General features: G+C 40.5%; 14 protein-coding genes across 17 annotated transcripts in view; 7 read left to right on the top strand and 7 right to left on the bottom strand.

Moving 5' to 3' along the window:
• Positions 1–1,754: 1,754 nt before the first annotated feature.
• On the bottom strand, positions 1,755–12,358 carry SCP2 (sterol carrier protein 2; the record flags this gene model as incomplete). Its single annotated transcript, XM_079536443.1, has 16 exons — positions 12,311–12,358; positions 11,891–11,945; positions 11,337–11,408; positions 10,907–11,038; positions 10,410–10,474; positions 9,948–10,074; positions 9,631–9,694; positions 9,303–9,389; positions 8,842–8,992; positions 8,200–8,347; positions 7,160–7,267; positions 6,753–6,906; positions 4,353–4,446; positions 3,681–3,810; positions 2,236–2,315; positions 1,755–1,850 (listed from the first exon to the last, which is right to left on the bottom strand). The coding sequence occupies exons 1-16, from the start codon at positions 12,350–12,352 to the stop codon at positions 1,755–1,757; spliced, it is 1,605 nt and encodes a 534-aa protein (XP_079392569.1). The 5' UTR covers positions 12,353–12,358.
• Positions 12,359–12,534: 176 nt separating this feature from the next.
• On the top strand, positions 12,535–17,878 carry ECHDC2 (enoyl-CoA hydratase domain containing 2; the record flags this gene model as incomplete). Its single annotated transcript, XM_079536477.1, has 10 exons — positions 12,535–12,637; positions 13,403–13,470; positions 14,050–14,137; positions 14,258–14,344; positions 15,002–15,094; positions 15,647–15,703; positions 16,081–16,268; positions 16,673–16,723; positions 16,987–17,034; positions 17,662–17,878. The coding sequence occupies 10 exons, from the start codon at positions 12,535–12,537 to the stop codon at positions 17,737–17,739; spliced, it is 861 nt and encodes a 286-aa protein (XP_079392603.1). The 3' UTR covers positions 17,740–17,878.
• Positions 17,879–21,975: 4,097 nt separating this feature from the next.
• Positions 21,976–36,172, bottom strand: LOC306946888 (protein zyg-11 homolog B-like; the record flags this gene model as incomplete). The annotated part of the gene is given in 15 exon segments (XM_079535999.1): positions 21,976–22,166; positions 24,291–24,388; positions 25,273–25,325; positions 25,415–25,612; positions 26,194–26,241; positions 26,340–26,501; positions 27,100–27,150; positions 27,238–27,337; positions 28,008–28,072; positions 28,795–28,971; positions 29,926–30,066; positions 32,249–33,003; positions 35,376–35,541; positions 36,071–36,139; positions 36,143–36,172. Coding segments are annotated over 15 exon segments (2,304 nt in total).
• Positions 36,173–41,485: 5,313 nt separating this feature from the next.
• COA7 (cytochrome c oxidase assembly factor 7) lies at positions 41,486–42,950 on the top strand (the record flags this gene model as incomplete). Of its 2 annotated transcripts, XM_079535744.1 has the most annotated exons (3): positions 41,486–41,591; positions 41,661–41,801; positions 42,361–42,950. In XM_079535744.1, the coding sequence occupies 3 exons, from the start codon at positions 41,486–41,488 to the stop codon at positions 42,804–42,806; spliced, it is 693 nt and encodes a 230-aa protein (XP_079391870.1). In that variant the 3' UTR covers positions 42,807–42,950. The 2 variants fall into 2 exon arrangements, with proteins under 2 accessions (XP_079391870.1, XP_079391871.1); XM_079535745.1 differs by lacking the exon at positions 41,661–41,801.
• Positions 42,951–68,308: 25,358 nt separating this feature from the next.
• Positions 68,309–81,145, bottom strand: SHISAL2A (shisa like 2A; the record flags this gene model as incomplete). The annotated part of the gene is made up of 3 exons (XM_079535975.1): positions 68,309–68,409; positions 74,165–74,304; positions 80,964–81,145. 3 exons carry the CDS (start codon positions 81,143–81,145, stop codon positions 68,309–68,311), a joined length of 423 nt encoding a protein of 140 aa, XP_079392101.1.
• A 12,082-nt stretch (positions 81,146–93,227) lies between these two features.
• GPX7 (glutathione peroxidase 7) lies at positions 93,228–101,268 on the bottom strand (the record flags this gene model as incomplete). Its single annotated transcript, XM_079535426.1, has 3 exons — positions 93,228–93,391; positions 95,188–95,449; positions 101,062–101,268. 3 exons carry the CDS (start codon positions 101,266–101,268, stop codon positions 93,228–93,230), a joined length of 633 nt encoding a protein of 210 aa, XP_079391552.1.
• Positions 101,269–113,296: 12,028 nt separating this feature from the next.
• TUT4 (terminal uridylyl transferase 4) lies at positions 113,297–147,853 on the top strand (the record flags this gene model as incomplete). The annotated part of the gene is made up of 30 exons (XM_079536325.1): positions 113,297–113,858; positions 115,322–115,485; positions 118,873–118,989; positions 120,198–120,375; positions 123,441–123,529; positions 124,438–124,489; positions 125,232–125,301; positions 126,273–126,399; positions 127,488–127,607; positions 127,946–128,167; positions 128,314–128,488; positions 130,437–131,179; positions 131,592–131,742; positions 132,321–132,407; positions 133,113–133,216; positions 133,604–133,661; positions 133,756–133,859; positions 134,273–134,362; positions 134,821–134,934; positions 135,988–136,065; positions 136,307–136,484; positions 136,825–136,872; positions 136,966–137,048; positions 138,233–138,348; positions 139,998–140,158; positions 141,091–141,188; positions 142,407–142,932; positions 145,649–145,822; positions 146,805–146,892; positions 147,817–147,853. The coding sequence occupies 30 exons, from the start codon at positions 113,297–113,299 to the stop codon at positions 147,851–147,853; spliced, it is 4,914 nt and encodes a 1,637-aa protein (XP_079392451.1).
• A 734-nt stretch (positions 147,854–148,587) lies between these two features.
• PRPF38A (pre-mRNA processing factor 38A) lies at positions 148,588–152,605 on the bottom strand (the record flags this gene model as incomplete). The annotated part of the gene is made up of 10 exons (XM_079536326.1): positions 148,588–148,630; positions 148,881–148,929; positions 149,246–149,343; positions 149,421–149,447; positions 149,968–150,080; positions 150,800–150,910; positions 151,080–151,165; positions 151,643–151,764; positions 152,249–152,408; positions 152,476–152,605. 10 exons carry the CDS (start codon positions 152,603–152,605, stop codon positions 148,588–148,590), a joined length of 939 nt encoding a protein of 312 aa, XP_079392452.1.
• Positions 152,606–153,455: 850 nt separating this feature from the next.
• Positions 153,456–167,641, top strand: ORC1 (origin recognition complex subunit 1; the record flags this gene model as incomplete). Its single annotated transcript, XM_079536366.1, has 16 exons — positions 153,456–153,544; positions 153,948–154,075; positions 156,445–156,614; positions 157,037–157,412; positions 157,820–158,114; positions 158,254–158,358; positions 158,704–158,905; positions 160,497–160,603; positions 161,210–161,311; positions 161,835–162,006; positions 162,191–162,298; positions 162,991–163,140; positions 164,421–164,540; positions 165,517–165,683; positions 166,559–166,646; positions 167,447–167,641. The coding sequence occupies 16 exons, from the start codon at positions 153,456–153,458 to the stop codon at positions 167,639–167,641; spliced, it is 2,574 nt and encodes an 857-aa protein (XP_079392492.1).
• Positions 167,642–168,820: 1,179 nt separating this feature from the next.
• CC2D1B (coiled-coil and C2 domain containing 1B) lies at positions 168,821–197,261 on the top strand (the record flags this gene model as incomplete). Its single annotated transcript, XM_079535461.1, has 23 exons — positions 168,821–168,886; positions 171,597–171,738; positions 175,016–175,128; positions 176,000–176,119; positions 177,211–177,348; positions 179,220–179,493; positions 179,960–180,084; positions 180,237–180,312; positions 181,511–181,621; positions 181,945–182,075; positions 182,704–182,776; positions 184,941–185,053; positions 185,661–185,853; positions 188,022–188,194; positions 188,769–188,894; positions 189,371–189,429; positions 189,717–189,833; positions 190,321–190,394; positions 190,986–191,044; positions 192,333–192,384; positions 193,147–193,246; positions 196,379–196,469; positions 197,142–197,261. 23 exons carry the CDS (start codon positions 168,821–168,823, stop codon positions 197,259–197,261), a joined length of 2,646 nt encoding a protein of 881 aa, XP_079391587.1.
• Positions 197,262–201,550: 4,289 nt separating this feature from the next.
• On the bottom strand, positions 201,551–236,232 carry ZFYVE9 (zinc finger FYVE-type containing 9; the record flags this gene model as incomplete). Its single annotated transcript, XM_079535387.1, has 17 exons — positions 201,551–201,712; positions 202,520–202,696; positions 203,586–203,691; positions 204,756–204,918; positions 205,257–205,337; positions 206,674–206,824; positions 209,403–209,507; positions 210,264–210,346; positions 211,959–212,183; positions 219,943–220,098; positions 220,969–221,091; positions 223,138–223,261; positions 223,997–224,166; positions 224,419–224,595; positions 227,319–227,418; positions 232,745–234,825; positions 236,163–236,232. 17 exons carry the CDS (start codon positions 236,230–236,232, stop codon positions 201,551–201,553), a joined length of 4,254 nt encoding a protein of 1,417 aa, XP_079391513.1.
• A 39,979-nt stretch (positions 236,233–276,211) lies between these two features.
• Positions 276,212–283,915, bottom strand: BTF3L4 (basic transcription factor 3 like 4; the record flags this gene model as incomplete). Of its 3 annotated transcripts, none has more annotated exons than XM_079536488.1 (6): positions 276,212–276,258; positions 277,138–277,197; positions 279,383–279,584; positions 281,924–282,037; positions 282,863–282,926; positions 283,812–283,915. In XM_079536488.1, the coding sequence occupies 5 exons, from the start codon at positions 282,914–282,916 to the stop codon at positions 276,212–276,214; spliced, it is 477 nt and encodes a 158-aa protein (XP_079392614.1). The 3 variants fall into 3 exon arrangements, with proteins under 3 accessions (XP_079392614.1, XP_079392615.1, XP_079392613.1); XM_079536489.1 differs by having other exon boundaries at positions 282,863–282,955; positions 283,842–283,913; XM_079536487.1 differs by lacking the exons at positions 277,138–277,197; positions 283,812–283,915 and having other exon boundaries at positions 282,863–282,916.
• Positions 283,916–284,215: 300 nt separating this feature from the next.
• Positions 284,216–288,358, top strand: part of TXNDC12 (thioredoxin domain containing 12) — a gene marked incomplete at both ends in the record, with an annotated part of 8,311 nt that continues 4,168 nt past the window's right edge. The window contains 2 exons of the mRNA XM_079535536.1: positions 284,216–284,303; positions 285,874–285,934. Coding sequence (XP_079391662.1) covers positions 284,216–284,303; positions 285,874–285,934 — 149 coding nt within the window. The remainder of the gene's footprint in view (positions 284,304–285,873; positions 285,935–288,358) is intronic.
• Positions 286,844–287,560, top strand: KTI12 (KTI12 chromatin associated homolog; the record flags this gene model as incomplete). The annotated part of the gene is made up of 1 exon (XM_079535425.1): positions 286,844–287,560. The coding sequence occupies one exon, from the start codon at positions 286,844–286,846 to the stop codon at positions 287,558–287,560; it is 717 nt and encodes a 238-aa protein (XP_079391551.1).

The following is a 288,358-nucleotide window of genomic DNA, read 5'->3' on the forward strand; positions in this document are numbered from 1 at the left end:
TGAAATTACAAAACTTCTTACTCGTTCTTTCCATGATGTTTCCCTTAGGAACGCATAAGATTCACTGCATTTAATGCAGGTTCTGCCTATGCCTTGCCCATGCAGCTGCTTATGGATAGGGATGGAGTTCTGCAGACAGTAAAAGGGAAGAAATTTGTCAGTGGAACTGAATCGTAACTGCAGAATAGTACAGTGAGACAAAGAGAAAACTATCTTAAAACCAAGGCTGCACTGAAATGGGATTAATATTCATTTCAGGCCTCCTAAGAAAATATCTTCCGAGTTATCTGGGTGATAAAGTCTTGATGTTCTCAAATCATACCGCATGCATTTAATTTATTATTAGGAAGGAAGATCACAGAGCACACCTGCAGTTCCTTCTGTCAACTAGCTAGGCCAACAGCAATTCCAATTGCAGTACAATTTGCAGTCGAGGAGTCGAGTTTTTAATTCCATTGCAGTACAGTACTACGTTCTTACGGCCATTTCTAATAGTCATAGAATCGTTTGAGTTGGAAAGAGCACTTAAAGGCCATTGAGTCCAACCCCCCCCGCACTGAACAGGGACACCCACAGCTCCATCAGGTGCTCACAGCCCCAACAGCCTGACCGCGGGTGTCTCCAGGGACAGCCACACCAACAGCCCAGAAACGTGGCTCATAGGCACACACCAAGATGGCAGCCTGAGCACCATGCCCACAGCACGTTCCAGCCACGAGGAGCCAGTGGGGCACAGCTGGTGCTGCAGCACAACCTGGGCCTCAGTGGGGGGACGGCAGTGACATCTCTATGATGAAAGATGTGAAAGTTCCTCGGTCCTGACCCACGTACAGCAAGTGTGAGCAACAGACTGAGACACAGTTGAGGAAGAAAAAAAGAAAGAAGGATGGGCATGGAAGCCCTAAGTGACAATCTGTATAAAATACTCAATTTAGTGCACGAATATGAAATCTGTTTACAAATCCAAGGAAGAGATGCACAGAAGAACAGGAAAATTATATTTAATTTTCTATTAAACTTCCAACCAGAATACATGTTCCCAAAACAGAAGTTAAAGCTTTTACAGGTAAGAAATTTATAATGACCAACACCAGATTTTCTCAGGAGAAAACAGGTAAACATGGATTTTATTCCCTCTCTGCTCTCCTGACAAACCTTACCTTTGTTCAAGGTTAAGTATGACCAAATTCTGTAAATCTCAAAGCAATCTCTAGCTACCTGTGGACAGCTTTAACTCCAAAGTAGTTATAAGAAAAGTATTTTATAGCAAATTCCTGAAGGCTATTTTAAAAACATTGTTAAAGATCCCCCTTTATAAGACCATTTTAATTTAAGCAGCAGCAGATTTGTTAGAAGTATGAAAGCATTCATATGATCTCCTATTACAGTCTTTTAAAAATGCAAATTTAAGTGATAAATCAAACTATTTCTAACCTTGCTCACTCTCTTCCCAATCTGAACAACACTACGCAGCCTCCATCAACTCTGAGTTCTATTACATTTTTCTTAGATTAAAAGAAAAATCTGTTCTCATAATACAAACCACAAAGCATTTGCAAGAGTTACTGCCTCAAGCTTAGCCTAAAAATCTTTGCCATCTACAAACTGATGGAATTTATTAAGCGTTAAGGTCTCTAATCACTGATTTTAGATGAGAGGTCCAAATAAGCCCTGTCTGTGTCATGTTATCAACATCCAGCATCATTCTAATTTGCTGTAAAGAGTATGAAGTAGTGACTGTTACTTCAGCAAGCTCAAAGTTTAGCTTTCCCTGGCTGAAGTTGTAGGTTTTGAAGTTTCATTGCCATGCCCATGTTCCCAGATATCTTCAATTTGCCTTGAAAGAAGGCCTAGAGAGAGAGAAAAAAAAAAAAGCATGAAATGCAACAGCAATGCAACTCATGACCCAGTCATACTCCTCCCAAAAGTTGTGTTGTTATACTCCTGTAGGTGTTGGCCTGCAATATTGTAATTCCAACAGTCCTATCAGACTCCTGGCATTCATCAGCAATTGTTATTTTCTGACACTAAAAGGAAGAACAGAAGCCTGGGACAGTATACTGCCTATCTTTGTGATAGCTGAAGAGAATAGACTTGGTTCTGCATATTACTTGTGTTATCAGAAAGCCCTCCCAGCCATGCAGTTTTAGAGGAAGGGATTTATTCAAGTAATTTAAGCTGAAATATGCTCCCAAAATATCAGTATTACCACACTTTCATCTATGTTACACTTACTGTCTGAGGATTCATTTTGCCAGTCATCAGAGCTAACAAATCAGTGTCAGCCATTGTAATTGTACAGTCTGCTTTCTTATCTGTAAAACAGAGATGACTATGAAGATTCAAACAGACAGAACAGGAACACAAGCTGCAAATCCCCAAAGAATCTGCCGGCACTCCAGATCAGCACAATGGTGCCTGAAGCACTCCGAAATAAAGGCCATTAAAAAACATTAATAAGAGATCACTTAAGAGCCAACGTGCATCTGAGCTGTATTGTAGCACAGACCACCTCAATGCTGAAGGAAGATGAAGCTTTCTGAAAAGTGCCAAGCAAACCCATCTGTTAAAACAAAATCTACTTGTAATCACGTAGAATATTAATTACAAGTGTTCACAATCATCCTAAGTTTCACCAAGCTAGTAGTATAATCAACACAAAATGAAGGTGCTTTCCCTGATGCTTTCCAAAGATACATTGAGTTTCACTACCTTCTACTCAAGTGGGAACACGAGCATTCCAAAAGCTCTCATTTGAATTAATTGAAATAAAGAAGGTTTTTGCATCTTCTTACAAGAAATGACTAGATATTTTGAAACATCCAGATTTAAGTATTAATGCATATAGTGAAGGGCTAAAACCTTCACACACCTTTTCCTCCAGTCACTGTATTACTAAACCTAAGTCTTTGATAAAATCTTGCCCCCGCAACAGAAAAGTGCTTTTCTCTCCATAATATCCTAGATAAATGAATTCCAAATCAATCTCTTCTCACGTTTTTAATTAAAAGCTTTATAATGCAGGATCATGGACAGACAAAATTTTGAGAACAGATGTTATCTTTGGCCTGATCTTCACATTAAAAGGATGCAGGTATTAGACAAGACACTTCCATGGCAAAGGTACAAATCCTTCACCTCCAATACTTTTATTGAAAACCCACCACCACCACCCCAGTCCTCAAGTCTTATTTATGTCCATGCAGTTGTTTTTAAAATGGACCTAAAGTTTACGTCAGCTAGTACAGCATTGAAATCAGATAAGTTTTATTGCTTAACGAGCTGCAGAGAAGGAACTAGACGAGATAGACCAGTCTACCACCTACTGGTGTCTCCCACAAAGCACCTGACAAAACAGAACAAAAACTAACAAATAAAAAGCCACACACACAAACCCACAGAACAAGAGTTCTGTTTACTTCCCTCCTGGTCCCTGTGGGAGTTGAGTGACACGGCTGACAGGTACCTCTAACAAAACATGCACCTACACACACACAATTCACAGGAGGAGAAATCTTGGTCCTAAACACCATGCAATAGAAGTGTCAGTATTAAGAAAAGTTTATAACTAAAGTAACACTAACTCCAGTTTTGTTCAACATCACTATCGCTTCAGCAGAACAGAAGCTTATAATCACCTTATTCATCTTCTGCAATGACATGACAAAAATAACACTGACCTGCATTAACTGCTACTGAGCCTTTACCATTCTTCACGTCTACTATCCAAGTCGCCTCCTTCCCACCAGGACCATCTTTTATTTTGAAGGCAAAGACACCACCAATTTTCTTGACAAACTGCTCTCCTTCCTGTAATGGACACGCAATATGCACATTAGTCATCTTCTTCAGAAGAATATTAAAACAGTTCAAATGCTTTAAAAAAACTTCACTCTTTCTACTAACAACTTCTATTACCTACAGAACTATTGCTTTCCTTCTGCTAGCCTTTACTTAAACAACCACTGAGAAAAGCACACCCATGGCCATCTTTCTCTATTAAAATCTATCCAGCAAAACAAAAAAAGACAATTGCCCCAAAGGTCTTATCTTGCTGTCTACCAAAGTGTGATTTCTTCTTTTACTCATGCCTACAAAGCAATAGATAACAAACACGTTAGTGTGAGTTCCTTGTATATGGCTTAAATGTGTCTCTATGCAAATACTCTTGTACAGATAAGGGCTGTCTGAACAAAATGCTTTATGGTTCAGAACTGAAAGACATCTGACAGGGAACTGTTTCAACAAACAGCACTGAAAAGGTGATTTATGGTACTGTATTTCCTCCAGGTTTTACACATGTCCTGTCACAAATTAAAAAGGCACTACAGGTAAAAGTAGTCCCAGAATACCTCTTGGAGTCTCTTTTCTATCTCTTTGAAGACCAAGTCTGACTTAAATCCATCAACAGCTGCGCTGAGAGGCACAGCCGTAACTCGGCCATCACTGGAGGGAAGAAAAAAAAACACATTTAATCACATTTTGAACATCTTCAAATTACTGCAAACAGGCCAACACCACTGAGAAGAGCCACACTGAAACAACACAGGGCAACCCCACTAAATCCAAGCAGAACTGACTTCCTGAGGGTGAGGCAGCAGTGTCACAGCCACCTCCAGCACACAGCTGCTTCAGATGTGCAGGCAGGACTTGTGGCAAGGAAAGTAAAGCACCCAGATCAACCAGCCAACTCTATCGCCACACTGTGTGCAAAGAGAGAAACAGCACAAACACCGCCTCAAGGACTACATGGACTACTTTTGTTTTTTTTTTGTTGTCATCAAATAAACTCTTTTACAGAATGGATCCAGAAGTTCAGTTATTGTACTCCCAGAAACAATCCTAAGTTCTGCCACCTTGCTTAAGAACATTTTGTAGTTAACATTATTTCTAGCTCAATTTACAGTGGAAGCTTCAAAGATTCACTGCCCCATCACAGCTAATATGCCAGAAGTTTTTTCTTTCCCCAGAAGAGTGAGACTCAATCATTTTTATCGTTTCGAATACCTTCTATGAAATAGGTTGATACATTAAGTACCCAGTCAGTTGGTTACAACTTTTATTTTGTATATTTAAAAAATTAACTGACTACAGTATCTATTTTGGGGGATTCTGCAACTGCCAAGAAAAGCTTCAGCCCTAAGGGTCACTGGGCTCTGATTTACTTCCCACTTTCCCACTGAGAGCATTCCTGTATTTTGTGTACCTTCTCAACAAACCATCATCAAATCCAATGCTAAATGTCCTGCCCCAGCTCATACAAGACAGCAGTCATTCAGAGACCATCAGCACTGCTTTCCCTTTTCCCTCACAATTCACATGCACCTGTTTGCTGTTTCAGGAGGTACTGAGCATTGCTCCTGATCCCGCAGAGCCATCAGCCCACACCTCTACTCTGCACACCCTGACAGGAGCATGACAACTAATTCCTCATTTGTGCAGGAGCACCTGGAGATTAATTGGGTATAGAAACATCCAAAGAAACAGCAATTCATGCAGTTTGTAACTATCATCATCTTTTCTCTTCGAAGCAGAGTTCAAAGCTGTGGTCAGGTATGACACTGCTGAAGTGACAGAATCACTTGAAGTGCTGCCAGAACTTATCTGCGTGGTGCTACGAGCAAAGCACTCCAGTAGATGTTTGCTGGGGGAGCAATTGTAGGGACTGTGTCATTTGAAGACAACACATAGCTGCTAATAAATGAAGGATGTACCTGCAGGATGTAAAGCTGCAAGGTACCTACAAGAAGAAAAAAAAAAAAAGCAGCATTGTTTTAAGAACTAATCCAAAACAAATCAAGTTCTTCTATCATTTACATCTTAAATTCTTGGCAACTCTTACCAAACCCACAGGTTACGGGCAGGATCTGAATCTAATGAGTGGGTCTGTGCAGATCTCATAGCTGTGCAATGCTGCTGCCTTTCCCTCACTTACACAACGCACAGCACCGCTCAGTTACGTAACTGCTGCCTCAACACATCAGCTGCGCTGTTTCATTCCAAAGTCTCTTACACGTTGATGGAACTCCCTGTGCCAAAGCCTTTCAGAGAGCCAGGGATCAGCAAACAGCATCAGTGCAGGTGAAACACGGACTGCAGAGGCTATGAGGCCCCAGCGCTACCAGGCCTGTGGTGTTCTGCCCCTGGAGGTGCCCACAGCCACGGCCGGGGCAGCAGAGCTGTGCTGGGAAGGCACTGCAGTGCCAACTCGACCGCTCTGTGAGTCTCTGCCTCGGGATGCACCTGTGAAATAATGAAGGCAATTCTCTATGCCAACGAAAGTGAATATAGGAAATATCGCCTATAGGAAATAAAGGCATTTCTTTGGGAGAACCTTCATCTGCAAAGCCTCCCACAGCTGACAGGAAGGCGCTGGACCTCGACGCCTGGAGGTGCACCTTGTACCCACAGACAGCGCACTGCCCCCACAGCTCCCTGTGCTCACACGGAGTTTTACAGACAAAGCTCAAAGCGACAGAAAAGCAGTGCACGGCCTACAGCATCGTCCTCAGAAAGCATCGCCCTCAGACTGCCAGCTGCGCCCAGTCGGGCTCTGAGCAGCAGGCTACAGCTTTAGCTACAGCTAAAGTGCCTTTCCTCCACGGAAAGGCAGGTCGCGGTGCCGGCAGCAGATCGTCACGGACACCCGGCCCCGCGCACACACACGGCACAGCCCCGCCGCTCGGAGCCGCTTCCCGCGCCGCACACACCACCCCATTTGGGGCTCTGCCCCCTTCAGGCCCGGCGCTCACCTGGCGGCTCCAGGGAAGCCCATGGCGTACAGCGTCACCACCACAGCCCCGCCGAGGCCCAGGTTGTGCTGCAGAGCCCGCCGCGCGCCGCCTACCTGCCGCTTCCCGGCCAGGCCGCGCAGCTGCCAGCAGAGTTCGGCGCACTGCGCCAGGCCTGAAACATCGAGCACAGAGCGCGTGTGGGCGGGAAGGACGGGCGGCGGGAAGGAGGGGGGCAGCGCCGGGCGGGAAGCTCACACGCGGCTGGGGTAAGTCTCTCCAAAAGCTCAGCTTTAAAGCACGACAACGAATAAAAGTTATTGAAGCGAGTCCCGCTTTTGCCCGTGCAAACGGCAGTGGGAAGCACCCGCCTGCCCCAAAACAGCTCCGCGCCTGAAGGTGTGACTGAGTGCGATGTGTTTTATTACCTGTAGCACCGAGGGGATGTCCCTTGGAAATCAAGCCACCGCTAGGATTAATGACCCATTTTCCTCCGTAAGTGTTGTCTCCCCTGTCAATCAGGTCACACGCTTTTCCTGATGGAACAATAGTTAGAAAAAGAGAAATGCTCAGTGTTTTTTTAAAACATCATTTTTCAGGTCTAGCATCACAAACCAAAGACGCTGCAAATGCTTTCTGTCCGTCTAAGCCTTAGAAATACACCAGCACAGATTTTACAAGGGCAGACTGAACTGAGACTCGGCTGACATGACTGGAGAGAGGGAACGCGAGAGAGGAGCCAGGTGTGGGTGCCTGGCACAAAGGCTTGTTTTAATTAGCGCTCAGGATACAGTGTGGAGATATGTCCAACACCACGCAGTGATTAGTTATTATACTAAAGAAGCTACCGTGAAATTTATAGGTTTTCTTTTGTAAAAGAAAGGTTAGTTGTAGTTAGTGACCACTGTGAAAACATCTTTGCTTTGTTATCTCTGAAAGGAATTACTTGCAGAATTGTCATCAATGCTGGGAGGCTGCATAACAATGTTTCCTGAAGGCCTATGAAGTTGTCTCATTGAGAATGCTCACTTAGTAAAATAAGTGACAGCCTAGTGACACTACCATCCACTGACAAAAGTTCAATGTTTTCTCAAAGTCACATAACAAAATTAGAGAAAGACTGCATCAGATACTGCAATCCCAGAGCCCTTCATTGCCTCCTCCTGCTTGAAGAGCCACTCCTGTACAAACTTGCTGTGTGATTTCATACAGTTGTCCAACACACCAATTTGCCTTCTGTAGAAATCACAGCAATACACCAATCTGTTAAATACTTCCCACAGTTTGCACATCTTCTTTATGTTACTATACAGGCAGCTTGCCTTTTCCTCCAGGTTAGCTAATATGGTGTTCAAATCTGTAATATCTGTCCAGTACACAACTCTAATTAATTATATGAAGAGATAAAAAAAATATTTGTTAACACTTTCCATTTTAGTAAAACAAAGAGCTTCACTGATGCTTTTACCTTCTGGGCAGAGTCCAAGAGCTTCATAGGTAATGAACTCATTAACTGAGAAACAGTCATGAAGTTCAATCACATCGACATCCGTAGGTTTTAGGCCTGCCTTTTTGAAACATTTTTCTGCAGCTTTTTTAGTCATATCATAACCAACCTGCAAGAAATTAAAATATCATTAAAGAAGCAGCTATCCATTTCATTCCTTCTCTTAATTTTAATGTGCTGCTATTCATCCTGCGAGTGAAGATAAGCTGATGGAGGTGGCATTTTCATTCACTTTAGTGCATCTTCTACCATTGCCCTTCATGACCGAACAACAGGTTATTCCAGCTCCAGAATTATATTAACATAAGGAAAATGAATTTAAGTTTTATTCATCTTATAAACAGAGAAATTAAACAAATAGCTTTGCATGAGAAACTACATTTCTTCCAGTTCACATTTCTATTAAGTAGCCCTTAAATAATTACACAGATTTTTAATGTTTATTTATTTCTCAGTGTTATTTCATAAGTATGCTCTTTGCCCACTTCACCTGCCCAAATCACAGTTTGCTTGCTTGCTGATCGATGTTCTATGCTATCATTAGGACTTGCAGGTATTAAAAAAAAATCCCAATTATTATGGACTGTAGGACCACAAACCTACCATCTTCATACAACTGTTCTCTTCAAATGTGCTTGGGAAATCAGTAGCCATCACCTGGGCCAGAATTTCCACAGCTTGAGGCTGTAACTTATATCTTTTCACAAAGTCCTCACTAGCCAAAACTGCAGCTGCAGCACCATTTGATGTCGGACTAATGGAAAGAAAAATAATGTCACCATTCTGAATTATTAATGTTGAAAACAAAGGAAAAAATGCATTTTGACTGATGCAATTGTAACTACAAATTCCGCAAGTGTTTGCTGAAGACCTCCAGTTTTTTTATTACTGCCCACTGCAGTAACATACATACAAACGTTGAATAGGATGACATCTAAGAAATTAGAAAATACTAAAATGAACTGTAACTTTTAACTGAACAGTAAGCAAACTTTACTTCAATAGATGAACTGCCAAACCTGTCTGAACAAGATTTCTTTCCCAATGCAAAGTTCTCTCCTTACCAACACTGTAAGACAGTCAAGAAATCAAAAATTTTGCGAGACTGCAGAACTTCATCTAACGTGTATTCCTTCTGGAACTGGGAATACCTGTGGAAAACAAAGATGCCATCTGAGTTTTAGTGCAGTCCTTAGAAGTAGGCATTACTAATAACTCACTATCGTTCAACTAACTATATAGCTGTTTTACTGAGTAGAACACAGTGGATTCAGAACGTATAGCAGCTATAGCAGACAACACATTGTAAGTATTTCTAAACATTACATCTGCTTTGCAGGAATTGCGTACAGGCAGCGTATGCTCACTATGGAGTTGGAGTGCTTTACTCACGGGTTGTTGGTTGAATGGCTATGATTCTTCCATGCAATTTTTGCAAAGTACTCTGGATTTGTCCCTGGCAGGAGAAAGTAAGCCGTGTTGGAATACTTGCCTTAAACACAGCCTTCTAACCTAACTTTCTAAATACTGTATTAGTGTCTACAAATTTGAACTTCACAAACAACTTTACAAAAGACTGCATCAAAGCTTTCTTTTAATTCAACACAATTCTAAGAAAGGTGGTTGAGTTCTAGGTAACAGATGACTCTGCTTGAATATTCAATGCTCCCTAATGTGAAAATAGAGAAAATAAATGTCTTTAACAATACCATATTTCTCCATATGTTCTTTGCCAGCATTTGCAAACATCTGCGGTGTTACTGGAGCACTTGCTAAGCCGTATTTATTTATCATTATTTCTAAATGTTTGTCCATTGGATTTGTTCTGTCCGAAAACTAAAAAGAAGAGAAACAGCTATAAAGCAAATCATAGTTTCATTATTCTCAATTTACCCCGCCTTAAATGTACTTTTGCCAAGTATTAAAAGCATCACATTTGCTTCAAATTAATTCCTAAACATTCCATACTAAATCTGCACTTCGTAGCTGCAATCAGAATCATAAAACTCGTTACAAATTTCTATGAGTAAAAAAAAAAAAAAAAGGCTTATTTTGTAACTATCTACAGCAGCAGGTCAAACCAGCTCACATTCATGAGCATGTCCCAGGGAATGAGGAGGTGTTTTCTATCCACGAATACAGTGAGATACATAAGATGTTCGGACACTTACACCTGAAGCAAGGGATCCTTTTGCCATTCTCTCAAAGCCAAGTGCCAGAACACAGTCTGCCAAACCTTAAAATGAAAGTTTTGGCTATTCAGAACACAACATAGCTATAAATGACAATATGTACAATCAACTTTCTCATTACAATAAATATCCATTACCGTTCTTCCTCCCTTCTCAATTTTTAAAAGTGGGACGGGGATGGTTCTGTTACAAAAACGTTACTACTGAAGACTAAACAAATCACCAGAGCACTTAGGGTTATTTTAGAACAGTCCTCCGCAGTTTGAGAACAAGTACCTTATCTGACCAAGCACCTGTATCTCTGCCAGTAATACTAGAATAATCGTAGGGAACCTTCCTGTAGTTGTTACAGAAACATAAGCAATCAGGTGCAAGAAAGTAGCAGAATCCACAAAGGAACTTAAGAAACAGAACAAGGAAGTTATATTTGTAGAAATAAAGCCTGAGTTACTCAGCTGCAGGGCAAAACAACTCACCTCCCTCTACCAGCTGTCTGGCCATGAACAAAGCAGTAGATCCAGTAGCACAGTTGTTGTTAACATTAATGATAGGAATGCCAGTTAAACCCAAACCGTGATAGATGGCCCGCTGTCCACAGGTTGAGTCGCCTTTATGCAAAGACACAACATTAACAGAGGACGTAACATTAACACAGTGCCACTCTTCAAGCCTGAAAGTCTGAGCTGTCATCTCGACTATCTCTCAGCCACGCACAACAAAAACCTCAGAAAGATACAAATCATCGGACTTTAAAAACCAGGAGTTTTTTATTATGCGAAACAGATGGGAAATTGATGGGATCCCCCCTCACTTCTCCACACAGACGTGGATAAACTTTACCCCCATTTGTGAGTGTCACAGATCACACACGTCACACACACGTCCCAAGCACAAGAGGATACTCACCATAAACATAACCCACACAGGCCTGCTCCACTGCTGAATACGGAATGCCAGCGTCAGCTAAAGCCTTCTGGCCTAAAGAATTTTAAAGTTGGGGAGAAAAAGAAAAAAGTTCTTATAAAAAGCAGCTCTCACAATCATAACAAGCAGGCTTAGCTTAGCGTGTGTGATTCGTGCGTCTGCACAAAAACCAGAGCAGTGAAAGTTCTCCATTATAGGACGTGAATGGTCCAAAAGTTCTGCATCTGAACTCTCACTAGGACAAGCCTGTGCTGTGCTTAGTTCTCAGCAAGCTCCTTTCCCAGCAAACACCAACAAATCAGTCCCATATTCACGCACAAAGGCTGCAGCTGCTCCCAGGGAAGCACGAGTAGCATGCACAGATAGGAAAGGATGTGTCTGATTCAATGTCAAGGCATCCTTTTGACTTCAGTCCCGTAAGGCTGCAGGGCAGTTGGGATTCACTTTCAAGTGGTCTTTCTTATCAGTTTTAGATTTTCATCTGGCTTAAAATAGAGTTGGTGGTCAAGCTAAATGCTTTTCTACTGCTGACTTACCAGCCTCTTTAGCCAGGTCGGGATAATCAACACTGCTCTCACCAGGCTTTGCAAACTGACAAGAAAAAAGCAACAAACAGAACAAATCACTGAGATTTAACACATCCTTCGCTCAAATGGGAGTACCGGCCTCGACGACACACCCGGAGACGTACTGTGATCCTACGACTTAAGAGCTACCAAGGAACACGTTTGTAAGCAATCCAGTTTACTAACGTAAGCCATTTCACCGACCCAAAAACACGCGGCCAAAGTCCGCGTAGGTTTGGGAGCCGTCGCCAGGCCGCCCCGCACGGCCAAGGAACGAAGGAGCGGGCAGCGCCGGCACTGACAGCGCTACGCGCCGTCGGGCGTTCGTAGTTCACGCGCTTTCTCCTTCTGTTTCTCCCCCTTCTCCCCCGCCGCGGGGTCGCACGGTACCTTGGTCATACCGACGCCCACCACGAACACCCGTCGCCCCATGATGGCTGCAGAACCACCTCGTTCCTCGCAGACGCAGCGGGCGACGGCAGAGCGGAGGGGCGGGGCTTAGCGCCGACTGGGCGCGGCCTCGCTCGGAGGGGGCGGGGCTTCTTCTTAAAGGAGCCGTGGCCCGGGCCCGCCCCCCAGAGGACGGGGAGGAGCGGAGCCGGCCGAGGGGCGCCATGATGCGGTTGGGGCGGGCGGCGCTCCGCTGGGGCAGCAGCGGGATCCATACGGCCGTCCCGCGGCGCGGCGCGGAGGTGCGAGTCGGCGGGGAGAGCGGCGGTGAGTCCGGCCCGGCCCCGCTCCGCTGCGGCAACCCCGGAGCTCGGCGCGGGGCACGAGCGCTCCGCGGGGCCGGGCCGGTGTCCCCAGCGTGCTCGGAAGTCACGCGTTGCGTGCCCGTGCCTCGCCCCGCCCTGAGCGGCCCTTCTGTCCCGGCCCTGGGAAGGCACCGCTGTGCGCCTCCGCGCTGCATGGCAGCGGAGAGGGAAGCGGCTTCGGGCGCTCTTCTTGCCCGAAGCGGCAGCCGATGATTTAGAGATCGCAGCGCTGCTGTTCAGCTCGGACTTAGGAACTCTGAGCGCAGTCCTCTCCCCAGCGAGCTGACTGGAGCACGAACGCAGTCTGTCACTTTCGTGCAAACTGCAGTTCCCACAGGATGTTTATTTTCACGTTAAGAGATGGAGTTAAATCTGACTATAAAATAAAACCTGAATTAAGTAGCGCTTGAAACAGAAATGTAATATAGATTTTTTTTTCTATTACTGCAGTGCTTCTGCAACATATCCTTGGAGGTGATTTTAAGATCTGCTTATTTATATTACTTGTAGCATTACTGAATTTCACAGTCACCTTGAATACAGGATTTCACAGACACCAACTTTCCCATATTTCGTGGTACTGCCACTTTTACATTCATCAGTTGTTTTAGAATATACTTTGTATACATTTTCAGGAAAGAGAAGATGCAGCATATGCAGATATTGTTCCCATTTGATTTAATGCGGCAGAGGATTAAATGAAATATAACTGAACTTGTCTCCTAAGGTATTGCTGAAATCCTAATGAACCGACCCCATGCAAGAAATTCTTTGGGAAAAGTATTTGTAGATGAAGTGAGTATGGGCCTGGCCTGTAAACATGCTTGGAATCACAATCAATTAATCAATGTGATGAGAATAGCTGTGGGAAACATGAAGCCAAGATTTGATCTCCTGAAGGTTGGCATAGGCTGCGTTTGGGGCAAGGCAGGTTATCCTGAGGGAAAGGATGTGGGTCTCAATCACAGTAACTGCAGGTGGGGAGCAGCCCAGCAGTGGAGTTAGGTCAGCTAACTGAGATACGAGTTAATGTCTTCACTGGAGTAATCACAGCAAAGATGTGCTCACTGTCAGGCCTCAGCAGAGCTTTGATAATCTCTGATAACAGTTTACAGAAGAGCTTGGCTTGTACCAGGACAGGCAGGAGAGTGTAAGGGACAGCAATGATCTGTCTTTGAATGGAGATGAGAAGGAGATGGGAAACGTCCTGAGGCTGTCACAAAGGGATTGTGGATGTGATTTCTGGGAAACTCCTGGCACTAGCAGAGAAATTAAAAATAATAATTAAAAAAGCATAGATTAGAAGCTTGCTATGGTTTCAGTATATACATCCATCTACTTAAAGCTTTTCTCTTTTTTACCTCTCCCTCACAGCTTTTCAGTGCTCTGGAACAGCTCCGCTTTGATGAGAAAGTTCGTGTGGTAGTGTTCAAGAGTAAAGTGAAGGGTGTGTTTTGTGCTGGTAGGTAATGGATCTGCAAACTGTGATTAAAAATCCATGGCTCCTAAGGCTGTGTGCTGCTCAGATTGTTTTAAAAAAAAAAAAAAAAAAATTCTCACCTTTTTCTTTCTTCTGATTTAGGTGCAGACTTAAAGGAGCGTGAGAAAATGGATGATGCAGAAGTTGGACACTTTGTTAAAAGGCTGAGAAATCTCATGGATGAAATTGGTTTGTGACTATCTGAGCTGGAAGACTGACAGAAATTCTATGGGAGGGGTAGGGTGCCACCCCCAGCAGGATGCCATTTAGGAGAGATTCCCTGCATGGCTCCAGCTTATATCTGATACAGAGATCTGATCAGAATACCAACTATGTTGCTGCTGCTGCATGTCATGTATCTTGACAAACAAGATACGTTTCACGACTGAATTCTCTAAGATGAAGAGCAGTGGACAGATATAAATATCAGTATCTGCTAATAATGAAGCATTCTGTATAGAATTCCATGTAACCCTTGAGAAACAATGCTAGACAAAGTAAGTGATGTTAGTTGTCCCAATTTTAATATGTGCTCAAAAGCACTCATATGATGGTGACCTAAGAAGGAGGGACTTGGACTTCTGAATGTCTTTGATAGCGTTAGGGTATTTATACCTGCTGCTGCCCACTCCTCTTTTTTTGGACCAATATCTTTCCCTGTTTAAGAACTGTTCTATTCTCACTAGAGAAATACCAAAGTTAAATCTGACTGAAATACCAGTGAGAACAGCAGAACAACAAGAATAGAGAACTGCTAAACACTTTAAATTTAGGCTTTTAAATTCCAGAAGCGAATGCAACATAGTTTTGGGAAGAAAACTTTATAACCTGTGTTGTCTTCTCTAGCTGCCCTGCCTGTGCCCACCATTGCTGCAATAGATGGCTACGCACTGGGCGGTGGACTAGAACTGGCGCTGGCTTGTGACCTTCGAGTTGCAGGTCTGTGTGCTGCTACATAGGAGACTGCATTTTAAAGGAAGCTTACCCTTGTGATAGCTGGCTGTTACAGGAACCTAGTAGGTGGATAAGAGAACTTACACAGCTCAAGAAGTAAGTGGGCATTTGTCCAGAAGTTGAAACATTTAGTTAATTCTGGGGAATTAATTTTCTTGCATACTTTTAGACAACATTAGGATTCCTTCAGAAAACTGTTGACAGGGGATTCAGTAGTTCTTAGGCAGTGTTGAGTCAGCCCTCTGGCTAGAGCCAACATTCACGACTTAAATCAGCTTGGGGAAGAAGTAAGGCTTTTGCTATTTCAGTTTTTCATCCAATATATTTTATCTCCTGTGGGCCTGAAGTTCATTTGTCTGTATAGTATTGCTACTTACCCCTAAAGTGGCAGTTATATACATTGTTCATCTAGCTTGAGATGGACATTAAGCATTGTAGTGTTCAGACTTTCCAGCTACCTGGAAAAACATAGTACAGCTCATAAGGACAGTGTGTATATAAGAAAAATAAAATAAATCTTTTTTTTTTTTTTAATAGCTTCATCAGCTAAAATGGGTCTTATAGAGACCACAAGAGGGCTTCTTCCAGGAGCAGGTAACCTTCATTGCATCTTCAGCCTCTTACTTTCTCTACGGTTCCATAAATATTCTGCCATTAGAGCACTTGAGATGTGCTCCTTATTTGGTTTGGAATGCAATTTAAGTAACATCTTCTAGTATCTGAATCTAGAGTTCTGCTGCAGGTCCTGTCTTACTGTTAATCAATGGTCCCTCCACTCTTTTTCTCACTTATTAAAATACTCAAGAATGCTGAAGACTTTTAGATATTTGTCGAATATCTGTTGGCACATTCAGCCAGCAGTTGTTAGCCCTTTATTTTTCAGACTTCCCTCTTGCATAAAAAACAAAGTGCTGTTGCTTTTTGGGGCATTTCTCAGAAATGAAAAATGGTGTTTTTGCTCTTGTCCTAAGGTGGAACCCAGCGCCTGCCCAGATGTATTGGAGTAGGTCTTGCAAAGGAACTCATTTTCACGGGGAGACAGATAGATGGACAAGAAGCCGCCTCAATGGGATTAGTAAATCACGCTGTGCCCCAAAATGAGGAGGGAGATGCAGCTTACCAGAGAGCATTAACTTTGGCTAAAGAAATCCTTCCTCGGGTCAGTGTTTTATTCGTATTGTCAATGTAAAGGATGTTCTTTCTTAAGGGAAGCAGAAATGCAAACAACTGAGATCTCTTTCCATGAAATATCCAAGTCTTAGCTCCTGATATTCAAGTCTCTTAATTCTGTTGTTTTTGTGAATGCAGTTGCTGTGGGAACAAATGTAACGTGCAGTTATTTAACCCATAGGATACTTTTACTTCCTCGACTTGCAGGTTACAGGTGCACAGTGTAAGCTGTCGATCTATTGATTGTAGGTAACACTAAACTGTATTTTAGAAGAAGCTAAACAACTAACTGCAGACTGCTTTAGACTGAAAGGTCAGTTGGAGGTAGGGTGATGCTATAACTGCTTCTGTATTGTGAACTGATGTGGCTTTTTTTTTTTTTTTTAAATGAAGGCTCCAATTGCTGTGAAAATGGGAAAACTGGCAATAAACAGAGGAATAGAGGTAATCTTCTTTTCAATACTGCAGTGAAGGAGGCGGATAAGCAGCTCTTACAAATTACTACAGTAAAAATACTTATAACAGTTAACTATGATTGTTGTTTGAAGAAAGCCTTTAGAACTCCTCTTAGAGCTTTCAAAGACAAAATACAGCAGGGTTTCATTCTCCAGCTGATAGCACTGCAGTTCTAATACAGGAGTGAAATCTAATGCCAGTCACTACCAGTTAATTTTTACTGTGTCCTTTTCCTTCCCTCTTGTCTGCAGGTTGATATTGCATCAGGGATGGCGATTGAGGGGATGTGTTACGCACAGGTAAGTTCCCTTCAGAATGCTTTTTAAAAGGAACCCCAACTACTGCATGTTTTCTAAAGCCAGATACTCCCAACATCCTCTTGTATTTTCTTCTCCAAGAGGGAAAACTAGCAGCTAAATCCTAAGCTTTAACAACATAAACCAAGCACAGTTCCAGATCTTTATTTCAGACTGTCAACTATTGTCTTGAATAGTCCTTCCTTAAATCAATATCCTTCTGCCTGAAGTTGAAACTAGGAACATACAATTACAATACATTAACTACAGCATGGGTTTTACTAACAGTTTTAGCCTGTTTAGAATTCCTTCTGTAGTCATTCTTTGACAAATTTGGAGGGTATGCACTTTTCTTAGTTAACCATTTAACTGCTCTGCCTCTCAGCAGTATTACAAGGCATGGAGAACTTCTCCCAGGTAGTTCACTGATCGCTGGGCTTGGTCTTGGAAATTCTGATTTTTTTTCACTACAACCCAGCCTTTTTATTTTCCTCATTGCAAAATGTATTGTTTTAAGAAAAGCAATCTCTGCAAAGGGTCAAGACCACTACTGCTAAGTTAATTGGCCTAAGTTAATTACTTAAGTGTAATTCCTTCATTACCAAATATATATTTATTTCTTTAATGCAGAATATTCCCACAAGAGACCGTCAGGAGGGAATGGCTGCCTTCAGGGAAAAACGACCACCTCACTTTATTGGCAAATAATGCTTCCTAGCTTAACCCTTGTTGTCTTAATGGTTTTTTTTTTGTTTGTTTTTGAGGAGGACCTGCTAATTTCTTAGGATTATTTTTATGATTGCACTCCCTCTATGTAGCTCCTTCTTGCCTTGGACTGCATTTCTGAATACTCACTGGATCATTTTTCTCTAAGGATTCACCAATAAAGATTTAACTTTGTACAGCCCATTGATCTTAAAGAATGTACATTTTTCCTTGTTCTGAATCTGAAATAAGCTAGCCCAAAGGCAGTACAACCAGATGAACAAAAAGTTAATCAGTTAATTATTTATTTATCCATTAATTATTAATGTCAGGGTGGACTGCCTCGAGGCTGAACTGATGGATCTAGCTTCTAACCTTGTTCTCATGCACGCTGCTCAGTTCTCCTTCTGTGCTTCAGTAGGTGACTGCAGAACAATGCATGTGTGGGCTAAGGTGGGGAGCAGAGCTGCTCTCTTCAGACAGCATACTCACAGCCTGACCACGGCTATGATTTCATAAACTGCTTTCAGCCAGCCAGCCCTGAGGAATGCTTAATTACAAACAGGGGTCTGGTGTTCACTGTGACTGAAGGGGCATAAGACAGTATTTCTAAACTGAAGCCTAACAGTACAGAGGCATTTGAAGTCCAAACATTTGAGGCCAACTTCCTTCTTAGAGAAGAGGGGCTGAAATTGTCTTCCTCGAGGACTCACAAACTCTGCTTTCCTGTGGGATGGCAACACTAATCTTACAGGATCGGCCTTTAAGAAGAGCTCCTCAAAGCAACACAGTATTTTCATAAACATATGTTTATACTTGCAGCTGTTAGCTTGTCTTGTGGCTAATTTAAGTCTATCAAAAGTATATGAACCTACACTAGTACCTTAGCAGGGATTCTCTGACTGTCAGGAGCTCTTCAGGCATTCTCTTTCATAGATGTGGCAATTCCTCTTCAGTTAATATTACAGTACCTAGCAGCTGAAGTAAAAAAAAGTTTACTTTTGGAAAGCTGAAGAGATAATAGAAGCCTAGGCAAGAATGTGGCAGTCAGAAGTGGCTGAGGATTTCCTTTCTGTTCCATTATTTAGCAGCTCTGGTGACACAGAAGATTGTGTGTTAGTGCAGCAAAAACTCAAGCAAGCAAAAATAGATAAATTAGACACTCTAATTCACCCACTGCTTATGTACAGAGCCCGATTATAAAGAAAGATAAAAGGCCCTGTTTCTGAGTTCAAAACAACTGCTTTTAGAACAGCTCTCAGAAGACTGAACAAAGTAAGTATAAGTACCTATAAAGCAGTCATAGACTCATAATGCAGATAAAAGCCTGATTTTCGAATTACTCTGCAGTTTTTTGTTGGTACTGAGGAGTCCCTGACTTCCCTGTACACAAAGCAGTGGCTGCCAGCTGTGCACTCTGCAAGTTGGTCTTTGCTTCTCAGCACAAAATTTCCCTGTCAGCAGTCACAGCTCTCAAATATGTCGAAGAACACGGAGAAACTTTGACTTTCCATAAGCAAATTTAAAGGCAAAACAAAAAGGTAGAAAAGGATTGTTAAATACTTGGTAGGCTTCTGCAATGTAACAGTATGCTTTAATTTTTCCTTTTCTTTCTTGATGAAAATTTATCACAGTGGGTTAAAGTATTATAGAAGTCATTCTGGCAAAAATCATCTGTGAAACTGGCCTATAAATATACTGCATCTAAACATGAGATTAAAAAAAAAAATCTGTTCTCTTGACAACTTACAAAGAAATAAAACTTCCCAAAGGTTGCTTTCCATTATCAGTGCTCTTCCAGCATTCAGACATGCACTCAGTGTAGCTCTGTTGCTTCCAACTTCCCCAGACTGCAGCCTTCAAGCAAAAGTGAATTAATAAATAAGCTTTTAGTAAACACGAGAGGTTATCAGAACATACTAAGAAAATGCAACTTACCATATTAGAAATTGTCTTTACAGTCTTGAATCAAACCAGAACTTAACAATACTGTAAGAGAGGTAACCTTACTAGATTAAACAGTACAAGTTTCCTTTGTAACGGTCTGCAAAGGTAAAGCAGAGGCATTATCTTCAGCCTTCACAAAAAAATAACCTGACAGAACTCCTGAAGCTGCACAGCAACATGAAGAGTCTTTTCTATAAGTGGCACATGCAAGTAAATTTTCTGTTTAGTAAGTTTACAGCTTGCAGCCATTCATGTTTTTCTAGTTCTGCTCACTGTTTGTTAACCTGAAGCAAACGAGAACAAAACAAGAAGGGCACAGAAAACCATTTACAATTCTCTGGCTATAGAATTTCACGGAGCAACATCTTCACAGTCTGGACCAATGCCTGCATCAGATTCATTTTGTCAGCACATGATAGCAGAGATTTAGTTAGGATGTTGCACCAATTTCTCCTGCTATTAGGAAAGAACAGTACAGTAACTGTAAGAAGAGCTGTCATGTTTGGTCTAGATTCTCGTGGAACCAAACAATTCACATTCATTCCATTAACACCAATTCTGACAGGTTGTGCATGCCATTTCAAGTAATAAAACTTTCACCACAGAAGCCTGATAGCAGACATCCCAGAAGGGTGGTAGATACAAAATTTGCAGATCATTATTTTAAGCCACCTTTGTAATTCAAAGGCACAATCAATTTCTTTCTGAATCAAGAAAACAGCATAAAAAACATGCGAGCCAAATTATACCTTCACACAAATAGCAATTACACAACATGACACTGAGAGTTACTAGATCACTTCATTTTGAAATTGCTGAAGTACACAATAACTAGATAACTGAATAACGGATGTGATGTTTTTATTTGAAGGATGAGAATTAGGAGGGAGAGGAAGGGGAAGAGTTAAAAATAGTAAAACATGGTCATCCTGAAGTAGTGATCCCTGCTCATAAACTATCAAACAAGTTGTTTTTTTTAACTGAAGTACCGATGTATTTACAGAACAGTCTAAGAATATCAGTCAGTTCCTGTGGAAACATGGAGACTAACCTGACAAACAGAAACAATTCTTGAAATAAAAGTGAGTTTGAATCGACATGCAGTTTGCTTTCATCACTTGTATTTTATCAGGCATCCATATGCTGTGCAATAAGTTTCATTCAACACATCATTTGAAACCCACAGGTAACCAAGAAATAAATTGTTACAATGAGCATCTTTATGTAAAATTTCACACCTCACAAAGCAATGCAATCGACGTGGGTTTTACACAGAACACTGGGTGATATTTTGCACTGTGGTGACTTGGAAATATAATTCACTGCACAATACTAACAGTATTTACAGAAAACAATCATTAGTCTCTTATAAATAAGGTGACCAAACATCCCGGGCCTCCTGTTAAGACATGCAATCCCTTTCAGGATGAGAACATCTCACTCTAACGAGCCTTCTCTTTCCCTATCAGTTTTTCCAAACAGAGAAGAAAGATCCCACACACAACCAAAAGTAGTCAAACAGCAAAATCCCCTTCATGCTAGCAAGTTTAAAATCTCAAGCTTAGCTCGTTCTTTTAGTGTCTCCTATCAAACTTGTTTCTATTGCTTTATTTGAGCAAGTTTCCATTTTCCCTGACACAGTGCTGATCCCAACCTTACTGAGAGTGCAGAGGACTCGGGAGAGCCGAATTTCAAAAAGGCAAAGGCTGAGCAGCAAGGAAAACAAAAGAACACAGCTGGCAGACAAAAGAAAAAGGAGGCTGAAGTCCTCATGTTCAGAAGGGTTATGAGAAGATGGACATTTTGGTCGCCTTAGATACAAGTCTCGTTTGTAACTTGCATGCAGGAACTTTTGTTTAAATCTGTCAAAGTGTTGAATACCACAACCACGCACAGTTCTACTCAAACACCAGTCTGGTAAACAGTTTTATCAACAGCAATCATAGGGATGAAATAACTTTCTGTCCCAGAAGTCAAAACCCAAGGTGTTCCTAGAATTGTTGGGTTTCTTCCTTCTCAGATGTGCATATTCATCTGTACAAGTCCAGTCTCTTTGTAGACAGCAGTAATCCTACAGGTATGACCAGCTCAAGCAGCGACCCTTTACAAGTTGCATATGTGGTTGCCATTAAAGTTGACATTCACCAAAGGTTACCATACATGGCTCTGGGTACCACAATTATAGGCAAATCACTTTAATGGTGACCACTATATTACATGTTACTCCAACTACACACACATCAGAAGGGAATATTACAGAGACAATACTTTACACTCTTATACCTGCAGCTCTCAGTTTGGTTTATTTTGTTGCTGTTTTCTACATGGAGGTGGCCTCCCATGACGCATAATATGCTTTTCCAAACTGTCCAGGATGGCAATAGCAATCCTTTGGACATGTGGATCAGTCTGGACGTTTTCCTTAATGTTGTACAAGTGCTGTAAGCCACCCTCTTCAATTAACATGCTGCAGTACCTGGCAGCTGTAATAAAACAAGAAATCAATTATCTGGGGTAGAAATAACAGTTACTGTAAACAATGCTTGAAATTCACTTTCATCTCCTAATCCAGGCAGCATTTAGGACACTTCCACAAGTTCCCACTGAAGTGCATTTGTACTTTGGTGGGTGACAACAAGACAACAGAGTTATTTTGACAGGATGCAGACTGTATCTGTTTTCATGTCTGTCTTAGCTAGCTGCCTGGAAAGCGCCTTGTAACATGCACAGCATTCTCTTACCCTCACAGCATTTTAAGTGCACATATGTAAGTTTTAAGAAAAGAGAAGCAGAAGTATAGTCTCTCTGAGTACCCAAATAAAGCTGTCCTCTTTAAGAAAGACTTTGATTTAGAATAGTTAACAAAAAATGGTACCACATATACCGTGTCAATCATACAGGCTTGGAGATTGAAGAGGAAAGAGCTCTCTAGAAAATATTTTGCCAAATGCTGCTTAAGCTGACTGGTACATGGTATAGCTTAACTAACTGCTAGGAAAACCTTTTCAGAATAGTTACACTTATCTTTCAATTTCATTATAGCTTTTAAAAAGTCTGCATCAATTCCAGTGTTACCACATGGAAAGATCAGCTATATTGAAGAGCCACACACACATAACCTAACACACAAGCTTCAGAGGTTGTTCCAAAAAGGTCAGTGACTGTAATGGAATCCACAAAGCATTATGTCAGATGCACCCAGTTGCACTGTTCATCTCAGTGAAGCACCACCTGAGTTGTTTAGATCCTGACATTAAACATTTCTGTAGGGATCACATTTACTGCAGTGCTACTGCTATTTTCGGTAAGTTAGCTCACTGAGTGGCTACAGCATCGTGAAACAGCAAAAAAAGGAAAAAAAACAACAAGAAAAATCAATGCTATTAAATCCAGACCACTTTTTATCCTCTTCTAAGAAGGTGACAACAATATAATGCATCTTCTCTCCAAGAGATAAAGTCTTTTTAGTGCCAAGCATCAAAAGCTTAAGATTTTTTCTCCCATAAAACACTCCATATTTCAGAATTAAATACATTCCTCCCCAGAGCACATTACTACATTTGCTACTGAGCATTTGGTTTCTCTGCAACTTTCTCTGGAAGCTTCTGGCACCAACTGCCATCAGAATTAAACTTTGAGACATATACTCAGAATATAAATATAGATATCTAATAAAAAAAAAAATTAACAAAAAAATTAAGACTCTACTATACTCAAATTAGGTAAACGTTATCCAGTTATTCACAGCCTCTCTGCTCTACAGTGCAGTTACTCACTGTCAGGACAAACCTCTGAGGCATGCTGAAAGCTCGGAGGTTAGGCAGCACAAAATAAACACTAAAAAATAAGACAGCACTCTGAATTAACAGGGTTGGGGCACAAAGAGGGGAAGAAAGCTTGTTTTAATTTCACTAACACCAAATTAGTTGGTCTTCATGAAAAAACTGTTACCCAGAGTCTGACCACTACAACTTCGTCAGATATTTTATTAAAAAAAAAAATCATTAAAAAAGCCAGGAAGGTTTGTCAGCTCTTACATTTAGGTACGCTCAGCAGACTGACTTCCTACCTCAACACTTGTGCATTTCATTACATGCTCTCAAGGCATTTTACAAAGAAGATGCTGGTCTTCTCATTTTGCAGATGGGAAAAATAGGTTGAGAAAGTGCTTTCAAGTAGCAGCACATTATTGCAAAAGGTAAGAAAAAAGACAACAGAACTCCTTTCAAATTAAAGGAGAGCAAGGATTATAGCAGGTAGTTGTCTTACTATCAGACCTTACAGGTACTTACAGCTTACTTGCCTTTCACTAGCATTAACATTTCTGAACAAAAACACCTGTGCAAGCTGCAAACATAGGTAATCTTAACACATGTATACATTTTGAAATTAATATTGTGCATCAAACAGTAAAATTCTGGTAAATAAAAAGGATGTAGAGAGCTTTTTATTACTCCTTTCCCGCCTTCTTTTGGTTAAGCCTCAATGCAGTTTCTCCAAAGTACCAGAAATGAAAACCATAGAAATTCCTATTAATCCCACTTCATGCTAGTGAACAGTATGCTAAGGAATAAAAACTGCATGGGTAATTTTGTCTTAATACATACGATTTTTGCTGCAGACATGCTGCATGGCCCACACTGCCCATAACTGGACGCCTGGTGTCATGAAACAGCCGAGTAGTGGAAAAAATGGATTGAAAGACCTATCAGAAAAGAGACACAATCACCTTACTCTGTTATTAGCTGTCCCCTCAGAGATCATAACATTGCCTACTCATCTGCTGGTTTAACTGGGAAAGACTTTTGAGAAACTTGGAGTTTTAGATGCAGTGTCTGCCTTTTAACATTTAAGGCAATAACTAGCACAAATACATATAGTGGATACACAGTATATTTTTGCCACTACATTTTGATAATTCTTACTCCTTAAAAACAGGAGTAAACAGTGGAAATAAAGACTAAGCAGCACAGGACAGTAATTATCCAGTTGTACTTTATATAGCTAGCAATAGGACTAGAAGGAATGGCCTCACGTTGTGCCATGGAAGATTCAGGTTGGATGTTAGGAAATACTCCTCTGAGAGGTGCTGAAATAGGCTGCCTGGGGAGGTGGGAGAGTCACCATCTCTGGGTGTGTTCAGGAATCATTTAGATGTGGTACTGAGGGACATGGTTTACTGGAAAACATTGGTGATAGGTGGATAGTTGGACTAGATGAAATTAGAGGCATTTCCAACATTGGTGATTCTATGGCCTCAAGCCCTCTTACTTAGGGTAGATGGTGCTAACCCTGTGCTCACTAGTGTAACTTTACTGGTTAACCTTTGCATTCAAGTCTTTTAGACCCAGTGGACCTGAATAACTGAAAGGCAGTCAGAAAAACCACTACATTTACCTTTTACAGGAGCCCCTACCCTTCTTTGATCACAAAGGGAAAATCAGCATGCTGTGTATTTCAAGTTGACAGGTGTTTTTTTCACTGGACAAAACCATGTCAGGCTGGCAGCTTACTCTGCTTCAGGAACAAGTTTTAAATCTAGTTCAGTTCTACTGTATTTTCCAAACTCTAAATCAAGGCAATAGTTACCTGTAAGCCACCATCTCACATTCTGGAGTTGGCCAGTTCAAAATGGCAGAATGCTGCAAAGCACAGAACAAAGAATATTCAATCTTACATACAAACATGCAAAAATTGAAGAGCGTGATAAAGTGCATCATCATTTCAGTACCAGCTGTTCAAGGAGAGACGTTCTCTGGCTGCGACTTAACGTCCAGGCCTGCTCTCCTCGAGATATTAAATGTGCGATAATCCCTGCTGCAAAATAGCTGACCTCCACCTCCACGCTGTGCAATAATTTGCTGATGTGGTCTATAAAGTCCTTCCACATTAATTCAGAATGGAGTTCTTTAACTTCAGCTATGTTATTCTGGAGGGGAGAGGAAGAGGGAGAAAAAAATAAAACATGAATAGAAATAATACGATCAAAGGAAGATGAACATATATATATGAACTACTACACTGTGCAAGCAAACACGTATAAACACCAAGATGACAATCACATATCAAATACTGGAAACTTTTCCTTTTTAATACAGAAATTCACCTTAAAAGAGAGGTTTTGTCATAAGTAATTCTGACCCACAGCATGTAGATCACACAAATTTATAAGCTAGCTTTCATATTTTCAAAACACAATCAATCTCATTAAATATAAATAAAAAGTTCTGAATCCCACTGATTTTCAAGTACTTTTTGCATTTAGATCTATCTGAAGCCTGACTCTCTGCCCTTTCTGAAAAGCTCTTCTTGTTTACTGTAACCACTGATTTCAATAAGATTAGGGCCTTTGGAGAACTGACAGAATAATCTGAAAAAACGTCAGTTGTGAGTGAGGAACACTGTAAAGATTAAAGAAGAATTTAAAAATACTCGACACTTTTTCAAATTCACATGGAAACAAGATGGATTTTTAACAGCACAGATTTCAGACATTTTTGTTCATCTCACCAGAAGTCCAAGAACCTTCTGTTGAATGGATGATTCCGATGGAAAAGACTGTGGGGAAAAAAAAAAAAAAGAAATTCTATGTAACTGTTTACAGTGTTAATTATAAACCTAGGTTGACAATCCACAACACAAACTGTACTCCTCACCTCTAAAACCCTCATGAAAAGTTCAAGACCTTGATTTTCAATGAAGTGCCGACACGTCGTTGGTGATTCATCGGTGAGGTTCCAAAGTGCGCTCAGTGTGAACTTGAGGGTTGTATCTACGAGATTCTGATTTGTTTTCTGTTTAACTATTTGTAGTAGTTGCTGGGGAAAAAAAAAAAAACAAACTAATTATGATTGCATATCTAAAAACCTATCTGTTCCTCTGCTTGTTTCTGCACAGACTCAGGTAGTGCAGACTATCATTTATAAGCAGATTAAAGACCTAAATATTTGGGGTCAAACTTTATCCCCCAAAACATACTACTAAATGTTTTTTGTTCCCCCCTTTCAACACTGTCACCTGGCAGGGGAATTCCTTTGTTCCACCATAATTATATGCACAGTACCATTACTGCTGGCACAAAGCCATCCATGTAACTCTGGGAACCACACGAGCATTGACAGCACTAACAATTTAATTCAAATATTCTCTTTTTAATCTTTAATCTTACACAATAAATTTGAAATCAATAATCTCTTGCTATTTTACTTTGTATTAAATTTGCTCAAGCTTTTCCCACTTCTTTTCACCTCTAGCAAATTCTCCAGGCTTTGTTGTTCAAAAGAACTTTCAAATGAATATTGGCTAATGCATTCTTAGAATTCTCTCTCATTTTTGTATCATATCTTCAGAAATATTGTCTGCGTGAATAGCTTGAGAAGTTGGTATTTTTGACTGTCAAGAAGACATCTGACATACCCTAACAATGAAGAGCTCTGCACCAAGCTGAGCAGTTTGCTCCGTCGAAAGCTGTAAATAAACAAAACTACAATCAGCATTTTTCAAGGACTTCAGAAATACAGTCTAATTGATTGTATCAAAGTTGTAGTTTTGTACCTTTGCAGCAAGAATGGAAATTATGGCTACAGCCATCCTTTGCATGTTTTGATCTTCATGATTACACAGCCACTGCATAACAAGTTTGGCTGCTTCAAACCTGAAAGTTAACGATAAGTTTAGCTTTCACAAGTCTCATAAGTCAGTCAGAAAAAGATGCACACAGAAGACCCTTCAGACAGAAGTGCATGAAACAAACAGAAGCGTGCCCTGTACCAAAAAACATCCAAACGAACCAGGAAACTACAGGTATTGCATGAACTTCAGTCAACTTTAAGTTCTTTGCTTAGGAGCTCTTACTTCTGATTACATCAAAGTGCACAGTAATTGCTTCCAAAGGAAGAAAACTTCATGTGATCTTCTGGAACAGCAGATTGATATGCTTCAAAAGCTTTAAGCAAAACATTCAAGTAGGAAGTCCGTGCAAAACACAACCCCACTGCCCCCCAGAGACATCTGACTCCTCTTATGCAAGAACAGATGTTGACCCAGCCAGGTGAAATCAAGAATACCTGCATACTAAAGGATTTTTTCAGATCATAATTCAAAGCAATTGTGAATTAAAGGCCCAATATACCACAGGCCACACAAATGAGCACACTGGAATGACAGAAATTGAACAAACTGCAGCCAGAAACCCAGTGACTGATCAAGTCTTCAGAGTTGCCATGATTTTCCAAACATCAATAAATCATGAGCTTATTTCAGTACTCAGCAACAGAGAAGTTTTCTGCAATGCTACAGCTCATTTTAACTGGCATAAAACTTGCCTGTTAAATGGAACATCCTGAAGTATTCTGTCACTGCACAGAGAAAGAAGACAATTCTTTTGCAGCTATGAGAAATTAAAAAGAAATATTTCAGAGATGCACATATTTCAGAATACTTTCCTGCTATGAATCCTTAAACATATTTCCAAAGACTGTACTGAAAATGATTGCAACTCAAAAAAAGAAAATAAGGAGCATTACAGTAGAATTATTCCCACTGTTCCCCCAGTGTTGGTCGAATACCATTTTGCCTGAGGGGATCACAAAACTCTGGCTTGGTTGTTTAAATTTTTCATCTAATTCCCAGACACACACACACACACACACACACACACAGAATCACACATGACACCTTCAGACACTGACCAGAACATTTGTTAGGACATATATCTAGAACTGTAACTGCAACTATAGATACATAAGGAAACTCTATGCAAAACAGAAAATCAGAGCCCATTTAACTCCTAATATTTCACCTTAAAAATGGATATTTTCAATAGTGACACTTGTCCAGAATCACACCATGTCATTCAACACTAAGTAGATCAAACTTTTCATAAAGCCTCTAAAAGTCTTTATAAGAAGCCACATTATGGTTAATATTGATTCTACCAACTACAGTCCTATAAGGAGGAAGTAAAAAAAGGAAGCAGTATTTACTTAAATCCTGCACAAATGCACCTGCATACTTGCTTACAGCTACTCTCAAAGTCATGAGATCTGGAGAAACGTTTCATGAAATCCACGAGAAAAAGAAACCAGAAGACAAAGAGATTTCATCTTTTACCTGTTGATGGTTTGGGAAATGTTCCATGGCTTTCAGGAGCAGGTGAGTGACATCAGCCAGCAGTCTCACAGGCATGCCTGCAGCTAAATCCTGCTTGGTTAGGTTGAAGACACACGCACTTGCTGCCAACTGCACTGGCAAATTCAGGGGATGATTTCTCATTCCAACAACCACAAGCTGAAATGCAGAGTTTTGCCCACATTACATACATATGCACTTGTGCACAGATCCCATGAGCAACCCGCTGCTGCTGCAGACCACAGCAGTGACTCAGCAGCACCCAGAATCTGCCTCATAGAAGGCTGCCTCACAGCCTCCTTTTCCCTTCAGTGAAAAATCCATGTGGTGCGATTTTAATTCTCAGAAAGAATATTTCCCTCTGCTCTGAGATTCAAAACTGCCAACTCCTATTTCTCCATCTCCTTTTGTGCTGTTTGCTGCAGCCTCTCAAAGCAGATGAGACCTTCAAATACAGCAAAAGACCTGCATTTTTCACAGCTTTTTCCCAAAATACGTTTTTGGCTATGTATATTGATTATGATCTCTGTTAAGAAAATATTCTTGTTTACCACTCATTGTTAAAATCTTTTTGATAATGAAGCCAATGAGATCAAAGCCATTTGTTTGACTTGAAAGAAGATGGGGGGAAAGGGGACTAAGCCTATTTCACTGATGTTTCTCTTTACGATCACAGTAGAAATTAAACCATCTCTGGTGTTCTAACAATGAAAAGCAATTCCTAGAATGGGTGTTAAGGAACATTCCTGGGAATTGCCACTAGTTAGAGCCAAATAAATAAATTATTTGACCCAATACAGACTGGATCTAAAGGCATAACTTTGCACCTGTAGAAAACTCCATTCAAAATTACACGGAAAAATAACACAGGTGCTACCAAATTTGGACATTACCAAGTTAGTCCAAATCAATTTTGGTTAATACAAAATGCTAACAGAGCATTCATCCACATCTCCATACTTAAGATGTTGTTAATTTTAATCCATCATAGAATTTTAACCTAAAGAAGTGTAGCAGTTTAAATTTTTTTTTTTTACCAGGGCTTTGAGAATGGCCTCCTTGAAATTCCTTAAGGAATGACACAAGACTTTCTCATCAGAATTATTATTTTACCTTCAAAATTTCAGGCTTTGTTTTTTCCATTACATGTGTCAAGCTGAATAAGTGGAAGAGTGCTTCCCTCACAAAGAAGGCCCGTTCACTGTAACGCTTCAGGGCTTCAGAAATCTGAGTTTCATTTGCTTCTCCTGATACCTGTGAGCAGAGAAATAATCTTTAGATCAAGATGTCATCATTTACTTTAAGAATTTCGTTCATAAAGTTGCAAACCTGCAGTTTGCAACACCAGTGTTTAACCCAAAGTCTTCCGTAAGCAGATAGTGACGTTAGCTGCCCATCTTCATCTGGAACTACATGGGATCAAACACTCCTCATAAAAATTCACTTCATGAGCCAAAATTAGGCCTCAGTCGTCCCTATAAGCTCAGCTATATGAAACAGCTACTTACAGTAGCACTTCATAACTAACAGAAACTGCTTACAATACATCAAATGCTTAAGAGCAGTCCACAGAACTACATGCTGTACAAAATTCCTTGCTAAGCTGACAAATATGGTATTCTGGCTGATATTTTTGGTTTGTGGTTCTAGCACTGCCAACAAAACAATATCTCCTTTTTATGTCTGCAGCAGGTTTCCTATAAACTCAATCTGTAGCAATAGCTTTCCAGCACTGTATTAAAGAACACAATCATACTGATTGCAAAAGGAATCATCCTCAAAACCAGCCTTGAAATACATGTGAAAACAATGAACTGCTTTAGGTGAAGGGAGCATTAGAAGATACGAGCTGTTGACTGATACCACCTTCATCTTTAATACTCTTTAAACTATTAAATCAGCAACAAACTGCAATTTTTTTCCACTTCCCAACCTTCCCCACCTTCCATTTTCCTGTATCTTGCCTACTTCACAGCTGCAGTTGCACTGTTATAGGTGGTTTGTTCTGCAGCCCTGCTACTTAAAGAATCGCTGCTGCAAACACCTTTTTAAATACTCCCAGGGAAGCAGGCAGAACTTGTTTTACCTAATTTGTCACACAAAGAAAAGCAAACATTCATAGATGGAAGTGACACATTTCATGCATTCTGCATTGCAGTAAGCCAATTTCTTCCAAACTTGCCAGACCAGGAAGATGTCACAGCCCTGACAGAAGTGATACCAGCTTGGACTTTATGCTCTCTGCTGATTAAAACAGAGCAATCGTATTTATGGACATGTTTTGCAGACAACCAAACACTACAGGAAGAACTTCCACATGGCTTCATGGTTTCAACTACTATGTTTGTCTAGTGTTTAATCTTATAAGAATTTTCTATAATCGTATTTCACAGGACTGTTATTAAGCTCATGATATTTTAGTCATGCTGTCTCCACGAGAGCTGTGTTCTGTTTATTATTTAGTACTGTCTAAACTGAGCAGCTGAATAGTTCAGTACAGTCACCAACAAATTCCAGGTCACCTCAAAAAAAAAAAAAAAAAACCAGCAACAAAAAAGACTGCCTTTGCATAGCAGTCAATTGCATGAAGCATATATTCTTAACAGCAAGGATTGTATTGAGCTGTTCTATACCGAACGTGAGCTGTCATTCCCTGATGCCATACATCAATCACATCAAAGGGGAACCTGCTTTCTCCAGCACTGCTTCAACACTCATACATATTAACACAGCTTTAACAACTTGGCTGAGTCTCTCAAGTATCAACGGTCAGAAGTTCAAGGTAAAAATTATCATTAAATAACTGCTTTAACTGCAATGAAAAGGCATTCTAAATTTTTAAACTGAAGTATAAAACACAATTTGCACAGGAGATATTTGGCCACTTTATGCAGAACCTTCTTCATCCCCTCAGCGGTTTCCTTTCAAGACCTCCAAAAGGACTTTTAAGGTAGGCAGAAGAATTATAATGAGGAAATTACACAGTGATGGAACACAGCAGTAGCTCAGTTATTAAATTTTATCAGCTGTGTTAATCATTAACTGCTCAAAGCTGATGCAAACCATACCTCAGCCTCTAACACTTTGCTGCCTCGTGCTACACACTGTGCTGGAAGCAGGAGAATATTATGTCAGTAAATTACTTCACACTAGATCAAGTTCAGCTCTCCTACACCTAGTGTATTAAATCAGGACTTGAGGCTCACTGAAAAGGCACAGAAAAATAGATGTAAATGTATATGTTACATTTCACAGTGATATTTGCATCTAGAAGTTTCTATGCCAGAATTAAGTAGGAATTTGAAGTCAGTAACAAAATTCACAGTTAAAAAAGGAACCTACATCCTCCTCCTCAAACACCCACACACGTTTGTTACAAACGATTAGATCTGTATTGCCTGAACATTCGCTTTTCTGAGAAATTCCCCCACTTAACCTTTAGGTTTCCTTCTCCTGTTAGGAATTCTGAGTAGCCGGCATCAGTAGCTAGCAATCCTACAAACTGCATGCTTGGCCGTTGCTGGATAAATGCTTCTACAGCCTTATCTGTGACATGCTTCCTTCCAGAAATGTCCAGAGACACGAGGTTTGGCAAAATATCTTTCTGTTCCAGTAAACGAAGTGCTATGTCTGATGTGAACTGTTTGTCATCTGAAATGTCAAGGTGATTCAGGTATTTTAGTTCTCTTATAACATCCAGAATCTGCGTTGTGGTCATTTTCAAGCATTTCAGGTGGTGCATGGTCAAAGATTTCAGGCGGTCTTTGCAGGTGAGAAGTGCTGTTATGTCAGTAACAGAGGTGTTTGATATATCCAGGCTTTCTAACCTAGGGAGCGAAGCGACGTCTGCCAGGTCCTCGTTGTAGAACAGAACGTTGGTAATGCTTAACGCACGAAGCCCACACAGCTGACTGAAGCACCTCTCGTAAGGGTCTTCCAAAGAAAGAGTCAGCGAGTTCAGCACAAGGCATTGAAGGCTTTGTTGGATCCATTTATTGCTGCCAAGCCCACTTATAATGTCTGTGATTGTTATATCTGCATTCACCCCAGTAGCATCAAGTTCTACCAGCTTGTGATGGCAGAATGCTTTCCGGAAGGCCACAGCAGAGATCTTTGCTTTCCGGATGCAAGCTCGTTTCAAACGCATCTGATTGCCTCGGAAGATGCCCACAGTGCCATCGTTCAGAAGCCCTGTTGGAAAACAGCATTAGCGTTTGGTTCTAATGTTCTAAAACAGCACTTCTATTTTGAGAATCCAAAGGGAAACAAGAAACAAGCGTTAGCAAGGAGAACTCATTGCAAAACAGCACACCTTGGACCGCTGTGCTCCTGATCTCACAAGCTTTTGAAATTCTGCTTTGAAGATTATGCATGCACTGTTGGATAATCTCGTGTTAAAGAACAGGACAGTGAAATTAAGATGCAGTACATTCACAATACACATCTTGTTCAGAAGGTGGAACGTACAGCAAAATGAGACACGGGACTAATTTGAAAACTTCAGACTACAGCCTGCTGCTTTTGGCTTTTCTCACTAGAACTGGATAGGAACAGAATTCCAACATGCCTTGAAGGTTTTATTCCCTGGACACAGTTCAGTTAAGCTCAACGCAGCACCAGCAATCAACAATCCACTTGTGTCTTGCTTTAACCCAATTGAATACTGAAGCATTCAAATGAATTGGTAAGCAGGATCAATACTCTATATAAGCCAGTTATGTCACAGCTCCTTCATGAAGAAGGTAGGAGTGTTGCTCAGAAACAAGCTACGTGTCAGAAAGAAACCTAAAAAGTGTTTCAAAGAGAAGCAGCAGAAGGGTAAGTAAAAAGTGGGAAGGAGAGAAAGACAGCAGTGAAAAAAAGGAAATATGGCAGTCTTGCTGGAGATTATTATGCACTCCTAATTTTGCACAAAGCAGAAAGATTAAGTCTTTTCCTGCAGAATACTGACAAAACACTAGCTGAAAAGATTTGTTTCATGCACAGGATTATCCAAAACATACTGGAAACACCAAGGTACTTTATTTGTGGCATCAATAGAGCAATTACTGTTTTATAAGCAACCACATGAGATGGGTATGTGTACACAAGCATACACATAAATGCAGTAGGAAGAGTCTCTCCTTCTAGATTTGCTCTAGAGAACTGTAAATGTCAGTGTCCCTGTTTTGTATCTTCAAGCATACTGAAGACAGCAAGGAAACTGAAAACAATATATTTGAATAAAAACATAATTAATGCTACAGTTTGTCTAGATTTAAGTCCTGAGCTAGTAAATGCCTCTGTAAGGAAGATTAATATTAATTTAAGATCTGCAGATCTTTCTAAACAACAAACAACTCAGACATTTCTGACCAGGTAGCTGAGGAATGCCTCTGTTGCACAGAAAGGAAAGATATAACAGGAGGCAATTGCTATTCAGGAAATAAATATAGTGTAATAGCTTGGTTAAAACATAACTAAAATGTAACTACTTAGTAATCTTTGCTACCTTTCTAAATGAAGAATCAAGTTGAGCTCCCTGGCTGGCCTACCTTAGCTAACTCTGTTCATCTGGCAACATCTGTTTTTTGGCCTTCCTGCACCCTGACACAGTGCCTGTGATGTTTCTGCAGCTGCCCTCATCACTGTTAGCACTGGCAGTACTTTTCTGTTCTTTAAGTTGGATTTCTCAAGACTACTCTAAACCATTACTTAACAGAAAGCAATGCATGCTGAAAATTGAGAGGTTTGTTGCATTTGCATATTTCTGGGACAATCTCTTCTGTATAGCAGACTGGAAACAAGTGGGGGAAACTAGAACACTAATATTTGCTCAGCCAGCCAGCCAAATCTGCACCTACAGGAGGGGGCCTTCACTCTGTTTACAGCAATTTTCTTGTGCCTGCCTCATCTCTAAGGGAAGTTTGAAGGAATGGGAATCCTGCCTCTTCTCTAGGGTAATCCATACATTCACTGCTTTCATCCCACGAAGCTTTTACACGAGCTTAACACTGTCCTTTGTCAGGCTTAAAGAAAGCAAACAAGACAGTATCTTTCCCACCCAATGCCCTGAGACAGGCCAGTACCTGACACATAAGAACACCACACACCCTTCAGAAAACAATGACATTGCAGCAAAAGTGCTAAAAATCAACGAGAAACCATTTTAATGAAGGAATCACAAGGTCGTTTCAGAGTTTAATTACATGGACAGATGGCAAAGAAAACATAATTTGGTTAATTGGTCTGCAGGAAGTACTGAAACATTTGAGCGCTGTTCAAAGTTGAGTTAAATCTTTTTAAAAGTGATTGAAAGATCCACTAAAGAACAATCATTTAAAAGAACATTTGATTATAATCCTAAACACAAAACAAAGGCCTTTCTATTTAGAGCTCTCTGTATGGCTGTGTGACATCCAGCTGAACTTATGGCACAGCCAAAACGCCAAAAATTCTCTACTTGGAGACTAAGAAAGCATTTTAAGTAGCTGCAACACATTCTGCTACAAAACACACCAGAACTGCACTGTCACATCCCAGTGAGGTGCTCTCACTGATGACCCACAAAGAATTGTTTTTACCATGAAACGCCATCGTCTGCAGCAATCGATCAGCCACTTCCTGAGGAAACATTCCTGGCTCCTGCAAGCACAGCGTCCCATCTTGCCTTTCTGTACAGAACTTCTCTAGGTTAGCAGTGAGGAAATTCAAGCAGATGTCAAGTAAGGAGTAAGGAGAAGCTTCCTCCTGTCACATGCAAGACACAATGAAACAGAGGTGATTTATCAAACCATTTTCTCTGTGATTCTTCCACGTTTGTTTTGGAGAAAATAATTCTTTCTGTTAGCTCTGCTTACCCTTGAACAAGCAAATATTACAGGTGAGAAGCCCCTTAGAGCAGCACTAAGCTGGTAATCCAGGTCACACAAGAAACAATGCCAAGCTGGTGGGCATTTCTCTCTCAGAACCCACCTGGTCTGCCTGCTGGTGTTCACAGAGAACACTCCTTATTTCTGATGAGAGAATTTGAATGCTTGAAATCTGCTGGGAATTAGTCAAGATAGACTGAATATATTTGACTGAAATAATGATTCCTGTCAATCTCCCATTTAAATCAGCTCACGCTCAAAGCTGACCACCAACTTACATTAGAAACAAAGATAAACCTCATGTAGTTTGGAGGAATTTTTGATACCCAACAGGACAGGTAAAGCTTTGGATTTAAAAAATAAATAGATAAATAAATTCTGTGCTGCAACGAAGTAACAATTCTTACAGTATTCCTTCTAATAAAAGATACCAGCCTCCTCTTCATGCTGAGGACCTGGAAATCCTCTCTAGCACCTCAGCACTGGGTAGGGAGGACAAGGTGGAACATGAACTTCAGCCTTTCCTTCAGAGACTGAGATTGCATATTGATATCTGAACACCCCTGAAGTTTCCCTTTTTTCATTCAGCGTTAAGAATAGCCTTCTGTTTTGGGTCTGGCAGATTAATCACAGCACTGTGAATCATCCCCAGGCTGCACAAAGGAGGGCTGACTGACTGACTGGTACAAACTCCCCCAGAGAGTTTTGAAAATAACAGCATCAACTGCTGGCACATCTCATCTGTAGGGCTAGGGGGAAAAAAGAGGCAGCTTGCTTCTTATATTGAAAGTTGTAGATAATTTCACCTTTCTTTTCTAGTTCTGTTGCTTCGTTAGCCTGATATCCTCGCTCACCATTCAAGTACAGAAAGATACAAAAGTTACATGGAAGAAATATAAAGAAAATGACAACTGAATCTTCTAAAATAACATGAGCCCATGTAAAGACTGGGAGGCACCACATTATTAGATAGAACAGCACTTATCTTTAATGAATCATACACTGTCAACAAAGAGAGACTGCAGCTCAATAGCTCCTGAAAGCTTAAGTACAGGTTTGGGAACAAGAAACTCCGAGTCACTCAAACACAAACTCCTTCTGCAGCATTCAACATGCCACTTCCAACTCCTTTGACTCGATCTCACTTAATTTTTATTCAGTTTGATTATTAAATATTATGGTTGAAGAAACAGGAGTTATTGTGTGATGCGACTCACGGCATTACCAGAAAACAGCAATTTGGGCTGCCTCCCACCCTGAGCTGATATGAAGAGGAGGGACAGAATCTGGAATCGTTAACGCCTTTTGTTTCTTAGGATGTGCAAAAACACCTGAAATACTTCCCAAGAGAAATTCAACCAGTTATTTTTAAATATTGATAGAAAATGAAAGAGGAAAATATTTTTCTCAACCTGACATTAATACGAATACAAGGCTTAAGACAGCTGTCGATTCAAATGGAAATCAGAATCCTTACTCAAAGGAATATGAAAATTATTCTCAGTGCAGCACAGACAGGCACATCTCTCATTAGCTCTGGCGCTTCTAATTTGATCCTCAGACATGACAAAAGCCAGAATCCGGGCTCTGTTCATCCCTTCTGGCACTGTTGCATAATTTGTGCCAGAAGAGCTAACACACTTTCATACATCAGAGAACAAACTCTGATGAGAATTTTTAGCCCTGCAGACAGGCTGCTAGCATATGACTCACAAAGCTATTTTCTCAAGCAGCACCTCTAGCTGGCCAATCTAATCCAGAGACACCGCTTTAACTTCCATATGAAACAGGCACTTCAGAAGTCCACCCAGTACCTCTCTATGGCAGTAATGGGACTGAGTCCACAGGCAGGGCTCAGTCACACCTGTGAACAGCACTGCCATTTTTACTCACTTCTCTTCCAGCAATTGCAGGAGAGGTTTGTGACTTTCTTCAGTTTTCTGCAACAGTTTGTTGCAGAAAGGCTGAAGGAATTCAGCAGAGGCTCTGGAGGTAACAGACAGAGGAAATGCTTTTTTCCACGCCTAATAAAGTCTCTTGACAAGAACCATAAAAGTGAATTCCTGCTACTGAAGTAGAATAGCTTGAATGCTACCTGTAAGCCTCTCACGTGACCAGCAGCATTCCTTTTCTTAACTTCTCTTTGCTTTAAGAGAACATTGCCCACTCGAGGAGCTCAGAATGAGGCTGCAGCTGTACTGAAGTCTTACCCAGTCAGGATTTCAGTGCTTCCTTTCTATAGTTATGCTTCTGCACATCAGAACAAGCCTAGAGAACAAGCCTGGTACTTGTTGTGCAGTTCATTTCACTTTCTGGTTGTGGTACTTTAATGCAACACTATAAATGTGTGTCACCTTCAGCTCGGGATTTATTTCATAAACATCAGTAGAACTTTTACCATATAGGTCTGACTTTCTTATAGCCAGCTTAATCATCCTAAACTAGCAATTTCTTTCATTTCAGCAAACTAATTCACTGATCAGACCAAAAAAAAAAAGAAAAAAAGCAATCCTCAAAGCACAGGATTGTGCACTACTGGGTAGTGCTTTGTTTGCTAAAACATGCATATACAAAAGCAATGACATATCTAAAACCAGCTAGTTAATGGAATAGTATCTCTAAGCAGAATAATTCTGGAGAGGCTTTTTAAGGCTTATTTTGATTAATTCTACAAAAATGTAAGTGCTCAATATCACCAAGGCCAGCTTTATAAAAGGAGAAGAAAAAAAAAGGCGACAAAAAGGGGTAAGGAAAGAGGAAGGGGAGCACTGTGTGTCTGCCAGCACCCAGCAGTAATCCAGTACAGCAGTGGGCTGAAATGCAGCCCCAGCCTCAGTGTGGAGTTACCTTGTTTGGCCCATAGCGCATCCCAGGTTGGAAAGGTTCCCCCCAGGAACACCATCCTTCATGAGTTCTTTTAAAAACTCATTGTATCAACGTTAGTTATTGCCAGACTACAGCTACTCAGTATTTCAAAATGCAGTCAAGTAGAAAAAGAAGAATTTAAAGGGACACATTAAAGTACCTAGGGCAAACGAGAACCTTAAACCCAACGTTATGGCTATATTGATATGCTGGGTGTGAGAATCCAAACAAAACCTGGTCCTTTGGAAAGGTATCACCATGCAGCCACCTGTTTATACAACAATAACAAGAAAAAAAAAGAGACAGGTTTATCCCATGTTTTCCACCAGTAATTGCAATCCAACTTTGCAGGAAAACTAAACGCCACTGCTGTGTGAGCCTTTTTCACTATAGGGATTGTGATCCTACCAATTCTAGCTTGAAAAATCCAGTTCTTTCCAGCTTAGTCTCAGACTCATAAAAATCAAATCACTTTCTCCCCACCCCCAAGTAGTTTTTGATCCGTTTTTCCTCAATAAACCTGTACAAAGCCTTGGAAGACACCAACTTCAGCACCAAGAGAACTATTTCTAGGATGCACCCTCCAATTGCTACACCTAATTACTGACTCACTATAACAAGACTCAGGTGTGTGAGGTCTCTCTGCTCCAAACTCATCCCATTGGCTTTTCTTCCCTGAAAGCCCAAAGAAAGGACACAGCATAAGGGACTTTTCAAACAGCAGCAATTATTTCTCTCAACAAGTCAGCAGGTTAACAAAAGGTGGCACTGCCTTAGGCTTCAGCCCTAAAACAACCCCTCTTAAACGAATAAACAACAATTCTGTGGTGTTCATCAGAATCATTTTGAGCACTTGCAAAGGGAGGGGAGAGCAGCAAAAAATCAGCAGGTGGTTTAGGGATTTACGCTATGAAAAAGAAGTGTCACAGTTATCCTACTGAAATTAACAGAACGAAACAGAACTACACAATTTATTAACCTCTCAAGGAAGTATTATGCATGAAACTCAAATTTAATACTTTCACTAATTACTCTGGCACATATGGGAATGCACTGATTAGAGTTGGTGGCAATGCAGTCAGCAGAAACCACAAGAGGCCCAAAATTAAATAGTGCCACATGAAAACCATGCAGTGAGGCATATATTTGAAAATTAATATAAAGAACTTCCGATATGGGTCCATCAATTAGAAATGAGTGGAGAGAGGAGCCCGAGTGGTTTGCTTAACCACAAGGAAACAACGTGGGGCTGCCAAGGAAGGCATCAGGAGGAGCATCGAGCAGAAATAAGCAACTATTATGTCACTTGCAGGGCACTCCTGGGGCTATCTGCATTAAGAGATATCTGCACCATCGCCATCTGAAGATGGAGAATATGCTGGGGGGTGGGGGGGAGGAGGGTGGAAACAGCTATTAGGCTACAACAGATCATATGGGGAGGAAATAAATGAACAGCGCTCATAAATAAGGCACAGCAAATAAACGCTGCTGAAGAAAGCAAGCTGTGGAGGCCACGCACAGGTGCACAGAACCGCCATGACCTGCAGCCGTGCCATTAACTTCCATGTCAGCTCCCCGCACAGCTCGGCCCCAGCCCGCTGACAGCACAGCGGGTGCAAACGGCACCGACCTTAGAGCTCAGAAACTTTATTAGGAGATTCAAACAAAGCCAGCTGTCGGGCCGGGCCGCACCTCACGGGGACGCGAGCGGCAGGCGGTACGCCGCGGTGCAGCGGGCTGCAGGACGGTGCTCTGCCCTTGGGGCCGGCCGCTCGAGGGGCTCTGCCCGCCGGCTGCCCCCCGCCCCGTCAGGCGGCTCCGTGAGAGCGCAACAACCGCCCCTCTCCACAGCCCCCGAACCCGCCGACTCCCCACCTCCTTTATATAACCGGCAGGGCGGCAGCCGCCGCGTTACACAACAGTGAGGGCAGCGCGGCCGGCTCGCTGCGCGCGTTCCCTCAGCGGCGGAGCTCCGCGCCTCATGGCCGCCGCACCTCCCGCCCGCGCGCTGATAGAGCAGCACCGGCGGCACCGCCATCGCGGCCCCCGCTTCCCTCAGCGCCCGCCTGTCAGCCCGCAGCAGGAGCGGCCCGCCCGCCTCACGGACACCGAGCCTTCCCCTCCGCGGCACCTCGGCCCTACGGTGCTCACTCACCATCGCGGCGCTGCGTGCCGGCGGCGAGCGCCCAGCCGGGTCCGCAGCTTGTCTGCCTCTTTCTTTTTTTTTTTTTTTTTTTTTCCTCTTTCCTTCCCTCCGCCCCCCTCCCGGTTTTTGCCCCTCCCGACCTGGAAGTGAATGCTCGCACCGGCCGGGACGCAGCGCCGGTCCCGCCTTCCTTAAAGGCGCCGCGCAGGGCAGCGCTGTACGCGTTTCCTGCCCGCAGCGATCTGCTCAGGTGCGGTCGGGTTTGCTGGAGAGGAGCTTTGCCAGCAGCCTTCGCACTGAATAATTTCAGGCTTCGAACAGTAACAGCGATAAAGACAGCTCCCGTCGCGCAGGCACTGTGAATACATTTTTTGCCTGTTGGCAGCACAAAGTGAACAGCGATACAATTACTCTGCCCAGGTAACGTGGAGAGTTCGCAGTTACACCTTGTGAGGAATTGCTTTGTACAACATTTGCTCGCAAACCCCCAAATAACAAATAACCCCAACCCACCACGGCCGAACGGCGTCTCGCAGCAATGCCGGAGGCGGCCAGCAGGGGGAGCCGCAGCCCGGCCCGCCATTAGCGCTGCTGGCGGCGTTCCGGGTTCGTCCCGCGCCCAAGGTTTAACTGAGCTCTGTTCATCCCGAAAGCTCCGCAATCCCGAGTTATCGCACTGAAATCACCTCCCGTTTACAGAACTCATCTGTGCCGCGCAAGGGGAGGCCGCACAGAGCGGCGCCAGGGGAGGCGGTCCCGGCCCCACCTCCGGGCGGGCGGTGACGGCCATCGCCGGGGGCGGCCCCGCAGCATGGCCGGGCTGATCGACTTCGGGGACGAGGAGGAGGTGAGGAGCTATCTGGAGAACTTGCACGTCGAGTACAGCTACCAGTGCTTCAAGGAGAAGGACCCCGAAGGTAAGCGGCTCTCCGGCGTCCCTCGTCCCAGCCCCCCGTCGCGGGCGCGGCTCTGACGGTGCCTTGCAGGCTGCCAGCGCCTGGCCGACTACCTGGACGCCGTCAAGAAGGACTTCGAGGCGGCCGCGCGGGTGCTGAGGGACAACTGCGAGGTGTACGGGCACAGCGAGAGCTGCTACAAGCTGGGGGCCTACCAGGCCATCGGCAAAGGTGCGCCCGGCGCTGCGTCGCGGCCCTTTCCTCCTTCCCTTTTCCCTTTTCCCCTTTCCCTTTATCCCCCTTCCCCTGCCCCTTCCACCCCCTCTCCCCGGGCTCCGTGCAGTCCCTGGGCTTTTTGATCCCAACACCCACACGTCCTGCCCCTTGTATTTTCATAATAAAAGCAGGGAAGGATGGAAAACCTTAAGTTAAAGTCTTAAGTTCATCACCCAAGGAAAGAATTTCAGGTTAGCCACGTGTGCGATGTTTTATAAGTGTGTCTGCATAAGCAGCAAGTATGTATCTGCTGCTGAATGTTGCTGTGTGCCCTTTCCTTAAAATCTGCATTTCTTCCATTTATTTATATTACAATGTCTGCATAAGCTAATTTGGTCACCAGGAAGCGGAGGAGGGCCTCCTAAGGTTAGCAGTGTGGCCTCTGAAGCCCTAAATTCTGACTGTAGTGCCTAAAGTGAGGGCTGCTGTCTTTCCCAGAGAGAGCAGTGTGGAGCAGAAAGCTCCCATCCATTTCAAGCTGTCCTTGCAGTAACCTTGGTTTCCTGGTGCACAGGTGGACTCGCTGCAGACTTGAAAGCTGCCTACAAGTCTTTCCTGAAGTCATGTGAGAAAGGCGGGAAGAAGTCGGTGAATGCCTGTCACAGCGTTGGGCTGCTGGCCCACGATGGGAGAGTCAATGGTAAACCTGACCCAGTTGTTGCTAGGGACTATTACACAAAAGCCTGCGATGGCAGCTTTGCTCCTAGCTGCTTCAACCTCAGTGTAATATACCTCCAAGGAGCAGCTGGGATCCCTAAGGACATGAACCGTGCTTTGAAGTACTCGCTGAAGGGCTGTGAGCTGGGTCACGTATGGGCTTGTGCCAATGCCAGTCGAATGTACAAACTGGGAGATGGTGTTGAGAAGAATGATGGCAAGGCGGAGGATTTGAAAAACAGGGCAAAACAGTTGCACAAAGAACAGAAAGAGGCCTTGAGTTCTTTAACGTTTGGGGAGTAAAACTGCCTGTCATAGTTGAGACTGCAGCTTTAAGTGGCAGGTGAACTTGCATTTTGAATGTCATGAACATACAGTTTTCACTCAACAAGTATCTTGGAAGTATTTGTGTATGCAAATACATGTATATTTTTGTGGTGCAATAAACATGACCAACTCAGTGGCTTTCTACATTTTTAAATGCATACGTTCTTAAGTGTTTTATTTACATCCCATTCCAATGGAGGAGAAATTCTTCTGGCCTATTGGGAGTTTGTCCCCATGGTTTCAAGCATGGAAGGCTCTTTCCTGTCTGCTGCTTTGGTACTGAGGCTTGTTTTAGGACCAGTTCCAACACACTCAGGTCCACACACTCATTCCTAATTTTGCTGCCTTTGGATACAAAAGTACCGTCCTTGCACATCAACTCTGTTAGTTGTGAGATATTCCTTCAGGCTGCCTGTTCATCCTAGACAGTGCCTGTTGCTGTCTCTGGTGATTATAGGTCTATGTGGATGTTTCTCTGGTTAGTTTAGACCTAGAAGCATTTAAGTCATGTCCAGGCGATTCCAAGCCCAAAAAAGTAATGTGTCTGCATGACAATACATGTATAGAGACATGTTTCCCTAGAGATCTTGCAAATGAAATGGACAGGAGAGATGAGAAGCAGGAACAAGAGGAACTTAGTTTTGTTGGGCAGATGAACTGAAGGAGCAGAGTTTAAGAGAGAGGCTGTAGTAGAAAAAGTCAAAGAGCTGGGAATTGACCTACATGGAACAGCAGGTAAGTGTCTAAGACAGGAGATTCCCTTGGACAAAGCATACAAACACTTCAAAAAACAGAATGTTGTTTGCAGCGCCTTGCCAACTGGTTTGTCACTGTGTTTCTGACTTCCATGTCTACCTGGCTGCTTTAGGATCACTCTCCAGTGCACAGTGATCACTCCTTGCTCAATTACACACTAATTGTTTTTAGTCTCCAGCCAGCTTTTGAAAGGCTCTCTCTCTATATATATTTTGATAGATTTAGGAAGCACAGTGCCAACTGACCACATGTTGGACTCCAATTAAACAAAATCATATAGCTTACATATATACAAACCATAACTGAAACAGTCTAAATATGTAGGGCAGTATATGTAAATAGACAATTCTATGTATACACGTATGCAAAGCCTGTGATACAGGTGTGTACATTTTGCTGCAAAGGTACAACTGATTCAGAACACGAAAGCTCTGGCTATGGTTTGAGTAAAGAGACAAGCTTGCTATTAAAATAAACTGAGCGAAACGAACACAGATTTGATCACAGCCCAGAACTGAAGGTGTACATGTCAGAATAAATGGCTAAAGAATCTTAGTGTGTACTATTTCAGACAGATCATGTATGAATTACAGTAATTCTTCCAACTCAACTGTACTTGCAACAGATTTCTTGCAAAACATTCCTTGCAAGGGATATGCTTGCTGCTGGAATAAAAATCACAGAGGCAGTGATAAAACTGGCATGCTGGAACGGCAGATGGCAGTATATGTAAAATGTTGCATACCTTAGGTTTAAGGCTCTTTGCTCTGCTTTTAGCAGCCTGCAAAAAAATCAGTAATGACAAAAGTGAGATTATTTTTTTCTGTTAAGTCAGTTAACATTTTGTGGCATTTCAGGAAAGCAGATCTGTTTCAGATGAAGACATGGGAAAGGTTACCTGTGCACTAAATGTGGCATTCCATTAATAAAACAGTTTGCAAGTTCTGTGTTCAAGAGTAAGCAATTACAGGTAGCTCAAGGCATTGGAGAACAAAGTGAAATGTTGAGCTTTTGAGTTCATAACGCTCGCTGCCTCTGAGTACTTTGTTCAGATCCTTGATCCAAATGAATCTGCCACACTGGTACAAGCTTTATTCCAATTATCAGTGTTCACAATACAACAAGCAGGGACTTGGGAACATCCTGAACAAAACGGACACACATAGCAGATAATTAAAGCCACATATAAGCGCACACTGAAGAGATTTGTAGTTTGTTTGCTTGTTTTTTAGTAGCATGTGAACAGAGTTTAAATATTATTAACTTTGCATTTAAAAGGTGTCAAGTGTGTTAGTACAGACACGTTTGTGAAGCATCATCCAATTTTGTATCTCTAGTTTTGGCAAGCCCGAATTAAGGAAATTCTGTTGCACTAAGACATGAGAGTGGTAAAGCATTAAATCTGATCAGTCTGCTGCATTTCAGCATGTTATAAATTATACATAGTCAGTGATGTTCCCAGCAATCTATTCTCGACCTAAAAATGGTGTTCATGAGACATAATCAAAATTGGCTAAGATATGAGAATTGCACTGCAAATCTTGGCTTATAACCATCTTGCTGCGATATTACAAGGGCATTATCAAAAGGCCAGTGCTCCTGCTTTCTTTTCAACTGATGTTACAAAGGATAAATTTTATGTCCTCTTGGGAAGAAAACTGTTCCTCCAACTCCTCTGAGGTCATACAGTAAGTGTGATAGATCCACGGTTATAATAGCGTACTTAGAAATACGGAACACTTGCTGGTCTCTTCAGGATTGGCAGATCGGATCGTCTTAGGAGTAAAGCAGCTTAACTCAGTCTCACAGCTTCCAAACCATTCTCTGTTTTCCTTTTCACTTATTAGTATTGATTTAAGCATACCGCCAACTTCCTTTAATAAAGTAGCAATGTACAAGAAAAGGAATTGTGACCAATTTTAATTTGTTAAATACACTCTCAGATGCGTAGTTATAAATCACAAAAGCATTCACAACAGGGTGCCTCCTGCAGCTGTGAAAAGATTGCTAATGGACTGCTGTTCTTGTGCTGATATTTGAAAAGCACTGCTGCCACATCCTGTTGTGTCCCAAGTGTCCTTTGTATTCATTCTGGACAAAATAAACTGTCAGGTAAAGAAGCTGCATGATGTTATGTAAGCAGAAAAGGGCTCGTTCTGGTGGCTCTGTTCCTGCATTGCATTGTAAAAAGCAGCTTTGCAGCTTGCCAGACTGTGTACATCTGCCAAAAACAACTTATTTCTGTAGCGTGTGAGGGTAGCGTGTGAGCATTCTTATGTCCACACCCACTGGGATGGTCTGGGAGACTCTGCATGTAAATCATCGCGCTGGGAAAGAATACTGTCTTCAAACTTTGTATTTGATACGGAAAGAAATTCAGTCTACTGACAATTTTCATTATCATGAAACTGAGAGAGAGGAACTTGCCCAGGTAGCTTCTCCATGGAAGTGCAACGTCCCTGGAAAATATCTCAGTGTCTATCATGCTCTGACTTTCCAGACGCTGTATCAACAAGATGCCCAGAATCTAAACAAAGCAGATTTCTCCGAGACTCTTAAGACTTTAATGATCTAATTCTGTACGAAATTTGTGATGTCTAACTTCTTATTCCATATCTGTAGCCTCCCAGTGCTTTCATATTCAGCATCTACTCTTGAACCAAACACTATAACCACTAATTACACCAATTTTAGATACTAAATCACATATATCTAGTTTGTTGTTATTGCCTTCTACTCTTACCACTAGTTACAATTACCAGTGGTATATTAGTTCCAAATATAGTGCTTTATACATCTTTGTTTTACAGTCTTGTTTGTAATATGGGAATTGGTTTGGTAATATAGTCTGATTTGTTATCCTTTCTTCAGCTAGTAAAAAATTTGTACAACATGAATTTGTAAAAGTAAGACCACTTTGGAGAGGTGATTTCAGATGGGGGTTTATGAACAGCATGATAGTAATGCATACATACACTCATAATCGTGAGTATAGTGGGAGTTCTCATCCTGTTAATGCACAACTGAAACATGGTGCTTTAAACATACCCTGGAGAGTTTTTCTTAGCAGCTGAAAGCCATCTGATAAAACAAAAGAAAGAAGTGAAAACTCCATGTTTGTACAGTAGTTGTCACCCAGAGCATTTTAGTGCACTTCAATCACTACAAACACAGAACTGCTTCTCAGGTCGTGGAGCCATTATGTACCAGGCTGGGATAGGAAAGCCACAGAATAAAACTGTTAGTTGTTTGGCCGCAGTGTAATTTCCTAACTTAAAGATGAGGCCATTGTGAACTTACATGAAACATTCCTTATTCTGTCAGCCCTCCTTTGGCACTTGGTAGCTTGGTCTGAGCATTTCATTATCTCAGGATAAACACTGGAAAGAAGTGAGTTGATTTCCTGCCAGCTCTCCTGTAACTGGAAGCACTCCATGTTCCTCTGGAGTTTCCTGCCCAAGAAACTGGATGTTCAACAATAGCTTTACAATAACCGGTGCTGCAAACTCCTGAGAAGAAAACCTGTATTTTCCCTACTGTACATGAAATGAGAACAAGCATTGAATGATTACTGACTTAATTAAGGTTACACAGTATCACAGAGGCCCAAACTGACTGTTCTCCAAACAAACAACGGTTAGCATGCTCTTCACAAGCCAACAAACACTAAGATGCCTTTGAATTTCTGATAATATCTGTGGGATGCTGTTCTGTAAAGATGCAATAGCCACCTCAGCACAAGTGTTTGTTATTAATAGCAGCTGAAAAGAAGATGAGAGGCAGTGAGACTGCCAACACTGCAAGCAGCTTTTTGTGGCTGCTATCTTCAGGAAAGTTGTGGGCCTTTTCTCTATAGCAGTGTTTGCTCATTTGTTCTGCAACTGGGACAAAGGAAACATGTAATATCTTACTTTAAAGGTAAGCCGAGATAGAGCAGATCTAGCTGTCACAGTAATCCAAATGTCCCTTGAACTGGCAAATTCAATTAATATTTTGCCTCAGCATCTCACAGCACTGAGCCCAGAATACTTGCTGTCATCTCACATGATACCCTGCAACACTGCAAGAGCTTGGTGCCCAGTTGTGGAAAAGTTTTACATTTTAGAAGGATCACCGAAACACTATCCTCTGGAGAACAAAGGTGAAGCCCTCTGTCAGACTGCAATGACAGCATTGCACACACAAGCTGGGAAAATGGCATTTAGAGGCAAGCAAAGACACCTGGTGCTCAGGAGCCTACTGCTAATGCTACAGAAGAGCAGTGACCTTCACGCTCTGCTTAGCGCTCTTGAAAGGCATTAACATTGCCTGGGGACATAAAGGACAGAAAAAAATTAGTGACATCTTTTCATGTTCAAGAATGAAAGAACAAAGGTCTTTGATTCAATTCTTATTCATTAGGCTGAATCAGAGATATTGTAAAACTGAGAAACAGATATAACCTTGAAATCTAATGATATTGACCCTTAATACCAACAGCTCTGGAAACACTGCTTTTAGAAAGGTCCTTGTGCAATCTGGGCTATAGAACATTCATTCTCTGCTTTTGCCTTGTCACTACAAATTGATCAGATGACTGTGAGGAGAGGAATTGATTAAGCACTTTCTGTGCTTGGTGGCTTGAACTAATAAGTGACAAACAAGTCCTGTTTCTTGATGGAAATTATTATGTGCAATACTGCTCAGACAGTGAATATGGTTAAAACAAGGGACTCTGTACTTCCTCCAGTATGTCAAACATCATCTTCTTCTAGGTGGGCCCCATGTCGTTGTTCTAAAAGACTTGCTGAGGACAAACACTGAAAAAAAAAAAAAAAAAAAAAAAAAAAACAACCTAGATTGTATCAGATAAGTAGAAGAAGAAACAGGAGGGCCTGCAATGAGTTTAAATCCCTGCATGGCAGAGGACTGGGACAGAAATACAGCTCTTCATCATAGATGTCTTCACCTTCTGTCTGCAGCCAGGGTTGAATCAGTGCACAAACACAAGTCTGATATCAGAGACCAAGCCAGCTTTTTTTTTCTGGGCTACCTGTGCATTATATTTGATGGGATTGCAGTAGCTCTTTGAAGCTCTCCTACACCCATTAAAGGCTGAAGAGTGCCTCAGCACTTTAAGCTGCAGGTGGTCTAAACACTGAGAAAGATTAGAGCTATCCATCTATATTAAAATAAACAAAACACCTAGCCCCACAACAAAACCCAAGTGTTCTCATGGTCTTTTGTGTGTTGTCCTCTCTACGTGCTGCTCAGCTGTACTTTTTTTTAATTTTTGCTGCAGGAGGGCTGTTCCCTTGGCTACCAGTGCTGGCCTCTAATAGTTGGCATTTGGACATTCAGAGCTAATAGGATGAAAACATTTCTCTGTTTTTCCTTCATTCCAGTAGGAAAATGTTTCTGGAAGGCAGCAGCTCCATGGAAAACCACTGCATCTACTTGGGTGCTCTAGCCCCAGTGCCAGGTAGTTCTGTGGGGTCTTTTCCTGCTGGCTCCTACCTTGAGAGAGAAGTGCCCATGGGAGGTGAGGCTGGTGCCTTGTTTCTCTTCCCTCCTGCACGAGATCACATGTGTTACCTTAGCTGCTAACCCAATCAGATATATTTCATTTTAGCCACAGGCACCACCGGCAGTAGAGCATCAGGCATAACAGACACAGCAAGACTCATGCAAACAGGAGGGGCAGGGCACAGCAGACACAGCTACCATCTAGGAGCTATAATCAGCATCTCTTAGTCTTGGCTTTCTGTGTTAAGGACACCGTTGCTTTTGCACTAGAGGAATGGAAATAATCTCCACTGAAGACATTCTGCCTCAGTGTTCTGCCTTCACTTGCCATCAAGTGCTCCATGACCTTCCATTTCATTAAAGCCTTTGCAAATAATTAACTTTTGCACAGTAACTTGCTCTCCATAGACCCTTCATAGACTGAATCTGTTCTAATTTAAATTTGTGTTAGTGAGGGACTCAAATACATCTTTTTCTTCAGTTCAGTGCCCGGAGGAAACTAGTCCTTTCACAGTCAAGCAACACCACAAAGGGACACTAATTCAAAAGCCAAGGTGAGGCTTGCAGTATCTATGGAAACTGGAGACCAGTCTAGAGAGAAAGCAGAAGACAAAGCAAGAACACAGCTCTATCCGGTGAACAGAAGATGTCAGATCTCATACAGAAGTTGAGAAAAGGAGGCAGTAAACAAGGCAAGTCAACAAAGAGTTTTACAGTGGATAGCTGGGAATCTGGTAAAGACTCATGGCGCTCTGTAAGTACACAACCACCAAGTTCCATGACACAGCAGAACCAAACAGTGACCACTAATCTATAGCAGGAGAAAAGGAAGACTTACAAACACACAACGCCTTTACTGTTTTTCACTTTTTTCCTCATGTTCTCCTACTTTGGCTATACCAGATGGAAATATGAGCAAGGCTGTTTATTTAGGGATGTATCTGCTGCACATGCTGAATAATTTTGCATGCAGGGCTGCTGGCTCTGAAAGCCTGCAAGAGCTCATAGGGAAGAGAAGGCAACTCAGGGCAGCTTTCACAAAGGGTTGAGGAGAAACACGGGAAAAGTTCATAGGGAATTGCATTCAGGGCTTACCTATTTTTCAGGAATTTGTAACATTCGTGTGTAGTTGAAGAACAGAAGGAAGGTGATCAGCAAGACTGCTTGCTGAATTTGCATGCCCTGCTTTACACTGGTTATTGGGAAGATGCGAGGGCAGACATCTCTCTTTTCAAGGGCTAAAGAAATTAAGTCATAACATCTTGCCACGCAAAAAGTGTCACAGTTCTCCTACACTTTGACATCAAGAAACCATAACTAAAGAACTACTGCAAATCAAAAAAGCATAGAAGTGCTGGGGGTCCATGAGCAGATCAATGGAATTAAGCAACCCGCCCAGGCTGTAACAGCTCCTGGCTCTCTGCTAACCCAATTGAACTCTCCATTTTATTTCCACAAAGCCACTCTCTGTTCTGAGGTTTCCATAGGACACTATGGAAAAAGTCCTTTATGATCCACCCATGACTCAGGGCTCCACAATTCCTACCTTGTTGAAGAGGCAGCACTTTAAAGCACATCAGAGTCTTATCTAGTTCAAGGCACAGTAGTGCAAGCATATCAGACACTGCTTGTCAGCATATTGATCGCTGCTGACCAATTTGCAATCATGAAACCATCACTGTATTTAGACACAGAAGTCATACACTTTTCATTCTTGCTGATGACATAAGGTGATCCTGCATGAATGTTCTCTAGGGGAAATAAAATTTTATTGCAGTAGAAGTGATATTAAGACACATCACACTAGGACACTAATATGCATATTACTAAAGCATGTGCTACATAGAAACCTAGAAAAATTGAGCTAGCAGGGACCCTGAGGTTATGCAGTCTACCGCACCGCTCCAAGCCAGAATTATCTGTATTTATCACACCTGACAGCTATCTGCCCTCCAGTCCAACCTCTTCTACTGGCTCCACAATCCCTGCAAACAGTCTTTTCCTGTGTACATTGGTCATCCCAGCAAAGCACAGGGCGAATGCAGTAAAAGGACAGCATGCACACAAGAAAGAACGACCCCATTCCAACAGCAGCACAGACTCAGGTGTCCTGGCAGCCTAAGGGAAGTCCCACTCAGTTCAAGTGTTTATTTAAAGTTGATTGCAGTAGAGCATTATTTATAACCAGTTGAAAAAGAAGTTTTTTCAGTGTGATGGGAAGTGCAGGCAAGATACAATTCATCAGCATCAGAGCAGAGAACTAGCAATGAATCATGTAAAACAGCAGTTCATGGCAATGCAGGAGTGGCAGCAGAAAGGAGTAGCCACTCGCACTACTGATGAGGATTGTCCCAGATTTATTTTTTGCTGTAACTGCTCTTCATTTTTGTTGGTGGTGCAGTTGTTACAACAGCATGTTAGAAATTAGCTTTGTTTTATTTACTTCTTGGTAAGAAAAGAGATTTACCTGCCACGTGACATGCTGTTGTTTTCATATGGATAAAAAGATCACATCTCCAATCCCAAGCAGCCTGCAAAAATCTGGGATTAGGGCAAACGGTGGAAACCTACAGCTCCCAATACCTGTTATAGAAGGGGTGTTTTAATGTGCAGTACATCTTGATTTTACTTCAAACACTTTTAAATAAAAATGAATGCTCTCCAATGTCTGTGGTTCAGTTCCCCAGAAAAGAGAGCCATTGGCACAGAGTCCATTGCTGGCACAGACAGCCCTGCTCTGTCACATCCTAGGAAGCACAGCCAAGAGGCCAAAGCTGTTGATCTGACTAAGAAGCCCAAGTTGTTCTTCCAGCCTTAATGTGGTAAATGTGCCTCTAAGGATTTGTTTCATGTTGATGGAAAAGGAAAAAATACATTGTCCTCTGCACAAATGGCTTAATCAATCACTTTTCATCGTAAAAAAATTTCCCATTTCAGACAAAGTCCAATAAGGATCATATAATGATGGAACTGAAGCACTACAGCTAAATTATGGCAACTGGCAAATTCTAAGGAAAACACATTCACAAAACTAAGTAATTCTGCAGGCTCTTCAATAGCTGTTATTTAGGTGCAGGAAAACAGACACTGCCCCTTCCTATGCAAAGCCTACTCCTCCTACCCACAAAAGCTCTCACGTACCTCCCCATTTGCTTGGTTAGCTGTCATTCCACGTGTTTGTGCCCCAGCCAAGTCCCTCACATATTACCTCATCTCTCAAATCTCAGAGTTTGCAGTTAAAAATCCCAAGCCTGGTAGCTCAGCAGACACAAGGATGAACTGTCAGACCTTACAACTCTTAAGTTCCTTGTCTCAGGCTTCCTGGGTATAGCGGTGCTCCTATGGAGCATCTCAGCTGTGGGGGCAACTGACTGACAGCCCCAGTCGGAGTGTATGGGTAAGGCCCAGTTTTCATTTAGCTGAACACCAGGATTTATTGACACAAACAACAAACATCATCTAATGAAAAGAGACTTGCAGAGACGCGTTATATCCTTGATTCGAAAGAGAAATCCATACGTTAGAGAGAGCAATCTCCATTATAAAGCAGAGGGATGAGACAACTCCATTCTTCACCCTTGTTAGGGTCCCCTAGTTTATAACATGTTTTAGTCTCTACCTTCAGTCTCTCTGTCCAAGCTGATGGGCACATATGAGATCTGCCTCATCCATCTGTCCTTACTGATCCCTGGAAATCCCCAAGCAAGTACCAGACCCTACTGGGAGGAACCTTCCCCAAAGTACCTGAAGGAACAGCAAGGAAGAAAAAGATCCAGAAGTTGTCTTTTTCCCCCCATCAATTAATCAGAGAGACTAGAAGATGCAGTGAGGATTAATTTGATCCCTCTTATGCTATCATGTTTGGATTTATTCATTTAAGAACAATTACTATATTGATACTGATGGTGTCAGTGGTTCCTCTTTTTTTGCCAGAAAACTGATTGACATCAATTCAAACAAAATGAACATGTGAAGTTCACTCTTTGTGCAGGTGTCCTTTCAAAAATAAATAAGTTAAAAATAATAAAAAGAAACAGCATGAATCATTGGCAGCCTTTTTGTCTTATGATAGCTTTTGGTGTATTTTACTGAAATGAAAAATTACTGGGATATTACTGCAATTTCACTACTTTCCTCCTGAAACAGTTACTAGAATCTCTCTCAACTCCAAGTTGCCCAGTGGCCTGTGATAATTTTGAAGACTATCCTGGAAAATCTGTTAAGACCAGCAGTAACTATTGATGATGTGTCTTGTTTTCTATATTCTCTCCTTAATTCCTGCATACCAGTGAACTTTTTTACCCTTTCCTTTGATAAGAAGCACCAAATTCACCCCGTAAACTAATGCGCAGTCAGAGAACTGCAAGGAAGTGCTGCCAGCTCCTTTGGGTGCACTGCTGTGTTGCACAAGGCCAAGAAGCTTCCCTCCAACAGGGGGGACATGAGCTGCCCTTGGTGCCTGCTGAGAGCACACCAGACTGGCAAGCAGTCTGCCCAGGAGGAATGACTTGTACTCCTGAGTACTCACCTACACCCATTGCCCTGCTGAAATACTTTCAATCCGAGTCAATTACTGCCTCAAAAATTTGATCAGGGTCTTTTATTTCACCCACTGTTAGGTGCTGCCTTGGCAAACCATCAGTGACAACCTTTTCACTGCTGTTTGGCATAAAATGTAGCTGTGCTATCCACAAATGGAACAATCACAAGATGCTGCCGCAGTTCGTACAGAAGAGGCACAACTACACCAGAGCCTGAACTTTCAGAACAGATACCCCTTCAAATATGTGTACAAACATATTTTTCAGTATATGCTTTTTCTATACAAACATTGTGTCCAATTGAACATGCTCTACCAAAAATCAATTTATATTTACACTCTGCAAACTAAATACAAGTCAAGTTAGGCTGATCTGATTTAAGAGCTGACACTGACATTGCTTCCACTCCTACCCTAACATGAGTTCTTCCTGCTCTCCCTTGAAGAGGAAACACAGTAGACCTGGAGTTTTATTAGCTGTAATTAGAAAACTACATCTGTAGTTGAGCAGTGGGAGGCTTTTCAATTAAAATGGATTTCAAGAATACACCTCTGTTTTAGAAAGACATGCATCTTTTGAGGAATTTGAGCTATAAAATTCATTTACAATTCATAGTTTTTCTACAATCATAGTAACAGTATCAGAGAATGAGGTATCTTGACTGCAGAAGGGATTCATTTCTGCTCTGTGGAACTAAGCATAACTTAACGTCACTAAAGATGTGCTGGAGAGTTTTTCAGAGGAAGAGTAGTAGAACAGTCAGTGTTTACCAGTTGTACAAGAACAGATCCCTTTTTCCTTGCTAAAGTGCCCAAAAAACATCACTGAATTGGTAGGTTCAAGTAGGCCTCAAATACACTGAACACCTTCACTTATGCTCTGCTCCTGGTAATGGTGCTTTTTTAACACATGAAATAGGGAAGTCTACCTTGAGGGCAAACCTGGACAGCAAAGTAAAGGTGCACATTCGTACCTCAGGCCCACTTACGCATGTCAGCACTAACCTCATAGAATAACACAGCCTCTCCCAGCACGCTGCTTCCCCAGGACAGCAACATGAAGTGCTCATGGTGTAGGAGTACATGGAACAAGAAGCCATCTGCCTCAAGGCACGCCTGCAGGGAGCCAGGAGCAGGAGGGAGCCTGCAGCTCTGAAATGCTCCTTCTGTCCTTTGGCATATTCTGACTCTGGTCAGAATAGAACCCGAAAGACTGCACTGTAAGGGCAGCTCCAGTGAGGATAAACCCGTGGTGAATGCTGAGGAAACTGCACTGTGACTCAGCTCAGTTCAGATTTAAAACACAGCTCCAGGGGCCGTAAGTGTTGGGATGTGCACCTGGCACAAAAGCAGCCCAGAAAACAATGAAACAGGAGAATGCATGAAGGAGGATGGTTATTTTCAAGGGAAGCAGCACCTAACTGAAGCAAGTGATCTTCATCCATTCTGACTTCCAAGTTTTTGCCATCTTTAACTTTTGACAAATCACTACTAGAAGAAAAATCCTACATAGTAGTTTAACTTTTTCACCTTCTGGTGAAATTCTAAGGATGTTCCTACCCCTGGTTTGCCAAGTTCACAGTAAAGTCAGGGGAAGGCAAGATTTTGTATTCCAGCTTAAACTCAAATGTAAACTGTAAGCCAAATTATAAACAACATTTACAAGCCTCATTCATATGCGATAAAAAGATTTGAAGAGTACTTCTGTGCACTTCTGTGTCCTTTTCATACTGTCATCTCACTGTTTATACTTTTCTAAAGAAAAAAGATAATAGTATTAATCTATTCCTTGAGGCTGCTGGGAGGATTCATCAGTTAATATTTATGCAGCAAACTGGAATAAGTGCTTTTCAAGTGCTAAACATCATTATTGTTCTCTTCCTCTTCGTTAGTACATTATGTACATCCCAAGTAGACCAGATAAATACTGAAATTGTCTTCAGTATAAGGGAAGTGGAAAAAGTAACAACCAGTTGAGAGCTACTACTTATAAGTGATGTGAGTGACATCTGTGTGTAACAAAGTAATCCACTGCATTTTGCAGAATTACACATATATAATTTTTACACTCATCAAAGCAAGATTTCCCTGAGCAAAGACCCGAGAAATGTCTAAATTAAATACCTCAAATGCTTCCATGTGCCTTGCAAACTAAACATATAATAAAACATACAGGAAATAAGATTTGCAAAGAATCACTGAGGAGGTTTCCAGATTTTAGAGTGCAAAACCCACTTGCTGCTTCAGTTTGCTTCCTTCTTTAGAAGTGATCTCTATGGGAAGGGACAGCCATGGAGGAGCAGAGCCAGTCCAGAGCTGGAAAACACGCCATGGTGAAAGAGGAAAAAAAAATAAAATCAGAAAAATACAAATTCCAGAAAAGACAACTCAGCAGATGGCATCACTGGTGATGGAGGAGCAGGTGTGAGCACCAGCATGGAGCCATAGTGTGCAGGACCCACGCACGCTGTCATGCACCTTCCCTTGCCCCCAACCCCTGCCCAGTGCAGTGGCAGGCACTCTGCTGTCCCGTCTTCACCCAAACATCCCATACTATTTGATTTATTTTCTTCCTATTCCAGTGATATAGGAACGATACAGTATGTTTATCAAAGTGCAAATCGATTGGAATTAGAATTTTCCATAAATATTTGTGGGAACTGTGAGAGATGGGCAAAACCTTAAGGCATCTCTTTGCTTTTCAATACTTGCCTGTTGTTAGTAGTAAAGTACATTGCAGCCTTGCAATCTGAAATTCATCTAACCAACGTATAAATGAATGAAAGGCAGGTTCCTGTTTCAAGACAGCCATCTGGGTCTCTTCCAACAGCAAATGACAGGAACACATGTTGCTAGAGGGCAGAATCTCTCCTGGGCCCAGATGAATTGCTGTGTGCTGGTTACTGTATTTTTCCCTTGGCAGTGGGAAAGCTGTGGCTGTATAGCTGAAACCAGGTAATTAATTTTTATGTGGTTAAAACAAGGTGAGACGAATCTCATCTTTGCAGTTCTATTTTGCTTTGCTTTTAAAAGATCTGCTTGGTTTTACAAAACCTGAGCAAGTTTTCATCACTTCAGGACAAAGCCATGAAGATTAAAAACATTCAATTAAAAATAATCAAACGTGCTCTAGTAGCAGGGAGGAGCACAGTGGTATATGGTGGAGGGAAAGAAGTACACTGCCTGAGTACTGGCACTGCTGTGTGTGTGAGGCAGGAAGGTGCCAAGAGGAAGGTTCCCGGAATGGACTGTTAGCAGGACTGTGTAACAGAGTTAACATATGGACATTAAGGACTGTTGAGATCGTGCTAAAGGAACTGAAATAGGAAACTCACCTCTTAAGCCTCTTGATGAGTTCCTAACTACCCTGGTAGCGCTGATGCTCTCATGCATAAAAGAACACTTTTATGTTATAGCAAGAAATGATTCGTTAGTCAGCCTCCTCTTCTGCTCCCTGATAATTTAAATTAATGACACTTATGTTTTTTCCTTAAAAAAATGGTTATTGCAACCTTCTTGTGGTGCCAAATATATATATATATATATATATATATATACCTATTGTTCTTCATGCTATTACTATAATTTTTTAAAGTCTAAGCTGCTTTTTTGTTCATTTGAACAAGGAATATGAACAGAAAAAGCAAATGACATTTGCATAAAATAAAGGCAAAATAATTTTTTTGGCGGCTTGTTAAGCATCTTGAAAATTCCCACATGCCCAAAACGCATACATGTATACACACATTGAAGTCCAGAAGCTTGTTCAAAGGATGATTTGCTTCATTATTCTTTATACTGTTTGGCCAATGAAATGATATGCTTTCTCCTCTTTCCAGAAGGATTCTGGGTAATCTGAAGGGATCAGTAACACATTTGTTGTAGGTAAAATTGACTAATTATTGACTATTACAAGCTTTCTTTTGCTTTTCCCACAGAAGGGTTTTTTTTTTTCCTATTGTTTTCATTTTGGCATTAGTGGATATACTTTTAGCATAAGTTGCAGCAGCTCAGTCTTTGTCTTTGAAGGGTTGAGGGTCATTCCTATAGGAAGGCTGTGCATGATCTCTAACATAATCTGTCAGATGTATTAAAATCTTATGAGTTATTCCAAATTTTTTCTAATTAGTTCTAAGGAGAATGTATTCTACTGCTTGATCAGCCTTGCAATAACAGGTACAGCAGCATCCTACCCATCATCCGTACTTCACGTTCTTAATTTTGATCTGGTTATGGAGTCCACAACAATGCATGGAAATCACAGAAAACCTGGAGCACGTAGGAGCCAAGAGCCAGTGGCGTGGTGGATTCAGGGAGGCAACTGGAGAGCAGCTGGCAGTGACAAGCACAAGGCAATCACAGCATCCAGGCTTGGGTAGACCTTCTCTTGTGGTGCCTTGGCACATCAAAATGGGGCTTTCTCAGCTTTCTCTCAGAGAGATGATCTGAATTGTTAATTGTCTGGGAAGAGGGAAAAAAAATTACTGCTACACTTTTGTTGAACAGATTGGTTACTGTGATCTACATATCTGCACTAATTAATTTACATCCCCAGCTGTCCTTCACGCAGTACTTACCTCACACTAGTGATATGGTATCTTTTAAAATTTGACTGGAACGAAGCAATTTTCTTCTCTCACTAATTCCAGTTGTTTCTAATTTGAGTCAGAACTGATTGAGCACATCACTAATATCCCTCAGCAATCTTCAGCCGCCGTCTCACCACTGGGGAATGCTTTAGTGGTTGAGTGTCATTTTTTAGTTAGATGGCTTTGCTGGAAAAGTTGCTTTGTGCCAGTATTGCACCCTTTAGAGCCACATAAAACCAGGAAACTGACCTGCTATTTGAAAAAAAGGGTATTGTAAGATGATGTGTGTATAATTGGGAGTTCACACAGTTTTTTAGCACTTAAAAAAAAATCACATGGTGTCCACACATGCAATATTGAACTGTCCTAAATGCTAAAGCATTAGGGTCATATTCTGGAATTATCCTGAGGGAGTTGCAGTACACTTTCTCTGATCCTTGGTATGCATAAGCAGATAATATTTCATTTAAAGAAAGCACCTAGCAGGATGAATCCTCCCTCCAATTGCATCAATTCACATTAAGCAAGCTCTTTAATTATATTCAGCTATATGGAGATGTAACAAAGTGCCTAATTTGCAGGGTTTGAAGGAGAAATAGGCTATGATGTGTCATAACTCTTTATTCAGTTTTGCTAAAATTGGCCTATCTTTTTTTTTCTTCTCCAGTTCTTTTCCCTCAGCTTTCTCCCAGTGTTTCAGGCTGGCTACAAGCCATAGCAGCAACAATAGCACAGTTCTGAAGTGGAATGAGCAAATCAGAGCAGAGCAGGGCTTTGCTAACCCATTGTTTGGAGAGGCACTTTCCTAACAAGCAATGAGTGAGGTCATGTCTGCTCATAAAAACGTGTAGGCAGACCACTAGATATCAAGTTAGCATCAGTTATTCCTGCAAATTGTTTGCATGTGGAATGAAAAAGAGGCTAACAGAAAATCTGGCCTTAAAACTCTGTTTCTGTGCAGTGCTGTTAAGGACTCTGCAAACATTCTCAGTCAGCAAACCCACAGAGAATCCCCTTATTCTGGCTGTCATGCCCAGGAAAATAAACCATTGTAGTAGAAACAACTAGAAGTGGAAAACACCTGCATTATTTAGCATTGTAGCCCTCTTTCTGTGGAGAAAATACAGTTGCTAGAAGAATGAAACCCATTTTGATGGACCTTAGATTCAAACTGTGACAAACAAAACCTGGGCCACCAAATACACACTGAAGACTTCAGAGAAGATAGTTTCCTGTTGAACTGCTGTGCTGACACCAGCCTCCAGCTACAGATGATACTTTTCTGGAACCTCTGAAGAACACTGCTGAACCTTGGAGCTCAGCGTGAAACATCAATTCTCTCTACACCTTCAGATGAAAGCATCCTTGCTAGTGTCCCTCAGTATTACCCAGCACTGGTCTTGCACTGGAAAGCACAAAAGTGGAAGACATCTATCTTTCCTAATACCAAATAAGGTGTTTTCCAGTTTACTTATGCGAAAAGCACAGCACCTTAGTAATTAGTAGTTTGGGGATTTATCATTCTGCCAGGTCTGATGACCATTAGCAGCTGAGGAATACTGCTGTGAATAGCCAAACACTGCCATAGTTGTTTGTGAAAGGGAATTTTCAATCTAGGTCAGACAGTGGATTACAAAAACAGTTTATCAAGCTACACTGGATAAAATAAAGGACTTGCTACAAAAAGAAAATGGGAAAGCTGTTATGCATAGTTTTAGCTTAAATAACTTGTTTTTGAAGTGTCATTTAATGTCTTTGTGAGGCATTCTATTTTGGTACTCTTATGCCACAGAATTTCATCAGTCAGTATAATAACAACTACATGTTAAAATGGAAGTTCAGTCTTGTAAATTTTTATCCTAAATCTGTATTCATACAGGTGTCTTTAAAGTCCTTAGGCAGGAAAGTAACAGCAAAAGCTGGTTTCACTCGAGTGAAACCAGTCTGGTCCTGTTTTCGCATGGATTCAAGCCTTTTCACAGGTCCTGGTATTACTTATTTTTATCTACACTAAGCTACAATCACAAATAAAAAGCAGTCCTAAGACAGCTATGTCAATGTGGTCAGACTGTTTAGAAATATCACAAGATTTTTAAGTAACTCTTCATGAAGGGGGAAGACTCCAACTTGCTGATACACAAGCCCTTCTCACCAAAGACCATAATATCTGTTCTTTTCTTGTTTTCAGAAAAATGTTCATTATAAAGCTGGAATTAAGGCCAGGTGATGTCACAAACAAGCTTGGGAAGGTGAAATAATGATTTATTGAAAGTAATTGCTACCTATTTTGATTACCATAACAATTAGATTACCATAACAATTCCCTAAGAAGCTTTGAGTAATAACTAATTTACTGGAGAAAAACAGCAAATAAATAACTTTGTCTGCTCTAGAAAACATATTAGTACCAAATCTGATTTACTATATAGACAGCAGGAGAGCTTCATTGTCCTTAGCACCTCTCCCCTGCTTTTGAATGTTTGGCTTAGTGGAAGTTATGAGTCAATTAGGCTGTTGTCACTTAGCAACCACAACTGGGTTCAGGAGCAAAGCTCCTGGGAGCAGACTGCACTTGACTACTAAATATTGCCACTCCAGCACATCAGCACCACTCCCTCTTACTGACAAAAAATGGGGAGGAAGGGAGCACAGGGAAAAAGTGGCTTCTAGAAGTATTCACATCCCCTTTTTCAAGCTACCATAGGAGCTTTATCTTCCCCGACTTCCCGTCATCCATATAGAATGCTTTTTGAAGAAGTGTTTGAGACAGTAAGGACTGAGGTAAGCCTCTCTGCTTAATATTATTGGATTTCAATCCCACCAGTGTTTCACCCGTCTTGTACCTTCTCCTAATACTATGGAAAATAATAAGCATGCGAGCGTGCCACCAACTGCAACATGGGGCTGCCTTTTTCCTAATCAAGTTACAGTTGGATCTTCATCACAAAGGTATTTGCTTCTGCTGCAAAAGTTGGCTGGGAGCTTTGTCATCAAGCACAGTGATGGAATATTCCTGAGATTACATCCCATCTCACTCTGATTATTTCAACAAACCTTTTTTTGCCTGTCAAAATTTGAGTCTAAACATACAGAGAGAATCCTGCAGATACCGCAGCTTATCACTGGTTGATGCTGGAATACTTTAAAATATGTACTTAGGATGTCCCTGGATCAATAGCAAGTTTTGAATAAAAATATTACTGTAATTTCACATTTCCTGTAAATCATGAAAATTAAGTACTTCCAAAGTAGTAGACACTGCAAATGTTGGTGACAAAAAACCCCATTACTCCTTTATATAAAAAAGTACTTCAATTAACTCCTTTTTCCCTCATCCAAAGTACCCTAAGTAGATTTATAAAACCTACATGATCCCTTCTGCCCGCTCTCATAGCAGGCAGAAAGGCCTGGAGAAAGCAGTGGGAACTCATAGCACCCAGAACAAGATTGCAGACATTCTGGTCCAGATCTTGATGCATCCCTACAGTGCAAATAAATAAGTGCTAAGAATTATTTGTGAAAATAAAATGCAGACAACAAATAACTGATCAATTTAGAAAGATCACAATGCATTAGTTGAGATTCAGGGCCTAATTCTGATGCTGTTTAGAACCATTTAAACCATGGACTCTGAAGGAACCTAGCCTGGTTCCTTCCATACACTGGTGCACAGGAAGGCAGCCTAAGGCACATTCTGCTTACAGCTGTGACCTGACAAAAGCTCTCTGGAATTGCAAATGCACAGCAGAAGGCTCAAGGCCATCATCCAAGAGTGTGTCAAGTGAGTGTTTTCCTAGAAGTTTAAACGTAGGCTTGAAAAATGTTAGACAGATATCACAGGAACTCCCAATGCAAGCTGAAGCCCAGTGCAGCTGGTCTCAGAGAGCAGTGACATGTAAGCATAATTTTGCTCAGATACTCTAGCATCCAGTTAAACCACTCTACAGTTTTCAGATCTATCTGAAATTATCAGTAGCCAACTATTTGTCATTATATTTTGCCTCTGAAAGACACTGTGGAAAACAAAGGTAATTAATTTGGCTGCTGCATGCAATGCTTGCAGGGTAGCCCCTAAGTATTTTGTTCAGCCCCAGTACATCTGAAGGAAAAATGTCTCAATGTATTCAGGGAGGATCCAATTTTCTGCTTGTAACACATAGCAGAAAAGCCTCGGCTGGAAGGAAAATGCTGCTGCTGCTGCTGCCCAGGGAAGAGCAGTTCTCTCTTGCTGCACACCACTCACCTCATCTATCATTCCAGTGACTTGCTCACTGATCATTACCTGAAGGTCCAGATCTACAAACAGCATCTGCCAGGGATGCAGATATGCAGTAAAATGGAGTCAGGTATGAAGAAGAATCTGCTGCTGTGGAGCTTTGGCAACTCAAGAGCTGTTGCCTCCCCTGCACAACTCAGAGCAGCAAGAAGCAGCGATCCACAGGAAAAGCTGGATTACATTCCTCGCAGTGGCAGTATGGCCTGTGTGTATCTGAATCCCTCACGGCACCACCCCTAAGCCTTTGCCCAGCCAAGTTCCAGGCTGCATATCAGCTGCATACATTTGTGTGTGTTTTTCTTCTTTGCTACCCAATCCACAGCTGCCATACCAAGCTGCCCCATGCTGCCACAGATCCTTTTCCATGGCCTGTGCACTCCCATTAGTCACGAAGCTTAGCATCTTCTTAGGAGCAAAGAATTTTGAAGACATGGGCGCACGACCAATGTAAACAGCAGAAGAATAAGAAATGCTTAGAGTCCTGTCTAATAGCACTCTTAAGTTTTAGAATATTTTGTTCAGGGTTCTTGGGAACAGCATCACAGCAGTAGCAGTGAGGTAAGAAGTGATCACTTCAATACGAACCGAATATTTCATAAAGCTGCTAACACAAAGAGCTAACAGCTTTAGAGCTAATAGGACGTTCAAGATTTCTATGTCTAAAGTTTTCATGTTTTGAAACTGAAATTAGTGTAAGATCCAACAACATTCTTGGTAATTAGAAGCATATTAAATAAGTTCTACAGAGCAACGTGATTACATTTAAATTGCTTCTAATAACATAAACTGCACCATGAAACAACTATATTTCCTAAAATAAGGAAACAATGTTTAAAGCAAAAACATTGTTACAATAGGATGCATATATTTTAGATAGCATAAACTTATGCTCCTAACTAGCACAAAATAATGGACAAGCATTGATCCAATTCTCAAGTTTAATTTATGCTCAACAATGCTGTAAATCTGCTCCTTAACCGGCAGAGAAACACGTGCTGCTGAGTGTTTTCCTCTAGTTCCCTTAAGCACATACAGCACTCCTGGCTCCTAAAAACTCATTCTATAACAGGCTACTATATGTGTTTGATAATGTAGGATCCAATTTGTCGTAGTCATTAGACTGGAAAGTCTAAGTGCGTTACAATCAGAAAAGTCAGTGTGCTGGAATGGTGATACAGGACCGTAGTAACAAAGAGACTAGTACAAATAGAACAGTGTTACAAAGGAAAAGCACTTACCTATCTCTGAATATCAAGGCCCCCAGAGAAAAGCCCACAAGGGAGAGATCTCCAAACAGAGATCCTTTCCCAGTGGCAGTCAGCCTTAAATGAGGTCTAAGAGAGGTGCAGCCAGGCTCCACCCCTTCTGGTCACACAGTTGAATTGCTTTCATCTGTGCATCCAAGGCTGAGCCAGTCCTTTCCCCAGGTGCTCAATCAGTGGTTCAGGCTGTGACTCAGCAGTTCCATACAATGTGTTACCCTCATATTTGTTAAAATGCTCAGATCTCAAACTGGTTTCAAGACTTACCTTAGATAAATTCAGATTCTGAGTTTAGATTCTGAAACTTACCTAGTATAATGTTTTCCACACAAACCCCGCAGTTTTGAATACTGAACTGAACATGGTGTTCCTGAAAGGGAAAGACAAAGTAGAGAAGTGTAAGTGTTAGGGGAGATGAGCCAGAAGACAAAGTGCTAAGCACTTTTCCTGAATCGCCTTCTATTGTGGGACTGGAAATTTGCACAACTGCTGTCCTCTCTTAAAGCAGAAACAAGCAAGGAAAAAAAAAAAAGAAAATAAAAATGCAAGATTGGAAATAACTTCACCTAAATTCTCTCACATTTCTGTTGGCAAGATAAAAACCAGAAAAAGCACAGAAGTGGGTGAATGTTTGGGTGCAAACACTTGTCATGCTGTCATGATCTATTGTTAGACAAATGTCACAAGAATGACTCTAATGCAAGCTTTACTGACAACGATAGCGTGAGCTTTGGCAGTTGCACAAGGATAAGAAAGCAATCTGTACTGCCCCGTGATCTCTGAGTGCAGAACCGTTTTGTCTCCCATCTGGTCTTTCTTTTCTTCTCTATGTGCTTTTCAAATATTTCAGAAAACCAGCTGGTGTACCACTGGCATTGCACCTCACAGCTTTATCCCAGCAGCCTGAATCGTAGTGATAAAGCTGAACCTAGGTGTCTATTACCCAGTGTCTTGACAGGACACCAACACAGTGCTACAGATTGTATCATTGGTGTAAACAACCAGACAAACCAATATGGAATGCCTTCAACAGGCTTTCTGTTATCTTGTCTCTCTTTTAGAAGCAGTCCTTTTGAACACTGCTCTTTTCTAATACATATATACTTCTTTCTCCTTTATTTCCCTTTTCCTGTATGTTACTGTGCGGGATTAGTGGTAGATACAGAACATCATTCAAATGCAGCTCAACAATTTGCCAGGAAATTCTTTCCACGAGTGTTTAAATCTTGAAGATGCGCTTGATATATTCAATTTAGTCCCACTGTATCACTGAAACAGAGTTCTGCACTTTCATTACTCTCAGTCCTGGAACATTTTACGCTTTCTCATGCTATTCCAGAAAATATACATATGCAGATAGATGAAATGTAATGTTCTATGACATTTTTTGTTTTAGCTGGCTCACATTTAGCAATTACTTGGTGAGTAAAAGCATTATTCCACACATCCCATGACTAACACTACAAAGTGACTGCTCAGTGCAACCACTTTTGTTGTTTTGTTTTTAAGATACTGTAATCTTCTGAGTAAATTAGAAAATTACTTTACTGAAATGCTACCACTACCAAGAACCCTTCAGCTCCTCATATCATTTACTGTTGCCTACCTGATAAATACAAAACAGTACCAGTAGATAACCTGCAAGGAACATTATTATCCTCAAGTAGAGCAAGCTCTACAGCTGTGATGTACTGGAGGGATCTTCACAACTGCCATCCAGCAGCAACAAAGTGAAGAGCTAGATCCAAGACTTCAAACTCCAAAACCCATCAGAACTTGAGGGAAAATACTTGCATGTCACTCACAGTAGCTGTACAGAAATTGAGTTTGCTGCATCCCTCATAAATAAATTTATTTATCTTACTGGATTGGCTTTTCATTCAGTATGAATCAAAGATCTGACCTCATGCAACATTATAGTTACTGCACCTCAGCATCAGTAAAATAAGGCATTTTTATCTTTTCAAAAAACACAAAGAAAAATGTTTCACCTGCAATACTGTCTCCACTGTGGATTTGGGGATGATTGATATATATTTTTTTTTAAGGATGGCAATGTACAGAACAAAAGGACATTTTAAAAATAACAAGTTCCTCTACCTGTTTTAAAACCCGAGTACATGAGTTCTGACTTTCTTTCCCTCCCCTAGCTTCTCAACTAAAACATTTTCTAAGGAAAATACGTAAGTTCTATGTAAAAACAGTAACAGACCAAAGGGAGCAACTGATCTGTAAAGCTCAGGAGGAGTGAAAATTTGAATTCTATAACTTTGCAGACAAGTTGCTCTGAGTCAGTTTAACCACATCCAAATCTATGCTCTTGTCTATTCTCATTTCCCACAGGTAGTTATGGCAGAAGCAATTTGAAATATTTCGTAAATAACTTACTGGTATTCAGCCTGTTGCTTTATTTCCTCTCGTATAATTGAGTTGTGGTGGTTTGACATTTTGATTCAGTGTTGTAGAAAGAGCAGATTCAATTTACTGAAATTTCTGTGGTTGATGCATTTAGGGAAAAATAATGATTCCATTTTGCAATGCATTCATTAAAGGAAAGGTACTTACATTTGTTTTCAGAATCAAGTAGTCATCAGGAGCATGAAGAACATGGCGCTTTCCTCCTTGGGCTGAGCAACAACTTCGGGCAGATGGTTCTGACCTATGGCCTGATTTCCACAGTGATTTGAAAACTACTTGCAAAGCCATTCTGGTACTCTTCTTTCTTCACCTGTATATATGAAAGGTAGCTACTACATGCCGCATGAAAGCGGAGGGAGAATGCAGAGATGCATAACAGCAACGGGCCAAGTCATCTTAAGGTGCCATCTCTGGAATCCAGACTATCATATAAAACATGAGAACTGACAACATAAATAATCTTCCTGCTCTCCCCTGCCCCTTCCTCTCTATTCCTGGGGGCAAGCTGACTTCTGAACACCCTTTTGGAACTGATAGAGATTTTACCGTACTCAAAGCTGAGGAGGCCAATTCCAACCGTCAAAACCATTTGTACCAGATTTAGCCAGACTAGGGCCTGCTCAAACTGAGTGGGTTGGAAAAGAGGAATTGAAAGAAGAAACAAACAAGACATTCTCATTGCTGGGGAGTAATGCAGGAACTTCCCTTTCACCAGGTTTTTTGAGGTCACTCTTTTTGTGTGTATTCCTGGCCCATTAATACCTCCATACCTCTGCGCAGACATCCATCCACAGCCAACAAATCCCGAGCCTCCTTTAGCCCGTTTTCTCCCACAAAGTCCTCAAGGCGATGCTGCTTGGACTGGCTCAGTAACAGCTCAGAGTTGATAGAACACGATAATGTCAAAAACAGTCCTGTGGCCCTTCCATTCACACCAGCTTCTTTTTTAGCAAGGGGAAAAATGAAGCTGTTGTTTTCTACAACTTACGTCTCTTCAGCTAGAGAATCCTGAAACATCAGCTGTAAAAAAATGGTATTTTTATGCTGTTATTTGTGCCTACATTGTTTCCACTAATAAATTTCAACTTCGTGTTGCTCTTGCCATCAAAATGTACTCTTCTGTATATAAAGCAAGGCTCTTCAACAGTTTTTTGTAAAAGATGCATATTGGAAAAAAGCATAGGAATACAGGAGAAGGCTATAAAGAAGTGGCAAAACTATAAGGTAACTAAAATGCAAATTTCAGAATATTGGAGAGAGACTTACGGCCTAGGAGCTGCATGGATAGGTTCTTTCTCTACAGAGATGTTGTGCACATGCACTATATAGACAAGTACAGTCATATGAACCAGTTATCTGTAGACAACACTCTTGAGGTCACTAAGGACTTTCATCACGTCTGCAACGTTCAAAATCTTACTACTTTATAACTTAAAAAATCACAAGACCTATAGTTCAAGCTTGTATGAAATTCAAGCAATTTCTATCATTTCTTTTGTTTTAAAAGGATTTGACTGCTGATTTAAAATTAAGGATATATTTATGTGAATTTCAAGGTTGGAATCCTCAAAGAAAACCAGACAGCAAAACTGGCAAAAATCAATTTTTTTTTTCCCTTCTGATCTTTGACAGACTTTCTTTTATGAACTTCATTTTGTTAAGGAATTTCCTCATCCCAATAATTTTAAGATCTATGATAACTTTGAGGAAACTAAGCTGGGGACAGTGATGAATTAAAAACAACACAGGTGAATGCCAGATTTTATTGAGGAACTGCATTCACATGTTTGTGAACCAAATCATCACACTTGATTAAAGATCATACTAATAATGCAAAGACATCACATTAAGACGGCACACAAAGAAAATTTCAAACAAAGCTTGGTCAACAGGGTGTACCAAATTATGCTCTGCCTGACAACTGTTATATCACTGAAATTGCACAGCATAGGACAACAATTTGCATGAAACTAATTAGCAGCAGTAGCTGATGCAAATTAAAATATACTTCCCAGTACAGTAATCATACAGAAATGCATATCCTGGCACAGCTCAGGTTGACGTCTTGTAATCAGCTGCAATTACAGCAGCCAGGAAAAAAACTCTGGAAAAGTTGGTGAGGTTCTTGTGGGTCACAGTCTATCCTTGTGTCTGAGGAAATATCTCTTGAAGCCACTTGGTTCTGTCAACAGCTTGTTTTGGTAGCCACTATGTGAAGGATGCAGTTCCATATCTGCAAAACAACAAACACAGGTAAGAATTAGTCTGAACAGGGGAAGATTTTCTTCAGCTGAAAACCAGAGTTAAATTCCTACAAACAAATACACAGGTCACTGCATTTCACTGAGATTACTCTTCCAAGCAACTATAGTCCTAATATTTATCATGAGAAGAATTATACTCCTCAATGGAATTATTACAGCTATGAACACTAAACGCCTCCTCTGGGAGTGGATAGACAAATCTACTTTTGTTCCTGCTTTGTAGCAGAGGATTTATTCCTGCATGTGATAGAGACTTCATACACAGTGCTGCAGGAATAAGACAAGAAAAAAAGACTTAACTAAGTAGTTCATTTAACATTTCTGTGCTGTGCTTCTTGAAAAGATGTACCACTAATACTTACATTCAACTGCATTTCTTTTTTTTTAGCTAGGCATACAACGTGCACACCTCTATTCCTGAAGGATAACAAAATATTCCAAATTACATTTAAAAAATTTATATGCAAAGAAATAACTACTGCACATGAAAACAAGATTGCTTCCAAAGTGAAACAACAGCTGTTGGCACAGTTAGGTTGAGAAGCAGATGCTTGTCTAGATAGGCAAAAATAATGGGTATGTACTGAAGTCTGGCCAGAAAATCTCAGCTAATTCAGTTACTGACAAATCTTGAAGTCTAAAATCTTGGATTTCAAGATAGGTGAATACTAGCAGATTAAAAAAAAAAAACCTGCAACAAGTACAGCACTTTGTTTTATCTATTGCATTTCACCTTTTTGATTTCAGAGCATTTCTCCAAGGTACTGAGATAATGCTGGATGGTAGCTTTATCCCCCGAAATCTTGCAATCCCTCTCAAGGTGGTATCATCCATAAATTTTATACAATGCTCTTTGATTCCTTGATAGTACTACAATGTTTCCCTATAAAAATATTTAAGAATGATCATTAAGAACTTTTGCCTAATTTTCATGAAGATGTGTAGTCACAGCCACTTGTTCCCACTTCCCTGACAGGCAAAATTATCTTGACAAAGAGATTAGTCTGGCTTATTACCACCGGTCTTTGTGAAATCTGTGTATTTATTTATCATAACAGGTTTAAAGGAATGCCTTCAGCTCCCTGGCCCCTCTCCTTTCCCTTATGGTAAGCTACACAAGCAGCAATAGTGTAGGTGTCCTGTCATTAACACCAGTATGCAATTTGGCAGAAGTATGCATGTCACATTTAGCTGCCATGTGTGGCTTTCTCACAACAGTTGAAGGTTTGCAGCTACTGATGGATGATCACTGAATAGTGAAGACATGAAATCCGCAGCAAACAGACAACATGAAAACAGGATCAAGAAAAAAAGCGATTAGAACCAATCCTTCACCTAGTTGTTCACTAAAATTCAAAAGAGATCTTGCCCTCTTCTCACTTTCACTGAAAGTTCCCAGCTGCTCTATCCTAGTTCTGGAAGCAAAAAGGCTGAGAATGTGGTTTTCTTTGTTTTAGCCCAGCAAAGATATCTCAAGCATTTTGAATCTTCATGACGAAGTCAGTCTCATTCTGCCAACAAAATAGAATTATACAATTCATCCACAATAAAAACTTCCAAGGTTTTTAGTCTTCGTATGATATATACATTCAAACCATACAACGAACCCCTTTTCAGCTGGCCTTTTAATTTTGTCCTGTCCCTCCCCTCCTGTAAGGAACAGTGTAGCAGGCTATATTTCACAGCACTCTGTAAACACTGGTCTCCATAACATGGTAGAAAGCAGGCAAACTGAGGAGCAGTGGAATGAGAGACTCATTACAGAAAACAATGCCACTTTCACAGACTTGACTGTGATCTCATCTCAGTACTCAGCACCCTTGTCAGATATTTTTGCATTTTCTCTCTACAAATGGCTGCAGGATCATTTTAAGTCTTTCCACGGCTTTTTTCTTTTTCCTGATTTTGCAAAGGAAACTAGGAAGGATTCAAAATTAGTCTTATTACTCTTGAGTATTGGCAGGAGGACAAGCAACTTGTTCTTCTGATAAGAGCGCTAAGAAGGATGCAATTGCACTCACAATGCACAGGGCAGCCTATTTTTTTTTTTTTTTTTTTTGAAGGGTATAAGAAAAACAGAACAGGGAACTGACACATTTACTTTCCTGCTGACCTAAGAGCAATTGCTGAGCAAACAGGCTTGCTTAGTTTTCTGTGAAAGATAATGCTGATCTATGGCATGTACTCTTACATTCCATGGGTGCTTTTTCAAGTTTTCAACTTCTTTGCAGAAAGGGAAATGGACATTTCATGCCATCTGAAGTCATCTGCATTATTCATTCTTTTCAAGTCTGTAGTACAATTTTTCTGTATTGCAGTATATTTTAAATACTATTTTGCATGATCTGTGCCAAAGGCAGTTTGACCTTCAAATATGATTTTAGCATAGAAATCAAGTCAGTATATGAGGCTTCATTTTTTTGCATGGTAACCCTATTAATTTCTATTACAGACTGGATTCAGCAATCATAAGAAACATCACCAGGAAGCAGAACATGACTGAACTACCAACCAAGTATCTCACTGCTCTTCCCTTTGGTCACACAGGAGTCATTCTACCAGTTAATGCCTGAAGAATTTCCTTTGAATGGTAACTTAAAATGGCTGTTTTCTTAGTAAGGTCTGGGGCGGCTCAGACAGCATGATGAAAATGACAGACAGCATCAGGGGAGTGTAGTCTTCTTTAGCATGCAATCATGAACTGGTATTTGTGCTTAAGTAATCAAGAAGCAATTTCTTTGGAAATACTCTTCCAGTCTCTATGTAGATACTTTCCTGTGCAAGAAGAGCATCAAGGCAATGTAATCTTCTGTCTCATCTCTGCAAAGGAGTATGCATGTATATAGGGTAGAGACAGTAATGTCTGTGAGGATGCAACTCAAGGTCTCCCACTCTTCTGTTAGTGCTTTTCAGAAAGACAAAAGCTCATGTGAGGAATCACAGCATTTAACAAACACTATACTGCACCAGCCAATACAGAACAGAGGGTCTGTATAAATACAATAAAGTAAAAATAAATGTTCTTACTGTACCTTTTTCCTTACAGCATTAGTAGAATTCATCCAGTACCTCTATTTTTTTTTTAACATATAGATCCCCCTCTAGTTTCACTATCTGAAAAAACAAAAGCATTTTTAGTAAAATAAAAGGTATTATTCTTCCTTTAGTTACAAGTAGTGATACATGTATTACTGCACTAGAAAAAAACCAATTCCTGGAATCTTCTTTCCCAACCGTTAGAGGATGAGATGAGCCACAATATTCCACTTTCCATTCCTGAGCCTCTGAGAGGCTGCAGTTACTCGCATACTTGTGTTAGAAAAATAAGCATGAAGATGATGAGTTACTTAAGGTAGCTGTGCTGAGGTGTAAGTAGGACTCATAACAAGCAGTCAGACTCCTAAAAGAAATTGTAAGAAAAACTTCCAATTCATGAAAGTAGATCAGAACTCTCAGACCCTCACTCCTTTCTAAAAATGATCGGTCACTTTTGCTTTCACAGCACCTTCCATATAGTCACACCAAAGCATTGTGTGGTACAAGGCTCACAATACTTCTCCACAGGAAAGAAATACCACCCTTGCTTTTCAGAAAGACTCCTACTTTCTTGCCTGTTTACCTTCCTGGTCCCACTCCTCTCCCAAAACTATTAAATCTTTATTCAGTTCTCCTCATCTTCCCTGAATGCTTCAGCCTTAAAACACTTGCAATATAGGGATGTAGGGATAGTTCCTTACATACTGAAGGGGATAAACCATTTACACAAAGAAAAGCTTACGGTTAAAAGGAAAGCAAAACCACCTAGAGGCAAGATCACTCTCGTTCAGAAAAAGCAAGGCTGGGATGAGAAGTAAAACTCTCATTCCAAGGCTCATTCTGAAGCTTTTAAAATTTGTTTTTATTGCCTACAGATGATTACGCTAAAAATCAAAGAACTGAAAGAGCAGGAGAGCTTTTATTCTTCCTTATGCCTGAAACCAGCCGTTCTGTAAGGGACTCAGATTTTGCATGACTTCCATGCAAAAGGAATCCAAGTGATGAAGATAAGCGTTCAGGCTTGTCAGTGAAATCCTTCAAGTTTTTCAGAGACCTCTCATCCTAGGCAAAGCAGGCTTCCAACTTTTGGCAGCCTACCTCATCAACAGCTAGAACTATCAGAACTTGGATGAGAAATAATCAGCATTCAGAACAGTCACAAAAGAATAATAGGTGAAAACAGGACAAGTACACTGCAATCTGAATAAAGCTCAAAACAACACCAAAGGCACTTAGGCAAAAGCAGAGATCTCAGCATCCTGAGTCCTAACAGCTGAAACTAAGACAGAATGTGAACGCTGGATCATCACTGGGGAAAAAAGGAAGGATCTGTAATGCCACAGCAGGATGTGGTTTTACAACAGAGGTCAAGTCTGAAAAGGAAAGATGGCAGCATTTGGCAGCAGCAGTGTAATAGCACCTGTCTCCTTCCCAGCCTAACACACGTGAAATATGTCTGTCACAAAAACAGACCAGGAGAAAAACAGCACTGCTGTCCTGATAATGGCTTAAAAGCTGATGCTGTAAAAGGAAAACTTGAGAGAAAATGTTGAATAGTAAGGCATTCAAAAGTATAAAGTCAGTTTATAATTAGAATACAGTCATCTTATAAAAGTTCACTAGACAATTTGTTCATCCCACCTAAGAGTTTATTTAGGCTTCTCTATGTAGCAGGACCTATTTCCTCTGCCTTTCTACAGAGTAAGTGTCAAGTTTTCAATTCTCAGATTAGTAGCAGTTTGCTGAATGTGTGACTCTCATTTTGGATGTCTGCTCAGCTTATGGAGCTTCAAGAGACTCTACAATTCCTGAGAGCCCTATGAAGAGTTCTTAGACCAAAACCCACATTCTCTGGAAAACAAAGCAAGGTGAAGGAAGTTTATTATAAAGTGGACTGAGTTACACACTCAACTGTGTGCTTACTATCATATAATAGCTTATAATTACAATAACTCACTGATCATCTATTGCCATTCAGTTATGGAAGCACATTAAAAGCTAGCAAAAATTTTGAAATTGAAGTGATGATGGTTGATGGTAGATACTGCATTGTACTGGCTAATCTGCATATCTATTAATTCTTTTACCAAAAAAATGTTAATTTAACTGACCACCAAGAAGGTCCTCTTTGGAAAGAATGGAAAAACAAACCTTTTAGTCACCTTTCAAGTCTAAGCCACAAATACTGGCTAAAGCTTTCAGAAGCAGTCACTCTCCTGTGCCAGTAGGGTACATGCAGTGTTTCTGCAGGTGCTTGCTCACACACAGTTTCAGAACAAAGTTATAGAACAAAAAAGAATGATCCCTCCCTGTCAAGAAAATGCATTTAAAATTTCTTTTGAGCTTCTTATCACTAGAATGAAAGCATTATTATATATGTATGCATTTAAACAAGAAATTAAAAGTAACCCATTCAGCCTCTTGCTGATAATGGGATTTATTTGTTGCATCCTTAATAGGTATTGTCAAGTTTTACACCCTTCCTACTAATAAGGAGGAAGCTTGTGCTAAATATTTTCATTTGAGTTCACTACTGATTTCATTCAGTAAATAAAACAGCAAGATAATGCAACATCATTTGAAGAGATGTCAGAGAGAAAACATGTAGCTGGATTCTTCCACATGTGATGCCAAAATAAAGCTTTTACTGTGGAGGAGATAATGCATGTCAATAACAACTGGCCTTACCTGCCATCTGTAGGCTTAAACCAGTATCCAGTTTGCTGTGTGGCTTTGTGCTGATGAACAAATAACAGAGAACACACACAGTGATGATAAAAGCAAACAGGACCACCGCTGCTATTGACAGGCCCACAAGCGCTCCAATGCTAAGAGAGAAAACAAACAAATTAAGTGTACAAACATGCTGGAATACCCATTAAAATAGACATCACAATTATGCCTGGAGGCTACATGTACTCAGTTATAGGAATGCCTGTTTTTACTGTACACAAGTTTAACGCTCAGTACTTAGTGTATGTATAGATATGTATATCTATATAAAGCATTACTTCATCATCCCCAAAAGGGCTAATGTCATTACACAGTGGTTCAGCACCAGGTCCTTTGACATTTCATGTTGTCTGTGCGTCCTACTCCTTACTGTGATTTAAATGTTTACAAAAATCAGCAATAACTTCATACAGTAACTTGTATCTATCTCCTCCAATGCAGTGCACACTCCCAGATAAGCCACTGGATAATTCAAGGGTGCGTGCTGGGTTTCCTCATTCAAAGTATAGCTTAAAGCATGCACAGCCTTTGTGCAGCATTCTCATCCGTGCAGAAACTGAAAAAATTAGCAATAGTCTTCACAAGTATCCAGTAAAAGAAGTCAAGGCATTTCAACAAGAAAATGCCAGGTTTTTTTCTTCCTTTTTTACATTAACTTCTCCCAGTCTTTGCAATTCCTGAACAGGATTTTGACCAATGTAGAAGCTCCTAAGACACACACAGGGATTCCAGAGCTCCAGGCAACTGGCATAAGTTCTTCTTTCTCAACCATGACTACTGAAGCAGCATTTTCAGTCTGAACTGCCACTTCATCGCAAGAAAGGCGAACTAGAGAACTTCAAGTAAAGCACACCTTCATAACAGACTTCTCCAAGGCTGACACGTTCATAAAAAAAACAAGGTAACAAATGAAAGCCACATTTCAGTTCTGCCAGCAGCTCTGTAGAACAGGGAGAAGTACTGCGATCATTGTTGCTCCTCTTTGTAACCTTTATCAGCAGATTTTACCAGAATACTACATCTGCAGGATAAAGCTGCTTTATACTATTTCCATGGTCACTCAGCCAGAAGGTATGTCTACATACATATGGTTTTTAGCAGCTTCCTTATTTCTAATCCTTCTGTTCAAGTCTTTTGGTAATCAAAAAAGCTTCCATGCCAAAATAAAGGGTCAATTGTAATACAGCATACAATTTGCTTTTCTGAGCCCTCATCTAAGATTCCTTTCAAATAACAGCAGCACAGTTGTGCATCACACAGCACAACACACTGGCATTATCATTACAGAACTTGTGCAAGTTACTTTTCATAGCACACAAAGCACAGGAAAAACAAGCAGTTACTGGAGAGCTCTCCCATATTTCCTACTACAAGTCAAAGACTTGTAGGTTGCTTAACAGGTTACACACCAGTGAAAACGTTTGACATGCAGCAACAATGCGAGAAGATCTTACCCAAAACATGGAAACTGTCACCACAAAATTCTAGATTTCACTTCCTAAACCAACCCAAATTAAACACAGTTTGTATGTACTGATTTTAAACATACTTTTAAAATACCAGATTGTTCTCTGTGTAGGGAAGCTAACAGCCCTCTTAGAATGCATTATTCATTTCTTAAAGGTTAATTCTGGGTTAAAGTTCGAGAGGAGGGGTTGCTTTTTCAAAGATTGAATTAACTTGGGAATTTATAATGCCTTCCACAGCTCTGAGCACTGAAGCATCTTAAGACAGTGGTATTTTATTTTATTAAGATAGTTCTCAAAATACCAAAAAAGCCATCATTTTAATGATTACTTTTCCCGGAAAATAAAGACAGCCCCTCAGTAAGTCCCCTAGCTCATACAGGAATTACTGTGGTGCTGCATACCCATCTAGAAATGCTTTGTTAAAAGCATTTCACCATCCTCACATCTTTACTTAAAGCAGTGGATGTTTAAAGTTCACCCAGCAGTCCACAGGTTGCATCTTCAAGATCAGTCTTCTGGTAGCACAGACATTTAGTTTGAAACTAAGAAGCTGCTCTTGTCTAAAGCTGTGGCCTCAGTAGCACTAATAAGCTACCCACCCACCCTCAAAACAATAATCTAGCATAAGAACAGCTACAGAGTCCTGGGAGGAATCCAGATGGCACTTACACAACTTAGAACATGAGCAATGGTAAGCTTGACAGAAGAATACTCTCCTAAGACTGCATACAGCAACAGTGCAGGCATGCCACAAATCTCAGCTCTGACTGCTGTTACACAGTGCCAGATGCTCGCACACAGCCCTGCCACACACCTGCACAACCAGAGGCTGTATGAGCTGAAGCAGCAGGCTTCAGGGCTCCCTCTGCTGCTGTAGGTCAACACCTCTTTCAGTGGGGGCTCAGACACCTACTGCTATTTTTAGTCCTTAAAACTAATCCATCCACACCAACAGCAGCCAGGAACAATTTAAATATTGGCTAAGCAGATGCAGCACGTCCACTGAAAGATTAGAAGGAACCTCATGAGTCATCTGGATCTGAGTGAAACAAATGTTTGCAGCTCCTGTTCTCACAGGCTGATCTCCAAGCCTGAAGGTTTGATCCTCCTCCTCTCCTGGTGGTGAATGAGCCATTAACTCAGGGTCTGCAAACCTTGCTTCCAGTTGCTGAGCTCCAATAGTTTCCAATCCATTTGTTGTGCAAACTGTGACAAGACAAGGGGGAATGGTTTTAAACTGAGACAGGGGAGGTTTAGGTTAGATATTAGGAGGAAGTTTTTCCACACAGAGGGTGGTGAGGCACTGGAACAGGTTGCCCAAGGAGGCTGTGGATGCCCCATCCCTGGAGGCATTCAGGGCTGGGCTGGATGTGGCTCTGGGCAGCCTGGTCTGCTGGTTGGTGACCTGCACATAGCAGGGGGGTTGAGACCAGTTGATCATTGTGGTCCTTTTCAACCCAGGCCATTCTATGATTCTACAATAATACCATTGCTGCAGTGATGCACTGTATGTTATACTTGCAAAGCCAACACATTAACAACAGACCAGCAAACAGAAGCAAAAGACTTGCTTTTTTGGAAAATCAAAACAAACTCCCAAATATCTACTCAGCTAAGCAAAGCCTGCCGAGATTAAAAGGGCACTGTGGTTCTACAAGTGTTAATTATGCATCTTGAGCATCATCTCCACTCGGCCTGCCTGAGTTTTAGTAAAGTAAATAATACTATATGAAACTTAAAAAATACAAGGACTTGAAATGGATAATGTAATGCTGTTTGATCATGAAAGAAGACATACCATTTGCAAAAACAACTTAATTGAGAGTAACAATAATTCTAAGACTTTAAAACAAAAGGCAACAGCATCACAGCTCAGTACAAGTTTCACCTGCTCAGCTCATCTCCCTTTCCACCCAGTTTCAGAGGTAAAGCAGATGTTCAATGACTGCAGGTAAAACACAGAGGAAGGGTAAGCTGTTCAGTGCTTTGCTCCTGGTGTTCTGTAGCATCTGTTGATGTTGGTTTTTTTTGGTGGTTTCAGAAGCTATATAACCTTCGCTGAATTCTACACACCCATCTTTTTGCTGATGTTCCCTTTCCTGCTCCATGCATGTCCAGCTTGATTCAAAAAGCATCCTTTGCTTTTCTTCACTGAGATCAGCCTATCCAGAAAGGTGAAAAGGGAACCTAGGTCACTATCCAAAAAAAAAAAAAAAAGTTATTTGATCTTAAGTGCCAGCAAATGAAAGGATAGCCAAGAAATTACTAACATTGTAGATAAAAATGTTTAAAAGTATGAAATGTCAATGTTGCTTGAAGATCATTTTCTGACTGTGCAGCAGCTCCTTGTACAAGTGTTAGGAAACAATTTTCAAGGACCAGTTTTTGTGGGAGCGGCCGGGGAAAAGGACTCATTTTCACAAAGTGCAGTATATAGTTCTAAACATCGTCCAGACAGTATTGATTTGGAGAAAACAACAAAAAACCCTAAAGGCCTGTAAGAGACAATTGCTTCAGTTTGCCCAGGCTGAAGGTTTCTTTGGGAACTGCTTCCATCAGAGCTAGCTGCCAAGTGGTCTGGCAACGTGTTTCCCACAGCAGGAAAAACACAAGCACACAATAGCTGCCAGAAACCAAACTCATGTGTGAAACAGAAGTAATCCCGAGATAGCACCAACCACTTGGTGATGCCTTCAGCCGTTGCTTTCAAATTAATGGGTAAAGTCGAGCAGGGGAAGAGACTCAGGATGAGAAATTGCAAGCTCTGCAGTAAAGAAAAACTTGCAACAGTTACTCCAGAGGATCTTGCAGCTTCCTTCCCATTCTCAGTAGTTTTAGCCTAAGGGCTTATCTTAGCTGGCTGTGACTTATTCCTGAAGTTTTAAGTCTGTGCCCTCATAAGCTGTAAGAATCATTTGGAGATTTATTTAGAACTACTTTGAAGAGTTAATTAGTTATGTAGTTGTTACATTCTGATGTAGGCAACAGTTTGAAGTGAAGTCAAGCAAGGTAGTGATCACCAAAATACATTACTTACGAAAAAAAAAAACATTACTTATGTTTTCTTTAAGCACCTAATGGAACCACTATGTGCACATATTTAGTTTTCAAGGTCCTAATAGACTGTACAGCTTTCAGTGTAACTTTTAAGTGAAAACTGTCATTTGATTTGTTACTGGAAAAGAACGTATGACATCAGCTTTCAGCACTAACCACTCGATGGCTTTGCTTAGAGAGGTAAATTGCATTTATTCACTTCAATTCACACAGGACGGTTATGGCAGGATTTAGCTACAGTAACTTAGGACCATTGTACTAAAAATAAGAAATGAATACTGAAGTATCAAAATCATAGTCCAATGTTCTGACCCAAATAAAGGCTTAGCAGTCACTTCTCAGAAGCTAGAAGATCTCTATGAGATCTTCAAAGAGGTGCTTCATTAAAGCCTTTCATAGGATTTTGTTCTTTGAGGTACTTTCTGAAAATCATGCTTTATCTGCCTTCACTGCACTATCCAATCCTAGTGCAGGAGCATAATTTTTAAGTTTCTGTTCTCATTTTTCTGTTGTTCTCTACTCTTAAAAAGGATTCCTGTGGCCAAAAATTATACCATCTGAAGTTGAAACAACATGGCTATTTGATGAGAAAAGTGTAAAAGGCACATTTAGGGATGTCAGTCACACAGCAGGGAAGCTGAACAATTCTGTATCATTCTTCACAGATGAGGATACTTGGGAGACTCACATTCAGTGTCAGACAAAACAAAGCACTGTATAGCAAAGCACTGAAGAAATTCTTATATGAATTTGCAGGACTGCTGGCCAAGGCATGGAAAACGAGGCCACTGCCAGAGGACTGGTGGACTGGGAATGCAACTCCAGCCTAACAGAGGGCTCAAGAGGGGAACCCAGTAACTACAGACTAGTACATCTGACTTCCACATGGACAGGACAAAAGTCTACAAAAAGACTAGTTAAGACCATTAAGCCAAGAGATAAATACAGCATCAAGGTCCTGGATGCTCATGTTCAGGGCCAGGCTTGCACAGCTGGATCTCTTTGGGAGAGCTCCGAGGGCTGCTCCTTCTTCCCTAACAAGCTACTTTAAAGTAAAGCTCTTACCATGCACCAGGCCACAGATCCATTCACCCAGACATTCGCTCACAAATTTACCTCTTAATTTGACCACGAACAGGGTCAGTGGGCTGTGTCTGTCTGGTCATCATCTCCAGACCTGCCCTTGAACTGCTCACTTGACTTTCCAGCTTGCCTTCAGGCATGCACCACAGCTGTGGTCTTGTGCAGCAGTTGCAGGGTTGTGTCTGACCCCAGCTACTGTCCCTAGCCCACCACAACCAGACCTGAACTGCTTATTCCACCTGGAATCAAGGGCCAGGTCCCTTACTGGTGAGGCTGCCATCCACAGCCACCTTCTTACATTTTCTGCTCTCAAGATGTTGCTTTGAGTCACAAACTCGTGTAAAGCAGTCAGCATTGCTGTAAGGGGATAGTACCACCTCACCAACCTGATAGAGTCCAGGGCATGTCAACAGGCAGATCTGAGTGATCCTGAGCTCTTTTCCAAGCAATTAAATACTATGAGGGCAAGGAGTGCCAGACTACTCTCAGAAAACCAAGCGAGTGGTCTAAAGCAACATGGATGAGCTTCAACATACACAGTGTAGCTAAAAGTAAACAATGCCAAGCCTACATCAACTCAAAACTGCCAGTTCTGAACTGCAGAGAAAAGTTTGAGTGACAGTTCAATAAAATCAGTGTCAACCTGCATCAAGAACCACAGATATCCGCAGACATCTGATGCTGGCTGTCAAATTGAAGGATTTTGAGCCCAAAACTGAAGGCATCATTTTGCCACTGTGTAAAACACTGTCCTACCCTGCACCTTGAGCATCCAGCTCTAGGCTGCGCACCTCCAGAGCAGCACTGTGGAGATAAGGTGACTAAAATGATTGCAGCAGCTCCAGGATGCCCCAACTCCACCATTCCACCTACCATGCCCCTCCATGCACATCACTGTTCTTGAACACCTCCAGGGACAGTGACCCCACCACCTCCCTGGGCAAAAGCAAACTAGGAAGAAGAAAACTCCCAGGAAGCAGTATGAAACAAATAGAAGGATCTGCCCCCCAAAACCCACCATGGTGTAAGGAGAACTCTCGGCAGCAGCTGCAGTTCTACCAGTGCCTTCGAGGACACGAAGCCTCGAAGTGCCTCAGACACAGACCCGCATACAAGTCCCGGGCCCCCACAGCAGCCCTCCCTACCTGAGCCACCACATGTAGCTGTGCTCGTAGGGGAAGAAGCTGTGGGGGTCATCGCAGCAGTACTTAACGTCCTGGAAGCCGCAGCAGTACACGGCGCGGGCATCGCCTCCCACCCGCGGGCAGCTGAAGCCGCTCACCAGCACCCGGTCGGCGTTGAGGTAGCTGCTGCACTCGGAGCTCATCGCGCTGTGGCGGGGCTGCCCGCCGCCTGGGCTCCGGCGGCACACGGGAGGGAGGGAGGTGGGGATGCGGCGGGAGGAGCTCGGGCGGAGGGTGGGGCGGGCGGCGGCCCCTCAGCGCTCCTCAGGTACCGCTGCAAGGCGGGAAACGCGTCCTGAAGCGAAGAGCCCGGCGCCGTCCGTTCCTCCCAGACAGAGACGGCCTGAAGGGCAGCGTCTCTCGGAATGGCTCGGTTCTCCCTCAGCACTCGGTCCCAAATCGAGGAGGACGTTCAGGGAGCTCCATACGTCTGTAAGCTCATAGTCCCTTGGTTTGATGAGGGTAACATTATCCTTAGTTTCTCTCAGAGGCCAGCCTCACAGAGGTCTTCCTTTCAGTGGTTTTATACCACTTTTTTGTTATCTATTTTTTAAGAAGCAGTGCCCAGGCAGCCAGCATTCCCTGTTGAGGAAAGAGCCATCTGTGAGAGAAAGGTGGGGAGAGCTCAGTTTGAGATGCATTTGTGTGTCCATCAGGTGTGCCTCAGGGTGCACTTTGGCCACAGAAAGCAGCATAAGAAAAAGTCCTCTGGAGAGCAGCAGGTATACACAGCCCCTCCACAGACCCAGTCCTCAGCACTTCTGAGGTTGGTCTTTTCAAGCTGCAAAAAGGGCTAGAGCAAGTGGGTGATAGATGTCCCATCCCTGAAGACATTCAAGGTCAAGCTGGACCTGATAAAGCTGTAGGAGTCCCAGTTCACTGCAGGGAAGCTAGACTAGATAGCCTTGAAGCATCCTTTCCAACTTATCTGAATCTATGATTTTAAGTGCTTTGTCACACAAGTGACAAAGTTACCTCAAGCAAAAGTTTTTAAAGAAAGGATGCTGTTACAACAGTGAGAGACCAAACTTACTTTGCAAAACCACAACAATTCAATTAATGCTTCACATTTTAATTTCAGGTTTTACCTTGAAATGAACCCCAGGCAAATGGAGTCTTCAGCAGCTTAAAGAGATGCTAGGTCTTCATCAGCCAAGGTACACTCCCACAACACCTAAACAGGGTGAGGCTGCTAACAACAGTTACCATGAGAAGACCTAGACAAGGTAAGATACTAAATCTAGAACCTATTTAGTAGATGGCACATAACACAAGTTACTTATAATACATGCCTAAGGTTCATCAAAGAGGCTCAATAGTATACTAGGTAGGAAGTAGGACTGAAGCTAGGTAAATGGCTAGTGTACCTTAAGAAAAGTCAAGCTACCTAGACATTAACTTAAATAAGGCACATGGACCAATGACTGTAGGATTAGGGTGGAGGCTAACCCAGGTGAGAATAATCAGGGCACATCAGTGGCCACTTAGAGTCTTAACACAGGTGTTTACCACTACTGCATATACTCCCTCTACATTAGGATGGTCTATTTGTCAAAAAGTATAAATATTCTTCAGTTAGTTGGCTGTGTTTGTTTGTTTGTTGTTTTTGGTATGGGATCTTGAGAAAGAAAATGGCCAGGTTACTATGAGGTTATAGTTTGAATCTAGTCACTTGTGCTGTTCAGATGAATTGAGAATCAGATGAGTTGTTTTATGATAAAGTTGAGGGTTGGTTTATTTAGAATAGATACAACAGAACGATCTGCTAAAGACTAGAAGGTAATATTTTTACTTCAGTTATGTTGCTAGTGTTACTGCATGTTGTGATTGAATCATGGCTCTTATGGTGCTTCATTCATAACATTTATAGGATTTGTTTCTACAATCTAAGCTTCTAAAAAAGCAGAAAATTAATTGTGAGCTACTATAAGGGGTGCTGCTGTCTAGATCACCTTTAGTCCTCACTCTCGGATCTACGTAGAAAGTTATTCCTTAACCATTATCAATAGGCAGACAACTGCGTAAATTGCTTCCAAAAATAATCTTGCAACAATTTTCATAACTAAAAAAAATTGTTGTGTCATGGTTGAGTAACTAGTCCTGATTATGTATTACAACTCAAACTGATGTTATTTGGTGTAGGCAATGTGTTCTGTCTCATATGAGTGATGCAGATGACAGAGTGATATTTTGAACTAGAAAGGGAACAGAGGTTTAAGGGATGCACACTCACAATGTGCGAGCACAGGTACATTGACAAGACATGAAATACGTGTTTCATTTAGTTCTCTTTCACAAATGTAATGACAAGTAGTAACACTTCATTAGTTAATACATGTAACAAAGTTCTGTATGCTAGTTTGAAATATATCAGATGACTCATATGATTGACAATATGGAATTTCACTATTTTTTCTATTTGTTTTCAAGTGTGAGAAATTACACTTAGAAAACTACATTCAAATAATATGAGGTTACTCAAAATTTGGAAATGCCAGACTTACAATTGATAACATGATCACTCTCTATTTCTTAAGAGATTCTATCTCACTTGACATTGAGGTTTTAAATATTTTATTTTCTCACTCTTTTCTAATGTATGATGAAAAGTTGATATGCTAAGTGTTTACCATACATACTGTGAATGCAGTTTCAGCTGTGTTTTTGTTAAAATAGTTTTGGTTGCTATGTAGGTATTTATTTTTCTGTGTCCTATGAGAAGAAGTGTTGGGCTATTTATCTATTTTGCAAATACCAAAATATGTCATCACCTACTTATCTCTCATGCCTGAGTCTGGAAGCAGAGATGTCTATTGGAAGTCTCAATTATTTTTCTTCTGATAGGAAAGCTGAGGATACTTGTTATTCATAAAATGTGTGAGACCTTTGAACAGAGAATTACAAAAAGTTCAAAGTATGGCTTTCAATTACTATGATAGCATTTTTTTGAAATGCAAAAATATTAATAATAACCCTGGAGGAGGAACTTTTCTGTCTGTACTTGGCTGACATTTGAAATGTATGTTTCCCCTGCGTCTAAAAATGCATTTAAAATGTATTTGGATTTTAAAAATGATGATGACATCATTTGATGACAGTGCTTTAAGTTTGTCAGGGAAGAAGTCACATGGTGTATTCCTTCTTGGTACATGTACTGTATATGACTACAGGAACATGGGAATGAGGACTTTTCACTCCTGATATTGTGTTAGTCACAAGCAATTATATGCTTCCTTCTTTTCTTGACAGATCCATTTAATTTCCTAGCTGCTAAAGCTCATTTTTTTTCCCTTTCTTCTGGTGCTGAAAGATAGTTTCTTTTCCACGCTGGGAATGCTACTTGGTTTTGCAGTGATGTAAAGAGAATCAATTTCCATAGCCCTTGTACCTTTGGCTGACACTAGAAAGCTGTATTCAGTTTCAAATTCCTTTTCACTTCAGCAGTGAAGATAAGGAGCAGTTGTCCAACATAAGCTGTCAGTTTGAAGGAATGATAAAAAAGAGGTATATTCTTCTTGGTTTTGTATGTCTTCAAGACACTTTAAGGGTCCTTCAAACCAATTACATTTGCCCAGCAGTTATTAACCACAGAATAGATGAGGTTGGAAGAGACCTCTAGAGGTCACCTGGTCCAATCCCCCCACTCTAGTAGGGCTACCTGGAGCTGGTTGACCACAACCATGTACAGATGACTTAAGATCTCCAGATGGGAGACCGCACAACCTCTCTGGGCAACATGTGTCTGTGCTCAGTAAAAAAAGAAAGTATTTCCTGGTGGGCATAAACTGGGGCACACAAGGTTCTATCTGAATATCTTGTCACTGGGTACCACTGAATGTAATAATATTCAATTAAGGCATGTGATTGTTGTCTTTTAATTTGTGTCCCTCCTTATCAAAGCATGTGTTTACTACAGAGCTGAATGGGTGGAATTGCTCGGAGTGACAGACTAGACACTTTGAAGATACTGGATGTTGTTTTAAATCAGAATTCTTCAGGGGGATTTTCAATAGATATTAGAGTGCTTAGAAATGATGTTTTGAAGAATGTAAAACAAACAGGGAAAAAAAAGTACCATAAAATAAGGTCATTTTTACTTGATGCTGTCATCTGTAGCAGTTATGGAGCTCAGGTATCTGGTATGGAACTTAAGGAAGAACATGTCTTAGGACAGACTCATGAAAAATTGTTTTGCTTTGATGTTGGTCAACTGAATTTTGGCTACATCAGTGGAATGTTTTTTTCTAACATAAGTGGAGATGGAGTGTGGCACAAAAGTATGGTGAGAGCATTTTTGAGAGCCAAGTCAGTATGATTCCACCAAGTGATAGTAGTCTGTTGTGCTAAAATGCAATTGGCACTACAGCCTTTTCCATCCTGTGTAAAGACATATATTCTTGTTCAAAACATTGCCAACAGAAGCATCACAAACACCTTTTTTACAGTCTTTTGCCCTACTATTATTAGAGAAAGGAAAAAAAAAAGAATACTGATTACGAACAAAACCACAAAAAAGACAAAACAGGAATGTCTTCAAATTACTATGCTTTCCATTGGACCCCTTTTCCTCCTTTCATCTATTGTGTTTGACCCACTAAATGGCATTTTAAGAATAGACTTTAATAGGCACAATACCTTCATACTTCATTAATTGAGGCTTTGAACTTAAATTAGGTCAGAAAGAGGCATCAGGGGAAGAACCAAAAGAAATGGTCAGAGGTAGAAGACTGGAAAAGCAATGAACTTTTATCTTCACAGGTAGAACTGACAGGGAAATCAACCAGAGCAGATTAAGTAATCAAAGGGAGAGGTATTTCCAGGCTGATGTGGAAATTCACAAGCTTGTTTCTAACAAATGGATGATTATATATCCATTTTTATCCTAGGAGTAATTACTGCTTTTTGTTATTATTATTTTTTAATATAAATTAATTACTTGCTCTTTAGTTGTGACTGATAACAAAAGAATGTCTCTCTCTCCCATCTTCCTTAAGCACTGAAATAATTTTCTCTAAACTTCCTATCTGCAGATGCAATTATACCTTTTTGTTGCAAACAGCTTCACACCTGAAACTTGGGAAAGATTTATCCATATCAGCTGGTCATCTATTAAAAAATATATATCTAGATTATAAGAATTATAGTGTTACATGTTTATGGCATGGATTACTCATATTACATTAACTTTTAAGTGAGTTCTCTGAAATATTTTTGTTTTCTAGAGCTCTATGAACTTTTGGTCCCTGGTTTCTTATCTCAGTTTTGACAAAATACATCTCCCATGCGTGTAGTTAACAACTACAATTGGTGTCTTGCAATTTCCAGTATTCAGTAAGATTAAATGATTCATATAATTCAGTGGTTTGATCTTGCAATTTTACTCAATGGTTTATTCCTGTTCACTTCAGCACAGCTATTTGCTGAATAGATTGGCCATCTCTCAGGTTAGCAGGAGTTTCTTTTAAAGAGAATTTTGTTATGAGAAATGAGCAGTTCTTTCATAACCGAGCTGTTCCCCAGTCTGAAATATATGGGGAAAAATCTGTTCTGACCAAATTCACCATACCTACTTTTGAGTTTTAAAGTCATCAAAGCTCTCTTTATTGACATCTAGTTTCTATTTCTTGGTGTAAAATAATTTTTTCTTACATTTTCTGTATATTTTTGAACATTTGAATATTTGAACATCAACCTTGAAACACCTCTCATTGATTTTACCCAAGCAAAAATTTTCACGTGAACCAAATTGATTGTGTGGGGGCTACTTCTGCTTCAAAACTCAAGATATGGATATTCTGTTCTCATCTGGAGGAGGAGACTTCAAATTTAAATTGCTTATATGACAGGAAAACATTTTACTGGGCATCTCTAATGCTTAGTGGTACACCTTTGAGAGAACAATAAATTAGCACTAACAAAATAAATGTTTTCAGTATAGAAAGAGTTAAAAAAATCTGAGTGGTTTTACTCTACTAAAAGGTTAGAAAAACTGATTTGTACTATAGGCACTTTAATTATGAGAATAATTTGACTCTTCTGCCCTTTTTTAGAAGATGGAGAAACAATTTGTGGATTACGGACATTTTCCTCTACAGCTTTTCTTCATTTATTGTTGTTGGATTCATGTGTTTACTTGATTAAAAATACAGTGGTATCACAATTCAGATGAACACAATTATGATGAAGCAGCTGTGCTTTTAGAGAAAGGGGACAAAAGACATAGGACTATTTGATCTAATCTAGTAATAGCTTTCTCACTGTCTTTAATTCAAGGAAACTAAAACTGCAGCTCCATGAAGGTAATATTTCTCTAATTTCTGTCTGTTGTATTCCATTTATATAGCAGACCTTACAGAAGTTAGTTCTCTTAAAAATTGTACTTTCCTATCACTACAGAACATTAGTTCTTTTACTGTTCTAGCTCCATCAATTCATGCTTAGGAAAGAATCTGGTTCTGTTGATGCTGCTATTTCTGAACAGAGAGAAAAGAGTCTGTGTAGGCAGCTTCATCTCAGAACTCTCATGCTATCCCTACCTTTCAGAATACAAGTCTGCTTATTTAAAATACAGTGATCCTGCAATTGCTTTCATTTTCTGGCGTTAGTTTAGAAGTTGTTCTTGTCAAACACGATATCTTGCAGTGCTCTGAGATAAAACACCATGCCTTTCCTCCTAAATCTGTAGATTGACAGTTTGGGTCAAGTTTTCTAGGCTAAGAAAGGAAAGTTACTTGGTTCTAGCTTCAGCTCCTGGGTAGAGACAGCTGGCAAATGTTAGCCATTATCACTAGGCAGCTCCCCACTGTTGCCTCTACCTTTCTGCTGCAAAGCTGGCATAAATGATGTAAAAGATGAGAAGTGGAGTTGAATTTTGTTATTGCTGATCCTACGCTATAGGCAGTACTATGTTTGTGAGCTGGCTAGATGGATGAGTCAGCTATGTAGTATTAGTTCATACAGTCTTCACTGAATGGTAAACTTTAAGATGTAGTTCAAGGATTTCCTTCCATTCCACATGTGTCTGCTGTGTAGCTTTAGTGTGGTTCAGAATTAGTTTTTAGATCTGTGTTTTTAGTGCCTCTTCCATCAGTGTGTTTGCGAGCTCTTTCCTGTTTTGCCAGTGATGTTTTTACTCCAGAGTGTACTAATACTGTGTCACAGAGAACACCTGATTTGTCTGCTAACTCAACTCCTTCCACGAATGAGTCAGACATAAGCTTGTTAAGTTTCATTTGGCTCTATGAATAGCTGCAGTATACATTTACATGCATATTTGGTTGTGTATGGGAACTGCTGAGTCACAGCCTGAACCACTGGTTGAGCACCTGGGGAATGGACCTGGTCAGCCTTGGAAGCACAGGTGAAGGCAATTCAGCTGTGAGACCGGAATGGGTGGAGCCTGGCTGCAAATGTCTGAGACCTCGTTTAAGGGCTGACTGCCACTGGGGAAGGATCTTTGGTGGAGCTTTCTCCTGCAAACCTGGAATCTTGTGATACAGGTGAGCAATCTTCTTCCCTTCCCTTATACCATCTTTCTATTGTGCTTGTCCTTTTGTCAATTCCCCTCTGGTGAAACACCCTTTTCCCATTATATTGATCTGTCCAATTGCCATTGGTTGATTCAAGAATTGAAGATAGCGTAAAATTTGCTTTTGCTTAATCATATGGCTTTCTAGTCTTTGAAAAGTACTATGTTCAGCTAGTTATTGAAGTGGATGCTAATTTGTTTCTAACAATGAACTTCGTACCATTCAAGAGAGAAATTTTTTGGTTTGCTAATGGCATTTCAGACCAGAATAACTTGAGTGAAACATCATTAGTGTATAACAAAAATACCAGTGGTAGATACAAGGGTAACTAGGCTGCTTAGTGTTGATCTCATTATAATGCTCTGCTCCATTGTTTTGTTTCAATGTAATATATTCCATTTCATAACTGTTTGGAATCTTTGCAGGCCTGATTTTCCGTGCTTTGTGAGACAAACTTCTGGAACTTTGAAATGGTCTTGTCTGATTTTTAATATCATGCTTAGGCCTTCAAATGACTTCTTTCTTCTCTGGCATGCCCTGGGGGATATGTGACTGAGCACAGTCATGAGTCTATGTGGTTAGTTAAACATTTAAATTGGCTTGCAAAGAGTTTACACCTTCAGATTTGCAAGCTGTAGGAGATCAAGTCTTAAGTTATCAACATAATCTCTCTCCATGCATCAATGCTCATCTGTTAAGGCAAACTCCTATTTTCTCTGTAAAGCAGACAGGCTGCAAAGCAGCTAGTCTCATGCTATAAATTCAGTGCTGCTGTACAGTTTTCAGGACCTGCTGGAGGAAAAAAGTAATTTCAGATCTCTGCATGATGACAAGTAGTCTCAACACGCCAGCACAATTTTGTTTGCAATTTTTTTTGGAGCAGGTAGTCATGAAGAACTAGATGTAAACTAATCTCCAGCCAAGAATATTTACTTTTCCTCTGTAGCTTTCATTAAAAGACCAAAACATTTGTTCTGCAGGCTAGAATTCCAGTGTGACAAAAGGTGGAATACATGCCACGTGCTCAATCATAAAAATGTTTGTTAACTTCAGAGAGAGTATTCATGTGCTGAAAGCCATGTACCTGTTCACATTTCAAAGCCTGCATTTGTAATACTAATTCTCTTTAAATTGGCAATTTGTTAAGAACAGCACCAACCCCATATTGTTCATAACACTCAGGTGTCTGCTCAGACTTCACACTGCAGAATTTCTTAGCTCCCTGAAATAATAATATCAACAATTACAGCCTCACTGTTCTTTGACAGAAACCCTTTGAAAATCTTGTCAGCAAAAGTTATTTTTACCTCAGCAAAAACACAATGTACAGGTCCCCTGCTCTTAACCCTAGGATGCTTTAAGAAGAATCTAGTCCTGTCCAATTGCAGTGTTATTGATGAGGGAAAGCTTTTTTTCCCTTGCTTTGTAATGCCTTTAAAGCAGCCCAGAGATTATTCGTCCATGTAGAATGAACTCTTTCCAACTGGTCATTGACATGACATCTTTTTAGGCTTTCAGTATTATATATATTACAGTATAGGGAATACAAGACCACACTTAAGTAAGTCCAGATGTCCATTTGAAGTTTGTTGGAAATACCCAAATAATTTTCTAGGACGGTTTCTCTGATAAAGCAGATTTTATTCGCAGTTGCAATGGCGGGCCTCCTGCAAGCAGGAGAGCCCCGGGAAAACAGTGTTCCATCTTTTATCCCCTGTTGCCTACCGCTGATCTCTTTCTCCCCTGGTTCCTCATTGGCTGAGTACTGCAGGTTCACACTCTTTTGTAACACTTCACCAATCATACAAACACCAAGTAGACACAAATCTTTGCCGCCCAAACACAAATGGCTTAATTGTTTAATTGACTTCTAACAATTGCTTTCTTAACAAATGTTTGGTCGTAACTTTTCAGATGTCAATTTTACAACGTAAACATAGACATAGCCTCAATTGTTTAATTACCCCCTAACATTTGTGCCCTTTCACGCTGGGTCATTGTTCTGGTCATTCATCTGTCCTTGCATAGAGATAAGCTCGGAATGAGGATAGAGGGGAGTATCTTGGAGCCTGTCTATGGCATCCTAACATTCCCACAAGGTGGGACAGTTCTGCTTTGTGTAAAGGCCCTGACTCCTTGAATGTTTATTAAATGTATTTTGCTTCTGCCAGTCTAATGAATGACCTTACAATATGTTTCCTAGTTCAGAATACTATACCCACATCGATTAGAACATTCAGAATCTATTGCAGCTTTGTGAGAAAGTATTTGTTAGGTAATTCAGTAACTGTGTTTCTAAAATATGTTACTAACATGTATATGGTATTCTTACTTTCCACATCAGCTATTTCTAAGGATATGTTCCAGGTTAATTCTTTAGATCAATTGCCCTTTTCAATGTTCAATGCAGAAACAACACTTTCCACAGGTTGGACATCGTGAATCGAAATAAAGAGGGCTTAAAATGTCTTGCAAAGCACAATCTGGGCTCATCAGGGCTTCAGGTAATAGAAACATCTGTTCTATGGAAAATACTTTTGGCTCTTGCTTTCTGCTAACAGCATGTTAGAGCACTGCATTGGCATAAGTGGACAGAAAAGATAAATAACTATAGTCATAAGAGCTCCTTTCCTAATAGTTGGGTTCTTTGTCCCAGCACACTGCTGGCCTAGTCTGATTCTGCTCTGTCAGTTTACTTTGTAGCAGCTGTCCTGAGTGATTGATGTAAGCATAGACTGAATGACTGAATGGATGGTGGCATCCACTTTCCTCTCCATCAGAGGAAAATAGAGACATGCTCACTGCCACTTGCAGTGATTTCCTGTTCTGAAGCTATGCTCCAAGAGAGAATTAGCTGATATAGCTTGGAGTATGCTCATTAGTTTCAATATAACTGAACATTTCCATCCTCTATTTATCCCAAAGAGTCTTTGATTGCAAACTGTCTTTTCATTTCTTTCCCATTTTTTCCTTCTTACATGATCTCCTTTTTTTTTTTTTTTTTTTTTCTTTTGTACTTCTGTTACTTCTTCCTTTTATTTTCTCACATCTTTTTTTTTTTTCCTGCCACCCCCAACTACAGATTAAAACCCCACACCTGGCCCTTGCATTCTTTCAGGGAAATTCAGCTAGCTTTGTACAGTACAATCTCTGCCCCTCAGAGCCATTCTTCAAACCCTAACACATCTCCAGCTCTTTTCTTCCTTAGGCCAGGCTATGTCATGTGTCCAAGACCTCAGAAGTGAGCAGCTGTTAAAGCATGGGATTGTAATGGACTCTGAGATCAATTCTTTTATTTCCAATAGTTCTTCAGTACTCCATTTTCCCCTTTTTTTTCTGCAAGCCAGTGCATGCCATAATGCTTGCCTTTGATTTCAGCTGAAGACTGTTTGCATGCTGAAGAGCTATTCCAGCTCATCATGCCATTATAAGTTCGTACCATGGCCAGAGCAATTAAGGCTTATTTATGTACTCGAGCCCTGACAACTGCATGGACAAATACTGTTTTTGCTACTTTAAAAAGCATTACAAAGCACCAAAAAGGCTTTCAATTGTCAATAATGCTGCCATTGGACAAGACCGGCTTCTTCCTGAGTTTAAAAGCAAAGGACCTGTACATTGTGTTTTTATTGACGAAAAGAGTTCTTGCTGACAAGATTTTCAGTGGATTTCTGTCAAAGAACAATGGGCTGTAATTATTAGTGTTATTATTTTAGTATGCACTAATAACCTCTGCAGTGTGAAGTTCGAATAGGTGCCTGAGTGCTACCTTTGAAACAAGGGTACAACTGAACATTTGCAACATTGAATATAGCATTATGCAACAGTCAAATGTTTGGAAAATGTGCTTCATAGGAAAATGTTAATTCTCTAGTGTTTGTACATGCAGCCAAATCAGATGGTGTTATAAATTCCAAAATAAACTTAGAATCAATTATAGGAGGTGAGAGTAAGTCTTCTCAGCCACAGTGCTGCTAAAAGAAAGCAACAGCCATCCCAGATAGGCTCTCGTCCTCCAGATGTTCCGATGGCTTTTTATGTTATCTGATAATCCTTATTGGATGAAAAAATGCTGAGATCTTACAGCTTTTGGAGAGTTTTTACAGAGGCTTTGTGTTCTGTTTCTTTTAAGTTTCGTGGATATGTTTTCCTCAGGCCCTTGACAACTGACCTTCCAGTGAAATGTTTGACCTTCATAATTAGAAAAACATACAATGAAGTTGGTTTGGACGAGACGTATCTGTTTTTTGTCCTCTTCCTAATGCATACCTTAAATCACACACACACTTTTTATTCTTTTTCATGTAGATAGTGATCAAAATATGACAACAGAATTTTAGATGTGAGAAATATTCCAGCTGGGAAATTCTTGTTACTGTGAGCCTGTTTGCTAGAGGTATGTTATCTGGCTTCGTGTAGTGTTACAAACTAGCAGTAATTTGAATTGGGAATTAAAAAGTTGCTGATGCAACCTTCTTTCTTGGAAGGGCCGAATAGAATATTATTTGGGGATAGCAAAAATGAAATTAAAAAGTAATTAAATTTTAAATTTCTGTTTTTTGCATTCTGAAGGTGGTGAATATCAATTCAACTGGTCATGTTTTCTCTTCTGCATATTCTCTCTTGGAATGTGAAAAGAAAGAGTGCATTCCTAATTCTCAATAAAGATGTAATTGACCTGCTGTGATTTTGAAAGTCATAATTCATCTTTTTTCTTCAGGATGATTTTCCTCACAAGTTCTGTAACATGAGGTCTTATTTCTTCAACAGAGACAGTAGAGTCCCAGGCCTTTACTACTTTCCCATTGGGGTCTACCAAGTATTTCCAGAAGTTCCAGGTTGGTTCTTCTCCTGTAGAATCTACGGGGGGGGGGGGGGGGGAAAGGAAAAATGAAAGAAAGTCATGTTAACCAGTTCTTCAGTTCTTATTTGTACCAATCTGATGATTACCAAAGGAAGGAGGAATGTCAAATCAAAAAGAGGGTGTTCAGAGTGAATGTTAAAATGATGTCTGACAGGGAGATTTAACTAGACATTAGTCCCCTGGCAAATGATGGAAGCACAGTCAAGCTTGAGACAGACAGAAGAAAGGACTGTAGTCATGAGAGAGACATGTGTATGTTACTCTAAGGATAGTTTAAAACAGTTGAAGACTGAATTTGGGATATAAAAAAAAATAAATCTAACTGCACTGGGAGCGACAAGTTGTTTGCTTATCCAGAATTTTTCCTCCACAAACACCTGGTATTATATGCTTCAGAAGAATGTTTCAAGAAATGCTGTGTGAAGAAGTAACAAGGTAAAGGTTTCCTGCTAATTCTCATATACTACTCTCTCACTCCATGACTACGTATCCATTTCACTACAGTGGTATTTTTAGCCTTTACTGTCTTTTACATAACTAACAAAATGTTTTGGATTTTGAGTAAGACAAGGAGTCTCATTACACTAAAGGCACAAGTACAGACCCTACAGACAAATTAGCATCTTTTTCCACTGATTATACAATAGACAAAAATCTCATATGGGATCCAAAGATATTTCAGAGTATTCTCAGTATACAGACAGGCCTACGTGGTTGACTGGTTGTTAAGCTGCAGTAAACCTAGTGACACCAGCAGCTTCCCTTTGTGTGTGGGCAAACAGGGAAGGAATGCAAGTTTCGTGGACACATCGGTAGTGACAACCTCAAAGGGAAAAACAGAAATGGAAGAGCATGAAGAGAATTAAAGGGAATTTTTTTCTAGCAGAAAGATCTACCTGGGGGGAAGATTGCTTTAGGTAGCCAAAAATAGTAGTGGAACTCTCTTAAATTTGGTGATGTATGGGAGAACATTGTGGTGTCGGAGAGAATAAAAAGTGGCATGGTTCTTGGCAGCTTGGCAGCTTGTGATACTGTGTCATCTTGGTCTTTATTATAGGTAATTCCTGGAAGTAATTTCTTTAGCATTAGATAAAGGCTGTCATTTTAGTCTGGCATTTAAATGGTATTTTAGAGTGTTCATTCAGTGAATGAAAAAGTGTCTTGATAGAGAATATTCTGCTTTACAGTGTATTTTGTAAGCTGTCTGCCAAGAATGAACAAAGCCTCTTCAAGTAGCGTTTAGCTATAATGCAGATCACAACTGGAAGAACAGTACAGTAATGGCTGTTGCAATGTTTGGTAAGGAATGAGGAAGGAAGTATTCAAGATTAACTCTTAGTGGCTGGTTTCACTTTTTGGTGAAGAAGTAAATCATGTAGGCACTTTGCTTCTGCTTATCCTAAAGATCATTAGATGAATCTTTAAATCCAACCTGCAGCAGCTGTATCACAGGAGAACCACTTAAAAGATTACAAAGTGGAAAAATGAAGATCAAGTGTTGTATGCATGTAGGAGAATATTTCAAGTGAAGAAGTGACTAGCTCTTACTGGGCATTTGTTATTGTAGAGTTCTTCATCCCTTGAAATATTTTTTAAAGGCTAGACAAACCTGCTGTGGTGACATAGAAGTCCTGCCTTGTGTGGGAGGATGGACTCAATGACTTCTGACTTCTGAAAATTCTGTGCTGTGGTGCTGTGTGCTCAGTCATAGGCATTCTTTTTAATCAGACAGTATCCTGTGTCAGGAATTCTACACTGGGGAAACAACCCATTGCTGTTCCAGATTACTCACCAATTAAGTACTTGAAGGCAGGAATTGCACCAGCTCCACTGACTGCAACTTTGCTGAACATAGGAAAGGAGGCACCGTAAGTCTTTCGTGCAAAACTCTCTATTTCTTTGTTGGTGTCTGGTTCTTGCTGCCCAAACTGATTGCATGGGAATGCCAGCACATTGAAATGATATGGGCCGAGGTCTTTCTGTAACTGTTGTAAGGCCTTGTAGTGACTATCTGTAAACCCACATTCACTTGCAACGTTGACAACTAATGACACCTGAAGAAGAAGAGGATGAGAGATTAAAAAATGCTGCATGTGTCATTTTTCCAACAAACAGGCTGGGATGCAGCTCAGTTTCAAAAAATGAGATTTTCTGCAGAACTGTGACTGAACACTCATGTTTGGAACTGCATTAAGTCTTGTTCACTACAGCAAGATTTAAAATATGTATTTCTCTTATGAATTACCACTGGGCAACTGTGAAGATAGTCAACAAACTATTAAGTAATCTTAATTTCCAGTTATGGAGAGTCTACTCTATGGAGAGCTGCTCTGTTCTGCATTTTGGATAGTTTCTAAGCATTCTTGAGAAGTGACCATTCAGCTGAGCAATACTCAGTTGCCTGAAAGAAATCTGCAACATTAATGGTTGTTATTGATTGTCCGTTTATCTGTTGTACAGCATCTGTTGTGCAACATCTTTTCTTGTAAAGAATTTAGTACTCAGAGCTGGCTGATCCATTTATCACTGCCAGGGTAGATGTGCTGGCAATGATAAATGGATGCACACAATTTCTAGATTGTCTACTCATTTATGACAGAATGGCAACATATGAAATATGAAGGTTACTGCCCCAATTACAGTCCAAAGCAGTGAAGAATGTGCCCATTTTAGAGTTTTCTCAAGAGTAGAATAAAGCTGAATATTGCAGTCCTTTTAGATACAGTATGATTTTATTAATAAAAGTAGCAGTATGCAGCTTACGGTGAGGTTTCTTTACATATAACTACATCATATTCTTTTTTCAAACCATTGTTTAAGAGTAATCAGCCAATGCAAATATTATACCACCTAGTTTACACTGAATCCAGTGGGTTTCTACAGATGATACATCAGCCCAGAAGTTGGTGCTTCATTTTAAATTGCAAAAAAAAAAAAAAGTTTAAATTCAGTCATCATGGCCAGTGTGTTCCCCAGTATTGCTACAACAGCAGCAGCTATTCACATCAATCTTCCTGCAATAGTTAGGAAGCTTCATGGAAGCTGGCATGTTGGCTTCATTACTGTCAGTGTGAGACAGCAGTGCTGAAGGGCCCAGAGCAGCAAAAGGGGAACCTGAAGCCTGGATGTGTTAATTGACCTGATCAAAGTTACACAGCAAATACACAGCAAAAAAAGTAACATATATATATATATATATATATATATATATATGTATATATATATATATATGAAAAATACAGGACTACTAATAACATTTAGTCTCAAACCCAAACTCTCAGGTAAAAGCTCATAATCTGGGTAAGATATGGAATGATAGGGTGAAGTTCCTGTAGGTGCAGGAAGCAGTAAAGAGAAAGCTAAGGTGAAGTTGGTGTTCATAATTTCTTATGTTAAACATCAACATGCTGTGCATTTTCTGCCTTCTATAGGTATGTGGCTGTATTTCAAGTGTTTTCTGAGCAGCCCTATTTGTTTTCCCTGGAAAACAGAAAGGTAATCTTCTAAAGTAGAAGCTGATGCAATCTTTGTGTTGTAGTGTGTCAACAGAATACTGAGCAATCCCTCTAAACTTGCACATGAAATACTATCTGGAGCCATCTAGCTAACTTTCAAAGCACCGCAGTCATTCAAACTACATTTAAGATCTCTACATGAAAATTTAAATATATGCCATATAATTAAGGATTTTCTTTCCTCTCTGTTTCCCATTCCCTCTCCTCCCCTCTCCTTTTTTGTTTTTGAGAAGAGACAATGATTTTATGATGCATTCTTGTCATAAATTGTATTCTGAATAGAATGATTATTTAAGAGCCTTTACCAAGCTATCTCATAAGTGTTTCTGTCTGGTACCACAAGTGATCAAAATGTGGTAACTTGTATTTTTTGTTTACTTTTAATAAATAACAGCTGTTCTTGTTCTCATTAAGAGATTGTACTTTGACGACTATTAATGATTTAAATTAAACTCAATACTCCCTGTGACTTTTCTCCCACCTTAGGCTCTGAGAGTGCAAGTCAAGCACACCACCTAGTGTGCAATGCCAACAATTCAACTGAACCTTTCAAAACCAATTTAATCTGAATTCTATATAAACTGTTGTCTTTTAATATTATCCTTTCCTTAGGAAACCTATGCATTCCAGTAGTGAACTCATCTATTCAACACTGCAAATTCAGATCTTGGTTTACTTGATGTTTACACAGTGTACCCTAGAGATTTAAGAATCTGCTATCACCTTTAAAGTATTTCTTTGTGGATCTTTTATCAGAAATGGTAGATGCTTATGTTCTTAACTGTCCCCATCTGGCTGATGAAAAGATCAGCTACAAATGTTAAATTAAACTGACTCAATTGTTACCTTCATGGATTAAAGTAGCAATTATTATAGCAATTATTTGTACAGTAATTAAGTATCAATATCCAGTACTTATACATGTTCCATAATACTGCATTCTCAGACTGCAGAGAGCTAGATGCAAGGTGCCTGGCATTGCTTTCCACAATAAAATAATGCTGTACGTTGTAGCAGTGCCTAGTGCTTTAGAAGATTATAGTGCCTTTGATTCAGGATTCCCAAAGAACTGTCCTAGCAGTGCTATACTGCACCCCAGCACACTGTATGTATTGTGTGGTAGGCAGGAAGGCAGACAGGTTGGTACTGTTGTACCAACATCTGGATGAGTATAAATACAGCAGGGAACAGCTGATGTGAGCTTTCTAACTCCCAGACAGATGTATTTTTGGAAAGAATACTGCTTCATACTTAGAGCACGTCTGATAGAGATGATAATTTAAAATATAAACTTTCTTAAAACAGGTGTTCTGGTAAAACAAATCTTATCTGCATCCCATTGGTTCTTTTCAACTGATCATCACTATTCCTCATGTTTAAAGTAGATGGAGTAGATGGTAGCCTGGACAAAGCATAGCATGATCACCTTCTCATGCAATGGAGTAAAACAACCAACTTTTTGATCTACTGCACTTGTGGTACTTTTTTTTCTTTCAGTTGTAGTATTGCTCTCCTCCTCTGCTTTCAGGTAGGTATAGTACCAGACCAAATTTGTAGCACATACGTAAACTTCTAGCATTCTGCAAATGGTATTTCTTATATCCCCACAGGAAGAAAGATCTTCCATCATCTCTTTTTAATATTTTTATTCAAGTGGAGGACAGGTTATATCTGTACATATTTACATCAGGAAAAAAGAGTATTTCAGAACTGTAAGTAGTACCTTTCTTATTTACTATATGATCAATGGTACTTCTAATTTGTATCAAGATGCACTTGAATGGAATGGAAGTTGAATTAATATCAATCAGCCTCGCTTTTTTTCTTGGTAAGAGCAATTTTCCCAATGATCTGAATACATAATTTAGATTAATAATGAGTTACTGAAGAACCTGCAAGTCATGAATTGCACTGTTTATTTCTACTCAGCATGGCTCTTGTGTTTTTAGGATTTACAGACTTTTTTTGGTCTCCTTTGGAAACCTGATTTTTTTTCAATTCTTGGTTAGCTTCTAGACTACAAATTACATAATTATTTAAATAAATTAGCTGAATGACTGAGCTGAAGAAATGTTTCCTCTATATCTGCCAGAAAGCTTAATGCTGTTAAAAGCTGGTTCAGCAATTAGCAGACTTGTTCCAAAGGCTAACTAGTGTCACACTCACTTTAAATTACCAGCAGCACATACATAGCACTGATATATTACTTGTGCTCTTTTAATTGCTTCAAAATATTATGATAAACCTTATGTTAATATTACTTATCTAGATTTAAGAAGGTTTATTCTAAGAAATAAGTGTTTAACCTTTGTTTCCTTGATACTGAACTCTGATGACACAATGGCAGAAAGTGGAATGGCTCATTATTATAAAGTAATTTAAAATTCTGCACGTACGTTCACAAAGAGCAGTTGAAATGAACACTGATCAGATCTCTGAATGCAAATCTTTGGCTCCACATAGAAGCTGGTCATCACCTGTTTTAGAATGCATTCTTCCATAAGGCTTAGCAGAGATCAAGGAGGAACATCGCTGATGGTGCTAACCTTTTTCAAGGTGTGGCTCAAGATCTCTCCCTTAGAAAGCCTGTTACTCCTTGAGGATGGTGTGCTGTCATAGCACCAGTGGAGATAGAGATGCACGCACTAATCCTAGTGCAGCCATGAGATACCAGAGCAGGCTCAGCAACATGCTAGGGTGGGGGCAAACAGCCACAGAACTCAGCAGGGTGGCTGGAAAGAGTGCCTCCAGTTTCACCCCTTTACTCCTTTCTATGTGGATTCTGTCTCTGAAGTAAAGCTACAGGTGGTATTTGCTTATTCAGACAGATTTGTAGATGATGTGTAGAAAAAACATGGCCTTGTGACAGGTTTTATTGACAGAGACTTTGGAAGGAACTCTTTATAAACAAAGCAAATATTGCATAGACTGCATGTTTTTCCGAGACAGATATTTGAGTGTGCATTTGACCAGTTCTGCTCTGTCTTCTAACCAAATTGTGAATGGAGGAGGACTTTGACCAGATAAAGTTTAATGCCTCTCGTTTGGTTTAAATCCACCAGTATTTCTCTTTACTCAGCTATTCAGGAAAATATATTTCTCTTTCTATGAGCCCTCTCTTGTCTTCCTGCAAACGTTTTAGTGACTCACCACTGTGGACCAGTGGGCACAATAACCTGAGTGAAGTAACTGAGGAGGGTGAAAAGGATAGTGGGAACACAGAGCTGAAGCTAAGAGTGAAAGTGAAAGCAGTGCCTGCCTTTTTTGGTAGCATCACAAAAGATGCACCTCTTGAGTGCTAAGGGTGGAGGCTGTGGGCTTTGCGTTGTTTTGTTTTCTCTAATTTCTGAATCTATCTGCAAGAACTTTATGCCCCTTTTCTTATTCTAACCTCTCTTTACTCTTACTGAGACTAAGCATCTCAGATTGTCAAATGGCTGAAAAACAATCAGATTACATTCAGGACAATTGTTTTTAAACTGGTAAGCTCTGCCCAGAACTCATTAATGTAACATTTAAATGAAATTTAAAGACATCATAAAAAATGTTTTCTTGCTCATTTTGTTGTTATCCTAAAATCAACAAGTAGAATGTAGCGTGATGTGCTGCATTTTCACAATGCTCTTACACAAAAATAACTGTCAATAAATCATTCATCTTTTACCACTGTATTACTTATTATGGTGGAATTTGTTAACTCCATTAACCACTGATTAGTTTTTGTTTTTTTAATGCAGAGCTTTAAAAGAATGGAATCCAGGAAAAAAAAAAAAGAATTACTAAAACTCATGCAGCTAAAAGGCAGAAATAAGTTCCAAAAGTAATATGTACAAAGATAACGTGCTTTAAGTTTAATAGCTGCCATCCAGTGCAGTTCATCCTGCTGCACAAAGGACAGGCATGCAGGCAAACCCTGCTTGCCACGTATGCAGGGAGCAGCGTGCAGAAGGAACACTCCGACACACAGAGGTGAGACCTGCAAACGCTTTATTTAAAGAGTGCAAAGACCTATGGAGCGATATCAAAGCAAGCACGGGCAACACTCCAGTTCAAGAGTTGCAAATGCAAATCTATCTGCATGCATCGGGTCAATGTCCAACCTCTCCCTCCCCCCTTTGGTTTCCACAGACATGCGAGGAGCGTGCACTTACCGAGCCCCTGTATTTCTCCAGAGATACTAGTTTGCCCCTGATATTTACAACTTTAAAAGTGTAAAAATCAGTCTCTTTCTGCTGAGTGGTGGAAAATGCTAAGAGCAGGAGTGCTGTAATTGCAAGGAGCATGGCTAGAGGAATGAGAAAAACTTTAGGGAAGGAAGAGGAAGGCTTGTGCTCCACACTGCCCTCAGGATCTAGCATGCTGCACGACCCAGCTGCAAACACTTGCCACAAAAGCAAAGCCCTGCCGGAAAGAAGAGACTGCTGCAAACGAAACTTTTGCAACAGTCTGGATATTGCAAAGAGCACAGAATCATAAAATCCTTAAGGTTGGAAAGCACCACTAGGATCATCTAATTCAACCATGATTTAACAGAGTCTGTGTCTATGCAAGACCTCATGGGCAGGTATTTATGGAGCAGCCAAATACGAAAAGAGAGTGTTTCCTTGCCGTAGTGATGTGTCAAGTGAGGCCTTTTATGGGTACAGCCTGAATTGAAGTGCTAGTTCTTTGGCCCGAGAATAGCAAGATGGTATGCATCTGTGGAATGTCAGATGTACAGATTTTCTTTAACTATGTCCTAGGAAAATAAGGGAGTTCTGTGATTTTTTCTGATGGACTTGCAAGAGCATTTTTTTTTTTTTTTTTTTTTTTAGTATACTAACTATAAGCATCTAGTAACTGGTGTAATGTCAAAGGATATCAGTGGCTTGGTTGCTAGTGGTTACTGATACAAGTGCTCAGAGCAAGAGTCATGGCATACAGTCAGCAGAAATTGAGAATTACAAATATGCCATGTATAATACCATGTGAAGTGGAGCACTGCTCAGGAGACCTTCAGGAACTTCTCTGTGAGGACTTGGTTTGCAGTGACTGACAGGGTGATGTAGGAGGTAGAACATTACCAAGGAGCTTTTAAGAAGCATTAAGAACTGAACGTGTTACCAAAGCTTTCAGGTTTTTAGAGCCACACCAATGCCTAAGGATTAATGTACAGATGCCACTCTTGGGTTGTCTACAAGAAAAAATACCAATTTCTAACATTTTCTATGATGTCTGCTGAGGGAAAAGAATTTGTATATGTAAAGTAACAACCATAAGAAGGCATTTGATGGTCATTGATTTCTTCTTGGACCAAAAAACTGTTCCTCCATGCCTGACTCTGCTATTTCTTGGCAAAGAAAAGCACAATGTAGTGATTTACAGAAAACAATTTAGTACATCCAAGGCATATTGGAAATCCATCTTTTGAAGAGCAAATCACATTTTGGAATCTGTGTTGGTTTTGGTTTTTGTTTTTTTTTTTAACTGAGTAGATTTTTTGGTAGATCTTTGACATCTTGATTAAATTTGGTTAGGTGGTCCAAGCATAAGTGGCATTACTGTAAGGGGAAAAAAAACCTTGGTTAGCTGAAAGATTTAATGAGAGTATTTAACCAGTTCAAATTTTGCATGCTTTTCTGTATTTCAGCTTAAGCAGACATCCAGTATCAAGAAATCATGTAATGTTCTACATGGATGAAAAGTCTTTCATCATGCTGACCATAGGGAAAATACATTGTGCTGAGAATCTGAAGTTCTCATCTTCACAGGTAAGTTCTGTATTTCTGTGCATTTTCCTACCTGTAGCACTGACCATGAACCAAGTGCAATTTCCTCACTTTAGAACCAAATCACCTCAGAAGCTTTAGAGAATCTTTGAGACAGCTGAAAGTGCAGATCAGGGCTTTAAAATGCTTTATGCTTTTAAATAAAGAAATTAAAACTAATTAATTCCAAAAACAGTTAAAAAAATCATTTCAACAATGAAAATAACTTAAGTTGTTTTTTCTTTTCTTGTTTTTCTGAAAAAAAAAAAGAAATGTTCAGTACACTTTTTCATTATTTTTAGATATAACTATATAGTAGTTTAGGTATGGGACAACAAATAAGGCATCATGGTACAAGCAAGGTTTTGCTCTGGAAAGGGACTCTATAAAATCTGCTTCCTCCAGCCTCATCTTTACTGTCTGTTTTCTATGCAAAATTCACTTGTTTTCCAAGTTACATTTTCTCTTACAATCTCAGCCAGAATCTGAAGGGTTGTGATCAGTGGCACTGAATTGCAATTTCTTTAAATGATGGCCAGCTGGCAGTGAAATTCAACTTCCTCTTTTACTGCCACGTTTCTTTACTATTCCCTGCAATAAAATTCTGCAGAGGATGCAGAACTGCTTCCGAATACACACAGTGACTTGGTTCTGTAATGATCAAGTTTTCATGGTAAAATTGCACTAATGTTTTCCATTCAAGTCTATCCAGCTATTTGAACTAAATTGTGGAAAGAATCTGATATGTTCTAATAAAATTCAGCTAGTAGGAAAAATGCCAGTCAATTTTGCAAACTGGTGCCTGTTTGCTCAGTAGCATGTCTAAATATTGATTTAGGAGCACTGCATCCACCAGCAAGTTAAATTTAGTTATTTCTACGATTTACTTTTTGACTTACCAAACCTAATCAATATCTTTGTCTAATAGGGCTGATTTGAAGCCACCACCCAGCTGACCTCAGCTGCCATCAGACAGCACTGCAGCACTGCAATTTTTGTCACTGCTGACTGGATTAGGCCCATGTTCCTAAGGGTCTGCTCTGCACAACCTCCCAGAAGCAAAATGGAGGTACCCATCTTCATTTCGTAAAATTTGAGCTTGAAGTGAACTAGGAAAAAGCAGATTAGCTCTAAGGATTCCAGTGAATTAACAATACATTTCAAAGGTACATCTTGCCAGTATTCCTAGCATCCAGAATTACACATTTTGCAATTTTCATTTGCCTACAGACTAAGCTAGTGTTTTCAACACTATTATTTATTTTTAATAATTTCCTTTTAACCTCTTCCGTAGTTCAACAACACTCTCTTATACCTCTTGTTTTTCAGGACAGGCCTCCTTACCCAGGGTTAGGCAGTGCCAATAAGGCGTTTCCCTGCCAAGAGAGATAGCACTGCACTGGGTCCTTGAAATATTTGCTTTATTCAAACACTTGCCAATTCCTTTAGGTCACCCTGCAGCACTGCCAAGAGCCCAGCAGGCCAGCCCTTCTCTCTTGAGACCTGCCCAAGCGCCAGCAGACATGCTGGCCAAGGTACTGTCCCTTGCTGTGGCCAGAGATAGCTTCGTAGCCAAGGCCAGGGAGCTGGGGTCCCCTTTCCCCCAGCATCCCAGCGATGGGAAAGGCCTGCAGAGGTTGAGCTTTATGCGGAACTTGCATTCCTCCATCAAGTATCAGCGAGCAGAGCAGGGGAATGGGGAAGGACGGCTTTGACGCCCAGGCTGTGGAGAGGAGCAGATCCTCAAAGGACCGCAGTGCATCATAGAATCAGCAAGGTTGGAAAAGACCTCCGAGATCACATAGTCAACATACAAGACCGCCTACCACTGCTATTTCCTCGCTAAAACACGTCCCTCAGCACTAATCTAAACGTTTCTCGAACACCTCTACGAGCTGTTAAACCCCGCAGGTCTGCGCGGGGAGGGGGCGGGCGTTCCTTCCCGGCACGGGAAAAAAAAGAGAAAATGGGGAAGAAAAAAAAAATAAAAATGGGGGTAGGCTAGTGGAAAAAATGGAGCACTTGCTTCCTTCACTCCCCTCTGCTGCCGTAGCGTGCGGGAACAGCCGCAGAGTGGGAAGCGAGGCTTCAACCCCGGCCGAGCGATCCCGAGCAGGGCTGGCACGCACCGGCCCGTGCCCACCGCCCGCCGGCCCGGCGCTCCCCGCCCGCCCGCGTCCCACAATGCACCGCGCGGCTGACATGGCGGCCGGGCCGGACTGAGGCGCTGGCGTCGGGGCCTCCAGCAGCCGGAGCCGGGCATGGCGGGGGCGCAGCCCCGGCACCCCTAGGGCCGCAGCCAGGTACCGGGCTCCGGGGGCAGCCGCCGGCTCCGGGGACGTCCCTCCGAGGAGGAGCTGGGCGCGCTCTGCCCGTTCCCCCCGTGCGCGGCGGGGGTAAGCGGGCCTGGGGGGCTCGGCGGGGCCTCGGCACCCGCACGGCACGCAGCGCCCGGCACTGGGCAGCCCGCGGGGTGCTGGTGGCGGGGTCGGGGTCGCCGGGCGCGGCGTCGGGGTTGTCGCGGGGAGCTGGGGCCGTATCCCGCCTGGAGCTGGGTGCGTGCAGGTTGTTGTTGTTCTTCTCGGCTAGGATTAAATATATGCTGGGGGGGGGGGAGGCAGGCCGTGCTCGCCAGCTGTGCCCCTGCCTGCGGTTACTCGCCTAAACCGGAGGTTCTGCTTTCTGTGCGCGTGGTGTGCCTGAAACGATGCACATAGATCCCTCTACCTCTGTTAGGGCTCTTTTGTTGGCTTATCTCGTGTACAAATACGTAAGCGACTCTCGGGCTTTTGCAGTAGGTTGCAGTTTGCCAGTTGGCTGAATGTGTCACATAACCTGAGGCTTTCTGGCTTTTAAAGTTGTTTCTAGGTCTGTCAAAGGAGGACGAGCTGGTTACACGCAGAGAAACAATATAATCAGATCCAGGCTTAGGTTCTAGGGAGGGACTGGGGTGCTAAGGCGATAGTGGCATCTGCGTAAGAATTTATTGTTTCTGTTTTTCATGCTATCTGCACGTTACTTTGTTTCCTGAACGGTAGCCTGGGTTTAAGAGTTGTTGTGTTTGTTTGAAAATAGGAGATGCGTGTTCTGTTTTTGTTTGACAAGTGCTCCCGGTTTGAGTAGGTGCTTATGCATCGTCTGACCCCTGATGGTTATGACATAATTATTTCCGTGACAAGAAAAGCAACTCGGCCATGGAAATGTGACTTAATTACAGCATCTGGCAGAAGAAGCTATATTAGGAGTGAGAGGTCTGCTTTTCAAACATTGTTAGTATAGTGAGCTTTCTTATCTTTTTCTATTTCACTTCTGTGATAATTGCTTCCTAATTTTTTTATTTATTTTTTAAGATGAAATTAGTTTCCCATCAGATCTGTGTGGGAATATATTCCCAGAAGATATGTGGGGAGAGATAGGAAAGTTCCTTCTGTTCTCTCTTCTTGCATAGAAGACAGCTGGGGCTTTTGTCTTGTACTTGGCCAGCACAGGAAGAAAAACAGCCGGATGCCACAGGGCACCTGCACAATGCAGGGCATTTACCTGGCCCTTGCTGTGGAGGGAAGTGCTGCTATGGGGAGAATGGGGAGAAGGATTTCCCTGTTCTGTCTGAAAGCAAGGTGTCCCAAGGGAGCTCTTCTTACATTTCTGGTGGATCTGCTTGTCACAGTAACAGTTTTAGTTGTGTGTTCACATCGATGCCATAAGGCTGTTCAAAATTTTTCCTACCTGAGAGTATAGCTAGTTGTAATGCTTGCTGCTAAATTTCACAAAGTGTTTCTTCTTAATTAGCTTTATTTCATTATTGTTTCCACCTTAATAATGTATTACTGATACTGACTTGTTCCAAAACCTCGTAGAAAGGAAGGTCCTGCATTTTGCTTATCAGGTTGATTACAGAATGGAAACCATCCAGGGGAATCAATGCTTCTGGTGCTTTTGGCACATTATCAAACAACATACGATATAATCATAAGTTGTTTAATTGTATGTAAGTGATAGATCAATAATTCTTTTAGCTTTGAAGTACTAAGAACCTATTAACTAAATTTGGTAATAAAGCTTATGGAATTCAATTTTACTTTTGAGCAGTGATGCATATATAAACATATACGTAGCTGTATGGACTGGATCTCAGATCTGATACTTTAGTAAATCCTTGGGAAAAAAAAGAGTCAGATGTTACTAGATAACTTATATAATTTTTACTTCTGTTGTGTAAAGGCAAATCTGCTGGCAAGATGTAACTTTCAAATTTCAGTTTTTGTGTCTGCAAAACTTGATGGAATTCTGGAATTGATTTTGTGTTAGAAACAGTTACTACTCAGTCAGTGTGCTCACTATATGAATGTATACTTGACAGCTTTTTTCAAGTCATGGTTTTCAGCATATTTCTTTCAGGAGTGAAAGCACGGGTTACCAGGAAAGCAGTGAGAGGGATACAGGTAGCAAATCCATTTGCATTAGTGAATTAGTTTGTGAACCAGTTTGCAACTGGTGTGAAGCAGTTCAAAGAATGTCCTAAAGGATTAGAAGTTGGGTGAAAGGATCAGTGTCATTAAATGCAAGAACCAGATAAACTTCTATGCTGAAAGTACGTAAGGTTGTATTTTTATTTAGCACAAATGGAGTTTTACGAACAAGGTGGATAGACTGGATTTAAACATGTAGCTACAGTCTAAGCCAGCTTCGTGATCAGTTCAGGCCTTCAGAAGCTACTCGAGCCTCTGACAGGCTTTACACATATGTAGTGCTGTACTGTTTTGCTTTTTTTTCCAGCCTCCTACCCAGTGTTGGTACAAATGTGTTTGTTTTTAAAGTGAGAGCTGAATTGGTTCAGTTTCCTGATCTGGTTACAGAATGTACCTTACAGCACAGAGCAATGTTTGAGGCAGGTGGCACCCCTCTTTTGGCTTCAGTGCTTCAGCTGATTGTGGAGCTCTAGTGTTTTTCAAAAGTTAAAACAATTATTGCAGTAAAATTGAAGTCAGAATCCAAACATATCGAGGCTTTCAAAGTCCTTATGTGAAATATAAAAGGAAGGAGAGAGAGTCCAGCTCGACTGCACAGCTAGTGGGACTGAGAGGAGGGCTTTCCTGAGTTAGGGATGGGAGTTGGTGGCAGTGATAGTTCAGAAAGAAGTATTTGGCATCTGCTGTTGTTGGCATGCCTCTTTCTTACCTTTGCAGTGAGCCACATCTTGCTATAGGAAAGACAGTGGGTGTCAATGTGAATAGGAGCTGGCTGGTAACAGGCACATCATGTCTGGATTTCCTGTCTTACATATTCCGCTTATTTAAGGATTTGGTCGTGGGGTATTTATACCTACAAACATCAGCACTGTTTTGTATAAAGCAAAGCATTTCCCATTAGTTCAGTTATTCATGGGCACTTGTCTAATTCAGATACAAGCTCACTACAGTTCTATATGTAAGCTTGCTTATCTAAGGAGTCCTTCTTAGAAGTTTCTAATCCTTCATGGTAACATTAACATCAGAGCTTCGTGCTCATCTTCCCTAGGCCCAGAGCTAAAGTACTGCTGTGTCTGTGTTATGTTTAATGTTATGTGTACTGCCCTGCCTTCCTTCTGGATAGATTTTGGAAGTACTCTGCTTACAAGCTTGAATCCTGCAGCTTCTAGAGACTGGAGGCTCTGAGACTGCGTAGATAGCACTTACATGTTTGTTACTAAGAATACCTGTGGGTTTATTGCTGGTGGAGCCTGAGGCGCTTTAGTGGTCAGTAATCTTCTGATAGTTTTAGTTCTAAGTAGTTTGGAAAAACACCAGGGATTGATAACAGTTATGTCTACTTTATCCCAAAACAAATATAAGCATGTGATTTTTCTTCTTAACTATTGGCACAGAACAGGGGAATGATATGTGTGAGTTTTCAAGTGGAAAAAGTGGCCTGAAGCTATAACCAGTGTAGAGAAGACTCATTCCCCCCTTCCCTTCTCACTAGGACATTGGCGCTGTCTGCAGGAGGAGACATCACCTGTGCTGCAATATGAGCAGAGCGTGTGAGACAGCCTGTCCTTTTGTTTCTGTCCCTGGCTGCAGCCTTTGTTTGTTGAATTTCACTTTATTTGTGTTGGAGGTTCAGCTGGACTGTGTTGGGAGGCTGAGGTTAATCACCCTTGTACGTCGTGAGGCTGGCTGGGAAGATTTCAGCTTGTGGACAATCATAATGGGGCAGATAAAGGCAGCTTTCAGATAAAAATGTCAGGGCTCTCTATCTCAAGGAGGGAATACTTTACAGAATGAAGGTGATAACAGTTATGTTTACAGTACTTTCTCTATATATGTTTAATCTAGTTGTCCCTGAGGAAAAAAAAAACAAGACCACAAGAGACTGTTCATTTTCCCTTTAGATGCTCTTCTACACTCTTGTAGACATCTTTGGACATTTGAATCAGTTGGGAGCAAATTTTAGAACACATTTAACATAATGTCAAAAGGTTGCTGAATTTCTGCATGTTATCTTGGAAAAATGATGTCTCAGTTGAGGAGCAGTCTCAACTGAGGGGAAGGCGGGAGAAAGTTTTGTTTCCTCATAGGGGACAGCTAGGAACCATCAGCGTGTGCTCCTTGAGCTGCAGCACGCCTCCACCTGCTAACCAGGCTGCAGCTGAGACTGTGACAGCAAAGCACAGAATGAGTGCGTAAGGAACTCAGAGTCTTTCGTTTGACTGCTAACAAAATGGTTCAAACAGAAATGCTTTGCAAAAGAGCATTCTGTCTCAACTCAGAGTAGAAGAGCTCACAATTCCACTTGGCCTTTGCATAAGCCCTGGCGAAATCTGACCCAAGATGGGTGATTTTAAAAGTAGTTGACTACAGCTGAAAAGCTGAAGAAGAAACAAAAGGGCAGATGGGTAGAAAGATCTTGAAACTTGTTTTGTTTTTTTTTTTTCCTTTTTTTTTTTTTTCCTTTCCTGTTTGGAAGTGTTACCCTGTTTTTTTGCAATTCAAATGCAGAATTTTCTATTGCTAATCTGAGAGAACAAGGAAACAGAAGAAATGAAAGTGAAACAATCTTGTTCCTTCATTTTCTCTGCCTAGAATGAATTCTATAGTAGAAAAATGTAAGCCAATTTTCAGCATTTTAAAATTTGGTTGTTGTAGGTGTGTGCAGGCTTAACCACTTTCTAGAATTTGAGGTCAGACGATACATTCCCTTACCTCAAGCTGTTGTATTTCAGCCAGATTATTTTTCAATGGAGTGCCAAGCATTGAGGTGGATTTAGAGGAGTAAAATGGGCACTGTCCATTCGAGGGGGGAGGGGGGGGGGGGAAGCAGGGAAGGGATACTGAGTCCCTAACACCAAAATATTAAATACATGAAATATGCTGAAATGTTTTCAACAGGTGAATCTACCCCACTTTGCAGATGCAGGTGAAAAACTGTTTTTGTTGCCAGCCTGCCTGGGAGAAAATTCTCTTTTCATTCCAGGTCGGGCAATTGGTATGAGCCTGAGCTTGTGAATAAGAGATGCCTTCCAGGTTTCTGCAGAGATGCCACCTCAGCACTGATTCACTGTGTTCCAGTGTTTTGTTTCCAAATGTGTTATTCTTTTTGGAGGCACTCCTTTCCCTCCCCCCATTTCCCTCTCTGCTGTAAAGATGCCCAGTGGCTGGCAGAGGACGAAGGATTTTTTTAGGCTGTCGTGTTTTAGTAGTGGTCTCTTTTTCCTTTTAAATGATAAAATTTTGTGACTTGGTTTGCTTGGCAGTTTGTTGAGATGGATGATTTGATTGATACTGAATACGTGACAGCAGTTCAGGTTAATGTTAATTTGCTACATCATTTCAGTGTTAAAGTACAAAATTCATCCCTAAACACAACATTATTGCTCTGGCTCTTAAAAGTAAAATTTTATGTGAAACTCTTAACATTTCTTATTACAAAATATTCAAGCCTCAGGAAATTGCATGAGTGCTATTTAATCTTATATCTCTCTGCTTTTTAATCTTAACTACTTTCATTTGCTTACACTTCCTCTTAATATGTGGTGTTACTACAGTTTTCAGTTTCCTAACTGGGCTACAGATAGGTGCTTTTCCTGTCTCATTTAAAACTAAGGAAGCTGCTAATAAAAGGTATGCAGAGTTTGTGCATTTGTGTAAAGCTTTCTCTTGGAGTTCTCTTTGGATGTGTAACTGTGTTTTTGATTGAACAGCTGAGATCTAGTTTGGGCCTGCAGTAGAATGTTTGTGGATTTGTTTGAAACTTTCTTGTGAAATGTGACTGCAGCAATCTGACACTTAGAAAAAGCAGAGCAGAACGAAGCCTTCCTTTTGCTCCAGTGCCGCATTCTCACAGTAACCTCAGGCTGGCCTTGGTGCCAAGGGAGGTTGTTCCACCACGCTTCTGGCTATTTGCTGGCAGCCCTCCTGCTGCTCCTGCCTCCTGCCAGCTGCTTTGGCTATCCAGTTTTTGTCTCTGCAGAAGTGCTCGAGGGTGGGAGCAGGCCAAGTGGCAGGGACTGGAGGAAGGCGTTTGTGCTCTGTCAGGGCTGGTGCTGCCTTCCATTGCACAGGAGCGTGCCCTGCCGTGTCAGTCCAGCTTCCATCAGTGGCATGGTGTGGTTGTCCCAACTGTGGGAGAAATGAAAGTGGAAGTGAGGGCTTATCTTGCTTGTGTGTGACCCCACCCAGGGCAAACAAATGGAGTGTAAAGAAGAGTTTAGAATTTTGAGTCTTTCCCTCCATTTTGTTTCCTTTAAAAATATATATACACACCTCTGCAGGAGAACACAGTGTTGTTTAGAGATAACGGGGTGCTCTATGGAGCTGTAATACCAGTAGTCCTACCGGCAACTCTTTGGGCAGAGTGTCGCACACCAGAGCCAAGTTTTGCAGCCCAGGCCCTTCTCACTGCAGTCAGGCTGAAACAGCCCTGATCCATGTGAGTGGTCATTCCTGCAGTGGGGCTGGTAAGAATTGCTGCGGGAAAGATGGACTGCAAGCCAAAGGCAAATGCTGCTTGTTCTTCTGGGACTTTGGTCTTTGAACTTCTGATCTAGAAGTGTGAGCCAGATGTAATGGTGTTTGATAGGAATACATGACTTTTCGAGGTAAGATGCATAGCTATTTCAATATGTTTAGTGGCATCATTTTTTTTTCTGAGTTTGTTATTTTTTTTAAGGACTCTGACATTAACTTTATAAAAGCTCTTGTTTTTGCTTTTGTTTTTTAAATTTTTTGAAGGTAATATATATTTCAGTGGTGTTAACAAAGGTTTAAGCTATCCATTTTTAGTATGTGGTTCGTATCCTGAAGTGTATCCTGGAGTCTGTGTCTCCTCAAAGTGACAGATAGTAGGTAGTTATGTAAGCTGAAAATATACTACCCTTTATGCTGATGATATTCAAAAAGACGTATTTTTTTATGAGGCATTTTAATATGATCCCTCTGTTGTTTCTTTTTTGCAGTACAGAAGTGCTTTATGCTACCCTAATAGTTGTAATTCATTATTGGTTTTTATTACTGTTACTAATTTTTCTTTTCAATGCTATTCCTTTGCTAAAGATGAGGTACTTATTTTAATGGGTTCTCTAAAACCCAGAAATTTCCATAAATGATGCTTCTAACTACCAAGTATGTAGGTGGACTGGAAAGAGTTCCAGAATTCCAAATCTTGCTATGGCTATACACAATGGATTTTCTTCTGTGTCTAACACTTTATTCTCCTAATTTCTTACTGCCAACTCAAGGTTGTTTTAAAAGAAAAAATCCTGGTTCTTGTCACAGATTCTTCTTTTTCATTGTCTACATTGCAAAGATTAATTCCTTAATAACAGGTTCCATTCTTCATGCTTAGCTTCCCATTGGCAGTGTAGTCTCTAAGAAGTCTCAATGAAGTTCAGATGATATACTACTTAAAGGACAGAGGTTTAGATAAGTAAGGGCAGTCTCCAGCTAAATAAAACATTTACTATTTCTGTTTTTCACTGATGAAAATCTTAATTAATTGATGGTAATTGCTGTATGAGAATTGTATGTGTGAAATGTTGTGCTTACGTGTCTATGGATGTAGATGATAGGTGAGATTTGTTTTTAATGCTTTGATTTATAGCCCTGATTTTTTTTCCAGAGCTAACTCAATCAGTATGTTTTATTGCTGATGTTTTTTAGATTTCTTCAGTTTTCTTTTTCAGTGTAATTGCAGACATCCTGGCTTGTAGATTTTTTTTCCCATAAAGCCAAAAATAGGGAGGACAGAAAAAAGCAAGCTGTTGGCAGATTTATTACTGAGGGTTTTTTTTCACCACGTTCTGCCATTTTTTTGGCACTTTACATCCCTTCCTCTTTAAAACAGAAGTTAAGATTAACGACGTTTTTATGATTTTTATTTGTCGTATAGAATATGTTATGAGAATTCACTTATGCCTCTGGGGAGTGGGAAACGTGCTTTCGTTAATCATTAGTAGTTTGATTTTTCTTTGTAGAGCTTCATTTTAATGTATTGCCTCTGCAGAGCACTGATGTTTTCCCCTCAGTTTACAAATGTCTATCGTTATTTTTTTCAGCAGACAATCAGCCACGATCCTTGCACAGGGGATTTAAAATCAACTTCAAATTATTGGAGAATTGCACTTCAGGAGGACCCGAGATAGGAGAAGCAGGTCTTCACTATAATGGAAGAGGCCAGGAGCTCAAAGAATGGAAATCATGACCCAAGGAAGTCTGTCCGTCTCGTCAGTGAGGAAGGCAAAGCAGTTAAAGTTACAAATAATCAAAATTATAAGCATAACAGAAATGACAAATCTGTGAAAGATATTGGGAGAAGTTCTCCAAGTGGGAATAGCAGCAAAAAAAGTAAACAAAATGATGTTTTTTCTGAAAAACAAGGAGAAAATAAATCGTGCAAAGTAAATAGTTGTATTCCTGGGACTAAAGACACTGGGTCAAATGTTCAGGAGCGAAATCATGGAAAAGTAAAAAAAAATTCTAACTTATCATCAGCAGCAGAAAACCTGAAACAGACAAAAGGTCAACAAATGGGAGAAAACTTTCTAGGCTCCCATGTTTCAGGAAATGGGGTCAGTATGGAAACCTTAACAGCTACTCACAAAGGGAAACCGGTTTTGGAAAATCCACTTGGAGTTCATGCATCGAAGACTAACGTGGATCAGACTGGTGATCCTGGTAGGACTGCTTCAGATCAAAGAAAACTGGAACATAAGCCTGATGACTTCAGTGAGTATTACTCAACGTTACACACTTTTTTTTTCTGATGGAATGGTTAACCATGGGCTTTGAAATGTTTGTGTTGTGTGTTTTTTTCACATGTAATAAGTTGCTGCTTGCATTTACAGGTAATATGTTAATATAAGCATATTACTTAGAGAATAAGAGACTATGATAATGACTTTTTTTTTATGCCTTAAATCTAAACATCTTTGCAAGAGGCTTGAAGTGCGTGGGTTTCAGGCAATTTTGTGAATATAGTGTCTTGGCTGGAGGAGAACCCTTCATAATATCATTGCCATTTATGAAAATGCCAGGTGTTACTGCTTTTCAGAAAGATCTGGAGAAAAGAAATCTGTTAGAAAGCATTTTTTATAGATATGAGGGGAGTATTTACCTTTTTGTGTGTGTATTATGCTCTGTTTCCTACTAAAAATGTTTAAAATTGGCAGATGGCTTTTCAGTTTAGGGAGCTGTGGAATACTTTCCATGCATCAGAAGTTACCTTTAGGAGTGTTTAATTTTTATGTCTTTTTCAGTTTCAGAATTAAACATGGGTCAGGATTTATTTCATTTCAGGATAGCTTCTTATCATAGACTTTGTCATGCTTTTTCAGAACACAGTATTCTCTAATAAAATGTTGCTTGAAGGCTGTAATGTCAGAGTGCAGAGCTTCCATTTGAAATATTTCCTACCACTGCAGCAGAAATGTGAAAATAAAAGGGAAACTATGAAAAATAAATATTTTTTGGTATCTTTATAAAATTTAACAGGAAAAAAAGTTGAAATGGTAGCATCCCCTGACTGGCTAGCTCTTTGTAGACCACCATCAGTACTGAGGGGACGATCTGTCACTGGCCAAACAGGACTTGAAAATTTGCTCAGATTTTGTTTCCAGGCTTGTCTCAGGGAAGAAGAGGAAGGTGATGTAAAAACTACTAATTTAAGATGTAGGTGTTTGTAGAGGTTAATGAACTATGAACAATTTGTAGGCATCTGGAGGAACTGGACTGGAAGTGAGCTGTGTGTTTGAGTAGCAGCATTCCAGAGCTCTGTGGTTGCTAGCCCTGGTATCATGGCAATGTGTCATAGTCTGCCCAACTACAACTCCCAGCTGTCATCTAACATGGGTGGTTGAAATGTCTGGCAGCTGGCTTTTTGAGGTTGTTTGGGTTAATGTATTTAAAGTTGTTTTGGATTGTTTCCATAGCAAAATATGTTATTTAAAAGAATAATAATTAAGCCTAGTACTTTTATTTCTCTTAAGCAGAGCATCAGGACCTCATGTACTCTGTTCTTTTTTGCCTTGAAGGCCTTAATGGAGTTAGCAATATGAACCTTACTTGTTCTGGTGTTTAGCCTGCAATATAACTCGCTTTGTGCCTCGCCTCTTAGCGAGATGCTCTCATCTGCAGTGACCTCTGTACTCTTACTTGTTTATTCTGAAGAAAATAACTGTTTCTTTCTCTAGGTAAAATAAAGAATTCTGAATCAACTGAAGAACATACCTTGGAAGCTGACTATTTAGAAAGCACAGTTGTTATTGATGAGTCTAATCTGACGGCTGAACAGCAGCTGGGATTGAAACAAGCTGAAGAGCGGCTGGAAAGAGATTATATCTCCCGACTTGAAAAAGTAGGTTGAGTATTTATCAGATAAAAAAGAAGATGAATATCTTCCTTTGGTGTCATCACCATATTTTGGGTTGAGTAATATCTCTATTCCAGACTGTTGCCTCTGTTCCTTCTTTATAGTGTATCACTTCAGTCATTTAAGATACTAACCATTAATAGATAAAAATAGGTTAAAAGATACTGCCATTAATTGTGACAAGATAGGAATTGAAAACATTGTCTTCCTTTTGTGGCACACGCAGCATTCATAGAACAGTTGTTTTTTTTTAAATTCTGCACATGTAAAGGTTTACATTTCCATTACTTACTTAAGGTTTTCTAGAAAGTCCTATACCTGAAAATTCAAGGTATTGGGTCAGAAAGGAACCTCAGTGCATCTTCAGTATGTTAGCCTTCTACCAGACTAAGTCACCTGTATTAAAGATGACTTCTTAAAAATGTTTATTTAAGCTGCTGCAGTAATCTCCAATGAAATATGTTTTGCAATCATTATAGGTATCTCAGAAGTTAATACCTAATGTAAGTGTCTCTGGAGCATTTTACTCATATGTTGGCCTAGGAAAATAAACGTAATGGTTTATAACCTTCATCAGCAACTCTCCACGCATTTGAAGATCATGACCGTTTCTCCCTGCAGACTTGTCCTTTCCAGATCCACTCTTTGTTCTGTAGTCAGAAGGGTTTTTTTCAGTTAATGGTGCATTCTTGTTGCTTTTCTCTGGGCTTCCACCACCTGGCCCATTTAACTGTGGTATCCTAAAGTGAATGCTGCCTTTTAGCTGATGCCTTACGTGTAAAGAAGAAAGCTGGCTTAATCTATCTGAAGTAAAGCATTTGTGTTTAGGATGTCTGTTGGTTGTTTTTTTCCTGTGGGTGGGTTTTATTATTGGCTGTTATTTGCTTGTTTGTTTTTTATCAGCAATAAGATATCGGCTTGTAGCTTGGTCAGCTATGATCCACGTATCCTTTTCTTAAGAAATGTCCAACTGGGTGTCCTCAGCCCTGTATTTCTTTTAGTTGACAGTATCTAAAGAGGAATGATGCGGTGCTTTGATAAAATTTGGTTGCAAGTTTCGTGTTCCATGTCTCTGATTTCCTGTGATCAGTGAACTTGATGTGTGAACACTGTGAACAGTGAATCTTAACACAAAATGCAGAATCACTTCCAGCATTATCTTTCTCATCTGTCGTCAGCACACTCTCTTTTGCACTTTGTAAATCTCTAACAAAAATGTGAATGATTCTCACCCCAGAAGGACCCCTGTTGGAACCTACGTGGCACATGCTTTTAGATCAGTGATGAGCCAGTGTAGGAATGTGTGCTCTGAGGACGATTTTCTGAGCAGCTTTAATCTCACCTTTCTGTTCTTTACTTAGGTAGTATTTATTCACTGCCTTCTTAAGATTCTATGACAAATGACAAAAACTTTGTAAAATTCAGCATGCAACATCTGCTGCTTCCTCAAGCTTTATGATTTTCTTTTAAAAAAACAACCCTAAAATTGGTTTAGTGTAGTTTGGTTTATAGCAAATCACTTTGTCACCCATGGCCTATTTCTTTCCTGACTGGTTATTAATAACTTATTTATTAGAGGATTTTACTGGGCACTAATTCTAACTGACTCATCCTCTCTAGCCTTTTAAAGATATTCTTGAATTTTTCTTTCCTAATGACCTGGAATTTTTCCATTGTTTGAGTTCTTTAAAATACATCTGCCTTTGGGATGTGTTTGCCAAACACAAATTTCAGTAGGCTTGGCTTCTCCTGAGATTTCTAATTTGCTCTGATAATAGTCTGAAGCTATTTGTTTATTTAGAAAACTATTTCCCTTTTCTTTGGTGTTAAGCATATCTACATGATGGAAATAGGCTTTTCAGTAGAGGCAAAATAAAAGGCATTATGTGATTCAACCTTTCTGGGAACTATTGGCATAATACTGCAGATCAGTGTAGTAAAGGAGTACCTGATTGTTGTTAGTGCTGATAGCCAGTTGATTTTAGAAGAGTGTTAGAGTATTACTTCTGATCTCCTTCAGTCATCTGGGATCAAATATGTGAATCTTCTGAACTAGCCAAGTGTAGCTGTAAATTGTGTTCCAAAAGGTGTTTAATTTCATTTTATTAGCTAACAATCTCAAAGAAAATAAGGAGGGAGAGAATTATTAAGAAAGGTGTAATTACCATTGCGTTTTACGTTCAGATTTAATCTACAGTTGGAGACTATCAGACCTTTCTTCCTCAGTTGTTCTTCTTTTCTGAAAAGCAGAGGATTAAACTCAGTAAATAAAAAACTTACCCGAATGAATCAGTAACTTTGGTCTTCAGTATGAGAAGTGAAATCTTAAGAGGCTGTAATATCTTAAAATGGTGTTCTCTGCTCATTCATTGTTATGTCGTTGGTAGGACAGCTGGTGACATTAGGATGAAATTTTTAAGTAGTTCTTTTGCTCTTTCAATTACAACTAATAGCTGTTAGAAGTTTTCCAGTAAGTCTGCAGGCATATTTTTGGGGCCCTTTCAAGAGGGACTTGAGGAACAGCTCTCCCATTTGAAATGAATGTGTCAAAGTGCCTCCTACATCGATAGCAATGTTTAATTAGAGCAAGAAGAACAACAGCCAGATGAGATAGGTTAAAGTGGAATACCTGAGAACAGCACGCTATCTTTGCAGAGAGGATCCTTTCTGACTTTTTTCCTCCTGTGATTTCCAGAGGCTTGGCAGCTCAGCTGCTTCTTGCAGACTCTCGCCTGTCCACCCAAAATGCTGAGCACCTCAAATGATTCATCAAAGTAGAATCTTATTTCTTGTTAGACAGTCCCACCTTATTCAGAATTTAATCATCAGGAAGGCAGTATCTGGCTATTGTCCTCCTTGTCGGCCAGCTACACCCTTCTAAATAGAACAAAAAAATGCAGTACTTGCACAGTGTGCTGTGAATATGGCAGCCAAACAACACCACTGTTTGTCATTACAAATACAATAGATAATGTGTTGAAGACTTCCCATCTTCTCTTCAGAGAAGGGGAGATAAATGCAGAGATTTAATAAATCTGTGGTTATTAAAAGCTTGAGCTGACAAGGGAATGGCTTACTCTCCTTTAGTTCAGCTTTAAGAGGCAGAAACTCTTTGGTCTTAATCTTGCTTCAAAAAAATGTATTGAGAAGTGTTATATTCAACTCATCTCACTTCCTTTCTTTACCTCCCTAGTCATATGGGTAAAAATCCACTTGCACCATGTTTTTTGAAGATTACATAATGTTTACAAAGCACCCTTATATTGCAAATGCTAACTAATTGTTAAATAGAATTTGTTATTGAGGCAGTTGAGTTTTTCAGACACTATTGGCAGCAACATTTTCTTTTAATCTGTGGCCATTTTTCCCCAGCGCTCCCCAGAATATACCAACTGTCAGTATCTATGCAAGCTCTGCTTAGTTCACATTGAAAATATCCAGGGAGCTCACAAGCATATTAAAGAAAAACGTCATAAGAAAAATATAATGGTAAGTTAACCATGTTTTCAAATGCCTTTTTTTTTTCCCTGTTATAATAAATATTGAATAAAATGGCAACAAACCAGCCTCACCTTTAATATGGAAACAGTCTTGTGCCATGCTTTGCATGTGGGCATGGAGACAAGAATTCAGAAATGTGGTTTCTTTACCACTGAATGGAAATGATAGAAGACAGGGCATGGTTTCAGTTTTTAATATTTGTCTTCAGAAAGTTTTATGTAGGACACCACATGACAGTGTGTGTAACTGTCCAAATGTTACTTCATAGAGTACCTGTTGGCAGCTCTGATTACTGATGTATGACTGGGAATGAACTTTGCAGCAGCTGTGGGTCCTCACTCAAAAAAAAAAAAAACCCTTAAAAAAAATAATACACACAAAAAGCAGCCCTTCAAAATGTGTTGTGTTTACTCAAGTGAGAAAAGAGCAGTTGATAGATGAAGGCTAGTACTAATGAAACGTTATTTTCATACCATACTGATGTGCTTAGTGTAGAAAATAGTGTAACTATTTTCAGGTTATTACTTATTTCTGTTGTCAGTGACATTTCATTTAGTAGATGAATGTGTGAAACTAATTGTTGTTTCATTTAGCCCCAAATGATTTGATGCATCTGACATAGTTATTGCTGTTGGATAAGCTGATTATAATGTGATGCATTAAAAGTTCTTTCTTGTGCTGGTTGTTCAGGCAGCAGCAAGAGGAGACTGTACTTTTTAAAACTTCCTGGGAGCCAGGAATATCTCTTCTGCTACTGATGTCCTTCATTCCAGTACAGCCTGCTCTGAAAAATCTGTGTGATTCCTGTGTGGAAAAAGTAGCTTTTTCCACTCAGATGCTTCTATTATGTAGGAACAGATAGAGCTTTTTGATTTCTTTGGATGATTTCTGTTTCAGAGCTGTCAGAAAACGTGGTTCAAGAATATAACGCACCAGATTTCTTCCCCAGTTGCCAGCTGTGAAATAACATGTTCTCTTTTAAACACAGCATCTACTATCATTTCTGTAGGACAGAGTTACCACCTTTGGAAATGTTTGGTCAGGACACTTGTAAATAGAGCTTAATTAGCAAACAGTACATTTTTAACGTATAATGCAATACTTTGCAATACATTGATACGTATCATGCAATACTACAAGATATCCTTTTCTCTTAAAATACAAGTTTTTACTTTTATCATCCAACAATTATTCAGGAAAAACAAGAGGAAAATGAGCTGCGTGCCCTCCCACCCCCTTCTTCTGCACAGTTGGCTGCCTTGAGTTTTACACTCATTGAGGCAGCAAATGAACAAGGCATATCTGATGATGACTTCAGAATTCGTCAAGAAATTGTAAACGAGATGGAGAAAATTATTCAACAGCCCTTACCAGGTATCCATAGCATCCTCCATTTTCTCTACTTGAAAATTGTTCTTTTTGTTAATGGAGAATTAATACATTTGAGGTTAAAGTATCTTTGTATTATACAGTATTAATGTATACAGGCATTTTAATACTGGCAATTGATTTAGAAGCAGCTAACAAATCTACAAAAAGAGAGAAATGTGATTGTCCTTTCCTTTGCTTCTTTTTGTATGTGTTTATTGAAGCTCTTGGTCCTCTTTAAAGTGGTAATTTCTAATAAAGACTGGAAGTAACCAGTGCACCAAGTATTTCCTACCTAGTTATGATTAAAGCTGCAGCCACTGAGGATCTCCTTCAGGCTCCTTCAGTCCTACTGACCCTTCCACCTGTATCTTACCTAACAGTACTGAGTGTCTGTGCATTTTGCACTAGAGTGATTTATTTTTCAAGTGTACTTAGCTATGCTTGCATAAGTGTCACAGGGGTTGGGGTAGAAAGGAGAATATGAGAAGGTACTTGAAGTAGAAGAAAAAAAAATCCTACCAGTCCTTCAAATGTTTTTGATGTCTTTAGGGGCAAATAAAAGTCGCACAACTCAATTTTCTTTAAAGCATAGATTAGGAAAAAGAGTGGTAGGCCCCAGTGGTTTCTGTAGCCAGATGAGACATTTTCAGTACTTGATTGTGATCTGAAATATCTATGGATATTAATCAGCAAATATTTGTTAAAACAAGTTATTTAGATAAAGAAGTGTTACTCGTTAGCAAGTATTTCTTCCTATGTGTATTTGTAGCTAGTGGGTATTAAATGAAGGAGTTACCTTAAGTAAGTAAAAATATTGCATTCACCTAACGATGTATAAATATCATACCTTACCTTTATGAGTGCTTTATGTTGATAAAAATGTGAAGCAGTCTGGGCAGGTATACACATGCTTGGTCACGTGTTGCTTTGGTGGATCATTGAAGTCAGTGGATTTATAAAGTTCCTAGAAATGGTCTGGGTAAGTTCCTAAAATCAGAATCACCAAGTTTGGAAAAGGCCTCTAAGATCATCTGTCCAACCGTCCACCTACCACTGATATTTCCCCACTACCCCATGTCCCTCAGTACAACACCTAAACACTTCTTGATCACCTCCAGGGATGGAGGCTCAACCACTTCCCTGCCCATTCCAGCACCTGACCACTCTTTCAAAGAAATGTTTTCTAATATCCAACCTGAGCTTCCCCTGGTATGACTGGAAGCCATTCCCTCTTATTCTATTGCTAGTTACTCAGGAGAAGAGGCTGACCAACACCTCCTTTCTAGTGACAGAGAGCTAGAGGGTCTTCCCTGGGCCTTCTCTTGATAATCTTGATAAAGAAATTTTTTTCTTTCTCAGATGTGCAGCATGTTACTTTACTAGAACATGTGAAACATTGAAGTCTAACAGAATATTAAAGTCATTAGTAGAAAAAAGTTTTCAAATGCCTTATTTCATCTATGTTAAAACTAGGTTGATCTCCTGGCTGCTTTAGAAATACCTTTTTTTTTTTTTTTTCCTTTGCTCTACAAAAACACTGTATTGAGAAGGATATTCCTTTTGTTCCTTTGTTTGCTATAGGATGATCAGTCTTATGCTTAGGGGCTGCATTTAATATGTGCTTAAATGTAAGATGCTATATAGAAGTTATGCTTGCAGCGTGCAGCTGTGCTGAATGTTTACTTAGTGATATTGCCACGTGTGGCTCCCAGTGCAATCTGACACACTGTTGAGTTTTCCATGGATAGTATTTTGACAAAGAAGAAAGTGAAGGAAGCGGTCAGTGTTCTTGTCAATATTCATTGAAGTTACTGTACTGGTGTCATTCAGCTGCTGAAATGGTTAGAGTGATGAGCTGATGTGGGGCTGTTTGTCTGCAGCAGTAAGTGGCAATGTGTTATTCTCCATTTCAAAGCCTGTTATGTTTTAGTGAGTCTATTTTCAAAAGTTGTAAATTAGGAGGAAATTTAAGCATAGTGTAGTAAACATTGGATGTCCTGGCATGGTTTGAAACTGTGCGTGAATAAGATTGATTTTCTCATTAAAAAATATTTTGTGATAGTTCTGTTTGAAAGTATTTGATCAGAATGCAAAGAGAACACACAAAATGCAGTAAAAATCCTCTTCACAGCGAGACTGTTTAAACACTGGCACAGATTGTAAAGTCTCAGTTCTTGGAGATATTCAGGACCCAACTGGACACAGTCCTGGGTGTTCTGTGCCAGGTGACCCCATGTGAACGGGGTTGAACTAAAGAGTCTCCAGAGATTCCTTCCAACCTCAGCCATTCTGCGACTCTGTAACAAAGATCTCTCCTTACTGCCCCAAATGATCAGTAATTGGGAAAGAGTTGGGGATAGTCTCAATTTGCAGCTAACATACATACATCAGAGCCTTAATATATGTTGCAGGAAAGGTTTGGCTTACATAAATTGCTTCATGGTGTGATAGCAATTACTGCTCTTGGAGCAGAATGACTTTTCACGTGATAGCATTACTAAATGGTTACTTTCTAATTAACTTAGACTAGATGTGTTGTACGTCCTTGCAGGTAAGGAACTGTGTTAAGTGCAAAAGCCCTATTAAAAGGGTACTATACTTTGTGGCTTTAGTTATATTGAACTTGTTTTATATGCATGGTTATCAATGAATTGTGCAAAGGAACTTGCAGATGTCACCTATTGAAATTGCATCATTGGGTAACTTTTCCTGTAAGGTGAAGTTATTAACAGCAGAAACTGTTAATTAAAATCCTGCAATGGGATGGCAACGCTTATTATTGCTCAATGGTTTTATTAAAAACAAAGAAAACTAAACTTGCTGGCTGCATTGCAAATATTCCAAAGTAGTTTGGATTCTTAGTGATGGTACAGTTTGAATTACTAGTTTTGCTGTGATGATGTGTTGTAGAAATGACTAAATGTCACAGATGTGAGAAAGTGGTTCAATATTTATTAATCTGGGAGCACTACTTGGGAGCTAGAGTATCTAAAGTAAAGGAAGGCACCATTAAAGAATATTTTCTTCTTAGCAATAATTATAAATAATTATGTTTCTCTCTCTTCCAGACTGTTCACTGAGGATGTATGGCTCCTGCTTAACTCGATTTGCTTTTAAAACCAGTGATATTAACATTGATATAAAGTTTCCACCTAAGGTGAGTAGACACTGTCTTGATTTATCTTAGGGTGTTTGTGTGAAGTATATGATCTTTTATCTGGTTTCACACGTGCTATGAAACAAATGGATAAAATTTTTATTATTTAGTAGATAACTTCAATTCTGTTTTTTGCACAATCTTATGCTACCTTTTTAAGTTTGTTGAAGGAGCACTGAGGCAGTATGAAAATAGCTGGTTCCAGGTGAGTGGGCTTTTATGTGCTCAGAATTCTGACAGCAGAATCTCACAGGTCTTCATCTCCCAGCCCTTTCTGGTTTTGTTTTTGTTTTAAAAAAGTTTACTTTAAATAATGACAACTTTCCTTTCATGTTTTAGTCGATTACAAGTAGATCTCATATTCCAAGTTACAATATACTGTGGTACAAAATTCCTGTAGAGTGGTATAACTTGCCTTTAAATGTTGAAATTGTTGGTTTGTGTTTAGTACATGATTTTAGCAACATGTCCTTGCTAGAGACACAGCTGCTGATCTTGCTCTTTCTTGGCCTATGCTGTGGAATTCAAGATACCTGTTTTGGGTGCATGTTTACATGTTATATTTTTAAGTGATACTGCAGCTAAGTGGAAAAATGAGGTCTTTTTCTAACAAGTGCACTTGGAATGTATCATATCATTTCACATGGTGCTAATTTTTAGGTTTTTTTTCATAATTTGCAGCCAGTTGAGTAATTACAGCTGATTTCTGGGGAGGAAACATTTAAAAGTTAATCTTTAAAAACCCTTGGGAAAGAAAGTTTTTGTTGTGCATTTCTGTTGGCATCTTTTGACATTGGAATTGCTGAATATACAGTGTATACAACATCACCTTAAGTAATTTGAAATGAGGTGTGAAGTAAAATCATTTCATCCGAACAATGTAAACTATTTGAATTTTGTCATTTTAGATGAGTCAACCAGATGTTCTGATACAGGTGCTTGAAATCCTGAAGAACAGTGGTGAGTCTCAATTGCTTCTCATTTCTATTTAATTAAAAATCAAATCACTGTTCACTCGTTTTTATATGGAAATCTTCAGTAAACTTAAATAATAATTTTCCACCAGGTTATCTGAGTTGCTTTTGGAGTACCAGTGATTGTACAGAGGTAGAATGGCTGCTCAGGTGGGCCAGCCTTTTCAGATTGTCAGAATTAGTGGTAATTCTTTTTGACCTGATAGCTCAGGCTGTTTCACTTAGTGGGAAAAGTTCCAAGCAGTAAACTTAGCAAACACTTTCCACTTCCATATGAACGTCAGTGGGAACTATTGCAAAACTGCTGAAACTTGTAGCCTTCTTGTTCTCTCAGGAACTCATCTAACCCCATACAATGCACGTGTTGAACCAGGTGACAGAAGTAGCATTGTATTTTTGATCCTTCGGATGGTTTTTGATCGACCAGCTCCACAAGCAGTCTGCAAACCAGCCCACTTTGGTCAAAATTCTACCTTGTGTCATTCAAATCTTATAAAGATGAAAAATGTTCTAAAAGAAATGCCAGCTGTTTCCCAGTGAGAACTTTTCTTCTTTTTTTCCCCACTGACTGTGTTATACTTGTTGTGAGAACCGAAAGTAACCAGAATATGCAACTTAGTGATTAGAAATACAGCACTTAGTGTTTTCCTGTAAATGCCTGGTATAGAGGACACAGCTGGGAAAATTGTGGAAGATTTTTACATGTGACATCTTTTCTCCTTGCATAGCTGTGTACTCCGATGTGGAATCAGATTTCCATGCCAAAGTTCCTGTTGTCTTTTGCAAAGATGTTAAAAGGTACGTGTTATTGAAAAAGATTTTTCAGGAGATGCTCATTTCTATTATGCTTGTTTGTAGCAGCTTCTGGCACGTGTTCTTGACAAGTATTAGCTAACATTCATGTCAAAGGGGAAATTCTCATACTGAAAATGAAATATAGAAAGAAATCTTAGTTTTGTTCCTGTGCTTGGACTAGAGGAGATGCACACAGCTTATCAGCTGTAGGACTCTGAAAACAGCAGTTTTGATTGCAGTTATGTAAAGGAAATACAGAGTGATTCTCAGTCGATACTTAAAATTTCTGCCAATAGTTTAATCCAGGAGTTTAAGAATATTTTGTAAGATTCACATTGCCAGTAAGGAAACATCAACTGGCAGTTTCAGTAAATTCCTAATAAGTAGCGACCTCCAAAATGAAATGTCTTTGCTGTGTGATGTCCATGTGGTTTTGACTGACTAGAAGAATGTAACTGAAACTCTGAAGAAGCAAATATAGAAAGGATGGGCATATGTTTTTCTCATGCCTTGTTAAGTACTAAGAGAATAGAAGTAACTATTTTGAGAAGCAAAAACAAAAAATGTTCAGACAAGCTGTTTTGTGGGCTTACCAACTCTTATATGAAACAGACCTGTTTTTATTTATTTAGTGTGTGAAAGATATGCACGGTGCTTGTGAGTTATGTAAGGCTGCACAATCAAGAAAAGGGAGAACTTAGAGCAAATTCTTTTGCATTTTTAGCTGTGCTGTAATGACAGCTTTTATATTTAGCTGTAGTGACTTTCAGTAAGTTACAGTTTCAAGTGATGAATTAATAGTAAAGAAAACTGCATCATATTCTGTTGCTTTTGTTAAAAAGTTTCTTTCATAGGGAGGATGCATGTTTTTAAGATTGTGGAAATGATTTCAGTGTCTCACACCTCCAATCATTGTTTGTGTACTTGAGGAAAAGATAATTTTTTTTTTCCCTGTCTCACGTTTGTAATTACAGTGGTTTGACATGTAAAGTTAGTGCCAGAAATGACGTGGCTTGCCTTACAACTGATCTGCTGGCTGCACTTGGTAAACTGGAGCCTGTCCTCATTCCTTTGGTTTTGGCTTTCCGCTACTGGGCTAAAGTAAGTGCATAGATACTGAGGATATTGAAAAATGTTTGTTTCCTCTTCTTAAGTACTGTGTACAGTGTAATATGTGTTATACCATGAGAAAAAAACTTGATGCTACTATTTCACCTAGAATGAAACTGAAGATTTTGGTGTGGAAACTATATATGTTTTTGAAGCTTCCACTATTCTGTTGGCAAGCTATTATACTAGTTTCTTAAGTTAATTGTTCCTTGAAAACCAGCTCAACTGAGCAAACAGGTCTTACAAACTCCCTGCTGTTGAGATAGCATTGGAGAAATTTGCATTTGCTCTTAACAGAATTGGTTGCCATATCCTGCCGTTCTTCTTGTAGGTGTCAATGGCGATCACGTTAAAATGTTCACAGCCAGCATTTAACTGTCATGTAATTGAACACTGAAATTGCTGTCAGTCCATATTTAGGATGTCTTGGCCTCATCAGAAAGTTAGGTTTTGATGTTGTTTTCGTATAATTTAGCAGTGCTCTTATGAAAATACCTGTTTTGCAACACAGAGAGAAATAGGAATAGAAACTACAGAGAGCAGTTTGAAGTCTGACACGTTACATCTCATGATTTCTCATGAGAGAGATCAGTATCAGATTACAACCAGATGAATGGAATCTCCATACATGAGATGTTGTACAAAACAAATACCTGACATATGTAGAACATAAATATGTCCCACAATCACCGAGTGTGAAGATAATGAAAAGAATAAGAGAAAATAAAATAGTATAAGTGAGACACTGTGTGAATGATTATAACTTGTGTTTTCCCTGTACGGGACATGACTGATGTGTGCTTATAAATGTGCCTAATGCTACAAGAAAATAAGTGTGTTGTATGATAATCTGACTTACAGATGAACAGTAGATGACTGAGAATTGCTTATATTACTTTGCCATTTCCTGTCTGCATTTATAAAGCAAAATGCATTACATTGTTTACTGCAGTTTTTGAGATAAACGGTTTTGCGTTCGATTTTGTCACATTAGTTCTTAAATATATATCCCTTTATGATATATTTTAAATTAAAATGCTGATGTTGCATCAGAAAATTAATGATGTGTTCTGTTACAGCTCTGCCACATTGACTGTCAGGCTGAAGGTGGAATTCCCTCGTACTCCTTTGCCTTAATGGTGATATTTTTTCTTCAGCAAAGAAAACCACCTATTTTACCATCCTTCTTGGGCAATTGGGTAAGTGTTTTGATAATACAGTACCCCTACTATTAAGTTATTGTAAGGTTATTTCAGTATTCTAAAAGGTCATAATATGCACAGAATTTGTTTGCCTTATAAATCTGTAAATAGAGCACGTGGGTATCTAACCTTGTGCAGCTGACAGCTGCTGTAGCCTCTGCAATTGTACCATGCTGTATTTTAGAGAAAGGAGAAATCCTTTCTTCTTTAATTTAGTTATCTGTCATCAGTTATTCTTGAGAGGGATAAATGTGACAATTGTCCTTGTTACTTTGGTGAAGTCTTTGTACGTATTATATGCAGTCTTTGTTCAGAGCTACTCTAATTGTTATTAGATTGAAGGCTTCGATTCAAAGAAGCCAGATGACCACCAGCTGAAAGGTGTAGAAGAAGATGAGTTTGTACGGTGGGAATACAAACCGTCAACAAATGGTTCAGCAAAAAACTCAGTTGGAGCAGAAGGTAAAAGTAAAGTTGAACAGCAAAAAGGTGGTGGTAAGAAGGCAACAAGCTCAGAAGTGGACAACCAAAGTAATGCGAAGGAGAAGCACGGCAATGTAAGTCAGCGGTTTTATTTCACTGCAATTCACATTCTGTACCTTAGCCCTGTTGTGGATCTTTAAACATTAATGTTAGATGCAACCAAGAAAAAAAACTGGAATTTGCGATTCTTACAGCATCTGAGCACTCTTATCTATTTCAGTCTCTCTTAGCATTCAAAACCCCTCACCAAGTTTCACTGGGGCAACTGTGGTTAGAACTGTTGAAATTTTACACACTGGAATTTGCTTTGGAGGAGTATGTCATCAGCATACGGGTACAAGAACTCTTAACCAGAGAGAACAAGAACTGGCCTAAAAGGCGAATAGCCATTGAAGGTAGGGTGATACCTTTTTCTCATTCTGTAGTCCGTGCGTGATCATCTTTTGTTTACCCAATACAAATCTGTCACAACATGTCTAGACAACAGACTAAATAATATTAGTAGGAACAGTAATTGAATGGGAAAGTAAATTGCTTTTGTGGTGTATTTTGTCTGCTGTTTAAACTGTTTGAAGACCAGTTTCCTGTATAACACTATGTTTTCTGGTCCTTGAAAAACAAAGTGCAGATCTCACCGTTTCTTACCATTCTGTTGTTATCTTCATTTCTTTCATTTATTTCTGTAAACCATTATTTTTGTAAGCCATCATTTTTTTTCCTTTTTGATAATACTGACATTTATGAATTCTCAGCACATCTGTCTGCATTTCCAAAGCCATATGTTGAGTGTTAGCAGCTATCAGCTTATTTCCTCTGACATAGTGTGGGCTGAGTAGAGAGGTTAGCTCTTATCTTGGTGAACTGGAGCAGTTGGTGCTTGATGATCCTTGGGGTCTCTTCCAACCCAAGCCATTCTATGCTTAAACCCACTAAAGTAACCTCTCCACCCCTTTCCCTGTTGACAGTATTTCCATACTGTGAAACTGAATAACATGTCATAGACTGTGCTTCATTGCCTCAATAATGTGTCTAAGGGAAATGCTTTTATGGGGAGAATTTAATGATATATAACCTGAGTTATGTATGTTGGGGAGAGAAATGCAAAGAAGGGAAATTATTTTGTCAATTGCTTCTTTTATAGCTGGAAGGCATCTTTATTTCTGTTCCTCAGCTCAGAAACGTGTGATTGATACTTTACAGGGAAAGTAACAGGGTACTGCCTAGCATTCTGGATTGGGCTTAAGAATAAGAGGACTGGGCGGTGAGGAGTGCTAAGAAACCACTTTAAGTCCTATTTTTATAAAAGAATAAGTAAATTTTGGAGATCTGTTGATAAATTTGGTTTTTTGAAACACACATCAGGTGATAGAGGCAATAAGGAGAATTATGTCACGGTGGCAAGGAATCAGTTACTAAAGGAACATCAGTGGACCAGTCAGTGAGGTACAAAGAGGAAAAAAAGTAGCAGATGTTGAGTTGTGGGTCTCAAAATCACTCCTGTGACTTTAATTTCTTCTTTAATTCAATCAGGTTCAATGAGAAAGTTTTAAAACTAGGCCAGTATACAGTTACCATCTGAGAAACTAAAACCTGCAGGATGAGAGAACAAATTCTTGAGAAAGAAACAGCAAGCTCTTTTCAAAAAGATACTGCATTCTGGTGTTGATGCCTGCTGGTTTTGTTGTTCATTGTTTGTTGTTGTCATTTTGTTTTGCTTTGTTTCTGATGTTAAACGTGTAACTGAAATTATGAAGTGACTAACAGAATCTCAGTTTGATAGAATCTTTAGAGACTAACTTACAACAGCTGTGCAAGTGCTCATTTATTTGGAGAAAAGTATTTGCTTTAGCAATTGCTAGTAAGGGCTAAGAATGAAACCTGGTAAGACTGGTTCATGTAGTGCTTATAACCTTAATGTTAGGACAGTTCTTTCAGAGAAATTAATTCACTGGAATTGAAATCCTTCGCTAATGAAGAAAAAAGTGCAGGCAGGACTACAAAGGTGCAAAATAAATGTAGGTTTGTTTTCTTTTCTAGATTAGAAATTGACTATAATATAATGGTGTATAATACTAGTGTTGTTGTTGTTGATTTTTGTTTTTATAAAATAACACTATTTAGGATCACTCATGATTGCTCGCCATTCTTGGCCACGTGTTGATTTATATGGAGGAAATGCAAGAGTTCTGGGCCCTACACTGTCTCCAAATCTTCTGGATTTTATTATAAAAATCTCTCATTTTTAACTGTTGTATCATAACTTAAGTATTTCAACTACTTTAGTTTGGAATAGCTGTTTGAGCAATTAAATATTAATAAAGAAATTGCAATTTTTCTTCCTAGATCCCTTTGCACTGAAGAGGAATGTTGCACGAAGTCTAAATAGCCAGATGGTCTTTGAGTACATCCTGGAGCGATTTAGGACAGCGTATAAGTATTTTGCATGTCCACAAAGTAAAGATGGGATTAAATCCAAGCCAGATACCAGAAAGAAAGAGAAAGGGAAAATTAATAACAAGAAATCCACAAGATCTGAAGAGTCCATAACCAACTGTTGCCTTCCACAAGGGGATAAAACTGTAGATAAACAAAATATAGGAAGTGCATGTACCATACCAGAGAATGAACTTGAATGTAATGAAATGGAAGAATCTGTAGCCAGAAGATACACTTTGAAGAACAGAGACTCTTTGCTACTTTCGACATTGGACTCTAGTTATGATGAAGACAAAGAAGAAGCATTATCCTTTATTTCTAATGAATGCTGTGAATTAAAGCAAAAATCACTTAAAGAGAGAGATGATCTGGATATTTCAGAAGTTTGTCAGACTGAAGGTGAGCTGAGCCACCACTGTAACTGCAGTGAACATCAGTCCTATGACACAAATTCTAGTAATGAATTCTCTGATGCTGAAAGTAGACAGAGTTTGGTAACGGAGTCTTCTCAGAACAAGTGCACTGGCACACCAGCTACCTCGCACAACTGCAAAGCAATGGTGGAAGCTCACGATCTCAAAGATGAAGGCAGACTCTCTACAGAAGAAATGCATTATGTGTTTGATAAGTTTATTTTGACTTCAGGAAAGGTAAGTGGTGTATTTAAGCAGTGCTGGTCACGTACGAATGGGCTGTTACTTTCAAATAACTAAAATTAAGAATGGGTGGGCAACAAGATTGTCCACTTATTGTTCCAGTCTCTGTTATGAATGATAGCTCTGGTATTTTTACGGTACCTCTTACTGAGGACTGAAAAATTCTGAAAACATGTGCTGTTTGGACTAGACAGCGTGGTGTCCCTCTCTTATGCAAAGCTTTCTGATCTCTCACTTCTCCTACCTTACTGTAGAATTCCTGGGTGCTTATGTTCATGTAGAGACTGTGTAACTGTCGGGATATTAAAAATTCTTGCCTGCGTAAGTTAAATTAAATTGTTGGGTCTATTGAATAATCCTAAAAGTATAATAATAATAATAATAATAATAATTTTTTTTTTAAAAGCCTCCAACTATAGTATGCAGCATCTGCAAACGGGATGGACATTCCAAAAATGACTGCCCTGAGGATTTTAAGAAAATTGATCTTAAACCACTACCACCAATGACAGATCGATTTCGGGAAATACTTGATATAGTGTGTAAGAGATGTTTTGGTAAGTTGGAAAAGCATTTGCTCTCCACTGTAAACTGTGATCTGTAATCTGGAAGGGGGGGGGGGGGGGGGGGAGGAAAAGAAGGGTTAAATGACTGATTCCAGTAGATTCAGCAAGAGCTTGTTCTTCCTTAGGCTACCAACTGGCTAGTATTTTTATTCTCTCATAAGTGATGGTTGTGTTATCAGGTTCTCATTTTGAGGAACTAATACTGTACAAGGATTTTATTAGGCTGGTAAGAAGTTGCTGGTGTCCTCAGAATTTAGGCTCTGGGCAAAACTCGTTTTTGTGTTTGTTAATTTCTGTCACTTTCGACACTGGGTGCCTACGTGTGAGTAATTCCAGAAGAATTAGACATCTGAAATAAAATCCTAGCAAGTCTAATGACAACATAAAAAGAAATAAAAACATTTTAGTTGATAATCAAAGAAAGGAAATGTTTGTTGTTTTTTTTTTTTTTCCAATAAAAGTTAAGAAGAAGTAAAATGTATCTGATCTGATGCTTATAATTAGCTGAAAAACGATTTTTGAGGTAGCAGAATGTATATCTGATTGTGTTTTAACTTGTTTTTACTTAGATGAATTATCTCCTCCTTTATCTGAGCAACAAAACAGAGAACAAATTCTGGCAAGTTTGGAAAGATTTATTCGTAAAGAGTATAATGGTATGTATATAGCAGTAGGTAGTGATTCTTGATAATACTTCTTCCCTGAAGTTCTCCAGAACATGATAAATTAATCTGTCTCATTAATGCTCATTTTCCTTGTTAAAGCAGTGGCATCTCTTCTCCTCTGCATGTAAACCTATCTTATAGGCTTCTAAACTTAACAACTGCCCTATGGTATTCCATGGGAAAGTCCTGTTATTGTCAGAAAAGCATCAAGAGAGATAATGCAGATACAGTCCTTTCACAGTCAAGACAAGAAAAAAAACAAAACAAAAAGAATGGGCCCAGGCCAGTTGGGTTTAGGATTATCTGGATTGCAATCCAAGTACTTTTGTTGCCTAGTCACCAGTGTTTGAGTGTTTTGGAAATCTTACTTAGCTTGCATCTTAACATCCCTTTTATAAAGTAGGAAGAAGTATCTTATTCCAGAAATGACATTCAAGGCACAGAGATGAGAAGTGACTTTTTGGATGTTATAAAGCAGTGCTAGAGCACTGTTTTTCTTTCTGATTCAGTTCCTATAGTTATTGAAAATTATGCTTCGTCCTTCATCAACTATGAAATGTTAGAAATGATGTTGTAGGTTCCCTCTAAAGCTCATTTTTATGTACACCTGAGCATCTCAGTTAAGAGATATTCCATAGTAAAGATTCGTTGTTAAAGTGTAACAGACTTTTATTTCTGTTCTACATTTTTGATTAGATAAAGCTAGACTTTGCTTGTTTGGCTCTTCGAAGAATGGATTTGGATTTCGGGACAGTGATCTAGATATCTGCATGACATTGGAAGGCCATGAAAATGCAGAGGTAAGAGTTCTGAAGTTGGTAAAATTTACTATTTGAAATCCAAGACTTCTTGACGTGTTTCATGCAGTTGGGGATTCTGTATACGGAGCAGGTGGGATTTTGCTTGTAGCACATAGACTTGTACTCTTCACAATTAAAGCAAGATATAATTTATTTTAGTTCTGACACCCTGTAACACTTAGTGCATTGTGAAAGCACACACTTTTGTGTGAGTCACCATTTTACGTAAATTCACGTGCTAGTTTATAGATTGTTTCTTTTTGTACATATCAGATGTATGTATGAAATGTACTTTGTACTTGTGAGATGTGTGATTGATGGTAAATATGTTTATTGAGATAGAACCCATGTTTAAACATCTTAAGCTGTGGCATTTATTTTTCCTAGAAATTGAACTGTAAAGAAATAATAGAAGGTTTGGCAAAAGTTCTTAAGAAGCATCCAGGTAAGTGTTTAAAAGTATTGTTTGTTTTATATTTACTTCTAACATATATGTAGTTAATAGAAATGTTTTATGTACTAAAGTGTTGCCTCTCCAGGTCTGAGAAACATCTTGCCTATAACAACAGCCAAAGTGCCTATAGTCAAATTTGAACACAGACGAAGTGGTTTAGAAGGAGATATCAGTTTATACAATACACTGGTAAGTATCTGTTTGTTTGAGTTCAAAAAAAGCTTTTTAATTTGTTGTAACTCACTCAAGTAATCATATGAAGGAAGAGTTTTGAGACCAAAATTAAAATACTTGTTTGTGTTACTTTTTTTTTTTCTTTTCTCCATCATTTCAATAATGTCTTTACCCTAAGCCCAACCCAAGTAGCTGTACAACATGATGGCACAGCAGCAGCATGGCATACAGAACATATTTGTGAATGCTTCTGAATTCATCTGTCCTGGTTTCATATTTCAGATTTGTGACAGAAAAGTTGCGTGAATGTTAGGGAATGTGTGGGTTTTTAGTCCTCCAGTTGTATTATGCATTTCCTGTACTTGAACTGCAGGCTGTACTATAATAGACCATAAATTACATTGAAACACTTGTTTAATTTTTTTCAGGCCCAACATAATACAAGAATGCTGGCTACGTATGCAGCTATTGATCCTAGAGTGCAATATCTGGGTTATACAATGAAAGTTTTTGCAAAGGTAATATGCAAAGAAAAAACTTATTTGTACAGCATGATGTTTTCTGATACAGCCACTGAGTTTACCTTTTGCTTAACACCAACGAGAAAGGAGATAGCAGAATGCTATTAATATGAAGAAACACTCTTTCTTAAGCTGACTTTGTTCCATTCTGATTGTGTCTGTCTGACTCAACTTCTACCTGAATTTTTCAGCTTTGGCACATTATAAACAAACAAACAGAAACGCTTATTAACAAGTTTTCTGGTTTTATGTTAGGCAAAAATGGATTTTGAGTTTTCCAGATGGTGCTTGATTTTGAAGATGTTTATTTTTCATACTTTGTAAACCTGTTTTTATTTAAGAGATGACTGCGTTCTCTGTTAGTGGTGGGTTTTTTGTTTGCTAACTGGCATAGTTAGCAATCTTGAATAATTGAATGTAAACTCAGTATTTTGTTTAAAATGTATTTTTTTCAGCGCTGCGACATTGGTGATGCATCCCGTGGTAGTCTGTCTTCATATGCCTATATTCTTATGGTTTTGTACTTTCTACAACAGAGAAATCCACCAGTTATTCCAGTTCTTCAGGAGGTATGCTTATGTTAAAAAAAAAAAAAAAGAGGCTGCATAAATTCATGTATGAGAAATCTGTGCATTTAGAGTCAGAAGGATGAATGAAGCACAGAGCCTTTCCTCGTTAGTAGGTTCTTAACTCCCACTTTGTTTTAGTGGGTAAAACTGAAAAAGAAAATTATGAAAAAATTGGGTATCTGTTGGACTTAAATTTTGCTGTTGTGTTTACTTGAGATTTTGGCATTATGATACCTATATGCTGAGCAGGATTTTAAAAAAAGAAAAAGCAAGTGGAATGGAAGGAAGGGAATTGTAATTCAGGTTGTGCCAGATGCTCATAGGATGTAACTTCAGCTTTTCTATCAATTATTGTAAGAAATGTCTTTTAAGACTCAATTTCTTATCTGTAGGAGAGGATTTATTTTCCAATTTCATAAGAAGGTGTGGGAGAATAACCATTGATTTGGTACAACTTTAAAGATACCGTTTTACACGTGCCAGGAAACCTTATTAAAACTATAACATTCTGTACCTTTGCGTGGGCTGGGGGAGTATAGCTGGTTAACTGTCTGCCTCTTCCTGGATATACTCTATAACTGTAAAGAGGTTTTGAAGGTTACCCCTTGTCTGCATGCATGAGGAAAATTGGCTTTAACGTAGCAGCTGAGACTCTGACTTCTTGGTGATATTTTAGTAGCAATTGAGAGTTGTTATTTTATTGCTATCCCTGAGAGTATATTAAAATAAAAATGGAATTTCCCCTTTGACTTTGCTTAAGTCTCCTGAGAGATTTTGTGGGCAAGAGGGATGTTGGAATCTCAATGACGTAATTCAATTGTTTTCTTATTTGCAAGGAACAAGTGAAAATAAAATATCCAAGTACTTTGCAAGCGGCACAGCAATAATGCAAAATGACTTTCAAGCGTTTTACCAATGGGAAATTCTGCCTGTGTGTAAAATAATAGCTAAAACTGAAAGATTTCTACTTTTGTGCTGTTCTTAACAACTGCAGATATGTTTGTGGTGACTTTCAAATTACAGTGGTAACTGTGTCGCTCTCTGTTTTGGCAGATATTTGACGGAAAACAGATTCCACAGAGAATGGTAGATGGGTGGAATGCCTTCTTCTTTGATGACATGGAAGAGCTGGTAATATTCTAATTTCAAAAGAGTCACTAAACCTTAGGGCTTATTTTTATGAGAAAATGATTTATTTATAACAGTGTCGTACACAAAGGAGAACTTCCATATCCATGTGGTTACAACGTCCCACTTTAATCCTGTTTTGCTTACATGAGTGTCTGCTTCTTTATATAAATGTATAAAATATATATAAAGATAAATAAGAAAGGTGGCCCTGAGTTGCCCTAATGTCTTCAATTGCATGTAGAAGAAGCGTCTGCCTTCTCTTGGAAAGAACACTGAATCGCTTGGAGAACTCTGGCTGGGGTTGCTGCGATTTTACACTGAAGAATTTGACTTCAAGGAGTATGTGATCAGCATCCGACAGAAGAAGCTGTTAACTACATTTGAGAAACAGTGGACATCGAAATGTATTGCTATTGAAGGTACTTACACACTTGAGATGGATGAATGCTGTTGCTTCCGGATCTGTTCTCATAGTTGGACAGGATCTTTCTGTTAGCAAACTACCATGGTTAAGAAACCTATTGTTTGCAAGTCCTACACTATTACAAGTGAGATTAGACTCCTAACTTGTAGTATACCTCTGTGAAGTTCTGTTATTTTATTATAGTTAGTTCTGTTTTGCACTCGTGAGCATCGCTTTGCTTTCTACTGCTGTGTGCTCCATGAGTTCATTTGAAATGGAATTCTCTGTATTAGAATTCATGTTGCTGCATGTTTTTTCCAACTTTGCTTTGTTTTTTTTCCCCTGTCTTTACACAGATCCTTTTGACTTGAATCATAATCTTGGTGCTGGAGTCTCTAGGAAAAGTAAGCTAAGTCTACTAATGATTAATCTTCACTGTTTTCTGAAGTGGTGTGCATTTTCTGTTGTTTTGTAATAATTTTGTCTTTCTTCATTAGTGACCAATTTCATAATGAAGGCATTTATCAATGGGAGGAAATTATTTGGTACCCCATTCTACCCAGCTGTTGGAAGGGAAGCTGTAAGTTTTCAAAATTTTAGTTTGGTTTTTAAAAGCTTTTCATAATGTTACTGAAGACTGCAAAATCAGCTTTAAAGCCCAGGAACACCTTCAGGAGCTTTTGCAGCTATTTGTGTAGCAAAGAAAACAGAGTTGCAAGACATTACAAATGTGTGATTTTACTTATTTTTTCTAGTGGGTGGGAAAGGGAAGAGCTCTCCCTTAAGGAGGGTGATCAACTTTTTGTTAGCAGCTGACCTTCAGAATTTGTATTCTGAGTCTCTGTTGGGAGCATGTTCGTATGACATGCTATGAAGAATGTACTCCTCTCTGGTACAGGCTCCAGTCATCTGTGTGTAATAAAGAACTATTTTTGTGTATAAGTAAATCATCTGAAGTGACCATTACTAACACCTGCTTATTAAGGTGCTTTCTAATACAATTTAGGACTGTTATCACAAATGGCTGTGAATAGGGTTTGTGTTCCCAAGTGATTTTTAAAATCTTACACATTTAAAAACCAACCAACAAACAGATTTTTCCTGGAAAACGCGTTAGAATGCGAGCTGGCGTCTTAGATAGGCAGGAAGGCTGATCTGTTATTTCCCTGCATCCTTACCTCTCTGGTATTTTATTTTATTTTTTGCTTTCTCTATCTGCAGTTTTTGTGAATTTGTTTTATAGGTTCTTTGGTGCAGTTACTGTGTTCTGTTTTGTGCTGTATCTAGTAAAATATGATCTGTTTTTATTGGGGCATTTGAGTACTGTTATGATACAAATAATAAGAATGCTTCATCAATTTCCCACCTGAACTTTGTTTAGTCTAGGGGGATTTAATCACAATATCTAGGACAGAACATAGATTCCTTTAGAAAGCATACAAGCAGTGATCAGATACCAAAATGTATCGCATGCAAAAAATTGCCTTTATGCTGTAAGGAACCTTGGGGAAGGTGTAAGGTAGGTAGAAAGCGTGAGCCTGGATAGGCTGTTATGGAAGTTTGGCCTCAGGCCTTAGGACAAACCCTTTTCTAGCTATAATTGCTCCACTTCTCTGAAAAAGCTGCAGTTATCCAGGGAAAGGTATTGTCTAAGGGGCAATAAAATTTAGGGAACTAAAGATAAGGCAAGTCTATTTTTTTTCATTTTTCAGTCTTTTAAAATAAGTGGTTTATACATTGTGTCTGTCTGGTGTATTTTGATAGGAATACTTCTTTGACTCAAAAGTGCTGACAGATGGGGAATTGGCGCCCAATGACAGATGTTGTCGTGTGTGTGGAAAAATTGGTCACTACATGAAAGACTGTCCGAAGAGGAGGAGGTAAGTAATACACAAAGCTAACTTCTTAAAAGTTACAGTCTTTGAGATTAAACCATGAGAGAGTTGGAGATTTGAAGTTTAAATAGAAATGAAGCAAATGCTCTGCATTGCATAGAAAATCAGAGCTTCATATCTGATCCTGATCTAACCATCCAATTTTTGTTTTTCTTAAGCTATTTATCATCATCCCTTCAAGTCTTAAAAGTGTTCACTCAAGCACACACATGGCAAAATCAGTCCATATGTTAACATTTTTGCTTTGTGATCCACTTTAAATATGTTCTTCTTAAAATTTAAATCACTCAGTTACCCTTTATAGTGTAAACTTTCAGTTGTGGACCATATCACCTGATTGTACAATTTATGATGTGTGTATACTGGTGATGTTTGGAAGGTAGTATTGAATTCAAACTGTTCTATATAGTAACATACCTTTGTAAGCCAGCTAAAATCTTATTTATTAAAATCTAGATGCAGATTATATCATGCTAGTGTAGCCACTTAATGATCATACATCTGTACATCAATTGCAATTATGTCATTGGTTCCAAGACTCTTGGAGAAAAGAATTCCTATTACATGGTAGGTCGGTGTCTCCAAAGAAAGTTCATCAAGGATTGACAAATAATTCACACTCTTTGCATTTTTACATCTTTACATTTTCCATGAGCCATCCAGTGCAGGTTGTCTGACTCCTCCTATAATCTGTGGAAGCCCTTAGAAGTCAGTATTTTATTGTTACAGACTGAAGTCTGGGCTTTTTCATATAGTCCTTGTGTTCAATTATGTATTCTATAATTCTTCCAAAAATTCTGTTTCTTTTCTTGCTACTAAGTCCTTTACTAATTACAGCCATTTATTTAGTCTGCAGACTTCAAGATACATGAAACTGGACTGGGCCCCAAAGTCACAGGTTGACCTTTTCTTTCAGCGACTCTCAGTAATACATTCCTCACAAACACTAGCACATTGAATTGCTTCACCTCTTTCCTTCTATCTACCTCAGGAGGAGTTGTGATCTGTTCCTCCCAGAAACTGCTGCTACAGTGCAGCCACCTGGAATCTCACATGAATAGTACATACAGCTCACAAAATAATACTCAATGCTACGGACTTCATGTGGAAGAAGACTTGTTTCTTGTCTTGGTTCCTGATCACTAATAGTTCTCCAGTGTTTTTGCATTAGTTCTGAATGTTTGAAAGAGCTTCTGTGCCCTCTTTCACATCCTGTGCAGGTTCAGGGTGCTAATGCACTCTTATAATACGTACTCCAGGTCCAGTCAGAAGGAGCCTTTACCTACAAAATATGGTTAACTTGTTTTTCCAGTATTCTGACTCAGTTGGATTGTTGCATAAAATTAACTCCCAAACTAATTGGCAGGCTGAGCCTGCTTAAGTGTGGGTACAGTTCTGGACCAGTATTCAGGTAGCTTCTGGACGATACTGGGGAGTTTCTGAATTGGTTGTTTGTACAAACAGGTTACTAACCAGATTAGATTCTGAAAGTTCCTTTTCTGGTATTCCTAAATTATTTATATGCTGGTACAGCTGTTGGTTATGTAACCATTTCCTTTGCATATACCAATGTAATAACAGAGTTTTTTTCTCTGTGGTTTTTGTATTTGTGCTCATAAAAACTTGCCAATTAGGTTAAAGAAAAAAGAGAATGAGAAAGATGATGAAAAAGAAGTGAAAGAAGATGATAGAGAAACAAGAGAGAAGAGGTGTTTCATCTGTGGAGATGTGGGTCATGTGAGAAGAGATTGTCCTGAATTCAAACAAGCCCGTCAGAGAAATAATAGTGTGCCAAGTAAGTAAAGCTTCTGTGTTCTTAATATCATTTTAAAGTCCTGAGATCCATTCTTTCTAGCTTTCTATACAGACTTAGTAATTATCTTCAATTTTTTTGCAACTGATGGTTTCAGTGATTGCAAAATAAACCCCTTTTAGTCTAAGTGCTGTTTTTTCTGCAAGGGCAGTAGAATCTATTGAAATTCAGGCTTTGCATGGGTGGTTAAAAAAAAAAGTACTTAGCAGTAAGTATAGTGTACTTCAGTGCCTTGCATTTATTTGTCTTCCACTCACACTGGGTGCGTTTAGTGTGGTAACCAAATTAATAATTGAATGCATTTCTTCTTCCAAGTGTTTGTTAAATGTTAGCTAACCCTCCATCATGTGTGAGAGGTAAGTAAGTGTATTTTCACAAGAAATGAGTGGTTTTAAGTAACGCTCTAAAAGCATGTAAATACATTAGGAAGCTGTTGAATCGCTGTTATATAATCTAATTGCAAACCCATTTAAATTAGGCTCTAACAGGTCTACAGTACTTGAGAAAGTAAGGAAAGAGATGATAAATGAACTTTAGAGAGAACCTTGTTGCTTTCTGTATTCCATTATTCCTTTTTTTCTCTCTTTGCCCAAAAAGTTCTTGCTGTTGCTAATGCCATTTGAAATCCCACAGCTCACAGCAATTGTGTGGAAACCTCTGTAAAGTAGCCTTTCTTACCTGTTCATACTAGGGTTTGTATTGCACAGAATTAAATGTTGACTTTAGCTGCTGTAAATTTTACTATCAGCTGTTACCAATAGATGGAAGGCTTTCCACTTAAAGGCAGAAGTTAAAGTGATTTACCTATGCTGTGTCACACATTGCTTACAGTATCACTGATTCCTGGTTCCAAGTTCATTATTCTGTAACCCATAACCTTGTGCTTTTTGTTTAACTTTTTGTTCTTTGATTAGGCAGCCAGTTGGTCCGAAGCATGGTAAATTCACAGCTAGTGGCTGTAAGCCAGCAGCAAGTGGAAGGACCCTTGCGCACTAGACAGTCGTCAGAATGTGTAAGTTCCAATTGGCTGCAAAGTAAGTAGCTTTAGCAAGCCAGGAATTTTGGGCTGTGCTAGGAATAAGTTTGACCAGACTTGTTTAGCAGATTGTGGATCTCTGAATGACAACATTGCACTCTACCTAACCAGGTAACACTACATCTGTGATTTGTAATGCAGTGTCTGTTTGAGATTGTTCGTGATGTTTCAATATGGAAACTGTATAGTCAGATTTCATATGAGAACTCACAGTTCTTAAAGGTCAAATTCAGTATCTGTCAAATACAGGTTAGGGTGTCTTGTGAAATCTTGTGCTTGGTTGTTTCTGGCAATATTCTGGAGTAACTAAGAGAGGTAAAACTCAGCTTATCATTAAGATACTGTACTTGTGGGTTTATGACTACTGTGATTTTCTTTGGCTTAAGAGGGGACTGCAAGAAACAGACAGGAAGCACAGTAAATCATACTTTGGTTCAGATGTGATAACAGGAGAGTCTGCCAGCAAGAGCTAGAAGAACAAACAGAACAGTGGGGTTCCCTAGGGCACGTTACCCAGGATTGTGGCCAGATGGCTTTTGAATATTGCCAGGGAGAGATTTCACAGTCTCACTGGGCAACCAGTGCTCAGTCACTGTCACAGAATAGAAATATTTTCCTCTTGTTCAGACAGAAATAAAAAATAAGTTTTTACAGAAAATGCTGCAATACTGTCTGTTTCTGTGCCTTCAGCAATGACCTGATATCAGCATATGGAGGATCTAGAAAGTTCAATTTCTTGTTTAATAGATTAAATAACAATTAAATAAATAATAAGAGCTTATTTTGGAATCGCTAAAGTGTCTGGCAATAAGAACTACTCTGTTTAGAAATAAGCTAAGTCTTTAATGAGACTCTGGGCTACAAATAAGCAGGCTGGGGAAAGACTGATTAAAAATGAGAAACAGATGTGTAAAAACTCTAATGAAGAGCTTGTGGTTAATATTTGCTCAGAATCATGTTTTTGGTGGGATGGGCCATGTTAGCAGGCTAAATCATCTGCTGGGGAAAACAAATGTCAGTTGAACTGCACAGGTTTAAACCAGCAGGAACTTGGGCTTAGTAGTTGGGATATTGCTGGGGAGTGCTCTGCATTTTTTTTAACGAATAGAATAATGCATTGTGTACTTATTAAAGAAAAACACTATTAAATTGCTAATGGACTAATCAGAAACACATACTTTTTTTTCCCTCCAGTCTGATTCGCATCAGTCATCTTATTCTCCACAACCTCAACAATTTACACAGAATTCCTCTCAGCCAGCCTCCATTAACCAGACTCAGCCACAACCAATATCCCAGTCTAAGCACGTTCCACAGCCACAGCAGGGTGCACAGCCACCCCATCAGGTCCAGCTGTCTTTGTTTAACTTTCCCCAATCTCCCCCAGGTCAGTATTCTACCTTGCATAACCTGGGACTACTTCAGATGCACCATCACCACCAAATTCAGCTTCCCAACACTTCGTGGCCTATTCACGGGCCTGTTATTCACTCTGCACCGGGTAACCCTCCTCATTCTACAAATGTTCCATTTTCTATGAGATCTGGCAGCAGCAGCACCACAAATAACCAGAGCAGTGTAAGCTTGAACGATCCCAGTATCATCTTCGCACAGCCTGCTGCCAGGCCCATGGGAATCCCCAGCACTTCTCATGAGGGACACTGGCACAATCCTGTGACTCCAAACTCACTGGTGAACAATGGCACTGTGGGGAATTCAGGTAATTCTTCTCTGTTGTATCAAACCTCTCACACTTTGTGTACAAATGTTAAATGCTACAGAAACAGCTAACTCTTCCAAATTTGTTTTGCATTAAAAATACAGTGCTTAAGAAACCAAGTTATTACCTTCATTGTCTTAATGTTTTTGTAGGAAAAAATTATGCAGCTTGGATCTTTGTTAACTTTTAATCGTTGATCCTATTTGCCAGTAATGGCTGTGCAACTCATGAGAAAACATGCATTCAACTGAGAAATGTTCTAATAATTGTTTGAGTCTGAAGTTTATTTCTGTGAACATGCTTACAAAATCAGTTTCTGTTTATGATGCTGTATAGATTATTAGATGAATGCTGAGACTGCAACTATGAATTTGAGAGTCTGGCAGACACATTGTCCTCTTGTATTTAGTGCAACATAGGCATGACATGGTTTTTATACAGTCTTTTCTCCTATCGTTTATTCTGCTTCATTTAACTCCTTTACTATTGAGCTTATTTTCTGAGAATACATCATAAATGTTTTACCTGCAACAACTGGGCAACAGCCTTTTGCCTCATACCAAAGCCAAGTACGTCTGTATGTTTGAGGCTGAGAAAAATAGTGTGTAGTAGTCAGAGCCCATATAGTTTTTTATAGTATGTAGTAGTCAGAGCCCATATAGTTTTTTATAGTATGTAGTAGTCAGAGCCCATATAGTTTTTTAAGCAACATAAAAAATGGCAGCCCCTGAACTTGCATGTAATGTCTTTTGATTTAATTGTGTAACCCTTCCAATATTTAAATATATATATCTTCATAATACAACATGATGAGGCAGTTGTTCATCACAAGGGGTGGAAATTGGAATTGGGAATCTCTTGCACAGCTTTTCTCTGCACTAACAGAATAATTGACAGCAACAGTAGGTTTTCATCTGAGTTAACAGTGTTGGCTGAGGTATACTCCACCAGTGAGTTTTTAATGCATCTGTTGAGGTGCAGGGATTGCATGGTTTTGTATTTAAAGCTTTGTGGAGAAGATATTCTTGAGGATACAGGAGCTGCTACAAACGTGCTGAATTTTCAGTGTGCTTTGTCCCTGAATCTCCATCATTTCTGATCTTAATTATTTGTCCAGGCTCATCTGCCCTTTCCTCCATGCCCAGCCAGCCCTTATCCTCAAGCACCTTCTTCCAATCTGACTCTTCTCACCTGAGTAGCTGTGTTCTTGCAGGCTGTTTGCTGAATCCTAGTTTCTCCTTTGTTCTCTTTCCTCAAGTAGTCCCATTTTTCATCATGTAGTCCAGTCTCTGTCTTCAGTCTGTTTCCTTCTGCTCTGTTTCATTATGTTGGTGGCCCTTCCTGAGCAGGGGGTTGGGGCTTGGTGATCCTTGAGGTCCCTTCCGACCCACGCCATTCTGTGATTCTGTGATTCTGTGATTATATTTGCTTCTACTATCATCTTGCCTTCACAGTTGTTGTCCCAGGTTTCTCGTGCAGTCTCAGTACTTTTTCCCCCTCAAACTATTTTCTAACTTACTGCACACCTTTTCCTAGTTTTCGGTCTTGGAGTTTTTCCTTTTTGTATTTTAATCAGCTTTGTTTCCTTTATGGCTTAGGTGGTATTTTAGGTGATGTCACTGGATAGGTCCATAGTAAAAAAAGAGCTGCCTGCTTTCTTTGGAGCCTACTTTATACTTGCATGGGACAACTTGGGAATACTAAGTCCGTGGAAAACTTTGTCTTGACTTGCATGAACTCGAGTTAGAAGGAACAGATTTGCTTTCTTTCCAGTAGACAATCTGATCAGAAGTAGGGTCATTACAAGTTTTCAGACATAACTTTTTTTATGCCTGCTGCAGAGCCGTGCTTCATTACTATTTTTAAACCTGTAGCTTACTTCTGTTTCATGAAAGTCTGTCTAAAAGTTTTATGACTAAGCTGAAAGGGAGCTGACATACTGAGAAATCACCTGTTTCTTGAATGTATTTATTTATTTTTAAATGTACATTGTCTACATTTTTAAATTAGTGGGCACTCTAATGTGCCTTGTGTGTCTTAAAAACCTGGAAGCTACAAGCAAAAAGAACAGAAGTAATACAGCATTTTGCATAAGCTGTTGTGTGCCGTGCCTCCTTGGATGCTTGATTTCTCATGCTTAATTCAGCAGTAATACTAGATTTGTGAATGGAATAGCCCATAATTTTCGTATTTATTTCAAAAGTTTTTAATCTTTCTCTCTAGAAATCAATTTTAAATTGGTCTCTTGACCAACTATGTACTGAGTTTCTTAAGCATAGAAGCATTAGTGGATTTTCAGTGTACAGTTTCTGAGAGTTCTTTCTTGCAGGACAATACTTTCCATGTCTCACATTAGCAATAGTGAAGATCTGTGTGGGCTCAGATGTTAGTGAAGTTGTTCAGAACTTGTATTTCTCGTCATGAGTGACGTAAAAGTCTAATTTATTTTTGTGTGGAATTGTGAAATTGTAGGTCTTGATTCTAAGTACTGATTCATCATATGTCTTCCCCACCAATCAATTCTATCATAGTGAATAATGAAGTAATTTAGGTGGTAATTTTTATTGATGTACTCTCAAAAAATAAAATGGTAGCACATTGGACTAGACACGTTAAGTGCCCTGCAAACTGTTATTTGAGATGTCAATTGTATTTGTGACTTACTGTTTAATTATTTCAACTTGCAATGTGCTTTTCCCTTTCAATTGAAAAATAGATCAGGGTTTCCAAGGACAGTTTGGTAAAATGAACCCTCCTTCTGTCCCTTGGGACCATGGGACCCCTACCCATTTTCCTCTCCTCCGAGGAGCGTGGCCTTACAATATGCCTCAGAACTACATGCAGCAGGGAAATGCCAGCTATCCACCGAACAAACCTTTCTACCCTCAAGGTACTAGAACTAGTATGTGAATCAACAGCTCATGCAACATGTCTCTTTACTGTCTCCAAGGCTTTACAAGCCAAGGAATCATGTTTCACTTGCCTAGTCTCCCTCGAACCATAATGAATTCAAGAGTCAAATCCACACTTATTGGCTTTCTGTATGGATTAAAATCTTTGGGGGAGGGAAGGGGTTAAATCAAATTCTGAACTCTGCATCAACTTGCACTCTTGCACTTCCAGCCTTTTTCCTCTACCGCTGGTCTCGCTGTAGAGCCACCTCTGCTTTGCTAGGGTTAAGATGATTTGCCCATGAGTTTGTTAAGAATTGGAAGAAAATCTTGTGCTGATTCATTTTATTTGTCTTTTGTACATTGCTTGTGGAATGCCTTTACATACATGAAAGCTTACAAGACTGTAGAATAATTCAAGTTGGAAGGAGCCACTGGAGGTTATGTAGTCCAGCTGCAATCAAAGCAGTGCTGTCATCAAAGTTGTATCAGCTTCAGGACTGACTTTATCTCAACTCTTCCTAATGCTAGTGAGGTAAAGATGTTCAGCATCTTCCAGGATTGGGAAAGACAGTAAGAAAAATACCCTTGGCTCCAGTAAGAGAAAAACTATGCCCAAATTTTACTTGGAAGCTGTGATTCCTGTGTTGCTATATAAAATGAGAGATACTGGCACCAAATCTTCTTCTCTGTTGGCCGTAGTGAGGTTTCCAAGTGAGACCCTCATTTTAATATTGTGACGTTATTCTTGTTGAGGAGCTAAGATTGAAGTAAATTCATCTATTAAACGTTCTGAGGGGATTTTGCACATAGCATTAAAATAATACTGCATTGTCCCACCAAGTGGGATAGCTGTACAGATAGCACGTGTGTCAATCTAGAAAATGACTTTATTTCTAAGTAAGATTAATACATTTAATATAGCCAAGCACCATTAGAAATGTTAACTTGCTGAAGTAATTGTAATCCATTTTCTTTTAGCTGGTCCACTGATGCAGAGTAACCAGCGGTTCTCGCTTCTGTCTCAAGGACACCCACACTTGAATCTGAATTACATTCAACAGAAAAAGTGAAGTTTAATGGGATTGTGGGTGGGTGGAGGGAGGGGAGGAAAAAATTCAGGTTCTGATTTAAAATCATAATGCAACATGTTTAGATACAAGATTATTTAAGACTGTTTTTAAACTGTATCATTTGTACATAGATACGAACTATAGTTTTTACTAGTATCACAAAATGAAGTGATACAAATTTCATCTATTTTATTACCCTATTTTTAAGGGGAACTGTGTTTTGTTTTATCTTGATAAACTGTAAAGAGAGAGAATTTTTAAAATTAAGTTCTTTATTTTCTATTAGCTGTATTCATACTTCGGTTGCTTCAGACTTTATATATATTGTTCTAAAAAATAAAATTAGAAAGGGATTTCATGTGTTTAAAAATTTGTCACTTCTATTCTTTACAGAACTATGTAGTGCCAAAAAACTTTTTAAAAGAAAAATAAAACTGCAAAAAAAATGGATATAAGACTTTTTCCTCTTCCCTGTTTGTATATTTAATTAAAGTACAGTAACAAAAGCAACTTTGAGATATTTTAAAGGAGAAAGTTGACTTGCTTTAATGAGCCACGTTGTTCACAGGCAGTATCTTGCACAGTACTTGATCTAAGTGTACACTTTGTTTTCTGTTTAAAACCTTTCTACTGAGTATGAAAATCTGGACAAAACAAGCTGTACTCTGAGACAGTCCTAAAGAACTTAGTTTGGCATATTACCTTCTGTGGTGTCAACACCCAGTGGTTGGTATCAAGATATTTTGGCAGAATCCAAATTTTATGTATGCAGTGTTCAAGAGACAAAACTGTCAGTCTAAGGTAGAGTAGAAAATGAGTTAAATACAACTCCATTCCTGTGATATTAATTATATTAAATGTACTAAGGTGAGAATTGTGATTTGAGTAAGAACTTTGGATATTCTTAATTTGAAAAACAGGGTATTGCCGAATGCTAACTCCGTTAAGAGATGCTAGAGCTGAGCTAACGTGTCATTTTCTTCCTAGTCACAGGTAGGCCATAAGTGATCTGTCTTCAAAGTAGTGGTTTACTGTTCCTAAATTTACTAAATAACAACATGTTTCAGGCAAAAAGGGGTATTTTACTCTACTTGAATCTTTTGATCCTGGCTAGTACTAGACTTAAGGAAGATCCCTTAAAAAAGAACAAGCGCTGGCTATATAGTGGAGATTACTTAATGAAATTGGAAGCTAACTTAAACCCATGCTAGATTTTGGTGGTGCTGCTTTCTTTCCTGTACCAGAGGCTTATTAACAGAGTTTACGCTTGTAGTTCTTCAGTGTTTATGACTTACACATATTCACACTTTAGCAATGGAACGCAGCATGTTAGTCAGAACAAAGCTTTGAGAATAAAGCCAGTTTCAATTAGAAGTCCCAGTGAAAGATTACAAAAGAAACAGGAAAGAGCCTTCAAAGACAAAACCCTATTTTATTGCTCTTCACTGTTTTTTTACAGGCCTCAAGAAAAACAATTTATAAACTACCTTCAGATTTTATCATAAGGATTAGAAAGTAAAAGCAACTTCAGCTTTAACTAAAAAACAACAACAAAAAGCCCCCCACAAAAACAACACGTGTACAAGAGGAAAAGGATTAAAAATGACTGCTAAAGCAGCCAGTGCATATTCAGCTGTCCCATAAAGCAAATAGGACAGTATTAGACTGAACTGTGTGCTGAAATTAGTTCATTATTCATTCCCTCGACGACTCTTCTTGTGACTTTTCTTAGATCTGAAAGGGAGAACAATTATGTGTCACAGTTCTAGTAACTGTTTTAAACAGACAACATGAATTACAGCAATAAGTGGTGTTTTACACAGCCACGTGTGGATAGTGTAACTAGAAAACACTGAATGAAGTACCATATCAAATACTTCATTTACTACATAGTAAGAAGACCTTCAATCCCCAAGATTCAATGACAAGCACGAGCTCTTACAACCAAACACCCATCCTTAAGAAATGTGCCACAAAATAATACCTTTCAGGTGATTTGGAATGACTTCTGTGTCTGTGACTACGATGATGTCCTGTAAGACAGAAAAAACCCAAAGTTACTTCCATAGACCCTGGAGGTCTTTTTTCTTTTGCTCTTGCAATCTGCTTCTAATTGTCCTAGCTAATTAGGCACTCAAATTAACCTCCTGCCAAGTATCTGAAAAGTGTACCCAGGCAATTTTGTGAGTATTGGAGCAGTTCTCAACACTTTCATACAATTAACCACTTTATAAACCAGATTAAGCATGTAAACTACCTTTTGATACTATGACACTGAATTTTCTTTCAGTAGATGTCGTCTGGTTAAAAAAAAAAAAAGCCAGATTAATTTAAAAACTACAGAAATACCTGGAGATTTAGATCTTGATCTGTGGCGCCTCTCCCTGGATCTGCTCCGGTGCCGTCGTGGGCTTTTGCTGCGATGCCTCTCCCGGCGTGGTGATGGACTGAGAGGAAAGAAGCTTTTAAGACAGCCATGCTACAAACATACGTTTTAACATAAAGTAACAGAATAAAAGACTACCTTCTTCTCTTTGGAGAGCGGCTTCGCCTGTAATTGAGGGAGAAAAGCAGCATTAAAATTAGTAACAGAAACACCAGTTTCATTCCCTATACACTCTAGCAACTGCACCCTACACTCTCCTATAGCCTATAGTAGCAGTTGATGGGCTTGATGCACAAGGGGCAGTACATGCTTTGGTCTGGCCCATGCATTGAGCAGAAGGGTTAAGTGATGATTCTTTTCTGGCTTGCTACCAGGAGGAACAGTACCTGGATTTTCTCTCAAAACTTCAGCTTACATGGAAACAAGCACTTTGTTCCCCTTAGTATCTTCATTCTATTATCAGATTTAGCTAACAGTGGCCAGCAAGTTCAACAGTTACTGAAGATCAAGGGAAACAGTCAGATGTCAACTGTGACTGCACTGCTCCTTACTTTAGGAAGTGGCTAAAGAACGTGGAAAGTGTAAGAGATTCTGGGCCTAAATTGTCATCTTCTCCTTCGTGCTTCACTGCAGCCCTCCGCAGCACAACAGGTAAAAATACTGCTGAGAAGGAGCCACGTCTCACCTTCGTGGAGACCTGCTTCGGCTCCGCCTGTATCGTATAGCTGGAGATCTGCGAGGTTTGTCAAGGTCTCTGTAGCCTCTTCTGCGGTGATCAGGAGACGGTACTCGCTCCAGCTGGGAACAGCGGGGGAAAAAGGTTCTGTAAGTCTTTCATCGAGGTTTTATTTATAACAAGGAATTCTGAATGATAAATCTAAGTGAAAAAAGAGGAAATAAGCCATCCAATAACATTTTCCTTAATGATGAAGGAAATCCTTAGGCCTATCTCGTAGAAAGGAGAAACTGCAGCACAGCTAAGAATAGCAGATGCCCAGTGCATAAACTCACTCCAGTAGTATGTTTCTTTGATATATATGGAACTGAGTTTCAGGGTCAACAGAAATCAAGCCTTGTATTCTTCAAATATTTCATATTCCTGTATGAGTGATACTGCCCAAATTTGGTAACTGGAAATTAAAATGGCTGCTTTCATACTGTTGATTCTTAAATAACACAGCAGATTTGACTACAGTTGTCATCATAACCTTCACCATCTTTACTTGTTGGCTATGTAAAATAATAGATAGATAAAATAATTTATCTAAAACATGTTTAAGTAGCACAAAAGAGATTCAGAGCTGTGATTTTCAGCAGGCAGGAAAGCCTGACAGACAACACTTCAGAGCTGCTTCAGGATCTAAAGCGTTCTCACAGGCAGCTTATGTGAAAATCCATTAAGGGAAGAGCTGATAGTTGCAAACAGCTGAGATCTCTCAAATATTTCTCACAAACCCACACAGTTTGTGGCAGTTCCAGCACTAGCTTTACCTTTTCTTCTAAAACATGTCACTAACCTTTTCATCTTCCTCTTCTTCCTCCTCACTAGATTCTACATCATCCATATCTTCTTCCAGAGCACTAACACGAGGTTCAAGTTGCTCAGCTTCTTCCAGAACATATCGTTTCTAGGAGAAATTACAACTTTATTCTTGGGCTATATATAACATAAGCACCAAAGAGGCATCTGACATGCCCAAAGATTCTTAATCATAGCTTCATTCAACTAGTGTGCTATGCCAGTAGCTGATACAACTACTGAATATGATGCAGTTAAGACCATTTGTTTCTCCAAACCTGCAATCGAGGCAGAATTATATCGCACACACGTTCCTCGTGGAGCAGTTCATCGATAAACTCATCCACATGCATCAGTTCAAATTCTAGAGGGAAAAAAATAGCATCTTAAATATATGGTCAATACTATACAAATGAGATACTTTGGACTTCGCTGAAGGAGCTGCACAAACAATAGCTTTAAAATTTTTCTTAATGGTGAAGGAAATCCTTAGGCCTGTCTTGTAGAAAGGAGAAACTGCAGCACAGCTAAGAATTGCAGATGCCCAGTGCATAAACTCACTCCAGTAGTATGTTTCTTTGATATATATGGAGTTGAGTTTCAGTGTCAACAGAAAACGCCAGCACATGGGGAAAGCAAAATAAGAAAGGCAGTTCTTATTTGTGCAAGACTCACAACATGATATCACAAGGATAAGTCAGTAAAAGCAGTGTTTCAAAAGGATAGTTGTGTTCCATTTTTTAACTTACACATTATTAAAAGAGAATATTTTTCTAAAAGAAACACCTGCTAAAGAGGCCACTAATGCACTGAGAAACCATAACCACATAAGGTTGCTTACCCCCATTTCTGTTCTGACTTTTTATTTTTCGATAGTCGTTGTAGAGTGGTTCAAGATACTTGTAGCAGTCAATAGCTGTGCCTGTCAATCTCATGTACAATGCACCAAGCATTCGGACATACCTGGAAAGTAAACCATTGCACATATCTGAGCTTTCTGCACAGTCAGCAGTTTAAATAATTCCCAGAATTTTATGAGAAAAACAGTACCCTACAATAAAACATGTCTGTATGGATCTTCTCCTTCAAATACTCAAGCACGTGCAGCATCCCAGTACAGGTTGTTTATATGTGCAGAGCTGCATTATCACTCCCAGAAATTAAACACTTTAGAGAAAGTAGGTGATTATGGCTCCATTAACGCACCTCACTCCCAGTACTTTGAGCTGTGTTACTGCAGAGAACATAAGCCATAAAGGCAAAATATTTTCAGCAGCCCAGCAACAAGAGGAACAAGCCTTCAGAAAGCAAGAGTAAGGCCAGGCTTTAGCAAGAAGAGCACATTACAGGAAGCTGAACCCTGCCCTGGAGCTTCCCTGGCAGTTCAGGACATCCACATTTCGACAAGCAAAAGAGCTCAAGGCAAGGAAACGTGCTACAGACTTACTTGAAGTCCTCATTTTTTATGAACTCCACAATGATGTCCTTCTCGGGCTGGATCTGAAGCATCTTCAGCGTCAGGCACAAGAAAGGCGTGGGCTTGATGTTCCCGCCATAGACGCCCCCCACGTACTTCAGCTCCATGGCCTTGTCCACCACCAGCTCGGCTGCGAGATGAACAGCCATCAGTGCCGGCCTCCCCTCGAACTCCCCGCCCGACCCAGCCCGCCATACCCGTGAGGCCGAAGCATTCCTCTTTCCAATACTTGGACTCGTAAATGCGGGTACGAATGATCTTCTCCACGAGGTACTGCGGGTTGGTGCCGTGGATGCTGTGCGCGTCCTTTACCGTGCGGTTCGCCATGGCGGCCGCCCCCGGCTCCCCTCCGTACGGCGGCAAACACACTCACCCCACTTCCGCGGGGAACACTAACAACTTCCGCTTCCCGTCCCCCACCCCGCCACGTTCTTTTCGGGCAGAGCATCACTTCCGGTACCCCTTCCAGATTCAAATATGGCGGCACCGCCCGGCTACCTTCTCCCATCCTCTCCGTTCTGTGCGCACGCGCGGCGGAGGGGGCGGGGCTGCAGGTGGGCTTTGGCGCGAAATTCTATCGCGGGGGTAGCGGGAGCTCGCGGCGCTACCGTTGGTGCTGCTGCGCGCGGGGATCGCTGAGGTTTTATGGTGAGCGGGGCTGCGGTCCCTGAGGGCAGCGGGCGGGCGGGCGGCTGGCTGGCTGGCTGGGTTGCTCGTTCTGTGAGGGCGCTTCGGTGTCTCTGCGGGTTCGACCCCGTCCGGCGCCATGGCCACGCGGGCTGTTTGGCGGTAGGAAAGCAACCATGGGGATGGCGGCTCTGAGGCCAAAAAAGGAAGAGGGAGGGGAGGTGAAGCGTGCGCGACTGTTTCACCCGCCGCGTTCGTGGGAGATGGGCGAAAACCAGCGAGGAGAGGCGCTCAAACGGCCTTCGGTGTGCGAGGGCATTGTCAGGGAAAAGGGGGCCCTCAGGGCGGGTTTAACCCCGGGGGTTTAACGCGAGCGGCGGGCGGGGACTGAGGTTGGGAGCTGGGGCTACATCTTAATCTGCGCCGCTTGGGGGAATCGGGGACTGACGGCCATTCCCGCGGTTTGGAAAACTTGAGTGTTGTCCCCTCTTATTTTTAAGCTATAAGCGATAATTGCTCGTTTATGTGCTTATTCTTTTCCTCAGGAATCATGGACACCGGTCAGCAGAGCAAAATCATTTATTCCTGGTATGGAAAGCCCACGAGCTCAGACAGAAAGCTGAGGACTCTGCAGTACAAGTAAAAAGCGTTTGTTTCTGTTTTTCTCAGGGGGACGTAAGCAGTGACACTTGCTTTGCCTTTTTGATGTCACTTAAGTTAATTGGGCTGTGAGAATATTACTAAATAACAGTAGTTTTGTCGTACTGTCATGACATTGTATGTGTACCACAAAAAGCGTTGTCATAAAGCTCTTGAAATGTAAATTGCATGTTTGAGCAAAAGCACTTAATTATAATCTGTAAATAAGTGTTAACTGCCTATTCAAAATGCAAGTGAAGGTTTTTAATTGGGAAGTTTTGTTGTTGTTTTTAAACTTTAGTCTTTGTTGGAGGGGCTATAAGTGGCTTTAAGTTGGGCAGGAGGTCAGATTTGATGGCATGTGAATTGTAAAGGATGTTGAACTGTCTACATCATTTTCTAGAGGAATTCTTATCAAATCAGAGAGAAGCAAAACAGAAAGATGTATACAGCTTGGTGACTTTGTTCTAATAGAAGGGGAGAATGCAGATCAACCTTTTGTGGCACAACTCCTGGATTTGTACGAAGATGGTAAGAAATAAAAACTCACCTCCTACATGAGGAATCTTAAAATGCTTTAAAGATAACTATACCATGGGGATGTGATTAGCATTAATGCTGTGTTGCTGCTCTAAATTATTACAGGAACGGGACTGTGCTGATCACTGCTTGTGTATGCACGTTCTCCCTAAAAATTTGGTGCTGATTTCATCTAAATTGGATAGCTAAATGCAGTTGAAAGGCTTTAAAAGGCACAGTCTTTTGCTTACTTGTTTACTTCTAGAAGAAACAGTCCTCAAGGAAGGCAACGTGAGCTCTTGCTTCATTTAGATATTGGAGAATCCCACTGGAACAAGAGTGCTGCAGCCCTGAGACTTGCGTGTTATTAGACACCAAGGATTTCAGTGTAGCATACACAGCTGAATAAATAGGCTCGTCACTTCTGTCTCTTATTTGTACTACTTATACTGCTTATTTCTAGGTAGAGATAGATATGAAATGATAAGTCATGGCAGGCAAGTGAGACAAAGGCTATGTAGAGTCTGAATGAGAAACTATTTATTAGCTAAGCCTCATTTCTTTCAACAGCTGTTGTTTCTTTTGATCTGCATTGATAATATTTTGTGGGTTTTCTCATTCAAAACAAAAATACACAGAGTGATGCGTATTTGTAACGCACATTTATTGTAACAACTGAATATTCTTTTCATGCTGGACTCAAATTTGTCAATCTTTCTTGAAAAGGTTTTCCATGTCTTTGACAAAGTCGTTAAAGATGCTTGGTTTTGTTTTCATTTGAAGATGAACACCTTAAAATATGAATAGGAGCATAAAAACTGTATTATGTTCTAAATTTCTTTTAACTCTATCCATGAGGAACTTTCTCATGCCGTTTATTCAGACTTTCTTCTCTGGTATTTCACAGCAGGATTCTCTGGTTCGTTAGTCAGTGAGCAAACATTTCTGGTTGATCTTTAAAATAACCCTGAAATTAGCAGTAATGTTATGAAACTTCTCAGTTCTCCTTTTATGTCACTGCTTTCATTTAGTGAAGTTCAGTTAGATCGCGTGCACGCCAGTATGGAACCTCTTCTTTTGTGACAGTGAAATATTAGATTATCACAGAATGGCTTGGCTTGAGGACCACGAAGATCATCTCGTTTCAACCCCCCTGCTATGTACAGGGTAGCCAACCAGCAGACCAGGCTGCCCAGAGCCACATCCAGCCTGGCCTTGGATGCCTCCAGGGATGGGGCATCCACAGCCTGCTTGGGCAGCCTGTTCCAATGTGTCACCACCCTCTGTGTGAAAAAAATTAGCTGATCTAAGTGAATTCTGTGATTTGAGGCTTGACATAGGTATCATCGTAAGCTGTGACAGTCTCAATTCAGATATCAACTCGTCAATGATATCAATTAATCATCAACTCAGACTTACAGTCTCATATCAGTTACTTTCTCACCTATGTCCATGTCGGATTTTTATCCTTGGTGGCTCATTTCTAGGCATTTTTGTTTCGAATTTCCCAGTGTGTGAGGAGGGAACAGATAAGGGAGTTTTATGGAACTCCTGGACAAAGAGCCTGCTTGCATGGGTTCTAAGAAATAAGGCTGGCATTTTCTTAACATTTACATAGCTACATACATTTGTAAATTTACTTGTATGCACACATGACTGACTCCCAGAGTAAAGCACTTAAGTACTTGTTATGTGACATATCAAAATAAAAGGCTCTTTAGAAACAGCTCTCTTTAGAACAGGCTTTAGTTGTTTGACTGAACTATACGGAAGATGCACCTTAAATTTAAATTCTCAGTGAAATTCCCCAGGATCATGTTGTTCAATCTTTCTCTAAATTAATCCAAGTCACTCCCAGCAAATGCTGTAGTGCCCAAAGTTTTCCCTGACTGTCCCACGTCTGTCTAGCGAGCACTGAACAACGTGGCTGTGGTATCCCTGTGGTTCACCAGAAATGTGCAATTCCATCCAGTAACCAGTGGCACAGCTGTGGTGCCCTTAATGTGGTACTGCAGTAGTGATGAATTGGAATCCTGAGCTTTGATGTTATTAAATGTCACTCTTCTAAAGTATTCACATTGCTGATAGTATAGAACTGTCTGCGTACTTTCTTGCCAGAGCTATGAGAGCTGTAACTTCTGCATCATTTGTCAGTTTCTAGTTTTGGCCTTAACTTTGTTTGACCTAGAGCGAATTTATCTCCCTCATTCATCTGGAAAATTTTTCATCCTCTTTTTTCTAAAAGTTAAGGAAGAACACTGCTTTTCAGTACATAAATGTAAAGTGTCTTGTGCAGTATTTTAGTTGAAGTCACCAAGGTCTGGTAAGAACTATTTGTGGCACGAGAGAATCCTTAGTGTTCATTTTCTTTTCATTTGTAGGGGCTCAGCAGAAGCATGCAGTTGTGCAGTGGTTCACTCATATTACAGAGGTACCTAAGAATAAGCAGAAACTGCTTAAAAGAAGGATTTCTTCCCAGGAAGTGTTTTTTGATCTAGTTTCTGGCTATGACACTGACATAGCTGTGGAGACTATCATCGAAAGTGTGCTGGTACGTACTGCAGCCTATCTACATGCAGAGGGAAAAAAGAAAGAAACAATTTGGAAAACAGAACAGTGCAGCTACTTCACTTCCTCCTGAACTGAACGTGCAAGGTGTATTTGATTGCTAATGAAGTTGTGCAGGATGGTTGAAAACTCAGTACTCCTCCTTTCTTCCATCCCCAAATGACTTTGGTTATGGGCAGCCAGCCCGTCTAGAGGATTGCGTGGAAGGAAGTAATGTGATGGAGGCCTGTCATGGTTTGACAGGGCCTGTACCAGGGTAACACTGTGCCAATTGTTTTGTAGGCTGAACTCGTTGCCATTTCTAATGAAGCTCCATGAGTTCCAACCGTAAGATATGTGAAGAGAAAACGGTTGAATGCTAAATCAGCAGTATGCATGTGTTGGTATTTTTTTCTCCTTTTTCAGGTAATACCACTGCGTCTGAAGGATGAACTACCTACTAGATTAAAAAAGGAGAAAATCTTCTGTGTGAAACAGTCTTGGGATGGGAAATGCTTTAGGGTTTTGTCCCCAGACACGTTCTCTATGCTGAATGAAGCTAACAAGAAAGGAGATGGCATCCCAAACTCTGTCAGCTCTTTTGTTCCTTCGGAGATCACTTCCTCTGTGAAAAAAGAGACCAAGAAGGTTGCTTGGAGTGCCCCAAAAACAAAAAATGTTGAGATGGGAATAGAATCAAAACATTCTGCTTCTAAGTCTTCCCTTTCTAAGAAGAGACATTCACTAAGAATAGATAATGGCACCAAAAATCCAACTGCAAGAAAGAAGTTAGATTTGAGCAGTACGTATATGTCAGTGTGTGTATTCTGTCCATTTGGTTGTTTTGAATGTAGTATTGTGACTCCATCTTGACCTCACAATGTCTGCCTTATTTTTCCTTACTTTTCTGGTTAATGGTATACAAGAAAGTTTACGTTGGATTGACTGAATGAACGCATTTGGACCATATATTCAAACTGAAAGCTGAGTGAAGTTAGAAGCGATAGAACCTGATTTTTCACTTTTCTACTATGTTGTTGTATTCATAGAGGAAATGCATGCTTTCCTGTAATTCAGTTTTCTGTCCACAAAGCTTAATGCCATCAGGTTTCATTTAAATTACAGCTCTGAGTCATACAGCGTCTTCTGAAACTTCTAACTCAAACCACTTATGTTAAAGCCTGACAAAATCTTGCTTTTCATTCCTAGGTCCCACAAGATCTTCAAAAGGCAAACTCCTGGAAGAGGATGTTTTGGAACTTTTAGATGATGTCTATGATTCTCAACTGTTAAAACCAACAGCTATTAAAAGAAAAGTGAAATTCACTGAAATTCTAAGCTCGCCACCAAAAATAGCTTGTGCCAATGATAAGCTGGAGTCAGTGTTTGGTACAGCAGAGCACCAGGAGGTGTTTAGTGATACGCTAAGACTGTCCCCTTATAGGAAGGTTGAAGACTCCAATGAGAAAGTCAAGAATCTTAATATGGAAGATGATGCTATAATGTAAGTAACAGTATTTTCATAACTATTTTTGTATTTGCATTGAGTTCACAGGCTTAACAGTAGAGCCTGAAGTTTAAAGGGCTTCCTCTCCATCATTACAAGTGTGGTCCAGATAAAAGTAGCTCTGTGTTCTTTACAGCTTAACTGGACATAAGGAGCTGGGGAGTCAGAGCCCAGCGGTGACCCCTCGTTCTCGTAGGACGTGTACACAGGAGACAAGCACTCGCATTGCAGAACAAATCAGGTGAACTTTTGCTTTCATGCAATCTTGTTCAAATGGTTTTTGACACCTCAAAGCCTCAAGAGTTTGTATAGCTTAATACAAATATTGCAGAGTGGGTAAAAACTGTCTTATATTAAGAAACATTAAGCTGACTTCCTTTAATACTTGTCTGTTAAATAGCTATGGAAAATTAATGGTTGAAGTGGAGAATAAGTTGACTTGCTGATTATAGGCACCTTACAGGAAGAACTGAAAATGTGTCAAATAACACTGTAGTGAGCAGTCATATGTGGTTTATTTAAAAAAAAAAAAAAAAAAAAAGCAAAAAAAAACCAAAACAAAACTTCTGTCATTTCTTTCTGATAGCTTATTAAACATGCTAGAATCAAAGGAGGCAGAGGATTTTCTGTCTAGCTCGGACGGTTCTTACTCCTCAAGTAGTGAGGAAGAAGATAGTGATGTGGGCTGCACACCAGAGAAGAAAGCCAAATCGAGCAGAATGTTCAGTACCCCAAAATCTTCAAGGAAGCCTTCAGTTCACACTCCTGCCAAGACCCCAAGGAAAACAGTAAGGTTCCTCATAGCTGCTGACACTTTAAAAAGTTTTCTTTATTGTTTCTAATCTTTTTTTTTTTTTTTTTTTTTAATGCTCAATGCCTGTATGCCAAAGTTAAGTATCTGAGCTCCTATGCTTTAGATGAAACATTTGTATGATTTTCAGTATGACTAAGTTATGAAAATACAGTACTTGGTTATCCTCAATGTTACAACAGTGTTGATCAGAAAACTCTCCAGCCTAAGCAAAGGAAATGTTGGATTAGGCTGGAGCTGACCAGTGACTGCTGAATGTGCTGGGTTGGTTTGTTTGTTATGTGGCTGTAATGTCTTGACTTGCTTTGAGGAAGGACAGGGGAGAGAATTTGGAAGGGAGGAAGAACATTAGCACGTCCTGAATCAGTAGTTCTTAGGCTGTGGATTCAGGTCATCTACTAGTGATACATAAGTGAAAGTCTTGTGTGAATCACTGGGCAGCTTTACAAGAGAAGAATCCCTAGGGTATAATTAGTTGTTTGTTTTTTTTTTTTTAAGATGATTTGAGGAAACTGTTTGAAACACCTGAATGGTGCTGCGTTTCTCAACAGCTATTCTCAAGAAAAAAAATAAGCTCCGTGCTGGTTCAAAGGAAGGCAAGAGATAATGAAATGATGGATTTGTTTCTACATGAGAAACTATTGAAAGCAGTACATGAATTATGAATCTTAAAATGAGACAGTGTGGGAGGAGATACAGTGTAGGTGTGTGAAGTCACCAGTGGCAGAAGAGTGGAGCAGAAACTGTTTTTCTCTCCCAGTATAATCTACAGGCTCTCAAATAAACCTGGTAGAAATTATGATTAAAAGCAATTAGTCAGTTATTCAGTGAGTAGTTAGACTTGTGCAGTTCTTGGGCAAGCAGTACTTTTACTGTACAAATATTATGTGAATTTAGTGAACAACTGACTTAAGTACCCAAGAATGATCCATTTCTGAATAGTCTTTGGTCAGTGCAATCTTCATATATTGCAGGAAGCTGTGAGTTCAGGACTGTGCTGTGCAGTGTTTATGGCTGTGCTAAAGACAGTATGGCCAGCAGTTTCTCATAGTGTCACAGCCACTGGGCTTGGGATGGGGATATTTAGGGGGGCTAATTAAAATCGGCCTCTGTTTATGTAAAGTGTAACACAGAAATCCTAGCACAACTAGAGCTTGTAGGCACAATGAGGAAGAATATATAAGATACTGCATGGCTTTTTTGTTTGGACAGTGAAATACAGATCATTAGTTTCTAGTTGTTTGCTCTTTCTTGAGAACCAGGTCACTTTGGAACACTGAGTTACAGAACGTAAAGAACTTTAAAATATTTCAGCAAATCAAAAGGTGAAGTTGTCTGTGTCGCTATTTTGCTTGCTGGTTTCTTTGTCTCCTCAAGGAAGAAAAAGACCATGAGACTTAATTTGGCAATTCCTTCCTGTAAGGACCGTGCCTCCTTTCACCTTGTACTTTGACATCTCCAGGAAGTTTGTGTAATCAGCGTTTCAGAGGCTCATATGAATGGTCTGTTTCTGGCAGAAATTCCTGTATGTAGCACATCTGTTTGAGATCCTAATTTTTTCTTCTCAGCCCTTACTGGGAACACCCAGGACACCCCGGAATGCAACTCCTGAAATTCCCAGGCGCAGCCATGCAGCACAGAAACCAACCAGTGTACTGGAAGAAGCCAGATTAAGGTAACGTTCACTGAAGGCAGGAAATGCTAAAATAAGGTAATGTCACCTGTACCAGATTGAATAAATTCAGTGAACATGGGTAGTATTTTGATTTCAGAGGAACACTAAGGAATTGACAATAAATACTATAATTACAGGTGGCTATAGTACTACCTCTACGATTGCAAGTCATTGTAACTAGTTCTTAATGCTAAATTCTTCAGAGTTAGGTATCTGTCTTTATTCTAACACTCAAAAAAATAAAAGCAAAGATCTTCTCTTGTAGATTTTACTGGTATTATGAGTACCATCCTACAAGCTATCACCTCTTTTTATCCCTACTATACCTCATTTCATACTATTTGATGATGATGATTGTTCAGCCATCTTAAAGCTCAAAAGCTTAAAACCTCTAGAGAGACTAGACTGTTTCATTTGGACACTTGACATTGGTGTTCAAACCTAAAGTATATAAGACAGATTTAAAAACTACACAGAGCTGTGAAGGGAAGAGGTGGGAGGGGCCTGCTATTTGCTTTGCCCCTTAAGGCCCTTCAGGAAGATCTGTGAAAATACAACTCTTTGGCCTCCGGTTTGTTTGACTCCTTTGTTTGTTTTAATCAAAAGGCTGCACGTTTCTGCTGTCCCAGAGTCTTTGCCCTGTCGTGAGGAAGAATTCCAGGATATCTATAACTTTGTGGAAAGCAAACTTATTGATGGCACAGGAGGGTGAGTTCATTGGTGAGGCTGTGTAACTGAGATCACACATATCTATGGTGCAGTGTCAGTCAATCAAGGCTGCTTTTATTTAAAATGCTATCCTTGTTTGACTGAAGTAAAGATCCTAGTTGAATTTTCCAGCGTGTTTTTTTCCTTGAGAGCTTGTTGTGTGTGTAAATAATATGTAAATATATTTTCTTTATTGTACAAATTCAAATTTAAGACAGAAATGCCTAGTCAATTTTAGATGTCTGGGAAAATATTTTTTTTAACAAAGCAAAATTAGAATTTCTAAAGTATTTTAGATTGTTAGTTACTTTAATAATTAAAAAAAAAAAAAACCAACAAACCTTATATTCTAATGTGTGACATGTCCTAATTAGCAATGAAGTAACTGAATGTAGGGAATTACCTGAAGAGACATAGAGGGAAAGGTATTCAAGGCAACCTCAGAGTCCAGGAACTCCAATTTCTTGACTCTAAGAGTGTTACTCTTTTACTGAGACTGCTAAAAAGGCCTTCTGTTTTGTAGGTGTATGTATATTTCTGGAGTGCCTGGAACAGGTAAAACTGCAACTGTTCATGAAGTGGTTCGCTGTCTTCAGCGAGCTACAGAAGGTGATGACCTACCATCATTCCAGTTCATAGAGATCAATGGCATGAAGCTTACTGATCCTCACCAAGCTTATGTGCAGATTCTAGAGGTGAGAAAAGCCTCCTCAGCTGCTCTCCTTTGAAAGAAGAGGAAGTTCAGATCCTCAATATTTTATGGGGTTCAAGACAACTAACAATCAATACTTCTGAAAGTTAAAACATACAAAGCATTAAACTGCCTATTTCCAGAGTTTTGGTGTGATTAACCTGCAGTATAATTTAATTCTTGTCCAGTTACTGACAGGTCAGAAGGTGACAGCAGCTCATGCTGCAGTGCTGTTGGCAAAACTGTTCTGCACACCTGGACCAAAGAGGAAGACCACAGTGCTGGTAGTGGATGAGGTGAGACAAGGAATCCTTCCTTCTCCATCCTAAATCTTTCCTAAAGTATCATTTAAAAAAAAGGTTTTTAGAGAATGGAAAAACAGTTTGTGTTTAGAGCATGTCATATATGATCTAAAGGAGAAGACTTTGGAGTGAGGGCACTCAAATAGTTCCTCTTAGTCTCATTAGGAAACAATGTAAATAGATGAGTCTCCTGTTGCCAAAATTCTTTGTCTTTATTTTCATGTTGGTTTTATGGCATAATGAATGCTGTCAGCTCCTAAATAGCATGGGATTGAACTGTTCAGAGTATGTATTTTATCTGGAAGCTGCATTTTTTTGTGGAGAGAAAATTCACAATGAAAAATCTAGTTTTGAAACTGTGAATATACTGTGTTCAGTAATGATTTTTTTTTTTTTACTATGATTCAGATCTTTGCATGGTTAGGTAGTTTAATTTTGTTGGATGTAATATATCACATTAGCGTTTAAAATTGCAGCTTAAGTTTGTAATGAATACTTTTCAGAGAGAGATTAGAGCTCTAATTCAAAAAATGCAGTACTATTAGTAGATTAGCAAAGGAAATGCAGAGAGACACCTTATTCAGTATTATGTGAGAAGTGTTTTGTGGCAGAACTCTCAAACCTCACTGTAAGTTGTACTGTTACAAGACATTCTTTTTCAGTCAGGTTCTTATCTTTTTCTTCAGCTTGATCTTCTGTGGACCCGAAAACAGAATGTGATGTACAACTTATTTGACTGGCCGACTCAAAAGCACTCCAAGTTAATCATCCTGGCCATTGCTAACACCATGGACTTGCCAGAGAGAATAATGATGAACAGAGTATCTAGCAGGCTGGTATGTCCTCTAACAATTAGGTTGCCAAGCTTAAAAAAAAAAAAAAAAAAAGAACTGATTGAGTGCTGCATGCAATCAAAAGTAATCTGGGAGGGAAAGGTAGAGTGGGTTACATCAGAAGTTAAATAATTACAAACAATTATAATTCTCTCTTGTCTCCATAGGGCAGGTGATCATATAAATCTTAGCAAAATAAGTACAGGAGCCAGCTCACTGGTCAGATGTTATGCTAGATAAGAACACTCTGTTCCTGTAAGAATGAATTAAGAAAAAGAAGGCAGATGTCTTTTTAAACATGTTAAGTTTTGTATAATTGAATTCTGTGCATCATGGTGAAGCTGCTACTCCAGAGTTCAGAGAAATTTCCTTCTGTTTTCCCTTGCTATTTCCCCTTTCATTTCTGGCACAGATTACTTGTCTCTGTTTGCTCTAATCAGATGGTGGATTTTTTTGTTCAATACCTTTGGTCAGTAAATTGAATGTACTCTATACATGTGTTTAATCCACTGTCCTAGGTCTTTGTTTCAGTGCTTCCATAAGAAGTGATTTGCGAGAACAGTGCTCTGCCTTCATCCTTCTGTGACTCAAAAATAGTGGCACAGGAACTGTGAATTGCTTTTTCCCACCCACTGAACCTGCAGATTAGCTGAGGCTCTGAGAATCCATGTAGTCAAGGGAGAGGAATTCATAAGGGATGTAAAGCTTTGCCTCCTGCAGGATGTGAAAGACAGTACATCATATATAAATTGTACATTGGCCTTCTCATCTGAAATCAGTTGTTATTAGCTTGAGCCAGAGGTGGATTTGTAGTTCTCTGCTGGTTGTTGACTTGCAGGCCTAACATTAAGTCAACAGTGTGACTGTATACATGCACATAGATATGCTAAAGAAGAGGTGGATAGTTTTGGTAGGTTCTGCTGTTACTGTACTTAAAAATCAGTGTAAACAGTAGTAATCAAAAGATTCTTATATTGGTGGCTCTAGTTTATTTACAAATTTTGTAAGAGAACTTGGATTCTAATAGCATGCACCACTAGCTCTGCCCTTCTGGGGTAGTGATCTGCACTCCATCTGTTTCATTGGTGGATGTGCATACTTATTTTACAAATGCAAAGCAGAAAAAAAAGATTAAAGCTTATCAAAGCTTGGAGGGGAAGAAGGAGACACAGATGAAACAGACTGCTCCAACCACAGAAGTTGTAACTGCTAACAATGCAAGCTATGCTTGAATAGTTTAAGTACTGCAAGAACTTCTCACTGCATTTTATTGTTTACTATAGGGTCTCACCAGAATGTCCTTTCAGCCTTACACCTACAAACAGCTACAGCAAATTATTTCGTCTAGACTGAACAGTGTGAAGGCATTTGAGGAGGATGCAATTCAGCTAGTTTCCAGAAAGGTAAATATAGTACAAATATTATCCTCTGTGTTGAGCCAGGTAAAAATTATGGGGATGTGAAAGAATTCTGTAACAGTAATCTCAGTTCTGTGGGTGCACATTCTGCAGTGGGGACAAAGTGAGGCACCAGTAGTGGATCCTGCACTGTTCTTTCTTTGAAGTATGCATGGCATTTTTGCAGGAAACATGCAAAGCAATGTCCCTGTTATTTCCACCTGCTTTGAGAAGGTTACTTAATGATACAATGTCAGCTTTCTACAGTGTTTGGCATAATAAATCATTGGATGGATCTTGGGGGTGGGGAAAGTCTAGTATGCAGTAACAGTGAAAATATCCATATTCATTTTGTCTTTCTCCAGATTTTCAAGGCCTCAGTGTAACCTATTCTGTTTCTAGTCTGTGTGCTCTGTAGTATAAAAAACAAATAGTGCCTTAGGGGTCAATAGCTTCTCAAATTGAGATGTGTGCATGGTCTAATGAAAACTTCATTAAAATTGTAAGCTGCAAGTGGGGTTTTAAGAGGTATTTAGTTTCAAAAATGTTGTAAGCGTAAAGTTCTTCATACACTTGCAAGTGTAAATCCATTATCTCAAGTAGTTGTGAACTCTTAAAAATAATATTACTTTGTGTATGAAAGACAGAATTTTTGCTTTTTTTGCTGTGTGAATGTGGACTGTGCTAAGGTACTCAAAATGTTTCTGAGAAGTTTTGAATTAAACTGTTCATGCTGAATTTCCTAGATTTTCTAACCTTCTGTGGTTTTAGAAGAAAAGTTCAGTCTCAAATTAGTGATTGCTAGATCAAGGTGGGTGTAGGGGAGTTGCTTTTGATCAGTAAGATCAAAATTTTGATGAATATTTCAAATCTGGATTTGCATAACACAGTCCACCTGTTTGTTTTTCTGGCCTATTGATTCTACAAGCTGAGAATTGTTTAGCAAAGAAATATTTTACAAACCTGTCATGTTTACTTTCAGGTAGCAGCACTGTCTGGCGATGCAAGGCGTTGCCTTGATATCTGCAGAAGGGCTGCTGAGATCTGTGAGTTTTCTAGCCAAAAGAGTTCTCATGAGATAGTCAGGATGGCCCACATAACACAAGCCATAGATGAAATGTTCTCATCACCGTACATAAAGGCAATCAGGTAAAAATATTTCTCTGGCTTTTATTTGCTTTTGTGTCGTTTTCACTGTGCTATTTTTCAAAAGCCTTCTGTCTATCTTTACGCTCCCTTTAGAGTGCATGTGATGCATTGTGTTCTGCTGAAATACGATTTTAAAAACAATAATGTCAGCACAGAAGAGGGATACAAAATAGAAATGAAAGATGGGAAAACAAGGTGCAGAAATTTCTTGTTTAATGTTAAATGTTTCCATTTTAGCCTTTCCCTCACGGATTTTGAGATGTTATGATTGTCCCTGTTTACTGTATTGTGTCTGAAAAATGTTAATTTGTTAATTCATAAATGTAAACTGACTGTTACACATTGCAAAGCATGTATGGAGTTTAATATGGATTCTGCCTTTTTCAGCTTCAGAGGTTCAGAATTATTAAAGAGGTACAGACTTGTTCTGCCAGCACAGTACAGTCACAGTATTATGGCATCACACAGTTCTGTAACTCATAGAGATTTACCATGTTAATTTTTGATCTCATGTCATTCCTCACATGAATGCTTGTAACAAACAAGGATCTGTACAACTAGCAAACTGTGTGGCACTTAACTGATCCATTAAGCTTTATATTCTGCATGGAGTCAAATGTCTTGTTCAGACAGATAGTGAAAGGAGTGAGATGCAATGCTCAGTATTGTCAGGGTTGCAGGTTGTACAACCCAGGGTTGGAGGTTGTAACACTGGCTGTTTGACAAAATGTCTTGCATATTTCCGCTGTCAGGTAGGAAAATACTCTGCATTTAAGTGTTGCTAGCAGGTGATTTTCCTCCCAGATTTCTTTCTAAGAGCTCACGAGTTCTGAACTTTGCAGACTGATTCTTGCCCATTTTGTTTTGATATTCAGGAATGCCTCAATGCACGAACAAATCTTTTTTAAAGCAATTTTAGCAGAGTTTCGTCAGGCGGGAGTTGAGGAGGCAACAGTTCAACAGGTATGTTGTTGTTTTGAGGTACATTTGAATGCACTGTAAAAACTCAGGCAAAACTTAAATGTTTAAATGCTTGGGATTTGTATTCCTAGAACCTGGTGGAGAACAATATGATAATAAATTGGGTCCCAGTGGTAAGTTGGGACATGGCTGTCCAGCCCAGGTGTGCAAAATAATTGGTGCTACCACTTGTAATTGGGAACACCTGCACATACATTAGCATTACCAGTGGTTTGGCTCACACAAGGAATTTTTTTTCCTCTGTATCTGCAAATCTGTTCTTGAACATCAAAGATTATCTTGTTAGGCTGATCTCTTATACTTTTTCCCCTAGTTTTTCCTTATTGGTCACTTGCCCTGTGTGTTCCTTCTGAGTGGACAGATGGGTGATGAGCTGTACATCAGCTCTTGGGCTGCTGGATCACCTTCATTCCACATAGTCCAGGGAAGGTGTAGTAACAAATGATGGAGTGGAATTGTGGACAGACTAGGTTACTACTTTTCTGAAAGAGTGGTCAGGTGCTGGAATGGGCTGCCCAGGGAGGTGGTGGAGTCACCAACCCTGGAGGTGTTGAAGGAATGTTTGGATTTTGTACTGAGGGATATGGTTGAGTGAGAACTATTGGTGATGCATGGACAGTTGGACTGGATGATCTTGTAGGTCTTTTCCAACCTTGGCGATTCTGTGATTCAGAGATGAGGAGGGAAGGAAATTTCCCTTTTTTCACCTTGGCCCATAGATTGCAGCAGGAGGTCAACTTGAGTTACATCTTTTTTTTTAACACCTTTTTTTCCTTTAACAGGTCTATCATCAACACATATCACTGTGCAGAATGGAGGGCATGCAGAGCCCAACAGTGTCAGACATCTTGGCCATTTGTGCCAGGCTCGGTGCCTGCAGGCTGCTGCTGCTGGAGTCCAGCAACAAATACCTTCACATGCGTGTGCGCCTCAACATCAGCCAGGATGATGTCATGTATGCACTCAAGGATGACTAAGGCAATAGAGATTTTATTTCTATATATGTACAAATATTTTAAAGATGGTCTATTTTATTTTTTTTAAGTACTGATAAAATAGTAGGTTGTATTTTTAAATATTTTTGTGTGGTGTATCAAAGCACTTTGTACAATAAAGAACTTGCTTTGGAGCATTTTAAATACTTGAACTGAAACAATCTGTTTCAAAAGCACTGTTGGTAAGCAGTCCCCTTCCAGCTGAGGTGTGTGAGCTGGAATTGATTACTGGCATCGGTGTTTCTCAGCTTATCCCTGTGGAGCTGCTTCTGTTGTGACCAGCCCTGTTGTTGTGGCATTAGTTTTTCTGTTGAGTACAAAAGATGCGTTTGAGGTATCCTTAAATCTTTGTTGTTTATGTCTTGAAAGTGAACTTTACATCTGTTGAATTAGTTGCATGACGGATTAATTGCTACCAGGGAGCTACACGTGTGACTGATGGCTTTTGTTGCTTTTAATCAACTTTGTGTATGTTAGCTGTTGAGAACTGCTTTAAAGAAATAACCTCAGCCATCTGCCTGAAACTTGCCTTCAACCTGACGCTGCTCCCGGGCCCGTATCCAAGGGCTGGAGACGGGGCGGCTTGAGAACTGCGTTCGTGCTGCGTGAATAAAACGTGCCCCGGCTTAAGCTGCAGCTGGTAGAACCCTTCGCCCGCCGCACCTGTCGGCTGTTAGAAATCAACGCGCCCAGCCCGCGCCTCGCGGTACCCGGCAGGCCGCGGCTGTACGGCGCTGCCCGCCCCGCTCCCGGCGCTGCTCCCGGCCCCGCCCACCGCGCAGGCGCACCGCCGTCCTGGAGCTGCGGCCCAGGCGTCCCCGGGCCGGGCGGGCCGCGTGCTGGGGGCGGTGGAGCGAGGCGGAGGTGGGCCGGGTGCCGAACCGGGCCGGGAGGCGGCGGTCACTTATTAAGCGGCGCTCGGCCCGTCGCCTCCGCCGGCTCCTCCCTGCGCCGAGGGGAGCGGGGCAGTGCCGGCGCTTCGCCCGCCTCCGGGCGGGGCTCCCGCGGGCACGGAGCGCGGCAGGGGACCGGCGGCCGTTGCTCGGGGTCGCGGCCCGCTCCGGCACGCTGGCGCTGCCTTGAGGCTGCCGGGCGCGCTGACTCCGCGTTCCTTGTTTGTGCTCGGCCCTTAGGGACGCGGCGCTGAGGTCCGCCGGCGGCATGCTGGGCAGGAGGCACAAGAAAAGCCCTCAGGCCAAGGGCCAGGGAGCCGCGGTGGCGAAGCAGGTGAGGAAGGCGAAGAGCCGGGGTGCCGCGGGTAGGGCGGCCCGCTTAGACCTCGCTGCTGTCCTGCGGGAGGCTCGGATCTACTTCCAGTTGCCTATGGGTTGTTTTGTGCTTCCTCCTTTAGTGCCTTCTTCCTAAAGCGACGCGACGGGCAGTGTGAATGGAGTACGGCCTTGCGAGGATGCCGCCGTGCTGTCACACTGTAATCTCTGTTGCAGACCTTATGACTCACACTTAGGGTAGTTTCCTAATCACTTGTTTTGAGTTTTAATCATAAATTCAGTCTCTATATTAAATTTCTTCTCATACCTGTAAAAGCAGACGAGTAAGACTAGAATATTAAGTAACAAATTCAGGGGCAGAGATGGGAAAACAGTAAAGCAACAGTTTATTTCCTTCTGTGAGGTTATTCTTCCTTTGACAGATGGACTGATTAGCTGCTGTCACTGCTCAGTAGCTGTTGCTTAATCATTGAGAGCTTAGGTGTGCCTGCAAGTTCGTTCTGTTCGTACTCGTTTCATTTGGATGTAGTTTCAAAAGTCTTGATGAGGGAGGCATGAATCTGGTAATGGTTAGCAGGCTTGGGAAGTTCAGAAAAGCATAAAGAAATAAATTTGACCAAGGCAACATTGTGGATATGGAAATGGAAGTGGTGGAAGAGAGAGAGCGCTCATTGAAATTCCAAAATAAGTTAGATCTAGAATGGAAGCTGATTAAGCTTTGGAGGAATAGCTGATGCAAAAATAGGGAAATAGGAGAAGAGATTGAAATGGGATCTTAGGTAAGTTACTCTGTTCTGCTGGAACCAGTATCCTTAAACCAGAGGCAGAATGGTTCTGTTAGAGATCTATGAAGTCACTTTTGCTCTAATACAATCGTTTGTATTTCTCAGTTAGAGGAGTAGCGTTTAATTACATTTTTTGAAGGAAGGGAAAACGTAAGTGATGGAAATATCTTTCCTTCTCCCTAAAAAAGGAAAAAAAAAAATCTGACTAAAAACTGTTTTACCAGTTTTTATTTCTATATGGTTACAGCTTACAGCTTGGATTATTTCCTGAATATGCTAAGGGCTTGTTCGCTTGCAAATGATGCGACTTTAGCTATTTCTGAACCATATGAGGGTATTAAAGAAATGCTTGAAGAAGTTGGAGAGAGCCAAAACCATGCACTTGTTGCAGTAACTTCATTGAAAATGTGCCTTGCAGATCAGATTGAGGACTCAGAGCTAGAACTGCTGGATTCTGTTCTTGACTTCTTTGCTATGCTTGTAGCACAGTAATCATCAGTTTTTCATGCTGATAACATATGTCTGTCTATTCTGTTGAAGTTGAGTCTTTAGATCATTGTTATAGACGTTTCCTGATTAAATCTTGTTTAGATCTTTCCATTCTATACAAGTCTACAAATGAATTGGTTTAGTTTTACAGAAGATGGAAGCAGGCAGGGAGTTCATCTGTCAGTTCAGTACCCTACTGAATGTCAAGGGTAGGACCATGGCTAGCAAACATACAGCTGCTGCTTTGTTCCTGATCCTTGCACTCAGTGTTTCTCGGCTATGTCTTACCACCTTCTTTGGGGTTATAAAAGAGCCAACAGTACCTTTGCTCCTACGGGATTAAAAAATAAAAGTTGTTATTACTGAATAGCACTAGTTGAAAAGCTGACAGCCAGCTTCAACCCTTGGCAGCACTGCAGATCCTCCAAGTCAGGGGAAGATTGTTAATTTTTGTAATAATGGTAGCTTTTTTTTTTATTCTGATGCTAGAAAGGAGTTGAGCTGCTACCTGCTTGGCTTTGTGAAGATCAATGCACCAACAGGGCTTTGTGCTTTGAAAAAATCTCAGAAAAGCTGCTCTGTGTACCTCACATGATGAGTGGAATTCGGCTAATTGGTGTTTATTAGAAATAAATCATTCACAGTCTTCACATCAAGAACACTTTTATTCCTGGGTCAGATAGATGCTTCAGCAATAGAGCAGTTGTGTCAAAATGGCATTTTAGAACAGCATCTTTCAGATTAAGATTTCAGAGATCTCTCTGATATTTATGTTTTTTGGTGTGTTTTGCAAAATTTAAAAGCAGTCTTCTGTCACGTTCTGAGTACTGTTAGCAGTCTTCCCTGAGGTGCTGTCACTTAACTACAGTGCTAATCTATTTTGAACGCTTGTTTTTCCCAGTATTATTAGACATTGGTCATGTTTCTGTGTACGTTGCCCTTTTTTGGTTGTTTATGTCCTGAGTTAATGAGGTAGAAGATAGTTCTGCATATGTAAATGTAGCTTGTTCCAAAAGATAAGGGTGAAGTCTCTGCTGTGCACATGTCAGACCTGTATTTGTGAATGGTGATTAAATTTTTCTTTAGCCTAGTTGTTACAGGAGCTACCCTGAACTTCCTTGATGATATCTGCTTAATGGGGCTCAGTATAACAGGCATCATTTTGTCTGGCTGTGGCAAGCTATTAGATTTTATTTTTAGAAATCATTGATAATGTAGAGTTTCTAGAGGGAGTATTCATTGCTTATTAAGATTTGTGTACTGCTTTTCAGTCACGAATGCCTTGTGTGTGTTATTTTGGTGATGAAGTGATGTTATAGTTGGCTTAAAAAAAAAAACAAAAAGAAAAAATGTTTAGCTAATCTATGCAGTGTGATGTTTTTGAGTGTCATTCCTTTCTCACAGCACAACTTTTTTTCTTTCCCTTGGCTCCAGCTGGGGCTGTTTGTAGATTTCAATCCTGAAGAGATGCTGCTGGGTGCAGAGGAAGGTGGGGATGATGGTGACCTAGAAGCAGAGCTTGCTGCTATCACAGGAGCAAAGGTGAAAGAAGGGAAAACCAAACCAAAAGGAAAAAGTAAGTCCAAGTCTCAGGATTTTATCTACTGACAACCTGAATAATTTTTTAAAGATTTATTTACAACTCATTGCTTTATCTGAAAAGTTTTTGCACCACTTGTAGAAGCTGTATTCACTTTAAAAGGTTACAGTTGTTGATGCAAAAATGTGTGAGAAATTTGTCTGTGTTCTTGTTAATATGGGGAAATCATATATGATGGCTAGCTAATGTAATAAAGACTAAATAAAGGCCTGCTTGTTAATTTAGTGCATGGAGTCATAACACGTGGTGGTAGGTGCTAGATGAGTTTAAAATAGGAATCATGTTTCTTGTACAGGCTGGATTGATCGGTTGTTCTTTTGTTTAGAGTGAATTTACTGAATAAGCCTTATATTCTTAGTCACTTGGATACTGTAACTAAAACAAAATATTCTAGGAGAGAGATTCTGGAAGCATTGGAGTTACTGGGAGGATCTGGTAACTTGTGTTATTCAGGAGGTTTAGTGTTTCTTGGAAAATATAGTTGTTATTGTTAATATTTTACAAATCTACTGCTAATCTGTCTAATTGTGTTTACTTACAGCTGTGCAACGTTTTATAGGTTTTCTGTAAGCTACTGTCAAGATTGTTGCAGAGTAGGGCAATTTACACGTGGGCAAGCTCTGCTGCCAAATTAGTATGTTTTTTGGAGGGGCAGGGTGAGCTGGTTCAGGAAACACAGCTATAAAAACAAACTTCTCTTGTTGTGCTAGGTTTTCAGCTGAAACACTTCCTTGGTCTGGTCACCTGCCTGCGTGAACACTGCTGTGCTTACAAGGGAGAGGATAGCTGAGCACGTGGTGCAGTAACTGACTCCTAGATTTATATTCTAGAGCTGTGATAGGTAGGGAAGAAGTGATCTGTCTGTACCTTGAGGTTGCAGGCAGCAAAATCTGTACTGTCACAACATCTCAAGCACAGAAATCTCTGCTATCTGCAACCATAAATGTCAGTTGGTCAGCTACTGTGATGCTTGAAATTCTAGCCTCAACTTGCCATACTGGGTTGGACTGGAACCAGCTATCCAGGGAAGCTTAGTTGATGCTTTCTCTGTCGAGGGGCTTCAGGTAAGGGATAATCTGACCCTTGAAGTGCAGCCACTTGCCTGCTGTCCTGATTGCTGTTTTGCTGTATGTCACATACACTGGCAGTGTGTTTGATAGAGGTACTACAGCACTGATAGAGTAACTTAAATCCTTGAAGCAGAATGAACTTTGGGTTAATTTTCATCTGATTCAGCAAATTCAGGGGAGGAATGGTGATCTCTTTTAGTTCCATTTACAAGGCCAGATTGGATGGGGCCCTGGGCACCCTGGTCTGGTATTAAATGAGGAGGTTGGAGGCCCTGCATGTGGCAGGGGGGTTGGAGATTTACAGTCCTTGAGGGTCCCTTCCAAAACTGGCCATTGTGTGGTGAAGTGAGACACATGTCTGCATAAGGAAGTATCAGAGTCGTTCATGTGGACAGTTGGTATTTGTGTGCAGTTATCTCCACTTCTGAGAATGTGTGGAGGAAGTGAATAGTTGAGGAGGTTTCAGTTAAGCATGGTATGAAGTAAAGGTGAGAACTTGGCAAGGAAGAGTTCAGAAGAATTCTCAGGGCAAAGATCAGGAGCCTGGCGAAAAGTGACAGCACAGAGTAGCAATAATGATATGGAAAGAGGGAAATCTCAGGGAATGAGATGACAATGCATAAAATGCAGAAGTTTAGTTAGGAAGGTGGAAGAAAGTGTTTTTCCTGATTTGTATAGCAGATCTCTGGCCTGCTCTTGCTTTTGGGCTGAAGAGGGGAATCAAGTTTCAGCAAGCTTATTGCATTGATTCTGTGTCAGAAGAGGGCCAGGCTGGGTTTTAGAAAAAGGTTCTGTACCAGAGGACAGTGGGCATGGAACAGGCTCCCCAGGGCAGTGGGCATGGCTCTGAGCTGCTGGAGCTCAGGGAATGTTTGAACAGTGCTCTCAAACAAAGGGTTTGTGTTTTGGGATGTTCTGAGTGGAGCCAGGGGTTGGACTCGGTGATCCTGGTGGGTCCCTTCTAACTCAGAATATCCTATGAAAATGTGAACAAAAATTTTCAAGGCAAGAGTGCTGAGATTCAGTGTCTGCATCTCATCCATCTAACTGCTGAAGCTGCCTCTCTTTGTGAGCTAACTTGATCAAATCCATGCGTGCAGGTCCTTGGGAACCGAGTTCAATATCAGGGAGAGTAGAATTGGGAAAGAAGTGGGAAAAATAAATAGTTTGTTGTTACTTTGGATCAGCTATGGAGTTTTTCTGTTCCATAGAGAATCAGAATTTAATCTTTCAACCAAAGTTATACCAGCAATAAATTACATCTTGTTAGGGGTAAACTGATGTGAGGTGAAGGATGCAGAACAGAAAGATCTGATAAGGCTGCCAAGACGAGACTTTGTTAACATGCACAATCATGTCATAAATACCTTTTATAAGTATCTGTCATGAGCTTAAAACTAGTTCAGATGTTTATTCCTACTGCGAACAAAGGCTGCTTCAGTAATTTTCTTTCATGGATAGAAGCGTGTAATTGGATTTATTCATGGATGGTTTATATTAATTTGTTCTTGTGACACCATTGTATTTTATCTTAACCTGAGGAATACAGTTTTGGCAAAACATCTAAAAATAGCCAGTATGATTTTCTGATTTTTCTGTGGAAAATTGAAATCTTACATGATGACACTGTAATTATTGCTAGTTATTTCTGTAAGTAATCTCGCAGAGATATTTATCTTAAATCAGCCTAGGAACTTAACTAGAGACTTCTAGTAATTTTTCCCTGAGCCACTTGTTTCATCTAGACCTACCTCTTTGTCTTCCTCAGTCTTAAACATCAGTACTGTGCAAACCTGGCGCAGCATCTTTCTCTTCTATGTTTTCTGAGCACTGTTGTGTTCCACCATATATACTTGTTTATTGTGGTGCTCATCATTTTGCAGTTCGGGCTCCTTGTTTTAATGAAGAGCCAGGCTATCAGATGCAGTCATTGTGTTGTTGCCCACCTTGGCTGTCACTTTCAGAAATGCTGTCACAGCTTTTCTTTTTCTGAGATGTTCATTTCCCCAGTGTTTGCCCTTTATCCATGAGTATACCCTCATTTACCTGTGACTCTTGTCAAAGATACAGAGGAAGCAAAGTCACTGCTGTCTTTCAGCCAGTAGATACATCTTAAGAATTTGTATTCAATGACTGCATAACTGTTGTCCAGGGCTTATATCTCTTTGTGGTTTCTTTTGCAGCTCCTCTGCCCATGGATCATATTGAAAAGATGGCTGCAGAGTGCATGAAGGACCTGAATGAAGATGAGGAGGAAGCAGAGGATGAAGACTTGGAGAAAGATACAGATCTGTTGGTACGTACAACTTCGTTAGCAAGAAGTTTTAGCGTGCAAAATATTCCATACAGGGATACAAGGTTTTGCAGGGGTTTCACACACTGCACAACACAGAGACAGTTTCCTAGCTAACATTATGTCACTTCTGCTCTTCTGTTTGAAGAGTTAATCACGTGAAACCCCTCCCTCCCCTCAGGAGAAGGAAGGGGAAGAAAACCTGATTGAGATAGGAGAAAGTAATTTATTAAAAGGAATGTGAGATAATACAGAGAGAGAGTCAAACCAAGTCTTTATTGGCAACCCTCACCAACTGGCTTCCTGGAAAAGATGACAGATTAACTCTTCACACCACAACACATTCAAATGTGTGATAGTCTGAGAGGAATAGGAGAACAGTGAGAATCCCTTTCTGTGTCAGATGGTGCAGTAAAGGATCAAACGTTCTCCTTAGAGTGGTGTGTATGACTATTTTGCTATTGCTTGAAGTAGTGCTTGTCCTGAGAGGCAGATCCCAAATAACTCCTTTTTGACTAGCTTTTTGGAAAGGAGTGTTAGGCAGCATTTTTAACATCCAGTGTTAAAGGATGATTTTCTGAAGTTTCATAGGTTTTAATGATGTTTTGAAAGCACTTCTCTAGCTTCAGATCTTTAACCACAGTCTTGTGTGGTGATCCTTGAGCTGCAGTCTGGTTTTTAGTATCTGGCTTTCCATTGTGGATACAAGTGGAATTAATGGAAGCAATTTCTTTAAAATAAATACAGAAGTGTCTGAGATATGAGATGTTAAGATTCTCTGTGTTTAAGGTCCATCCAAAGGAACTGGAGAGTTCAGTTGTTTTGTATTTTGAGGCAGTAGAAAATTTTGAAGAACTGTTGACTTTTGCTTCAGGCAGAATTGCAAGAAGTTCTGGGGGTGGAAGGTGAGACAGGAAGCTGTGAGGATGAAACAAGAACAATGGAGCAGTCTGTAGCTGAAGCAGAAAATGAGCAACCTGAACTGCAACCACAGGTAGGAGAGAGCTTTATGTTTCTGACAGTTTTGCTGAATCACTCTCATGATAAACATTAGCACAAGGGTAACAAATGAGAGAGAGACCCTTTTGTCCTCAACGGAAGGAAAAACTACACTATTGCAGTCTTCTCTGCGGGAACCAGTGCTGTATTTATGGAGTTGAATGATTGCTTTTTGTTTTGTTCCAAGGATGCCTTTCAGTATAAGCATAGAATCAAGGAGGTAAACAGAATCCAGCATGCCTTACACCTCATTTTGCATACGAGCATGTAAATAGCTGTTCAATTCTAAAGTTTGTGACTTCCTTCTCTGACCATTAAGCTGTGAGGTGAGATAGTGAGACCTGTTGTAACTCAGTATCTTTGACATCTTGGTGGATTTTATTTCTCAGTAGCCTTAGCCTCCTCAGTTCAACTTGTCAATCCTCATGTACTTAAATCCGTTATTCAGTTATTGCCCTGTTTTTGTTGTGTGCTGCAGATTCCAGTGCCCTCGTGCATTGTGCCCATTAATGAGTCTGTCAGAGTTGCTCTAGAGATAATAGCAGTAATTACATCAGTAGCCATCTGCAATGTCTCTGTAGCTGTGGAGTGTTTGTAAGTAGCTACTGATAACTTTGCTTAGGCTGCTTTTGTCACTGGCCTAATCTCAGGCTGTAGGAAGAAGAGTTCTTATAGTGAAACCAAGTAGAAGAGCCCCTGAGGGAAGTAAACCAGCATGTTTGGAAAAGGAGAAAAGATTTGTGCCAAAATATTTATTCACACCCTTTGCTGTGTGGTGTCTGAAAGGCCTTACTGTTCTCCCTCACCTACTCTCTGACCACATGGCTCCCGTTACCCTGTTGGCTGAATTTGCTAAATGTCTCCACCCATTCTTCTCTATTGCGCCTTTGAGAGAAAGCCCAGAGATGGATCCAGGAAATGTTAGTGTAGTACAAGTGCTGCTCTGTTCTGGAGACTGCTCCTTCCTTGTGTTTGTTGCTAATGTGAGTGTGTTTGAAGAAGAGTGCTTGCTTTTCAGTGCTGTGCAAAAGCTCCTATGGTTCGATGAAGTAAGTTTTCTTGATTTGTCTTATTGTTTCTTCTGAGACCACCTCGCTTCCTGCTGTTACCAGTGAGCTGCAGCAGACAATAGAGAAGAGAATTGTTAACTATAGGACGGCAATTTCTAACGCAAAGGACTTGGGTGAGAGTGCCAAACTGCGGCGGTACGAAAGAGGCCTTAAGGTAAGTTAGATTCATAAGTTGTGTGAACAAGGAGGTGACAAAATCGGTTCTCACAGGTGTAGTTCAGTCTTTTCAGATGTGTGAAATTGCTGAAATGGGAGAGAAATTCTAATTCACTGCCTTGAGTGAATTCAAAAACATCTACTAGTGTTCCTGCATGCTAAATACGCAGGTAAAGTGTACTTTCATATGTCTGTGCATCAGCTCTTTTTCTGCTGAATGTAGCTAGTGGCACTTGGAGGCTAGGAATATGGTAAATTCTGGTGTTGAACCTGCCCATCTAGATCTGAATTTTACCTGCAGTGACTGTTACTTGAACTCACAGTTCAGGAGCTTTTCTAATGCATACACCTGCCACGATACCCCTTCCACTTGGTTCTGTGAGACAAAGGCAGCATGTCTCACATGGGTGTGCTTGAAAATTAATGAAAAGGGATTTTTCATTAGGACCATTATAGATTGCAGCAAGGAGCAGTTTCTTTAGCTCTGCATGTTTTCAGCCAGGTGGCGTGCTTGCAGTTAGTTTGGTAGTGCTTGGTGATTGCTGCTGTGCAGTGTCTGTTCCCTGTTCTCTGATCTCCTGCATTGTCTCAGACAGCAGCAGACTGTCTTGTTAAGCAAAGCTTTATCTTTCAGTGAGGGAAGAGTGTAATGTCTGTTTGGCTACCAAGTGTGCAGAGGGAGTGACTGAGGCCAAACCCAGGAAAGGAAACGCACAAGGGATGTTTCTGTGTGTGTCCTCTGCCTCTTTACTCTGAATTGAATGTACGTGTAACCACCTGGCCTTTGGGAGAGCAAGAGGGACAGCAAAACTGGCTTGCTCACCAAATATGGAAACCTAGTGCTCTGTTTGTCTCTTCCTTTGCTTTGTTTTTCAAGGTAGGGAGTTTCCATGTGCTTAGGTGGTGTAGCTAAGGTTAGTAGACTGGATCTTACTTCACTGCTCACAGTTCCTTAATTAGCTAGATGACTCTCTAGCAAATGGCATACAGTTATCTCATGTTCTTGACTCCTGGATCTGAACTTTAATCCCAGAGAGTCTAATTCCATGTTTCAAGTAACACGTGAGGAGGAGAGAGCTGCGTTGTGTTGCTGGGCTGGTCTGAACCCCAGCCTCACATGCTGTTAGTCAGATTATATGTCCCACTGTTACTTAGCAAGTCAAACAGTGCCTCAGCTAACTGAGAGTAGCAGTGATTCTGGCGCTGATGAGATGTTGTTGTCTTTCTGTGCTTCAATTTCAGTTTCTGTAAAACACAGATGAAGTAAAGACTTCTGGTTTGGCTTTAAGACCAGGATGCTTCTTTGTCTGTACTTTAAATTAAAAAAAGGAAAAAAATAAAATAGTTTCTTTAAACCCTTTCTCTGCCACAAGTAGGAACTGTGTGACTAGCAGTTAACCCATGTTAATGATGGTGAGAGCTTCTTGCTGTAAGTCACCAGCCGTGCCGTTTCATTTGCTAGTGTTTAATGGCTTTTCTAATCCCCACAAAACAAGCATATGGACTCCTTCTTTCCCTAAATCCAATTTTGAAGTGACATTTCAGCAATAGCTTCCTTGGAGATTGTCTGTTAGAAAGCTGACTGTGCCACATCAGCTGTCTGATACTTGTAGGTGCTGAACTACTTTCAGTTACCTAGTTTGTGTAGCAAGACTTTTGCACTGTGTTAATCTGATAATTGGGCACCTTTCACTAGTGCTGATGTTGCCCTTGCAGAAAAAGAGGGAGTGCTAAAGGACATCCATGTCTAGTGGTGGGATGTAATAGATCTCACCATGAGTAGGGGAATTAATTCATGTTTTAATGATTTTATGCTAGCACTATATTTGATGAAAACACCTACCAACTTTGGTGTTCTATCTCTCCCAGACATTGGAAACCATGCTGGCTGCAGTGAAGAGAGGCAAAAAAATCAATGAGGAAGAAATGCCACCACCTGTTGCAACAGGAAAAAGCTCTTCTCACGTATCTCAAGCCACAGGAGCAGAGCAGGAAAATTCAGGAGATTCAGTCAGTGTCCCACCAGAGAGCAGAGCTGAGTCTTGTGCAGGTGATGAGCAGAAGACCTCACATGAAGCAAAGCAGCACCTGGAATTGGAATCTCTACAGAGTCATACTGCTTCTAGTCCTACCCTGGACACAGGTACCATAATCTGAGAGAATAAGCTGTTGCAGTACTAATGCTACATCTTTCTCCATTTTCCAGCTGTGTTGCAAAGCACTGCCTATGTCTGCACTTCCCTGCTGAGTATTTCAGATAAAGTTGGCAGTGGGACAGTGCATCTCTGGCAGTGAAATCACATGTTACTATAGAGCTATGGTCTGTACTGTATCAATATGTTCAATCTTTACTGTGTCTCAGCTTCTCCAGTGTAACATGTGGAATTAGGTGCTTTAAAGATTTTTGGAGATCCTAATTAAAAAACTCTTTTTTCTTTTTTTCTTTTTTTTTTTTTTAACTGGGGAAAGTGGGATTGTCAAGCCTGGTAGGACTGGAAACTGAGAGGAAAAGCTGGATGTGTGATTCAAAGGTAGATGTGCAGATAGATGAATGTAACCAGAAGTACATCTATTCCATGCTCTGTGTCAGTATTATTTTATTTTCACAGGTGTCCATAGCAGTGGCACACGAGAAATACTACTTAAGAGGCAGAAGGAGTATAAGTTAGCAGCTCTGAAAGCCAAGCAGCAAGGGGACCTGGAAAAGGCAAAGGAATACATGAAAATAGGCAAGGTATGCACACAGAAAATCTTGAATGCTGAACGTGCCCTGTGCTGTACCCACGTACTGTGCTGCTGCATTCATTGATGTCACGTGTTCATTGTGACAGCTAGCAAGTGTTGGCCATACTAGAATATACCTTCTGTTTTGTTTCTGTGCATTAGAAATTTAATGTGGTCTTGGAAGCTCTGGACAGTGGGCAGCCAATAGACCTCCAGAACATGCCTCCACCTCCTCAGGGTAAGGTGTACCTTACAGAAGCTTTTAGAAGTCTGCCTGTGCTGTAATGTGAAATGGTTCTGAATTTGATTGTGAAGCTGTAAGAATTAAAGATCACTGAGGTCTGAGACTTAGTGCATGTCCAAATTCTAATCAAAAGTGTCCAAGAAAAATGAGGTATTATTTATATTAATCTGTGAATTACAAAGTTGGTATACATGTTGATGTCTGATTTTCTTTCTTTTGTAACTTCAGATAACAGGAGACAATATTTTAGTGGCAGAGAAAGGGGATGAGGGCAAATTCTCAAAGTTCACTGTAATACTTAATGTTGTTCTGAGTTTCAGCTGAAGTTTGTAAAGTTTCAGATTAAGAGATCAGCAGATATGCTAACAGGGATACAAATGATGGTTAATTTCAGTGCATTAAAGTCTAAATCTTAGGAAGGTAAAATATTAAAGAGACTTGGATCATTGTAAGAGACTTATTAAAATGGATCTAGCATCATAACCAACATTTGATCTCTGCAAGTCAGTGTTTTAGACAATTTACTGCAAGTAGTAGATTATTATATTAAAAGAAAATAGATGACAGATTATTCTATTTCAGTAAATTATGACTCTTACAACTTCTTTAGTTGTAAACTGATCACCAGATGGTGTTAGAGAGAATCCTCACCCATGACGTATTCCACTGTTAAACACGGATGGAGTGGATTTTTTTTTTAAGATTGTTAGATTGTTGTGAGTCTCCAGAATGAAACTAGAAACTGGTTTTCTAGTTTTCTAAAAGTAATCACTATTATTTGAAACTTGGATTTCTGAATAGATGGTGTTACTTCCTTCCCTTTTCAGCACACCTTTTGTTGCTAGGATATTTTAGTCAAGTTAGTGATTTTTTTCATGCTTCCCATCTGCCAAGGTGGCGAGTTGTGTTCTGTGAGAGAATTCTTAGAGTACCTGAAATGCTTTTACTTTTTTTTCTTCTTCTTAGTAAGCAGCACAAACCTGAAATAAACCAGTATCTCACATTTTTCTATTGTAAAGCCCTTTCTCTGAATCTTGGGAAATCTAGACTTATCTAGCCACCCAAATATTCTTTTGAAGCTGAAAAGCTTTCTGATAGGAGATCTGATCAACGCATGATTTTCTTACTCATTGGTGTTTACTTGCTGCTTATGGAACGTGCTGTGAATCTTCCTGCTTTCCTTGCTTTGCAGATCTTGAAAGCTTAGGAAATGTACAAGGTACATCCAAGCAAAAGGTTCCAGCTTTGGTGGGAAGTTCTCAGGATCTTGCAACACTTCATTCCCAAACCCAAGAAGCTTCAGGTAGGACTTCTGGGTTTTTGTAGGAAGCCATAAATACAGCAGGGCTGGAAGGTGTTTTGAGGTCTGTATTTTCCAGTGAAGTACAGTAGGATTGAGTATAATCAGCTACGTTCCTAAATTTTGTTTGCTGCTGATCCCATCTTGATTTTTGTTATAGACCAGTAATGAAAGTAAAAAATTCTTAAACTTCCTTCAGAAGAGTTGTATATCAGAGTTTTCAGCAATAGCTTTGTCTCTGCAGGAGGTAAGGAAGGGTAGGAAAAAAGCAGCTTTTATGTTTTCAAGTCAGAATGACAGCTTTTCATTGTCTTCCTTATTTCAAGCTTCCCCACAGGAGCCAAAGACAGTGCTGGAAGCATTGCAGCAAAGGCTTGAAAAGTACAAGTTGGCAGCAGCACAAGCTAAAGCAAGTGGGGATGATCGGAAAGGCAGAATGCACGAGAGGATAGCCAAGGTAAAATGCAAATGTAGCAAGCTGTTTGCATCTAGCAAAGCTGTTGGAGGTAATTCTCTTGTGAAGAATTTTTCAGGATAAGTCATTTGTGTATTGTCCTTTTATTTGGAAAGAATTTCAGTGTAAAAGCTCTAAAACCTTCAGAGTAAGGAAAAACAAAATACAAGTGTTCAGCTCTACTGAAATAAAACCAATTCAGAGGCAGGGCACGTACTGTAAATAAGAAGTAGGAAGAAGGTAAAGCTCAGTCTTTCATGCCAGAAGAATTTAAAGAATGTGATCTCTGTTTCTGAGCTGCAGAAGTTGTAGAGCTGAATTCCGATTCCAAGACTGCTGCTTATTAATATGTCAATGAGGTAATTTAGAGATTTAAAATTTTAGGAAAGCTTTTGTTTCAGAGCAGTGTTTTTACTTCCCTCTGGCATTTTTTACTATTCCAGAAGGAGTTTGTAAATAATCATTGAAGCAAGATTGTCCTCAGAATTAGAGAGTGGTGGTATGCATATACAACTTAATACCAAAATACTGTGTATTCTGCAATAGTTGGGGTAGTTAAATATAAATGATTAGTAACTTACAATTAACATAAAACTCCATTTTATGTCTTATTGAGTGCCTTTGATTTCAGCAATACCAGGATGCCATAAGAGCCCATAAAGCAGGGAGAAAAGTTAACTTTTCTGAGCTACCTGTTCCTCCTGGTAAGTGTGACCCTGTGTCCTAATTGCAACTTCTGTATGTGCTCTGGGCTCTGCAGGAGTTGTGCAGGTATTGCCTACTCGTCCTATGAAGTGTCTCTTCCTTTTTTCAGTTCAGTTGACTGGCATTTCCTTTTGGTTAGCACTGAAGAATACATTTTAAAACTGCTTATCAAAATGCTCTCAAGCTTTCACACTGGTAAATATTTTTTGACAGTGCCAGAAGTTGAAAGCAACCCTGTTTGGGAGAGTTAAGCAACGTAATGATGAGCAGATGATGATGAATATAACTCTCTGCTAGTTGTGGAGGAAAGGATAAACTTGGGATGTTTGGTCTCTCTTGGGTAGGAGAAGGAGATTTTTGAAACTGGAAGAATTTTACCTGATGTTTCCCATTCTGTTTTTTCCCAGTAAACAGCTTCAGATCTCTGTGTTTAATTAAATATCTCCTTGCAATGCTTGACAAGTCAGATGAATGCTGCCATTCTCAAGGCCAGTAAAAGTAATGTACAGAGATGAAACAAATCATGCCTGTGTCACACTGAGACAGTGACAGAGACAGAAAATGAAACTCCATGAGACATGTTCTCTCTTCTTTTATCTTCTTCAGAACTTAGAGTGCTTTGTCTGTAAAGGTTTGGGCAAGGTCATCTACGAATACTTCATCTCTGGCTTGCATGATACTGTTTCTCTCCTTGGGAGAAACAGTTCCTTTTGCCTTGTGTGATGTGTTCTTGTGATAAGATGCACCGTGCAGCAAAATGCTGCTTAGAGTTTCTAGTTTGGGGGAAAAAAATCCTCACAAGGACACAAATCAGGTGGCTTTTTGTCACTGTCAAATGTGGCAATGGCAAACTCTTCAGCAGGAGTAAAGTACATAGTGGTAAGGTAGGCAGTGCCAAGTCTGCCGTGTTGTGCTTTCAACAGCTCCTACTCTGGATCTGCCCCTGAAAAGCAGCAGTTCAGCAACTCGTGCTCTAGGACACAATCTAATTCGTAGTGATCATCAATTGTGGTGAGAATGAGGTACTCCAGGTTTAGCCTTCTGAAAATATGCATAACTCCTCATTTTCTTCACACAGCTGCATGTTTTCTAGTCAGGAGTTAGAAGCTATGTGATTTATGTTGAAGACGGCGGTCAGGCAGTCACTGAAACCAGCTGTGAGATTATACAGGGCTGACAGTGTGTTTCATTGCATCGGGGTGATGATAAGTAGCAGTCCTGACCTTTGTGGGGACAGAAATGCTGCTTACTAATGAAGCTGGTGTCACACAGGGCCGTTGGCGTAAGGTCCCGTGTTCTGCCTGCCTGTATACATCAGATTAGTTATGTACCCACAGCAGCCATCTCCAAGCTCAAAAGCAGTTTAGTCATTATTTCTTAGCCCTTCTAATGAGACTGGCAACAAGAATGCTTGCTACATATTAATGAGACAAACCTTACTAATTTAGAAGATCAGGGGCATCTGTGCTGTTTGAAGCTGACAATGAACTGGTGGCATGGAAATCAGAATTTATCATTCATCATCCAGCCTTCCTCCCATCCTTAAAAGGCTAATAAAATGATCAAAAGGATTGTTCTCCTTATACTTCACATTTAACTACTGCATTTTTGCTTTACTTTGCAATCTCTCCATTGCAATAGAACTTTCAGCATATCCTTTGACAGCTAGTGTTATAGACCATTTTCTGGACTTCAGCTATGTCTTTTTTATAGGTGTATGGGGTATTGCTGCTTTTCTCATGGACTGTATGCCAAATAAAGTGAGGCTGTAGTAAAAGAGGAAAAAAAAAGCCAGCAACTGTTTGTACAATCTGCTGCACATCTGGTTGTAAAGGAGAGAGGCTAAATTATGTACTGTTTCTGAGCATCTCCTACCAATTTTCTGAAGTTGTAAGGTTCCTTGGTTGGCTGCCAGTTGTTGAACTTAGAAAACTATGCTCTGCTACTGCATCATTTTAGCATCATCCCTTAAGCTTGGATATTGGTGAGAAGTTTATTGTTAAGCCCACCTAGCAAAGATTTTTGGCCTTGGCCTCCGTCTAGATATACTAACTTACAAAATATGATAATTAATACTTTATAGAAATAACTTCACAGAAAAAAGAAGATAAATGGAAGTCAAAACATACACATTGCACAACTCATTGCTTCTTTCCTCCTTAGGATTTCCCCCCCTTCCTGGTGTTGCAGCACCAAGTGGTGACAGAACTATAGCTGCTGTTCTGGAAAATGCCAGCAAGCTGGCAAGCATGGAGGATAACGATGAAGAGGATGAGGTTTGTGTTTCTTTTATATGTTTAGAAGTCTAAATTTTGTTTCTTCTGGTATAATGAGACGACTTTCAGTTTCAAAGCGAACACCTCAGGTTCTGGCCATACCTTTACATTGTTCAGAGGTGCTTAAACCTATGTTGTATTCCTGCATCCCAATAGTTTCTATGTTTGTGCTTCCTCAGGATGATCAGCACTCACTGTGTCTTGTCACGCAGTATTTGCATTTAGGATTTGGTTTAATTTCTTTCCTTAGCTAAATTTGGTTGCTGATTATGCTTGTGCTTTCAACCAGAATAGGATTTAATGGAGAGAATTCCTGGATGATGTTTTTGATGCATGCACTTGCTCTTTTTGAAACGACTGTGTTGTTGAACACTGCTTTTGTCCCTTTTATAGCAGAGGTTCGGAGCTTGCAATGGGTCAGCTGCCTCCTGGCACAGCCCTACTTATAGACCCCAGAAGTTAGAATTCACAGTCTGGAATGTTATACACCTCTCAAAAGTGGTATTAGGGGGCTGGTGTAGTGATAACCAGGTTTATTGATGCTTGAGATACCATCCTCTGGGTTACATTTTGTGCACTGAATATGAAATTACTTCTGTTATGGTAGAATGAACTTCTGACACAGGCCCCAGTTGCCAAGAAGCCTGCTCAGCTGCCTGGAAAGCTGACTCAGGTTGTTAAGCCCATTACAGTGCCATCTGCTGTAGCTGAGGAGGAAAGCTCTCCTGAGTGTGTGAAACAAGTTGCATCGCCCTCCAGCCCGGACAAGGCAGAGTCAGTGGATCATCTTCCTCCAGCTGGTAAGGTGGTGGGATCAGTATTCCCTGTGATCCATGTGAAGTCATTTGCACTAATACCTTGATGAAGACTCCTTTTCTTTATGATTTAGATCTAAGCTTGTGAATGCATGATATAGATTTCCTCTGTCAGGAGCCTTGGTATATTTGTCTGCTGGAGGGCAGACCATCCATACAGCCTTTATTTCACAGAGGCAGCATGTGTAATTATAAGGTTGATTGGGTTTTTAATTAATTTTGATGTAACAAATATATTGATTCATAATATTTAACTCTGCTCACAGTTGAACTTGACTCTCATTAGAGTGGATGGCTCACCAGTTTGAATGATTCATCAATGTAATGCAGCTTCCTGTATGAAACAGTGGTTTCTGCCTCATGTTTCACCCAAGGATATCAAACCAGTACATGGGCAGTAATTCATCAATCTCTATTCCTCCTATCCTAAGGTCACTGAACAATTGTCTGTACAAGATTAATTGTACAGCCACCACCTCACTGAGCGATTTGGGCACGCAGCAGCAGTGCCTGAGCTCTTACTGCTGTGGTGCCTCGACCATAATCCCACCCTGCCCTGGGTGCTTCCTCAGGACAAAGCAAACTGCCTGCTTACCTGACATGAGTTCTTTTGCAGAATGCAAAGGTATTCAGTGTGCCTGATAATTCATCTCTTCAGAAAGTTCCATGGCTTGTTTTTTTAAAGAAACATAGAAGTTCTGTGTTTTGGCTTTGAAAGTCCTCAAATCCTCATGAAAATAGGTTTCTGCAATTTCAGCTGGCGTATTCATCTCTTAAATGAATTGCTCTAGACTCTTACTGTGAAGAAGGTGGTATTACGTCATCTCTGGCATCGCCTGGTCAGTGATCTGTCCTGGGCATTTCAGATACCTTAAAATGAGACCAGTAGGTGCAATAAGAACTGACGCAGATTCATACAGACTTCATCTTCACAACAGAATGCCAGTACTTTGCTATCGTAGAGCTATATTTCACTAGCTAAACTACTTTCTGTGACTCACATCTAATTTCCTTCTCTCTCCCAGAATTATGAAGTGCAGCTTAGTTGATAATCAGCTTTTTTTGGTCAGAGTATGTGAGGCATAAAGAGCTATGGGGGTGCAGTGAAACACTTCAGTTCTACACTAGGAAAGGAGCCAAGATGAGTATGAATAATGGCTCTATTAAGTTCATCTTGCACAGATTTTCTTTGAAAATAACTGTGTTCTGCATCTCAGCCTCACAGAGAACTCTGTATCCTGGTTATGTTGTCTCAGTGAAAACTGGGCTAGCTACATTTTCTAATCACTTTGGTTTTGGCCAATGGGACAAGTTGCTCACAGCTGTAGGGTAGCAGCTTCTCTTGTGAGAGTGGGATGCTCATCTGACAGCAGTGAACATAGCATGAGAATTACTTGTGTATTTTTTGGCAGAGACAGACACCTCTTGTAGGTGTTGTTTAGCTTGTGTAATTACAAGTAGAGTGCAGTGGTGAATACACTGTGAGCATCTTTGGAAATGGCTGTACTCAGCTGATGCTGTACCGTTTCCTAAGTGAAGTAAACTAAGGGGCAAAATACACCAACCTGGTACATTGTATAGCAATCTTTTCTATCTTGTGTGATTGTCCTTATTGCTTTGAGGATGAAAGAGAAGAGCTAAGACTTAAGAAAACAGTTAAGATGGCAAGGAATTACAAATAAGCAGAGATGGATGTGTCTTAGTGTGCCTGCATACACTGTCTTATCTGTTTTCTCTGACAGAGAGAGTGGGAGAAGGGAAATGAGTAAACAGAAGTGCTTTCAAGGTTCATGTGCTCGTAATATTCGCTGTCTTTGAGGAGTTTAAATGGCTAGCTGAAAGTTTGAATTTGGCTTTGGCTGTTTACCTGTCAGCTGTTGTGATTTGTTGTGACACTTTGAAGTATCTTTGTGCAGTGCTGTGAGTTGTTGTTTTTTGTTATGAAGGATGCCATGATATGAGGAAGTGTTTCTCATGCTGATAAATGAGATTGAAACTAGCCAAGAAACAATGAAGTGCAGTAAGGAAATGTCCTCGGTCGATGTCTGTACTTTTACTGTTTTTTCTCTTGACTATAAACTGAACATGGTAAAACTGTTTCAGGGCCATGTCAGTGTCGGATGAGTGAGAATTTTTATACAACTGTTTTTCAGCTAGGGAACAGCTGGAACTTCTGGAGAACAGAAAGAAGCAATATATGAAGGCAGCCATCAAAGCAAAGAAGGAAAATAATCTTGAACAGGCTAAGATGTATCTCAGAACAGCTAAGACCTTTGACCTGAAGATTGAGGAAGCAAAATGTGGCAAACTTGTTGATATTTCCAAGGTTAGTAGACTGCTTTGTATCGTATTCTCAGACATTTAATTGCATACTTAAAATGCTGGATGATTTAATAATATCTCTTGACACAAAACTAGTTAGAACCACACAAGTAGCAGATGTGGGTACTGAGCCCTGAAATTGTGCTGGATTCTGAGAAAATCCAGTCTCTGTAAAGGGTTTGCTCCTGATGTGCAATGGCACACCTAAACTGTGCAGCTTGAAAGTGTTCCCTGGGTCTGTGGTGTGAGTACGCCTCCTGGTCGTGTCTTAACTCCATTTTGGGCTGGGGATCAGGTGAATGTGATGCAGTGATGTCTAGCTCCTGCTGGTGTGTGGGTAGGTGGGGAAATCACACCGTGCTGTGGTATCTCTCTTGACCTGCATAATCAGGGAGCTAGAGCTGTAAGGCATTTTGTGGGGTCTTACAACTTGTTCTGCAGGGTATAAGCAGTGGTTGGGTTGGAATTACCTAAACAGCCTGTCTCCCTTCGCTGACCTTTCCTTACGTTCTGACTACTTTTTGTCTATCTCATTGTTTCTTACAAGGGCTCTGAAATGCGGTGTTTTTGTTTTGCAGCTGCCATCACCTCCTACAGATGAAGAGGGTGGTTTTATCTTTATACACCATGAAGATGTCAGACTATCTCAGAAAGCAGATGAAGTGTACACACAGCTCATAAAACTGCTGAAGGACCAACATGAGGTAACTGTTTTATCCTTGCAAAAAATGTGTTCATTTTATCTTTCTTATAACGTTTCCAGGATTTTATTAATACTCTTGTAAAGTATGTTGTATCCTGCATGTCCTAGAGTGAAACATTTTCAGAGCTCGCTTCTCCACTAGTTGAAGTTAGAGGGTGCTTGGAGGCTTGGAACTATCAAATTATCACTGTTAGATGTGAGCACACAAGTTTGAAAATAGTACTCAACCGAGTAGCCTTTGGCTGAACTTCTAGAAAATGAGTCGTTTAAAAAGCAGTAGGATAGAGCAGCTTGAATAGATGAGTGCTCAACTTTGGGCTTAGAGGACTGGGGGATGGATCTTCTGGGGCGACTTGGGAAAAATCTGGATTCTTGGCTTAAATTAGGCTTTTATGAGCCTCATATCTTGCTGCCAAACATGAACTTGTGTGTGAAGATCATTAAAGCGCGTCTGTATTTGTTTGTTGCTGTTGACAGAAATGTTTGCAGTATTCCAAGCAGTTCATGCATCTGGGAAACGTAGCTGAAACGACTCGGTAAGACCTGCTGCTCGCCATTATTAATCGTCCCATAAGTGATCATTTCAGGCTTGAGTCTGCCTAACCTCCTTTAAAGAGATTGGGTTGGTAAGATTCTTCTTGTTACGTGAGACAGTAATGGTGAGGCCTGCAAGAGCCTCGTTGTGTTCCAGGGGTAGTAATGGTGAGGCCTGCTTCGCCAGGTCGCGCTCAGCTGTCTGATCTGAGGATGACTCTGTGGCCTGTGTCTGGCTTTGATGTTCCACGCTTCCACAGCGTGTGACTTTCCTGTGGTTTTTTCACAGGTTTGAGAAGCTGGCACAAGGGTGTAAGAAGGACTTGGATATCCTACAGCTTGCACGAGCACAAGGAATGGATCCCCCAAGCCATCACTTTGAGGAGAGAACTTTTAAGATGATAAGGTGTGTAAAAACGAAGGGATTTCTTAGACTGGAATGAGTTTCTAATTTCTAGCTCTTAGGATATTGTTGGCTTCGGTAAACTCAGGTGGCACATAGGGTTTTAGTGTTCATGAAAGGACACTCATAACCACTTAAAATACGAAGGAGGTGTTCTTCTGTGTCCTTTTGTTCTCAGGCTATCTCCAGCTTGATCTGCTGTTTCCATCTTCATCTCTCATGTTTGGCTACATCAGTGACCCTTCCTTCCTCTGTCTGTCTCATTCAATCCCGGTGTCTTTGACCTTGGTTCTTGGCATTTTTCGCTATGCCTCAGAGATGGTTTTGGTTTTGTTTTGGTTCACATTCTTTCCTTACTCTTCTGTTATTTCTGAAAATCATCTTTGCAGGAATATGCTGTTGAAAAAGTTCACGGCATCCTGGTGTGGCAGTGGATCAATGGTGTTTGGATGCTGAGGTGAATACACTTTTTGTCTTTATTTTTTCACAGGATATTTTCTGAGCTCAACAGTACAGAGATGCACCTTCTTATTGTCCGGGGGATAAACCTACCAGCTCCACCAGGTATGAACTTAGAAGGATGTGTGGTCTTTGAGTAAGTAGGGGGAGGTAGTGAGGAATGATACTTTTCTACCCTAAAGATCACTTGAGGATCAGAACTTTGTAACCAGTGCTCTGCAGAATGACTAGGGTTCAGGCGCAGAGAGGCACACAAATAAAACCCAAAGCATAAGAACAAAGAGAATCTGGGTTCAGTCTGGATAGAGGAAATAACTTCAAATTGTCGTGGGTTCACTTACATAGATTGAATTTCATGTGTCTTGGATTTTGTTACGAGTGCCCTCTGTAGCTCTGCACCATCTGTATTGACCCTTCAGCAGACAGTAGTTTTCCCTGCCAACATCACTGCTTTTAGTACCTCATTTCTGGGGCTTGTAAACAATCTGTGCTGCATTGTCTCAGGACTAGCATTAAGAAAGTAGACGTTTATTTTTGGATTTCAGATTAATGGATGGGTTCTTCAGTTATTAAAAAACAGGTAATGAGTCTTTCTGAAAACCAGTTAGGTGCTTCTGAAAATCCTGCTAAACAATACAGATGCAGTGAAAATCATTGTACTAGCTGTTGGGATTGACTGACTCTTCTCTCCTTCAGGTGTGGCACCTAAAGATTTGGATGCGTTTGTGAAGTTTGAATTTCATTACCCGAGCACGGTGAGTGTGTGTGTGCTGAGCCTTCTGTTGTGTCTCACTTTGTGACCTTTATCATTGGATTCACTTGCAAGGACTTCAGGGAGGGAGTGCAGGCTTTCTTCTAACAAGGGAAACACTTTTAGTATTTTCAGTCACATTGCTTCAGTGTATTTAAGGAGAACAAACAAACGAAAAAGCAGAACCCTTTTTTTCTGAGAAGCAGGACTTTTGAATCTTTTTTTTCCTGTAGCTTTGGGCTTTGCTACGTGTTTCTGTTGGTGTTTATTTTAAAAATTGATGCTTTTTATGTGTATGTGTATTGATAAATAGCCCTCATTAGAGCCAATGTATGCATTGCTACTCTGATTATCAGCAGAAGTGCTGCAACTTCTGCTACTCTCTCAATAGAGCAAAAACAATTTCTGCTCTTAAAGTGCTAGTTCTTAGCAAGAGTCCAGAGCCTACATTTTTACCTTCTAATACATTTTTGCAGTAATTCTGCTAGGATAAATTCAATTACTGGTGAGAAATTGGTGTGCGCAGATGATGTTACACGAGAGTTAATGGAAGGGCACACCTCACTGGGGTGACTGAGAACAGATTTGGTATGTACCAGTCGTGTTCAGAGGAGTGAGTAAGAATCAGCAAAGTGGCTTTTAGTCTGTTTTTCATTGTTATTAAAAAAGAAAAAAGCAGATCTCTATTGCTTAGCCAGTGAGCAAATATACCACCCTTCTCCTTCATAGCTGAAATCGGTGTTGCAAAGTAGCTGCAATAATTGGGTCACATTGTCCTTGTTCAGTCTCCAGAGATTCGGTTTGTACTCTGCTTTAGGTTAAAAGTTAATTCATTTTGGTGACAGATTGATTGTCAGCCAAAATAATAGTAGGGCAATTCCCTGAGTGACTTGTGATGGATTCCTTGTGTAGCTTATTATTCCAGCTAATGCCAGAGGAGCAGAATTAGCGTGCCATGGAGCGAGCATCGTTCATCCTGTGATTTACCAGCTTCTGTCAGTAACTTCATGGTGACGGGACTGAACTGAGTGTGACCATGCAGCTTATCTGTGGCACCTGTATTTAACTCAGTGTTTTGGCTTATTCTTTATCTAGTGTCATATTTGCAACCACGGTGATATCCAGATATTTGAGTATTGAATGTACCATGACTGACTTTATCATTCAGATAATGCCTGCCCAAACCTCGTGTTTCTTTTATGGTACTAAAGAGCTGGTAGTAAAAAAGCTTACTGTTCTGTATTTTGGAACAGTACCTGATATCTTTATCACTGTCTCTCTCTTTTGAATAGGAGCAACCTCAAAAGAGTAAAACGCCTGTAATTAACAACAGCAACTGTCCAGGTTGGTACTCCTGTGTTTGTTGGGAAAGGGCGTAATAGAGGTGAAGTCCAGATGAGGCGTTTCTTCACCTCCATCCCAGTATTGATGGGAGCAGTTGTGTCATGAAGTAGTGAGGTGATCAAGTGACTTGTTGCTGTCAGCCCTCCTGGGAGGTGGACCAAATAAATGTGTTTTCTTTATTGAGTAAGTTAAATTACTAATTGCAGAATGTCCAGGGATCGGATGTTTTTCAGTGCCCTGTGTGATTGCCAATCATGATTTTTGCTAATCTTCTGGTGTTTCTAAGCCTTACAAACTGTCGTTGTAGAAATAGGGGTTTTTTTAATTTATATTTAAGACTGCATCTTCAAACTAAAATTCTGTTTTGTACCTTTGGAAAAAAATCCCTTTGTACTTAGTGAACACCAGTATTAGACTTGATTATGTGTAATCATCTTACACTCTGAGTTTGGTTTATTGCTGTATTGCTCTTTCTAATTGTTTCAGTAAGCAGCCATCTAGTATCAAAACGACTTCAAATTAAATATCCAGATTGTTAGCTATTAATTTAACTGCACATTCTCTTGAGAGTGGAAGTCTTAAAGCCCTCTTACTGAGAGTTCAGCTCTGTGTCTTTCAATAACTGGGTCTGCACTTACTGAGAAGGAGGTTCATACAGATGTGAGGTGTCTTTAAATGGGGCAGAGATCGACAGAGGTGTGAGTACATGTAGGATGCTGGACTTCATTGGACTTGGACAGCTTTCTTTCATTTGTCTTGTAGAATACAACCAGCTGTTCAAGTTGAACATCAACCGAAATCACAGAGGTTTCCGACGAGCGATTCGGTCCAAAGGAATTAAATTTGAAGTATATCATAAAGGGTAAGTTCAGTGTGCTGCCTCTCATTGCTTCTGTTGTAAGGGTTGGAAAGAGTGCTGTAGCTGAAATTTATGAAGCACAAGTGAATGATTTATCTTTCAGTTAGCAATAACAGCTGCCTAGTTCTTGTATCTCAGAACTCCTTTCAAAGTATGTCTGAGCTCTGTATCTTCCCAAGGGAAAACAAAGCAGAAGTTAGGAGAAGTTGGATCCTAAGTAGGAGATCCATTGAGGATTAGTGCGTTAAGAGAAATTGATGATGGAGAAGGTAATGATTCAGCATTAAATGGTTTGATTCTTGTCCAATTTGGTTTTGGTCATCTGGGTTAGAAGGTTTAAATGTTACATTGGATAATATTGTAGAGTAATGGAATACGAGTGACAGCAAAACATGAACAGTAGTACAGCAGATAACAGACAATGGCAGAACTGGTGTTACAGTTTTGTACTTGGCTGCTGAGGATCTTAAAATATTTACTGAGCACTGCTGGCAAACTGTTCTGAGAGAGCGCGACTGCCCTCATCTCGGAGACCAACAGGGTGAGATGGGTGTTAGCAGTTGGTGGCACTCAAGGAAACCATCCTTCGTCTGAGCTGATCACTCATCTGTTCAAAATCCAATGTCCTCTACTCACTCATCCCCCTGTTAGCTGTGAGCCATGACTTCGGTGAGATGTCACATAACCCGGTTCTGTCTCAATGGCTCCTCGTGCTGTTCTTTGTTTCTGTTTTTGAAGCATGCAGAAAGGATGCAGTGTTTCTTTAAAATGCTTTTGATGCTGTCGATTGTGTAATTTATGAGGTAAACTCCCATTGTTTTTCTTCCAGATCTCCCATTTAAAATCTCCACTGAAGCAATAGCTGACTTCCTTTCCTCTTTCTCTTTCAATCCTGTCTGCTGTTTTTCAGGATTTCACTGCTGGAGATCCTGCCTGTTTGGCATAGATCTGTCAGATTTTAAAATGTAAACACATTTTTCCCTATTTTCTGCATATCATTGCACATGTGGGGCATATCCTTTGCTCTTCACATCTGGAACCACACGTTCTTAGATTCTGAGCTGAAGCTTAAGTTCACCCTTTGGGAAACACTCTCCAGTGACTCATGAAATTGTGTGCCAGCTCCAGATTGTCCTTTGAAGCCTTTCTCAAGGTCAGCAAACAAATCTGGGTGCATTTTCTCTCTTCTGGCATAGAGGGATTTTTTTCTGTCCTTAGAACAGGATTCTAACAAGTTAAATATATACTTGTTCCTTTATGGGGGTAATATATACTTGTTCCTTTATGGGGGTAGGGGCTGGCAGTTCCCCATGGCAAACAGTGACAGGGAAGGGAAGAAATAAGAAATGCCCACTGATTGCTCCCCAGCTGTCTTTGGGGCTGCCAGGCCTCCTGTAGGCTACGTTTATGCTAAGCAGAATTGCAGAATGTGCTTCCTGCCATGACATGTGATACCTACGCCAACAAACAGGCCCAGCTGCCTCCCCTTGACAGTGGACTACAGTCTTTATGTTTTCTGCCTCGTGCAGTTCTGGATTTGCTGGCTTACCTGCAGCCAGCGGAGGAAGGAGAGAATTAAGTGTTCCAGGCTCTTCTCTAAAGATTGTCAACTTGTTGTCTTTCTGGATAATACTTCCAGAAGTGCTCGTGGATGTAACAGATTCAGGGTCTCATAGTGAACAAAGGGAACTTGTATCAGGTCATGTGCTAAACTTTATTTCAGAAAACACTTTGAAGTGAAAACCCAGCAATGCATCTTTCCAAAGGAAAAGTCTTAACTTAAAACTCTTGTAAAACCTTCTGAAGATAAAAGGAGATTTCCCCAGAGGTTTCTGAAGCCATTGCCTACAGCAAGCTCATTCTTCCCTTCAGGCTCCCTAGAACAGATCAAGGGGAGCCAGTCTTTATTTCCTGGATTAGAATATGGAGAAATGCTTTAAAAATAAAAAAGCAGCTGGGAGGATTGGTGCTTCTCTTTTAAAGTTTATGAACAAAGTGTCCAACAGACTGCAGTACAGTTATGTAATCCTTCATTTTAAGGTGCGTGTGAATAAAGGAAGTACTGCAGCATGCGAGGTAACCTGTTCTAACTTACCTAAATGACTTGGGCCTACCTTTAGTCATATCACTGGAGAATGGAAGGCTTTGTGTCAACAAAATTCAGACTGACAGACTGTGGAGTGTGTTCTGGGTCTGTTGCTGTCAGAATTCTTCCATAGCAATTTAGTAGAGATACTCCAAAGTGTAATGGTAATTGACTTTTCACACTTGGTCTCAGAGGGGTTCTCCATTCATTGTGCTGCAAGTGGGGAGACGTGGGCAAACCAGAAAGCAGTTTTGGTGTGACCTCCCTTGGTAATCCTCAGATGTCTTCTGAATGTAATTGTTGCTTTGTCTCATGAGCAGCTCCTTGCTACAGAACTCCTGTCTGGTATCAGCCTGGAGCTGAAGAGGGGCACTGGTGGTCGTGGTGATGCTTTCAGGAAGCTGATGAATGTTCTTTCAACAATTAAAAAAATCAGTAACATCCATCCGCAAGGCTGTGATGCATGAAGTGCATCAAGATGAGGATGATTTTAATGTCAGGGATGCTGTGAGGTTTGTAAACATTGCTGGCTCATCAGGTGCAAAACAAGCAGTTTGGAAGGATTGTTTTATACCACTTACTTTCACAACAACTGACATGACTTCAAGGCTCTGTAAAATCAGCTTCAGAGGTTTCAGTGCACGTCACATCTTGCTTGATGGTAGCTTAATGTCTCTTAATGATAGCAGGAAGAATGATGAATTGTCTTGTTTTTCCTAAAGTGAGTGACTTAAAAGAGGAAACCTTTTAGAATTTCTGAATGGCAGAATAGAATTTCTGCCATTCCAAGTGCTAGTTGAGGATTCATCTGCTTTCACTGTGCTTCTAACTTGGTTCTAAGAGAGTAATTGGAAAACCAGTACTTCAGTATCCTGTGGCCTAATTCATTACAGGTTTGTCTCTTTCACCCTGGTTTTATGGTTCTAGCAGCACACCATGAGAACCTCCTGGATGCACTGATGGTCCCAACAGTGATGATCTTACTTCTCTTTCTCCTTAATGTTCTGAGAAACCTTCCCTTTCCATTCAGACAGGTTTCTTTGTAACAGGTCCTTTTTCAGAAGTGACAAGCATGTGGGAACAGCACACCTGAAACTGGACAAGCTAGAGTCAGAATGTGAAGTTAGAGAGATCATCGAGGTAGGTGTTCTGGGTGAGGTGTGCTCTGCTCATAATGTTTGAACATGCAGGGAAGTTGAATGTTCACATCGCATAAACGATTCACATGCAGAGAGCAGATTTGTACTGCATGAGTTTGCTGAACAATAGGCTGTGCTTTGTCCTGAAGCCTGTCCTAGCTGTGGCAGTTCTGGTACTGGGAACTTCTTGAGCACTCTGTTCTGCACATTTTGTATGTCAAGACAGTTTTCTTGGTTAGGACCAGAAATTCAGATGATCCCACATTAGTAGACAACAGATCAGAGGCTAAGGAAAGACTGCCAGCATGGATAGAGAGCTGCTGTACAATCCAGTGTGAGTTCAGTAAGTGGAGCCTGAAGAACTCCCTCAGGCTGCATCACAGACTGCATCAGGATGCTGCTGCTCGTCCTGTCCTTGGAGCTGCCTACTGGTACTTCAGGGCAGAATGCCTGCTGCTAGCAGACAGAGCTAACACAGCCCATGGTAAAGCTGCCTAAGTGGCTTGTGTGGAAGATGAGCTCTGCTGAACCATGGGCTGTTGCATCTGGGGAAGCACGTGGCTGTGACACCTCCCAGTGCTGCAGTCATCTGCAGTGGCTGCCTGAGGCACTGCAGCATAGCTGTATGTGTGTGTGTGTGCACTAACTGCCCTTCTTTCTGTGGTTCTTTCAGATATTTGATGGCAGAAAACCCACTGGAGGGAAACTGGAAGTAAAAGTGAGACTCAGGGAGCCCCTCAGCGGTCAGGATCTTCAAACCATTACAGAAAATTGGCTGGTCCTTGAACACTAGTTCCTATATGAGGTATGAGTGCAGCATGTGGAGATGCTCTGGCCATCAGATAAGTTCAGAGCTACGTTCTGCATGGAACAATGCCTTACGATGGCACTGGCCTAATTACATGGCTTTGATACCATTCATCTTTGTGTTTGTGGGGGCGAGTTGATGTAACTTCAGGGATGAGGTTATAGAATCTGTACCTGATGTCTGTGTACTAAATACGCTGTTGTAGTGTTACAGTGTGTACAGTCCTTTTGGACCATGACTGTGCTATGCAAGCATGCAGCAAAACTCAACGACAACAGATGATGTATGAATAGAAACTTTCTAATGAGAAATCCCTCATCTTTCTCTTGGCTTCCTAAAGTTTTTGGGATCCCTGTTCCTTAGCATACCGTTTAGTTCTGATTTCATAAATTAAACTAATACTCATGAGATTCACCTGTTTGCCACATCACTGCTTCCAAATTGTCTAAGATTTTCAAGGTCCTGTTTCAAAACAGCAGAGTGAATTGGAAGCCCCAAACGAGCTGCCTGGCAGGTGATTTCTTCCTCCCAGTGAAGGAGCTGCTCCCGAGCTTCAGGATGGCTGAGGGACGTGTTGGTGGTGGCACTTGAGGCAGTGCCTTGGCCTTGTGCACTGACTGGACACATGAGCACTTTCTGTCGCTAGAGCTCAATGATTTCGCTCCGTTGACTTTTCTGCTTGACAGCCCAGAAACTTCATGTCAGTGTTTTAAGTATATGACCTTGATTGTGAACATCTGTTAGTGCTGCGCCAAGTAATTTCATTTTCTCTTCTTCCCCAGCTCCACAAGAAAGCTGAGATGTGGGATGAACGTGTATGAAGAGAGATGCTGCTAGCTGCAAGCACCAAAGACGTTACCCGAATGCACTACTGAACCTAATGTCTCTTTTGGTAACAGCCATAGTGCTTATTAATAATTCTAAGGCAAATGTAAGGCTCAGAAAATTTGCTGCTGCAGGGTGTTGTTATTTTGTCTACACGAAATAGACAGAATTGCCTTAACGTGGGACTACTAACGTAGCACCAGGATGAATGTTACATTAACTATGCAGAGTGGCGTGCGGAAGGGTTAGCCCTTAAAAACAAAATTCCCTGAGGCAGCACAGAAACTTTTCAGTCAAGGTCCAGGTAAGGCCTTTCATAGATAGATATATTTTTTGTTAAGTGTACAACACTCAACGCGGTACAGGGAGCAATCTGCGACAGCTTTTTCTGCTTATCATCGACTTTGTTCCCCCCACCCTCTGCCCAGTGGCACTTTCCTGCCACAGAGGGGAGAAAACTCAGGCAGAATTCTGGCAGCAGCATCCCCCTCCTCTACGCATGCCACTGCAGCAGGAAGTTCAGCTTCTTGGGATGCTGCCTTCCACAAGCGGAGGCTGCAATGCTTCTTAGCAGCAGGTGCTTACAGATCTGCATTTTTGTTCTGGCTACGCTGTCTGCCGCGCTTACTGCACTGCTTACTGCAGGGCAGCCGGGGTACTGTGCCTTTTTTCGTCTGTTTGTTTATTTAAAAAAAGAAACAAAGAGATATGCTAGACTGCTGCTTCACAAATGGTCACTGTCTTTTTTTACAGAAATAGGCTTTCACAGTTCTTCCAGGTGATGGGAAAACAGCCACTCTGTGGGGTGTAGAAAACGGGATTAGGACTATTTTCAGGAATGCCTTGAATTAGCAGCATACAAAAAAATGGTACCAAATACATCTGTGGGCTTAAATCTCTGTGAGCCAACAGCAATGAGTGACCTCAGAGGAGAGGATGTGCCTCACCGGGCCGTGCAGTGCGGCTGCTGGGGGGCTGTGGGGAAGGTGGGGCTGTAGGCAGGAAAGAGTCCAGAGCAGTTGGGCAGTGCTGCCTCTGTCTTCCTGAGCAGATGAAGACAATACAGTATTTAGTTTTTAATTTCAATAAATTTAATATACAAAACTACATGTTGAAAATAAAAATATAATATGCAGTTTTTTGCAGTGTTAACTAACTGAATTTTAAAAGTACAATTTTTTTTCTAAAACAAGTACTCATTTCTTAACAACATGGTAATTAAGGTCATTTAAAAGGCTATGGTTGAAGCAAACATGTCAGTCACCAGTTGATAGTGTTCTGCACAAACGTAACCCAAACTTAAATGACTTCTGGGGCAAAGGAAGAGAAGATCAACATTTCTCACCTCTTTTACTGCATTATTAAGCAGGACAATGCAACTGAGGTAACTTGGGAAGCTGCTGCTGTGGCAAAGCTGGAGTGCAGGCTATAGGAGGAAGGTTTTTTTTTTACTTTGTTTACATAACTCTCTTCCAGATACCAAATCTTGCCTACACCACATAGTGCTGCGCTGTGCAGCAACATGGGCAGGAGGGAGGCTGAAAGTAACCTTAGTTCCTGCTCCACTGCACAAATACACAGGGAGGCTTTTCATTGTTTAAGGTTCGTTTGGCCACCCTGAAACATGAAGCCACCTCTTCCCAACTGCCAGAGGTAAGGCTGTACTTACCGGACACTTAATGGGGTAAGTGTTACTAAAGCACTACCTCTTGCTGGCCAGTGTTTATCTCTGGATTGGGACCCCAGCAGTGTGGCCTTTCTTCTTGAAACATCAGGTGCTAACAGCTGTAATTTGCCATAAATTTGTAGAACTTTTTTTTTAAAAAGCAGTAGCCATTTATTCACAGATGCACTCTGTACATACACGGTGCTGGCTTTACATAAAATGCATCACTGCGTACAGTTACCTTTTCCTTTGCCCAGCTGATGCTGTATATTTGTTTAAAGAACATAGCATTGGTCTCACAGTAGCCTTGGACTTCTCCTTCTGGCTGAAAGGCTGCCTGTCTCGCTCACACACAGCAGCAACAAAATGATCCCCACTGCATCCAGCACAACTGATGCAAGTAGGGACAATGCAAGGTCTGAGATACTGTCTTAAGTCTATGTAAGTAGTCTCCCTTTCCCCACTAATTTTCCATATAGACAGCAGTGGGAAATGTTCACCCCCTTCCTGAAGGAGTTCAGAGCTGCTTTGCCTGGCTCAACAGACAGCCCCCTGCTCCTGCTCGTTAGCAGCTTTCCACTGGAACAATTTAATCCGGGGAGACTGAAATCACATTTCTTCTAGCTGTGTCAATTCCAGCTCCACAGTGCTGTGCCAGCTGTGAGCAGCTGCTTCCATAGCACCCTCCCAGGTGAGACCAAGAGCACTGGGCCATGTGCAAGTTTCCAGAGCTGACCAGAAAGCCTTTTTCAGCAGAACATGCAGAAACAGACACTCTATACTTTTATCACAGGTAAGCTTTTACATGGTGCTGCTAATAAGTGCAAGCTGTCTTGTATTACATGACACTAGCATTACACTACAGCGTACAGCAGGGAGGAGACTTAAAGCTGCCCTGGGTGTTACTCTCTTTAAAAAGCAGGACCTACTGGGGGAAAGGGGAAATAACTGCACTTTAGGACTATTCCTCTGCTTGGGACAGGTATCTGAAATTCATACAGACTTGTAAACAAAGTAGAGAAGAACAGAGGTGTTCTAGAAGGTTACAGAAATCAGCTGAGGTAACAAAAAAAAAAAAAAAGAACAACCAACAAACTTCTCTTTTTGTTGTTTTTTTTTTGTTGTTTTCTTTTTTTTACAGTAAATAGAGTGGGGGATAAAAGTAAACTAGCCTATTTCACACACAAAACTGCAGCGTGGATCATACCGCTTTCTGAGAGCTGCTCGCCCTTCTCATTCAGACTCACTCACAAACGCAGTTATGGCTACGTAATCTCTCCAGGGCTCCTCCAAACACATTTCAACCAATAATCTGGTCAAAACGATGTAAACGTTACTTTTTAATGTCTACAGAATTACCACAGACGGCATTATGATGAGGTCAGAATGGAGGTCTCGACTGTTGTTTCTTACTTGTCCATCTACAAACAGTACAAGATAGGAGTTTCACTTTTTATTTACGCCCCAGTGATCTTTGTACTCGTTTGAGCATTTACAGTCGTGTACTCTGTCTTTAAACATGAGCATTTTTCTAAACAGTAACAGAAGTTATTAGCTGCAAGGATAGCATAGCCATGTTGTAGTATAGAAGCTGCCCTGATCCTCTGTTTGTTGACAATGCATAGAAGATTTAGAATTATGGAACAACTGTCCCTCCCACCTCCCCCCACCCCCCACCTCCCCTTAATAGTGTTACCAAAAGCTTAATTTTTCCAGTTTTAAAGTGCAAATGATTCAGATACAACTGCTGCTGGAACAGGTCTGAACAGAAAATGAAGTCCTCTTATGAGATGTTTTCCAGAATATAAAAGATGAGCTCCATTATGACTGGCCCCTCACTCAACTGACATGCCCCTCCATGAATCACTGGAACTAAGGCACTGTCCAGGTCATTCATGTATTGAGAAGGCAGTGGCTGTCCATTACTCCCAGCTTGATAACCAACCTAAAAAAATACAAAGTCACAGTAGGTTTTACACAGAAGGGGATAGCAGGCTCAGGGTCGAGGGGGAAGTGCTGTGCAGAAGGATGAGCTGTGTGCGATGCCTCCTGTCTCAGCCAGGGGAAGTCAGGCCCATGAACAGCATGCAGCCAGCATGAGATCAGCCTACCCACTTGTTTGGTGCTTTCTGTGTTCCCAGTGAGTGCCTGGACAAAAGCAGCTTTTTCTTTTCCCCACTGTTCTACCAAAGCTGAGCTTCCAGACCAGCAGGAACCATACCCTGCACTATCAGATTAAGGCATGCAGTATTTAAGACCTGGATGATGCTAAGCACACTTCACTCAAGGCATGGCCAGCTGGCGTGCCAGAAGCCCCTTCTCTCTGCTTCTAGTGTTTGCTGTGGAGCACTCTAAGGGAAGCTCCCATCTGTTTCTCTGCCTCACATGCAGTGTGATCTTTTATCAACAGCCATACTTCTAAACGCTGTTTTATGCTCACACAAGAACATTTTTTTTCTACTTCCTTCTTCAGCTCCTGGTGGAAAGGCCAGCTTACAGCATCTCTCAGCAGGTGTCTCCAGCCTGCACCTCCAAGGGCTGTTCCAGGTCTGACTACAGAGCGGGTGCTGCTATGGGCTCGCTATTTACGCACACTGCACTGGCTCTCCCTTGGTAACAGATTTTCCCAAACACCACATAATAGCAGTACTTGATAAGCATTGGGTGGTTGTTTGGTTTTATTGGGGGGGGGAGAGGAGGAGAAAGCAACCAACCACCCAGTCATTAAACTGTGGAGCTATTCCAGACTTACTTGATCTGAGTCGAGAGTAACGCGCAGACCAAGCTTAGTCATGCCATCTTCTTTTAACAACTTAAGATGAGGACAAAGAGCTAAACAGAAGGCTTTTGCCACGTTTTCAGTCAGTCTGCTGTGATCAGCTGGGTCACTCAGACCATTGTGTTGCTCATCATTTTCCAGGAAAAACACCTGAAGGAAAGAATTAAGGTACAGAACATGAAGTGAATTAAATGCCATTCAAAATTTTTTATGAAAGAAGACTTCAAGAAAAGTTTCTTGATGAACATCAGTGAAAGACAAACTATCCCTCAAACAAGATATTTATACAGATGTTTTCCAAAATCTTTCAGTTTCATCAAAAGCTTCATTACAGAAAGTCACTATTGTTGTACACTATTTGTTTTTAAAGGGGTGCTCATTTCAGAACATCCACACTTTCAGCAGAAGTCAGAAAAAATGTGTGTTGTTGTCAGTGAACTTAACCTCCAGATAAATCTGGAAGAAGAAGGGTAAGGTAGCAAAGCTGTAGAAAGATTTGACTTGTTTCCTCCTGGGCAGATAAGTGAAACAATTCCAGAAATCCTTACCATTAGCATTTGTGTGCTGGCAGAGTCAAAGCTAACAACACTAGTGCAGTTTCTTAATGGAGTAAATGCTGTAAGCCACTTCAAATTTTAGAAAAGAGGGCTCAGAATAGCATTTTTTTTAAAATAGGTAAGAGTTATCCACCTTTTAAAAGGTAGCTTTTAATACAAAATACAGGTGAAACCACCTGTTACCTTGGGTAACACAGTGAGCAAGCATTTTTCCAGTTCTTCCTATGTTCAACAAGACAGCACGAGAAGAGGCAGTGAGCACAAAGCAGGCTGCAGGTAGAAAATGGCCACGACAGCAGGGTGAGTTACGCAGCCGAGGCAGGACGCTGTACTCTGGACTGTGCTTTGCAGAACCTCTCTGCACACTTAGAAAATCTGCTCCAGGTTTGTTCTGAAGAATTCACTGCTATAATTTTGGTAATGTAGGGAGAGCAGGATGCAGAAAGACTGCTGCAGCTGCAGTCCTAAAATGCTCCACTTACCTCTGTCCATCGAATGACTTTTCCATTTGACTTGTACTCTGAGCCATGAAATATCTTCACACTTGTTATAGACTCCATTGATTTGCCATCAATAGGGCTTACAACACTGCAAAGTGGAGGGAAAAGGGTAAATTCCTACTTAGCAGGAGATATTAATAGAGGATACTGCAAAAGAAAAGTATCTCTTAGATCAAAGGACAGTGCCTCTGGTACACCTAAATCAACAGAATTGCTGCAGGTTGTTTTCGTAACTGAGTGCTCTGCACTTTGAACCACTACAACAAAGCAAATTAACCACATCAACTAAATGGGGCACAGACCAGAACTAGCCTCAGAAGGGAGCTCCTTGAACAAAGGGTGCCAAAAAAGTGACCCTGCGTACAACTGCTAATTGCCATGCTGATGCTAAGCCTGGGGGTTCTTAATGGGGGAAGAGCCAAGAGGCACAGAGGCCCTGCTGTCCACTGCAACCCCAGCCCTCTGATACTTGGAGTTCAGGATGGAGCTTCCTGCATGTTTCCAGCTAAGCTCTGCACCAGGACTGAACTCTAATCAGTTGTTAAAAGAGCAACAGGAAATGATTTGCTTTTTGTTCATGTATAATGTTGGTGGAGGCCTGCGATACCTTTAAACACTACTCACACTGCAGAATGTGTCCTGTAACATTTCATTACAGAACTTGAGACTGACGCAGTGTCTGTTCACACAGAAACGCCACCCTTGTAGATGCTGATTCCTTACAAGCCTGTCCCATTATTACAGCATTTTTCTCCCCCTAAGTACTTAAACTGCCATGTATGCTTTTCTTTTGGCTTAACTATCTGAGTACAACATACACTGCTGCTGTTCAGCAATATTTCTTCCAGCACTACTTAATGCACACAAAGCAACAAGAGTGTGAAGTGGCCGTAATATGCAGGGTTCAGCATGGATTGCTGGAGGGACATTCCAGTAACTGGTTATTAGCAATGGCAAAATAATCCATAGCACTGACAACTTTAATTGATGTCCCAGAGCTCTGGTGTCTCAGCTCCACTTTCATTACATTTAATTGCATCTTATCACTCAAAATAGAGTGTAAGCTTGTAATTTGTACTGACTCGGTGGTCCTTCCACCTTATAAAATCCATTACAGTTTTTAACAAATTCAGTCAAAAATGTCTTGCTTACCCTTTACTGAAGTTTTTATCATCTTCTACCCACTGAATGTGAACGTGTTCCTGAGGATCTTCAGCATCTACTTTGCCACAAGTGATGGTAAAGTCTTTCATCTCTCTCAAGGCCTGCCTCAGAGAGTCCATGTTCTCAGCAGTTATCTGGACCATTATTCCATCTAGGGAACCAAGAAATCCTCATAAGCCAAGACAAGTCACAATGAGCAGACCCTATAAAAAAAGAAAAACATCCTTCTTCCTGTGAGCAACAGAAATATTCAAAATCCATTTTGACAATACACAAGGCCATTCCTGAACTCTCTGATCCCTAAAAGAGGGAACACTGACTAGGAAACACAACGATCACACGTGCCCCTCATTAAAGGAAACGATGGTGGCTTTTTTTGCCAAAAAGTATGATGAAGCTAAACCAGCAGCTTCTTTCAAATGCTGAGGGCTTAGCTGGGCAGTGCTAAGGGGGAAGCAGTGCATTTTAAGCAAGCAGTTCAGTTCTTACCTTCTACTATACTGGATTTGGCAAGGTAACCTGAAGAGGATTTTAAAGCTCCACTGAACACAAAGAAGCTGGCACCAGTCACTGCAACAACAACAACAAGAGTGATTTAGTGGGGCTTTCATCAAAACAATGCCTCACACAAGAATCAGGCAGAACAGCTCTATCATCCAAAGAGGTGATTAATCTAAATCAGAACAAGTGTTGTGCTCAGAATTATAGTGACTTTAATGCATCTTACATGCTTGGACATTGAATGGAAAATCATCCAGTTATCTTCTGAACTGGACAGCAATTTTGTCAGCCTAAATGCTTGTATTTCATCACTCTCTCCACTAAGACCTTTAAGTTTCAGGATTGTTAATTTAGGGTAACCAATTACATCATTCTGAAAGTTCCCATGCAGCCAGCACAAGACTGTGTGTGAGCTGCCTATGGCCCACACTGTAACACCGACAAGTGGAAAGTCAGCCAGCTGATTTAAATTCTCTTAAATGACCACCAAGCATCACAAAATAGCTTGCTGGAAGTCCCTCTGTTCATGCCGTGTGTAAAACAAACCACACTCAGATAAAACCAGCAGTCCTGAAGTGACATCCCACATCACTACACTCACTGCATATAGGGATAGTTGCCAAACAAAAGTTGGCCTGTATCTTGCTTCTCGTTTGGAGACAGTGTAAATATCTGTGCCAGGTAAAGCCTGGAAATGAGGTGAACACATTTTTGAAGTTACATTATTTAAACACCGCTGCTGTTGCTTATTTCTGTTCACATCTCCTGCGTCCCACTAAACCTAATCGTCCTCCTTTCACACAGCCTCCAGGACAAGCACAGGCAACCACACTCCCACCTCTGTCTCCAATAATGCCAAAGCCTGCTGTCATTATTCATGTACAGAAGTTGTGTAAGGCAGTCAGAGCACTGTGACTTCTGGAAGTGTGTATGTCCCAGGCTGTACTGTGCAAACAGTATTACCATATTTACAAGGCAGCAAGCTGTAATATGCTTAATTTTGTGTCTGCTTGGTCTATGAAGCTGCCAGAATGCCTCGCAGACAAATTCAGAATGCACTACTGACCTAGGAAGTGTGATGAGGCCTGTACACGGGACACAAACAGCAGTGTGCCTCTGGATGTCTGGGATTTTGCGTTCTGCAAGGGGAATGAAACACTGAGGGGTAAAGGCAGACAGAGCATGCTGTTCTGTGTTCAAACCTAACTCACAGAGCTGCCCATTCAGGAAGCCCAACAAGTCAGAATGGTTTTCTCTGAACTAGAGCACAAACAGTGAAATACAGACAAGTGCAATCTTGACAGATTCCCCACACAGCGCGCCGCATCACTGCGAGATCAACAGCAAAACAGAGGTCATGCAGAGCACCGTGAGCCAGCGGCCTCCAGACGAGCCCCGTTCTCACCCTTCCTCAGCTGATTATGGATGCTGATGGCCTGAGTCTGGTAGTTCCCATCATCATTCTGAACACACACCAGATGCGAGTCTGCTTTCTCATTGAAGCAAGCTCCCCCTGCTAGAACATGCTCGTTGGATTTGTTCATGGCTTTCATCATCTGCAAACAAAAAGGTTTATACCATTCTTACCATTTGTCAAGGAATACCTTATAAAGGTTGTTCTTGGAACAGTTCATTCAGACAGCAAAAATTAAGAGTGCTTGCAGTCCCGTGTCAGACAGACTTCAATACTCAGAACCATCACCTGCACTTGAAAAGATGGTTCAGGCCTTATTTCACCTAGATGCTTTAGTGTCACCTTTCAAGTAATTAAGATAACTGGTAAGAAGGATAGCTGACCTACAAAGTAGCCTGCAAAAGCTGCTTTCTCCAGCTGTTTTATAAAACATCCAAAGGAAAAAATATTAGAAAAACACTGGGAGGAAATATCTGCTTAGTTTACACTGCTAGAACTAATGATGACATCAGCCATGAATTGAAACAGTGCAAGAATGGCACTGTGACTCGTGGCATTTACTCCTGGTTCTGCCATGAGCAGACACCGCAGCTTTGGTGCCTCTGTGCTTCACCAGCACAAATTGGTGAAATTGGGATTGGTTTTTCTCCTTCAAAGACTTTTCAAAGAGATCCGAATCAAATGACATCCAGAAATCATTTTAATTCTCTGCAAAATATTATTATAAATTGTACTCCTTCTTTCATTTTCTCCTCTTCGTGTTATCTTAGATGATGAGATTTATCTCTGGAATTTTTCAAAACTAAAAATTATGTATTTGATTTAAAGAAGAAAAGGGGGGAAAGAGGTTCAAGAGTGATTAAATTACATCTCCCCCAGCACAAACCTTGGAGAGAAGGAAAATGCTGACATCTCCTAAGAGTGCTCACACTCCAATCCTCCGCCTCCTGTACCTGATAAGCAAGTATGCCCTGCACATCGTATTTATCTTCCTCAGTCTAACATAATACCTTAATTAGAGCGTCAGGAACATTAGCTGATGCTCACTGTTGACAAATGTGCACAGGTGTAATGTTTAGGGAGGAAACTTAATTAAGATTTTGCATCAGACAACAGTGTATTTCATTATCTATTTATCATGTCATGCTCCAGAAATAAGAATTTAGCTCAACAACAGGCACCTCTATGGAGCCCTGTAGTTGCCTTCAGCATGAGAAGAAACAGCAGGAACGGCCGCTGTATCTTGTAACAAGGCAACTCAGTACCAGTGACAGCTTCCTTGAGGAACTGAATAGTCTTACACTTGTAACTGAGTATCACTGCAACTGTAGAAAAGTAAAATCATCTTGAAGGAAAACTATAAATTTAATACAGAAATATATATGAATATTTAATTTGTTAATTAGAGCCTGAATTTTCCACATTTAATCCATGCATGAAGGATGAGTTCTTCATTTCCAAGACAGTTTGAGTGACACTAAAGAAATACTGCTCTTCACAGGGAAAAAAGTGAAAGTCTTGTGGCTTAATTCATCTTAATTCAAAGTATGCTTGGATGAAAAATCTCCACTAATTCAACCTTTCAGCTGAGGTGCAGGCAACGATGTTAAATAAATAACACTTTCTCCCTTTAAAAAGCCACATCTTTACTTTACACTGCAAAGAGAATCTGAGCACAATGCAGAGCTTTTGCCATGCTGTACAACATAGGAATTTTTCTCTGGGTCCAGCTGAGTGCAACATGCAATACAGACCTGTCCAGCACACCTGCAAACATCAGGCACAGCTGCTACAGAACTGCCTCCAGTGTGCTGATCTGCATTTCATGTGTGCAGACTTTACTGACCTTTTCCATTTTCTCACAACAGCACCAAGAACCAATTTATCTTTTAAACACATCCTTTATCTTCTTCAGCTTCATCAGTTTCTTCTTTTCAAACTTCACATAAAAACTGCTTTTCCTTTTTTTTTTTTTTTAATTTCCTCAATCCTGCTATTATTTCACTTAAATGCTTCCAGCAGAACAATTCCCTCACAAGATAAAGCTGTATTCTGCTCTGATTCTGCAAGACCTTTTAAAAACACTGCTTTGCTCAGGAGGTTTGCTCTTCTCCCAGCTGCTGACTGGTTTCAAAATAGCAAGTTTACCAACTGCTGTCCATGCAGACCACAAAATGTATCACCTCCTTCACTGCTGTTCAAATATCCTGTCCCTCAGCTTTCGCAGCACTGCTACATCTTGAAGACACTGATTTTCTCACACCAGACATCAAGTATAAAATTGAGATGCAGAGGTCTTACATACTCAGCAATCCAACTAATACATGCTGCAAGTATACATGTACAGCATAGATGTGGAAAGCAAATGCACTTTTATCTCCTAGTTCACTTCAAGTGTGAAGTTTGTCAACTTACCTCAAGTAAAGCTCAAGCCAAAAGGTATTTGCAATCCTCTAATACTTTCTATTATTTATAGTACTTAAAACTGAAATTAAAAACCTGAAGAAATAGCCTTTCCTGTTTTATTAACACTAAATGGAACTGCATTCTTCCTGTGGAGCCATCATCACTCGCTCTTAAAATATGCACTCATCATGAATTTATGGACTGATTTTGAGGCTGTTTTCCTTAGTGACAGTGATAAGAATAAAACTCCTTTAGACCCCAAGTCTTCCAATCACAAAGAAACTGCAAACAAATCTATTTCTTTTAAGCATTACCTCATTATATCTGTTGCTGGGAATTTTGATGCTGGTTTTTCTGACTTCCATATCAACCACTAAGCCTTGGACCACCGGCAGCGTGTACTGGTAATTTCTGAAATCCTGGTAATCAAAACAAGTTTTTAGAAGTTATGTGTGGTAATCGTCATTAACATAGCAGGTTTTTTAACTACCTTAGTGACCAATCAGCTACCTCATTAATATAACTGTAATCAGTAACATGAAAAGCAGGGAGGGAAACATCACAGCTTGTAACCTACATAATGAAAATACACAAATGAAAAATCCTCATCGTGCCTGTTAGTCACTGTTATTCCACTCATTTTCTTACATCAGAATTAATATTCTCCAGCCTTGAATGCCATCACTGTATATAAGAAAATTTGTTCTCTGTGTTCTATCACATTCCTGGATAATTAGCTTATCTAGCAATGACATGAAGTCACACGTTAAAGAATTTTTGATATTGAACACATCAACAATGTTGGAAAAGCCAGCAAGTTCATTTCAGTTGAAGTCCCCTATAACCAGAGCACTGCAGATAAACACTGTGACAAGCCAGCACTGCTAGGAAGTGATCCAAGATCCAAGAACTGCTGCACTTACTGCCAGACCCAAACATCCTCCATTGGCCAAGGTGGAGGTGCTTGTATGGGAGGTGCTGTTATGGGAACCTCTACAGCCCACATGCTGTCACAAGCTAACACCCAACACCAGTAGTGGCAGGCAATTCACTCAAATGCCCACTGTTCCCTTCTGACATGTAGGCACGCAAACTACTACGTGCAGCAGGGGCCCAGTTCTTCTCCCACTGATTGATGCTTATCAATGGAACAAGGAAACAGCCTCAGCACTTACTGCAAGGAGGTTCATAATGGTGTGTCCAGTCTCTCCAAACAGAGGTTTACGAAATCTGACACTAAAAAGTGGGCATGGATAAACTAGGATAAAACAGAAAAAGTCAAATTCAATTCACATACTGAGATTCTGAAAAAACAGACTTAAATACAATCGCCTCAGTTGAATGTGGTAACCAGCAGCAAAAGAAAAGACTGGAAAGAAGACCAGGGTTTAAAGAGCAAAGAGAAGAAGGGTACAATCCTTTAACACACCTGACATCTCACGGCTCTTTGCCCACCACACTCTAAGTAGGAAGAACAATCTCATGGACCACTACCAAGTGCCACACTGCAACCCTGAACTTGGTCTCAACACTGACTGCAAAGATAGCCTAAATGTTTTTTTCAACATACTTACTGGAAATGGCTTCTCCCTTTTTCATGGCCATCCTGTTTTCACTACAGCACCCTAAGCCTTTAGCTTGTTGCTGACATATGTGACACTCAACAGACAACACTGAGATTATTTTCTGTTTTCATAATCCCATTAAAATGTGTCAAATTCTCCACAGAAGCATGTCAGAAAGAATGAAAAGGATATTTACAGTATGACAACAATGTGAAATATCTGCATTCCTTAGCTGACTTAGCCATGCTTGTACAACATCTATGATGCAATTCAATGTGCAGTGTATGGATCTGGCTCCATCACATTACGTTGCAGCAGAAGTGATAACTGAGCTTGAAACATGACTCATGCAGTCATATGTAATTGTCAGTGTTTGCTAAACACAAATGTGAAGGAAGCTTCCTAAACTGTCCTCAAGCAACCACTCACCCTGATTTTCCAAAGTGCCACACATCTTCATAGCTTCCACTGCAGTCACAAGGAGCTGCAAAACGCTCTACAGGTTTGAATAAAAACATCACCATTTCCTTATAAACTACAGTTTTTGTACACTGGTGAGGCATCTAGAAAGTACCACAGCTCCTGCACAAGCACTGCACAACTGACCTACTCAAGCACAGAGTCCTGATGCAACAAGAAGGGGAGTCGTGCCAATCACAGCAGCAGACAATCAAGACCGCAAACTTCTGGCCTGCCATGGTGGACAGACTTCCAGCAGTCTCCAGCAATCATCAATGTCTTTTTGTCTTATTCCATTCTAGTTGCTAAGACTTTGTTTAGCTGAAACGTTCTCTCCAGCTTTTTATTGGTTGCAACAGAATTTTCCTAACAAGCTGCCACATCACTTGCCACTGTGCATATATTCGCTGGATAACGAGCACAGTTTGTTTGTGTTTTTACAAAACTAAAGGCAAATGCTCTTCCTTTTCAGCTTGAAAAGAACTGAACAGGACAAATGAGTGCCTCTGACATAACTACACCAGCTAACTCAGACTTGTTCTGCACACTGCTCCCTTTCAGGTCACCGAGTGAACGACAGATAGTGGCTCAGAATTAGATATGTCTCCATAAAAGCTCAACCATTATAGTTTTAAAAAGGCTGTAGGTCATAAAAAGACCCCAGGGCTGTTGTGCTGTTACCTGGATGCAATGTGGGCATGGAACACCAGTGACAATAATTCTTACCTGCCTGCTGAAGCTCACACTGCTTTGGCAGGTAGCAATTCAGGACTGGGTGTGCGCGCTCTAAACAGAATACATTATCCTGCAGGAATAATTGCAGCTAAAAGAACACACATTACTTACATCTGTATTCAGCTCCGAGTCTCAGCATCAGCCGAATGGGGAACACTTTAGCCCAGGGCGTCTCCCATTTCTGAATGAGGATGCCAAACAAGTAGGGTGGGGTTGGGAGCACCAGGTCCTGCAGGGACTGATACGTAGCTGCAACGTACAAGAACCCTCCGTGTTCTTTGCTTCCCAGAAAGCTCTGGCTGAAAAAGGAATGTCCCAGGTTGCCAACAACATTACCTATGAATAAAAATGCTCATTAAGTCACTAGATTGAGAGCTGTATCAAGAATTTAAAGAGTTCTTCTCAAATATATACAATGCCTACCAGTTTTCCAAGGAAAACAGCAATATCTTGACACATATTTTATTTTAGAAAGGAGCATACATTCTGTTTTGTAACCAACTGAGGTTGGTATGATTCAGCAAAATCTTCATGAAAAATGACTCAGAGGATTAAAATCAGCTTTAAAAAAAAAAAAAAAAAAAAAGGGGTGCAAGGTGGGGAAAGAATGGTGAACTGCCTTGACCATTTCAGTCATCTGCCTGTTTCAACTAGCCAAAGAGGTGAAACAGAGGGGATGATATATCCCAACGACAGTTGAGGAGAAGAAGGGTAGTTCAGGACAGTATTGCTGCCTGCACCTTTCTGCTGGCACTACAAAAGTGCTCAGTGAAAGCCTGTGTTTGGTGCCTCCCAGGCACTCAAGAGATTTCCACTGCAGAAGCTGCTGATGACTGAACCAAATTTTCAGAGCCAGCTGAGATGAGAGGAAGTGCACACCTAGCGAGATGCTGAATGCCCACAGGGCTGTCCTTTCATTTAGGCAAACCACTAGAGTCTGTCTCTGTCATACTGAAGATCTGGGTCATTTCAAGAATTGCACATAAGAGTATTTATTTAATTAGTGCATTTTATGTAAAATGCAACTGAGACAAGCACAGGGGAGAAGAACCACTAATTTTCACTCCAATTTTTCTTCTTTGATGCTCTTAAATTCCAGAAATGTTTATGCTGGAATGACTGAATTAATCTGAAAGTTCATTACGTTATTATAGCATCCAATGCAGTGTTTAACATCATGGCAAAGAACCACAGTGTAATTCCAACAGCAGCATGCAAACAACCAGAAGAGCTGATCGCAATTCTCCATAGGAAGATGTGAACATCAATAGTGCTGATTTGCTCTCAAAGAAAAACAAAAGTAAGCTGAGGGAGAGTGGTGTGGTTGATCATTTGATCACACTACTCCTAACCGTGTGGGTCTGAAGCTGCCATGCAGACCTGTGGGCCTCTGAAACCCTCGGCTGCCCATGCCGTAGGCAGAGGGACTGCTAGCCAGGAGGTTCTGCTCCTTCCTCCCTTACTTCATAATGAAGCATCTCTATTTGAACTTAAGGCAGAGAAGGAAGAAGTGCTGTCCTGCTTCTTCAACATGCACATCTGCTGTGCAATTTCTCCCTCTCAGACATGCTGAGACAGACACACAAATGCTGCACCCTGAGCAAAAACACAGGTCACAGAAATGCAACTATGGCATTCTCAGAAGACAAAATGATGATTAAGTTAAGCCTTCTCAAATTCTGTAACTCAGAACAGCCAAAAAATAACACACTGACATGTATAAATGCAATGAAATAAACACACCAGGCACAGTTTAGGCCAGCAAAGGAAAGCTTAACCAATGAGTCCTTCCAAGCCTGAGCCTTACTCTGATCCACCACTAAAGTCCCAACTCACAGCTCTGGCATGAGAATAGTACAGCTAATTCCTGCTCTCACTCCAGAGATATGGGCCATGCTACTGTGCAGCCCTCCAGAACATGATCACCACTGGGATTTCTTTTCCTTCACGTGACTCACGCAGGGATCTCCTGCATCAAGCACAGCTACTGGTAGATCACTAAACAAACGACTTATTCTACACTCCAATTAGCAAACACACTCACAGGTGTCCCCGCTATTCAAACTTGGGTAACCTTACTGGATTTGTATTTGGGTTGGTTTTTGTGCTAGTTTTTTTTGCTCTGCCCATAAGGTGCTGCACAAACTAAGCTCTCAAGTTCTCTGTTAAAGGCCATCAGGCTTCAGCAGCACAGGCACCTCTTTGCCAGGGTCAGGCTCATTCACAGCTTGCTGCTATCCTGAGTAGCTGATTTTTAATTTTATGGATACACGCAAGCCAGAGCTGACACCACCAAATGGATTCCAAATTCCAAAACTCTGACAGTGATTACAACTTCCGTAACGCTCAGCTGAGCATAGTTGATGTAAAGCAGTCAGTCACTAATCTGAAAAATTAACATGATTAATAAAGCTACATCAAATGTTGCCAGCTTCTGAAAGCACTGCCCCTGCCCATCTGCAAATGCATTTATGTCAGCTTGTGCTGTGACACTGCAGCCTGCGCAGTGACTACACTGCTAATACTAGAAAGATGCTGCAGTTGGTACAAGTGCAACCTAATGTATCAACTCATGTTCACGAAAAGATTTTCTCTGTGCCAGAAGCTATTTCAGAACCTTTCTATCTCAATTCATTTGCTTTTGCAGTTCCCACCTACCCTCAGTAATTTCCTCTTCATTTATATTTCCTTTTTTCCCTTCCCATATGTTCTTATCAAAACAGAAGCTATAGACCTCATAGTAAAATTAGTTGATGAGGTTCTTGGTTCCAGACAACATGACCAGAATAATCAGTACATAAAAGGAACTTACGAATAGGACAGAGACAGCCCTTCAAAATGACAGCAATAGAACAAGAGGGAATGGGTTTAAACCAAAAAAGAAAAGATTCAGGTTAGATGCTAGGAGGGAATTCTTTATTCAAAGTGCAGGCAGGCACTGGCATGGACTGCCCAGAGAAACTGCGGGTGCCCCATCCGTGGAGGTGTACAAGGCCAGGTTGGATGGGGCTGTGGGCAGCCTGCTCTGCTGTGGTGCAGTCCTGCTTGTGGCAGGAGGTTGGAACTGGCTGGGCTTTAAGGTCCCACCCAAACCATTCTGTGATTCCATGAGAATACCACAGACTTCATGATGCGAGACACTGCCCACAGGGATGACAAAGCAATCAGACACTTGTAGTTGTGACTGATGCCAAGTGCTGCAGCAGAACATGACTACTTTTTTTCCTGTTTCAGGAGATGGCGTTTCAATACATCCTTAACAACAAGTTTTTCAGCTAACAGCAATATGAAAAAGCCCTCAGGATGAAATCTGACTCTCTGCCGCTCAGCACTTTGCTACCACAAACACAGCACTCCTCGCTATTCCTACAGATACAAGTGTCTCACAGCGTAAGCTTCAGGATGTTACAACTAAGAGGACAAACTATTGTGATTAGGCAGTTGTGCTGCAACTCATCATTTATGAGAACATGCAACAGCTTGCTTTGAGGGAAGAATCAAGGAAGTGCCCTTTTCACCCAGCAAATCCAAATGAAAAAGCCACTCTGGGCTTCTACAAATATTTCTACCCTGTCTGGGGGCTGTCTGCCTTTCCTGTCACGTCTCTGAAGGCAGTTCCAAGTCAAGGCCCCGCTGATAAGTTAATATATACTTACATTTCTCAGTAAATTCCCATTCACTTTTTATTTATGTGGATACAAAGCACTTAAACCTGTCACACTGCTACCTTAAATAAAGGGGAGCTATTACCAGTGTGACAAGGTCAAACCAGCCCACTGCACCGTTGCACATAAGGAGCACAGAACTGTATTTCAGAAGCTTGTACAGAAAGCGTAGCTGTCAGAAGAATCCTCAGAAAAAGCTACCTTTCTCAAAAACACATTTAATTTACAAAATATCACAACTTCCTTTCTAAAGAAGTAACTGTGAACAGAAAGTGAAGAGAAAGGTGCCTTTTCTTATGTTAAATTCCAGGACATTACATCAGACAATTAATATTATTTAGGAAGTGCCATAAATCTGCACAATGCACCTAAAGCAGCTCTGCAGGAGGTATTTATTCTTTTCCCAGCTATACTGGGTTACTCTTTATATATCCTTAATCCTAAGCAGCTCTACAAATTCCTTTAAAACATACAAGCTTGTTTGATGTGGCTTTACCTTCAGTAACAATCCACACTGTGTCCTGAATTCTTTGCTTAAGCACCTTCCTCTGATGAACTCTGCGTATCAGCTTGACAATCCCTTCTGGGTTCAAATAAAATGGTTTATACCAGAAAAGGTAAAGAAGAAAGTATTCCTGTGTTTCTTTATTGCACTCAGCGTATGATGGAGTCACCTCAGTACTTTTACCAAAAACGGTTGATGTTAAATTCCTGACATATACTCCGTGTTGTTCAGTACTAACATCTAATCTCAGGGGAAGCACATTTGGAAGAGAGAAGGCTGCACCCATCTGACCTCATTCCACCATCACCAGTAACAGCCAAGATCTGCCAAGTGTCTAACACCATGCCAATGTCCTGAAAATTCAAACATCCTATTCCAGCAGCAAGAAATACAAAGCAAGACTCACTTGGGATCAATTTTGCCAGACAGATTTTCAAGAGCAAATGAGCACATAAACCAACACAAACCCAGTCAGTGTTAACAAAAAGGTCCACAAAGAGACAGGACTGTGGATTTAACTTAATCACACAACACAACTGTAACAGATGCCATTACTGAAAAGAAAAATCAGAGTTCTGATCATACTGAGCATCTTTGCATTGAAAAATATCAGCATGTAATTTGGAAAGAACTTATTCATATTGGCAACAGGTGTAAAATCTCACTTACTATCATTGTGAGCAGTGGTTATCAGCATTCAAACCTTCCTCAGATCAAGATGCAGCAGTCTTCCAATCACTCTCTCCCCATGCTCTATTTTGTATCCAGTTTTCATACTACACTTGCAGAGCACAACAGTTAAGCTGCTCTCTGCTCAGAGTACCCATGGACTTCTCTGCGGATCTTATGTTTGAGCTACCAGCTTACTTAAATAAAACCAGGCTAAGTAAAAAAATACATAAAACCGTGCTTGGGATAGAACATCCAGAAGTCCTTCCAAGCAGTTACCATATTTGCCCTCTCATTACAAAAGTAACAGTAGCATTCATCGTTTCCCACCAGAGTTCACATGCTCAGGGTAGATCTGGCAGCTCTGTATTAACTGCTTCAAAGTACCCTTCCAGAGGAACAGAAGTTCTCATTTTTCCATTCACCAGACCTCCTCGCAGGCTAATCGCCAACAAAGATAATCAAGGCATTTCTACTGCAATAGTAATTCTCCAACTACAACAGAAATCATTAGCTTTCAATTTCAAAACAAGAAAGGCAACACAGCAGGGAGCTTGACGGGGAGCAGGAAGCTTTTGAAGGGCCAAAGGGAAAGTAAAACAAGGGAAACAACAGCAGTTAATACTTGTCTTAATTAACAAATGTAGAATTTTTACCTCACATACATACAACCCAAAGGGAAAAATACCATCTTAACTTCAAAGTACCTCAACTGCTTTACAATTATGAAGTCCTGACACTAAAGTTGGTGGTTGAGCATTTCCTCTAGTTAATGTTCAGAGCACCAGACTGACATCTTCTCCACACTGAAAAGAGAGTTGAAGCAGAAGGACGAACCATGAAGCATTAAGCACACGCACCAAATGCTCCTGCCAGTAGGTGGAAGGGCTGGGCTCTGCTGCAGCTATTGCTAAATCCATGTTCTGCATTTGGCTGAGCATGCAGAGCACAGAACTTGGCCTGAAGAAACCAACCAACCTCTGAGGACAGCAAAAACATCTCAGAGGGGATTTGAGACAAGTTCGAGCTTCTGTGTTTGAATGCAGAACTCAAAATTGAGGAGTTGAGGAAAAAAAAAACTGAGCTAGTAAATAAATGTGACTCCTGGGAAAAAAAAAAAAATCACTACAGAGATATGCTTTAATTAAATAATCAAGGTGAAAAATGCTGTATGTTTTGGTTCAAAACAAAACCAGCAGCAAAACCCAACCATTTCCAAAACAAAATCATTATCACTGTATGCAATTCTTGTTTCTGTTCCATTAAAAATTACTCACTGTGCCTTTTTACTTTATGACCGTTTTAAAACATTTACTAGAGAAGAGGAATAAAAAACACCAGAGTTTATTTCAGTTTCCTCACAGCAAAATACATTTAAACAAACTTTTTATATCACGAAAAATGAAACTGTGAGGTGGGGTTTCAAACAGCTCCCGATTTCCACTGGAGATTCTCATTTGCTCTGAACATCTGTCATTTAAACTCTAGGAGAGGTGCAATACCTCTGAAATGAACAAAGCTGGAAGAATGGATGCATGTATAACAGCACACAAACTGCTAACCACTTCCAGGGGATTGCAACCACCCAAGTGAAATCAAAGAGGCTGAAGGGATTAATGTGGAAAACGACCAGAGCTGCAAATATATACTTCTCCCTCTCCTGCACACAACTTGAAAAGAAAAAAGGATGCAGATTGAGAGTGTGCATTACAAAGAGCTGCAGGAATTTACTGAGGTGCTATGATCTATGAAAGTTTCAGTGTACCTATTTCCACTACATGTCTGAAATACAACACAGAGGAAACACTATCAAAAGAACATCACAGAGTAGAATTCTTAACCAGTGAAGTTTGGCTTCTAATGAAAAAATTGTACAATAGTAAGCAGCTCTTTACACAACCACAGTTGTAGGATATTAAATTATTGCCATGAAAGCACTAGAAAGAATTTCAAATATGTTATGTAGGAGTTATGAATTATCTATTTCAGTAATGTAACTGCACAAACATCACTGCAATATACACATCTGGTAGCACGTGTACGTACCAGTGTGTTTGCACACACACACACACACACACACACACACAGAGCATTTTCTAACCATCTCCCTCTGAGTAACATCATCATTAGAGGATAAAGCACTGCCAGTGAAGTGAGGTTTGGAAAGTTATTTGTTTCCAGTGTATGTTAAATCCATTATGCCATGCAATAACAGCACATGCTGAACCTGGTAACCTCTCTGGACAAGATGACCTACGTTGAGTAAAGACATTTCAGGAGACAAAGACCTTTTTCATTATTCTGTTAAAGCACTGGATTCTGTCACTGCACAGGGACTTCAGTTAACACACAGAATCCTTCATAAATGTTCTGTCAGCGTATGACCTAAATATGATGCAATTTCACCTCTGGAAAACTAGCTGTATTTTCTCATCAGAGAAACCAAATAAGAGCTTTTCCTCACCATGCAAGAGTTTTTGAATTATAAGGTTCAATCAACAGTCAAGAGCATAAGCCTATTTACTCAGCAAATATAAAATGTGTAAGGGTTTACACCATACAACCTTGTGACTGAGATACAAAAATGCAAAATTCAGGGGAAATTTCTGCAAGGTACAAACGTATATAAAAATAGAGGAACCACACTTTTAATTTGGTTTAAGATATTTAATACTCTATCTACAACAATTCTCAAAATTTCCTTTCTGACTTTAAGCTGAAATGAAAATTGTTAGAAGCTATGTTATCAGTGTACCCAGGAGCCCTGCTGAGTATCCTACTACACCTACCACTAAACAAAGCTGAGCAATCATTTAAGGAATGTTTTAGCTTTATTCACGTTCTTAACCCAAGATCTGACAGAAATGCCAGAGCAGACAATAAGCAATGGCTGCTAAAAACAACACGGAGACAGGGAGAGTCTTCCTGCTCCATTCCTGTAATACCCTACGTAAAGCCTTCATAGGCCAAACTTCCCACATGCTGACTCCCACAGGACAGCTGGATGATCTTCAGTGCAGTTCCCATGTCACCAGCACCCCACTCACACTTCTGTTTGATAAGATGAACATTACAGTGGATGCTACTAACCAGTCATAAACCAGCACCCTATCAGCTTTGATCCTTATTTGTTTTTCATATTATCTCATACAAAAATGAGATTTTTGTAAAAAAAAAAAAGACATTTTTCTGAGTGACAGAAATGTGTGTTTCTGGTCTATTAAAGTCAATTTTAAGAGATAGATGGAATTCCTACCTGCTAAGGCATCCTGATAAAGTTGCACAAAATGGTTAAAGATATCCTTGGGCAAACACTTCTCATCAGGCAAACACTGCAAGAGAATGACTATCTCAGACTGTCCCACTGCATGCATTCCTTTTGTGGTGAAACACCAGCACTTCCTGTTCACATCTGCAGAAAGGAAAAAAATACATCAGAAAAGAAAATCAAAATTTCACAAAATGTGTCTAAATTTCACTACAGAAAGACTGTTTGATCATCAGTTTTACAGCATACTTGGTTGTGATGCCTGTCACAGGAACAAATTAGCAAACACATCCATACCAAAACCAGCTCAATAACATGCAGTTTGAAACTAAGGAACAGCCGGAGTACTAAGGAACCAGCCACATTTTTGGGATTAGCACCCCAGAGCAGACTTCTAGCAGCTTCTGTGTCCAAATTCAAGGACAGGATACAAATGGCAATAAAGGAAGCTGAGAAAAGGCCAGGCTGTTTGCTGTGCATATTGTGATCCTGACAGCTAAACAAGTTTCGGAGAGCGATCTCTCTCTTGAGATGCCTCACTGAATCACTGTGTTCTGCTTTATATGAACATTAACCATGACACAAGTATCAAAAATTAGTTACTAGAATAACATTTTGCCATCTAAATGTAAGCACATAAATGTAATGTTAACTAAACATTTGCTAACATCATGCTAAAAGATTTATAGACAACTTAAGAAGACTGAGTAATATAATATTTTGTCTATCAAGTCAGAAAGGAGCCACCACAGAACAGAGAGAGATGGTTCTATCAATTTAATTCATATTTTCAGGGGGAAAAAAGAAATCTTCATCAATGTTTAAAGCACCAGACAGAATCCTTATATAATTTTAATTGATGTGGTTAAGTAAAAAGTTTTCTGCGCACACCGAGACTATCTCACCAAATAATAAAGCTGCTGTTGCTACAATAATATATATAAAATATCCTCCCATATACCAAGCCTTATTTAATAGCAATTAAAAAAAATAATAACCACAAAATAGACTTACAATTTACAATTTTTACCATGGACAACAAATTAGCATTTAAAACAAACACAAGAGGGTCAGGGCCACCATCCTCCAGCTGCTGCATGACAGAGATCTGAGAAGGTCTCTCTTCTACAGCGTAATCTATAAAAGAACAAGTGAACACACAGTGAAATCCTTCACTTACTCATAAAGTAGGTTATGATCACTTCAATCTGATCCTGATGCTTTTTTTTTTTTTGGACACTTAAAGAATCACATATTCTTACGTATTCTGATCTGATTGATTGTCTTCCAGGCTGCTATTTTCAAATTCAGTAACATTTACAAGCATCACCCCCATACACCCTTAAGAAAAGTACAGTTTGCTTTCTAAATCAGGTTTGGTGGGTTGTTTTCTTTTCGTATCAACTGGAGGAGAAAAGGGGAATCAAATGCACAAATGTGTCATGGTGCCAACTGATACCTCAAAGAAGATAGCAATTGTTATTTATGTCACAGCAAAGCACAGGAGCATCAGTCCTGGACTACAGACACAACACACAGTCTATCCCTATGTCACAGAACTTATATTTTCAGAGCATTACCTAATGGGAAGACAACAATATATAACCATATAAAACAATGTTCTTCACAGACTGCAGATGGTCTAACTTCACTGTAAAACGCATTCCAACATGACATTTCAAAGATGCCTGTAGTTTCTCTCTCTGATTAGACCGCTAAGACTAGTAAATTAAAATCTCCCATCCATGTGATTTTAATCTTCTCTGTATTTAAGCCAACAAAAAGCAGTTACAGAGAACTGTATTACCTTTTTTTTCCTAGATAATTCTAACAGGAAAGATAATATTTGTTTTATAATGAAAAAATGATTTTGCAATGTTTTTAAATAAAAATAGAATACAGAAAGTAAAATACTGCAAAAAAAATAAATCCTGTACACAACAGCATCTGAAACAAAATCAACTTAGCATACAAAATACCATTTACATGAGGTTATCCTCACAGAAATTGAAAACCATACTGTCGTTTCACTCCTCTTTGTGGAAGCAACTGAATAATAAGTACCCACTTGAACAGCCAACATAGGATGGGACAGATTTGTTTTGAAATGAAACGCTCACATTCTGGTTTTGACAATATCCTACAGTCATGGGTCACTTCTGGCTTAATATTAGAAATGACTATAGCAGCAAAATATCTAATAGGAATGTAAAAAATAAATAAATAAATAAAAGGAAATCAAAGATTAAAATATAAATTAATCTCAGAAACACATTTTAAAGGATATCATGAATTAGCAGAAAGCAACAGTCAGATAAACAAATATGCATTTTTTTTAAACCTTTAGAAAATGGGTTTTTCTGAATCCTCCTGCATTTGGATGCTTCAGAATGGGATACCACAATTACTACAACTGTCACTGCAGGCCAAGATGGGCAATGGTGACATTGTATTCAGCGCTCTGTGATGCCTCAGACAAGCAGATGTCACAAGAGAATTACAGAGAAGGGAAGCATGAATATTCAGAAGGCTAATTAAAATGCATCTCTGCAAAATATTCCCAACAGCCCGATTAGTGAAGAAATGAACTCGAGACCAGAAATATGGGCTAATTTTCTTTTTGCTTTGTGTTTTACTTCTTACCATAATTTGATTGCAAGATGGGGTTCTTCTGGTTGCTAGTAGGGATCAATAGTACAAAGAGCGCGTGTGGGAACTGCTGAGTCACGGCCTGAACCTCTGATTGATCACCTGAGGTTGAGCACTGAGTCAGCCATGGGAGCACAGGTGCAGGCAGTTCACCTGTGCTGCTGGAAGGGGGGAGCCTGGCTGCACCTCTCCTAGACCCACTTAACAGCTGACTGCCAGTAGGAAAGGATCTCTTCTGGAGATCCCCTCCTCTGGAGTTTCATAGTGAGCCCAGGATGTGGGTAAGCATCTTATCTATTCTGTTTTGATATAATAACTGCATAGCCAAGCTCTCTGGTATATCTCATAACTATAACATCTGTACATTCACTGATTATATAGAGCGTCATTTAGACAGAAGTACTGTGTATTGCTGTGTATTTCTTCAAATGCTCACCATATTGATAGCATCTTATTTTTCTAAATAAATGTAGTAACAACTGAGTTAATTGCAACAGTTAAGCATAAAAGCTAACTGCCAGCTTATCCCCTCACCTCCTTTTACTCCAGTGGAGATAAGAATTGGAGGAAGCCCATCTTCAGGAATTAGATTCATTGCACTGCCAACAGGACTGCCAACCTGAGTTATACTTCCCGAGAATACAGAAGCATTATCAGTCTATAAGAAGCAAACAATAAGAAAAGACAATATTACAGAAGAGAATTAAGAGCTACCTAATTAGATTACCTATATCTAGGTGAAGGACTTTATGTCTGCAGCAGGAACAGAAGCATCAAGTAATCTGTCTCTTTAAAAATAGATTATGACGACAACTCTTGTATGTGAACTTTTATTAAAGAGCCTGCATCTCCCTCCTCCAGCACCACACATACCAATTTCCTTTGTAAAAGTACATGCTAATGTACCCATGGCCATTTGCACTTGGTGAAAAGTCGCAATGCTGTTCACATGGAGCGTGCTGCATTTAACACTGTTGGATCCCATCTGCATTTTCATGCATAAATCACTTTATGAGAAGTCTCATGCAAAACATTTTTCTGTTTTGTGCTATGACAATCTAATACAAACCCTTACTGGCAGTGACTCAGCTTTTTTCAAACATGCATTACATAAATGTGCTCCACACACAGCCTGCACAGCTCAAGCCTTGGAAGCCACCTAGCACATAAGCTTTAAATAATGCTTTAAATGTTCTATCTTATAAGAGTTCAGTTTTAGGCCAAAATACACATTTGCTTCAGCACTCTGCAAACATGGAAATAAGTGAGGACACTTGCTAATAACATGCTGAGAGAAGCCTCAACAGATTTTCCACATTAGCCTTCCTGAAATCACAAACTCATATGACCAAAGTAAGCCTGGTGTTTTGAATGGTTACTAATGTTTCCTTACTTCTGCTGATAAAGCATTGTTGGTTATGGGCTTCGTTGGATCGTGTGATACTGCTAAGGTTCCTGTAGAAGTTGTTCCAGCTACTGTCAGCTTTGCTGCATCAGCAACTTCTCCATTGGGTAATATCCCATCAGCAAACCAAACGCGTCTTTGTTCTCTAGGTTGAGCCACTGGAGAGAGGAAAAAAAAGGTATTTAACATCTCACAGCAACTCTGACTCTCTATGGCAGCATCACACATAAACTAAACACTCATCTGCTGAGAGTAGTTTACATGTCCTTAAAAACCTTATGTCTCTAGAGAGGGCAGGAATGCCACATTGGCATTAGCTAGAAAACTCACAGCAGATGAAGCACAGATATTCTCAACAACTTCTTAGTACTGCTAAACTGAAAGGGAAAAACAACAGAACTAACTCTTACCTTCTGCTCCAGGATGCTTTAGAACTCCCACAGGTACCATGACAGTGGGAGGTGGAGAGCTCAGGGCGCCCGACGCCTGAGCCTGCTGCAAAGGAGGGATAGTAGAACAGTATTCAGCAGGATTGTTAGGGTTAGGACTCTGGCTCGGGGCACTCATCATGTTCTCCCAGGCTTGAGCTAAAGCAAACAAAGAACAAGAAACATGAGCAGAGGAAAGTACCTAATACTCCAAAAACGCTGTGTTAAGTTCTCAGCTGCTGTAGCTCTGGACTCTTGACACCTTAGAAAGACAATCTCTGTTCATTTAAAAGCTGAAGAGACTGTAATTTAACAGTGAAACACACAGCATTAGGAGAAAGGTGACTGATCCTATGCAATGACAACATCAGTTTGTACAGAAATATCTTCTGAAAACTTTAACAGTACACTTGAACTGACTGATGCAGAACAAGGCGTGAAGAACTAAGCATTTCTGAATATATATTTATATATCACATATATATCTTTGTCACACAGTATTTCATTAGACTTCAGTGGACATTCCTCATTCCTACTACAAATGTTTAATAAATCTGCTGAGATGTCCTGTAGGTTATTTTCTGTATATGACAAAAAGTCACCTTACATTTCTTTATATTCAAAGTCAATTATTTACAGATCAACTTATATTCTTCACTATAAAAAAAACAAAAACCCCATATGCTATCAATTTTGAAGGAATTACCTGAACCTTAGTTTAACTACCCAAACTATAATGCACCAAACTCCTGTTGAAAACATCCATCACAATCTCTCCTCTGTCCAGAGAAGCAGACGGAGTAGGTTATACCTCCAAATTACAACAACAACTTCTTCATCTGTAAGGAAGACTTGTAGCTATGCAAGTTACCAGAAAATTCAACTGTGTGTTTATAGCCTGTCCATGTTAGTTACAAATAAATGCAACTCTCCAGCCAGGCATAAATATCACACTACCTGAATTCTCAGAGCAGCTTATAAGTCTGAATAAATCACATGCATCTTTGGGTTCCTTTGGCTATAAGTTGTCATAAAGCCAATGTGAAGGTAACAAGACTGAAAAGAGAAAAGAAAAAAACACACCACAGAACACAAACCCTTCTACTTCTTCCCATCAATCTGCAAGATCAGTAGATTGAAATATTATCAATGGAAATAGTACTGACATTTGTGATGAAAGTTTAATTATTTTTAACAGCAATTCTGTATGCATTTAACAAGTGTCCTGAAGGACATGTTAAAAATGCACCAAAAAGTTACTTCTCCAAGATCCCATAATTAGAAAATTCATAACAGAGTGAAAGAGCGTTTTTAAAGCCTTCTCTTGATCTATCAAAGTGCCAACACTGCATATCTACCAACTGAGAAGTACAGCAACTGTGGCGTTGGAAGCTTCTGAAGTATGTAGTCTGCCTATAAGAAAGTGACAGAAAAAAACCCACAATCCTCCCTCAACATCTTACTAAAATACAAAGCAGGTACTGAGCAACCAAATAAATTTATGACTTATAAAATACAATTCCTATTGCCAAATCCAAAACCGTGCAAAGATGCTTAATCTGCTGCACTGAGAGGGAAAAAAAAAAAAGAAACCCTTACTGGAAAACAAACTGCAAGAAATCTGGAGAAATCAGACACAATCACACAATGGGGAAAATAATCAGTAACCCAAAGCATCACCACAAAGCACTGCAGCAGGGATAGCAACACAGAAGTAACTCAGGCAGCACACCTAAGTAGCTCTCTCTCCCTAAAATAAACCAAGCAGTGTCATTTTTTGCTGCCATTAATGTGCTTCTATCCTGGCAACAGGACAGAAAGGCTTTTAAAAGGAAATCATTATAATATGATCAATTTTATTATGCCTTTTTACAAGAACACTTCTGGTTTCAACTGAAATATTTTCATACTCCTTCCTTCCCCCAGCTGAAAACAAATCCTACTCACCACTAAAAGAAGCTGGCTGTCTTATGCCAGGTGTTATGTACTTGTTCTTGTACTCTTTGAAATGTGTTATTTTCTCCATTTCAAAATGTAAAATTGTCTTTGCTGGGGCTTGCTCTTAACTTCTCGACAGTACTGCCTGCATTTCCTATCACTTTAAATATCTGGCCTGCAAGTTAGTAAGGTTCCCTAGGAATCTGCTTTTGAAGAAATTGGGCACGCATCAATGCTGCTCACTTTTTAAGAGTCCTCTCTTAAGAGCACAGGAGCAGATGATTCCAGTGTAAGAGAAGTCAAGCGAGCAGGCAGAAGGCCATATTGGTTGAGCATAGATCTTTTCTAGTGCTTACATGGAAAAAGAAAGCATACAGACAGTCAACAGCAAGTTGGACATGAGAAAGCAACGTGCCCTGGCAGCCAAAAGGACCAAGCGTACCCTGGGGTGAGCAGGACCAGCAGTGCCAGCTGGGTGAGGGAAGGGATTGTCCTGCTCTGATCTGCACCGTGCAGTCTCACCTCCAGCACTGTGTGCAGGTTTGGACACCACCATATCAGGACATAAAGCTATGTGAGAGCACCCAAAGGAGGGCTACAAAGATGCTGAAGGGCCTGGAAGACAAGACTTAGAGGAACGGCTGACATCGATCCCTCAGACCCCTAAATCACAGTTTGTGGAATCCTGTACAGCATACACAAACAAGTTTTCAAACTCGTGGCAACCTTTCTAGTTTTTGCCTTTTTTAATCATGTTTAGTTGAGAAATTCCCACCTTCCTCAGAGATTACCACCTGATTTCTCAAGAGCCTTGACTTACTATACTTACCCATACAAATAAATGTGGGTCGGTTGGTTTTTTTTGTCTTTATTTTTTCAAATCATCGCTGCAGCTCAGCACAGAGCCAACAAAGTTCTGCATTTCAGATTCTCTCTCCACTTACCATTCATTAGTACCGAGTGGCAGATTACACACACTCTGGCTTCCTTTCGATCCATGTACAGCAGCTTGCACTTCAGGCTACAGCATGCTGCACAAAAAACCTGGAATCCAAAGGGAAAAAACTTTCAAAAGTGCTGTTCAAAAACATACAATGAATTCATATAATCAGAGAATATTGGTAAAGCTCTAGACATGCAAAATAAGGAGGCAAATTATCAGTATTTTCCCATTAAAGCCACAGGGACTGCTATCTGCCCAAGACTCCCTTCCTACCAATCCCAATGAAGTAGCAGTACCTGCAGCACATGTTGTACTGATACTTCATGGTGCTATTTTTTAAAACATGTTTTGCATAGATGACAATGGCTTATTAAATTCCTACTACATTACAATCCCTCACTGATTTAACATTTGATAATGAACATCAGTTTTAAAGCATGATTACTTTCTAGAATCAACTCTTTATAAATACATCAGTCTTCTCTGCGTAAGAGATTGCTGAGGCAGAGATTAATTCAAACAAGTCATTATTATTTGCAGCAGGACGGTTCATCTATATTAGTACCTCTGTTTAATCTCTTCAGATGTATTCCTCAGTCAAGCGAGTACTGATGTATGAAAATGCTTTAAGCTTTCAGTGGATAAAATAAATTTTAAAAATCTGAATGACAGTGATACTGCAGGAAAACATTGTTTCATTTAAGGACAAAAAAAAGAAGAAAAAGCTCATATTTACTTAATTGCAGACACTACACCATCACAACACTTCAGAGAAATCAAACTGCATTTTACACACACTGGCTGCTAAGAGGGACCCGGTGCGAAATGCCTGGAGACACAACTGTCTGCAGAACTGCAGTTCATTACCAGCACATCTCACCTGAGCTGTACCTAACAGTTCCCAAGTTCTGGGCAGGAAACAGTGTTGAGGCTTCCTCCAAACAACCAAATCCATTTTGGAAACAAAACAGAAACGTGCCTATACAAGCATTTTCATGCAGGAATAAAATGCCACCTTTCCACGTATGATTTTTTTTTTTTTTTTAAAAGTACTCTTAAAACCTTTTTCCCTTTGCTGTAAAAATCATCACCCTTAAACACCCTTAAAAAACCTTTAACAAAGTTGAAAACGCAGTTTTGACTGTCAGCAAAAAGATGAGATACAAATTTCATGTTTTTCCTATCATGGATGATTGTTTCATCTGACAATGGAAAATACATAAATATATAAGGCAAAATTTATGAGCTTGTTCACCTACACTCTTCAGGCTCTTAATTTTAATTCAAAATTGACTCTAAGCACTTTATTTCTTATCATTCCCCTGGGACTGGTACCTTCCGTTAATCTTGCACTTATTATCCTGAAATTAAAAACAGAGGCAGACTTCCCAGGTGCCACTCAACTATTTTTAAATGCCACTTTCATTTCCAAATCAAATGAACACATTCACCTCTACCACACTTTGTCTTTTTCCTGGGTTGTGCTAAAGCAAAAATCTTTATTCCCATGACCAGTCCCTTAGAAGCAAGAAACTGTCAAACATGAAGATGTTATCTCCCCAACTCTTTAGTGGAGATTTAAGCATTTCAGAGAAGCAGTGCAGGCATTACCATGATGCAGCAGTTTCCCACACCACAGGCACACTGTCAACATGGCTTGCATTGGGCTGGCTGTCCTAAGCAGAAGGCAGAGCAGACAGCTGAGCATGTCTCAAGCCACTCCAGCTAGATTCGTTAGAGCTTGCCTTTCAAAGCCTTTGGTCTCTCTCCTCCCAAAAACATTACAGAACTTGAATGTTGTGAAGCAATCTGCATTAAGTGCTAGGTAGTATTTGACTTACAGCAATGTGAAGCATTTATAAATGAGTGTTTTCTTCAGAGAAAAAAAAATGTAAAAAGGCATAAAGAGAAGCTTCACAGAATTATCTGCAGCATTTTTTGACTGCACATGTGCAAATTTGGCCCAGCAATATTAGCTATCACAAGCTTCTAGAAACAAGCTCTTCTGAGGATTATTCTAAGAACACTCTGAGAATATTAAATACCAATACATGTATTTTTCATAACTGAGAAATAATTTTGTCTACAGAGCAGAGGAACCCTTTATTTCATACATTTCTTATGTATCAAGCAAGGCTGGTTGTGCTTTTCAAGGTTTGTTGCACTTCTTAAGTTGTTTAAAGGGAAAAAAAAAAAAAAAGGACACCACATATTTTTGCCTTAAACTATTTATGTTCTGCCCATTTCACATAAGGTTATTCTCAATTTCTGCTTTCTCATTTGTGCAATTCAGGGCTTCATCATTACAGAGAAGTCATTAAATACCAGCAATAAACTTACTTAAAAAACAAGCAAACAAAAAAAAGTAGAAAATATTTGCTGTAAATAAAAACTGTAATCATATCAACTCAAAAACGGGACCTAAATAACTGACAGTGTAAGTTAGCACATGAAAGCTATGCAATTCCTTTAACTGACGATGCTCCCTAACTGCCACAAGAACAAGAATGAGCCCTTTGATACTAACTGCAAGGTGCACAAAACATAGGCGTGCACCTCTGATGATGCCTACTGATGCCCTGTGGTTACCAGCTCCCCCTCAGGACTTGCACTGCAAACAACCTGAAACAGGATGGCAGAAGCAAACGACTGGAAGTCCTTAACAAGTGCGTAACTAATGTCTGTGTAGCAGTCAGACATTAGTCTGGCAACAACTTCTCAGCAGGTCCTAAAATCAGATTGGTTTAAAATCTACTTACGTGGTGATGCAGTGAAGAAAGTGAGTGCTATGCCTTCTGGTTTCTAAATAGCGAAATGGTACACATACGTAGTGTACCATGGAGAAGTAAGCCTGCTTTCTGATAGGATGCTTCCAGAAACAAGTGATTTAAGGGTTTGAGCTTTCCAGATACATTTGCCATCTTTGAAGTTCTTTGTTCAAATTGTTCTGCCTCCCTGCACTCTTCTAGCAGCTAAAGATAGTGCCCATAGCATTCTGGGGTCTTCTGACCAACCTCAGGAACAGTAGAATAGAATCCTAAATAAACCAGTATTACTTTTACTCTAATTTTTTGCCAATTTAAATGCTTCTTTTTATGTGTGAATAATTTTAAAATATCTACATGATCAGAGTGTTAAGTTTCCTCTTTTGAATAATATTATTTTTTCCCCAAGTTCCTATTTCCCATGTGCCACTGACTTGTGTTTCAGTAACAAGATATTGAGAATACTTCATAAACTTACCACATAAGAATTTGTGTTGGTCTAGATGGCACTTTTCAAATTGAAAAAAAAAAGCCAACAATGAAATACAGAAATTAAATTTTGGTTGTCTTCATTACAAAATTTCTTACCATGCATCCATCCACCAAAGCATAGAAAATTTAACTTTTTTTTTTTTCAGGAGCAAAGAAACATTCTTTATGGAAGAAGATGTAATAAGAAAAATACAAAATAGTACAGAAAGCTTAAAAGGACAGAATTGAACATATATCTGGAACACCAAGAATGCCAGCAACACTGCACTTCCAATCCCCACTGTCACAGAGTTAACTAGATCAATCTGTGCCTGTGACAGGGCAGCAGTAGGCCCCTGCCTGCCCCCTTTGCCCCCCAGCCTACTGCCCCCTGTCACAGGCACAGATTGATCTAGTTAACTCTGTGACAGCTTTTGGGGGAGAATGCGGGCATAGCTGCTTTTTAACTGTTAGAACAAATCTCTCTCTGCTCTCAGAGAGCTTCATTAGGGAGCATTATCAGTAGTTCAGGTTTCTGTGCTGGAAAACTTGACCTTGAAAGGCCAGGAGTACTGCCAGTATTCTGGGATATTTGTAAACTCTGAGCACTGCTTAGTCTGGGCGTGCCTTTTTCCTTTTTTTCCTTATTTTTTTCCTCCTCTTCTTAGCTTCAATTCAGTAGCCCCTTTTTAGCAGATACCAGCAATGAACGCCCTCTTTATCGTGGGGGTGCTGTGTAAGGGATTAAAAGCCATGATGCCACTTGCGACTTACTGGCCAATTATCAATGTCATAATTACTTGTTGTGGAATTGTGTTCATGTATAACCAAATAAGGGCAGTGATGGAGACACCTGTATGGTACCTATATGCAATGTGGTATGATTTGAATTTTGACATTGACATCCCAGATGGAATGGCTAATTTTACAAACAACTACATCCCAAATGGAATAATTTTACAAACAACACGATGTTCAGACCAGTTTCCAGGCTTCCCTCTCAGTCTGTCACACGTTTTTCAAATTTTGAATTAATGCTCATTTTGGTGCGTGTGTTATCAGTCTCCCTGAATGTATTCCAAGGCATTCATGATAAGGGGAAGGAGTCTCCTCCAAAACCAGAGAATGCTGACTGGCAGGGAATATGGAGAGGTTTAGGAAAGATTTTAGAATCATGCGGACCCGCAACGTCATGGGATTTCACTCTTGAACACCTGTGGGATCCTGAGAAACTAAGCCAGTATTTGAGTCAGTGTGGCTCACACAGATCTAAGGAGGTACAACTTCTTTGGGGTTTAGGCTTGTGCTTACCGCACCCAATATAATACTATTCTGGAGAGAGAGAGTTTTCCAGCTGAGGTTCAAGCCAAAGGGGAAAATCTCCAAGTCAAATCTGATCAATCACAGGAGACACCAGTAACAATACCAGTTCAAACAGGAAGGACGGAAGGAAAAAAAACCCAACAAAACAGCAGCAACAATCTATGGAGGAAAACTTATTTTAGTAACTATGATATTGGAATGCAAGATAACACAATATAATGCAATCTAATTGAAATTGAGACTAATAAATCAAATAGGATAGGAGACAGAGAATTCCTGAGACCGAGTCAAACCTGAAAAGCTTGGAACGGCTAGGAAAGCACCTCCAGCACCCACTGCCAGGCAGTAAGAGAGCGCCCCACCCATAAGGGCCAGATCCCATGACTTCTGTAATGCACAGGGACAGGTACCTGGGACTGGAGCACTGACACTTTAACTCCCAGTGCACTACGTGATGTTATGATGCGGAATACTGAAAACCAAAGAACATAAAACTGTGACACCCATCCATGTTTCTATACCTTTGATGGGATTACTGATGCAGTAATTTCTGCAAACTAGTTTCCTGCACTTTCCCATTTCATATCAGTTCTACGTGAATTCAATGCTTGTTGATGACTACAATCAACTAATAGGCTGCTCATGCAGGATTATTCTCACACCTATAAATACAAACAGTTATTTCCCATTAGAACCATAAAGAGATTAGAACGTAGAAACTTCTGCTTTTCCATCACAAATCAAATACAGCTTTTCAGGAAGATGTCACAGTTAAGTACAACCAGCTGCTTAGGAAGTTCTGTTTTGATTTTACGCCGTATAAGCACTGAAAGCATGCTCTGAACTTACTCAAAGATTAGGAACTCACCTTCCCACAAGCTCTGCAGTGATGCCTTCTTTTCGTGAATGTGAATCTCGCCTCACATTTCATGCAGTTTGGTGCTTGAGAATCTGGAACCCAAACTGGTGCCACCTCACCCAAAGTAGTAAAAGGCTTTCTGGCTGGAGCTCCAAACTGACCAGCTCTGAGATCATTGTCTGGACTATCTGGGGCTACTGCAAGGCACGGACTACTAGAGATTCCAGATTCATACTCTTCTATGTGTTCTCCATTAGAGTCGGTAACAGGGGCATTTAATGATGCTTCACCAGGAAACACATCTGCTGTCAAGTTATCCCCTAATTGTGTCTTAACAAAGACATTTTTGTTTTTGCTACTACCTCCACAGTTTGGGGGAACAAGATCATTTTGTAAGTGGTCCGATAATGGCTTTGGGATCTGCAATTTAAGATTTGTAGGTTGTTTTGGTCTTGCACCACCAAAAGGAACACTAACAGACTGCAGATTAGTCACTGGTTTTGGTGAAGTTTGCCCTTGCAGGGATGGCACCTGACTACAGAGATTATGTATATAGTTCTTCTTTACGTGGTCACCAGCACTGTTTAAAATAAGACCACTTCCTTCTATGGTCTCATTTCCTCTCTGTTCATAAACATTCGCATAACATTCTGACTTGCTCTCCTCTATCTCCTTTTCCTCAGTTACCGAGTCTTCCTTGGAGGGTAAAGTCTTTGGAACATGAGGAACAACTGGGTTCTGCATTCCATAGGAATCACAACCATTAGACAGAGAGCTTGCTATTGATGTACCTGTCACATCAGAGAGACTGGACCCTTCAGACTCGTCTGTACCAGTCCCTTTTAAGTCTATGTCTGCCTCCATCTTCCCATCTCCACCTTCTCTGTTTCTACTACATGCTTCATCAGGCTGTTTTGTCTGCAGAAGTCTTTCATTCTCTTCCACAGTTTGCTTATCATTAATCTCATTCAATCTAGTCAATTCCCTATTAGTCATCTCCTGAGATTCAGGGTAACACTCTCCCATACCGAGCACTTCAGATGTGCTAAGACTTTTACCACATTCAATGACTTCACTTTCAATGGCACTACCATCCTCAGATGTAAAATGTTCTGCAACACATTCCTTGTAGCTGCCACTTCCAGCCACATTAGATTGACAAGTTTCTTCAAGCCCAGATACCCTAGAACATATCTGTTGGGTTGTTTCTTCTCCTAAGCTTCCATTACTTGAACCAGAAGAAAAGTTTTTAACTTCTAGATCTGTTCTCTGAGGAATGGCTTTACTACTAAAATTTTCAACTGATACACAATTTTCTTGCATTTTAATGATAGCATCAACAGGTCTCTTACAGAGAGTCACTGTATTAATCCCTGCAGCTGTAGCTTCTGAAAGCCATGAATCTTTACTCATATTAAAATCATCCTTTAAGCAAGAGGAGGGGCATGCAACGGTCAAGGTTTCAGATGAAGCGTTGAACAAATTACTTCTAGAGTCATCTTCGGTACATAGCCAATTTACTTGCTTTTCTGTATCTGCATCTTTTTCCATGGATCCATTTACAGTAACACTAAACTCATCACTCTGTTGGTTTTCATTATCCAGTGTAAAGCTAATAGTGTCCATTAGGGACTGACTGTTGTAATTTTTACAATCCAGCAAGTCACCACTTTGCAGTGTTCTTCTGTCACAGTTATGCATAACTGCCACCACTAGTACATTTTTCTCCTCTGGCAAGCAAGCTATACTTCCACATTTCTTTTCTCCAGATTCCACAGCGTTACACTGATCATCCCGACTACTATTTCTTTTAATTAACTGATCGTCTGCTGCTGCCTGATCATCAATCCACATGACTGGAGTCTCTGGGCTTAGGCTAAAATCCTTTCCATTAGCACAGTGATCCTCTCCTCCTGTTGGTGTAGTCACTGAATGAGACAAGGAGAACGACTTTAATCTCTGCTGACATTCATTAGGAGTTGTAGCTTCATTCGCATCAGCCACAGTCGGGTTATACGACAGACGACGTGAAGGTGGATCTAGAATCTGATTCCACTTTGCACCCAACAGTGTAGGTGAAACAGCAGCATCTGAAAAAATTGTTTACATTATTAATATGAAAAATTACTGTCCTAGTAGATTCTATTAACTCTGTGGCATTAGAACATCCCAAACATAAATGAAAAGATGTTCAAATAGAATTGTTGATAGACCATTAATTGTCTCATTACAAGATGTTTCTGCAACTTAAGAATTTTAGATCTATCCAGTTAGTATCAGGTTGAATCCAAGATACAGGGTGAAGAACTGCTTGAGAGCAGCCCTGAGGAGAAGAATTTGGATGTGCTGGTTGATGAAAGACCCACAGAAGAGGGACATCAAGCTGTTGGAGTGAGGCCAGAGGAGGGCTACAAAAATGATCAGAAGACTGGAGCACCTCCCCTACAGGGAGGGACTGAGTGAGTTGGGGCTCTTCAGCCTGGAAAGGGCTCTGGGGGGAGCAACCCCCAGTACCAGCCGCTGGCAGCCTTCCAGTAACAGCCTACAGGAGCCTACAGGAAAGCCACAGAGGGAATTCTTACATAAGGGCATGCAGTGACAGGATGAGGGGAAATAGCTTTAAACTGGAAGAGGGTAGATTTAGACTGGATATTAGGAAGAAATTGTTTACTGTGAGGGTGGTGAAGCACTGGCACAGGTTTCTCAGAGAGGTGTGGATGCCCCCTCCCTGGAGGCTTTCAAGGCCAGGCTAGATGGGGCTTTGAGCAGCTTGGTTTAATGGGAGGTGTCCCTGCCTATAGCAGGGGGTTGGAACTAGATGATCTTCAAGGTCCCTTCCAATCCAAAGCATTTTATGATTCTATTGTGAATTTGGACAAACAATTTTAAAAGTATCAATTAATATATTTTACATAGCTTGAAATGCCTAAAAAGACTCCCATGATGTTCAGCCTCTTTGACAGTACAGACGCAGCAATTAGACAAAGCAAAACTTTAATACTTCAAATATCATAACTCATGAAATTTACATCACCTAATAAAACATTTCTATGCTCGAGTCTCACAAAACTACAAAAGCTGCTTAGAATAAAGACACTTGGTCTCATTTGTTTAAAACGAATCACAAAAAATATAGCTGTTGAGATGAAACTCCACAAAGCCTTTCTTTGAAATGTTTATTGAAGGCTTTCTATCAAAAGAGAGAGGGACAAATATTTAAAATGAATAAACAAGATGAATGGAAGCTGAAGAAAATGCTATTAACAAGTTCTCAACACACTCCATATCAAATCAATAGATGTATTTTCCAAATTTTGAGATACATTTGTAACTCAAAAAACCCAAAATTCTATCATAGACCACCCCCTTTCCACTGGTTTTCCCTATGGAACATCATGCATCTGTGATCTCATTCAAAATTACTCACCTTCGTTTTGCTCAAATTCATCTAAAACCTTATCGAGGTTATACGCCTCTGCTTGGAAATAGTTCTCCATTTGTCAGGGAATGACCACCAGATTCTTGTCTGAACCTGACAAACAGAATAAAGTACAATCAAGTATCTACATTTCTGTTCCTCTGTTTTAAGAGGCAAAGACGACATCTGTAAATCACATTTTAAATGTATTACACTCATAAAACAAAAGTTTATAAATTATTTGCGTGTTTAAATTCGCTTAATTCAGATTAACCACCTCCCCAAACTTGCTTTAAGATTTTAATATTATCTCCAAGTTTATAGAAGTAATCTTTAAAAAGTTAGCATATAAGCCAAAAAAAAAATCTTGATTTTTTAATAGCATTTAAGAACATGTGCAGAAGAATATGCTTTTTAAAATCTTGCCACACACAAAGTAGAAGTGTTGATGTAAACCAGGTGTCTGCAGAAACAACATATGAAGAATGCAGGTTCATTTTTACATGCTGGCTGTTAGAGGAACAGAAAATATCCTCATCAGATGAATAAAAAATAGTAACCAAACTGGGTTTGCAAACTTGTGTCAGTTCTAAGCAGAATGTATTCCACACCACAGAACTTAGAAAATGCTCTGTGTGTGTGTGTGTGTGTGTGTGTGTCCACGTTTCATTCTGCGCATTTCCCAGTTAATTACAGGTTTTTTTTCAGAGGCCAAAATAAAGGGATTTTCTTTTCAGGACTTGGGAGAATAATATACACAAGAAGCACATCAAATTGATTTCTGCAATTTAGAAAATCTATGTTTAGAAAATTCTTTTTAGGATAGTATAAAAAAAGTGAAAATCATGCAGTTCTTCCTTTTGCAGCATTAACTGGAGGTGAGCAAAATGCAACCTACATACAAAAAACCATTATTTTTCTCATCTTTCAAGCTTTTCATTACATATCACTGCAATTTTCATCATTATTTAGACCACTGAGATTTTCTTTCCACCACAATACACAGGGAAGGAGAGAAGGACTTTTGAAAGAACTGCTACCTTAACTGCTGGGGCAAAAATACAATCAACAATACAGCCCTGAAAACATCAAAGCCAGTCACATGCTTTTACCCTCCCAGCTCACCATCAATGCTTACCTCAGCATCTGATAGCATTGTCTCAACTTTTTACATTCAAAGAAAACATTGACCTCGACCTGAGCATTTCAACAGAACAGTCAGAGCCAGCAATACTCTCTAAGCCATTTCAAAAGCCAAATGATGATGTCAGTGCAGCCTTCCTTGTATTGCCACATTAATGTCTAACTGTAGGGATCACCATAATGATGAGAGCAAAACTGCTCCAGCATCAGTCAGAAAATAACACTGCCCAGAAAACCAACTATGCACCGATTTGAAGATCCAGCTTTTGGCTTCATGCTACCACTGATTAGTCCACACAGCTTTGAACAAGTAGCCTAAACTCTGTTTCTGTTTTTGTAATGCCTCCTAGGCTAGCAGTATTCTGATTCACTCATTTCTCAGAGATGCTTCAAAGATTCCTACTTGAAAAGTAGGAGTAAACAGGTGTTAGTAGAATTATGCTAGCTCTTAAAATGCCTGCTTTAAGAATTCTTGTTTCTGTGATAGGCAAGCACCAGACATCTAGCAAAGGGCACAGAAGTAAGCAGCTCCATCAAGAGATAACACACTCGGATTAAAAAGGGAAAAAAAGAAAAACACACACCAAAAAACCTAAAGCCATTAAATAACCTTCTACAATTCCTTATAATAAATAACATTTTCACCTTTACACCTTAACAGTGGGAAGATGGTCTTCGTGCTACTGATGACTTAGAGCAACAAGACACTGTGATTCATTTCCTGAAAACACTACCAGTGAAGGCATTTTCACTGAGAAATGTGTGTCATAACCCATATACCATAAAGAGAGACCTTGATTTGATCTGTTCTCTGAACACCATCCAAAATATTCTCTTCAGAGCTGGCTTTCAAATGCTGTGAAATATAGAAATGGAGGAGGAAGGGGTGAGAACCTTGTTTTGCAGTAAGAAACAGTGTTAGACCTGACAGCTAGACTCCAGCTCAACTAAAAACCAGCTCCTTTACACTAGAGATACAGACAAGAAACAAGTCAGAGAAACTTCTCCATTTGACACTAGACATTGTTTTACTGTTATCTGTGTATTTCTACAATTTGAGGAAAGCATCAACAAGGTTTATTTCAATTACTACAATGTTAATTTTTACATTATTTAACATACTTGCTTTCCTGAAGAAGGTAAAGCCAAGTTCTGACCTCTAGCTGTGGCAGTGTACTCTTTGATCCCTTAGGCATCTACTTTAAGGTCCTGCTGACCTATCCTGCCTGCCCAGGCAAGGCATTATAAATCTTCCACAGTGCTTTAACTAAAACAATTACATTTACTATACAACCAATCCAAAGCAAATACTTCTCCTTAGACACACAAACACTAAATTCATTTGAACTACAACCAAACTGCAAGAGTTTGTAGGTTCTCCTGCACCTTTCCCTTCTACTCCTTTCAATATCTTGATGAGAAGCACCTAGACTAGTTCTGTAAATATCAATACTGAAGTTAATTAGAATCTGTTCCAATAAATGTTTTGCTTCATTTTTTTCCACTCAGAGTTCTGAACATCTGCCTCAGTTAATGCACTACAGTAAAATGCTTTTATACAAAATGCCATATAATTTCACATCCATGTGTAACAGATTTAACTTACATTGCAATGATAACATTCCAATCTAGCAAAACCCCATCACTAGGGTCAATGATACAAATAATATTTGTCAGTGGAAGCACAATAAGACTAAAAAGCAACATCCAGAATTCTTGTTTAACAGAGTTAAACTGTGACACTCTCTGAAACCACCACCATCAGATTTCAGTGCACTGCCATTGTCAAAAAGGACATGCAGTCAAGGCATTCACTTGGGCATAAACTCAAACCACAGTACGGGTGGCCCCAAAATAGGCTCCAAGCAGTGATCTTTCTGTTTTGTTTATTTTAGGGAAGATAATGATTAATGTCAAGCAAGTTGATGGGGAAGGAATGTGAGGCTGATTACACAGTTGCTGAAAACATGCTTTAAAGTAACTCTTTAAACCACTGCATTTTGACTTTGTGCATCTTTCAGACATTCAGAAGAATTCACAACAGCGGACCATTCATACAGCTTTGAAATGTGACTGAAACACTGACAGAATTTAGAACTAACTCAAATCTGTGTACACTACAGCAATAAGGCATTTCTGCCCAAACATTTCCTAAATTCAGTGTTTTTTTGTTTGTTATAAGAATCAACAAGATTGCTGAAACAGAACCACAGAATGGTTTGGGTTGGAAGGCACCTTAAAGACCACCCACTCTTAACACCCTGCCATGGGCAGGGTTGCTTCCCACCAGATCAGGCTGCCCAGGGCTCCATCCAGCCTTCAACACTTCTAGGGATGGGGCATCCACAGCTTCTCTGGGCAGTCTGTGAGAGTGCCTCTCAACCCTCTGAATAAATAATGTTCTCCTAACCTCTAACTAAATGTCCTTTTAGTTTAAAACTGTTCCCCCTTGTCCTAATCAGACCATGTAAAAAGTTGGTCTTTGTCCTATTTGTAAGCTCCTTTTAAGTACTGAAGGGCCTCAATGAGGTCTCCCTGGAGCCTTCTCTTCTCCAAGCTGAACAAGCCTAGCTCCCTCAGCCTTTTGCTGTAGGAGAGGTGCTCCAGCCCCCTAATCAAATTGCACCCAACCAAAGAGAGCAATGTTAGACTTTCACAATAAATGTTATCATTTTTATTTACCTTAGTCAGAGTTTGGCTTTTAAATCTTACATCATGGTTCTATAACACAAAAAAAATACAAGTATTCAGGCTTCAGAAACCACACATCTAACGATAACAAGGGCATGTAAACAAGACTTGGAATTTTGTCCCCATTCCCTTACAATCCCAATGGGTTAATACTTCATAACAATTCCATGAGATGATAATTTTATTAAAAGCAGAACTAATATTTAAACATCTAATATCTGCGAGTTTAATTTTGGTCCAATATGTGAAGAGATTTTTTTCTATACTTCTAAAATGTAAACAACTACATGCAACCATTGGAATTCTGAAGCTCAAACGCAAGTGCACAAGCACGTACTGAGACAAAATCCAGACTGGTGGATGCTCCTAATACAAACTGAAGAGGGAAAACATGTTTTTAATAAACATTACCATTATTTCCCATATGACATAGCAGGATATGCAGAGAACCTTTTATTTTTAAACTCACAGTCACCAAACTCTCAGCCACTCCAAATGTGATCTCGTTGTCTATGCAAGTAGGTATTTCTATGAAAAGGTCCTCTGGTCTAACATTTAAAATTGTAATTCTTATATAAAAGAACACTTCAACTTCAATACTTTTCCTGGGGTTCCACCCAAGCAAAAAAAAAAAAAAAACAACTGTGAAATCCACAAAAGTTCTTACTGCTCTCTTCCTGACAGAAAAGGAGCATCAGCACTCATGTTCCTGACATACAACCATAATCCTCTTGATCAATACACTGTCAACATCTCCTATATTTACCAGTTTAAGATCTAATACTTCAACTGCACAGCCAGATCAAAAGAGATAACACAGAAGCTCTAAAACAGCACACTACAATAATCTGGTAGCTGTTGTAGCCATGGGTCAGAATTTATTTTAAATATTTATATTGATGGTCCAATGTAAATAAAACCATATATGTTCCTTCATAAGCCTCTGGAAATTTGATTGTAACTCACAGGTACCCCTAAGAAAGTTTGGGACAGCTCGGGAACTAATCTAGCCCAAACCTTCCCTTAGTTTCAAAGAAGAAAAGACATTTTTTAAGGGATCATTCATAGCTGGGACACTCTTCAAGCCATGGCATGGAGAGACGCTGAGAAGCAAACACAAATCAAACTCTGGAAAAGTAAGGATGAAGACATGAACAGATTAGGAAGAAATTTCAATGGTGATTTTAGCTACACATTGCCAAAAATGTCTTTTTTAAACTAATACATATTGGAATGAGGATATCGTGCTAGTGCAAGCAGAAGACATAAGCCTCGAATCCTGTGAAAAAGATTAAAACAAAACAAAAAGAAACACAAAAGGAACATGCAATCTGACATTCAATTATCTCCAGGCTCCTGTTGGCTCACAGATCAGGCACAATTCATAAACTCTGCATTTTACTCATCAATTTCTTCACAAAACAGCATCTACACCTCTAAAATCTAAAAACCTATGTTTTAACAAGATTATATGCTTTACCCTCCCTTAGCATCTAAATATAAAGCTTCACATACCAGAATGTTTGTGTCAGATATAGAAGCAGAATTACTATCCTAGTCATGACAGCATCTAGACCTAAAACAAACTTCAGTAGGTTATTGGAGAGGGAGGGAACCAAGGAAAAGGACAGAGAGATCTTAATTAATAGTTGTTGGTATTCTGAACAGGCTTAACCTTGGAGGCTGCCTCTCAAGATAGCTCAGATGTCCTACATGCCTGCTTTTTCTTGGGAAAGGATATGTACAAATAGATAGGCTTTGTGTTGTACCTGCAAAGGGCAAGACTTACTTGTTTCACTCTCTGCAATGAGGAATTACATAACCTATGATCTTCTTTCCATGCTGAATGTCATACATTACCCTCAAAAATCCTTCAGCACTGGAACCGACAGCATTTCAGTTTCTCCACTCTAACAGTACATGACTAACACACGATCACACTGTTATCTATTAAAAAAATGCACCAAAATGAAATAATACCAGCATACAACTGTTAACGTCGCAGAAAAGGCCTCCACATCAGGCAGTACGTAAACAGGCAGAATAAGACTTCAGGACTTTCTATCACACTGCCTTGTGTGCAGACTTCTCTGCTTCAATACAGAACTGTGAACATACAGATTTCAGTAAACACTTACTAAACAACACACTCAAGTAGTTTATTGTAGCCATCAACAATAACACATATGAAAGGCTCCTAAGCTGAAAATCACAAGGGGCACAACCAGACTGAAAACAAACTTCATCCTGAGTTTGAATCCAGAAAATGTCATCTTCTCATTGCATGACAACACAGAACTGACTATCAACTGGACAAACTGATTTGTTAATTCTAATGCTCCTGAAGACCATCTTCAATCTCAGGAAAAAGTCCATGTACTTTTGCAGCTCCCTTTAGTGACTTTTATATTATTTGCTCTGGGAATACAAAGTCAAGCACCTCTATTTTAATGAACACCCTGCTTAGAGATTTCAGCATTAGTTGTACTTTTAAGTGATAAGGTCTGCCTACGGCACAGACTGAGGAAGAAAGACTGCCTGCTCCCCACCCCAAGGAAAACAAGACATCTCTGCTCTGTAACAAGACAATTACTCTCAATAAAGATCAACATCACAAAATGCTAAAAATACTCCATTATCTCACGTAAAAGATAACATACATATGTATGGGTGCACATATAAATGTAAATCCATACACATACATAAGAACTCAAGCATTTCACATACATAATCCCTAAGCCATTATATTCTAAAAAGAAGTTGCCTCTTACCTTTTTTCTTATACATTTGTTAAGAAACGAATGACCCTGTGCCTACTCATGATGACTGCAGCACAATCAGCCAGTTCTGCTGAATCAGTGTGTTCTTTTTGATCCTAAAAAGAAAATACAAATACGCATTTTGTAACTGGTAGTTCTGCCACAAACCACGTTTTTTCAACACTGCTAACACAGATACATACGGCAAATGCTGCAAGCCTCTAAATGATTTAGATTACACATGCAGCTTTTAATTCAGGGGTCTATGCACTATGTCACTATTGTACACCAATATCCTCATGAAAAAAGCTTCTCATAAAAAGCACATTGCTACCTACTGACAATTATTCTTCATTTAATCGTAAGCTCACAGAGTGAGACAGCAACTCTAATTGTTTTTGTATCCCTCGTGACCTTGACTGCAATGCTATATTTATAAAATTAGTCTCTAAAGTTCATTATACTACATTACAGTAGGCCTTCCAAAAATAAAAAGCTAGTAGCTTTGATACTAGACAAAAACTCATGATCCTCTGAGTTCTGTAAACTGCGTTTATCAGCTTCCCACTGATTTTGTTGTAGCTAAACTGTTTTTGTCTACAAATTATTCCTCCTACAATCCTGGGCTCCCTTCACTTCCAATCAGCTTATTCTCTCAAATACCACCATGGCATCAACACTTAATAGCAGAGAAGACCCAGGCAGAAAAGTCTTCAGAAGTACCTTGTTCTCCTAATTACAGATTTTTTCAAGGTCAGGTGATCATTTTCATGGTCTGCATCCTGGCACACAACAGAGCTCAAGAACCCAATACAGCCATGAGAAAAGAAGAAAGGCTTTAACAACCAAACAAGAACAAAGACTGCAATAAGTTAAGGTACCGGTATTTGACCTGTTAGGCAGTTGAAATATTTATTAGCACTCTGATGAAGCAGCTGCATGTATGCTAGGGAAAAAATAATTATCTTACAACTCCAACAAACAAACAGAGGAAAAACAAATAAACAGCACCAACAACAACAAAAAAAAACCACCTCAGTTTTCCACACATTAAAACAATATTCGGTGTTACACTACAAATTGCCCAGGGTTGTTTATTATTCTTTTCAGAAATAAACTACAGTAATAATTCCAGGAAACTAATGAACTGAACAGGAGCACTCTTAGCAGTGCCATTTCCAAATTCAGAATAAAATCGCACAGCTTTGCCTGCCAACAGAACCGTTCCTGTAGGCAAAATAAAAACGTTCATGCCATGTGTATTTCAACTCCTATAAGCTGAGTTGTGGATATTTGGGAAATATTAACAATTATTGTATAACAAGGTTCTTCAGGTGAGCTTCTTAATGCACACAAAAATGAAGGTGTGCAAAAATTCAATTCTACTGAAAGTCTTCAGAATGATGAGATGTGAAGTTGCATGGCAGCTGAGCAAGGTATTCTCACCACGCTCCTTACTGGTCTGTAGACACAAGAAAATGATTTGGTTTCCACGACCCTTTTGCAAGACAATCCTCTTTGCAATTTATGGCTAGGCCATCAGGAACATCAAACACATTTCACACTAAACAGTCAGTCATACATTAACCACAAACTTCTATCTCTGCCAATCAGAAATGGATCAGACCTAGCAACGCACAGCTGAAACATGCTGTGCTGTTACCAGTGCTCTAAGCCAGCAAGCCTACCAGGAAGGCAATATCCAAAGCAATAATACAGTTTTACTATTCACTGCTTTTATTCTGACTCATTTTCCTTGTTCCATTCTTACCATGTAATATTTTTTTGCCTTTAACACAGAGGAACACAGATTCAGACAATCATAACCAGCCTCCGAAGAGAAAGCTTTGAAGAGCTGTTACCTGCAGGTCCTACAGCTTTTTGTTGACAGTTCAACAATTCATCACCACTTTCTCCTTTCAAAGATCAAAGCATACTTACAGATATGGATGTATTTATTCACAAAGCAATTTGTAAAGGAAAAAAAGTAAATTGTACCAGTTGGGTTTCATGAGAGAAATGAAACTCAAGTTGACAAAGCCAAGTTCTTTTTCCAAGAGTGTACTAAAACAGAATCAAGAAGAGTAACTACAAAGGAAAGCCAAGAGTATTTACAACAGCGCAAAAACTAGTGATTATTAAGCTTTTCTTACTGCTAAAAAATGATTCCATCACACTTCTTAAAAAAAAAAAAACCAACAACCTAACATATATTTCCACCTAAAAACGGTGTATCTACTGAAACATAAGACCACAAAGGAAGGAGGCCCTGTGTCTCTGCTGTTCCAGACTGCTTACTTGGTACATTTCACAGTTTCTTATCTCTTCTGCTGATGGTTGGCTGAACTTTTTGCCTCCTGCCCTACGGTAATATCACTCAGGTGCTTCTTGGTTAAAATACTACATATATGATTTCCCTCAGGAGCTCCAAGAGGGCGTCTGCCAATTACTGCAAAGGCAAAACAGAAATTGAAGAGAAATTTGACAAGCAGAGACGTGCCCAGAATAAAGAAAGGATGAAGAACAGAAAGAGAGCGCTCTAAAAATATAACGTTAAAAATATTTTCAACAAAAAGGAATGTAAAAAATGTTTACAAAACCAAATGGAAATAATCCGAATAGGAATTGGAATAGCTTACAATAAATGAAGAGACTGAAAGAGCAGCAATTTTGACACTATGTAAAAAAAATAAAAAAATGCAGAAAACTCAAAGCATGAAGAGATGCTAAAAAGGCTTCCATCTACTGGCAAGGATCCAACCCATCACTACACTACAGATCCTCTATAATGTGCTATCGGTGAGAAGATGTCTTTGAGTAGGCAGAAATACATCTGCAGCCATCTTAATGCACTTTGTTATTGCAAGAGTAATTGAATAAGGTATTATCATAAATGCAAACCCAGATTTCAGTGCTGGTATCTTAAATTCCTACTTGTCTATTCACTGGAACCATCAGATGGGAGACTCAGAGAGACGACACACAGTGAATGTACTCAGATCTCAAACACTGCAAGAATGAGAACTGCAAAAAGAAAAATACTTTAAGCAGGAGTGGAAAGAGGTAACGAGCTTCAGGTCACACATCAATTAGACAAAACAAATTATTTTCAATCAATCTGAATTGTAAGTCTTCACATGTGGAAAAGGTGGGGTTTCTCCTTTACTCAAGTGATGAAATGCTTTGAACAATGGTAAATTATCTTGTGCAGTTTATCACTGTAACTGTTCCTTACTGGCCTCTCACAGATGAAGCATCAAGTTTCACACATACGTGTTTGATTACTTTTTAAGAATTAATGTAAACAGAAAGACAGACTACTGCCTAGGACTGTTCCTCCCACAAACCAGTCCTCCATACCAGTCTCAGGGTATGCTGTCACAACAGCACCCATATGGACAGCACACATCCAGACCAAGGAATGAATGGAAGCTTCATTCTGCAGTGCTGTTGTCTTTCCTGAACTTCATCAATTCTCAAACAGCTATTCATCCTATACAAAGACACTACTGGGCTGTTTTCATCTAGCGTGTGCCAAACAGAAGGAAGGGGGGGGCACGAGAGAATGCCTGTGGTGTAGCAGTAGCTCTATCTGAGTCACATGCATGAAAATGGCTGCAGTGGCAAGGGCTTCAGATTAGACCACGAATTAAACATGAATTGCTCTCTTAGTAAGTTAAGCCGGTAGTGTGCAATGTGACCCCAAAAAATTGTTTTCAAAATTCAAAGGTTTTTTTTCAAAAATACCTTGTCTAAAATATAAAAATTCCATTAAAATGTGCCTTAAATCCACTCAATGAGAAATATTAAAAACAGAAGAGATGAAATTATAACAAATACAAACAAGACAGTCCCTGCTAATCCTTTTCCTGCACCAAAAACTCAAGATGCCCAATTATGCTTCATTTTAATGACCATAATTCTCTGGCACTCCTGCTAGTCAACATAAATCAATCAAAGAGTAGACTGGGGCATGGCAGGCTATTTCTGTGTAATACAACCCCGGCTCTCAACCCACGACTGCTGACAAAAGAAACTATTTCAGCGTTGTGGTGGTTTGTCCTCTTTCACCCCGGATAATTCCACAGAGATGGACAAAACCTGAAGCAGCACACAGTTTCTGTAATTATTTCACTAATTTTGCATTTTTTCCTGTTACTTTTCCACATGCTATTTTAAAGCTATTATTCTCACTTCTGTCTCCAGCCAAGTTTCTGAGAGCAGACATTCACGTGTGCCAGAGCAGCAGCAAGGCAGTCAGAAGAGCAGCCAACTTCAAAGAAGTCATATAGAAAGTATCACCATCAGAAGTAACAGGGAGACAAGAAAAATTACAGCAACACTATCAACCTGTGCCCTCCATTAAATGAGAGAAAGCAGCTGAACTGAGAAGGACACCTGCTTTATAACAGCTTAGAGTAGAATATAATTCCCAATTTCTACCTTTTTTGACTGATTTGATGAGAAAGAGATTGATTTGCTCTCCTAGTGCAAACACCATCTTGCCAAAAGGCCCATCCTTTCCCAGCACACTAATGAGGCAGGCCTATCACTACCTGGAGACAAGAACCACATCTCCTTCTTATATAACTACTTCTGACTGGCTCCAGAAGTATCCTTCACCAGCTCTCTGAAAGAGCAGATAGACAGTTTTGCACTGCAGTGCTGCCTTCAATGCCAGTTTTCCTAGAAGAGCTCAGGAAGGAGAAAATCCTTTCCTGAACTTACTCACATGTTCATAAAGCTCACTTCAAAATTTAGTGTTTTATAAACCTATGTTGTAGAAAATGAAGCGTTAAAAACTCCAAGTTTAAAATGCTGTGAACTATAAAGAATCCAAGTACAGTGTATTAAACATTAATATGAAGTCGTGTTTCTTACTCTGTCCATGGATTCTGTAGTGTTATCAATCTAACATTTTAAAAACATCTGAGGACCGTCATCTATCTTTTATTCATCTGAAAATTAAATTAAAATGCAGAGTAAGTGTTAAGCATCTCAGAGTAGACTAATCTTGCCTCACAGAATCACTAAGGTTGGAAGAGACCTCTAAGATCATCTAGTCCAACCCCAACCCACCCCCACCACACCATGCTCCCTGACCACGTCGTCCCTCGTGCCACAGCTCTGTGATTCTTCAGCACTTCTGGGGACAGTGACTCCACCACCTCGCTGGGCAGCCTGTGCCAGTGTGAGCACTCTTCCTGAGAAGAATGATTCCTTGATATCCAACCTGAACCTCCCTGGTGTACCTTCGGCCATCACCTCTCATCCATTCACTGTGACCTGGGAGAAGAGGCCAACCCCGCTCCTCATTACAACCTCCTTTCAGGGAGTTGTAGAGAGTGATAAGCTCTCCTTTGCACAGTTCATTGTTTCAGGTATTTCTTAGATTTGGGCAATACAGGAAGAACTGACTAAGGTCCCCCAGAATCACTAATTAAATACCAAGGAACTGCCCTTTTTATAAAACCAGGGGGACTGATACTGCAGGTGCTGATAGCAAGATCCATATGTGATAATAAAAGCCAGAACTGCCACACGATCAGAATGGGACAGATTAAAAGGACAACAGGAAAGAGGAAAACCACTCTGCTACCATTTACCAGCCCATCAATTCTGAGTTGTACCCATTGGGGAAAGAAGCTGCTAGAACAGACACAATTTATGCACTCAGCTGCTCTTTAGAGAAAGGCCAACCTGTACAGAAAAGAAGTCTGGAAGTCTGCAGTCACCTCTTACAGAACATCGGTTAATTGTTTACTAAAGCCACCTCTATCAGCACAGTTGGACACATCCTCTTTCCAGTGCTGCTCTGGTCACACGTTTATTCTTTTAATAGTTACGTAATGACAGTTATCTAAAAACTTTCCCACATACACTTCTAATAGGAAATATCATTTTAACAGACAGCAAACAGTTGTTATTTCTCAAAGCCTTTGTAGAGCTAGATTCCCATCTGTCTGAAAACAAACTCAAAGATCACAAATGCTTCTTTCACACTCCCTTCAATGTGAAATCATCTCAAGGAAGTAACTTTTAATTTCTACTAACAATTTTACTTCTCCTATTGTACTGACCTATTTATACCACACTGAGATACACACAAATACTGACACGCTGTGAACTATTTTTGTCTTAAGAAATGCAGGAAAGTTCATCCCCATGTTTGTGATCACAATCTAACTGGTCTAGCTGATGTCACTGTGGGTTAGGTCTCAAGGCATCTGTAACTGGTAACTCACTCAATACAACTCGATACAGCCATGGCAACACTGCTGCACTGCTGCTACTGAGCATGATTCTCATTTACACCCAGTGCCACGAACATCCTTTAACAGTGCTGAAGGGACTGAATGCTACCCAACAGAACCACTTCTGACACACACACACCATGTCCAGCTCCCAAGATGTGCATAGACCCCTGCTTCTCTCAAGCATCCATGTGTTCAAAATCCCTAAGTTCAGACAAGCTTTGTTAACTACCAAAGGGCCACTTTCTTCATATTTCCTCAAGGAAAAAAAGTACAATTGCACCTACAGGCCATCTGTGTAGAAACAACACATAATGGCAAAAAATAAACAAGGACAAAACACAACCACAAAGGACATTACAGGAAAGGAATGAGGGAATAAAGACACTAAATATACACATAAATATTACCTGCCAATCTCAGTAAGGAATTTCTAATTCCCATCATACTCAAATCCACTTCCACAGAAGAGTAGAAAAAATAGATGTGCAAATCTATTACAGATTTACATGCATTTTAAATGTGACACATTAACTAAAAGTAAAGTAAATAAAAGTGCACTAATTTAATTTCTTGAAAACACAAAAGTATGTGGGTAGACAGATGCTTACAGTAATGACCTTTTAAAGTTACACTAGTAGAAGTATCAAGAAAGAACAATACATGAAGTATACTGGGATACTGTTCAGCTTTCATCATTTACACACAGCCACAGTGTGAATCAATGCAATTTGCTGTTTCAGTGAAGTGGCTATTCCAATACACAGGCTATTAAAAAGAACTTGTTACTAGCTCAGTAAGTGTGTTTTATGCATATACTTATTATGAACTAACCAATATTCCACACATGATGCAACTCAGTAATGCAGTAACTACTAATGTGCTCTGCTGAAGAACAGGACAGCAGTGATTGCCTATACCTGGTACACACCACAGAAAGGGCACAGATGGGACAGCTGCACCTTCTTCAACAAAACATAAGTCTGAGATGCAGACAACAGCACACATTCCCACTGTAATACAGAAAAACAAGTGGCTTCTAAAAGACTGTCAGATAAATTTTAAAAAGCCTAATAGGCAAGGAGGAAACTTGCCTGTTATGCAATCTCAGTTCATGTTAAAAGTTCATTTATCTGCATTATAGAGCGGATAAGGTATAAAAAATTACACTGACATGACTGGCTCATGAGGCATAGTTGAAACTGTATGCTTTAAACATGTGATTTCTGTCTCTTCTCCATTCTGCTAGGAAAACTCAACATTCACAATTCCAGTAACACACATTTGAAAAGAACTTACATGCTGGGTTCAGTACTATCACTTATCAAGTGTTGTAGTTTTCTATTTGATTTCCTATGGAAATGAAGATTATGAAATCACGTTGTTCACTTACTATTTTTGTACTGGTTAAAAAAGCAGAAACAAAAACCTACGTTCATGAAAATGAGTATCTGCACAGTAAAATCCAAACGACACTTCTCCAAAGAAAAGGCAAGCAGGATTCAGCTGCTTTATGCATTTTTGGGAGCAACCTGCTAAGCAATCAGCGCCCAGAGTTAAGGTGTCATGTGAAAATGCTGCAGTTACTGCAGAGGGAGAAGGAAGGGAAGAGATAGTAAGAGGTAAATACCATTTGAATCTACAGGATTTCAATCTAATAATGGTAGAACAACACTCTTACAAAGCACTTCAAAGAACTTGTGTACACACAACATCATATTCAGTATACACTACAAAACTCACATCTCCTTACTTAAAACCAAACACAGTTCTCTTCATTACCAGACCATTTAAGAATTTCCCTGCTACTTACAAAATCTCTCATAAATTCTGAATACTTACAGGCAGAAAAAAAACTGGTCATCAGAAATCCAGGTTCATTTAGATATTCACTGCTTCAATCACAGTGATGCCCGTTCCTGTATCAGCCTGCAGGACTTGACCAACACACTGCGCTCACTCAACCAAGAAAACCATTAAGCTTTTCTAAGCATCAGCTTAGCCAAGCCCAGTTCCCTGCCCTCGCTGTTGCATGACATCAGGCAGCACTTTCCCTGAATCTGTGATGTCCTAAGAAGACAGGAAAGCATGACCCCCAGTCAGCAGCTGGTGGAGCTCACACACAGGGAGCAAAGACACAACTTCTGCTTCATATGCTATGGCTATTTAAGCAATCACCAGCACCAGATATCCATGCCACTTTTGCAATACAGAACAGAAGCCCATCTGTCTTTCTTGTTCCACCACACAAGTAGAAAAAGTAAACGTGCTGCCTCTTCAATCACTGAACTTCCCAATCCATGTGGAAACAAACTTGTTTTCGTTCAAACTCAAACGCAAAGGCCAGAACTGAACCACCTGACTGTGAATTTCTTTCTGTCCTTTACCTTCAGCAGATGACTGGGGCAGGATTACCCAAATCACCCCCAAGCACATCACCAGAGTCACCTCCCAGAGGTGGCTGCTTGCGAGGCGCACCAGGCTCAGCACGAGGTCTGAGCACAGCACAATGGAATACACAACACTGCAACCACAGACCCACAGAGTGGGAGAAGTGATGGAAGAACAAAAACCAGAAGCAAAGCTGTTGACGAAGAAGAAAATGAGGGAACAGTTTCATTGAGCAGGTTGAAAGGAAAAAAAAAATAATTAAGTACATCAGATAATAACTGAACTCCAGATCTGTGATTGTTTTGTTTCTATCTGCAATTTTTGCCCTGTAACCTCCCCCAGACTTCCTATAATCTGACTGGCTAACATATCAAGTAATATGTTTTACACATTTTCATCTGGTTTGCCAATTATTTTTGAATTTATCATAACTACATATTTACTATACATTCAGACTTACACATGGCTCAGGCTTATCTCAGCAACCCCGAACCAACCATCTAGATCACATGCAGAGTGCAAACAGGCAAGTCAACATGTGCACTGAGTTCAAAGAAGAGTTTTGACACTACAAAACTGAACCTGGAAACTGAAAAGCTCCTCTAATAGTCAGCGTCATTCACAAATGCAGAAGCTACTATGGGATTTAGAAGGCTCTTTGATGTGCTTCTTACACTGAACATCACCAACTCCTTTTAAGTTCATTGTACTACTTTTTAGAGAAATGTATCGGCATGTGTTTCTTCACTGATATAATCTGTGAATTTTGTAGTTCATGTATTCCACCTATTATTTCCCCAAACAAAATATAAATGTTTACGCTGAACTCATGAATAACGACTGAGTTATAAATTAAAAAGTTTCAGTATATCATAAACTAAAACTTTCACATGACAGTAATGTAAAACATTACAAGAATCTAGGACTAAGGCAAATGATTCCTAGGGTAACTATGGCACATAGGGTAACTGAAAGAGCACACGTGAATCTCTGACATAAGCAGGGCTTAATTGCCAATCATCACCTGGTAGGAAATGACCTCTGATCCGAGTGCTGGGAAGACGGAAGGAAGGTTCCTTCCAGCTACCACTTCAACAACAACAACAACAAAGAAGGGAACATGAGACCAATCCTCAACATTCTGCCTTTTTAGGCAGCCCCATGGATGTACTCTGGCAAAACTGAAGCACGAGTCAGTAAGCAAGACTCACAATGAAAAAGTAAACACAGAAAATACAGTCTACCAAATTATGACTCTTAACAGGGCAAGAGATTTTTGCAATACATGCAAAGGCTCAAAACATTTCCAGTATCTCCAATCATACCCAACTCCTCTGTCACTAATCACCAATTGCTGGGAAATGATCCTAAAATAGTTACAAAAGTGAAATCTGCAGCGAAGTATTTTCATATACAAATAATAGCAGGAAAAAAACAGTTACAGGTTTGTCTAGCTCATTTTTTTTTAACTACTGCAAACTGCAGTCAGGCTAACAAACAGAAGAACATAGCATTGCATTGTTTTATATACAAAGCCATACCCTAAACAAGGCTCAGCACCACTGTGTAGAATATCAGTGGATGCCTCAAGCCTCCATCAGAAAACTTTTACCTTTGTTAGTACATGGGAACTGAACCAGTAACAGAAATCCAAACAATTTTAAGAAAAATTAATACAATTATTAAGAAAAATTAATACAACTTTTAATTATAAAGTCCTACAACACTTTACTATGCAATTAATTCCTTAAAATATATATATATTTTAAAAATGCTTCTTGTTGATATTAAAAGGGAGGGAGAAAAGTACAGAAAACAGAAGGAAAACTATAAACTAGTAGCATGCAGTACAGCTCTTCATAGAAAAACAAAGACGATGCTGCAGAATGCTTCCGCATCTTCAACACATTCCCTTAAACAACTGATGTTAACGTGACCCCACTGACTCACAAGGCAGATTCATCATTTCAGTTGCCATCAAATCATTAAGAATATAAGCCACGTTTACAGCAAACAAGACATTTATATATTCTATATGCAACAAAGAGGTGGCATGCAGAGTGCTACCTGAAAATGATTCAGTACAAAGATTGGTAATTGCTACTCAAGGACATCTAGCAAAACAAAAAATTAATGCAAGTGGAAGTCCAACCTGAAGTCCCTGTACATTTCCCAATGTACACTGAACAGAATACTCAAAAAAATCTGCATTTGGACACTGTCACTTTAAGACATGAACATACAGCCACACTGCCATACAATGACATCTCCAAATTTTACACAGAAACAAAACAACAGTAAAGTTCTGGGTTTTTTTAAATTCTTCTCACCAATCTTCATAACTGAATTAAACCAACACAAATCTGCTGTCCTAGCTTGTACCAGTACTGCTGAGAGCACTCTAGCTCCACACTTGCTCTAACACGGAAACATCTACTGACTGTGACTCTGTTTTTCACATAGTTTCTCACTTTTTTGTTTGCCTTTTTTATTCTACTCTAACAGAACTATGTGTAAAATCTGGTTGTCTGGACTTGCTTCTCTAATTTAACTCCCACTTGAGCTAGAGAAAGAACTGTGTAGGAACAGCCTATGCAGCACTGTCACCCCTAAGCTCCTGGCCACATACTACAGTGCCTTTAACAACTATAATTTAAAAATGACTTTAGTAAAGCCCTTTATAATAGTTTAAGTGACCACTGCCAGATTTTCTCTGCCTTTTGCCTTCAGGCAACTTCATGCTGACTCGCTGTTACTTTGGAAGAACGAGCATCCATGTTGCACACTTCTACTTCTCTCTTACAGCATGATCTATAACACTTATCCTTTCGATAACAATATAGCATGTTTTGCTCTCGTTGCTAGTCAAACTCATTGGAATGGGTAGATATTCTGAATTCTACTTCAGTAGAAACTACTGTGTAAGTGAAGGATTCTCTGTGTATCTTTTCAAACTTCCCATCCACTTACATGAAGGGATGTAATTTTCCCAAATGTCCAAGATGTAACCAAAACAAAGTCAAGAGAAGTGAAAGCTGTTTCTGTCTCCTAAAACTCTCACTTGTTTCACCCATTTACATTTGCTTATATATTTATTATCAATAAAAAAAGCTTTGTGAACTTACAGAGTCATTGTACTGAAATGTTTCTCAAGGCCCAAACCTTGCATGTCAGCTGACATCTCCGTTCATTTCAAAGTTCAAGTCTCATAAGACATCACAAGCAGAGCCCTAAAACAGGATTCCTGTAATCTCTTTCAACAATTTAATCTCAATCACTTAAAAAACAGCAGCATTTGCATAAAGGTTTCAAAGTACTCTATTAATATATTGGTATCTTCTAACAATGATCCGGATGCAATTCATCAGCACACACACTAACCATGGAAATTATCATCCCTCTTTTTTTTTTTTTTTTGTCAAGAAGCTCAAAATTATTTGAGGATTCTTATCTTAGTGCATCAGGGAGATCATTCTGATCAACAAAATATTAATACATAATTTATTCCAAAAGCCACTTATTTTTGGCCAACTTCTATTCTACAGCAAAACTTCACTCTAATCCTTCTGCAAAACAACCACATACAGAGCCCATAAAAACACAAAACTAACAAGCTTTTTTCCACCATCGTTTGCAGAGCTGGTGGACTGACAGCAACATACATTAAAAGCTTATCATTCCTTGACCACAAGTTTTAATACTGCCTCTTTGTTCAGTCTCTACCTTTGTTCCCTGAGATAGCCATAGTCAGACTTCCCTAACTGAAATAAACTGTATTTCATCTCAGCCTTAGCCCCAGGTCTCAGATCCTGAAACGAGCATTTGAAAGTATTTAATGTCTTGCCTAATAACTGACTCAAAGCTAGCACAGAATTAACACCTAAAATCAGGGCTCAGAATTGCAGCTTTGTGGTGTTTTTTCTTTCTTCCCTCACGAACGAAAGAAGAAAATGGACAATTACAGAACCCACCACAACATGTCTGAAGATGATAACACATTAGGTTTGTGTCAGAGCCTGAATTAGATGGAGGCACGGCTGAGATTTTAGGTCCTTTTTCAGCTTCCATTTCAGATTCCCCAAACCTCGGTGGAGAGATTTCTAATTTTGTCTCTCTTGGGTCAAGGAGATGGTTCTTGTAGCTTTGCATGCCATAACTTAAAGAAGAAAGAAAGTGCACCACTGGCTACATACAACAAGGGATTATGTTGTTTTAATCACTGAAGGTACATCTAAGATCAGGATTCATTCCATGCAATCAAAAATGGTTTGCTAATAAAAGCTAATTAAGCTTTAAAACATCATATGGTCAATAAATGCTGTCCAAAGAAAATAAAAGCTTTTATTCAAGCAGAATATCTTTATTTGCTTATTGAGCCCCTTCCAGTTCTGGGTTCAACCTGGACCAACATACTGAAGGCAGCGTTGTTCTGGAATTCTAATCCAGTCCAACCACACTTAATGTGAAGGTCACCAGATTTTGAGACTCCCTATTTAGTCAACTTCTAATTTCTGAATTGAATGAAAGCATGTGTAAGAATTAAACCCTCTAACAGATTTTTTGAAAAAAGAAAAAAAAAAAACCACAAGCTTTGTCACAAAACAATCAGTAATATCTCTATAAATAAACAAAATAACACCGAAACAGAAAGTCTATCAATTCCCAGCTGCCACTTGGTTCTCAGTGTGGTTAGAAGATAAAAGCAGTTCTCCAGCTGCCCTTCATCACACGCACGTCTTTAACCCTAACATTTAAGAGCAGGTCACTAACCCACCTCTGCACGAAGTCTGACATGCCCCAAGTGCCGGTTATTCCTGGACTGAAACACGACCACAGTTTCGCTTAATTAGAGATGTTACAAAACGCATCCCGCCCGCTGGCCCCATCCCCCCCCCCCCCCACCATTGCAGGAGGGACTTGTTACACATCGCGATGAGCAAGTCACATTCGGCGCCCGGGGACAGAGCGCGGATCCAGCCATAAAATGGGCACGAGACGCAAACGGGGATCCTCCCCGCCCTTCTGGGGCGCTGGGCCAGGCCCGGGGCGGCGGGGGGGAGCCTCGCAGCGGCACACGGAGGGGGTCCAGGGGAGGCTGCGGAGCCCGCCGAGCAGTCCTCCTCCGGGGGCCATGCCGGGGGAGGGGCAGGCCGGGGAGAAGCACCCAGGGACGGCGGAGAACGGCGGTTTGGGGCTGGCAGGGCCGAGGGGAGCTCGCTGCTTTCCCCTCGGCCGGGCGCCCGACCCCGGGGCCGCACGCGAGGGACGAGAGCGGCGGGGCGAGGGGCACGCGGAGCCTCCGCGTTATCCCCACCCCCCCCTCCCGGTGCTCCCGGCTCGGCTCGGGCGCCGGAGCCCTCCCTGGCCGCCCGCGGGGCCTCGCTCCGGGGAGAGGGGCCTGGGGAGCGGGGTTCCTCGGCCTTCCGAGCCCGGGGACGGAGGAGGGCCGGGCTCACTCACCTCGGCGGGCGGCAGGCGCCGCCGGGTCTGCATGGCGAGGGGGATCCCCCGGGGCTGCGCTCCTCCAGCCGCCGCCGCTCGCTCCCGGGCGGGCCCCGCTGTCCCCGCGAGCGCTGGAGAGACCGGCGCCCGCCCTCACCGCCCGCCAGCCGGGCTCCGCTCGCTGGCTCCGCGGCCGAGGCCGCCGCAGCTCCCGGCAGGCAGCGCCCCCTGGCCGGGCCCAGCGGCAGCGCACGGCACTGCGGCACCTGACGCACCCCCGCCCCGCCACCTCCGGATCGCACGCCCATACGCGCGCCCAAGCGGGAGCGACGCGGCTCCCGGGAGCCGCCCGCAAATGGCAGCGTGTGGGAGCCGCGCGCGTCGCATCGGGCGCTCCGTGCTTCACGCCTCCGAACGGCAGCCGGGGATGCCCTACGCTGTGCGGACGCGGCGGTACCGGCACGCCCGGGGGGCGCGCGGAGCCACCCGCTGAAAGGCAGCTCCAGAGAGAAAAAAAACACACTGGCTCCTCACAAAAGCGGACTCAGAAGTGCTCTCGGACTCCGTCAGCAAAACCGTCTCTCCAACGCTTCGCCCGTGTGTGCGCGTTGCGCACCGGGCTGAGGAGGGGGCGGACAACCGCCGGCTCCCGCGCACGGCTCCGGTTTGAACCGCCGGCCGGAGCCCGAGGGCCCGGCTCACGGGCCTCGCTCACCGCCTCAGCCGCGTGCCGCCGCGCCCCGCCCGCGCTCACGGCCAACGCCTCAGGAGCGCTGAGGGAGCTGTCGGCGGGTTGGGCTCCGCCTGCTTCCTGCGCTGCCGTGAGCCCCAGGGAGCGAATCGGGGGCTGCTCGCCCATCCCGCTGGAAATCAAAAGGAAGCACTTAGTGTTTATTCATTGATTCTGGTAGAACGATGCGCTTTTCAGGGAGAAAACACAAGATGCTCCCCTCTAAGTGAATCATCAATCTGTGGACAAAGAGCTGAGGAGATAAAAAACGCTGATCGTGTCTGGTAGCAGCACATTAAATAGAAGTGGAATTTGCTTTCTCCTGTAAAGCATTCCAGGTTAACCCCAACGTGCCGTCTGTGGCAATTAGTGGTGTCACGCTTGTAAAGCACTGATGAGTTCTGATCCAGCACAGTGCACAGTCACTGCCCTCAGAACAGCCCTCATACAACAGCTCACACAGCTAAACACACGGCCTGCCTGACAGAAAGAAAGTACAGCATCAGCAGTCTGACACTTCATGCCCTCCAGCCAAGTGCACGCCTGTGGTTCCCCAACTACCTACGTCTCATAGTTATATTGCTACCAGAATTTTGTTCCGTTTTATACAGCTGTGCTGCCAAATACCTGGAATGAAAGCATCCTTCTCGTCTCCACAGTGTGATCCCTCTGCTAGGGAAGAATTTGGGCATGAGTAATGATAAACACTGTGTGCAAACAATAATTTTGGTCCCAAGTCCCAGCAATGCCATAAGGCATGGACCATTTATTTGGCACATTCAGTACAACTATGGAAAAAAAAAACCCTTCAGCTCTTTATAGTGCATCAGCTTCATGTCAGTGAGCATCTAGCGCACTGGGACAAGAAAAATATGCCTAATAATGCCCTAGATGGTAGCACGGACATTTGGCATTGATTTAACCACCTCTCTCCCTAAGTCTTTCACTGTCTTTGCCCAGCTGCTTGTGAGAAGGTACCAAGGAAGAGGACAGAGTATGTGGAGAGTCCAGCTCACACAAAGGTGGGGAATCACAGAGTCACAGAATGGCCCCGGCTGAAAGGGACCTCAAGGATCACAAATCTCCAACCCCCCTGCCACAGAACAGGATGAGGAGACCATGGTTAGAAAGGTGAGGGGAAGCCATGGGGTGCCATAGTTGAGGGGAGCAGCTGAAAGTTGCAGGGTCAATACAAAGATAGGGATTTGTAGCAGCGTACATGCATTGAGAGCTGGGAGGTATGGGCAACTGATATAGCAGTGGTTATAGAGAATTAAGGAGAATGTTTAAACTACCTGGCAAAACTTGCAGAAACTTGGGGGAAAAGGAAGCTTGGCAATGGTCTGAGTCTGTTATTGGATGGAAACAATAGAAATGTGAACAATAACACAGGAAGATGGAAGAGCTCAGTAAGTATTTCTGGTCTGCATTTGGGGAAGAGCCAGGTGATACACAAATACAGTATGATGATGATGAGATACATTCCATTGCAACAGGCTCTGAGGGGGATGTTAAACAGAAGCTAATAGCTGGGTATCAGCAGGTATAGGCAACTTGTGTCCAAAAGTTTTAAAAGCACTGGCACAGAGTATCTCTAGACAATTAACGTCAATTTTCAACAAATCTTGGAATGCTGTTCCAGAAGACTGGATGAAATATTGCACCAGCATTTCAAGAGGGTAAACAAGGTGACCAGAGTAATTGTGGCTTGCTAGACCGACAAGAATTCTGGGCAACATAATGGGACATGGGCTGCATTACATGATTAGAAAAGAATTAAAGCATGGAAACAAAATTAATGCAAATTAATGTGGAAAACAAATCTTGCCAAAATAATTTGATTTTTAATGGCATTACAAGTTTGGTTGATCAAGGTAAGTAGGTCTGTGAAATACTTGTTAGCTTGAAACACTTTAATTAAGAAACCAGAATGATACGGACTCATTACAGCACATACTAAACTCTTTAAATTCTGTCTAACTGGCAGTTACAAATTAGGGAAATAAGAAGGCATCATCAAAGAACATGTTTCTGTGTCACATAGTGATTGGTTCTATGGTATTATATCTTTAGTAATGGCTTCAAGGAGAACATAAAACCATCACCAAGTCTGTGAGCGATGTAAACAATAAGGATCAACAAAAACAAGCCAGAACGTAGAGTATCTGAGACAGCTTGATAGCAAGTAATATGCATTTCTGTACAGCCAGATGTAAAAATGTGCACCAAAGAGTACAGGTCATGATTACAGGATGGGAGAACTTATGCTATAACAAGTTAATGCTCAAAAACCTCAAGAGACATCACAAATAATCAGAAGCAGATGAGCAGGTGGTATGGTGCTGTGGCCAGCAGGATAATATAATCCTTGGTTATATAAACAGAAGAATATAGAACTATGTCTTTATTTTTATCTGGCACAAGTCCAACTGCTCCTGAAATCTGATATTCAGATTTCCTCATAGAAGCTGGAAAAGAGGCGGTCCAGAGAAGAACAGCAAGAATGATTCAGACAGAAAGTCAAAACATTAAATCTGTTTCCATGTCTATAAGAAAGTGAAGGGCTGACTCAATCAGTCACACGTTTTAAGTACTTCCAGAATTCAGTGACTATACTAAAGGCAGTTTTGTTCACCTTGCCAGTGAGGTCTTTTACCAAGTGAATTAATTATTGAGACACTTCAGGGAGGAACAAGTTAGGTGAGGTGCTTGTCAGAGACAACTACAAGATCCTAGCTGTGGATTGTTGTTGCTTGTCTATGCAGAAGTGGATTTCCTTGGGCACTAAGAAGAAGCAACTTGTCATCCCCTTCAGCATCATCTGACACAGATCATGTGTCTCTGAGCACATGATGGGAGCAGCCATCTGGATGCTAATGTTTACATGAGCTGAAGGAATGAGTGTAGTTGTTCACAGAAGGCAAATTCTTTGAAGTGTATTACATACAAAGATAACACTTCTTACTCGAGAAGTCTGACATACATTGCTGGAAGCTGGGAACTCCTTGCAAATTACACTATATGATTATCCTGCTACTAATTTCTTATTTGGCATCTGCTTCTGTCTGTTCTCACAGGCAGGCTACTGATCTATCTCATGGCAAGCAGAGGAAGATCAGTTTCGATTTAAACCAACCCTGGCCCAGCCTTGATCCGTGAACAGTAGAGTGGAAGTTTTGGTGGGAGCACAGAATGGAAATTTAGTGGTAAAGTGGCATAGGTGCAGAACAGAGCCAGTGGAGAGAAGAGGAACATATGATACTGAAAAGTCAAAGACAGAATTGAATAGGGGATTGGAGATGAGGCTCTGAACATCTCCAGAATCTCACATTGATCAAAATAATTTTAAGTTTCCTGACTGCTCTTGTACCATTAAACAATTAGGAAACTCACAGCAGAATGCTCATCACTTTCCTAGTGTGGTTCCTGATCCACGCATGCAGCCTCCTGTTGATATTTGTGATCTCAAGTGGGAAGGGCCGGTGCTGTGAGCCTGAGTCAAAATGCCTTGGATGACCATCACCTTTGTTCACAGTTCCATGGAACAAAATATAGGCTTTTTCCACATAGTTGCTAGTAACTGTTTGCATACCACAATCCTACAAAAAACAATACTTTAACTATTCATTACTACCACCTCTGCCGATGGACTGCTTAATGATCCCTTATTACAGTTTCTACTGTAAAAACCAACTCTGATTACACCCTTCCAAAAAGCAGAGACCTGCCGTGAGGATTACAATGCAATGATTTTGCCCTCTAGTGGCTGAATGACTTAGTCCAGCTCCTGTGGTGACTGTCTTCATACGTCTTTACAACATCACTAGCCTTGAATATTTGATTTTTTTTTTTTTAATTTATTTTATGCAGGCTTCATCCATTACACTCAAGTACAACCTGCATCAGAACAATCTAAATAAATAGAAAAGCTTATCCAGACAACTTCAGGAAGGTATATTAAGGTTAACTCACTGTTTAATGAGTCATAAAATAAAGCCACTAATACCTGGGCACTTAATTAACATATAATGCATTTTCTGCCAGATGTGATTTAATCTCTAGCAAAGAAAAAGACCTGCTAGGTCACCAACTCCATGCATGGGTCAGTTTAGAGTCTTTCTATGATAATACATATTCTTGTTTTGTCCAGTTTAAATTCTAAACATCATATATTCTTAGGAAAAATAAAGATGGTATTTTAAACCTTTCCAGCAGTACACTGTCATAGGTTACGCATTTAAAATCTGGTTTACTAGCTATACTGGCTACCTTTTGAAATATCCATCAATTTTCTCTCCATATTCCAGACACTGGCCCAGATGCTTTAAGAGATTATGTGTCTGTACCTGTTTTAAATCTCTGTTGAGCAAGGCCTTTGGACCTTAGATTTTTTCATTTTTTCTCCCTCCGGTTGCCCACTTTAGTTTGGTAGACCAAGCTTCTTATGGAAACAATACTTATTCAAATTGCTTGTCTACAGTTTAAAAGATTAACTTCATCTTCCTAAAATGCTGCAAAATGTTCATTTTTCATTTGAAGATCTAAAAGCACATTACAAATAGTTGAAACTCTTAAACAACCTGCTCCACATCATTCAAAAACACATTTAAGGGTTTGAACTAGAATCATAGAATTCTTGAGTTTACTTCATATCCCGTGTATCTCAGCTATGGTAGAATTTAGTTTCCTCAATTGTATAAAGTCTTCCATCTTTCAAAGACGATGGAGTTCCAGGAATAATACTGAAGCTGTGCCAGAGGATGGTGGCAAGTTGGAGAATTGTGACTCTCATTGTTTGGATCAAGGTCGTAATTCATGCCAAGCTGGTCTAAAAATTCTGCATGAAGTGTGATATATTGATGGAGGAGGAGGGACTGGTTTATCTCACAGCTTCAGGAAGGAATTTTCTGAGCCTGTTCTAAAAAACCATGTACTCTTTTCCATACATGCAACCAACATATCTGTGCTTCATGGCCAGTGGGAATAACAGTGGCAAAACAGCAGGTGATTTTTTTATCTTAGTCTCCAAAACAGGACCAGATGCGAGTCTGCAAGGGAGCTTACAAGATGTTAAAGTAGATCTACATAAATAACATTCCCAGGCATTTGTGTGGGCTTCAGTGAATGTGCTCCGGACTTGGTGCGTTGTTAAGGCAAGGCTTACTCAGGATGCTGGCTGAGGACAAAATGCATCAGACACTTCAGAACGGAATTCCACCAGCAAAGCAGCAACACAGAGGGTGTTTTGTGGAGGATTTTCGAATGACTGTTTCTCCGAACAGAGACTCACTCCCTCAAATGTCAACGTTTTAGATGCAATGAAAATTCTAAGGACAACTCAGTTTTAGAGAAAATGCTTCAATTTTAGTTGTAAGTACAAAATAAAAATATTTCAAAGTGAAAAATCATACCAACATAAGTATGATTAAATAATCCACTATTAAGAATGTTGAAGTGACACCTTTTGGCATGTGTGTTTTCTTGTTTCTTCCAATGTAACTACCAACCACAAGGTTGTCAGGTTTTTTTTACAAGTTTTGTGTATGAAATAAATCAATTAATCGCTGCACTGATCTAATATAAATGGACACATACATTCTGTGCAGAAAAAAAGATCTAATCCTTTGAAATCCTGTTATAATCTGTGTAATATCTTGTAGCAGTGAGTACCATGCACCAATTAGACTCTGAAAGTACTTTCTTTAATCAACTGTACATGTTCTGCCAGGCAGTTTAACTTACAGCCCTTTGTTCTCCCACAGGAGCAATCAATTTTATTTTCTCCATATAATCCTCTATTCTGTTTACTACCAGTGTGTTCCTTCTGTCACATTTTTGTTTCTGCAAAAATATTGACAATTTCAATTTTTCTTCAAATCACAGGTTTCTCTATGTCTTCATATAGTGTCATTTTCAGCATCTAGGTGCTTAGTTTTATCCTTATTGCAAAGCTATCGGCTATGGCCAGAGCTGAGCAGGCTGTGTCACCTACTTGGAGAAGTACTTTGACAGCATCAGTGTTATTGCTTTCTATTTTGGGGAGAATAACAGTTATACAACAAGCAGAGCTCTCTGCCTGCAACCAGCTCAACTGAAAAGTCTGGTTTTCTTCTTGGATGGTCAAACCTGAAGATAATGCATCCTACTGTGGGCGGTTATGATCAGCCTTACCTTGATTTTGTCAAAAGCACTCAACATACAGGAAATTTACTTTGAACATAAAATATTTTTACTACATCTGTGAAAAAGAGGGAAGAGAGAGACAGGCCTTGGTAGGAGAAGGGAACACACAGAAGGAATAAATCCAGTGGGTCCTGGAGCATGAGAAGGCATAGGATTGAGGGACAGAAGTCATGAGGACACACATCTTGCATGAAGTTTATAGCCCCTAGTTGAAGTAGGAAATTTATTTTAGAAATTGTCTTCAAGTGTAGAGTTCTCAATGTGTCTCCATACATGTAGTTACTCATTTCCAGCATTATCAGTTTTGTTGTTTGACCTTTTGCTTGAAGGATGGAAATATAAATCTTAATCTAGAAAATGAATGTATTTTTCTGTCAGTGTCTATGTGCAGGGTTTAAACAGATACGTATATATGAATTTTTTCTTCAAATCTTTCTGGATTGAAATGAAAAGATGGGTTTTCTTCAGAAAGGAAAAGAAGTGAAACTTACTTGAAAGGAAGTGGAAGATGTAGTTGGCCCATAGTTATCTGAAGCATTTCTCTTCTTTGTTGTGCTGGGGATAAATGAATGGCTGCTATACACACATACATAACACTCAAGCTCTGGTTCATGATTTCTTATTATTAAATCTTGGAAGGCGTGATAACGTCAAATTCCAACAGAAGGGATTTTATTCAGGAAGGAATCTTCCTTCAAAAGGCAGACACTACTTTTGCAACTCTCCCTTGGATTATGTGTTGCTTGCTTGCTTATCTTTTCCACACTACTCCACCTTATTGTCAGATTAATGAAGGAGGATGCAGCAGGCATTCATAGCCACCATCTTTGATGCTTTTTTCTTTAAGCTAAGTCTTCTAAGGAAGTCTGCTTACACAGCTGTGCCACAGGTGCATCAAACAATTTAGATGTATGTTGTTCAGTTTCAGCTGCACTTTTTCAAAAAGGCAACTGGTGACTGCTGTAGGAGAAAGTCAGAAACGACTGCCCCTGCTGAGTGCACAGCAGATACCTTACATCCCTTCAGCAGCAGGTGGCTTGTCAGTCAGCAGCATGCAAGTCTGGACTCCTTTGGATGGATATTCTCCTCTATCAGAACTGCCACAGCGAATAATGGTGCCTACATCTCAGAGGAAATGGAGGGCAGGTAGTGAAGGAGATGGTTAAAAGCATGGGCTCCTCCTGCCTTCATTAGTTCTTTGAGGAACGAAACTGTTCACATGCACAAAAATTTGTGTAAGTACACCCCCAAGTATTCGAGGCATTAACAAAAATCCCAAGCATCTTGTTTATTCCAATTGCTTCTCCACCCACATTCTTCATTCAATTAAAGGATATCCTACATGTGCTTTTGTTTCACTTATTCCCTAAAGATCATTTCATCACACACACCAAGCAAAGATCTTCAGCATATTCATAGCAACATCCCAGTCAGAGCATTCAGCATTATGATGTTCCTGGCACAAGGGATGTTATTAGAGGATTTTAGAGATGAATAGACTGCAGATTTCCCCAGGGCAAGACATCAGAAAACGGACATCAAAAGAACATGGCTCAAAATGCAGTGGGCATTACCAGCTTCTGGCAAATCCCACTAATTTCTGAACAGTAACGCTGTCAGGCTGCATTAGAGACACGTCCCTCCTGGAATATCTCTGTAAAGCTATGTTTGCTTATACATAAAAGCATTTCAATTTCAATATTCAACCCTCTAGTTCATGTCAGCATAATCTTCACTAGTAGAAAACATATCGGGCCAAGTCCAGATACAATCTTACTCAAATCTTTCAGTGCACACATGACACAGAGTCTATAGCCACCTAAATTGCATTTGTTTTCTCCAGCCATCATTCACAAACACAAACAGACCACTACAAGCCATGCAGATCTACGAACATGTGAATATTTCTTACAGGAAATGGAGTCTGTCACATATTACACATCATCTTCACAGATCCCAACAGGATGATGCTCAGTGACAGGAATTTTTCTTTTAAATCTCTATTTCCCTTCTTCACCAAAAACTCATTGGGATTTATTTATTGTCTTACAGCTATTGTGAACCACCAGTAACAACTCTTAAGTAGGCAGTGAGGAAGGAGAGGCACGTATACTGACATGATGTCACCTCCTGACTTATGCTAGGACATAAAAATAGTTTGAAAAGTAGCATGACCAAAATTACAGTATCATTTAATTACAACCTACTTTCATGACAGGCTGTCAGTTAATTAACAGTGTCAAAATGCTGAATCGCCTCCAGCTTCTACGTGCTTTGCAAATGACGTGGAAGTTATTTTTTTAAATAGCAACAGCTTAACTGAAACTGTAAAATTCATAGTGAAAATGCTCTGAAAAATGAAGCAGCACCTGAACTGATACAAAATTCCCCACACCAAAAATTCACTAGGAAAGACAGTTAAAATCCATTTGATTTGTTCTCTGAAGATCAAATTCACACAATGATGTTCTTGTACTAAAAACTATTTTTCTGAAACTGGTATCATTTTTAAAAAGTTATTTAAAAAGATCCTTAAGTGACAATGGTCTGTGCAGCTCACACATGGCCTGGCTCCAGCACTGGCACCTTCTTCCAGCCTGCTGAATGCAGGCAAGCATTAAGCTGTTGCATGTAGGCCTACCTCCATTTCATACTGCTTTCTACTCCTGGGTGTCTGCTTTCCTCCTCCTCTAAACAGCAAACTCCTAGCACTAAATTCCTTGTTATCTTTATTGGACAGACTTTCAAATTATTTTATATAAGTTTTGCATAAATTGTAGCAAAGCAGAAGAATGCAGGGGTAAATGGACTGGATAGACAACTCATGCTGAACTAGCCAGCAAAAGATAAGAACGCTGCCCAAACACAGAATTAGGCTGTCTTTTCAAGGCTAAGAAAAGGAAAAATATCTTGAAACTAAAACAGTGCAGCCTTTCTCTTACATTCTCATGTTTATAACAAGATGGTCTCTGCAATGGAAAGCCAGAAGAAAAAGTTTTTGTTTTCCAGAGGAAAATGAGTGTTCAACATCAAGAGAACTGCTGAGCAAACATCTCCCCCTGTAGCATGTGAAAAACCTGATCCTTTTCATAACTTAAGGAAATCCTGTCCTTTGGATGAATAAAGGAGCCAAGGTAAAACAGAGCCAATGTCATAGAGCTTTATGTCATATAATAACAAGGGTATATATACATGAGGTAGAGTGATGGAATAATAAAGGATAAGGCTACAAGAAAGCAATCTGGTAATACAGGAGAAACCGTGCTGGGTGGGTTCACAGCTTCATGAATGTGGCAGTGTCTGGGTGATTAACAAATTAGAGGTTGGAGAGGAAGATAGGAGATTGGATTTCAAGATAATTTGGGCGTAGGACGAAGAGGAGCTCCTTAGCCCTTTAATTCATGCAATTGGTAAAAGACTTCAAATACGAAATAGAAAATAGTGAGCTTCCTAAGCTGAGTTCAAAGCGTTCTTTGTAACTGAAGCCTTTGATCAAAAAATTATTTCTTTGGTAAAAATACCATTTAGTATAATGAGGTAAGAAAATGAAAGCTGACAAGTGAACAAGAACAATTCACTTTGCCAGGATGAAAAAGACCTCAAAACAATTTTGGAAAAATTGTCATCGTTCAGCAATTTCACCTTTATTTCCAAGGTGCTGTGCTGTATGGATCCTGCTCTCTGTTTTCTTGTGCTAGGACACTACTGCTTCTTCTGCAAGGAGGAAGCCCGGAGCCCCACACTAACATTTAGAACTGCTGAGAACTTGTTATTAATTTGAGTATACCTTAAATGACAAGCTCTTCAGGGAAATGGACCATCTTTAGTTCTGCATTTTTACAGAAAACATCGTAAGGAGTTAGCGTTCGATAAAACCTATTATGCAATGTGATGATGCAGTGTTAATTGTACATTGTGTTCTCCCTGACCACTTCCTTCAACATTTAAAAGACTACCCTGAAGATAAACATTAGCTCAACAGGGGCTAGAATGGCACTGCCTACACCAATTTCCACCAATGGTGAAAAATACCCCACGAACTGCAGCTGACTCAGCCAAACCTACCAATTTAAGCATACCTAAAATTCCCCCTTGCCAGGTGTGACAATGAACTCTAGGAGGAGTCATGAGTCCAGCAAACATGCCATTTGGACACTAAATAACAGAATAAATTAGTGAAAAAAGTAACAATGTCACTGGTGTCACTGCAAAGATCTCCAAGCTGAAAAGAAGCTACTAATTACTCCTGGAAAGTTGTGACCTTTTCCCCATTAGTTCACTTCTTTTCCTACTAAACATGGAAACAAAAACCAGACACGTGCTAGTCTTCATCATGTCATTTATTAGGTCAGCAGTGATGGCAAACAGGGAATCAGTCAGTCTTACCGTCACAGACAAGCTCTACCAACACCTCACATACATGTACACACAGAGAGAACAGGCATGACTGCACACACTCCTGCTATTCCAATGAACTTCATGGCTCCACTTGAACCATCCTGCTCTCATAGCAATATTTTGACTTCACAACTACGTGGCAACCTCTTGCTCTAGCTAAAGGATGTTTCTTCATTAAGTGTAATTAGGCCTATAAAAAACAGGCTTATTTATGCCTTGCCAAATCACATGATTAAGATTTCGTGGAGTGCTGTGAGTCAGAGCACTTTGGAAGCCCTGCCCTATTACTTCTTCAACATCCCAATGACAAGACTCTAAGTTGTTCAGAACTGTAACTCAAAATCAGTCAGCTGAATGTTCTGAATTTGCTTTAAAAAAAAAAAAGACACACCAAAAACAAGTGAACTCTGGGGTTTGTTGTTTCTTGTCACCTAGATGTTTGTTAGTAACCTATACACGGACACTGACGTATTTGGTCCTTGGATGGAAGTTCAAAGGGTTTATGGGATCTACTGAATAAGAGTTATTAGATAAGCAACTACGGTACATTCCTGTTCTTACCATGTGACTGTAAACTAGTTAGGAATGCTTGACAAAACCGGTATGTCCAAGGATATAAGATTAAACACTAAGTTTGCCAACAGAATAATAGTAAGTACAGCAAGAAGCTTCTGGGGAAGCAGGAGCTGGAGGGGAAAAAAAAAAAAAAAGCAAAACTCTTGGTAAAATAAAGGGAAAACAGCAAAACCAGAGAGATGTTCTGTTCTGACAAAGATCACGTACTTTTGCTTTAATAGGATTAATGAACTGTGATGGCAACAACTGTTAAGGCATGTTTTTATTGAGCAGGTAGACAATCCATCTCCCACAGCTATTTTCCATGGGACTGTTTAGGAGGGTTAGACTAATTACAGGTAAGTATTTCATCATCTCCCTCATCTTGGCTTATCTAAGTTAAAACTGAAGGGTAAAAAGTGAATCAAGGCACATCTCATACAAATCTTAACACAGATTAATGGCTCAGCAGAAAAGCTAACATGCACAAAAAGTAGCTCTCATGTTTACTCAAAGAAAGTGAAGTCTTGTTTTGAATGGCTACTTTTCATTAGCTCTTTCCTGATACCTGGCCGTCCTGAGTCATTAAGGACCAAAGAGCTCAAGCAGTTTTCAAGTGTTTGCCAATCTTATGATGTGAGGCAGCACAAACTCATGATTACAGTTCAAGGAAGAAAACAATGTGCGCGGTTACAAAGGAAGATGCACTTAGTGTATGTTCTTGATGAGGGTACTGTCAGCCACTAAGTGTTGGTGTAAGGCATCTAAACCTTTTATTACAGCTTACTGCACTCGGAATATTATGCAGATTAAAGCTAGAAAAAAGTACACATGGAAAGCTTTCTAACAGCTAAGACACCTGTGACATTCCACTGTATGTTCCCACAGAACAAGCAATGCTGCTCAAAGTCACCAAGTTCTCAGTGACAAGGGCTGCACTATAAAAACCCTCTCTCATTTAACAAAATCCTCAGGAAATAGCATGCATCACTAGGAGCAATAGATTACCCCTTCTAATTTGACTTGTAGCCTTTAAAATAAAAGAATGGGTGGAATATTTTTTTTATGGATAGTCAATTTCAAGGTTTACAGAACTGAGCTGGAAAACCACATTGTAATGGGATAAACTATTACAATTTCAGAGTTGGAAGTGGCTGACAGTTTTCAGTACAAACTGCCAATGAAAGCAATTCTGCAACTGAAAGGGCAAGAGAACAAATAAGGGTTATAATATTGCTGTGTTCAAAAGTTAATAATTTACAACACAGAAACTACGAGGCTGAGAGAAAAGATGTAGAAGATACTAGAAAACGTAATGCATTCCTGCTTTTCAGAAAATTGACATCTCTTTTGAGTCAAAACAGAAGCCTCAGCAAAATACTCATATATCCAGCAGCAGATTCTGAGAAATGCTGGTATCTTTCAATCAAACTGCATAAACCAAGCTGTGGGAAACCCTTGTTCAAAGTAGAAGTTACTTTAAGCCCTGCTTTCTTTTAGAAACATTAAGAAAATGCAAGCCATCCATCATTGCAACCGCCACTCACATACAAATAGAGCAAATGCTTCAAATTGAACAGGGAGAAACTTTTGTTCCATCATTACTCTCTGGAGACTGTGAAAACACTGTAAGCAAGTTACAGCTATTTTCAATTAAACACAACATGTTAGAAAACCATTTGAAATAAGACTCCGTCATAGAAATGGCAATTTATTAAAGCTCACATTGAAAGCTATTTACTGACTGAGGTTTTCAGTGAAAAGAAAAAAAGTTTGATTCCTGTTCCCCTCCCCCCATCACTTTTCACTATCTAAAAAAAAAAAAAAAAGAGGCATGCAAAACAAGCAGTGGAGGAAGGCTCTATTTGGGTGCTGTGTAACTACAAAGCAGAGGATGGCTGGAGCAAAGGGTGGGTGAGATAAGAGCATGCTGCAGTCATTCTGCATTCAGCTTATCCAGCCCATGTTGCAGGCACCAGCTTGCCAGTTATGACCTCCATATTTCATAATTAAAAGAAAGTTCAAAAATAAGCTTTGAGTTACAGAATCTGACCAGATTGGTCACCCAAGGCATCAATATGGCAAATCCTTCCTTTCTTCCAAACTCAGTATGTCTCTGGCAGCAGCACCGCAAGCTCCAAATACCACCTTGCCAAGAGAAGCCTCAGAGACAGAAGCAGCAGAAATGGTGAAAAAAAAAAAAAAAAAAGCTGGTTCAGTATGTAGGGCCCATTGATGTGTGGTCACCTCTGCCAAGCCTGCCCAAAAGAACTGCAGTGCAAATGCTTCCTTTAAAAGAAGGCTAACATTTATTTAGCAGAAAGTGAAAGCTAGCTTTCTGTCGGGTGGCAAGGCAAAGACAACCAGATGGGCCCTGAACATACAGCTTCCTCTGCAGGAATCTGAGACCTGCAAGTTCAAACACTGCTGCCAAGGCTCAGGATGCAGTTTCACAAGCTGAAGGAACCAATGAAAGCAAGCTGTCAAGATAAGCAATGGTCAAGCTTTTAGCACATGCAAGTACAACCACAACCAACCATCTGGTACAGCTTTCACAGTAAAGTGAAAAATAACCAAAAAAAAGAAGTGATTTACAACCAGCTGAGCAAGGTGATCCAATTGGCCTCACAGATTAGATACTATTTCTGGTGCTCAAGAAAGCAAAAAAAAGCAAGGCCTATTTATTTCTCTTGGTGGTGAGGAAGCATTAGATTGGTGCAGGCCTATCAGCAAGCTTCACTCCTGGTGTGCAAAGGTGCTGACAATTTGCTGAGATTTTAAGTTTTCACTTACCTACGTTTGGCAATAATTTGCATCATTTGGAAATTTCCAGCTTCACATCTGGACTCAGAGTCAGATCTGATGAAAATGCAGTTTGCACAACACTTCTCAGTGTCTGGAGAAAGCTGGTCACATAGCACTGGCTCCTCTTTGTATGCTAAGTTGCATCAGACAATCTAAAAATACATTAAATACTTTCTAATATTACTTTTTGACATTAGCAGTTACTATAGCTGCCACAAGGATGTTGCAAGAAAGGGTGAGAGGTCACATAATTACTCAGCTGGAATATATACACTGACAACTCGAAATACCACGGAATATAATTCCTCTTTATTGTTTAAACCTTTGCCTTACTATTGATACTTTATCTGCTCATTGGAGTTTTAAATAATCTCTTTTTAGTGTAAGGATGTGACAAATTAAGCATATTCATGAAGTCCACCCGCAACAGAGATTTAAGGAAATGCTGTATAGCATTTGAGAATCTGACAGATACCAGATTGCCAAGAGAAAATGGCATCTGAGCAAACTGCAGGTCTGTTGTTTAATAGGGGGTACTTAATAGGGCTGTTGGCCCAACGAACAGGATGTGCTTACCACGTGGAATTAGCCTTTGCAGATGCAGCTCTTTTCTCTCAAGAGCCATCCAGACTGTTCATTCATTTACGTATCACGTACTTGTGTGAGGAAGGGCGGTGCTCCCAAAATGAAGGCAAACTAAGGCACTCTAAGATGTATGCATTTGTTTCTTCTTGCCAAATATAGTGCCAGAGTCCAGAAAAAGCCCAGTTCCCAATTACTACACTCTATGCATAAACCCAAGCTTCTACCCAGACATACCAGCAAGACCGATTTTAGAGTTAAGTCTCTTCACTTGCTCTGCTTGGCTACCTGAATTCTTGACTGGCACTGCAGCCCCCATGTTTCTGAATAAATCCATGAAGTTCTTCAGTGTCTGCAAAATGGTCTTTGAAAAGGGGGAAAAATAAAAAATAAAAATTACTTCACGGGAAAATAAATAGCTGAATGTGAATAACCATTCCCCTTACTTCTGCAATCGCTTCCATAAAGTTGCTAAGACTGTTGTGCTGTGCTTATTTGTGCATCATTTCATTTGTTCAATTACAAAACATGGATCATTTAGTTAATTAGTATAATCTTCATCTGCAGAATAATCTGGTCACTTTGCTGAACAAAATACTACTGTCTTCAAGGAACAAAAAGAGGCTGATCCTAAGGGCCAGTGGGAGAACTCACTCACCAGCTGCAGGACTGTTTGTTAACACCTTCATATGTCCCCACTGTCTGGAGCAGCATAGTCTGATTCCAGGGAAGCCCCAGGAGAATCCTCACTAGGGAGCCCCTCAGGAGAGACATTACTTCAACTCTCAGATAAAGCAGCTTTACCTCACTCTGTTGTCGCTGCCTCAGTTCCTTCCTGTAAGCAGCAATACACTCATCATTCAATACACCACTCAGTAAAGAAACCATGAAGACCTCCAGACCTCATTTTGAATCCAGAACGTTATTTGTTAAGATCCAGGCAGAAGGGATTTCATAGCAACTCCCAATTCCCACAGAACGTTGACAAAAAGTGAATTCTCAACATATTTCAGTAGTAGTTCTGATTTCACCTTTATCATTCCTCATGCATTCAAGTATTCCTAGACTAGTTAAAAAAACCACCCAAGCCCTATTTTTCACAGCTGTCAAATGTTCTTTTCACATCAGCTCCTTCCACCCTACTAACACTCACTTGCAAACTCACTTATTAGCCAGTGCTGCTTGAGAAAACCCCTCACCATCACTTAGTTCCAAGTTTCCAGCACTACTGACTGCAGGTAACTACTGACACCCATCTTGCATGAGCCCTGCTCTCCTGTCTGAGGCCACCAAGTCGCACATTTCCTCTCAGTAGCTTACTAGGGAAATACACAAAGCTACTGACAGCCTACTAAAGGAGACCAGAGTCTGCAGTCTCAGAAGCTTGCCAAGTTCTTGATTTTTTCAACCTCTTGTGATTCAGCTTTGATTCTTGTACACAGCCCAAGAAAAGTTTCAACCTACATTCTGCTCTTTCCAATACTATTTTAAGTCACTGCCAAGATTTTTAATATGTCAGTAACTTTCATCATTACCTTTTTTATGTCAGTGCTTAAGTAGTGAGCAAACTCACTACAGAACTACAGTGGTTACAAAGCTCCAAACCAAGCAAAGAATATTTTGATGCACCATCTGCCCACCTCATTGTGGAGTTTTCACTGCAGCAACACAAACTGTTGTTAACTCTACGTTCCACCTGAATTTACAAACACTGTTTGAGTAATACCATGAATAAATATGAAGAAAAATAGCTTTTCCCACAAGAGCCTTGATGAGTTACTTTTAATTAAAATCAGTTTAATGATTGATAAGCTCTAGTATTTCCAGCAGCAAATCATAAGTGGTTGACTGTTTTCAGGTACAGTGAGAAAACTGATAACGACATAAGCTAGCATATTTAGTTAGTTTACTGGTTGTCAAACACAGGAAAGAACGGTGGTTTAACGTGTAAGTTGTCATGACCAAGAACAAAAATTAAACGAGCATTCTGTAAGAATTAGGAAGTTAAACTATACAAGTTCACTGAATCCATCACTTACTCTTAATCTCTCACAAAATTACTTTCCATATACTTGCCGCATCAGAAACTGTGGAGCAAAAATGTTCAGTGTCTGATTAGTATTTGGAGCAAGAGGGATGTCTCATACACAAACTCAGTACAATTGCTACTTTGAAATGTTCTCCACTCACGCCCCTTAAGCAAATGGCAGAACACCACGTGTTTCCTAGTATCCTTCGTTTGCTTTGAGCTTTCAAAAGCAGCAAAAGGCAACCCAGTGTGCCTGTGCACACATTAATGAAGAAATCTCTTCCTTATAAACAGAAGAATCTGCAGCTGATCAAGATTAGCCATACGACGAACCAAAGTTTCATTCAACACCACAGGGAAAACAGGAGTGTGGGTACATGAAAGCGTGAAATCCTAAAGCTCTAGCACAATCTTCCCTAATCCTGCATGCATCTTCCTCAGTAGCTGTCAGCAAGGGTGCATCACTGTAAAACAGTGGCTGCATCCACTCACTGCCCCTCAGCTACTGCTGGTGGGAACAGACAATGCACAAGAGGGAACACCTCCTCTTCCGTACTGCAGATTTATTTTGTAGCAAGATCCATGTAGTATATAAAATATAACAAAAAAAAATGAACAAGATCTATAAAATGAGTTCAGATGACAAGCCACTTCAGCTCTGCTTTCATGGTTTTGTCACGATGCCACCAGACTCATTGACTGTTTACTTTGTACTGTTACAGTTCTATAGCATATGAGTCTACATAAAAAAAGCTGATATGTTCCAATTAAGCTATAGTTAAGTGACAAAAGTAGAGGAGAAAAAATGGCTTTCTTAAGCCACAGCTGCCCCTGACACAGGTTACAATGATGTCTAACTATACTGCAATGCACATAACATCAAGAACCTTGAAAGAGCTTCTGAGAAATCAGGTTCACATTAAGCATTTTAAAGGAAGGTCATAAATACTGCACTGTACCAGCGGTACCTCCCAATGTCCTCTTTATGCCTGAGGAGCATTTGTGGGTTTTAGTAAGCTACTAAAATAGATGACACCAAACCTAGAGGTAGGTTATAGGCAAGGGTAAAATACAGGCAATAAAAAAAAAGTCCCTTTAGAGCTAGTCATTGCACAAACTGCCCAGCAGGAGGCAAGGCAAGATGTCAACAACTTCTTCCCACCTTGAACATTGCTCACATGGTGCATTTAATTTCTAGTGCCGTAAGAGTGACACCGGATCATCAGCTGCTAGTAAATGCAGTCATGCCAAGAGAACAGCCTGAAGGAATTCAAGCAAAAAATCTGTCACTGTGCAAAACTGGTGCACTGGACTGTTACCAACTAGACCTCTAAGTTTTCTAAGTGACCTGATGGTAGAAAACCAAAGGGTTTGTTGTCATTTTGACCTAATATACCCTACATGTTCACAGGGAGAACACATTGCTAAGTCTGTGTGAAAGGAGTTAAACATCAGCTTGTCTCAAAAAGTAAGGAAATAAGGAGAAAAAAAGATCACTTTGCTGAGACCAAGATTCCTCTTTTGGAAGATTACTGTACCAAACAAGCTGATAAAATATCTTGTCAAAGGTAACACGTGGGCATCAACATAAAGTTAATAACAAAGACTGCATACATTCAACATGGGTGAGAGATCTCTTAAACCCAAATTTTGAACGGTGTAATGCCTTCAGGTCACAAAACGTGGACAAAGCTTTTAACTCTACTCTCTGTGTCCTATTTGGTGATAATCAAAAGTAACCATGCTGAAGATTCATTTTATTTCTTCTTTTGAAAGAAAAGGGAAGTTGGTTAAATAGAAGTGTTCTCCAATTTGTTCTCCACTATATGTACACCCACACACATACACACGCACATGCACACACCCCTCAAACTGCACTGACATTTTTGTTTTGACCAAAAGAGTAGATCCTGGGAGTAAGTGCAAAATGCAAAATCAACTGACAGAAAATGCTGAACAAACAGTATCATAAAAATACAAAATATTTATATTACTGAACTATTAACAGATGATGTTCTCTGTTTCTTTAAAACTTTGGAACCACATAGCTGATTTCTTAAATCTAGTCCATGCCAGCTTCCAGAACTATTAATGATTTAGTTAGCTTCATTCTTTGATGCTTCATCAAAGTTTTCTACGAGATCTGAAAGAGATGAAGATATTTAATATAGTGATGCCCAGAAACAACAGCTTCAGTTTAATGAAAATGCATTTACCATATGAAATGTTAGGCAGTTCTTAACTAGATATTCATGTGCATAGTTTTCTTTTTTTTTTTTTTTTTTTTTTAAGTGGGATTTGAAATAGCTTTAAAAAAAACAGGATTTGTTTAATATATGCAAAGAAGCAAAGGAACACTCAGAGTGGAGCTTCCAACATGAAGACAGACTTTCAGAGGTGCTCTCCTAAACGCAGTTGAGTCTTGAGCCACCAGCTTAAATACCTCGAGTGCAACAATAAGTGACTGCTTAACCAGAAGGAGATAGCTTGGAAGAGGCCTGTGTATTTTATGCAAACTCAAACCCACGGCCAGACCTGAAAATCTGGGTCATTGATTTGTGTATTTTTTTGGCTAATACACTGATGCACGTAAAGTGGTAACTGATACAGTTAACAACCAACAACTTGGAATGAAAGTTTCTCAACAAGCTAAGACATTGGCAAGGTTAATTACTTCTACTGCAGAAATAAAGGTCCCACCCCAAAATGACTTAAAACAATGCTCTGAACACTACACCAAGTACATCTTTTTACAGATATTTTATTTTCCAGACCTAAAATCTTATTCAGATATTTTGCTCACCCATTCAGCCTCCCTGTATTTTAAACTAAGAATTCAGTAATTCCAGCAAGGCAAACTATTTTCAAAAGCTAGAATCCAGAATCATCACTGTTTCAATGCTGCCCAGCATATTAAGCCTCTCTTAGCAATTGAGAGGAACAATTACCTCAAGAGCCAGGTATTTAAATGTGTGAATTAAGTATCTGTACATTAAATGGACATATAAGTGGATGTGCTTACCTGGGACATCATCATCTTCTTCATCAATATCTTCAGATTTTGGTGCTTTACTGTCCAACACTATAAAAAGAAACCTGGTGCTGAGTTCTCATCATACAAGATTAGGGACAACCACACAACAAGACAATATTCTGATGAAAACAGGAGGCAATCCCCTCCATACCGCTCACCCCATTAGATACAGACATGCAGGCGATTGGGAGATCAAGAGTAATCAGTATGACCAAAAGATCCATTTGTGAACATTAACACAGCCATTTTCAAACACTTAGCAGTATTAATGCAGAGCTAACAAAAGATCAAATGACAAAAGTCAGCAGTGACTGTATCTTCTAAATGAAGCCACACGTTTTAACGCAATGATCATGTTAAACCCATCTGGGACCAGCTTACAGAATAAAAAAAATCCTTACAGCTGAAAGAGACCTTTAAAGGTCACCTAGTCCAACTCCCCTGCAACGAACAGGGACACCACAGCTAGATCAGGCCTGATACAGCCTTGCCCTCAAAGTCTCTAGAGACAGGGCATCAACCAAACCACTGGGTAACCTGTTACAGCGCCTCACCATCCTCACGGCAGAAGATATTTTTATTATACCCAACCTAAACCTACCCTCTATAAGCTTGAAACCATTTCCCCTTATTCTGTCATCACAGACCCTGCTAAACAGTCCGCCCCCTTCTTTCCTGTAGCTCCCCTTTAGATACTGACAGGCCATTATCAGGTCACCCTGCAGCTTTCTCTTCTCCAGGCTGCACAGTCCCAGCTCTCTCAGCCTGCCCTCATAGGAGAGGTGCTCCATTCTATGCATCATTTTTGTGGTCCTCCTCTAGATGTACTCTAACAGGTCTGTGTCTCTCCTGAACTGAGGATTCCACATCTGGATGCAGTCCTGCAGGTAAGGACACACCAGCACAGAGTAGAGGGGCAGGATCACCCCCCTCACCCTGCTGGCTGCATCTTTTGATGGCTGGTTTTCTGGGCTGCAAGGGCACACTGCTGGCTTGTGTCCACCTTCCCATCCCTTAGTATTCCTAGATCTTTTTCAGCAGGGCTGCACTCAATCCTTTCATACCCCGGCTTGTATCAGTAGCAAGGGTTGCCTCAACCCAGATGCAAGATCCTGCTTTTAGATTTGTTGAACCCCATGAGGTTCACCTGAACCCACTGCTCAGGCCTGTGTGGGTCCCTCTGGATGGCATCTCCTCCCCCTGGCAAGCTGACTGCACCCCACAGCTTGGTGTCATCAGCAAACTTGCTGAAGGCACCTAAACCCACCGACCCCATCAGTGCCACTGATGAAGACAGAAAAAGAATCAGTTCCAGCACTAAGCCCTGTGGGACAACACTGATTGCCCATCTCCACCCAGACATGCAGCTACTGACCACCACTCTCTGGACCCAATCCTGCAGCCACTTCTTCATCCACTGAACAGTGCGCCCATCAAATCTCTCTCTTCCCCACTTGGAGAGAAGGATGGTGTGGGGTAGCATGTCAAAAGCCATCCTGAAGTCCAGATAGGTGACATCAGTGGCTCTTCCCTCGTCCACTGATGCAGTGACACCATAAAAACATGACACCATGATATGACACCATCATATCATATGATTCAAGTGTGGAATAAGCATCTCCGCATCAAGGGTCCTATGTGAAACCTACTCTTCTGTAAGTCACGGACTTGGACCATGCTAGAAGTCATCTGAAATGCAAGAACTTGAAGTATTTCTTCTCATTGCTCCACCTAATTAAAAGCTGGCTTCCTGCCATAGTAAAGAACTACTGGTACTGAGGTCATAATAAAATATGATTATGATGATCCATCTTTTCTCAATCAATCAAAGGCATTTTCTTTAACCTAATAATACCATCCAATACAGTATGCAACAGAAACATTTCATAAAAGAAAACAGAATCAGTACTTTGACAAACAAAACCTGTTGAGATTTTCTAGGTAAGAACTTCTACTTGTTTTTTTTTAACTATTCTGTCACACACAGCTGTGCACATGGAGTTACTGCACACCTGACCGAGCAGATTTCTTTTTTAAGTCTTATTTTTAAGCCAAGGTCAGCCTATGTAGAATCTTGGGGAAAATAAATAGATGTTTCCTTCCATTGTATTTCCACAACAGAGGTTAATACAAGTAAACACATTTTTAAGTGACGTGCTATTAAATTTGGGTCAATATTTTAAGACCGCATTTTCTCTTTTGATCATCAGTGAAAGATTCCACTAAGACCTACCTTGTCTTGGGAATTGTTCAGCTAACTTCCTGAGGCTTGTTAAGCTGTCAGCACCAAGCTGGCTTAAGATGCCTGGAAGCATCTCTGTGATCGGTTTAGCCTCTGCATGACCAGTAATTGCAAAAGTGTTAGCAGAGAGGGATGCCTGAACCTTGGGGTTGTTGAAGTGAATAACTGTTCCATCATCTTTTATCATGTTCACCTGTTCAAATACATGAAGAGCAACATTGACCAAAGTGTTGTTGAAGAAAAGTGTGATAAATTATCATTTCAAAATTAGATTTAAATATTAAAACTAAAGAAACTACAAAAGCATAGGTAATAATTATAACCATGAGTACAGAGCCAAGAATTAGCATTACCTGAATCAGAAGGAAAAAAAGTTAGAAGGGATGGGGGAGGTGGCTCAGATATAGTGTATGAAAAGGCTGAATTAACAGGTATGGCTGCTTTAGAGAAATACAGATATCTCTACAGTAGAGTGATAATATACAAGGCTTATGTGTTATCATACAACCTAGGTATGTTTTTGATTAAGGTAAAATAAAGAGGCTATTAGCCTTGAAGGCATAAACTAGTTACTATCAGGTATGCCTCAGAAGGAAAACCAGCTCTGTGGTAACTCTTTACACACTAAAAGCAGTAACAGAAAAGCCTTGACACAGCAGTTGAAGACACTGCCATTCCCAGCTATTTGTGTCACCTCTCAGGAAAACATCACTGTTTCTGCAGCAGAACTGGCAAAAGCCTAAGACTCACAACCTGGCCTACTTGCTGAAAATGCCCAACACTGAGATTTTGCCCTCACTTATCTCTTACAGCACTGCAGATTTGTAAATTAGCTGCACTCAAACTGGCTTCTGTGCTCTCCCAGTAATTCTATGATGACCCTTTTGAGCCTAAGCACAACATACAATGACACTGCTCCCCTGCCTGGCATTCTGAATCACCAGGGATTAAGTTTACAGCCAGCACAGCTGCCTGCTTAGCTCCTGCTATTGAAGCTCATACTGATACCTTTTAGCAGGTTTTATTTTGCCTTTTTTTAAGTTAACAGAGATTGAAGTTTTTTTTTTTTTTTTTTTTTTTTTCTGGGCATGACTGAGCTATGGTTATGAGCAAAAAAGAATAGAGCTTACTTATACAAACAGATGCAATCTGTTAATAACACTTCTGAATTTTGAGTTTATTAGGTGAGGGTTTTTTTGTGAGGTTACAGAGAGAAAACAAATTTGCCAACTGAAGAATACATCTAAAACATGGAAGTTATCAATTTTCAAGGTTCAAAATATGATTTGATCAGAGCTTTTTCTTACTTGGAGAAAAGGTGCATCTCTTTCCTACGTAGCTAAGGGGAAGCGATGAATGCTTTAAGCCCAGTCATGCTCAGAAGTCTCTTCAAAACAAATCACAAAATTCTCTGCCTATGTTTGACTCCACATTACAATCCTCTTCAGCTTCTATGTATTTATGCCAATTTGAGTCTACCTGAGTAATACAGCAGTGTACTGTAATTAGGTACCAGGTTGTCAAGGTTAAAGAATTTCGAACAGTCTTCCTCCGTGTCAACACATTTTTAAGTCTTAACTGTGCCTGAATGAAGGTTTTATGCTCTGGGGGGGGACAAAAAGAACAAAGACTGTCTGCACAGCTTCTAACACAGCATACTCCAGTAACAGACAAATTTAAAAGTGTTTCTGCAGCAATGGTATGAAGGCTTTCAGGCAACCCAGGCTTCTACTGAATCTGCATTTGCCTTCAGAGTGCACAGAGACCTATGGGTCACCTTGTAACCCTGCTTTAATTAATCACAGATTAAATATTATGCTTTTTCAACCAAGCAGTGCTGTAATATGGAGCTCAGTATGAAGGAACACCTCCTCCCACATATAAGCATCCCAGTCTCTAAAGCATTTTGGAAAGAGTTTTGTACTCCACTTCTTATTTTATCCTGAAAAACTAATACACGCAAAAATGGTACGGAATACCTGAAGCCTTCCATTCCAACAGAAGCTGCTTCTGTAGAGTTTTGCCAGTACCGTAAGAAACACCAGCCTCCTGTCTCTACCAGAAACAATTCTGGTTTTACTTTCACAAAGTAAGAGCATCCAGTTTCGGTAACATGGACTTGTAAGTTCCTATTCCAGGGTTGTTGATTCCCTCCTTCATGTTCTGCAGCACATAAAAACTGCGTGTGCTTGTGCAATAAATACACACTCACTGCCCTACTGTTAAAATTTGGTCATTTCAGTTCAAGAGGTTAAGAATCAAGAGCTCTTTTGTTCTGCAATTAACACAAAAGGCACGTATGACAAGCAGCTCACTATCTCCTGTGCTTGCTTTCTGGACAGTACAACCTTTTCCCTTCTCTTTCTAGATATGTGCACATTAATGTAAATGAGACAAATTTAAATAAAATCAAGTAACTTCACCTGTACATAATCAGACATTTGAAGTCTGAAAAAGAAAATGAAAGTAAGAAAAACACCACCAAATCACCACAGTGAATTTAATTTCACACAGGATACAGTATCACTATACCTCCTCAATGCCAGCAATGTTATTTACTGCCAGTTTTTTGAGTGAACTCTGAAGTTTTTTGTCATCAGCTGTAGCTGTTCTGTGCACCACCTTCTTCTTTCTGCGAGCTGTTCCCTGAAAAAGAATCAAGAGAACAGCCTCTTTCAATTCACTTTCAATTTAGTCACTTCACATTCAGCAACATCTCTTTTTTGAGCTGTAGTAATGCTCTGTAGCAGAAAATACTTCTCAACTTCCTTTACTTACAGTTTTAGCTGCCAGTCCCAATCTTTAGATTTTTCTCAAGTGTAAAAGATAGAACAAGCACAGCAATAGTATTTCTTTTTCCCCAAAGCTGAATTATAAAAATATTAACGTATAAGCAGCATATAAAAATGCTGTCTGAAAACTTCATTTCAGACAAGATGAATCAAATCTAAAAATCCACGCTTTTCTAAGTAAGCAGTTCACATTTTTAAACTGCCCCAAAGACAGCAATTCTACAATTCTCATTTGCAAGCTCCCCCAGACCCCTGTCTACTGTTGGGAAATGAATACTCACATGGAATTGTCCATATGCTTTGTCATATTACATACTGGCTGGCACAGATAAAAGAAGGAGCTCAGTGCACAGTCAGATAAACCCTGGAGCTGATACTAGAGAAAAAACTTCCCAACATGCAGAAGAGAAAGAGCTCAAACAAGCAACAGGTAAGCTTCAGCTGAGCATTCACCGGTCACAACCGGTCGCTGATTTAGAATGAGCCTGGAACTGGAACTACTCATTCAGTAGCTGTGAAGTGAAATAAAGCTGCTTTTCAGGTAGTAGTAAGATGCAGACCACTTCAGGGCCACATTGCATGAAGAAATCCTTTTTTCAGGCCTTTAACTGCCCTCTCATGAGAAGGCTCTGAGCCCACAGATGCAATCACAGAAGTACAGCTCTCGTAGCTTTCTTACCTTTCCTCCTATTCGGACCTGAGCTTGAAGCTTGGCTAGTTTTTCTTGATTCATAGTGTTGTGTCTAAAGAATGAGGTACAAATAAAAGTTAACTACCAAAATATTAAGAAAAAAAAAATCACTGAAATAACACAAGCAAACACACAAACAAGAACACACCGTGTAAATAACACAAAGCAGCTCCGCGGAAGAAGCATCTGCACCACGATGACGCAAACCAACGCTCTGTTTGATGTTGCCTCAGTTGTAAATCTCCAAGTCTAAGTCTGTCAGCTCACCGCCGGACCCACCTCGCTACTGACTCACAGCACAACCGGTACGGACCGCCCAAGGAACGCGGTTTTGTGCTGAGCAGAGCCCAAGGGAGGCTCACCCTGAGCCCCCGATGCACTGCTCCCAAACAACAAACCTACCACAGACCCCTGCAGCTAACGAGCTGCTCCAAAACGAAGAGGTTCACACAGCACCACATTACCGGCTCGGACCTCCGGCAGCCATCGCTCCAACCCAAAGGCTAACAAGTTCATCCGGGCTCTGCCGTGGGCCAAGCGCGACCTTTAAAGGCCAGAAGACACGAAGGCTCGGTATGAGCTGAAAAACGCCTCTGCCGCAGGAGATCAGCCCCGAGAGGCCGCAGAGACGGAAGGACGAAGGCAGGCGCGCCGCGCCGGAGCGACAGAGGGCCGGAGGGCTCCAGCACGGCGCTGCGGGCGGGAAGGACAAAGGCTGCACATCTGAGCGGCAGCGGGACGGCGAGGCCCCGCGGACACGGGACGCTGCGGCTCCGAGCCCGGGGCACGGCCTCACCGCCGTTCTCTGCGCCTCAAACAGGGCCCGGCTCACGGGAGCGAGACGGAGCCCGGCGCCGCACAGCCGGCACAGCCGGCACAGCCGGCCCGCCCGACCCCTCGCGGCCGTGCGCGGGCGGCGGGCGCGAGGCGTTCTCACCTGAATTCGGCGGCCCCTCCGCAGCCCAACACGCGGTGAGAACAAGATGGCGGCCGAGGAAGGAAAGAGCGCCGCACAGAGAAAGGAAGCTTCGCGCCACGTGACGGCACTCAGCCGCCCGCCCCCAGCCACGGATTGGCGGCGGCGCCGACAGTATTTGCATAGCGGCGGGGGCGGGAGCGGCGCGCGCCCGGGCCGCGGTGCATGCTGGGAGTTGTAGTCCGCTCCGCGGTTGACATGGCGGCCCCCGGAGGGCCTGGCGGCACCGCCCACATCCGCCTTGCGTCACTTCTTGGGCTTTTAAAAAAAAAAAAAAAAAAAAAAAAAAGGGAAAGGGAAAGGGAAAAAGATCCCTGGGGCTGCTGCGATCTCCTCTCCGAGCTCCAGGGCCCGTCGCTGACACCATGAAGGCTCATCCCGCCGCAGCCTCCGTCCTCTGCCTGTGCCTGCTGATCGCCGCCGCCGCCGCCGCCGCCGAGGGGCTCGGAAAGGGTCAGCAAACGTTTCCTTCGGGCTTTGCTCTCAGCTTCTGGCGTTGCCGTGAGGGCTCGCGGGGTCACTCGGCGGGTTGGGGCTCTTGGGGCCGGGCCGGAGCCGCCCTGAGCCGCAGCCCCACGCGGCTGGGGAAGATTTGGCCCCTCGGAAGCAGCCCCGCCGCCGACTCCTGGTCACCCTGCACGGTTTTCCTCTGCCCGGCCTGCCCTCCTCATGGGCTTGTCGTGGGCAGCGGCTCGGATCCCTTCGGGCTTCACCCGGGGTGGTCGCGCTCTGGGCGGGTTGCCCTGAAGGCGGATGTTCGTTGCAGGGCTGCACGGAGTGCCTTCAGCCTACCCGGCAAGGCTCTTCGAGCAGGGGATTGTCCCTGTTCCATCATGATGGCCTTTGAATGAAATACCCGACGTGCCTGTATTCTGAGTAAATGTGACCTGTTAGCCTTATGGCTTCCAGCTCCCCTCAGCCCATGCAAGCTTGGACGTCAATGCCTTGCTGGTAGCTGGACTAAATATTTGATGTGTTGTGTCATATGTGTTCACAGTAGTTTGTACTGGGAGATAAGCACAGGTCATAAAAGTACTGTGCCAGCAGCTGCAGTTTGCCAGATGCTGAAGGAAGGTACCACAGGGCTTTGCTCCACTCTCCGCTGTTTCTTTGCTACAGGTGTTTACTGGAGGTACTGCCTGCCATGGTGTCAGCACTGGGCAGCTTGTGGCTCCTAATCCTGTGCTGCAGCTCCCCAGATTGTCCCCTTGGTGAGGATACGGCCCGTGCCATGTCTCTAAGTTATCCCAGCCCTCAGCTATGGGAAGGGGAAAGCCATGGCTGAGATTTGCCTTTCAGCACAGCCCATGTCACTGCAGCAACAGGACCTCTGAGGAGTTCTTCAGAGAAGGCTCCCTTATCTCAGATCTCCTCCATCTCAGCACTTCATGTGATGGTGGTGACCAAAAAATGGCAGTCTCTGTTTTCCTGTTCTTAGCATATTAGCTGACAGAACAAGACTTGGTGCCTGCTTATTGGATATGTATTTCCCATGTTGTTCGGTCACTGCAAAACTCAGAAACCTGCATAGCAGTGTTCTTTCTTAGTCTTTGATGTCAGTTATCAGCAGTGGTAATATTTAGCATAATAGTTTTAAAGCATTTAATAATCACTTATTGGTCTAGGTGTATTTGATGTTTGCTCCCATTCACTAGGATTTAGGAAGCCAGATGGTGACATGTTTAATTTGTCATCAATCAGTTAATAAATGTTCATAGGTTGAGAAACAATAGGGAATAATTAGAAGGCATTTCAGTTTTAAGCTTTGCTTGGGGAATTTTTTTTGTCCTTTGCATAACTGTGAATATTCATGAGTGTGTGATTTGTTTTTGTTAATTAATTTCAGTGGGATTCCTCAATAAAACTGTGTAGGTTGTAAGTATTCACAGAAGTCTTTCGAGGACTGCAATTATAATTTCCTTTTTAAAAAAGAATATGTTATGAGCTGAAAATATTCCAGAGGGTTGTTTTCTTCTGATGATATGTTAACTATGCAGCATTTCTAAAACCTCCTTTCTGGCAGGTTTTGGAGATCACATTCACTGGAGAACACTAGAAGATGGGAAGAAAGAGGCAGCAGCCAGGTATGTTACTTGCTTATGAATACAGAAAAGAGGCTTTAAAAGTTCACCCAGATTCTGTACCAATGCTAACCAATCCTAAATTTAACCACAGAAAATACAAATTATTAACAAAGGTATAGGAGACTGCTTAGATCCCTGCAGCTTATTAGAGAAATAAATAGTTTTTTCTTAATGTTGCTGAGGAATCACCCGTGTTTAATCACTTCAGTTCAATGATTGAGGTTCTGTCACGTTTCCAAAGAAGAAACCCACAAACTGAGGCTTAAAGGCTACTCAGTCCCCTTGAACTCATCAGTGCTCACTGCATCTGTCAGCATGGATGTGCTCGTATGGATGCGAGACCTCGATGTGAGATACTTTGTTACTAAGGAACAAACTGATAAGTCATTAAAGTAGAACCTTTTATTGGTTGAAACTCTAATACTGTCTCTGTGAAAAGATTTAAAGAAAGTCATTTTTACATTTCTCTCAGAATCTTCTTGTGTCAGAACATGAGAAATGAAGCTGTCTGTGTATCAATTCTTGTGTTTGTAACTGTGCACTGATTGACGGGAGACCTCTGGCTGCCCAAGGTGCTGTCACGTGAATGCAGGGCACTGCTCAGTCTGATGAGCACTTGTAAGCGGATATTTATTTGTAAGCGGCACGTATTCCATATGTCTGTACGAAAACAGTCGCAGTTTTCGCAGGAATAGTTCTGCCTCTGCTTTGCGGTGAAGCCGAGTTAGCAATAGGCACGGAGGAAGCAGGCGTTACGCAGGATGAGAGGTTCTGCGCAGAAGCCCCGGGAGGGCGGGCTGCGGCGCAGGCCCGGGGCGCTCCGCGTCGCCATAGCGACGGTCCGCCCGAGCGGAAGCGGTGGCGGCCACTTCCGGGTCAGCATGGCGGCACCGGGGCGCTGAGCGCGCGATGCCGCTGGTGGTGCTGTGCGGGCCGCCGGGCAGCGGCAAGAGCCGGCGTGCGGCCGAGCTGCGGGACGCGCTGGGCGGAGCTGAGCGGCGGGCGCACGTCGTGGCCGAGGGGGAGGGCGGCCGGGCGGCTCTGCGGGCCGAGGTGGAGCGGCTGCTGAGCCGACGCGACGTGGTGATCGTGGACGCGAGCAACGAGCTGCGGAGCATCCGCTACGAGCTGTACTGCGCGGCGCGGCAGGCGGGCACGGCGCGCTGCCTGCTGCACTGCGTCGGCGGCGGCCCCGCCGAGCCGCCCTTCGAGGCCCCGGACCCGCGCAACCGCTGGGACCGGCCGCTGTTCGCCGTGCACGGCGAGGAGCCGCTGCCGCTGGCCGACATCCGCGCGGCTCTATTCGAGAGCGCCCCGCCGCCGCCGCACCGCGCCACGCGCAGCCAGCCCCTGCAGTCCGGAGACTTCCTGCACCTCCTCGACCGCGCCACGCAGGACGTGGTGGCCGCTCTCGTGGCCGCCCAGAGGAGCGGGGCGCAGCCTGGAGAGCTGGTGCGCGTCCCCGGCGTGGAGGAGGGGCTGGTGCTGCCGCGGCCCGTCAGCCTGGCCGAGCTGAGCCGGCTCCGCAGGCAGTTCATCAGCTACACTAAGATGCAGCCCAGCGATGAGAACTTGGCACAGCTGGCCAGCATGTTCCTGCAGTACCTGAGCCGCAGCATCCAGTGAGGCGCGGCTCCTTCCGTCCCGAAGTGCTTGCAGCTGTAGGAACGTGCCCTCCTGCCGTGCACCTCAACACTATGTGACGTGTGTGTCACATAGCACAGCCCATGACAGTGCTGAGAAAGTCAGCACCATGGTGCTGGAGCAGCTGTACTCCTAAGAGGATCTGTAGGATCTTCCTGTCCTCTCTACTGCACTCTCCCCGTGTCTTGTTTGCTTGTTGCATCCCCACACAGCTGAAGTCTCCTGTGGAGACCTGCACCTCAATACTAATGTAGCGACTGAGCATAAATGCTTCAAAGCGGTGAACATAAGGAGAACTCCTGCCCTCCTCATTGCCATGTCTGTCTCTTGAATAAGAAGCCTGCTGTTCCAAGGCTGCCTCCGTATGTATCAAACTGCAGAGGGGGACTTCAGTTCCTGGACTGGAAGAGGCTGTATTTTTGGGACATAACTGTTTTTCAAAATCCTATTGAACCCAACAGATAGATCTGCAAACTCTGCACAAAAGCAGGGTGCTGGCTTAGGAAACTTAAATCTCTCATTTCAAGTTTAACAATAAAACATGTGCCTTAGATGGAACAGTCTTAATCTTAAACTGTTTTATTGAAACAACTTGCTGTGGCTTTTTTTTTGCAAGGTCATCATTAAAAGCTTTTAAAAACACTAATTGTTTATGAGTGCTCTTGAGCTTGTTTTGAGAGGATGCGGTGTGATGGCAGTGTGCTCTGGCCAGTCCTCAAAGTCTGCACTGGTTGTGACTGCGTAATTATTTTTTGTATTTAGCTTCAGCTGATTTCAGTC

The sequence above is a fragment of the Tetrao urogallus genome, assembly GCF_951394365.1.
Source record: "Tetrao urogallus genome assembly, chromosome: 5".
Taxonomy (NCBI): Eukaryota; Metazoa; Chordata; class Aves; order Galliformes; family Phasianidae; genus Tetrao; species Tetrao urogallus.